A 288358-nucleotide genomic window follows, 5' to 3' on the forward strand; every position below is an offset into this window, starting at 1 on the left:
CAACACAGCATGGGGCAGAGCAGGATATGAAAATCTACAGGTAATTCATTGGCATCACCTTAGTGCTGACTTTCAACATTTGTTCCCACTCTGTACTTTTGCTAGACAAGAGTTATTATAACAACTGATTGGAGCTTTATAGCCTATATATGCCTAGCTGTACTCGTCCATTGGTGGATGAGCTTGAGAAGCTAAAAAACCTCCCAAGAGTTAAGAACAGAAATAGGTTGGGAAAAGGGAAGCATCAGATCACCTAAGCACTGCAATGCTACATCTGAATTTTGGGAGTCAGTGGTTGTTACCTGGTAACCTGATACCCTCTATCCTTGAAAATTATAGAGCACTAATTAGCTCAAGATGGAAAACTTTTGACCAGGCCTTAAAAACACTAAGTCCCCTTCCTGACACTGACTCATTTTGTGTCCCTGTGCTAGTCCCATAACCTTGTTGAGCCTCAGTTTCTTCACTGGCAACATGGAAATAATAATATGTTTAGCAAAGGGGTGTTCTGGAGTTTAATTAGAGTTTCTAAAATACTTTGAGATGATCAGATGAAAGGTACGCTTTAAACATACATCATTAATTATTATTTTTACTGGACATAGTAATTTGAAAATACTAGAAGCTGCTGGTTGTTGTTCTATTGTCACCGAATCTATATATTCTAGTGCAGTTGTCTTTCTGAAAAGTGTATTCTCATGGTCAAGATGATTAACTCATTTATAGATTATTCTCCCAAAAAATTAACTTGGGAAAATATGCAAAATAGGATAAGTAACAGGAATAGGGAAAAGCATAACAGGTAAGTATTAGTTTGCCTAGTTAAAATAGACACACCTAACTGTTGAAGTAAACATAACAGCAGAAGGGATAATTGAAGGAAAAGAAGATATAACGTGATTGCACAACAATATAATGGTGCTTCTATTTGAAGTGTGCTTTTCTTCTTAGGAACTCAAAGCAATTTACCAATATTATCTCCCTGATGCTCATAACATCCCCATAAGGAAGAGAGCAAAGAGGAGTCTACTTTAGAGAGAGATTAATAGAGACATAGTGACTAAGTGATTTGCCCAAGGTCACAGAGTCCATTGCTAGCAACAAGGTTTAAGTGTCGTTTTCCTGGACAAGGTCAAAGAGTTTGCTAGAGGTAGAGTTGGGACTGGAAATCAGATGTATTGTATCTAATAACTAAGTGATGTTACCTCTCTTCAAACAAATGAGTATAGTCTGAGGATAAAGACATTTTATTATATTGCTGCAAAAGTAATTGTGATTTTTGTCATTACTTTTATTAGCATTTTGCCATTACTTTTAATGGCAAAAATTGCGATTACTTTTGCACCAACCTAATACAAACAAATCCTCTTCAATATCTAAGTAAACGTTCCATTAATACTTAGAGGCTCTCAGTGAGGTTGAGCAGGTCTCCTCTAGATTAACAGTACCTGAGAAAGCATGTTTCTTATTCCATGTTGATACAATTTCTGTTTCCATCAGTGATTATGAAGATTTAAAAGAAGTTTTCTAAGGAACACTTCATATCACTGGGGAAAAGTTTAGCCTCCTGTGGAGGGTAATTAGAACCTGAGAACATGTTCAATAGATCATTGCTTCGTATCAGGATTTTTTTTGATTTTTGATTCTCACCTAAGTCTCAGGAAGTATTAGTATGTATTCATCTGAGATAAATTAGACCTCAAAACTCTCTTTCCACATATGTCTACTTTTTTGGCTTCATAAACATCCTTAATACAATTCTCACCCAAACTTCCAAGATACAGAATGTGAGAAAGATCTCACTGATATTAAACTTCATGTGTCTTGCAATATTTGAGACTATTCAACTGTCAAAAACTGCCAAAAACGCCATTCCCAGTTTTTACGTTAATTTGACTGAGGCTATTAGTAGAAATATTTTATATGGTTAGGATCCATCATGAGATAACACTTTGATGATATTTCTGAATATTGGGCAAGTACTCACCATTGACGGTCTGTTTTCAAGTTCAAGGAGTTCTCTTTCTTTCTCTTCTCTCTTTAAAGAAAAAGACATACTGTAAATTTTAAATAATTATTTCATATAGAGACTCAGAAAATAAGTAAAATACAAAGACAAAAGATAAAAAGCAAAGATGGAACAGTAGAAGGTGATAACCTACTAAAAACTCACCATAAAAACCTATGTATGGAAAACCTCCCTGTTAAGACCAAACACACCTGTTTGAGAAAAGGTAAATTGATGAGGGATTTCATACGGTCTAACAAATTTTTACACTAAGGATGTGTTTATACACTTGCAACTTGTTACAAATAATAACTCCTAGAATTCTTTCTGTTTAAGTCTTTATGATTTAACAGGTGTTTATTATTGAATGAATTTATAAATAAGATTATGTTGAGTCACAATGTTTTAAATCAGGAATCAGTTCTAAACTTTTTAATCATTTTTTTCTTTTGCTATTTCTTGTTTTTGGGGGGTTGTTTGTTTGTTTGTATAGCCTGAAGATCCTGAATGGTGGTTGTCTTTCATCTAGAGAAGAGTAGAAGACCAATTCTACCTAGTTGACTGACCATGACTCACTCCATTCAGGTTCACAGGATTGTGATTAATCAGTGGGGTAACTTTCTACCTTGCATTATTTACCACATGATCTCCAGCCCCAAGACCTGTATGAACTCTCTGGACCAAACAACGTAACATACAACAACTAGTACAGAGTTCTTTGAAAAGAAACTCAGCTTCAAAATAACCAACACCCAGGCTAGCCTGCAATGGTTAGTCCTCTGAAACCCAGACACATCATTGAAAAGTGTAGTGATAAGCCCCAGTTACAATGGCTGTTATCCAAAATATAGGCAGTAACAAATGCTGGCAAGGATGTGGAGAACTGGGAATCATCGTACACTGCGTGTGAGAATGTAAATTAGTACAACCACTATGGAAAACAGTCTGGAGTTTCCTCAAAAAAACTAAAAGTAGAGCTACCATATGATCCAGCAATCCGACTACTGGGTATATACCTAAAGGAAAGGAAATCAGTATATTGAAGAGATATCTACACTCCTATGTTTGTTGCAGCACTCTTCACAATAGCCAAGATTTGGAAGCAACTTAGGGTCCATCAACATACAAATGGATAAAGAAAATGTGGTACTTATACACAACGGAGTACTATTCAGCCATAAAAAGGAAAGAGATCCTGTCATTTGCAACAACACAGATGGGACTGGAGGTCATTTTGTTAAGTGAAATAAGCAAGGCACAGAAAGACAAGATTTTTATGTTCTCGTTTACTTGGAGGAGCTAAATATTAAAACAATTGAGCTCATGGAGATAGAGAGTAGAAGAATGGTTATCAGAGGCTGGGAAGGTTAGTAGGGGTCTGGGGGAGATGTGATGAAGGTCAATGGGTATAAAAAGTAGTTAGGAAGATGGCCGAATACGAACAGCTCCGGTCTACAGCTCCCAGCATGAGTGACGCAGAAGACGGGTGATTGCTGCATTTCCATTTGAGGTACCGGGTTCATCTCACTAGGGAGTGCCAGACAGTGGGCGCAGGTCAGTGGGTGCGCGCACCATGCGCCAGCCAAAGCAGGGTGAGGCATTGCCTCACTCGGGAAATGCAAGGGGTCAGGGAGTTCCCTTTCCTAGTCAAAGAAAGGGGTGACGGACGGCACCTGGAAAATCGGGTCACTCCCACCCGAATACTGCGCTTTTCCGACGGGCTTAAAAAACGGCGCACCACGAGATTATATCCCGCACCTGGCTCGGAGGGTCCTACACCCACGGAGTCTCGCTGATTGCTAGCACAGCAGTCTGAGATCAAACTGCAAGGCGGCAGCCAGGCTGGGGGAGGGGCACCCGCCATTGCCCAGGCTTGCTTAGGTAAACAAAGCAGCCAGGAAGCTCCAACTGGGTGGAGCCCACCACAGCTCAAGGAGGCCGGCCTGCCTCTGTAGGCTCCACCTCTGGGGGCAGGGCACAGACAAACAAAAAGACAGCAGTAACCTCTGCAGACTTAAATGTCCCTGTCTGACAGCTTTGAAGAGAGCAGTGGTTCTCCCAGCACGCAGCTGGAGATCTGAGAATGGGCAGACTGCCTCCTCAACGGGGTCCCTGACCCCTGACCCCCGAGCAGCCTAACTGGGAGGCACCCCACAGCAGGGGCACACTGACACCTCACACGGCCGGGTACTCCAACAGACCTGCAGCTGAGGGTCCTGTCTGTTAGAAGGAAAACCAACAAACAGAAAGGACATCCACACCAAAAACCCATCTGTACATCACCGTCATCAAAGACCAAAAGTAGATAAAACCACAAAGATGGGGAAAAAACAGAACAGAAAAACTGGAAACTCTAAAAAGCAGAGCGACTCTCCTCCTCCAAAGGAACGCAGTTCCTCACCAGCAACGGAACAAAGCTGGATGGAGAATGACCTTGACGAGCTGAGAGAAGAAGGCTTCAGATGATCAAATTACTCCGAGCTATGGGAGGAAACTCAAACCAAAGGCAAAGAAGTTGAAAACTTTGAAAAAAATTTAGAAGAATGTATAACTAGAATAACCAATACAGAGAAGTGCTTAAAGGAGCTGATGGAGCTGAAAACCAAGGCTCGAGAACTACGCGAAGAATGCAGAAGCCTCAGGAGCCGATGTGATCAACTGGAAGAAAGGGTATCAGTGATGGAAGATGAAATGAATGAAATGAAGCGAGAAGGGAAGTTTAGAGAAAAAAGAATAAAAAGAAATGAGCAAAGCCTCCAAGAAATACGGGACTATGTGAAAAGACCAAATCTACGTCTGATTGGTGTACCTGAAAGTGACGGGGAGAATGGAACCAAGTTGGAAAACACTCTGCAGGATATTATCCAGGAGAACTTCCCCAATGTAGCAAGGCAGGCCAACATTCAAATTCACCCATAACAATATTAACCTTAAATGTAAATGGACTAAATGCTCCAATTAAAAGACACAGACTGGCAAATTGGATAAAGAGTCAAGACCCATCAGTGTGCTGTATTCAGGAAACCCATCTCACATGCAGAGACACAAATAGGCTCAAAATAAAAGGATGGAGGAAGATTTACCAAGCAAGTGGAAAACAGAAAAAGGCAGGGGATGCAATCCTAGTCTCTGATAAAACAGACTTTAAACCAATAAAGATCAAAAGAGACAAAGAAAGCCATTACATAATGGTAAAGGGATCAATTCAACAAGAAGAGCTAACTAACCTAAATATATATGCACCCAATACAGGAGCACCCAGATTCATAAAGCAAGTCCTGACTGACCTACAAAGAGACTTAGACTCCCACACATTAATAATGGGAGACTTTAACACCCCACTGTCAATATCAGACAGATCAACGAGACAGAAAGTCAACAAGGATACCCAGGAATTGAACTCAGCTCTGCACCAAGCGGACTTAACAGACATCTACAGAACTCTCCACCCCAAATCAACAGAATATACATTTTTTTCAGCACCACACCACACCTATTCAAAAACTGACCACATACTTGGAAGTAAAGCTCTCCTCAGCAAATGTAAAAGCACAGAAATTATAACAAACCATCTCTCAGACCACAGTGCAATCAAACTAGAACTTAGGATTAAGAATCTCACTCAAAACCGCTCAACTACATGGAAACTGAACAACCTGCTCCTGAATGACTGCTGGGTACATAACGAAATGAAGGCAGAAATAAAGATATTCTTTGAAACCAACGAGAACAAAGACACAACATACCAGAATCTCTGGGACACATTCAAAGCAGTGTGTAGAGGGAAATTTATAGCACTAAATGCCCACAAGAGAAAGCAGGAAAGATCCAAAATTGACACCCTAACATCACAATTAAAAGAACTAGAGAAGCAAGAGCAAACACATTCAAAAGCTAGCAGAAGGCAAGAAATAACTAAAATCAGAGCAGAACTGAAGGAAATAGAGACACAAAAAACCCTTCAAAAATTAATGAATCCAGGAGCTGGTTTTTTGAAAAGATCAACAAAATAGATAGACCGCTAGCAAGACTAATAAAGAAAAAAAGAGAGAAGAATCAAATAGATGCAATAAAAAATGATAAAGGGGATATCACCACCGATCCCACAGAAATACAAACTACCATCAGAGAATACTACAAACACCTCTACACAAATAAACTAGAAAATCTAGAAGAAATGGATAAATTCCTTGACACTTACACTCTCCCAAGACTAAATCAGGAAGAAGTTGAATCTCTGAATAGACCAATAACAGGATCTGAAATTGTGGCAATAATCAATAGCTTACCAACCAAAAAGAGTCCAGGACCAGATGGATTCACAGCCAAATTCTACCAGAGGTACAAGGAGGAACTGGTACCATTCCTTCTGAAACTATTCCAATCAATAGAAAAAGAGGGAATCCTCCCTAACTCATTTTATGAGGCCAGCATCATTCTGATACCAAAGCCGGGCAGAGACACAACAAAAAAAGAGAATTTTAGACCAATATCCTTGATGAACATTGATGCAAAAATCCTCAATAAAATACTGGCAAACTGAATCCAGCAGCACATCAAAAAGCTTATCCACCATGATCAAGCGGGCTTCATCCCTGGGATGCAAGGCTGGTTCAATATACGCAAATCAATAAATGTAATCCAGCATATAAACAGAACCAAAGGCAAAAGCCACATGATTATCTCTATAGACGCAGAAAAGGCCTTTGACAAAATTCAAAAGGCCTTCATGGTAAAAACTCTCAATAAATTAGGTATTGATGGGACATATCTCAAAATAATAAGAGCTATTTATGACAAATCCATAGCCAATACATACTGAATGGGCAAAAACTGGAAGCATTCCCTTTGAAAACTGGCACAAGACAGGGATGCCCTCTCTCACCACTCCTATTCAACATAGTGTTGGAAGTTCTGGCCAGGGCAATTAGGCAGGAGAAGGAAATAAAGGGTATTCAATTGGGAAAAGAGGAAGTCAAATTGTCCCTGTTTGCAGATGACATGATTGTATATCTAGAAAACCCCATTGTCTCAGCCCAAAATCTCCTTAAGCTGATAAGCAACTTCAGCAAAGTCTCAGGATACAAAATCAATGTACAAAAATCACAAGCATTCTTATACACCAACAATAGACAAACAGAGAGCCAAATCATGAGTCAAATCCCATTCACAATTGCTTCAAAGACAATAAAATACCTAGGAATCCAACTTACAAGGGATGTGAAGGACCTCTTCAAGGAGAACTACAAACCACTGCTCAATGAAATAAAAGAGGATACAAACAAATGGAAGAACATTCCACGCTCATGGGTAGGAAGAATCAATATCGTGAAAATGGCCATACTGCCCAAGGTAATTTACAGATTCAATGCCATCCCCATCAAGCTACCAATGCCTTTCTTCACAGAATTGGAAAAAACTACTTTAAAGTTCATATGGAACCAAAAAAGAGCCTGCATCACCAAGTCAATCCTAAGCCAGAAGAACAAAGCTGGAGGCATCACACTACCTGACTTCAAACTATACTACAAGGCTACAGTAACCAAAACAGCATGGTACTGGTACCAAAACAGAGATATACATCAATGGAACAGAACAGAGCCCTCAGAAATAATGCCGCATATCTACAACTATCTGATCTTTGACAAACCTGAGAAAAACAAGCAATGGGGAAAGGATTCCTTATTTAATAAATGGTGCTGGGAAAACTGGCTAGCCATATGTAGAAAGCTGAAACTGGATCCCTTCCTTACACCTTATACAAAAATCAATTCAAGGTGGATTAAAGACTTAAACGTTAGACCTAAAATCATAAAAACCCTAGAAGAAAACCTATGCAATACCATTCAGGACATAGGCATGGACAAGGACTTCATGTCTAAAACACCAAAAGCAATGGCAACAAAAGACAAAATTGACAAATCGGATCTAATTAAACTAAAGAGCTTCTGCACAGCAAAAGAAACTACCATCAGAGTGAACAGGCAACCTACAAAATGGGAGAAAATTTTGCAACCTACTGATCTGACAAAGGGCTAATATCCAGAATCTACAATGAACTCAAACAAATTTACAAGAAAAAAACAAACAACCCCATCAAAAAGTGGGCGAAGGACATGAACAGACACTTCTCAAAAGAAGACATTTATGCAGCCAAAAGACACATGAAAAAATGCTCATCGTCACTGGCCATCAGAGAAATGCAAATCAAAATCACAATGAGATACCATCTCACACCAGTTACAATGGCGATCATTAAAAAGTCAGGAAACAACAGGTGCTGGAGAGGATGTGGAGAAATAGGAACACTTTTACACTGTTGGTGGGACTGTCAACTAGTTCAACCATTGTGGAAGTCAGTGTGGCGATTCCTCAGGGATCTAGAACTAGAAATACCATTTGACCCAGCCATCCCATTACTGGGTATATACCCAAAGGACTATAAATCATGCTGCTATAAGGAGAGATACACACGTATGTTTATTGCGGCACTATTCACAATAGCAAAGACTTGGAACCAACCCAAATGTCCAACCATGATAGACTGGATTAAGAAAATGTGGCACATATACGCCATGGAATACTATGCAGCCATAAAAAATGATGAGTTCATGTCCTTTGTAGGGACATGGATGAAATTGGAAATCATCATTCTCAGTAAACTATCGCAAGAACAAAAAACCAAACACCACATATTCTCACTCATAGGTGGGAATTGAACAATGAGAACACATGGACACAGGAAGGGGAACGTCACACTCTGGGGACTGTTGTGGGGTGAGGGGAGGGGGGAGGGATAGCATTGGGAGATATACCTAATGCTAGATGACGAGTTAGTGGGTGCAGCGCACCAGCGTGGCACATGTATACATATGTAACCAACCTGCACAATGTGCACATGTACCCTAAAACTTAAAGTAAAATAATAAAAGAAAAAATAAAAAATAGATAAATAAATAAAAAGTAGTTGGAAAGAATGAAGAAGACCTAGTATTTGATGGCACAACAAGTGATTTTAGTCAATAATAATTTAATTGTATATTTTTAAATAACTAAAAGTATAATTGGATTGTTTGTAACACGAAGAATAAATGCTTGAGTGGATAGATATCCCATTTACCCTGGTGTGATTATTACCCATTGCATGCCTGTATTAAAGTATCTCATGTACCCCATAAATATGTATATGTACACATACCTATGATATACACACAAAATTTTTTTTAAATTATATGTATTATATGTAATCTATACCTATATATAACTTAATAATGTATATAATGTTAATATGAGATAAAAGTGCAGTGATGATATAACCCAGAGTTAATAATCTAGTAGCTTGATTTACCTGGGGTTGAGAAGAAAGCGACTTGTATGATTTGGATTTTCCCAATACTATTTAGGAATCTTGAAAGGGTATTACATGGTAGGCTTTTTAAAAATTTCTCTGTGAGTAAATTTTCTAGGCCAAAAGGATAAATTGTATTAATTGCCAAACACTCAGAATCTTGCAATCGGCATTTCCTTGGATTTTCTACAACAGTTTCTGTGCCAGTTGGACTTTCTCTCCACTCACAATTCCCCGTGGAGTGGTGTGGCGGCAGGGGTGCTAAGTACCTATATCTGTAGAAGAGGACCCAATACCTGTGGATAGATCAATTAGAAATCACAACTTCCCACGTTAAAGTTGAGTTAGAGAATCCAGTAGATGAGAGAAGCATTTATTGTAAAGGCAGAATTCAGTTTATATTTATGATTATAAGAAGCCTAAAAACGCCAATTCTAGCTCAGCATGAGGTTCAGCTCAAGGGGAATAATGATGCCACTGATAAGATATAATAAAATCCTACCTGAAACATGATGTTCTGTTTTACTTACTTGCCTTAAAGAGTTACTTATGTTTAGTCTATAAGTGGGCTACAGGTATTCCAATATAATTCTAAGGGTCCTCATACAAAGCCCTATTCATGATCCACTCTACCTGCAAACTGCTGCGTGGAGTGCTTCTGGGGGCTGCAGCTAAAGTATTTAAAAGTTTTTAGTAGAGACTTCTTTCCTTGAAGGTAATGAAAACCTACCATATTTTGTAGTGTGAGGAGCCATAGATAGAATCTGTTTGCATCAAAGAACAATGGCCAGATGACACTGCAGTTGAACAGCAGCATGCCCTAACACAGGAACCCACTCAGCTCTAATCCTTGTGGATTCAATATGGCCAACCCAGGTCTCCAGGAAAAACCTACATAAACCTCTTAGTGTTTCTCCCATTTCTTTAGTTTCCAAACGTGAATAGGACCAGAACCACCCCATGCCTGCCTCTTGCCTTATAAGTGCTTCTGTGGTTGAGGAAGCTGCTTAATAGTGTAACCTGTAACTCACACCCAACTCTACACTAATTCAGGAACTCTGAAGCCAAGCAAAAGGAATCCCAGGATGATCTCTCCTTGCTCCCTATAAATCTGCTTTGGCTGAGCTGGGTGTCCAGTGGACTGAGTCATGTAATTACCCCATGGGAAACACAGGATGGAACTGCATTTAAATGCTGTGGACTGATCCCATAAGCTCCTTTATTTATTTTAATAAAACATGGTTGTGCTTGTTTGGTGTGTGCATTTGTTTTAACAGTAATCAAAACTATATGGCCTCTAATTTTTAATGAATGCATGTTAATCATACATAAAGGTATAATTAATTAGTTTGTTAGAGGAAGCCTTTGGTTCTCACACACACTGCCTCTCTTGCCTCCCCCACTTCCTACCACTCCCTGTTTTAGGCCACGAAGGCATATAAGTTGTTTTGGGCTTTCTTCTCTTAGCAAACATTGGGACTTTTATGGTCCTCCCCCAAAGCATTGAACCAAAACGCTGACCATTCTGTCATTTATATTTCAACTAAATATCCCAATATGAGAGTTTCCTGTGAATGTCAATTCAATTTCTCAAATAACATAGCTTATGGCTCATTCCATGCAAAGCATTGCAAAGGCGTATTCAAAGGCCCATTGCTGCATATGTTTATGATTTAATGTTATGTGGGTAGGAGCTTTCACTAGCTGAAGATGTCTTGGCTCAGATATTAAATCATGATCAGACACACTCTGGGTGACATTTTTCTCTTCTTAATTCCCACATAAAACTCCCACTGAAGTGACAAAGAAGACTCATGTGTGTGGGAGGCTGACTCGGTATTCACATAGGTTCTTTTGCAAAAAGGAGTTACATTTGGTCTGCTCACAGTGCATCAATACATGTAATAATCTCCCTTCTTGGCATCAACAATTTCAGCTTAGAAACTAGGACGGTAAGTATCACACATGCTCCAAAATACAAGCATACAGCCTCTTATCAAATAATTTGGCTTTTAAAGAATTTAGCAGCACAAATGGCTTAATGTAAACTAAGCTCAATATGGCAAAATCCTACACAGCTTGAAAACTCAGTGGTAGGAGTTGAAGTCAGCCTGCCCAGTTGACAAGTGACTCAATACTGAAGTTTAATTGTCTTTGCTGTTTGCCAGTAACTCTAAGAAGATACTTATCTTGGTCTTGCTGTGCTGGTTCACCAGCATTATTCAGTTGGGAAAGTAACTATGTGAACCACAGTGGCTCTGCTAGATAAAAATAGGTGTATTATCATTGGCATTTTAGACAAGCCTTCGGCGTTTCACTGCTCTGGAATGGCACACGAGAGCATTACACTGTGCAAAGAGATGGGCCAAGATGATGAAATGTTGGCCTTTCTCCAATATTTCAAGTGGTTTACACCCAGTATCGGCTGGAAGGCATTTGTTCACACATATGGTGATACTCTCAGCTGAGAAAAGCCTGGGAACTCACCTTCGTTTCTTCACTCACACACTCATAACTAAAACCCATCATGCTTCTAACAGAATACAAATCATGAGAAACCCATAGATTAAAGACTAAGGATGTAGGTGATTGAATAATGTTTAAAATATGAGTTTTGGATTGGGAAACGTTGAAGATTTTGCAGGATAAGCATGTCAATGTATTTTTTGTGGAGCTCTCGATTTTTTTATGTCATTAATACCTTGGAACAAATGAAAGTCACAGGTAATCATCTTAAAAATCTTTTATTTCATTTTTTCCACCAACCCTCCCTCTCTCCCCTAACACCCACCAAACCACTAATAAGTAAAAGAATGACTATGGGTTTTACCTCCTTTACTTTTCTCTCCTCTCAGAACTAATTAATGAACAGGGAAGTAAACCAACAATGAATGGGAAGAGCTCAAGATAATTGATCTTTTGAATAATGAAGGACAAGCTATAGTCCTCAGAAGGGAGTAGCTTCCTTATGGCATGTGAGGAGGATGCCATATTCTATAAAACCCATTTTGATGAGAAGGAACTCTGTTCTATGAAACAATAAGTCTGAAAACCAATAAACATTACAGCATTGGGGACCACTTTAGATGATCAGAGAGCTTTGTGGCCTTGGGCAAACCACTTGACCTTTGTGGACTTCAGTTTCCTCATCAGTAAAGGATTCAGCTAAATTATTTTTAGGAACCCTTCCAACCTGACTTATCTGGTCATGTCACAACCACTGGACTATCATTTTAAAATGACTTTGCTGTTCTACTTTACTAGAAGAACTAGAGAATTTGATTTTCTCATATTTCCTTATTATTATCTACCTCTGGGAAATGTATGATTTGCAAAGCCAGTGGTGGAGCAAAAATGGTGCTTATGCTTCTACATGCTGCCTTCAGCAGGAGAAATGCATATTCGTTCCAATCTTTCCATACCACCAAGTTCTGTCATGACTTTTAGAAGTACCCAGAATATCTCTGATATTCCAGACATATGTAGAAATGTATATGATGCCATCACCAGTAAATGACTAAACAGTATTGTAATTCCCTACCACTCTAGACCTTTCAAGATCTTTAAGATGTCATGGACCTATAGAAGCAATTAGGGTTTTTGTTGGCCGGAGTGGGGAATTGGCATGAAGGGAGCTGGAAAGATAATTTTTAGTCCTTACCAACCCTAAAGTGCCTTGATGTTTTTTGCTGTGTTCTATGCTCATGAAAAAAAAATAAAAAATAAAAAAAAGGCTCTATACTAACGGAAAAGCAAAGGAAATCTCCCCCACCTCCACCTTAGCTTCAGTAACAAACAATTAAAGATGACCTAAATTTGCTTTCAAAGCATTCTTTAAACTGACATTACATTTATCATTGGTGCCATTAAACAATGGCTATCTGGATCCTTTAAACTTCTGATAGACATTATTACAGCCTATCCCCAAAGCCTTGCGTTTTCAGAATTAAATATATTTACAATGATGAAATAAAACATATTGCATAAGACCACTATCATAATGGAGTGAATCTCCCATACCAAATAATAAATTACTAATTGAGGTAAGTCAGAGAATCTCAGAACTGCAACAGAAGAGGACCCCATATACAGTATGTCCAGTGAGGCCTTTCTGATGCCAAGGTGGCAGACACATGTGGCTGCCTTATTTTCCCTCATCCCCTCTGCCGTACATTCTGGTCACACAGAACTCTTTGGAATCCTCCGTATTATTATTCCTTTGTGCCTCTGCACATCCTGCATGCCCTTCAGTTCCTTGCCTGCCTGAAGGGAAACTGCCAGACAGGGCAAGTTTCATCTCCTCAATCTCTATCTAATCACTCCTTCCTTTGTACCTGCACTAAATCCCATCTCATATCTAGAAAATATCTATAATATTTCATTTCTCTTATATTATCACATGTTTGTCTCCCTCTAGCAGACTATAACTTCCTTAAAGTCAGAGACAGTTCATCTTTTTACCCACTGATTAGGCCTTTCACTAATCCAGGGTTTTCTTTTAAAGGTGATAGTTTTCAGTGGCTCATTTATTTTCCAGTTTCCAAATACACATATGGATTAGTTGTCCAGAATTGAAGAGTACAGAGGAGATACACCTTAGCAACAGTAAAAATTTGCATCTGTGATTAACCCAGAGACTTACAACAGTAAATGAAACATTCATAGGCAGCAAGGTAGGCAAACACTGATCACTGATGAAGAATAAGTGGTAGATAAACAATAATAATTTCTGGCATTGTATAACACTTTTATTACCCAACATTCATATATCTCATTTACCTTTATCTTTATAAAAATGATATAAAGTAAGGAGAGAGAACTTATCTACATTTTACAGAAGGTGAAACATATGAGGAGATTGAGTGACTTATCTGTAATCTGTTTATGACCAAGTAAGGACTCAAATTGGATTTCTTAACTCTAGTTCTGTGTCCTTCTACTATGACATGAATGATAATATTTTTGATGGGTTCATCCATTTAACATACATGATACATGAAAGGCACCATACTGGTTCTGCTCCTTAAATATACACCAGTAAAAGAAAAGATAAAATCTCCAAGAAATGCACAGCCCAGTGAAAAATATAGCAGATGACTACATAATGAAAACTCAGGGTAGGCCAGGCGTGGTGACTCATACCTGTAATCCCAGCAATTTGGGAGGCAGAGGCAGGCGGATCACCTGAGGTCAGGAGTTCAATATCAGCCTGGCCAACAGGGTAAAACCCTGTCTCTACTAAAAATACAAAAATTAGCCAGGTATGGTGGCGCACTCAGGAGGCTGAGACACGAGAATTGCTTGAACCTGGGAGACGGAAGTTGCAGTGAGCGGAGATAGGCGCCAATGCACTCCAGCCTGGACGATAGAGTAAGACTATGTCTCAAAAAACAAAACAAAACAAAAAAAACCTCAGGGTGATAAGCATTAAGTATTAATATATAGGCATCTTAAAAGTCTCACAGGAAAACACAGGAACATTTCACCAGTCAGGGAGTTTGTTTGGCAAGGAGACTTGGGAGTGGGGTTGAAAGGGAATCTATTCTGCAATGGTTTCTTTGGGAAGGCAATGCTTGAAGGACATGTTCTAGTTAGCAAAGAAAGGAATGAAGAGTGGGGAAAAATCATTTGGTGTAGAAACAGAAGAATGTGCAAAGGCACAGGGTCATACAGAAAGATGGCGCAGTCTTTCTGAAAGCTACTTTCAAGCCTCCTCAAATTGCTACTTCCCTAAAAGGATTAGTTCTAGGGTCCAGATCCTTCCTCAGTGAAGGGCTTGTTGACCCAGCTGTTTGGAGACATGTCAGCAGGCAGCTGTTAGCTATCAGCCCCTTCAAGGATTGCCTCAGCTGCAGAAACCTCTTGTTTAAGGTCATGCTCTTTCCCAGGGACACACAGATCCAACAACTGATTAGTGCAGAAGAATAAAGACCTGATGATCTTCATCTGGCTCAGGATACCTCTGAAGGACCATTTTAGCACCAAGTGTCCCTGCAGTGTTGGCTGAGGCTGCTGTTAAGCCTGCATTTCAGCTAACTTCTCCTTTTGCCTAATCCTGTTTTCTTATCTCCCTTTCCATATGTGTCTATCCATAGGGTGTTCTTTAATAAATATATAGCATGTTCTAATCCCCATCTCAGAGTCTGCTTCCTGGGAAACTGTAACCTGTGACAGTTGGTATCCGGAGTACTCTAAGAATTGTAGGAAAGAAGATGGGGTTTGGAGCCGGATCACTTGTGGCTTTGCTGGCAATGAGAACCACATCACTGGTGGTAGGGCACAGGCAGTCCTGATACTAGGTAAGGTTCCTATTGATCAAAATTTCACTGGTGAATTGGGATGATATAAAGGTGGATGGGATGCTCTAGCTACTGCTACATATCAGACATTTGAAAAATAAGCCAGCAATAGAAACTATAAGAACAATACAATCATGTGGCTATTTTTTTTTTCCTTCGGATGGAGACTCGTCCTGTCGCCCGGGCTGGAGTGCATTGGCACAATCTCGGCTCACTGCAACCTCCGCCTCCTGGGTTCATAAAATTCTCCTGCCTCAGCCTCCTGAGTAGCTGGGATTACAGGCGCCCGCCACCAAGCCTGGCTAATTTTTTGTATTTTTAGTAGAGATGGGGTTTCGCTATTTTGGCCAGGCTGATCTCGAACTCCTGACCTCGTGATCTGCCCGTCTCGGCCTCCCAAAGTGCTGGGATTACAGGCATGAGCCACCATGCCCAGCCCATGTGGCTATTTTCTAAGCTCCCTTTTCTGAAAGAAAGAAAAAGCTGAGAGAAATTTACAGGTAATTGAAAGCAGGTGTGAAAGTAAAGAGCCTTCTTGGTAACATACATAAAGGATCTAATTTTCTGCAGCAGGAGGGCCTAGAATTCATAGGACAGGAATAGGATTTAATAATCAGAGTTGCCAAGCTCTGAAGAAGGTTAAACTCCTTATCAAGACATACCTTCTATGCCAGGATTAGGGCCTTGGCTTGCAAAAAATAATAGGCCCCTGATGCATTGGATAGGTATCTATGTGTATGTCCAAACAAGTCCTGAATCCTTAGATTTCCTGAAATCCTCTGAGATTGCAGAAGGGCTCTCCTTCCCCAGTCAAGAGTTAACCTCCCCCCTCTTGTAGGAAGAAAATTCAGAGGCCTGCCCCCTGCAAGACAATTTTGTCTCCCTCAGGATATGCCCCTACTTCTTTTTGGCTATGATAGCTATGGTTAAGCTGCAGGAAAACCAAGCCAGGGACATACTGGGCCTAATCAGGGAAGAAAGATACTGTAACCCAAAGGAGCTACAAGAAACAGAATGTACCAGCAGGAATTGGAAAAGTATACATGTGATTGCATGTTGAGGGTGCTTGATCAAGGTGGTTATACCATAAGGTTGGATAAGGGAGAGTTTGTCATTTGGGGAGCACTCTCTCAGTATACAGGATTTAGAATCTTGGCAAAGGCCCCAGGAAATAGTGACAACTCATTTCTCTGCACCTTGACCATCTACTTTGTGTGGAAAGAGAAGCAGATTAGACTACACATAAGTAGATTAGACTACACTTATGGACTAATCAGCAGTGGCAAGTGGCTTGGCAGGTTAATTGGGGCCTGGAGAGAGAAAATGGGAAGATCAGCGACAAAAAGATCAGGGGTAGAGGCATGTGGGTAAATATGAGAGTGGGCTCAAATTATAAAATCTTTGTATCACATGATTACACCTACAAGATAGCATTCAACACAGTGGAGTTACTAAATAACCATGAAACCAAAATGATTCAGCCAGATAACATCAGCCTGCCTCTGTCATTGTCTAACTCAAAACTGATATAATGGGCATATGAACAGAGTAGCTAAGCTGATAAAAATAGAAGTCTCCAAGAGCATGGGTTCCTAACTTAACAAGAAGTAATTTAGCTATTACTTCTGCTAAATATTCAACCTGCCAGCAACAGAGACCAACATTGACTCTGAATTATGGCACTACCCCTTGAGGAAACCAACTTGCCACTTGGTTTGCCTTCTTGCAAGCAGACACTTAGTCATTACCACTATCCAAGAGTTTATATGGCTGGGCGCGGTGGCTCACGCCTGTAATCCCAGCACTTTTGGAGGCTGAGACTGGCGGATTGCCTGAGGTCAGGAGTTTGAGACCAGTCTGGCCAACATGGTGAAAACCCTGTCTCTACTAACAATCTAAAAAAATTAGCCGGGCATGGTGGTGTGCGCCTGGAATCCCAGCTACTCGGGAGGCTGAGGCAGGGAAATCACTTGAACCAGGGAGGTGAAGGTTACAGTAAGTCAAGATCACGCCACTGCACTCCAGCCTGGGCCACAGAGCGAGACTCCATCTGGAAAAAAAAAAAAGTTTATAAAGCGCTTAATCCATTGCTATGGGATCTCACATAATGAGGAGAACTATAGCAAAACAGAGATGGAGTTGGCCCCAAATCAGGAGATCCTCTGGGCATATTATTTGTCTCCTTACATCAAAGTTAGTAGCCTGATAGAGCATTGAAACAGTCTTCTGAAGACACAACTAAAATCTCAGTTCAGGGCCAATGGCCAATGCTTTACAATGACAGGGTGTCAGCTTCTAGGACTAGCATACATTTTGATTCAAAGACCTTCATGTGGTGCTATTTCCCCAAAAGGAAAAATACATGGTTCTAAGAACTAAGGGGTAGAAGAAAAAGTGGTCTCACCTCCCTTCTTTCCCAGTGACTTGATTGACTAATTCATTACTCTGAAACTCTGGATCCTGTGGATTTTGAGATCCTGGTTTTCAAAGGGAGAACACTTCTGCCAAAGGATATAGTAACAATCCCATTGTCTTACAAGCTTTGACTGCAGCCTAGGCATTTAGGTTTCTTGTGCCAAGGAACCAGATGGCAACAGGAGGAGTCATCATTTTGGCAAGGTAATTAACCAAACTATCAAGTAGAAGTAGGGCTGCTATTACACAATGGAACAAGGAAGAATAAGTCTAGCAACCCAGGTAACTCACCTGGGTATTTTTTATATTCTCTTTGCCAATTATGATGGCAAATGGACCAAGTTCAGCCATCCTGGTTTTGAGAATGGCATGGTGACCAGAAACTAAGACTACTCAAGGCTGACAGTATGGGTAGTGCCCAGCTAAGCACTGAAACCAACAGAGATGCAAGGTAAAAATAAAGAAAAGCAGGCCAGGCACAGTGTGCATGCCTGTAATTTCAACTAGTCTGGAGGCTGAGGTGGGAAGATCACTTGAGCCAGAAGTTCACGACTAGCCTGTGAAACACAGCAGGATTTCATCTCAACAAAAAAGAAAATAGAAGAAAAGATTCTAAGCTCATTCTTGTTGGAAGAAAGAGAGAGAGAAAGAAAATCTAGACTCAACAGTAGAGGGGAACAATGAGTTTAAGTTGTGACTCTGAGATCAGCTGCAGTATTGGGGCTATAGTTTGTCCTAATATCTTCCTATTCTCAGTTTAGCTCATGAGGAGTCCAGCAGAATTCCAAATAACTGCTTCCTAAATGTGTATTAATAAGAGAATCTGAATGGAGCAAAGGGTAGCCTATGGTAGACGCTATAGTACACCACACAGATTTCTCTTTAATAAAAGAGTTGTTGTCCCAGGTACTTTACCATAGAATGCTGTCAGAAGACTGCCATCATCTGTCAGCCCTTTCAGGGATTGTCTCAGTGCCATAAGTGTCCTCTAGCCCAAGGTTATGTCTTTGCTAGGGATACTCACATGTGATCACCAAATGATGCAGGAACATAAAGGACTGGTCATCTTGGGCCAACTGAGAACAGCTCTGAGGGGCCATTCTGGCTCCAGAGATCCCTGTGGAATTCACCAAGGATGTTGAGTCTGTGTCTCAACTCAATACCTCCTCCTTCTAATCCTGCTTCTTTTTCCACCCTCCAGAGATGTTGGTCCCACGGATATTCCATTAAAAAAAATTCTGTACTTTAAACTCCAACACAGAGTTTCTCAATATAACCCAAACTGCAATAAAAGAGAATATCTGGAGAAAGAAATAACAAATTCCAGGTCATTTACCTTTTGGAGGAAGAATATACTTTTTGTTTTCTAAAGCAATAGGGTAGTAGGGTGTTAGGGGGCCAAGAGTGAAGTTATTTAATGGAAATGAGGAGGGAGTAAAGTTTCCCAAGCTTTGCATTCCTCTCTAGTAATTTTGTCAAGATGTGGAGGATGGGGACTGGCATGTAAGAGGAACAAGAAAAAAGTGGCCTTGTGACTGGTCATGGACATTGTGCAGATCTATTGGTTGTCCTCATGAAAGCAATGCCCTACAGCAATCTCTGGGTTTCTGCCCAATCCAGACTTGTCAAAAGCCTTTTGCTTGGCATGGAGAAGAGATGAGGAGGCTACCATGGGGCAACTCCAGAGTGAGGCCTGCCATTTAGAGAGAAAAGACATAGGCATGTCCCCTCCTTCCTGCTAACCGCTCTCAGACGCAGCTCTTGACTCAAGAGGCCCCAGAGGCCCAGCAAATCACAGGATCACAAATGAAAAAGAGCAGGAAAGAATACAGCCACCAATGCCTTAATAGAGATTGCAACTGGCCAAATTTCCAGCCCAAATAATTATCATCTTGGCAGACAAATAGAATTCTTAGGACAAAAGGAAATCTTCAAATGTTTATGTAATTTTTCTACAGGGGAAGAGTTTACTGATTCTAGGAAGGGTGGGCCCTTCGAGGGCTAGCTGCCACACTCCGGTGATTACTCTGAGCATTAACACTTTGGAAATTTTCACCTTTAAAATTTCTTCTCTGTGCTTCAAGGCACAATGGGCAATTCATTCATTTCCTCCCAGAGGGCCTAGCACATGTGACCATCTCCTGAGAAAGACAATTATTACTTCAAGGTGGTCTGCCTGAAGCATCCTTCTCTAATACTGATTTACAGGAAATGGGCCCATGTGAGTGTCTCAGAAGGATAATCACAAGATTGGGAAACTAGATTAGGAGGAATTTTTATAATATGCTTCTCATTTAAGCACACATACAACTTAAAAACCTGGAAAATGTTTTTCTAAATTCTCTTATTGTCATTTATTTTCATCACAATTTTTAGGCAGGCAGAATTTCTACTAATTTGTTATTATACTCTTTAAACTCATTTCTTTGAGGACCAAAATTATATTCACTCTGTGTGATATAATACACAGAGATATCTATACTCAGGTAGAGAAAACATAGGTAGAGAATATGTTTTTAATAAGGACAACATGAAAGATAAAGATGGTGATGTTTGTGAGATGCTCTACGGTCCTTTTATAAAAGTCTTCAGATAGTGTTTCTGTTATTAGTAATAAAAATCAGCTTCTCCTGAAAGACCTTCACATCCACAGAAGCAAACAGAAAGGCAAAGTTATAAGGGAGTTGATATGTTGGTGATAAATCAAATGAGGCTGAACTGCACAGTGTGTTAGGGAAATATAAAAGGGAAGATGAGCCAAGAGATTAGCTGAAGAAACATGTTGCATAGCTGTGCAGGTGGGAAGCACACTAATAAGCAGTGAGCATTCTGGGGAGAGCAGGAAAGCAGTGTTGAACACCAAGTCATAGAACAAAGAGAAGCACTCATTAGGAAATGTAATAACTGTGGAAGTAAAAATTGCACAAGGTGGGACAACAACAATTCTGAGGAAGTTGAATTGTAGGTGAAAGCATGTAGGTTAAAAAAAATAAAAACAAAACTCTGAGAAAGGAGGAAGAGATTAAACAAACCCAGATAAATATTAGTCAAGTCAGGACAATGACACTTGTCTGCAAAAGACAAGGGCTGCTATTCGTCTATCTACCTGCTGAATTTACTTCAACAAAAATACAACATGGAAACCTTCCTTGGTGCAAGTCAACTGCACTTAGCCATTGCAAATGATGCTAAGTCCTAGTGATGGATAAGGAAATGCCATTTGGTTGTCTTTGGAAAGAGTCATGTAAATCTATTGGCTATTTTTGTCAAAACCAAAATTTAAGCCGAGGTGTCAAGTAGTATAGAGATGGAAAATATGTGCCTTAACATGAATTTGAATCCAACCAGTTATTCTTACATAAGAGGCATAAAATCCATGTAATGATGACATTTTCTGCAGGTTGGTATCATTCTATTGTTTAGTAATTTTCACTTAACAGTATGAATCTTTCCCATTGCTGCTCACTGCAGTTCATGCTTCCTCTTATCGATCTACTGCCACAACTGCAAATGAGGCTCAAAAACAAGAGGACCTCATAGCATCTTCATATTTCAGCTTTCTGCTGCTCTCTCAGGAATGAGAGGCTACAAAACCTGGAAGAAGGCAGGTAAACAGAAGGAACTAGATGCATAGTGTGAAATCCTCAAATGCTCAAACAAAATTCTTCCCATTTTAAACTGTTGATATCTGCGAAGAGATAATAATTTTCCATTGCATAAAAGTTCATTGTAATAAATTGATGATTACAGAGAATAACAAAATTAATGATTTTCAACTCCAGGTTCTATAGTCTCCCTTAGAAACCCCTGGACTTGATCTAACAGAAATATCTCTTATGGAAATAAGACTAATGTCAGGAACTATTCGGTATGCACTTAATTAAAACCATTAAATTGACAGAATAGTGTTATAGGTCTAAGGACACTAAAATACATTTATTTCCAAAATGTAGTGTCATCATCCCTTTATATTTTTGTCGAGACTTTTGTTCCACAATTATCTGAAACAAAGATTAAACAGATAAAGAAATCCACAGACTTACCATGATATTATTTTGTTTCATATTCCTAGGCCTGGAATTTACAAATTACATGCCTAAACTAATTGGTATAAAGTTTGAGAAAACAAAACAGTTAAGTAAAAGAATGGCAAAGTATAGAGTCTGATATTTGCTATTTTGTATCCTACACAGTCTATCAAAGTGATTTTACTTCATTTTCCCAGATCTGGCACCCAGCTTGTCTTAAGTATCTTATGTGTGCTAACCATACCACACACCAAAGAAACTGTAATACTGTATTCAGTATTACAGGCTCCTCCCCACTGACTCAGATAGCTAATTACCACCACCTATCTCACCATCCAGTTACTAAGTTGAAGGCAGAATAAATTTAAGAGCAAAGCATCCAAAAAGTTGACCACCAATAATTTCACTATCTGAAAATATGCCACATAAAAATATTTTAAATGTCAAAACTCTGTGATCTAATTTCAGTAGATAATAACTTGAGCAGTTTTGAATGAACTTATATTTCTAGATTTCCCATACACCTCACAAAGGAGAACCTTATTATTTTAATGATTTTTTAAAGATTTATTTTAGTGTTTTGACTAATAGAGATTAGAATGTAATTCTCTCTTAGAAGCCACGTCCTTCTATTTTGTATTAACTAAGTCTAACCATTGCTCAAAATCCTTGGATTTGGGGAATATAGAGGTGAATGAAGAACAAAATCTTTTCACTTAAACCAATGAACTTTGTTCTGATTGGACGTCACATTTACATTCAAAACAGTCATCATAAGCACTTAAAAATGTAATTTTAATTAAGAGATTAATTTGATAGAGTCATTAATTAAACCACCACTAGTAGAAGGGAAAGAATTACTTGAGATATCGATTTAATTTTTGCTTTACTCTTTCTAACAAAAGAATGACAAAATGAACTCTCTGGAGAATAAAATGGAATTATCGTACCTTCAGAACCAGTTCTCACTGGCTGAAGTACTCAGTAAGCACCACAACAGAAACAAGTTAGTTTGGCTTACCAACCTATTGTCAGCTACTAATACATAGTAAATGCTTCAGAGTTTTGAAAGTCTAAATATCATTTTAGCTGGTATTTAGACCTTCTAACTGGTATTTGCATCAGAAGTGCGATGCTTCCAAACAATTTATTTATGGATAGATAGATAAATACTAATCCAAAAAGACAAAGGAAGTATCGTTGTCCCACTGAATTAAGTAACAATGAGTCAGAGACATGCATGATAATATAAATAATTCATTTATTTATTCCATAAATATGTATGTACTATAATACACTAGAATCTCTCCATCTTCAGTGATAGATTATATACCTGCCAAATACAAAATATGTGCACTCCACAAGGCTGAGATTATCACATTCTTTTAAATTAGTCTTCTGGGGTTGAATTTAAAGCAATTCAACTGTGTTTGAAATGAGATATCTCTGAAGAAGATTTGGTCTGCTCCATGGACCAATGGTTAGGAAATTCCTAAATGGAACATTTAAGCTGAACATTTTAAAGAGCATCAGCAAAAAAAGAGCTAATGGATTGTGACTCCATTTCCCCCAGGAAAGTAGTAAAAGTGTCCCAAAAATAATTACACTCACATTGGGCAAAAATAACCTCCTGGCAGAGATTCAAATAGTTGTTCCAATTGGGCCATTAGGAAAATGCTTAGATCAAAAGTCACCACTGGAATTGTTCTTTATAACAGTTCTACTGTCGAGCAGAAAGAAATGAACCATTTCTTGTTTGATGCTTTAAGACTTTGAAATAGGACTAAGATATAACAGCATGTTGCAGGAGAAGAATTCTACAATGAGTTTGAACTGGATGACCTGCTAAATGTTTACCACCTTTTATTTCTGTGACTCATCCCTATGCAGTTAAGCACACCATAAAAATAAAGCTGTGTGGGAACATGGCTATCAATAACAACAAAAATAATAACACTCTGTCTCCTTCCTTAGATGAAAGGTTCTGTGTTTTTACAAAGCACTCTGCAAACTTTATCTTTTTAATTCTCACAACACTCAAGGTGTGTAGGAGGCAAGTATTATTATCCCATTTTGCAAATGGAGAAATTGAGGTTCATGGAGTTTGACTTGTCTAAAACCACAAAACAAGTAAACAAAACAAAGCACACCTATAATCCCAGCCACTTGGGAGGCTGAGGCAGGAGAATCGCTTGAACCCAGGAGGCAGAGGTTGCAGTCAGCTGAGATCTCCACCGAACTTCAACCTGGGTAATAAGAGTGAAACTCCGGTTCAAAAAAAAAAAAAAAAAGGCTGGGCACGGTGGCTCACATCTGTGATCCCAACACTTTGAGAGGCCGAGGAAGACGGACCATCTGAGGTCAGGAGTTGGAGACCAGCCTGGCCAACATGGTGAAACCCCATCTCTACCAAAAATACAAAAAATTAGCCAGGCATGGTGGCAGGCACCTGTAATCACAGCTACTCAGGAGGCTGAGGCAGGAGAATCGCTTGAATCCAGGAGGTGGAGGCTGCAGTCAGCTGAGGTTGTGCCATTGCACTGCACTCCAGCTTGGGCAGTAAGAGCAAAACTCCATCTCAAAAGCAAACAAACAAAAAACTACTGGGAGAAAATGAATTAAGGTACTCTCTCAAAGGATGGCTTTGAAAAGGATGAAAAGAAAAACAAGAGCTTCTGAAGTAAAGTATGTGGCAGTATTTTGAGAAAATTAAGAAAAAAATAAAAGGAAGATAGTTAGCTGTCTGCTGTTTCATTACAGTGATAATCATACAAACTGGAATTCTACTATTCTAAACATTCAGGTTCAAATTTTCAAGCAATATTCAATGCAGTTCTATATGTCAGCCTTAGAGCAAGTACCTGCACTATCTGGCCACAAAACAAAACAATTAATTAATTTTAAATGAATGTGAAAACGATTGAATGAGTTAATAAATGAATGAATGGATAAAATAAACTTTTAAGAAACAAAGTAAAGAAATATATTTGGCCCATCCACATCTTTTGGGGCATGACTAAGACTTTCTTGTATAAATAGTAGCCAAAGCAGACCTAACATTTTCTGAAAGGACAGTGTCTTTGTTTGCTCGTATAATAGAATACCACAGATCGGGTAATTTATAATGAACATAAATTTATTGGCTCACAGTTCTGGAGGCTAGAAGTCCAATATCAAGGTGCTGACATCTGGCAAGGACTTTCTAGCTATGACATAACATGGCAGAAGGCACCACATAGTGGAAGGGCAAAAAGGGAGAGAAAGAGAGGAAGATAGGGCAAACCCACTCCAGTGATAATAATGGAGTGATAATAACAAACCACTCCTGCAAAAACGGGCATGACTCCATTCATAAGCATGGACCCCAAAAGACCTAAACACCTCATAAAGGTCTCACCTCCCAATACAATCAACATGGCAATTAAATTTCATCATGAGTTTTGGAGAGAACAAACATTCGAATCACAGAACACAAGAAAGAACTAATAGAAGAAAAGTTTAATGATGATGACAATTGTCATTTTAGATGGGCCAATGTTCTCCAGATTTCCTTGGGCACCTGTGTTTCCTAATTCAAAGCACAGCTCAGCTCATTCTAGGCATGCACTGTGAAACCCCAAAATTTGAGAGTTTTCAGTTAATTTAGAAAGTTTATTTTGCCAAGGTTGAGGACACACCTGTGACACAGCCTCAGGAAGTCCTGATGATGTGTGCCCAAGGCGGTCAGGGCACAGCTTGGTTTTATACATTTAGGGAGACATAAGACATCAACCTATATATGTAAGAAGTACATTGGTTCAGTCTGGGAAGGCGGGACCACTTGAAGCAAAGGCAGGAAGACTCCAAGCGGGGAGGGAGCTTCCAGGTCACAAATAGGTGATACACAAATGGTTATATTCTTTTGAGTTTCTGATTAGGATTTCAAAAGGAGACAAATCAGATATGCATCAATCTATTTCAGTGAGCACAGGAGTGACTTTGAATAGAATGGGAGGCAGGTTTGCCCTAATCAGTTCCCGGCTTGAGTTCTCCTTAGTGATTTGGGGGACACGAGATATTTTCCTTTCACACACTCCATGCACTACCGCATCACCTGAACAAATTTAAGTCACTCATCCTTTCAATCATTGTGATCATGTTACACACGCCCTTTGGGCACTAGATATTAGGGACTGTACCTCAAGGAGCCACAGAGATCTTATGTACCCTTGATTTAGATGGCTGAGTCAGAAGCAGGATGGGCACAGCAAAGGAGACAGCAGGCAGAGTCTCAGCAGCCTCGCAGTTAACCCAAAAGGAAGGAATATGTTAGTCCTCTTCTTTCTTTTCACCTTGACATTTTGGGATTCTCTACATTTATTATTTGTGATTACATATTTGGCTTCTCAAACTTCTAAAATACAGCTAAGTTGATGAAAATGGGTCAAATGGGAAGAAGTTGACCAAGTAAATAGAGGAAGGCCAATGCAATTTCTGGGAAATGAATGTTTACTTTTTTAAAAACAGTTTTTACCACATGTTGATTTTATATTTTTTCAGTTGTCATCTATTATTAGTCTTTAGAACCAGAAAACATACAAAAACAAAGTCAGTAAGCTTAGCACCCTTCTCTGTACATAGTAAAATAAACACAATCCCACGGCAGACAGACCTTTGCATTTCTATTATCAGCACAGCAACAGTACATATGGTGGCAAAAGCAAGACAGCCTTAAGAAGTTCTGTGTTTCTGCTCTCTCTTGAACCACAGATGGCACCCTGCATATTTAATTTGTAGGCACTACATTGACCAATTTATTAATTCTTACAAGTCCAGCTTTTATACTGATACAGGTAGTTACTGCATTTATCATTTGGTTATAAAATAAGCATAATTTTATAATTACATAAAGTAAATGTTTATATATCAGATATGTTTATATATCTTACCATGTGTTATATATTTAATAGATACATTTATTTTATGTACGGAGATTTATTAAGAATTATGTTCATCATTGTGATCAATGGTGTAACATGTCATTCAGAGCTCCCTTAAGGAATGAAGGGCTTATGCCCCCAGCTATCAGGAAATAGTCCTCTTTCTTAGTCCTGCTTTGGAATTCTCTCACCAGAGTAAAAATATCGCAGCCAAAGATACATTTCCTTCCAGTTACTGATCAACATGGGGAGCTCTCTTTATCCAACTCAGAACAACTCAGAAGGGCCATCCCAGCTCCAGGGCTCCCAGCAAGGTGGGCTAGTCCCTTGTGGATATTGTAGCATGGCTCAACTTTTTTCTATTCCAAATTCTGCTTCCTTGCCCTCTCTTCCACAGGATTGATTTTCAAGAACCCTTTTTAAAAATACTCTGCATGCTTATTCCCATCTCAGAGAACTGCTTTCTGGGGACTTCTGCCAACACATCACAGTTATAGTAATCAGTGTCTCTTCCTAAAGACGGAAAATAAGATAATAAATATATTCAAAGGCTGGGCAGATCAAAGATATCATGGGTAAACCTGGAGTTTGAGAAATGTAGGGTGAATGGTTTTTATAAATCAGTAGGAAAATAAACCTTTAAAATGAATTCCAGTTTTCAGAAATCTTTTATATAGGATTTTAAAATGATTCTATTTAGAAATATATTCAAATGTTATTTTAACATTCTCAATGAGAAAGCTGAATTCAATACCAAGTGATTCTTATTTGTACTCCATCATGAGGATTGCCTATTAACAGACAAAAGCCAGCATGGAGTAGAAGGACAACTAGGATGAAATACCAACTCTCTTCGCTTTCTGTGCAGCCTTCAGCAAGTCACTTAACATCTTTGAGCCTTGTTTCCCCTGTCTGTTAAATAAAAAATATAACAAAATGAAACACATTATGGAATCTGCCCAGCTCAATGTTTGGCACATTGTGTTAGCCCAATAAATTTTTGGTTTTCTTCTAAGGTTGAAGAGTAGTGTTATCTTTTAACCTCATCATAAGGGAGGTTCACATTCCAGTAAGACTCCAGATAAATTCAAAGAAATTCCTATGTATGTATGGTATCATACAGATATTCTTAAAAATCTAAAAGTTATGGAAACTTCATCAAAACTTTCTCTGACTTCTCAAATGCACACTTTCTACCTTCTGTTTGTCCTCATCATATCTTCTAGGACTTGATTATTCCCTAAGAGGCTCATGTATGTTAATTTCTCTCGTTTTAATTAAGCCCCAGGATCACAAATAAATAGCCTCTAGTGCTTATCAGAAATGAGCCTTTCATATTCATTTATTCTGCTAGAGATCTGTTTCCTGGAGGATTAACTTTAGTAACAATAGCCTTAGCAACATCTTTGGACATTGACTTCTATTCTCAACCAAATGTAATCTTTGTTTCCTCAAAGTTAACCAACCTGATGGATTTCATTAAGAATCATTCAGCCGGGAACGATGGCTCATGCCTGTAATCCCAGCACTTTGGGAGGCCAAGGCGGGTGGATCACAAGGTCGTGAGATCAAGACCATCCTGGCTAACACGGTGAAACCCCGTCTCTACTAAAAATACAAAATATTAGCCGGGCGTGGTGGCACGCGCCTGTAGTCCCAGCTACTCAGGAGGCTGAGGCGGGAGAATAGCGTGAACCCGGGAGGCGGATGTTGCTCAGTGAGCCAAGATCACGCCACTGCACTCCAGCCTGAGCAGCAGAGCAAGACTCCGTCTCAAAAAAAAAAAAAAGGAATAATTCAAATCTCACTTAATCGTGTCCTTAATCTCACATCATCATGAGTTGATGTCCTTTCAAGGCTCTTCGGTTTCTCCTCCCATTTGTCCTTTGTGCTCTCACTGAGTACTCTTTCACTCTCCAGACCTGCTCATGGTGGCATCCAGAAGCCTCTTTAGAGTGACACCTTTGGTGCCCCCGCCATGCCCTCCATGACAACCCTCATGCCTGGGTGCCTCCTTCTGAAGTCTACAAAGTGAACAACACTTAAGTAGCCAACACCACTCTGTGTCCCCTGAAGTCTTGCAAACACTCAAGCTGAATCATGCAGTGAGTTGTGGGAAATGAGCCAGAGAGGAAGGCAGGGACCAGAGACAAGAGCTTTTTCACCATGCTAAAAACTTGGACTTAGCCTGTAGTTAGCAGGGGGTCATATCAAGGTTTAAGCAGGGACTTGACATATATATTTGTGTTTCAACAAAAATCACTCTAGCTGAAGTATAGAGAATGAGTTGGAGGAAGACTGAGATTGTTGAATCAAAAAGAAAGGTTAAAAAGATTCTGTAGTGGTGCAAGAAAGAGATGGTGGAGACCTCAAATGAAGCCATTGCCATGTTTCTGTGCTGTCTGGAAGGGGGACTGATTTCTCTGGACTATCTTAACTGGGTTTCGATGTCAGGTAGTTTTTTATTAGATTTGGCCAGCGGTATTTACTGGAAGGAGATTGGGAAGAAAAAAGAAAAAAAATCAACACATTTCATCCTCTGTCTAGGCCTCAGGTGACACCTCCAGCAGCCATTGTATTCTCTTCTTGCCTCTAGCTGCCTCCCTGCACATATGCCACAGTTCTGGCTTCTGCCCAAGGATCCCACCCCTGGGCTCTGGGAACCCCATTTCCTCCCTTTGTTTCTCCAGCCCAGAGTTGATTGTAGCTTCCTGCTGTTACTAACATTGAGTTGTCTCATTGTCTTCTATTTGGCTTCTCACCTTTTCCATCACCTGTACAACAATCTGCTCTATAAATTCTCTCTTTTAAAATATTTGAAGAGATTTTTCATTTCCTGGTTGGACCCTGACTGACACAAGAGGGGATGCATTTAAGAAATATTAGAATGACTCTATTAGAAGGCAGAGTCATTGGAACTTTGTGGAGATAAACCTTACTCCCTAACTAAAGTTGGCCTCACTCTTTTGCAAATTACTGAACTGAAGTGTGTTGTTTTGATTCCTCATCTACCTGGCTTCTCCCTCTTCCATAGGAAGTTATTTGCCGTATTGGAGAGACTGTCAGTTCTTAAATTCTTTTTAAAAATACTAAAAGATCAAAAACGCCACCCGTGTGAGCCAGAGAAGTCTCTGTGGGTGCTTGATTTCCACAGGAACCATTCATGGTCTAGGTCTCCCAGGCTTCAGACTGGCAGCTTCCACAGAATGAGCGAGAACCTTGCAGGACAGGGCCAAATCTGATGGCCCAGGTATCAGTACTGGATTAAGAACACACCACTTAAAGATCCAAAGGAGCAAAGTTGTTAAGATACTATTTTATTGGGTGGAATCAGGACAAGGGCTACCAGTTTCTACTGACCAGGAAAAGGGCAAGGAAATGATGCTGAGTATATTGATATACAGGTTAAAGAGGATGGTGTTGCACAAATGTATGATCTGTGTGGCCTGACCAGGTAAGAGGCCAAGAAACAAATGGGCACAGATGCCCTGTGAGATGCTGAAGATGCTGCCGTGCTGCCTGCCTGAGTAGCAGAGAGAACGTGCCAAAGAGGAGTTGCCTTTTCTAGAGAACTGTTTAATTTGCAACTAATAAATTCTTAATGGGGGTTGATCAGTCTAGCAGATATTTTCTTTTCGATTCTTTTTTGATTAAGTAAATTTTTAATTTCAGAAGAGTTTTAGATTTACAGAAAAGTTACAAAGATATTATAATACAGAGAACCCCTGTGTATTCCTTACCCATTTTCCCCTGTTGTACAATCTTACAATTGTACATTTGTTACAACTGAGAAACCGATATTTATGCATTATGCCTCACTTTGTGTGAATTGCATTAGTGTTTCCTTCATAGCCATTTTTTCCCAGGATCCCACTACTTTACATTTAGAGGCATTTTATGTTTATTTTCAATCTACCTTAATTTTTAAAGAGAAAAATATTTGCTCACATTTATTTTATTAAAGGAGTACTCAAATAAATCCCCAAAATGTATTAATATTATTTTAAACTGTAGTACACTTTCTCCAGGCAGATCAAGCTAAATTCTCTTGTGTATGAGAGTGTACTTAGAGTGCACAGAGGCGCAGTAGCCAAACCACATGGTTCAAATCACAGTGCACCGCTTTCTATCTGGGCAGCCTTGGAAAAATACTTAAGTATTTAATCCCTCTGGGCTTTAATTTTCACGTCTATAAAATGGAAAGTGATAGTACATTACCTCATGGATGTGATATGTACATTAAAATTAATAATACATATAAATCACTGAGAAGAGTGCCTGGGTACATAGTGAGCATGGAATTAACCTTAGTTGTTATTACTGTTACTATTGCTATTTGATTCCAGAGTATCCTATGTATTTCTTTTCTTGACACTCATCACACTTTTAAATATGTCTCATATTTGTCTTCACTTCCAGATGGCAATTTTCATGAGTTCAAAGACATTCCTACCCAACTCATAGTGGATGTTCGGGAAACAGTCTCTTAATTGTCCATCCTGACTGCAGAGCCATCAAACAATGACATGCAATGTGAAAGCTTGAAGGAAGAGAAAGTGAATGAGGTGAAGATAGACAGACAAGCAGGTAAATGGGATATAGAGATACAGAAATATAGTCAGGGAAGTCAAAGGTCAAATGAGAACAATTTTTTAAATTGCAAAATAAAAACTATATTTATATGTACAACATGATGTTTTGAAATACGTATATATTGTGGAATGGCTATATCAAGCTAATCAACATATGCATTACCTCACATACCTATCTTTTTTTGTGGTGAGCACACTTCAAATTGATTCTCTTATTAATTTTCAAGTATGTAAAACATTGTTATTAACTATAGTCTTTATGCTGTAGATCTCTTGAATTCATTCTCTTTAAATTTTGTTTCCCAGCCATTGATATATGACACTCTGTCTCCACTCTTATTTAAACTCATTTTCTCTTCGTGTGTTACATAAAACTGAAAGGGAATATATTTTTCTGAAATTAACAATTTAAAAGTTCAGCAGGAGGACACTGCCCTTTCAAGCACTGGTAATGAAGAATGGCAGAAAGAATTCTGGATGGAATTCTCAGCTACAGCTTTCTGGTAAAACTGCCATTAGTGATGCACAGGAGATGAACACGTATTATATTGAAATGGCATCAATATTCCAGTTTCTTGCCAAATGCCTTGAATAGCTGATTGTGCTTCATGTACAAATGTACACTTGGGCTCTGTGAATCCCAGGCACAGATGTCTGTAAAGCCACATGTATTTCTGCCATAAAGGCCACTTTAAAATGTGCTCCACTCTTATCCAGACCTCCAGTCAAGGAAGTTGTTAAATCCATTTTTTTTTCTTTTTTCCTGTACGTTGTTTTTGCCTTTGAAATATTGCTAAGCAGTTGTCCCACAGGGTGGAGGTGGAATTAGCAGCTGCAGCATTTCTTGTGCCACCGTCATCTCTTTGGTATGTGGCTTCCTTTCACTCTCATGCTGGGGAAGATCCCACCCATCCTTTGCATTCCTCCTGAGCAAGTTGTGTCAAGGAAAGTCAAGAGAGGAAGCGATTCCCATCCTCTGGGTGTCATCAAAAAGGAAGGTTTTAATTAGTTTCTCAGGATGTTCTCAGTTTCTGCACTGAGCAGCCCTTCCCTTCTTTGGCATTAAAGCACTTGGATTCTTCAAGAAACACACAATTTTGCTCTGTTAGGCACTAAACTCTGTGTATTCAAATGTAATAAGGAGTCATGAAGCCTCTCTTTCCTAGCACTTACCATGGTTGTAATCTTATATTTATTTGTATAATTAGTTGAGCCATGACTGTCTCTTCACTATGCTCAGGATTCTAGGAAGGCAGTGACATGTCTAATTTTGCAATCCATTGTATCTGCAGGCACTCAATAAATGCTTTCAAGATAAAATAATGAACATATGATTGAAAAAACTTCTGCTACAGCAAACAAAATAGAACCTGATGCATAAGTGACCCTTAGAGATTGCTTCTGCCTGACGTTCCTAGAAGAAGAAATGATGATCATATAGTATTTTCTGTGTACCAGACACTATTCTAAGTGCATCACATTGATTTTATCTATTAACCTTCATAAAACACTATGACCTAAATTCCACCACTATCCCCATTTTACAGATAAGAAATATAAGACATGAAGGGAGAGGTTTAGTGAAATAGCTCAACATCACATGGCAAGAAGGTAAAGGGAGACCCTGGAGTGGAGCACAGTCCAATTGGCTATAGAGACTGTTCCCCAATCCACGATGTGATTCTGCCTTCTGGGATACAAATTGAGATAGTGCTTTGGATTCACAGAGTGTAAGTGGCATGAGTGATAGTAGTCCTAGCTAGCCATAAAGAAAAAAAAAAAAAAAACTCAAGTCTGGACAGATGTAGATATGGTCATAAACCATATTTGAATATTTGACAGAGAGATACAGACATACACTTCATATGTAACAAGATCAAGGACTATGTATTATCAGTGGCAAAAAATATATAGGCAAAAATTGTCTCTTGAATGTCTTTAAAGTCAAATATACTCATAGACATCTATTGAAAAATCTTACTCTTTTTTTCTAAAATATCACCTCAAGGGTTGATGTCATTTGAGAATTCATATTATTGCCCACTCCTCTCCAGTTACTTCATGGAATACTGTCAAATTCCAACTGGCTGAAGAATAGAGGTTTTATCCCTTAAAATAAGATTTTGGTATGAAGAAATGTTCCTACAGAAATGAAAGACGTGTAGTTCATGCCAAGTGGCATTTCAGACACAAAGAAATGGGTAGGAAAACATTTCTCTTTTCTCTGAATTCCCATTGCACATTGGGCCATTTTTCTTTTTCTTGACATTTAATGTATTGTATTCTTACGTCTGTGCACAAGTTTTACCTCCCCACAAAAACTATAAACTCTTTAAAACGGGAACTGTGCCTTACAGTAAAAGGCAGTGTGCTGGAAAGAAACTAACAAGACTTTTATTAGTAAGTGGAATCATCACTTACTATTTGCACGACCTTGGGCAAGTTAACTTCTCCTAGTCTTGATTTATTCCTCTATAAAAAAAAGATTCATAACGGTATATAGTATTATTAGCTAGAATTTCAAAAGAGTATTTGGGACTTGGATTAAACGTGGAAGATTGAAACATATGTGCTTTACTCCAGTAACACATTAAAATTTCAGTAAATAAATTAAAACTTTTTAAATACTAGGGCAAAGAAAGCAAAGGAAAAGATAAAAGAGAAAACAAGATTATATATACATATATGGAAAGCAATGGACTGACTTGAAGTAACCAATTTGGCAAACATGGAGTCTCTGCAGTGAATGAAATCATGAAGAAGGCTTATTTGCACTTCAGAATCTCAGAGGGCTCAGGAGTTCAGGCAGGAGGTGCCTTGAAAGTAGGGTGTTGATGGTGATAAAAAGATGGGGGCCAACTGAAAATCTTTGTAAGGAGCAGTGAAAACCTTGGATCTCTTCCCTTCCTGCACAACAGAATGTCTACATGGCTTAACTGTGCATAATATTTATATAAACATAGCAATGTATAGGCTGAACAGTGATCTGATAAAAATTATAATGTTCATGGTCTTAGGAAACAGAAGTGGAAGTGTGTGTTAGGGTGAGGGGAGGTATTTAAGAAAGCTAAACAAATGCCTTCCATTGTAGGATGTTTATAGGCGATATTTAAAATCAACAAATGAATAAATAGCAGAATAGCATGTTATGTAACCCTGAAGGCAAATACCAGAAGAAACGGCTAAAAGGATTAAAAGTGGTTTCCTCTAGGTGATGAGAGGTGAGAAGGGCTGTGGAAGACAGAAGTTGGTGTTTTATATTATAAGCCTTGAAGAAGATTTGACTTTGATATACATGTATATTTTTAATTATAAAAAATATTTTTTAAAATGAATGCTGGGCTACAGAAGGCAGTCAATAAACATCAACAGTAGCTCCCTTTAATTCCTGTTCATTATTATTTTCCCCACATATTTATTTATATTCATGTTTATTGCACTGCAGGTTCTCATTAAATGTTTGCTAAATGACTAAGCGAATAACTCATCAAGGTTTACAGATTGAATCACCAACAAAATCATCAGAAGAGAAAAAAAGAAGAGACATATATATTGCCTTCTATTTTATAATGGGACTGTCGCCCATGAATAAAGTTTTGACCAATTTATGGTCAGTCTTTTTGGCATTTTTTTATGGGACGGACAGTGAGAAGCTGCTATAAATACAAAATCAAGTAATTGTTCCAAAGGTGTGTCCTGTGAAATATGAGAATTATGTGCAACTTGAAAAACTCCCTTAAAATACTATTAGCTACCTAAACATGACAGGTTAATTAATCTGACAGCATCAACTCTTAAAATGACCTTTGCCGTCACCAGTGTTACATGTGTCCATGTTTCTCTACACCCTCCCCACTTCCACAAGCATGGTGGTGATTGATACATTATTTGTATTGATCAGGAAACGAGACCCCTGACTCTAGGCATATTTACTCTTGGGGAGTGTAGCACACCTCAGCACAAACACACACTCAGACTTCACAGAGCATGAACTAGCAACTGTCACTGTCAAGAACAAATTTCACATTTTGGTTTTGTATTTACTATTCTGTCCAGAGAGATTCTGCTCTCCACAATTTTCCTCTCCACCAGCTCTCTCCTCCAGCCTGCTTTCATTAGGATTAATGAGTATAAAGAGATTAGGGTAGGAAGAGAGAAACAGAGCCACATGGACAAGCTCTATTTCCTCCATTAGTCTGCTCTGCTGGTTCATTTATTTAGTGACCCCTGCCTGCCATGGCCACAACTCCTTCACTGAATCCATAGTCTGGACCTCAACCAAGGAAGAAACAATGCAGGTCTATCACTTTGTTTGCTTGCTTGTTTGTTTGTTTGCTTGTTTTGAGACAGAATCTCTCTCTAGTCTCTGCACCCAGGCTAGAGTGCAGTGGCATGATCCCAGCTGACTGCAACCTCCCAGGTTCAAGCAATTCCCATGCCTCAGCCTCTGGAGTAGCTGGGATTATAGGCGCATACCACCATGCCTGGCTATTTTTTTTTTTTCACTAGAGACGGGGTTTCACCATGTTGGCCAGGCTGGTCTCGAACTCCTGGCCTCAAGTGATTCACCCACCTCGGCCTCCCATGGTGCTGGGATTACAGGCATGAGCCACCACACCCAGCCCTTGCTTATTTGTTGAAATGCATGAAGGGAGAACAACACAAGGGGATGAGACAGAGCTTTTCTTTTCTAAAACAGTTGCTTCTGAACAATCCAGATGACATGCACTTTTGAAGAACTTTTTAAAAATTATGTTTCCAATAGTAACAACAAGTTAAACTCTCTGTCCCAACAACCACACATGCTGCTCAGCTGGTGACTTATGATTAACAGTCCCTATGAAATATAAAACTCAGTCAAATAGCAACAATTCAGATTAAACACAAGCCAAATCAGCAGATGCCTGGCACCATGTACTAAATGCCAGCAAAGGAGGCTCTGTTGGAATGCAAGAGGAAGGGAATTCCAGAGACACTGAGTCAGCCTGGAAGCCATCTTAATACTGCCAGGCATGGGGAGGGACATGGGAAAAGTCCCAGGTGAAGAGTTCAAAGTTTGCTGAATCAACTTTCTTATTAAAAACTTTCAATGATATAAGTTTTCTAACCATGGGATAATTATCTGAATGCTCAGTTTTACTATTTTATATGAATCAAACATCAAAAAAGGACAAGGATGGAGTCCCAAAGGAGAATAGAATACTTGCATTTCGAGAAAATGTCCATGGATATGTGCTATGAATTAACGTAAGCTAATTTTGCAGTTTGTGATTATTAAGTTCTTTGGGGTAGACATGTCCTATTGTAAGAGAGATGTGAGTGTTCTCGGTCACCTTTCTACAGCCTTGCTATCACGTATGACATCAAGTCTCAAACTGAATTCTGCTACAACTACAAACATTTATTATCAAGCAGTCAGAGAAAGCATCACAATACACAACTGGTACTGCATGTTCTCTAGCTCCCTCTCTGATATTTTAGTGCTTGGACTACATTCTGGATTAAAAGTTCTCTCAAAGCAGATGCAAAAGTATTTCAGAGGCAAGGTGTAGGCAAATCCAGGCAAACCAGCACTCTGAGTCAGCAGACCAATGGGAGACTGTCAGCATCAGGCCTTGGGCACCATGCTGAAGTGTACAGACCGCAGAGCTCCCCATACTTGTATGCCTCATCTGGCAAAGGGGGAGGATCATGTTTTTAATAATTCCAGTCAGTGCACATATCTAAAGACACTAATTTGATGAATGAAAACATATTTCTAACGTTTGCTATGCCAGTTTACAAACTTTGACTTCATCAGGCAGCTAAATTTCTTGCTATAGCTAACTCTGTAACAGGACTTTTTAATTAGATGCTAACTGGGTTGAAGTGTGTGCCCCAAAAATTCACATCCACCAGGAACTCATGAACATGACCCAATTTGGAAATAGGATTTTTGCAGATGTAATCAAGATAGAGTCATACTGAGTTAGAGTGAGCCCTAATCCAATCACTGGTGTTCTTATAAGAGGAAAGTTTGGACATAGAAACATACAGAGGAGACCGCCCTGTGAAGATGGAGGCAGAGATTGAAGTGATGCATCTATAAGACAAGGAACATTAAGGATTGCTGGCAACCATCCAAAGCTAGGAGAGGGGCATGGAACAGATTCTCCCTCAGATCCTCCAGAAGGAACCAACCCTGCCAACACCTTAATTTTGGACTTCCAGCCTCCAAAACTGTGAGAAAATAAGTTTCAGTTGTTTTAAGTCACATAGTCTGTGTGAATTTGTTACAACAGCCCTAGGAAACCAATATGCCATGGAAATGTATTTCCATCTAGGGCAATTAACCACCCCAGGGAATAGTATGAAACAACCGCCCCCAACCCCCACCCAAAACACACACATCTCACCATGTTAATGCTGAAGTATGTCAAAGTAAATTACAGACAACTTGACAATATTCTAGTAGCATGTCCTTATATATATTGTTAACAGCTGAACAAAGAAGCTAAGCACACACATAAGATGTAGATTGCCTTTACATCCTTGAGCTGGCATATTCATTCCAGCTTTCACACAATAGAAGACAAAGTGCCTCCTATTTCTTCTTTTCCAAAGAGTTTTGGAGGCTTTATAGGTCACGGCCCATTCACAGATATAGTTTTCCACTGGTCAACAGATGTCTATTTGAGCCACTGTGAGAAATCAAGTCCGATATATAAAGTATGACCTCACTTGACCAAAAGTTTTATTATGAAATCCTGTTTGATGTTGTTTGATTTTATATAATCCTTTATGATTTTGTTTTATTGCAGAAATCCCAAAAAAGAAAATAAAAGAGCAGCATTTTGTGGATAGAAAATGAAAAACACATTTTGTTTTAATTTATTCAGAATATTTGTAGTTTCTCAACGTAAACACTTTTTGCTTAACTCCTAATATTTTTGTGTCTGTCAAATCTTTGGTGTTAAATCATCCTAAGTGTCAATTGCAGTTTTGAAACTTCTTGCCTGTGTGACCTGAAGGAAGCCTCTGTTTAACATTTTTGCAACAAAAACAAGGTGCACCTTAGAAGCTTGTAGTGAGGATTCAATGAGATCACATATGTGAAATCCCAAATGCAGTGCACAGTGCCAGATAAATGTTTTGCTTTTTTTCCTCCATTGACATATGTTTTGCTTTTTTTTTTTTTTTCAGATCTCATTTTTTAAATATGAATGTCACCATTTTCTGTTGTGGGACCCAGGACAAGTAAAGGGATAAGTGACAGGCACAGATGCTCTCTTCTAGGTTTGCCTACAGACTCCAGAGTGCTGTGGATCATGCCTGGGCAAGCCCCAGCCTGGGAATTGTCAGGCCCCTGCAGAGAGGAGAGTCTGTGTACCTTTGCTCCAGGCTCCTTCCCCCACAGAGTGACAATAGCTGGAATAACATTCAGCTGAAACACTTTCCAGAGAAGCAGAGTTCCACCCCTTACACTAGGGAATGAAAACAACCTCCAGAAGGTTAGGACTAAAACTAGAAAAAGCTGCATGCACTCAAAAGCGGGGCTCTATCATGTGAGTTAATGACCACAGCACTATCCTGCCTCAGCTGAAAGCACATGACCCCGGGAGCCAGAGAGAATGGGTTCCAATCCAGGCCCCACCTCTTACTACCAGTGTTATCTTGGAAACTGACTTAAAGTTCCTCAGCCTCAACTTCTCACTTGAAAAAATAGAGCTATTATTTCCCCTGTTGTTTACTTGCAGTGTGAATTAAATAAGATAATGTGCATAAAATACTTTTTGATAGTGCCTGACTCATAATTGGCCTTCAACAAACAATAGTCTCCCCAATCTTAAATAGATTTCATTCAATGTGACTTCCTCCACCTCTACTGTCATAGAAATCTCATTCTTCACTCAGAAGCTGACTTGCCACAACTCTGTGATTTTTCTTTGTCCCCTCATGCTTGGTGGACTCTTCCTACACTACTTCTCCTGGTCTTCCTTTTAATGGTAACCAGGGCATTGGTAACCAGGTAACCGAAAACCCGGTAACCAGGTTTTGGTTTTTGGTTTTGTTTTGTGTTTTTTGTTTGTTTTTGTTTTTTTTTTGAGAAGGAGTCCCCCTCTGTCACCCAGGTTGGAGTGCAGTGGCGCCATCTCGGCTCACTGCAAGCTCTGCCTCCCAGGCTCAGGCCATTCTCCTGCCTCAGCCTCCCAAGTAGCTGGAACTACAGGTGCCCGCCACCATGCCCGGCTAATTTTTTTGTATTTTTTTGAGTAGAGACAGGGTTTCACCATGTTAGCCAGGATGGTCTCTATCTCCTGACCTTGTGATCCACCCACCTCAGCCTCCCAAAGTGCCACCATGCCCAGCTGTAACCAGATTTTTAAGGCTTACTTTGTGCCAAAAGCTGCATAAATGCTCTCAAATTCTCACTGTAACTCTCCAATACAGGTAGTGTTGTCCCTCATTTAGAGAAAAAGAAATCTAGCCTGAGAAAGATTAAACTTCCTAAGACAACAAGTGAGGGGGTCAAGATTGGAACCAGGTGTGTCTAACTCTACAGCCTCTACATCACATCACCCATATTGCTATTAATGTTATGTCACACTTCATGTATGTAAGTCATATGCCAATGGATAACACACATGAGGACAGGTTCAGCCCCATGCGTAGTCCATACTAAATGCTAAATAAATGTTAGTTAACGATTATTACAATTAGATCATTAGCAATTGATTAGATGATGATGATTAAGTAATGCAAACGTTTTTAGTAACCCATGGATTTTTTCAGGCCAGAAAAAAAAAAACAAACACTAAAGCGAGGAAAATTTTACTTCGTATTTATTCAGGAAAGATGATTTTTAAAAGGTTATGGATTAAGCCAGAATCCAGCCATGTTTTTAATAAAACCAGACGATTGAGAGATAACTGGGAAAAGGACATGGGTCCATTCCAGAAGTACACCTGGGCTCCTACTCAGTATAATCTCCAAAAGAGGCACATTTCAATAATGTCTTAAAGGTAGTATGTTGACGTGCTGGCATGATAGTTGTTAAGGCTATGATGAAGCAACATTAAAAGAAGGGTGAAAACAAGACCATAAGCCGTGGAGAGATGGTAATCAGGAAATAGCCCATTTTTATGCATTTGTTCATTGCACCAACCAACAGTGAAGGCCCTACCCCACCCTCACTAACTCAATGTTAAAATCCAGCTACATCACAGCCTTAAGTTAGGGTAGCACAAGAATATTTCTGTAGTGGTGGAATATTCTATTTCTTTTTTTCCAAAGCAGAAATATAGTCAATTCTAGTTGCAGCGAAAGACTTCTTATTACACATTAATTTCGTCAAGACTAGCCTGAACTGATTTTCTCATTTGTTTAAAATGGCTTTGATTCCTAATTCAAGCAGACAGTGCTCATTTTTTCCTGGCCAGTTTAAGACCAAGTGGCCAGGAACAGAGGAAGGCCAGACCTCTGTTTCAGAGCTTATGAAGGAGTGGCAGTGAGTGAGTGCCCAGGACTCTTACCATCTCAATGGTGACAAGCCCAGGGCAGTGTCCATGCCCATGTGATGATGGAATTACCCTGATAAAAATCTTACCACTGATTTCCTGAGAATGGAAACACGAGATATAATGTGTTTTCTGGCAGAGCTACTGATGCTGAGTGGTCCAAGGTGGTTGTTATTGTTTCATTTTGTTTTGTTTCCCTGCAGGAGGAGGTGAACGCATGTTTTGGCATTACATCTGGCTTCCAGCCCTCATCAAGGGAAGGGCTTCTGACTCCTGCCAGCAAAGGACTTAGTTGCTTTCAAGTGGATTTTATTCACCTGGACAGTCATGCAACCAAATCACAAGCAGAGAGGAGGCTTCCCCAACTCAGAGTCCCCACACGTGACCCTTAATATAATGTGTATTGATGACAGCCTGAAGCAGCCTTGACTTCAGTCCTCGGGAGAACAATATGCAACTCTTTATAACAACTGGAGTTTCCCAGATTTCCAAAGTTCTGTTATGCCCAGACCATTTGTTCCCCAAAGAAGACCACCAGAGTCCAGAGTCAAAGCCAAGCGGCAAGGATCTTTACTACAAGTTCGAACCTGGTCCCTCCATTCCACCGCATACAAGAGGGCCCCGAACAATGCGAGTGTTTGCTTTTTTATAGCCTGAAAGTTACAGGGGAACAAAGGAATTCTTTTGGTTCCCGCTCTTTCAGTAAAACTTTGAACGGCTGTCCCCTCATCTGTCCCCTTATCGGAGACTTTCCTGGTGGTGTTTGTACTGGGCTTGTTTGTTTTGAGCCCGGGGGAAGTTTAAGAGATATATGGTGATATGTGGTGGGATGGGAGGATGGGATGTGTTTGTACTGGGCTTGTTTGTTTTGAGCCCGGGGCTGAGGAATGTGCCTGGCTCTTTTCATTCCCCCCCTTTCTTTTCAGGTATTTTTTTAGAGCCAATCTTGGGTCTTATAAGTCTGATTCTGTTTCAGCGTTTACAGGTTGGTATTGGGCTCTGAGGACCATGAGTTGTACAGTGTTAAACCTTTCTTTAACGAACCGCAAAATTCTGTTAACAACACAAGGTCCTACGGGAAGCAGAAATAGTAGACTCAGCAGGGGTCCAAGGAAGGGGGCTAACAGAGAAAACATAGATGAGTTCCACCATTGGTCTGCAGCTGAAGCAAACTGCCGTGTTCTTACTTCTGTGCTTAACTTGCGTAACTGTTGGACTCGGTCTTCCACGAGTCCTGATTCATTTATGTAGAAACAACAGTCTTCCTTTAGAAACATACACGTTTCCCCTTTTTCAGCAGTGAGTAGGTCTAAGGCCCTCCGGTTCTGCAAGGTTACCTGTGCTAGGGACGTGAGCTGCTGCTGGAGGGAGGCAAGGGACTCAGCTGACTCCTCCATAGCAACGGCAAATTGTTGGTACAGCTTGTTACTTTCTATAAGGTGTGACCTAGGGCTCCCCCAGCCAGTCCGGCCGCCATGAAGGATGCGGTGAGGGAGATTCCTGCAATGAGGGGGAGAAATATGGCTCGTGCAGGTCTCGGTCTAGGGTCTGGGTGAATAACAGCACTAGTCCAGTTACCGGTATACCCTAGGAACTCGCCGGCAGTAAGTAGAGTTAACCGGGGAACTAATGTGACAGGAAGACACAGTAGGTTGGTAACAGAGGGGCTTGATAGGTTTTTAGATAATGTTCTATTACACCAGAAGAATATGCCTGATGGAGCCCTTAAGGTGATGTTAGGGGGTGTTGCAGTGATGTTGCAGAGGCTGGAATTAGTTCCTGAGAAACAGTAGGGAAACTTCTCTTGACTGGGGTTTAGGTATAGTGGCACGTTAGGGATAGGGGCATATGAGAGGTTTTGGTGGTTGTTAGCTTGGGCAGAGGTGGATGATCCCCATGGCAGGGGGACAGCGGTTAGCGGTGGACGCCCTAGAGTGGCACATAGAAAGCAGCCAGACAGGCTGTGAAGTCCTGTAAGGTTGGCAAGTTCTAGCGGTTTTCTTGTCGCTGGATATTTCCATGGACCAGGGGCCGTACCTGCACTAGACCCCACCACAGATAGAGATGACTGGGAGGCGGAGGAGTAGTATACAGCCCCGTGTTGAGGCGTGGTCCAGCGGGAGTTCCAGAAGGGCCATCTGGGATCTATCTGTTCTTCTCCACCCCACCATTGGTATTTATGGATGTTACAATAGTTATAAGGGCAGCCGGCACTTTGGTGCCACCAATAGTGCTTATAATTGTATTCAGTCTGATCCATGTATATGAAAGGTAGTAAAATTGGGCTATTGCACCCTGAGGAGGGGCAATCTGCACTGGCCACTAGTTTCCCGGGCTTATGAGGTTGCCCAGGGTGGGTTTGGTTTTCATAAAGCCAGAATCTCTAGACAAAGGGATTAGGAGTTGGCTTTATGTTTTCCCCAGCGGCCACTAGGGCGACCAATGTTAGAGTTAGACTACCTAACTGCATGTTTGCAGTGAGCTATGCTGCCGGCGCAGGGTGAGTTTTAAGGGGTTGTTCTTAGCTCTGTCCACAGTCCACGTGTCCGGTGCTTCAGCCGCCGCCGTGATTGGCCCCAGAAGGTCGGAGGTTGGGTCCACTGGCTTGACGTGGTTGTAGCGGATCCACGACGCAATGCCTTCTACCTTCAGGGTGGTGGGTGTGGTCAGGAGTACTTGGAGTGGTCCTTTCCACCTGGGCTCTAGGGTCTCTTGTCGGTGTCGCTTAACCAGGACCCAGTCTCCCGGCTGGTACGGATTGGGTGTCGGTGGGGGACTGGTCTCATATAGCTCTTTCAGCTTGGGCCAGATTTCTTGGTGAATTTTCTGTAAGGCTTGTAAGGAAAATAAGAATTCAAAGACATTTTCTGTTTCAGACTTAAGCAGGTCATCTTTTAAGCTAGGAACCAGGGGTGGAGGTCTGCCATACATGATTTCGTAAGGGGTGAGGCCCAGTTTGTAAGGGGTATTACGGGCCCGGAACAGAGCATAGGGGAGAAGGACTACCCAATTAGCGCCAGTCTCTATAGTCAATTTAGTTAAGGTCTCTTTTAAGGTCCGATTCATCCTTTCTACCTGTCCTGAACTCTGGGGCCTGTAAGTGCAATGTAGTTTCCAATTTGCCCCAAGGATGGAAGCCAAGTCCTGACTTACCTTAGCAACGAAAGCGGGCCCATTATCTGACCCTATCTGGATGGGGAAGCCATACCTGGGAAGGATATCTTCCAGAATTTTCTTTGCTACGACCTGAGCAGTTTCTCTTTTGGTTGGGAATGCTTCAGTCCACCCTGAAAAAGTATCTACAAAGACAAGTAAGTACCGGTACCCGTACTTTCCTGGCTTTATTTCAGTAAAATCTACTTCCCAGTAGATACCGGGCCTGGTTCCCCTGAGCCTTGTTCCTGCTGCAGCTTGAGATTGGGGGTATGCGTTGTTAAGCTGGCAGACTTTGCAACTTGTCACGATACTGCTGGCCGTCTCAGCTATATGTCTGATTTTGAGCTTGGAGCGTCTGATCAGGTCTTTCATCCGCCGGGCCCCCAGGTGGGTGGTTCGGTGGATGTGTTCTAATACCTGTTGTCCTAATTTTTCTGGTAGGATGGTTTGGTCATTAGTATCAGTCCACCACCCATTCTGGATTTGTTTCAGGGGAAGTTTGTCAATCCACTGGAGATCTTGTTCTGAATATTCAGGGAAATATGGCAAGTCCCGGGGGCCCGGGTCAGGGAGCTGGAGTGCAAGGAGTTGGCTGGGAGCCTTCGCCACATTTCTTGCAGTTTGGTCTGCCAGAAAGTTGCCTTGAGCAGTTGGAGTAGTTAGTTTCTGATGCCCTGGGCAATGTACAATGGCTAATTTTTCTGGCCTCCATAGGGCTGTTAGCAGGGCTAGGATCTCTTGCTTGTTTTTTATCTCTTTTCCTTTAGCCGTCAGTAACCCTCGCTCCCTGTAAATGGCCCCATGTATATGCGCCGTTGCAAAAGCATATCGGCTGTCTGTATATACTGTCAGCTTTTTCCCCACCCCTAAGGTAAGAGCTTGGGTGAGCGCTATCAGTTCGGCCTTCTGGGCCGATGTCCCCGGGGGCAGGGGTTCCGCCCAGATTACCTCAGTCTCTGAAGTTACTGCCGCCCCAGCGTACCTCTGGCCTTGATGCATGAAGCTGCTCCCATCAGTGAACCAGACGAGGTCGGCGTCAGGAAGTGGGCGGTCCTGCAGGTCTTCTCGAACTCCGTGCACCTGAGCTAGTATCTTGGTGCAGTCATGGAGTGGGGCATCCAGGTCTGGGTTGGGCAGCAGCGAGGCAGGGTTTAAGGTCATTGGGGGCAGGAAAATTATCCTGAGAGGATTTAGTAGTAGTCCTTTGTAGTGGGTGAGCCGGGCGTTACTCATCCATCGATTAGGTGGCTGTTTGAGTACACCTTCGATGGCATGTGGAGTAACGACCCGCAATTCTTGGCCCATGACAAGTTTATGAGCATCTTGCACCATCAGAGCCGTGGCCGCAATCATTCGGAGACAAGGGGGCCACCCGGCAGCTACTGGGTCTAACTTCTTTGACAGGTAGGCAACTGGCCTCCGCCAGGGGCCTAAGTTCTGAGTTATTACCGCCTTGGCGACACCCTTATTCCCATCCACGTATAAGTGGAAGGGCTTGGTAACATCAGGTAGTCCTAGTGCAGGCGCGGAGAGTAGGGCGGTTTTAATCTGTTGGAAGGCCAACTCGGCTTCGCCTGTCCAATTAAATGGCTGTTGCCCCCGTGTTGCCTGATACAAGGGTTTAGCCAGTTCTGCGAACCCAGGTATCCATAGTCTGCAAAATCCCGCCGACCCCAGGAATTCTCTCACTTGTCGGGTGGATTGTGGCCTGGGGATCTGCAGAACAGTTTGTTTCCGGGCGTCTGTTAGCCAGTGCTGCCCTCCCTTAAGCAGGTACCCTAGATATGTTACCTCTGGCTGTAGATGCTCTTTCTGTACCACTGCTGCCAGGACCTTGGTCATTTTTTTTTAGTGGCCTTAAATTGCTTTTCCTCTGGAGTATCTCTGTTATTGTAAACCCGCTGGGCTATCTGAAGGAGGTCCTGAATCCGCTTTCCCTCCAAGTCTTCTAATTTCTGGAGTTTTCTCTTAATATCTGGGGCTGCCTGATTTACGAAAGACATTACAACAGCTGCCTGACTTCCTGGAGCCTCTGGATCTATGGGAGTGTACTGTCTAAAAGCTTCCATTAATCTTTCTAAGTAGGTAGCTGGGCTCTCTGTCTTTCCCTGCAGAATAGAATATACTTTAGCCAAATTAGTGGGCTTGCGAGCAGCTGCCCGGAGACCTGCCATTAGAGTCTGGCGATAAAGGTGTAGCCGTCCCCTACCTTCTGCCGTGTTGTAGTCCCACGCCGGCCTGGTCAGAGGAAAGGTTGCGTTTATGAGGTCGGGGTTGGCAGTCGGTTGACCGTCGTCCCCCGGGACCAGCTTTCTAGCTTCTATCTGTATTCTCTCTCGCTCTTCCGTGGTGAACAAAATTCGGAGGAGCTGCTGACAATCATCCCAAGTGGGCTGGTGGGTGAACATGACACTATCTAGTAAAGCCAGTAAATCTTTGGGGTTGTCTGAAAACCGAGCACTCTGAGTTTTCCAGTTATACAGATCACTGGTGGAGAATGGCCAGTACTGGAGCCTGGGGATTCCTGTGTCATCTGGGGGTCCTATTTCCCGAAGGGGTAAAGCCACCGTGGAGTCAGGCGGCTGAGGGGGGCTAGTCCGCGAAGTGCGCCCTCGCGTCCTCCCCACCGGCCCTTCAAAGTTACTTTCCCTTCCAGCGGGCCCGTGTGTGCCGGCCGCCTCCTGTCCACCTGCTCCCTCCTGCAGCTCAGCCAGGGGGGCTGGGGCCTGGGGCCCGGAGGGGTGCGGAGGGGGTTCTGTGAACAGTGGGTCCCCGCTGTCAGGTAGAACAGGATGGGGGGGGCAGTTGGTTGCTTGGATTTTAGTGGTCGAGCAACCAGTGCCTTACAGGGTTCAGAGGCCAATTGGAAAGGGGACAGCCAAGGAGGCGGGTTCTCAACAAGGTCCTGCCATATGAGGATATATGGGATATGATCTAAGTGGCCCGCACGCCCAGGTAGGAAAATCTTGGACTTTACCCTAGTGATGACAGCAAGTTGGAAGGTCCCTTCGGGCGGCCACCCCACATCAAAGGCAGGCCATTCGGAGCGACACAGAGTAATTAGCTTTCCTTTCCTGATTTCTATACCAAGATCATGGTCCCTTGCTCTAACTTCTTTGAAATTACTCGTAAGGAGAGATAGAGGAGTGCTCTGGGTATTACCCATCCTGTAATAATTTGTAGTCTCTTCCTGTAAAGGAATGTGGGTTTGAATCCCTGTAAAAGAAATCTGATCTGACTTATTAATGATATTTAATTGCAGGCGCACTTTGTCAGCCCTGGTCAGTGGCAGCTGCTGCCCGCCAAACCGGGGCAGCTCAGATCAGAGACAGATGCTGCCCGATCAACCGGGCAGCTCAGATACGGCTGCTGCCCGCCAAACCGGGGCAGCTTAGATCAGAGACAGCTGCTGCCCGCCCAACTGGGCAGCTCAGATACAGCTGCTGCCCACCAAACCGGGGCAGCTCAGATCAGAGACAGCTGCTGCCCACCAAACCGGGGCAGCTCAGATCAGAGACAGATGCTGCCCGATCAACCGGGCAGCTCAGATACGGCTGCTGCCCGCCAAACTGGGGCAGCTCAGATCAGAGACAGCTGCTGCCCACCAAACCGGGGCAGCTCAGATCAGAGACAGCTGCTGCCCGCCCAACCGGGCAGCTCAGATACGGCTGCTGCCCGCCAAACCGGGGCAGCTCAGATCAGAGACAGATGCTGCCCAATCAACCGGGCAGCTCAGATACGGCTGCTGCCCGCCAAACTGGGGCAGCTTAGATCAGAGACAGCTGCTGCCCGCCCAACCGGGCAGCTCAGATACGGCTGCTGCCCGCCAAACCGGGGCAGCTCAGATCAGAGACAGATGCTGCCCGATCAACCGGGCAGCTCAGATATGGCTGCTGCCCGCCAAACCGGGGCAGCTCAGATCGCAATATAGATCAGATGAGAGCCAGGGGACGTCTCCCACCGGTCTCCGCTGGCTGTCCTATAGCGCGTCCACCAGGACTGTGCCAGCTCCAGTTTCAGACCTCGTGAGTCACAGATTCGGATTCAGAACAGACACAGACAGACAAACGGAGACGAGGCAGCTCACCTATCAGTAGATCAATCCTAGCAGATCCGTTGACCAGGGGTCTGGTGGGCTTGGGGAATCCCGGACGGGCCCCCAGATGTTATGCCCAGACCGTTTGTTCTCCAAAGAAGACCACCAGAGTCCAGAGTCAAAGCCAAGCGGCAAGGATCTTTACTACAAGTTCGAACCTGGTCCCTCCATTCCACCGCATACAAGAGGGCCCCGAACAATGCGAGTGTTTGCTTTTTTATAGCCTGAAAATTACAGGGGAACAAAGGAATTCTTTTGGTTCCCGCTCTTTCAGTAAAACTTTGAATGGCTGTCCCCTCATCTGTCCCCTTATCGGAGACTTTCCTGGTGGTGTTTGTACTGGGCTTGTTTGTTTTGAGCCCGGGGGAAGTTTAAGAGATATATGGTGATATGTGGTGGGATGGGAGGATGGGATGTGTTTGTACTGGGCTTGTTTGTTTTGAGCCGGGGGCTGAGGAATGTGCCTGGCTCTTTTCAGTTCAAATGAAGTGAAAGACAATTTCTGGTGAGCATAGACATTAAAAATGAGAAAACAAATTTCAAAAACCTCTTGACTGACCATCATTACTTCATAAAACAAGGACATTTTAACAACAAAAAAGTAAGAAGGTTATAACGATATAATTTTTAAAATACCAATTTAGTACTACACCAAAAACAAACAAAACAAGTATTCTAATTATCCTTACAAAATTGAAAACCTCAAAAACCCAGGGTGCCCTTTCCCATATTCTGGGAAATTCTTAACTATGATTCAATGAATGATCCTGGGATGAGGGTACAGCATCTATAAGACACATTTAAAGTATACATATAAAAATTTTGTTATGGAATTCATAAAAACGTAAGTTTGAGTGAAACAATTTTAATGAAATCCTGGAGACAGATTTATCTTCTAAAGGCTGAGCACACTGCAGAGCCCCAGCTCCCTCGTGGTGCTATCCTTGATCCTGCCAGCCACGTGCTCACTCTCCCTCTGAACTCTCTCCTGTGGAGCCATGATTAGCCATACTACCTGGTGTTGGATTCCACAGCACCCGATACCATTTCTGATATGGATGGCTCACAGAACTTATCACACCTATAGAATGCTATGAGTGTAAAAGAGGCATCCCATACATATTTTCTGGATGAGTAGAATTTCTGGGTTACTTCCCTGTCCAAGGGCAAGAAAGTCTCTAGGGAAATTTGAAGATGAAAAATAAATATGGTAGCCTCTGTAGTAAGATTAGGAATCACAAATACCTACATAAACAGGATGATAAGATGAATATAGAAAATGTGTAAACATGTAAATCTAATTTAAAAAAAAATTGAGGCATCTAAAAAGAAGCTGGGAACAAAAACCAGGCCTTCCAGGCACCATGTCTTTTCATCTGCCACACTTCCACCACAGCTCCACTTAGGATGGCTTTGCCTTTCTTCCTTTCAGGTCCAACTTGTCTTCTCTGAAGCCTTTTCAACTATCTCAGCCTTCAGTGATTTGTCCCTCCTCCAAACTGATGCAACTTTTATTATCTCTTCTCTGCTCCCCTAAATTAAGAATTTAAGCTTATTACAGACACAAGGAGAACTAAATAATAGACCTTTTTTTCTTCCTGCTTCCATTTTCCAGTACACTTGGCAAGATATTTCCATTCCCACCTTGTATATACCAGAAAAATCCTACTCATTCCTCATGGCCAGTTCCGCCCCATTGCTTTTTCTCTTTTACACCTGTCTGGACTCTCCTCACTTCGACCCTACACTAATTATTTCCTCCTCCATGGCCCTCATGTAAATTTTTCTCATTAAACAAAAGTAGCAATTATATTATTGTGAAATTGTTGAGATTAAAACTCAAGTGGGCCACTCACACTGCTTGACATCCTTTTGGGTTGCTCAATCCAATTCACAATAACTAGTTACACCTTCTCTCCCTTCAAACCTCTGAAACAGTTTAGTTCCTTCCGGTATTTAGCATATGAACTTGCCTGTTAGTTTAAAGGGTTCTCAGCCTTTAGAATATAAATCTGTCTCCAGGATTTCATTAAAATATTTTTAACTCAAACTTACACTTGTATGAATTCCATAACAAAACTTCTATTAAAGTATACCTTAAATGTGTTTTATGGATGGCTGTACTGTATTAGTCGGTTTTCCCACTGCTGATAAAGACATACTTGAAACTGGGAAATTTACAAATAAAAGGTTTTATTGAACTTACAGTTCCACATGGCTGGGGAGGCCTCACAGTCATGGCAGAAGGCAAGGAGGAACAAGTCACATCTTACATGGATGGCAGCAGGCAAAAAATAAAAAGTGGGAGAGAGAGAGAGCTTGTACAGAGAAACTCCCCCTTACAATACTATCAGATCTCATGAGAACAGCTATCATGAGAACAGCACAGGAAAGATCTATTGCCATGATTCAATTAACTCCCACCAGGTCCCTCCACAACATGTGGGAATTCAAGATGAGAATTGGTTGGGGATACAGCCAAACCGTGTCATGTACCCTCATCCAGGATTATTCATTAAATCATAGTTAAGAATTTCCCAAAAAATGGGAAACAGAGAGTATGTGATTATCTGATGAGAATCCCAAATATTAAATATTTCCCTAATATTAAATACTCAAAACAATCCACAATGAACCATTGCTGCCCTCCTGCCTTCTTGTTGCAGTGGAAGACATGCCTCTTCTTCTATCTAAAACCATCATTTGTATGTATCCCATCATTTATCACTTTTCTATGAGTTATAAATATTTAACATCCCTTCTTTATTGCCTTTTATATAATCAAATTCTCAGGTAGATTCTATCATCTGGCTCTTAACCATGCATGTGCCTCTTCCACTCAAAAAACAAAAACAGCCTCATTCAATTCTTCATTCTCCCATTCCTAACCTCAGCTCCTTAGACCTTTCACAGCTAAATTTCTGCAAGCTTGCCTATACCTGCTGTCACCATTCTCTCACTTCCCACAAATTTAATCCACTTCAATCTAACAATCTAAAGAGGCATAGACATTTCTCTATACCCATTTGCCATCAACTTTCACCATGTATCCTCTTTCTGGGGTGGCAAGATTTTGCATATAAAAATACAGAATGCCCAGTTAAATTTAAATTTCAGATAAGCAAATATTTTTGTCAGATTTCTAGATGTAATATGGGAGGCACATGCTAAGGGTATTTGTTGTTTTCTGAAATTAAAATATAACTAGCCATCTTGTATTTTATCCAGCAACCCTACTGCTACCACACAGTGTCCAGCTATCCTGGATTTCTTCTGGTTCTTTCTATTTGAAATGTTTTTTATTGCCACGGCGCTTTTACTGATGCTGGTTGTATTAGTTTCCTAGGGCTGTTGTAAAAAAGAACCACAGACTAGGTGGCTTAACATGATACAAATGTGTTGTCTCACAGAATTAAAGGCTAGAAATCCAAAGTCAAGGTGATGGCAGGGCTATACTCTGGGTCTTTGGGAAAGGATCTTTCCTTGTCTCTTCTGATCTCTGGCAGCCCAGGTGTTCCTTGGCTTGTGGTAGCATAATTCCAGTCTCTGGCTCAGTCTTCATAAGGCAACCTTCCCCATCTGTGTCTTCTCCTCTACATATAAGGACGCTAGTCATATTGGAATAAGGGCTCATCCTACTCCAGTATGACTTCATCTTAACTAATTACATCTGCAATGATCTTATTTCCAAGTATGATCACATGGTACTAGGGGTTAGGACTTGAATATATATTTTGGGAGGACACGAGTCAATCCACAGTACTGGTTATTTTGCTGGAAATGTGCTGTTTTCTTCTTTTTTCCTAGATACTCCTACTCATATCTACCCACTCTTTATGATTTCAACATAATTAGCACCTTTCTCACTTTCTTGACCAAATCCTATCCCACACTTTTGCGCTTATATAGAACCATATACTTCTTATCGTGCGTTTGGATTCCATGTGATGATTCTACATGCACTTGCTTGATAATCTGATGAGTGTCTATGCTCCCCACTGGACTGTATACTCCATGAAGGGAGGAACCAGGCCTGTTTGGTTCATTAATACATCCTTACCTCTGAGCAGAGTGCCTTACCTTTAGTAGGTGCTTCATAAAGACTTGTCTAGAAATCAGTGGATTAATTATTTAACAGTGTGAGTGCTGTGAGGAAAAAACATAATTTTTATATCCTCAAAGCCTGGTACAGGCCAGGAAGAAAATCAGTATTCAATAAGAAATGTCTTAGTAAGTAATTAGTTGTTTCTACCTCTACTCTTTTGTGTGTGTTTGTGTGTGTGTGCCTGTGTGTGTATGTTTCCTAAAAAGAGTATTAGGAAGACAATTACCCAGCAAAACAGAGATGAGTGTTTACTTATTAAATATGTAAAACCCTAAATTCATTTTCCTTTGAGTTTCCTAGATCTAGATCTTGTCCAAAAAAGATCGTGTTTGACTTGTGTTTGATTAGTAAATGTACAAGCTCAATCAATTCCAAACACTTAAAGGAAAAGTTACTCCCCAAAATTTAGTTAAAACATGTTTATTGAGCCTTTTAAAATATTATTTAATTTTATAGGATACATTCTACTTACATGTCTTTTAAATGGCAAAGTATAAAAATGTCTCTAAATAGTTAGGTTTTTAAATTTACTCTTATAAGCTATGAAATGACAAAAACAGTGTCAGAATACCAAGAGTACTTTTGAGATGTTTTTAGGATTACATGGGTGCTTAAAATATAAGGAGGCCTAGGAACTTACAAGTTTTTGATACTGGACTTCAAAACAAAGCTTATTCATTGTTTCCATCCTCCTTTGTTAACTCCTTGGAAGAGGTAATGCATCTCTGTATCTGAATCAGTGGAATCTTTTAGCCATATTTTTAAATGATGATGAACAAGTGGATTTTGCCAAAGTCTGTGTGGAGATAAAGGAACATTTATTGAAAACACATCTGCTTTGAGATTTCATTAGTTTGAATTTGGGGTTAGCCTCCATAGGTCCTTAAGTTCATTAGGAACCTATCTTTTATTGCTTTTGGTGTGGCATAGAATTGAATTAAACCAAAATAGTGTCTTCTAAGAATTTAACTGCTTTGATAAATTAGTGTTAAAAGTTGAACTTGTTAACATTTAGGGGATATGGTTTGGCTGTGCCCCCACCCAAATCTCATCTTGATTTGTAGTTCCCATAATCCCCACGTGTCATGGGAGGGAACTCGTGGGAGGTGATTATAGGGGCAGTCTCCCCATGCTGTTCTCCTGATAGTGAGTGAGTTCTCATGAGATCTGATGGTTTTATAAGGGGCTTCCCCCTTTACTCAGCACTCATTCTCTCTCCTGCTGCCCTGTGAAGAGATGCCTTCTGCTATGATTGTAAGTTTCCTGAGGCCTCCCCAGCCATGCAGAACTGTAAGTCAATTAAATCCCTTTTCTTTATAAATTACTCCGTCTCAGGTATGCCCTTATAGTAGTGTGAGAATGAACTAATACATTAGGTGAGCAAAGGATATAATCAATTTTGCCTAAAAGGACTTAGGCAAGTAGATTTTTAATATTTCTCATGTAGTCTAAATCTCATTATGCCCAGAGTTGCTGGCTTTAATTATGCTTAATAGACACTTGACATAGTCATACTGTGTGCAATAGCATGTTATTGTATGCTTTGTAATTTAATGAGGTAGTAAATATTAAGTGAACTTTCTTATGTATTTACTCTTCCAATGGAACTAGTCTGATCATTTTATCACTGTACAAGTATTACATATTATATATGATGAGTTAAGGTTTCTTTCAAATGGCTTCACTTGAGGGATACTCTAGGATTTGCTTTTGTTATTTGGTTCTCTAAATAATATCTATGTTTCAAAATAAATCTCATTGTTTTGTACTTTCTTATAACTAATCTAGCACATCTAATTTATATACATTTCAATAAATTCCAGTAGTATTACAAATATTTATAGACAAGCAAAATAAGTTTCTTCAACTCTATTTTTTCTTTGTTTTTAAACAAGGTGTTTTAATGTAAAAGCATTTAAAAGTTTTTATTAAATCAAATGAAGAAGAAATGATTCAAGCTCTATCAAAGTAAAAGGGGTAGGGAAGAGACAAATTTGCAAGGAGTTTTTTTTTAACCTCCAAATAAAAATGCTTTTTTAATCTTAAATGTTGTTCTACTTATTTCTATTTTTGAATAAAAATAGAACATTATTGAGTTAGAGAATGAAAAAGGCTATGACTAGGCTACAGGCTAACCTCAAGGATGCAGAGATAGTTCTAAAGAGGTTTAGGAGTAGGTAAAGGCAGGTGCAGTGGCTCATGCCTGTAATCCCAGCATTTTGGGAGGGCAAGGTGGGAGTATTGCTTGAGCCCAGGAGTTCGAGACCAGCCTGAGCAACATGGTGAAACCCCATCTCTACTAAAAATACAAAAAAAAAAAAAAAAAAAAGTTAGCCAGGCATGGTAGTGCATGCTTGTAGTCCTAGCTACTTGGGAGGCTGAGGTGGGAGGATTGCTTGAGCCAGGAGGCAGAGGTTTCAGTGAGCATGGGTGACAGAGCAAGATCCTGTCTCAAAACAAAACAAAACAAAACAAACAAACAAACAAAGAGATTAGATCAAGCTGTAAATTTGCTGTCTTAGGTAATATGAAAAACTGCAAGTGGAGATAAGGAGCTTAAGCGATCATTCATGAACACTAACCTCTTACCTGGGTGGAGAAAAATGGCAAGAAGCAGCTGGATATGGTGGCTCACGCCTGTAATTCCAGCACTCTGGGACGCCAAGGACGGTAGATCACCTGAGGTCAGGAGTTCGAGACCAGCCTGGCCAACATGGCGTAACTCCGTCTCTACTAAAAATACAAAAATTAGCCAGGGGTGGTGGCCCATACCTATAATCCCAGCTACTCAGGAGGCTAAAGTGGGAGAATCTCTTGAACCTGGGAGGCAGAGGTCGCAGTGAGCCGAGATCACACCATTGCACTTCAGTCTGGGCAACAGAGCAAGACACTGTCTCAAAAAAAAAAAAAAATGGCAACAAGCAACCCAATTATTATCCATTTACCAAAGCATAGTAAACCCAATGTTATCCAGGATACTAATCTTGTTCAGTGTTTTATCAGCATCACAATACAATGGTTTTAAATTAAATTTAAATGCAACAAGCATTCCTATTCATGAATACCATCACCAAGCTATGAATGAAGCTAGAGATCTTCTTCAGATTGCTAGAGAAGCCAAGATAAAAGCATAGATTAGGAACACCTATAGTGACCCAGAGAGTACCACCATTTCTCAACTCTTCTCAGATAGGACTCTGGAGATGGCTTAGTGATTCTTCTCTTAATGCTATTTAGATAATGCAAAAACATGGGCCTCAACATGGAGCATCTGAAGGTGGAATATATCCAAACAACAGGCAGAGTCCTGCCTAACACAGGATTAACAAACTTGATACAGACATGGAGTTGTTCTTCTGCAGAGCTGCAACAGACAAGTTAGCTAAGTGATTGAGAGCTTCTTCTGAAATAGAAGGAAGATTCACTCATTCGTCTCTGGGCTCAGGGGAGGAAGAATTTGAACCCAAGTTTTACTAATAATCCTTCCCTTTTGTTGAAAATATTGACCATTAAATGCTACATATTAAAATTGTTATCAGGAAGCAAGATATAGTTCAAGTCATCAAGTTTATCAGTCAAAGGGTAAAGAGAATAGGAAAGAAAGGATCAAAGAGAGACTGGAGAAGCACTACAGGAGTGGGAAATTATGGGCTGTGCAGGCTAATGAATCTGTATCAGATTCAACAACTTCCTAGCTGAATGGCCTAGAGCAAATTCCTTAACTATCGAGTTTCCTTTCTACAGTGGTCAATGGAGGCAAGACACCTATTGTAAAGAGTAGTGATGCAGAACAAATGAGATAAATTATGCTTATTGGCTGGCATGCAGAGCCAGGGTCTACCCATGTGTAAAGGAATGTGGTTGAGGAAGCAAGCAAATAGGTAGTGGTTGGATTAAATATTTATATAAGTTCCTGAATGTAGAAATAGTTGTAAAATAAACCATTTCAGTAGACTCACCAGCAACTGCTTTTCAACTTTAAAAAATTACACTTTGTTATGCACTCATGAAATGTACTAAAACTATTAGCGAGACACACCCAACTGGCAGCTGCGGGAAAGAGGAATTAGGAATAAAGGCTTTTGGCTCCATGTTTTCTTCCTGAACCAGGTGTTACTATTAACAAGACATTCTCCATATTCTTTTCATCTGTGCATTTATCGTGTTGAACTGATACCAAATGGAGGGGACGAATTTGTAGGAGTATGGTTTTTCCCCATGCTCTGTCCTCTCCACATCCACAGGCACCCAGATACATAGACACACACTCCACACACACAGACACACTCCTCCCCAGAGACACATATGCAATCATAGATACACATATATTCACACATACGCCCTTTTCAGACTGTCTTGACCCACACATAATCTCACTTAACTTATTAGGAGCTACAAGCGTTTCTAAATGATTTCCAAAAGAATATATATACTTCTTAAAAAATTTATAGACTAAATTTTAAAAATTATTTATGATTTTCCCAAAAACCAGCTATACTTTTCTTTTTACTTGACATTAGGTTATGCTGCTTAAACAAATAGAAGATGTATCATAAGTATCATACCAGTTACTGGATTTAAATCTGATAATTTTTTTTTAGCTACTAAGATAGTCAACAGGAGAAAGTTCTGTTCAAAATTGAATACTTGGCAATGAATTTTAATAATAGATTGGTATCTGTATTCTATAGGTGTGCAGTACAGATTATTGTAAAGGAAAAAAAAACAATCCTGCATTTCATCTATGACCTAAGACAGGGAAAATATGACAAAGAAACAAACAAGATAGCATGCTCTCCTTATATAGGGAGTAGAAGCAATGGAATGAGGTGGAGGTGATAGTAATTGAATAAACAAGGCTACCGACAGAGTGACTCTCAGGATAGTCATGCAGACCAGGCAGCAGCCCAATGACTAGAGAGCACCACCTTGAACCACAAAGCTTTCATATTTCCATAGTGAGAAAGAATCAATATGTGGGAACAGAACTTGAAAAGACTAGTATGAAAGTGCAGAATTACAAGGGTTTTCTCAAATACACGTGTTATATTTGATCCATGACTACACAAACCTCTGAGGAAAGTCCCACCACTGCATTTGACAACCATTCTAAGTGCAGAGAAAGAAGAGATTGTTTAACATACATTTTGTAGAAAATATTGTTCCATTGACATATATGCTGTTAAGCAATGCACAGAAACATCTCCCATTAGCTCTTATTCTGTGTTCTCTCTATTCAACAATAATTTCAGTTCATACAGTGACCCTCTTCCACAATACTGTGCATCCTGCCTTGCCTAGTACATTGCTGTACACAGTTTGTTATTTAATGCCAAAAGGGGACATTTAGTTCACTTTTCTTCAGTACTTTAATTATGCTGAAGTCTCCAGTGTTAATGGTGAATACAGGAAAGACTTCAACTAGGAGTGATCATATAGACCAAGTAGCAGCTATGGTCTCAAATCAATTTGTTGGGAGGATTAAATGAGATAATGTCTGTGAAAGTACTTGTAAAAGGGAGCACACTAATAACTGTTATGAAGACATGGTTGGTAAATTTAATAGATGCAAATATAAATTTCTTGCATCCACGTTACAATACATCCATTGTATGAGCAACAGATGAGAGAGACCTGTCTGGAGAACAGAAACAGAACTTCAACAGAAACCAGAAGTCTCACTTGGCTGGTGAAAAGGTTTAGGTAATCTGTAATTATAGGTAGGTAGATCACACCTGGGCTATCGTATTTATTTTGGGGAGCCACGTTTTAAGAGTGTTCAGGAGTGTATGATCAAACTGGACCTCACTCCTCACTCTCATAGAAGAGAGTGGCCAAGTTAAAGAGAAGTTAAAAGCTTTTATCATATGGGGCGTGGTTGAAAGAGATGGAAGTAAATAGCTGTCCTCAAACATTTGAAGAAAACAGAACTAGGATGAGGTACAAAAGGACAAAACAAAATTGAGGTGGAAGTTACATAATGGTAGAATTCAGCTCAATATAAGAGAAAACTTCTAATCATGAGAACTCTCTGAAAATATATAATAGTTTGGCCCTCTCTTCCTTCATTTATTTTTCCTCCTTCCCTCTCTCACTCCCTCTCTCCCTCCCTTCCTCCCTTCCTCCCTTCCTTTTTCACTAATTACAACACTGACCTTTTCAGAGCAGTCTCTGAGTGTCTACCACATGGTGAAAAGTACTTCCTCAGCATGGCTGCCATGTTCTGTAGTGTGTGTTTCTATCCACTGGCCATGGCTGACTGGAACAGGAATGGCGCCAGCCAATGAGATGGCTGAGCCTGAAATACCTGCCTAAAAGAGGCCCTCTATTCAGGATAATGCTTAATGAAGCCAATCAGATTCTCTCTATTTCCTTTTTTCTTCCTTTTTTATTTTTTTTTTGAGATGGAGTCTCACTCTGTTGCCCAGGCTGGAGTGCAGTGGCACAATCTCAGCTCACTGCAGCCTCCACCTCCTGGGTTCAAGCAATTCTCCTGCTTCAGCCTCCTGAGTAGCTGGGATTACAAGTGCCTGCCACCACACCTGGCTAATTTTTGTATTTTTAGTAGAGACGAGGTTTTACCATATTGGCCAGGTTGGTCTCCGAACTCCTGACCTCAAGTGATCCACCCTCCTCGGCCTCCCAAAATGCCGGGATTACAGGTGTGAACCACAATGCCCGTCTGATCCTCTCTCTTTCAAAATTGGATTTTTATAGGCACATAAAAAGAATCTTCTAGTTGACAGCAGCCGGAGAAGTAAAAGCAGAGAGAACAAGAGCAAGACAAGAGGAAGATAAGGAGCAAGAGAAAACCTGCAGCAACAGGGAACCAGGCAGAGGTGAAGAGTCAGGATCAATGAAAGCAGGATTTAAGAAATGCTGGTTTAATATCATATGTAGATGACAAATTAACAGTTATAGGTCTGGGTCCTGACTAGTATTCAAGGGTCTGATGTGGAGGCTTGACTGTGATGTTAGTTGTATCATCCATGGTTCCACTTATAAGATCTTTTCTTTCTCTCTAGTTTCCCATGTGTATTAATACTTAGTTCCCAGTTACAGAGGTAACAGGAGCATGTTTCACGGTAAACTTTCAACTTGAAGGAGTCTAGCACTATTACAGTATAATATAGATAAAAAAAAGAGAGGAAAAAAAGAGTATCACCAATGATTGTACCTTAGAAATAAAGACTGTAACAACTGAGTGATATTATAAACCCTAAGGCAACCACTAAAATACTAAAATAACACTAATATTAAAATACTAAAAATGCCACTAAAATACCACTAATGCTATTAAAATACTAAAATTAAATCAGTTATTGCTAATGAGCCACAACATTTTAAAAAACGGAATCATAAAAATTACTCAGTTAATCTGAAAGAAGCCATTAAAAATAGAAAAAAGGAAAATCAGACAAATAGAACACAACAAAATGATATACTTAATACTAATTATAGCAATACTCACATTTAATGTAAATACCCCAAATAAAACTCAGTGAGCATTACATTAGATGAAAAAGCAAGACCAACTAAATTCTGCATACAGAAAATCAACTTTAAATGTAAAAGCAACAAAAAAGTTAATCATAAAAGAATGGAAAAATATATACATACTCTAACACTAATTTTTAAAAAACTTCTGGAGTGTCAGTGTTAGGCAAAGCAGATATAAGGGCAAAGATTATTACCAGGAATAATGGTTATTTCATAATAATAAAGAGGCCAATTCATCAAAGGGATATAAGAATTCTAATCATTGGCTGGACGCGGTGGCTCACGCCTATAATCCCAGCACTTTGGGAGGCTGAGACAGGCAGATCACCTGAGGTCAGGAGTTCAAGACCAGCCTGACCAATATGGTGAAACCCCACCTCTACTAAAAATACAAAATTAGCTGGGCGTGGTGGTGAGCACCTGTAATCCCAGCTACTTGGGAGGCTGAGACAGGAGAATTGCTTGTACCCAGGAGGTGGAGGTTGCAGTGATCCGAGATTATGCCACTGCACTCCAGCCTGGGCAACAGAGTGAGACTCTGTCTCAAAAAAAAATCTAATTATTTATGTACTTAATAACAGAGCTTCAAAATACATAAAGCAAAAGTTGGTAGAAATGCAATGAGAAATAGATAAATCCACAATTATTGTCAGAGATTTTCATGCAGCTTTTTAAATAATTGTTAGAACAAGTTGACAAAAAGGATATAGAAAATTTGAACAACACTAACAACCAGTTTGACCTAATTAATATTTAAAGAATATTACACCCCAAAATGGTAGAATACGTATTCTTTTCAAATGCATATGGAACATTTATTAAGATAGACATATTCTGGGTCATAAAATGTCTCAATGAATATAAAAGTTTTCTATAATACTTTGAGAGCATCAAAGGATGCCCTCTGACTTCAGTGGAATTAAATTAGAAATCTATAACAAAAGCATTCTTATAATATCTCCAAATATGTGGAAATTTAATAACACAGTTATAAATAATCCATCAGTCAAAGAAGAAATCAAAATGGAAAATATAAAAATTTTGATCTCAATAAAATTTTAAGCAAAATATTTAAAATTTTCTGAGATGCTGCTAAAGCAGTAGTTATAGGAAAATTTATAGCACTAAACACTTATATTAGAAAAGGAGAAAAGTCTAAAATAAATAACCTCGAATGACCTTAGGAAAACAGATAAAAAGTGAATTCAATCCAATATAAGTATAAAAAGAAAATAAGTCAAAAGCTGGATTTTTGAAAAAATAATAAAACTTATAAACCTCTAGCCAGAATGATCAGAAGTAAAGAGAAGATACTAATTTATAACATCAGAAATGAAAAAGGAAACATCACTATGGATTCTACAGATACTACAAAGATAATAGGAAATGTTATAAACAATTTTATACCATTAAGTTTTAAAACTTAGATGAAATTGGAATATATTTTAAGATTAACTTTCTCAACCTGATAAAGGGCACACATCTATGCAAAAACCACACCCAGCAGCACATGTTATAAAGGAAATCTAAATCCTTTTCACCTAAGATCAAAAACAAAACAAATATCTGCACTTAATAGAAACAGAAATTCAACATTCTATTCAACTGATGTATTCTAGCTCAAGCACAAGAAATGAAAGGTATACAGATTAAAAATGAACACTCTCTATTTTTATATGACATGATTATCTTTGTAGAAAATCCAGTGGAATCTACAAAAAAGCTACTAGAACTAATAAGTGAACTTTCAGGAAGGTTAAGGAATAGAACAGCCACATAAAAATCAATTTTATTTCTGAAGAAAAATGAACAGTAAGACATTTAAATTAAAAAACAAAACCATTTACAACAGCATAAAATATGTAAAATACTTAGGAATATAAATTGGACAAAAGATGTGCAAGACCTACACACTGAAAACTGTAAAATGTCACTGACAGAAATTTTTTTTTTTTTTTTTTTTTTTTTTTGAGATGGAGTCGCGCTCTGTCACCCAGGCTGGAGTGCAGTGACGCGATCTCGGCTCACTGCAACCTCCGCCTCCTGGTTCATGCCATTCTCCTGCCTCAGCCTCCCGAGTAGCTGGGACTACAGGCACCCGCCACCATGCCCGGCTAATTTTTTGTATTTTTAGTAGAGACGGGGTTTCACCGTGTTAGCCAGGATGATCTCGATCTCCTGACCTTGTGATCCACCCGCCTCAGCCTCCCAATGACAGAAATTTTTAAAGGCATAAATAAGTATATTTTGTTCATAACTTAAAGAATTCAATATTGTTCAAATGTCAAATCTCTTTAAATATCCATAAAGTCAATAGAATTCTAGCAGCCATCTCTGTAGACATTGATAAGCTTATTCTGATATTCACATGGAAGTACAAAGGATCTGGAATATCCCAAACAAGTTAGAAAAAGAACAAAGTTGGAGGACCAAAAGTTCCTGATTTCAAAACTCATTATAAAGTTACAGTAAAAAAGACTGTGGCATTGGCATCAAAATGGCTAAATAGATCAGTGGAAGAGAACAGAATACAGAACTTGCTCATATACATGGAATAATGATTTTTAACATTGATGCAATAGCAAATCAGTGGAGCATGAACAGTATTTTCAATAAATGATGCTTAAACAATTGGATATTTATATGTAAAATAGTAAACTTTAATGAATGCTTTTCACCATATACACAATTAACTCAAAATGGATCATAGGCCTAATTTTAAAACCTAAAACTATGTAACTTCAAGTGGAAAACCTTCGTGACCCTGAGTTAAAGATTTGTTAGATATGATACCAAAAACAAAAATCCATAAAAAGAAAAAAATGATAATTTGTACTTCATTACAATTAAAAACTGCTCTTTGAAACATTATGAAAGGAGAATGAAAACACAAGCTATAGCCTGGGAGACAATATTTGCAAATCACATATCTGATAAAGAATTTTGCATCTACAAGAGCCTCTATGGTGTCTGGTTAAGTGTATGGATTCTAAAGTCAGGCTGCCTGGGTGGTATCACTATTAACTATGGTATAACCCTTTACAAGTTTCTTAACTTTTAAATGCTTTCATTTTTAAAAATTTTGAATCTACCTCCAAGCAGTCTTATGAGAACTAAATGCGTTAATTAATATAGGGTTTATTGACTAATATTTAACATGGAAAGAATGCTCAATAAGTTTGAGAGAGAGAGGGAGAGTGAATGACAGTGAGTGTAAACCTATTATTGCTTACCTCTGTAATATTGGAATTATTAGAATTATAACCATTTCTGGTAGTTGTTGGATTTTAAACATTAGCCTGATAATTTGTTTGTCTCAAAACATAAGTGAGAAAGCCTATTATGCTGACACATAGGACATAGAAGTGAAATCTACCTCCAAGAAGTACCAGTATGTCTGACAAGAGTAAAAGAAAAAAACAAGGTCAAGAATTGGATTTTCTGCTTTGACCACTGCTTTTCTAGCTGGCCGAGAAATCACATAACACCTCCTTATTAAAAGGGTAACCAAACATCTGTCACTGAACAATGTTCAACCTAGGGTGTTAAAGCAAATCTTGGTCACAGATGACAAATGTGTCAGGAAAAGAATCCTGAACAGGAAAGCAAAATATGATTGTATGAATTTCTGCTTTGGCTAAGAGTCGATTATAAAAACATTGTGGTCTGTGCCAAAAAAAAAAAAAACTGAGAAAATGTATGCCAAATAAAAGGTTAAATTGATCTACTTCTTGCATAAGCAATTGGCTTGCCTACTGACAAAAGATATTATGGATATTTAAATGGCCTTTATGGTTGTTGATTTTACAAGTGATGCACAGATTCACAATACTTCAGACTTTAATACCAAAGCTGCAGAGGAGTAAATTCTCACAACATGTTACACACCATGCACTGAGTCCACTGCACTTCCACCTCCTGCTAACCTTTCAACTGAACAGCAACATCATACATCTTGGTATCGGTGAGGTGCCTCTTTCCCATTGTTTCTGGCTTATGAAGCACTAACATCAGTTTTGAGGGACAAAGCTAGAAGTTAGATATAAAATAAGAAAGAAGTTAAAAATGAAGCAACAGAAGTCTGTGTCACTTCAAAAGTCAACTTAGGAAAAGCATTAGATCACTTTGGAAAAGGTGTATTCCACACTCAGCTCATTGATGTTCGATGTGGCTATTGAATTTTGGCATGAAGCACACTGTGATTCAAAAGTGAAGATTGCTTCATACAATTCTGCATTGGAAAGCAATTCTCACCTTTTTTTCCCCAAGCTGTTCTTCACAGACCTCTCTTGTTTCTTACAGGCTAGATATGATACAGCCCTTCAAGGCAGAAACAGGAGCATTTTCAGAGACAGAAAATTTGTGAATCTCTTGTCTATCTTGGAAAATGGGTACTGAAAATTCCAAATGAATACAAACTAGTTGTAGATCTCTTTGGCACCATTCCAAGCTATGCTGTTGAAAGCATTGACAAGCTTAGAGACAGGAATGGTTAGTTTTGGAGCTTAGACAGGCAAAGGAAGTACTCTCCTTTGGCATATAAAATATGTAGACACAGAAGAATGATCTCAGTCACAGTAGCAGCCTGGTTCTGCTAGGGTTTTTTTTTTTCAGCAAAGACTGTCCCTCAGGTAACAAAAATCCCAAACCAAGACCAGCCATGTGAATGGCAAACCAACCACATTCTCTTGTCTTGGACTTGGTGAGCTTGGACCTTCTACAGCTGTACTCATTTAAAACTGCAGCCTAACAAATATTTCTCACTTATTCATTAAATCAACAAATATCTGTTAAGTTCCTACTAAGTGCCAAGCACCATTATACAATTACTCAAACAATTCCACCTCTAAAGGAGCAGTAGTTCTTAAAAGATGAGGCTTTTTCTGATTTATGGGGTTTCTCTTATTCCTGAAGGCATTAAGAAAAAGTAAAGAAGAAATTTGTTGTGATGAGAATTAGTGCACCAGGTTTATATCCTAGATCCTTGAGAGAATGTTAGTGGTTATTCAAGATGGAGAGGTAAGTAAAACTTGCTCCACTCTGTTCATTCTGCATTTGAGGAATGTACAGAATACTGAAGAAGGGGAGGGGGTAGTGCCAGGCCTCTTTGAAAAGGTGCATATGGACTAATTCCTGCAGAACCTCCCCACTTCCTTTGTATAAAATGCACAGAAGCCCTGTCCAGCTTTAACCTGACCTGTCTTTCCTTATTTGGATGTGAAGACTGAAGTCAGCCTAGTAGTGTCCCTGGTATTTGTAATTGGCAGAGATGGCCAGGGAAACCACCACTGAGATTTCATAGTTGCATGACTATTGCTGATGAAATGATTCATTTGCCTTAGAATGAATTGCTAACCATGAGGTCAACTTCAGAGCAGTCAACAGCACTCAGCAAGAGACCAATCAGTAGGAGGTGTATTCTTCAAAGATAAGAGTGAATCTTTCCAGTCATACATAGTAAAAGAGAAGTACAGCTAGAGGATATATATTGAACTTTTACCATAAATTTATGAAAGAACCAACTCAGCAGGTCTAGCTAGACTCATATTGACTTAAAGAGCTTGAATAAAAATATGTTTTTTTCTAGAATATAAATAGTTTTGTAGAAAAATAGCAAACAGGAGCTATAAAATGAAATTGAATGAGCTTATATAGGAACTTGAGTCTTCTCTTATAATGCCTTAAAATGCTATTTCATGTCATCCTAGAGGTTGAAATGTCTATTAATCAGCTTGCACAGGTTTTACCAGTACCACTGTTAAGTTGTGTCCTTCAGGTATTTTACCCTTCTCACTATTTTTTTTTTTTTTTTTTTTTTTTGAGGAGGAGTCTCGGTCTATCACCAAGCTGGAGTTCAGTGGTACGATCTCGGCTCACTGCAACCTCCACCTCCCTGGTTCAAGCGATTCTCCTGCTTCAGCCTGCCGAGTAGCTGGGATTACAGGCACGTGCCACCACACCTAGCTAATTTTTGTATTTTTAGTAGAGACGGGATTTCACCATGTTGGCCAGGATGGTCTTGATCTCCTGACCTCGTGATCCACCCGCCTCGGCCTCCCAGGGTGCTGGGATTACAGGCGTGAGCCACCTTGCCTGGCCCTTCTCACTGTTTTGAATCATCAAAATAAATGTTCGATACTGCTTTTTAGTTAATTAGATTTTATTGACCTTTGGATGACTCTAACACTTGAAAAATCAAGAAAGTATCTAACAAAAGACTAGACCAAGAGGACTCAAGATTCTTCTCTTTCATTTTTGAGATGCTTCTTTAATTGATAAATTATATCTGTTTGAATGATCAAGACACAAAAAGTTTTATCATAGAGGATTTTCAAAACAACATAATAGGGAGATTAATATGTTTCCTGGCTTTTCAGAATTTGGGTGGTAGGCTAGTGAATGCTAGGAACAGCAACCTTTAAAATCATTGGTAATGGCTTCCATTATTTGAAGTTTCCCTTCCCTAACCCCACCTTGTTGGTGCAGGCTCTTCATAGCTACTAAGCAGCATTAACAAGTAAGAACACCAAAAATTGTTGATGGTCTTCTCCACCCACTAGAAGATTAATTTCATGTGGGCAAAATTTTGGGTGTTTTGTTGGCAGCCATATATCTAGTATTTGAAACAATGCATATCACATAGGGAGTACATAATATTTAGGAATGCGTTGAATAAATTCACAAGAAGTTTTCATCTGCCAAGGGATATTGTAGTTCACACTGTCAAATAAATACCCAGGAGCTTAACTTTTGTCTAATTACTGCCTCTTCAGTATTCAAGGGTCTCACAGAGCCTAGCTATTTGAAACAGGCTTTTTCTGATAATTTAAATACTTGGTTTTAGTCAAGTACACACAAATTTGTATAGAGAAGTTTGGTATGGATATTAGTGAAGCCTAAATTATAAACACTCCCTGGGAATTTTAGATTGACTTTGGCAGATCACCAAAGGGTATAACAATTCTAGTTTAGAAGTAGAATCAGCAAGAACCAAAATTGGGTCAACATTCACTGAAGGTGAAGGTGGACAGCATCTTTGCTGAAGCCCTAGGTCACATGAGTTCAGGATGAGAGAGGACCTATGGTTGCCTCCCTACTGACTATATAAGAGAATAATAGACACCTGACTATATAAGAGAATAGTAGACACCAGCCACTAAAGTTGTGGAAGAGAGGCTAGGTATTCCGGTAAAATAATTACCTGGGAGGAGCTGATATAAAAGAACTCTGATTATAAATTGCGTCTTTATTTCCCATCGTGATTGAAGACTGGGGAAAAATGGTTATGCATGAATTTTAAGGATCCTGTTAAAAATAAATTGCTTGAGAAACAGTGTATAACATCAAAGTAGATAATTTTATAGAGTAAAATCAATATTTGGGGAATAAATGTGAAATCTCTAAGTTCTAAAAGGTAATTGTATCTTTCCTTTCTAGTTTATGACCATTACTAAGAGGAATCACTTAAACCAACATTAGCTTAGAGGTAAAGCTCTCTAGCTGTTGAATAATTAATTTCAGAAGTTCCAACTATACATCCCTGAACATTATCTAAGCTGCCAACTCATTTATTCCCTGTATGAAATCTTTCCTTTCCTTTGGACCACGTAGGACCTTTATTCAGCTATATTCATTCACACTTTTTTCCCAGTTCATTAACCAATAGTCAATCTTTCTAAAACTCTGAGGAAGAAAGTTTTAAAAAGGGGGAATAGATGAGAACTATGAGACTCTGCTGTATGTATCTGTGGTAATTCTACTAATTAGAGAAAACCTTGTCAATTGAAACACACACACACACACACACACACACACACATTCATACACATAGACAAAGAAATCCAAATCAAAACACAGTACTTAGCTCTTCCACCCCTCCCAGCCCCCATGGTGGCCTTTGCAGACAGTGTCTAATTAAGGTATCTACTTATAGTTACTTGTCAGTTATCAACTTTTAGTTGGTTATCCTTAGCAACATTTCTGCTCTAGATTTAGCTAGAAATAAATCTTTAATTACATGGATTAGAGATCTAAATGCCATATGAAGCAGCAAATGAAATAAGTCACTTCATCAAACTTAATTATTTTTACTAAACTTTTGAATAAAATAGATTTTCCTGATGCAGTTTAAAAAAAGGAGAGCAAATAGCCATGCATGTGATCTACCGTCCTTCTGGAGCAAGGATAGCTAGTCTTACACTACAGTAAAAAAAAAATTACTTATTTTTATATTTTATTCCCCTAAAATTTTACATTCAAATGATACCTTCCTTAACGATTTAATAGAAATTTTTCTCCAGCCTTAACTTACAATATTTCAAAATATCATTGTTAATCTTTGACCTTCTGTCATGGGGTGAGAAAAAAATAATAAACAATATATAATAATATATTAGAAATAATGTCTATAATTTAATAGTAAATAATATACTTCGGTCATAAGAGACATTTTCTTCATATTTTCTGAGCAATGGAACACAGTCTGTAATAGTTTCATAGCTTTCTTTTCTACACAGCAGTTCCCAAACTAGTGTTTCTAATATGTATGTTTGGCAGAAATAGAATCACTCACAAAAGGAATTTTCAAGATTCTGTTCTCTAACTAGCCAGTATCTTGTCTTTTCCATCCATGAAAATGATAACTGCCCTATTTTATCAAGGTTTCTTTGGTTCTCACCAATACATTTGTTTTATTTAATGGTAGGCATGTAGGAGAGAAATCTTGGTTCATATTGTGAAAGTAAAGTCGCACACAGTTAAAAAAAAAAAGTTCTTTACATGATCCTATACCCAGGAGCAAGATATTGATTAGATTTTCAGTTGTGAACAAAAGCATCTAAGGATGAGAATTCTTTCCAAATCTTTCCTGAAGAGACCTATAACAAATAAGACTTCCTGGACTGACACAATAATGTTTTTTGCTAAATCTTTTCTGGTTTTAAGAAAGTTATGTGAATGTGAAAATTGTGCCTGCTACTTTATATTCCAGGAAATTATATAAGGTGATTTCTAAGGCAATTTTCATAGATGTAGTAACATTCAAATGACCTTCTCCAAGTCACAATCACTCTTCCTTCCTCAACACCCACATTTCTCTTGACAGATGTTTCCTTCTGTCCTTCTTTCATTTATTTTTTCTTTCAACTCAATTAACTCCAGTTCATAATTATTTATTTAGTCCTTGTTATGTGTAAGACACTATAAGGATTTGAAATATTAATAAAGCATTGTAACTCCTCTGGAATTAGAGATCCTTTAAAAGGGGAATTCAGTGAACATAATATGGATGGGAATGAAAATGAGGCTTGTAAGAGACTCTGAGAAAGAAATTGAGAAGGAGGAACCTAGATGATGCGCTCCTTAGGGACACGGCCTGTGCCTTCATATTCACTTGCCAAGCCTGGGGCCAGACTACAAATTAAAGTCCGTATGTAGTATCTCTAAATACATAAAAGTTAATCAAGTAGACTCTCAGATGGTGATTTAACCATGGTCTACCCTCTTAATCTTGACAAATATATTTTTGAATGACAGAATTAAAAATATATAAAAGTTATGTTTTGATACGACTAAAAGTCAGCCAAATTTTAAAAATAACTAAATTTACTTATTCTTTTACATATCTGAGGACACTGTTCATGGATCAACAATGTTTGGATAAGCAATAGAGTAAAAATATGTATAAGTCATAAACTAGTAATATGTTTATTCAATTAATTTATTTTTCAGCCTTTATTTCAGTAGGATGACTATGCTGCATGACCAAGTTTTACACAACTTGTGTTCTATTAACATCAATGATCTAAAGGAATAAAAGTACAAGCACATAAATAGTTTTCAAAATTTAAATGTATTTTTGTCAAACTTGCATAAGAAAGTAAATATTAATATAAATAAGTGAAGGTTATTTTTCATAAGTTTTTAAAATATTGCTTTTCTTCTAAAATACTCAAAATTTTCAAAATTATAAGCAAAATACAAAATGTAATTTATGGCAATCAAAATTTATAATTATTTTATAAATCTAAAGATTGTCATTTAATTTTGAAAAACATGCCACTTATTCTTATGAAATACATTTATAAAAATAAAACTATTTGAAATTTTAGTGATCAATATCCATTTAGTTGCTAATATTAAAGAATTGGCTCCACTGTGCTACAGCTAGACCTATGTTTATTTATAAGCTCTATGAATTATTTAATATTGTAAAATGTTCCTTGTTCTCCATGTGCAAGAGTGACACATAATGTGCTAATTTAAAAGTACTTCCTGAGCCATGAACTGTAAATCAGAAGCAACATAAAATAGATGCTAGCACTACTGGTAGTTTGCTATAGTTGAATTTATTGCATTTATGCTGAGAGAAAGAATATGACAAGTTAAAATAATTTTTTTCTTTTTTTATTACACTTTAAGTTTTACAGTACATGTGCACAACGTGCAGGCTTGTTACATATGTATACATGTGCCATGTTGGTGTACTCCACCCATTAACTCATCATTTACATTAGGTGTATCTCCTAATGCTATCCCTCCCCCCTCCCCCCACCCCACAACAGGCCCCAGTGTGTGATGTTCCCCTTCCTGTGTCCATGTGTTCTCATTGTTCAATTCCCACCTATGAGTGAGAACATGCCGTGTTTGGTTTTTTGTCCTTGCGATAGTTTGCTGAGAATAATGGTTTCCAGCTTCATCCATGTCCCTACAAAGGACGTGAACTCATCATTTTTTATGGCTGCATAGTATTCCATGGTGTATATGTGCCACATTTTCTTAATCCAGTCTATCATTGTTGGACATTTGGGTTGGTTCCAAGTCTTTGCTATTGTGAATAATGCCGCAATAAACATACCTGTGCATGTGTCTTTATAGCAGCATGATTTATAGTCCTTTGGGTATATACCCAGTAATGGGATGGCTGGGTCAAATGGTATTTCTAGTTCTAGATCCCTGAGGAATCGCCACACTGACTTCCACAATGGTTGAACTAGTTTACAGTCCCACCAACAGTGTAAAAGTGTTCCTATTTCTCCACATCCTCTCCAGCACCTGTTGTTTCCTGACTTTTTAATGATCGCCATTCTAAGTGGTGTGAGATGGTAACTCATTGTGGTTTTGATTTGCATTTCTCTGATGGCCAGTGATGATGAGCATTTTTTCATGTGTCTTTTGGCTGCATAAATGTCTTCTTTTGAGAAGTGTCCGTTCATATCCTTCGCCCACTTGTTGATGGGGTTGTTTGTTTTCTTCTTAAAATAATTTGTATTTTCTTTCTTAAGAGCTTCCACTGCTCAAATCCTCCTGATACTCCAAAGAGGCATCCAAATGCAACATGGACAGGGGCACCATCCTCCAATGTTCATGGCGCTTGGGGATTTGGGGCAGCCACTTTTACTTTCAAGGTAATAGGGCAAGAGATGTGGAGAAGGATTTCCTTGGGCCATAAGAACATCTGTGCAGGTACTGAGCTCTGGATCCTAAGTGAAAGAGATGCCTATGAGTTTTTAAATAATTTTTAAGGTAGATTTATGACATGTAGGATCCTTAAAAACTTGAGAACTCAGGGGAGAAACACCTTTAATCCAAGTCCAAGGCCATTACTATCCAGCACCTAGCACACTACCTTATGTATAGTGAGGTTCAATAAATGCCTTCGTTATTACAAAAGTTATTAATTAATTATAAATATGTGGAGTGAGGAGAATATAAAAGAGCTAAACTTTGAAGACTGCTAAAAGGGAGTTTCATAATCCTAGAAAAACAGATTTGTAGAAAAAAACGAGGATGAATTTATCTCTAAAAAGTGAAACTTTGATGTATTGGTAGAATTTCTATAAGGAAGTGTCTGTTAAGCAACTGAAAATCATAGGCTTGATCAAAATAAAATAATCAGTAAAGGCTGAAATATTATGACTCATACCTTAGGGTTTGTTTGTTTGTTTTTGGAAAAGTTAAAAAAATACAAAGTATTCCACAAAATAATGCATGAGGTTCCTATTTTAAAGATGGTGGTGGAAGGTAGGTGTTTCTGTCTTTCTTTCCTAAGAATAAAATTAAAACTCAGAATGCAAACTTCATTTTTGGTAAAAATAGAAAACAGCTGAAGTGCCAAACTACAAAATAGGTCTAGAGGGCTGTTCACATCTTGTTAAGGGCAGTGCAGAAAGAATCAGGTGGAGGGACTCACAGCAGTAGGTCTAGGGGGAAAAAACAGTAAAGATATTTTCTTGAAAGAGAAGAACACAACCTGAGTCCCAGTTGCTAAATCCTTTGTTTTTAACAGCTGGACAATGGTACACACACTGGGGGCAGCAGCAAATAAGGGTGGAGCTAAAAACAAAAATCACATAGTCAAGCTATATTTCCAGGAAGCTGGCTGTCTCTGCAGCAGCAAGGCAGACGAGAGACCTTACACTGTAAACAATCCCAAAGCTGGGGAGAAGTAAATGCTATATGAACTTCCTACACACCCAAGGATAAGAAAACTCCAGTTAGCCTGGGATTCTGTGCTCGCTCCTCTGCACATCAATTTCCTATCAATACCTGATCCAGGGAAATTTTACCTCCTTCAAAGATGAACACTGAACATAAAAAGCAGCAAAATTTCTATACAAAATTTTGACAAGAGAAAAATGCAGAAAGAAATATATAAAATAAAAGTCAAAAAAGAAAAGCCACTAGAAAAAATTAGCACATAACAGACAAAAATTGTACCAAAATATACCATCATGAATAGCCCCTCTGAATTAAAGGATTAATTATCCCTATAAAAAAAAGGAGACAAAACAGAAATATAAAGGTTCACAGATGAAATGCTGATGAAAGAGGAGACAAAATGTGAACAAAAGAGCTCGGGAAAAAAAATGAAAAAACACATAAATGAAGACAAAACTGGAAGAAACGTAAAACGGGAAGTTTTAAAAACACAATAATAGGAATAAATAATGATGTAAGAAAATAAAAAGGAAATAATAATTTTTTTTCAATTCAAGAGAAACTGACAGGGAGAATAGATAAAGGGGATTACATGCATAATTGAAGTCCCCAAAGAAGAAATCTACAAATAATAAAATAGCATAAATTTATAAGAATAAAATTCAAGAAAACATTTCTAAAATTAAAGAAGACTTGAAGTTAAATATTGATATGACACATCATGTCCCTGAGAATATTGACCCCAATGGGTCAACATGAGTCATATCCCAGTTAAAAGGACTTCAAATATAAAGAAATATTCCTTTGACAGTCAAAAACTTAAAGAAATTATTATTAAACACATGAAAGCTGCCTTTCTCATTCATAAGAAGAAAAATTCAAATTAGAATTGTATTGATATATAATTTTTCATCTATAAAGTTGGCAAGAAAACAGATAATGTACCCTTGGGGATGATGTAGAGATAACAGGCACACTGATAGTCAAAGTATAAATTGGTATGACTCCTATTATGATAAATTTGCTTATATCCATGCAAATTTCAAATGAATATCACCTAGAAATGGCAATTTCTCTTTCAGAAATTTATTGTATAAACATAATCTTAAACATGTGAAATAACATACATATATAAGTTTTTTGCAATATTATTTATAACAGCAAACAATTAAAACCACACACACACACACACACCCCTTCACATAATGGAATACCATACAGTCTTAAAATGAATGAAGAAGCTCTTTATGTATTAATATGGGGTGATATTCAAAATATAGTATGAAGTGGAAAATATCAATGTGTGGAACAACTCATATTCTGTCATCCAAGTGATAAAGATAAATATAAGAAGGTATGTTTGTGTACATGAGTGTGCTAGATCTATTCTTGTGAATCTCAGGAAGAATACATAAAATGATAACATGAGTTGCCTCTGGGAAGGGGAACTGGGAAAGGGCTAAAACAATACAGTTGAGTCTGAAAATTTGGAAACCACATTAAGATTCTTACATGCATTTACATACTACTTAGGTTTGGTAGGCAATCATCTACTAAAGCCAATACAATTATAGTGGCCTGAATAATTTAATGTGGATCAAGGAACAATCTGTAGACTAGAAACAGTTGATTATTCCAGGGCTGGCCAATAAAACTTTCTGCAGTGATTAAAATGTTCTATAATTCTGCACTATCTTATATGGTAGTCACTAGCACATCTAGCTACAGCTTTTAAACACTTGAAATATGGTTACTGTAACTAAGGAATTATTTATTTTATTTTATTTAATGTTTTTCCACTTAAATTGAAATGGCTACCTGTGGCTAGTGGCTACCATATGGGACAGCAGAGCTTTATACTAAAAAATACTGAGCTCTAAGCATTAAAATACTGAGCTTTGAAGACAGAATATTTATGACATTAACATGAATAATTTATACTTTTCTCCTGCAATACAATGCTCTGTATACAAAAGCCTAGTCTTCAGCTGGGTAGGTTTGTTCCTGTTTCTCAAATTCCTCCAAGCCCTGGCCAGAGCATCAGTTAGGCTACATGGTGTCTCTGTAGAAATTAGGAAAAAGGAGCAACTCCACAAGCAGATGGCTGGAACAATAAATGGTGGCTTGGTGTGTACTACAAAAGGTGACCCTCTCTTTGGGCAGTCCCAACCTCTGCCAAGGCAGGCAGCTGGTAAGGGGAGCACAAGCTGGGTTCCGCCTGCACTCGCACCCTTGTGAAATTGTGGCACTCTTGTCCTGTGAAGCATCTGCCCACTTGCGTATGGTGGCCCTGCCCATAACCTCTCCCCAGAACTGAAGCAAGTGTTGACCATTCAACCACAGAGACCTTCAAGATCCAGATTCCCTCTACCCCCTACTGTGTTAACTCCTTAAGTCTAAAATTTGTCTGCTAGCAGGATCTGAGCCTTCTGCCTTTCTTTTCTCCAGAATTATTCCCATATTATAATTATAATTATAATTATTATGAAGGTATAGAAATGCCTGCGTCAGAACACAGGTTTGAGGATTAAACAATGTAATTCATGGATAACATTGATCTTTTGTCTAGGCTTCAGTGGGTGCACAGTAATGCTTAGTTCATCCTCCCACATGGATGTGATGGTGTGTATGTTAAAAAGAAATGGTCCCTACAAATGTATCAGTTGCCACCTGCATGTTGGTGACATGCAACAGAGGCTTAGAGAAAGTACATGAGAAGCAGGATCTGAGCATAAGTAGGAAGCTCGTGTGTGTGTACATCTATCTGAATTCGGAGGGATAGTTTGTTAATGGAATTTAACCATAGCACACACTTCAACACTCCCCACCCCCTGACTTTCCTGGTTCTGTTCATCAAACTGTGTATATTTTCCTGATCTCTCTGCTTTGTTCAAATTAGTCTGCTTTATGAATAAAAAAGTTGAGTTTCAAATGTTTAAAGTGATTTACCCAAAGCTGCACAACTGGAGGCAGAGTCCAGTTCCTTTCTAGACTCTAAGTTAGTTTTCTTTAGACCAAATTCTAGCTAATTAAATATAATATGCCAGTAATAACATATTTGTCATTTGTCTGTCACAGTTCATGCTACTGACCCAACATAAAGTATGGACTATGAAGAAGGTTTGTGTATAGCTTGATTAGTCACCAAATTTGCCTCGTTAGAATTTACTGAATGATGAGCCTTTATTCTCACAGACCTCCTGAGCTGAGAGTATAAGAGGCCATGAAATTCAAGCTCCCAATTTACACATGAGTGGTAGTGATTCATTCAAATTGTGTAATTCATTCCTTCCCTGGGTCTTCTTATGACAGTGACAAACCAGAGAGAGAACTGGTCAAGCTACGGTTAATGTGAGAAATAGGAGAAAAACCAAGTTTCTTAAAGGACTGATCCTTGAACCCTTGACTTATTTGTAAGGAAGAAAAGACATATTTTTCTACATATTGCGTTAATTACCCAGTGCACTAAATAAAGCCCCAAACATGGCACACCCAATACTTGGTAATACGTATGTAAATTCTTATTTTGGTCTCTTTTGACTCAAAGGAGGGAACTAAGAAAGAGGTCTGATCTATTTTAGGCCCCAAATTAAGGATGACCAATTTAAAATTCATCAACACAGTATTTATAAATAAAACAAGACTCAGTTGAGGTGATAATACTTCCTCCCTGTCTCCCACTCTCTGAAGTGTTGCAAGCTTACCTTCAGGCCTAAAATTAGGGCAGCCTTGCTGAGTCATTAATAAATTTTGCCCCTATACCTCAGAAGACCATAAAATCCTTGACAACAATACTTAAAAGCTTGTCTTCCTGAGCCCACACTTCTATCATGGAACCAGACCCAAATTCCATTATGGTTCCAGAAAACTATTCCTGGCAAATCAGATCATTGCCAGTGACCTAGAGGCATCCACTTACTTTGGCAGAGAGGGTATTTTCCTCCTTACAGAAGTAGAAATGAGGTTATCTTCCTTAGCTTCAATCAGTCACCAAATTTCCCTTATTAGTGATTTATTTTGAGAAGAATCTTTCTTCTTATGGGAACTCAGAGATTCAGACAGACTGTTGGGATTGGTAGGGACTTAGTGTTCATAAAACCCAAGTTCCTCATTGGACACCTAATAAACAACAAACACAGGACTATCAGGAGAAGTCTTATGTATAATTAGTAGATTTAAAAAAAAAAAACTTCAGAGTTCTAGTCGTATTTCTCTTGTAATTACTCAACATCACAGTAACATAAAATCCAGTGGATAACATAAAATTACCCTATATTCAAACATTCACTCATTCAATTCATAATATTCATCAGGAATTTGTGCAAGCTCCTGTACTGGATACTAACTATAAAACAAAGAATACAATTGATGTGGTTTCTGCCTTCACAGGACTTAATTTAGTGGGTTACACAGACAATATGAAAGGCAACTATGATCATGTGATGCTTATGTATGAGGGAAGAACAGGGGTGTGACAGGAGCATATGGGTTGAGAAACTGGTAGACGGGGAGACCTAAAACATTCCTGAACATTTCTGGACATCAAGGAAGGCTTTCTGGACAAAGTAACACATAAGCTATACCCTGAACAATCAGTTAAGAGTTAGCTGAAAATGAGAATGGGGATAAAAAGGAGGAGTGTCCCAAGCAAATCCAAAGACCCTGAAGTAAGTGAAATAAAGCAAATTCAATGAACCATAGCCATGCAGTCTAGCAAGAACTCAGATAGTCCAGGACAGCATAGTGAGCCACAAGGCTGGAAAAGCAAGCAAGACTCAGATTATAAACTGTATCATTATACTCTGCATTAAAGAGTTTGAACTTTTGTCTAAAAGTTTTGGAACCAAATAAAGAACTTTAGCATCTGGAAAAGATTACTGTGGTTACATTATGTATGGGAAATGAATTGGAAAAGAATAGACTTAAGCCAAGGAAGTCAGTTATGGGGAGGTTGCTTAGGAATCCAGACATGCGATGTTGTAGTCTGAACTAAAAATAGTGAATGCATTTCAGAAATATTTATGCAGTTGAATGGGCAGACCTGTGATTTACCAGGGCAAACAAGAATAGCCAAGAGCTTATCCCTCTCTATATCTCCCTTGCCCAACAGCACATAAATATGAGACATCACAGATCAAGCCAGCAATAAAACTCCTGGAGTAAACCACCTGACCTCCAATGCTTCTAGGTTAAAGTCTTCAAGATTTATAGGATGAAGGCTAACAAAAGCCGTCCTTTCTCACTAGTGTTCATTTTGCAGATACTTATTGAGGGTCTCCTGTGTTTCAAGCATTAGCCCATGTCCTGGGAATACAAATGAAAAGGACACAGTGTCCACACTTAAAGATCACTGTATTGTAAATGAGGCAGATATATGAATGGATAATTATAAAACAATGCATAAGTAAAGTTTTGCTAACTCTGAATGAGTATATAGAAACACATAATCCAACCAAGGAAATCATGAAAGCCTCTGTGGGTACCTTCATAGGAGGTTTCCAGGGCTCATTCATAAAAATGAGTAGGAATACATAGAAGAAAGGAGGAAAAGGGAGGTATGGTATCAATAAAGGCATAAAATTAAAAAGTTACATGGTTTCTGGATGAGGGACATAAGCAATACTGCACAACTGAGGCATGAAGTGAGAGGCAGAGTGCTGTAAGATAAAGGTCAAGAGGTTCATAGGGATGGCCTGCTGGGCCATGTTAAGAAGATTGTATTTTAACTGCTAGGCAATGGAAAGCTATTGAAAATACTGAAAATAGCAAAACATAAGTTTAATTGTCCTTTTTAGTGTAGTGGTGAGTGAAAAAAAGGTCCAATAAAATCAGATTTGTGTTTTTGATACTGATACTATGATATATGTACAGAGAATGTGATTTAAAGGAATATATCTAAAAGTAAGAATGCAGGAGGCTCTTGAAAAAGTCAGAAAGAGAAATGATGAAGGCATGATCAGTGCCTGATATCAAGCAATGTTAGAGATGGAGAGAAAAATGAATGAGAGAATCTTAGAAGAAAACACCGGCAGAATTTTGTGATAGATTGTATTGGGATTGGTAAGGGAGCAGGACAAAAAAAGTGTAGTTAGTTTCTAACTTAAGGGACTGGGTAGGTCTAATCATTGAAATAGAGAATACTGAAGATGAGTTCATTTTGTTTATTGCATTATAAATGTCTAGGTAACATATGGCTGTAACTCTGGTATGTTGAAATATATGTGAGTCCAGATCATCAAGATGATGTAGACTTTTGAGTTATCAACATATGGGTGTCAAGGAGACTCTAGAAACAAATGGGGGCAGCTATTTATTTATTGTCTAATTGATCAAACACATATTTACTACTTTGTAAGTGTATCAGAATATTACATAGAGGAAAAGTGTGACAAGAACAGAACACTGACAGCTAAAAAGACTAACATTCAAGAGGTGAAAAAAGGCAGAGGTATCTACAAATGAGACAGTGGAGAAACCATCAGATAGTTTCAAGAAGAACCAAGAGTGTGGGTATCACAGAAGTCAGGAAAACAGAAAGCAAAATGAATAATTCTAGTAAAATAAGGATTAAAATGACATTTGCAAGAAGACATAACTATCCTAAATATATATGCATTCAACGTTGGAGCACACAAATTCAGAAAACAAGTTCTTCTTGGCCTACAAAAAGACTCAGACAACCACCCAATAATAGTGGGAAATGTCAACATCCCACTGACATCATTAGACACCCCATCGAGGCAAAAAACTAGCAAAGAAATCCTGGACTTAAACTTGACACTTGACCAATTGTAACTAATAGGCATCTACAGAACACTCCACCCAGTAACCACAGAATATTCATTTTTCTCATCTGTACATGGAACATTATCCAAGATCAACCACATGCTCAGTCATAAAGGAAGTTTCAATAAATTCAAAAACATTGAAATCAAACCAAGCACACACTCAAACCACAGTGCAATAAAAATAGAAATTCATATCAAGGGGATTTCTAAAAACTATGCAAATTCGTGGAAATTAAACAACTTGTTCCTGAATAATTTATGGACGAACATAGAAATTAAAGCAAAAATCAAAAAATTATTTGAAATTGATGAAAATAGGGACAACACTCACCAAACTGCCTGGGATACAGCTAAAGCAGTGTTAAGAGGAAAGCTAACGGTACTAAATGGCTTTATCAAGAAGTTAGAAAGATTTAAAATTAACAATCTAACTTTGCACCTGAAGGAACTAGAAAAAAAAGAGAGCCAACCAACCCCAAGGCCAGTGGAAGAAAAGACATAACAAAATTTAAAGAAGAACTGAATGAAATTGACATGCAAAAATCCATACAAAAGATCTTCTCTCTTTCTTTTGTTAATCTAGCTAGCTGTCTACCTATCTTGTATGTTTGTTTGTTTCTTGAAGGAGCAGCTCTTGGTTTCATTGATCTTTTGTATGAGGTACATTGGGAAAATGAGGCCCAAAATGATTAAATAAATTATTTGTAGACACATAAATAAATTCTTAGTGGCTAAATTGATCTTTCTTCACTGACAATATGATTTCATACCTAAAAAAACCCTAAAGAACCCACCAAAAGTTTACTAGAACTGATCAAATATTTTAGTAAGGTTTTATATACAAAATCAATGTACAAAAGTCAGTAGTATTTCTAGACACCAATAGTGTCCAGGCTAAGGGTCAAATCAAGAACACAATTCCACCTAAAATAGCCACAAAGAAAATAAAATATCTATAAGTACAGCTAACCAAGGAGATGAAAGATTTCTACAAGGAGAACTATAAAACACTGCTGAAAGAAATCAGAGATGACACAAATAAATGGAAAAACAGCCATGCTCATGGCTTAGATGAATCAATATCACTAAAATGGCCACACTGTCCAAAGTAATTACAGATTCAATGCTATTCCTGTCAAAGTACCCACGTCATTCTTTACAGAATTAGAAAAAACTATTCTAAAATTCATATAGAACCAAAATAAAGCCCAAATAGCCAAAGCAATCCTATGTGAAAACAACAAAGCCAGAGGCATCACAGTTACTTCGTCCTATACTATAAGGCTCTAATAACCAAAACACATGGTGCTTGTATAAAAACACACATAGAACAATGAAACAAGATACAAAATCAGAAATACAGCTGCACACTTACAATCATCCAATCTTTGACAAGGCCAACAAAAACAAGCAATGGGGAAGAGCTACCTATTCAGTGAATGGTGCTAGGATAACTGGCTAGCCATATGCAGAAGAATAAAACTAGACCCTTACCTCTCAACATATACAAAAATTAACTAACAATGGATTAGAGATTTAAATGTGAAACCCCAAAACTATAAAAATACTAGAAGAAAACCTGGAAAATACCCTTCTTGACCTTAGCCTGGGCAAATAAATTTTGGCTAAGTCCCCAAAAGCAATAGCAACACAAACAAAAATTGACAAGTGGACTCTTAATAGAACTAAAAAGCTTCTGCACAGCAAAAGAAGCTATCAATGGAATAAACGAACAACCTACAGAATGGGAGAAAATATTGCAAACTACATATCTGACAAAGTATAATATCCAGAATCTATAAGGAACTTAAATCAACAAGTAAAAACCAAACAATCCCATTAAAAAATGGTCATGGACATGAACAGATATTTTTCAAAAAAAGGCATACAAATGGCAAACATATTTAAAAAATGCTCATCATCACTAATCACCAGAGAAATGCAAATCAAAACCACAATGAGATATCATCTCACACAAGTCAGAATGGCTATTATTAAAAGCCAGAAAACAACAAATGCTGGTGAGGCTACAGAGAAAAGGGAATGCTTATATACTCTTGGTGGAAATGTAAATTAGTTCAGCCACTGTGAAAAGCAGTTGGGAGATTTCTCAAAGAACTTAAAACAGAGCTACAAGTGACCAAGAAATCCCATTACTGGGTATATACCCAAAGGAAAATAGATCATTATACCAAAAAGATACATGCACTTGTATGTTTATCATCACCCTATTCACAATAGTAAAGATGTGAAATCAACCTAGGTGCTCACCAATGGTGGATTGATGAAGAAAATGGAGCACATATACACCAAGGAATACTATGCAATCATAACAAAGAACAAAATCATGTCCTTTGCAGCAACATGGATGGAGCTGGAGGCCATAAGCCTAAGCGAATTAACACAGGAACAGAAAGTCAAATATTGCATGTTCTCACTTAGAAGTGGAAGCTAAACATTAAGCACCCAAGGACATAAACATGGGAACAGCAGACACTGCAGGCTACTTCAGGGAAGAAGGAGAGAGAGAGGGAAATGGGTCAAAAAAACTACCTATTGGTTACTATACTCACTACCTGGGTGCAATATACTCATGTAACAAACCTGCACATGTACCATGTACTCCCTGTTTCTAAAATAAAAGTTGAAAAAAAATTCTACATGCCAAACTGTAAAAATTAAAATAAAATAAATTTACCTTTGATTCAAAGACTATAAAATGTACTGATGATACTAGTGAAAGTAACAGGGTAATCTTTAACAAAATGGGCCACCCAAGTTGACCTCAATATACCCAGTGGCCAACCACCGCAGAGCTTAAACTTTGGTCCCTGGCCCCCCACAACTGGGAAAATAATTGAATCAAATACAATTATCTTGTACAATGTAGGGATTTTATTTTTCCCTTGAGGCTAGCCAAAGAAAAGGAACTCTCCAGGGTAATGTTTAAGAAATGGACTCTCCTATAATGTGAAAAGAGCACTGGACCAGGATTAAAGAGAATTAATGCTCTAACCAACACTAATATTCTTGGTAATCTTAGGCAACCCATTTAAGTTTGTGGACCCTATATTATTTATCTATAAAATCTAGATGGACTAGATAATCTTTAAAAGCCCTTCCTACCATTCCTCTATATGAATATAGGCATGATTACCTACTAGGACTTACTATGACCATAGATACACAAATCTGTTCACTCATAGGATATTCCAAGGACTCCTGGAAGCCATGTGTTCTATGCCCTATTTTGGAAAGTTCTGTTTTTCTTCCAACTAGGAAAGCAATGTGAGAGATAGAATTTTGTGTTTTCCTTCAAGATGAGAAAACTCATTTATAAATTTGCGGCAACGCATATTAATCTCACAGTAAACGCCCACATAGCAACTGGCTTCATACAAAAAATAAAACAAAATAAAGGTCCTCAGAGAAACAGAACCTTTATTAAAAGATTTTTTTTTCTTAAATATCTACATCAAGTTGTTCTCATAGTCTTTAAAATGCCTCTCATTAAATCACAGACCTTGTTCTGGGCCTGAGAGAGTTTTTCATGAGTGGAATTGCAATGTTCTGTCAGCCTTTTGGAAGAAGACCTCAGAGAGTTTTAAATAATTAAAGCATTTACATTTTAGAAGCAGGAAATAAAATGAAAGTCTTTTCAACATATCTTGTTTTTGTAGGCTTATCAGAAGGTAAGATAGTAAAATAGGACTAGGAAGGTGAAGAGAAGCTAAAGCAGGATATATTGTCAAACAAGTTATCTTAGAAGGTAACTGGTCCTCAATTCCACTGGTAATTGGGAGAGAGTATAGAACACAACTCAGAGTTAACGTAGCTGAAAAATAGGAAGCTAGAGTATTTATCTTCCAACCCCATCCATCATTGGCTGGGAGCTGCTCCTAGGGACATGAATTCCACTAGCTTGGTGTCCAGGTCAGGAGAAAGTCATCAAGTGAAGAACTGCAAATGCTTGCAGAAGGAAATGGATCTTAATGACCCAGGAGTGCCGAGAGGATATGGTTGGGGCACAGGCAATATCCCCTACATTTCTCAAATACACTCTACACTTCACAACTCAAATCTATGTGCATGCTGTTTCCTCTGCCTAAAATGTTTGTTTCTTTCCTCCTTCTTTTATTCCTCCTCCAATACTAAAAGTTAACCTTTTTTCAAAATTTAATCTAAATTGTATATTTTTGTGAAGTGAAGTTTATTTAACAGTTTTTCTTTATGTAAAAGTAGTGTAATAGCTAACATTCACTGAGTTCTTAATAAATACTAAGTACCTTCTAAGGTAAATACTATTAATATCTCCATTATACTGTAACACATGTAATGGCACCTGAGATATTAAAGATAGGTGATAGAGCAAGGATTCAAGCCAAGATAGTCTGTCTCTAGAACCCATGCTCGAAAACGTGATATCCCAAAGACTTAAAGCATGTAGCAAACTGCCCCCAAGGGTTCAGCATCTAGATGGGGACACAGGTTACTTACAAGATAAGGAATATCTGGTAGTTATCAAATAAGTAAAACACATACAAACTTTTCTTTTGTATTAAAGACTAAGGATTAAAGAATCAATATGCATCTATTTGTTCTATAAGGTAAATAAAGAGTTCTGGAAAATAGCATTATTCAAACACAAAATTGTTGTTAATTCTCTAGAAATGATTACAGACCTATTTCTCAGATTAGGAAGCATACTGAGTACTAATACAAAGAAATAAATATGAATTCACATCTAGTCATACTTACAGTGAAACTACAGATATGTTTATTTTAAAGATATCTTTAAAATAACCTGAAAGCAAAAGAAGATAATGTAAAAAGAACAAGAATTAGACTAACAGCAGGCTTCCCAAAAACAGCTGTAGAGACCAAGGGAAATTGGTCTCTACAAAGACAAAGGGATATTTCAAAGTGCTGAAAGAAAGTAACTATCAACTCATAAATATCTGACCAGCTAAATTATCATTTAAAAGTGAAAGTAAAAATCAAGATAATTTTAAATTAGAAAACTTGAGAGAATGTTTACCACTAAGGATCTTCTGTGAAAAGATATCAAAAGAAATGTATCCAAAAAGAAGGAAATTGAACACAGAAAGAAGAAATGAAATAGTATGAAGAAAATGAGCACGGAAATTAGCAAATGTTTTGATAATTTTTTTTTTTTTTTTTTTTTTTGAGACAGAGTCTCTCTCCATCGCCCAAGCTGGAGTGCAGTGGCGCGATCTGGGCTCACTGCAAGCTCTGCCTCCCGGGTTCACACCATTCTCCTGCCTCAGCCTCTGGAGTAGCTGGGACTACAAGCGCCCGCCACCACGCCCGGCTAATTTTTTGTATTTTTTAGTAGAGACGGGGTTTCACCGTGTTAGCCAGGATGGTCTCCATCTCCTGACCTCGTGATCCGCCCGCCTCGGCCTCCCAAAGTGCTGGGATTACAGGCGTGAGCCACCGCGCCCGGCTATGTTTTGATAAATTTAAGCATGCATTGACTACATAAAAATAAACATAATGGCTAATTTGGAGGATCAAAAAATAGTCAGTATTAAAATACTAGACAACAATGACAAACAAGATGGGGATGATAACAGTTACAATAATCTAAGTCTAGAATATTCAGAGAGGCTTGATTTATCTCTAACAAATAGAAATGGAAAATAACTTTCAATTTTTGTATGTGTAGGTAAGGAGGGAAGGAAAAAAAGAAACAGGGTGAATTTAATAAAATATAAGATAAGGAAGAGAGCAAATAAAAAACCTATAAAATATAAAGAAAAGATAATATGAATTATAAGAGTTAACAACTATATAGTCCTTATATGTGTAAGGTACTGCTCTAAATATTTTACATATATAAAGTCATTCATTCTCCATAACAACCCAATCAAGCACTATGATATTATTATAATTTCCCTTATTTTACAGATGAGAAAAGTAAAGGGAGGTTAGAATTAAAACATAAGTATAGCACCAAAGTCTGTAGTATTAACTAGTATATTATGATGCATCTAGAAGGGAATCTAAATATTAGTAATCAAAACTAATGTAAATTCATTAAATTTATAAGTTAAAGAGAGATTCTTAGGCTATCTATCTATCTATCTAACCAATGACATCAAAGGCTGGATATTTATAAAGACAATAGACAAATCTCAGTCAAGACTATTCATAAAAAGAAGGAATGGGCTAGTAAATAAAAGGTGACATGTAAACAAACTAATATCAAACTATTAGAACTTGTAAGAATTGCAACAAATTTCCTGGTTGGATATAAGATAAATGTATACTATCATCTTTATATGCCATTGCAAATCATTTGAAATGTACTTTTAAAAATATACTACTTTTGATTCCTAATCCAACTATAAAATGTCTAGAAATAAATATACCAAAATATGCATAAGACTTTGTAGAAGAAAATATTGACATTACTGAAATATTGCTGATGAAGTTTCAGTAAGGTAAAAATGACAATTATGCCCAAATTAACCAATAAATTCAATTTGATCCTAATAAAATTCCAAAAGGATTATTTTGGTGAAACTCTACAAATGAAGATAAAAATCATTTGCAATGACAACAATATTCAAGACAATTCTGAAGTGCAAAATTAATTTTATCAGATAACAAAGTTCATGTTTTTTGCAATGAGATATTTTAATATAGCTTCTCAGCTAATTAAAAAAGTATAAAATTTGTTAGTACAGTTGTGAAAAGCAGTTAATGAACTATTTCTTAAATATATGTACAGAAATCTTGACTGCCAAAAAAATACATACAGTTTTTAATCACAAATAATCAAACATAATTGAAAACCAGTGAGCTATTGCATTCAGCTGTGAATAAAAGGAAAACACTCAAAATTTCTTGTTAAGAGTGTGTTCATTCTCACATCGAAGTGCTGGGTGAGACCAGTCACTGTACAATGCAGCAGAGGAACAAGCTCCCATCTAGTTGGTTTTGACGGAGCATAGCAGCTGTCAGGCTGAATCAAGAACAAGGTCACTATCCATGGGAACAAAGATGCTTGCAAGATGAAGTAGACCTTAAACCAATCCAATCTATGGATTAAGGACATTGAGCATTGGCAAATATTCCCGTTCATGACCATCTGAATTAGTTCTCAGGTAAACACTTTATAATTCCTGAAGAAAAACCAAAGGGCAGATATATCTTTAATGTGGAGCATCTGGGGACATCTTTGGATACTTATACCTCCAAGAAAAGGAAAGTCAAGTGATTTTGAGGTTACTCTCAATTAGCAAGCCAAAGAATCAGGAAAATGGTCTGGAAGCAGGTGTCTACACAGCCTATATGAATCTGGCTCTCTGTCTGTATCGTGCCTCCAAAGTGTAACTGATGCCTTCCCCATGTATGCTGTCAAAATCTCATGCAAGATACGCTACAAGTGAAGGATCAAAGGTTTAAATGTAAGACCTCAAACTATAAGACTACTAGAAGAAAACCTAGGAAACATCATTCCGGACATGGGTCTTGGGAAAGAATTTATGTCTAAGTCCTCAAAAACAATTGCAATAAAAACAAAAAATGACAAGTGGGGCCTAATTACATTAAAAAGATTCTGCACAGCAAAAGAAACTATTAACAGAGTAAACAGACAACCTACAGAATGGTAGAAAATATTTGCAAACTGTGCATCTGACAAAAGTCCAATATCCAGAATCTATAGGGAACTTAAATCAAGAAACAAAAAACAAATAATCCCATTAAGGTCAATGGGCATGAACAGATATTTCTCAAAAGAAGACTTACTTGTAGCCAATAATCATATGAAAAAATGCTCATTATCACTAATCATCAAAGAAATGCAAATCAAAACCACAATGAGACAATATCTTACATCAATCAGAATGGCTATTGTTAAAAAGTCAAAAACAACAGGTGTTGGTGAGGCTGCAGAGAAAAGGGAACACTTACACACTGTTGATGGGAATGTAAATTAGTTCAGCCACTGTGAAAAGCAGTTTGGAGATTTCTCAACGAACCTAAAACAGAGCTACCAAATGACCCAGCAATCCCATTACTGGGTGTATACCCAAAGGACAATAGATCATTATACCAAAAAGATATACACACTTGCATGTTCATCACAGAACTATTCACCATAGGAAAGTCATGGAACCAACCTAGATGCCCATCAGTGATGGACTGGATAAAGAAAATGTGGTATATATACACCATGAAATACTACACAACGATAAAAAAGAACAAAATCATGTCCTTTGAGGCAATATGGATGGAACTGGAGGCCATAATCCGAGGAGAATTAATGCACGAACAGAAAACCAAATACTGCATGTTCTGACTTTGCAGTGGGAGCTAAACACCAGGTACTCATGGACATAAAGATAGCAACAGTAGGAACTGAGGACTGCTAGAGGGGGAAGGGAGGGAGGGGGCAAGGGTTGAAACATTAATTGTTGAATACTATACTCAGTACCTGGGGATGGGAACATTCATGCCCCAAACTTCAGCATCATGCAATATACCCAGGTTAGAAACCTGTGCATATACCCCTGAATGTAAAATAAAAGCTGAAAAAAAGTTTATTTTTTAACAAAATTGCAGAACTCAGGTTCCAGTCCTAATTTAGCCAGTAAAGATTTATTTATGTGACAATGAATAATCTATTTAATCAACTTGGGCCTCAGTTTTTCCATATACCTCATACAAAGAGTCTACTTGCTCATGTAGACACTTCAGCTTTTCTGATTACCTAATATGAAGTAGCTCATCCCCAGTAACTTACTATTAGATAGCTTTGTTTATTTTTGTATGACAGCTGCTATCATTGAAATATTATTTTATGACATTATTGCTTGTCTCTCCTTTCCTTCAACCAAGAAAAAGTCTTTGGTACCTTGTCAGGTTATTTTTACATCAATACTCACACCTGGAATTGTGCCTGGCACATGATATACTATCAAGAAACATTTTTTAGATGAATTAAATGCCAATTCTCATCTATGTTCTATAATCCCCAACATGGCAAGCTGCGAATCAAATTCCAAAAACTCTGATAATTTTTAAAAGGTAAAAAGTCTGATAAAGGATATCTTAATGTTCCTTTTGGCATAGGCAATAAAAGAGACAGAGGACAAATAAACAATGGTAGTATATATAAATAAGACAAGCTGTAGACAAACTATTAAAACATTTGTCTAATAAACCCCCAAGAGCCTATCTATGGTGAGGAGAACTTGATTGTCTTCTCCAAATAGTGTACAGAGCATTGATCACTATTCCAGGTTCTGTCACACAACTTCCAGTTTCAAAAAAATCATATTCATCATGTCAGGATTGCTTCATAATGGATAAAGAAATGGATAGAAAGAAATAGAAAGAAATAATGGATAAAGAAAGCTAAACAATATGCTAGGATTAATAAGCTTTCTTTCTTTCTTTTCTTTTTTTTGAGACTGAGTTTCCCTCTTGTTGCCCAGGCTGTGCAACAGTGTGACCTCAGCTCACTGCAACCTCCACCTCCCAGGTTCCGATTCTCCTGCCTCAGTCTTCCTAGTAGCTGGGATTACAGGCAGATGCCATGACACTCAGCTAATTTTTGTATTTTTAGCAGAGAAGGGTTTTCACCATGTTGGTCAAGTCTAGTTTCGAATTCCTGACCTCAGATGATCTGTCTGCCTTGGCCTCCCAAAATGCTGGGATTACAGGCATGAGCCACTGTGCCTGGCCAATTAATAAGCTTTCTTATTCAATAGTTTGAAAGAGAGTTGGGTTCCAACCCCAGTTCCATCAGTTATCAGCCATGCAACATGGACAAGTTATTTAATTTCTCTGAACCCCATTCTCTGATGTATAAAGTACGGTCAATAATAACTATTTCTTAGGGTTAATATGCAATTACATGCAATTACAAATTTATAATTGTAAGGACTCTAGAAATGTGTTTAAGTATCTTGAATGTCAAATACGTTGTCTCCTTTAAGAAACAAAAGGAAAAAAACTGGAAGGATAAAAAATAACTAATCTCAAAATAACAGGTAATACTAATGTCATGTGTTTAAAAAATACTGTGACTAGAAAGAAGGAAGAAAGATGATTCTTACTAGGAATGTCCTTTTTAAATGCAAACCTTCCAATTTCCATGAACTATTGCTTGAATAGGCATCCACATGTTCGTGGGATAGGATATAAGTGAAGGGGTCTAAGTGTGAGGCTGTTTTATTTGCACGTATTTTACTCCAGGATACCATCAGAAGGATGGAATGTTATCCTAGGAATGCCCCAAGGCTCTGATTTCTAGATATTCAGTATAATGTGATAATCTCATCTTCAAAATAGTAGTGGGAATGGTAGTATTGACATGGTATGTAGCCCTTCACTTTCAGAGAAAGAGAAAATAGAGTTAGCAGAGAGGAGAGAGCTTTGCTTTAGTGTTTTAGACAGACTGATTGACTCTAGGATCAGTCAAGATGAAAACAAGTCAAACGGAATTCTAATAACCTGTGGATGAAATAAAATAAGAGTCCTCAGGCTGAAGTTCTCCAACAGGAGGAGGGAATACCCAGTATTGAAGGTGTCTATCCATTTCCACTGATTCAACAATTATATATTGAGTGCTAAGACAGACACTGTGCTAAAATCTAATGCTGTTTTACCATTCTATGTCTAATTATGCTTTCTATAAATCTACTTTATAAAGTCCTGCCAGATATATCAATTTATTCCATTCTCACCTCTATTTTAAGTGTACTTTCTCCACATTGGTCTAATACATTAATTATTTAAGCCAACCAATTCTAGTAACCTCAGGTCCCATAGACTAAAATGCTTATTTCCTCAACTCAGTAAAGCTACATGTCTCTATCTGGGTTCCCCTTCTCATCTCTGTAGTTAGGAAATTGCCCTCAGCCAAGCACTTTGCTAGACATTAGAAGGCCAAAAATAAGTAAGAGTTTCAGGCAGGTCCCTGCCCTCACGGAGATCATAATTTAGAGAGGAAGAAAATCAAAAATAAAAATTTAAATTGACAAATTACCAAAAAGGAAGTGATCCATTTTAGAAAAGAAACAAACAAAGGACTGATATAGAACGATGAATTAAGGCCAGGAGCAGTGGCTCACGCTTCTAATAACACCACTTTGGGAGGCCGAGGTGGGCAGATCACAAGGTCAGGAGATTGAGACCATCCTGGCCAACATGGGGAAACCCTGTCTCTACTAAAAATACAAAAATTAGCTGGAAATTAGCTAGGTGTGGTGGTGCACGCCTGCAGTCCCAGCTACTCAGGAGGCTGAGGCAGGAGAATTGCTTGAACCTGGGAGGCAGAGGTTGCAGTGAGCCAAGCTTACACCACTGCACTCCAGCCTGGCGACACAGCTAGACTCCGTCTCAAAAAAAATAAATAAATAAAATAAAAACAATGAATTAGGGGACTTCCTTAGATGGAGTTGTCAGGGAAGATATCTCAGAGAAGGTGATATATAAGGAACAACTTTAAGGATAATGAGGTATCATAGAAAGAATAGGGAAAGTACACTCTAGGAAAGAAATTCATATACAAAGGCCTTAAGGTGACAAACGGCACATGAATAACTTCAGGGAAAACTATATGGTTAGAACATAGTGAAAAACTGGATAATGGTGAGGCAAAGATCTGGTGAGACAGACAAGAGCCAGGTCTTGTGGGGTTTTGCAGGTTGTAGTAAGGAGACTAAATTTTATTCTGAGTGCAAAGGAAGCCATTGAAAATCTAAAATAGGAGAATTATATGATTCAATTTACTTCCTCTAGGACATTACTCTTGCTATTGTATGGAGAATAAATAAGAGAGAGACAAAATTGGAAGATAGGAGATTGGTATGGAATTGTTATAATAATTATATGACAGGTGATAGACTACATTGTTGTCAGTGAAGATGATAATTGAATAGATGTGAGGCGTATCTTAGAAATGAAATTGATAGGACTGTTGAGTTGAATATGGGATGTGAAGGAAAGAGATGATTTGACATGACTCTAGGTTCTTAGCTTGAATAATCCGATGGATGTTTGTGCCATTTACTAAATGTTAAAGACCAAGGGAAGCGCACTTTGAGTGAGGGTGTGCTATGTAAATTTAAGATTTCTGTTTGGTAAATCATTAAGATTGAGATATCTATTAAAGTTTGAAGGAAAATATAAATTAACCAGTAAGATACATAAAACTATAACTAAGAGATGAATTCTACATTTCTAATTTTAAGGACTAAATTTTGCTCATATCAAAAATACAATTATTGACTTCTGCTTCTGGCCACAAATGAGTAACAGAGAATAAAATCACCCTGAATGAGAAATAACCATAAACTATGCAAAAAATAGTTTTAGACATTGGAAAAAATGGACACCAGGACTTTAATATTGGAGAGAGAAGTAAACAACTGGATGAGCCCTACAATCCTCTGCCTGAGGTAGTTTTAAGACTATAGCACAGCGAGAAAGAAAATAAACAGAGATAAATGGTCTTCTTGAGTTTAGGAAATGAATATCTGAGTTCAGGGAAGATGAAATTTCTAGAATAGGCAGAAACAATTTCCTAAGAACAGAAAGGAATGCAGAGAAAGAGCCTCAAATATCTGAATTGAAGTTTTCTTGAGTCTTTGGCTGAATATTAATCAGCACATGTTATTTTGCTTTTTAGAAAGAAAAAATTGGGGGTGGATGCAGGTAGGGAGAGTGCCTGCAAATATTTGAAAGAATAGTAGCCAAATAACAGGGTAACATGCAGCAGGATAGCTATAACACAAATACCAATGCTAACGTGAGACTGGAAATTGTTCAATGTTTCTCCACTAAAAATAGAGAGACCTCACTGAATATATATGGGAAATAATAGAGACAAAAAAAGATCATATCTTAAAACTGGGAGTGAATTAGATCTACTCTAGAGTCACCCTCAAAGAACTTAGAAATGAGCTCCAAAAGGATCAAACTAATCTGTATCTAACTTCACTTTCTGTAGGAGAAAGAATCTAATACTCTTTAAAGAAAAACACACAAAAACTAACAATCAGTAATATAAAATTTACAATAGCTGACACCCAGTAAAAAATACTAGAGTATGAAGAAGCAGAAAAATCTGGTCCATAACAAGGAGAAAAACTTTTCAAAAGAAACAGACCCAGAAATGACAGAGATTATAAAATTAGCAGGTAAGTACATTTAAAAAGCTATTATATATTACAAACATTAAAATATGTCAAGAAAAACATGAGCATAATGAAGACAAGTAGGTGAAACGAAAAGAAATAAAACTTTTGGAGATGAAAAAATACACTGAGGTATTTAACAGTAGATTCTATTCTATGGAAGAAAATATTAGAATATTTCAGTAAACTTGAGGACACAATAATAAGATGTATTCAAAATGACGCACACAGAAAGAAACTACTAAATGAAAACCAAACAATGATCAGAGATTTCATGACCAGTGTGATAATATCAAGTGGCCTAACATAAATTCAAGTTTCAGAAAGAGGAAAATTGGGGGAGGGGGAGATCCAGGTAAGGAGAATGAATACAAATATTTGGAAGAATAATAGCCAAAATGTTCTCAATTTGATGATAACTATAAGCCCATAGATCCAAGGAGCTCAATAAAATCCAGACTGGACAAACACACACACCTGTATACAAATACAAATATACACATGCATTTCCAATGTGCATTATAATAATATTGCTAAAAAATACAAATAAAAAGAATTTTTTTAAAGTATTCAGAGAAAAAATACACATGGTATCAGAAAACAAAGATATATATCCTATAGATTTATCATCCTAAACTATGCAAATCAAGACAATGGAACAGCATTTTAAACAGCTGCAAGAAAAAAAATATGTCAATGTGAAATTCTATATTCAGTGAAAATATCTTTCACAATAAAGGCAAAATAAAAACTTTTTTAGGCAAACCGAAGCTAAGAAAATTTGTCAACAGCAGACCTTTACTACAAAGCGTCTTAAAGGAAGTTCTTCAAGTGAGAGGAAAATGATGCCAGAAAGTAAGTTGGCATCATTTTCCTTTTGCTTGAAGAAACGAAAAAATGCTAAAAATGTAAACATGTAAATATATGATGTTTTTCCCCTTTATTTAAGTTATTTAAAAGAAAAGTGAACATTTAAGGCAAAATAAATAATAATCATGGAGCATAACACATTCAACAGTAAAACATAATTCAATAAATCAGAGAATTGAAATGAAAGTAAGTCACAATAAATGGTGTGATACTCTATAGATTGTGATCAAAGATGTATATTATAAACCAGAGAGCAACCATAAAAAATAAAATAAAGATACTGTTAATAAGCTAGTAGTGAGATAAAATAAATCATTTAAAAAATGTTCAGTTAATCCAGAAGAAGGCAGTTTTAAAAATTAAAAAAAGAACAGATGGGACACATAGAAAACATGCATAGTAAGATGGCAGACATAAATCCAATCATATCAATAATTGCATTAATGTTGAAAGGTCTAACTTCCAATTAAATAATGAAAATTGTCAAACTGAAAAAAAGCAAGACTCAAAATATATGTTGTTAGCTTAAATATAGCTTAAAAATGAGAGGATGAAAAATACATATACATATACACATATCATGAAATCATCAATATATAGAGAGTTGAAGTGGCTATGTTAATAGCAGAAAAAGAAACCTTTAGAATAAAGAGTACTTCCAGGTATAAAGAGGGACATTTCATGATAACAGGGTCAATTTATCAAGAATACATAATAATCTTAAATACATATTCAGCAAATAGCAAAGCTTCCAAATACAAGAAAAATTCCCACAGAACTAAAAGGAGAAACAGACAAATGCACAAATACAGCTGGAGATTTTAACACCCTTCTCTCAGTAATTAAAAGAACAAGTAGAAAATCAATACAGATAGAAGAAAATCTCATCCATACTATCAACTCGAACTAATTGGCATTTATAAGAAGACACATTATAGAGTAGTAGAATACACATCCTTTCCTGGTGCATATGGAACATTCACTAAGATTAGACCGTATTCTGGGTCATAAAACAATTCTATTCAAAAGAATAGAAATTATACAGAGTATTTTCTCTGACTACAAGAGAATTTATTAGAAATCAATTACAGAAAGATACTGGAAAATGTCCAAATAGTTGGAAATTAAAGATCACATTTGTAAATAACCCTTAGAGTTAGAAATGAAATCTCGAGGGAAATTAGTAAATATTTTAAACTGAAAAACACGATGATTTAGGGGGAGAAATGACTTAAAGTTGTTACTTTTTTCAGGATTCTAGAAATTTCTTGTTTATTATACTGCTATTGTAATCATATTTTTCATTACTATTAATTCCATTGTAATCAGTCCTCCCTAGTTAGAGGCCCTCAGCCCCATCTTCTGGCATCTAAACCAAGTGTGGTGGGACAAGCACCAGATTGGGAATGTATTCTTGACTTTGCCACTGGCCAGTTGCTATGGTCTGATTGTGCCCCCAAAATGTATACATTGAAACTCAGTTGTCAGTGTGATAGTATTAAGACGTAAGGTTTTTAGAAGCTGATTAGGACATGAGTGCTCCAACCTCATGGCTAGGATGAATACCCCTTATAGAAGAGTCCTTAGAGATCTTCCTGGCGCTTTCATTTCTTTTGCATGTGAGGACACAGCAAGAAAGCAAAAGCCATTACCAGACACTGAATCTTCTAGTATCTTAGACTTCCCAGTCTTTAGAACTGTGAGAAAATTGATTTCTGATCTTTGTAAATTACCCAGTTTGAGGTATTTTATCACAGCAGCACAAACAGACTAAAACCCCCGTAATTTCACCTAACCGTACCTTATTACTTTTCTATGTAACGTGAAGAAGTTGGGTGGAATGTGCTCAACGATAGGTGGCCAACTGGTCACAGATATTCTTAGCACTGAAAGCCCTGAATCCCAGGAATCTGTTCAGTCCTAGAAAACAGATGTTTAGTCTATTTCAGAGAACCTCTCAGCTCTAACACTTCATTATGCAAAACCTTTCACTAATTTTTACATTTAAACATTTTTTCTTTTCCTCTCATCATACTGATTTTGTTCTCTTAGTAGTCTTGAGATAAAGGTCCCTGGACTTTTGACCCATATAAATGTTGATCCAGTTTCTAAACAACCTCATGCCATTTAACTGACTAAATTCAGGTTAGCCTGGGGCTCCATCTCTATCATTAATTGACTATTTAGAAGACCAAGAGAACTTCAGACTGTTCCTAATTTCTCGGATCCTGTATTGGATGCAAAATATTTCCATGAAACAGATTATTCTATTTTGTCTCTTGGGTTATATATGAGTTACCTCATATATATGGCAGGGTAGCCCAAACTAAAGGCTGTTGGAATCAGTACAACTGATGACTGAGAGCATCAGTCAACTGTATTGCTTTTATTTTCTCAAAGTCTTTGATTCTATCCTTTGAACTCTTTCATAATCTTACCTTGCTATTCCAGTCAGTTGAGGTGGAAAAAAAATCAAATTATATCTTGGGAAACCATCTTTTACAGGGTGTCATAAAAAAAGTAATGTTTTCCAATTATATAATGTGCATAATTATATAATTAAATGTGATACTAACCATTCCTGTCACCCATTGCAAACATACAAGGGGAGGGAGAGGATGACTATTGTATTGCCTCAAAAGAATTGCCAAGATGACAAGATCTATGGGTTTTGCATTTGATAGCATGAGGTTGGCATGTTACCATGAATTAATTATGTAATAAGCAAACCATTGTAGTTTGTTAGAAGACAATACATTTCTCTTTCAAACATGATACTTCAAAAGGATTAAATAACTATATCTACATAATATATTATAAATCACCTAATGTACATTTCTCACAATTTTTAAAGTTAGAAGGAAAAAAATGAAATAAGTGTCATGGAAGAATATGCAGTGATGATGTATCTTTCTACTTATTACAATTACATTAAGTGGACTTTACTTGTCTCTTTTCCGGATAAAATCTCTGATGTGCTAAAGCCATCAATTAAAACAAAAAACCAACTTCAGTGCTTCCTCTAAAAGCCCCCAATGCAGCAAAGCTTTGGTATGTCGATAATGGAGTTAGAAAAACCTCTGAATATTGTATTATTATATGCATTGGTCCCAAAATAGTGCTAATTTTTATTCTGCAAGGGAACAACTCCTCCAGTTTTTATTTGCAGCTTCCTCTGAACCTAAGACTCAGACATAAATCCATGGAAACTGAGTTGATGACATTTAGAGTGACAGCTCATATGGTATTCATAATTACTACCCTATTTCTAGAGAAAGTGATGTGCACCAGATATCATATTGGTCTTTTATATAAATGCAGTCCTCCTGGCCCTTCCCTCCAATCTACCACATATGCTCAGGCAAGTCTACAGCCCAAAGAACATAGATCAGACTAAATATAAGCCATTTGGCAAGAGAAGGGTCTACCCTCCTCCTGATTTCTAGCACTGGAACACTGTGATTTCCACCTTCAGCTGCAGGATGTCTCTTTTAAAACTATTCCTGTTTCATAATTAGGGGACTTTGTGCAGTACCTTCAAGGATTGCATACAAAGATTTGACACTAGCCTCTCTCTGGCCTTTGTGCTCTAGCATTAAAGAGAGTTTCTGCCACGTCTCGTAGTCAAGTCCCCGCATTTTTACTGAGATCAGGAAGCTGGACCTTGCTTCCTGTCTCAATAACCTGTATGGGGTCCTAGCACCCCCCAGGAACTGTGTCTTCAAGCACCTCTTTTCACCTTTGTGAACTCGTCCAGTAAAGGAGCCTGACCATTCCCAGAATGACCTTGCTCATCACCTATGAAGTTCTGGGCTTTTCTTCTGACCTTGTCCTTCACGAAAGAGCAGGAAACCAAGTTGGATACTATTCTGCACAGCTGTGAAATCCAGGGAATGAAGCACAAACTTGACTCAGTGGACAGTGAGAAGCCAGGCTAATTGCTTAAGAAGGAATGCAACACAACGAAAGTGACATTCAGGAAAATAAGTCTGGCAAGAGTAAGAGAAATGACTAAATACAGATAAATCTGCCTTCTGTGCAACGCTTTAGGCATACTACCCTTGCCTTGTCATGGATACCGGTTCATATTGCCCCACCTCTCTTACCCTGAAAGTCAATCATAAATAAGGGATTTTTTCGAGGGGGGGGCACAATTATTCCTATTCTCTATAGATTTTTTCTTTTGCTTTATGTTATTTATATCTTTTAAAAAACCTGCTGCTTTTATGCCTAGAATAATAAAACTGTGATGATACTGTAATAAGGTACACAGAAAATGTCCAGAGTAAAAGTGAAACCAATGCGGGCATTCTCAAATATAAAAGAATTCTTATAAGTGCCTCTCCAAATGTTTGAGTTCCAAAACAACTCACATGGGTTTTGTAGGATGTTTTCCATTTCTTACTTAATCCCAAGTGGGCTTTAAAGGAAAGAACATTTAAGCATTTCTTATCCCTTCACACTGGAATCAGCCAAATGTGATGTGGAAAGAGCTACTTGATATCCAAAAAACCCTTTCTACTTTTTAATGAGTCTTTTTTGGGGGGGGTTTCCTCCTTAAAAAGGGCAATAAGAATTCTAATGCAAACCAACTCAGACTTCTCCAAGTATAACTAGCAACTTAAGCCACAAATATTCAACTCAGTGTGTTTTCTTTGTTTTCTAGTAATGTGTCCCTCTCCCTTGTCCATTCTAAGAGACATTTCATATCTGTGGTATAATTCTCACCCTTAAATATAGGTGTCCATTTTCATGGCTACAGCAGAGATCAGCTAAGCCAAAGCGCAATAGGCTTTCAACAGATATTGTTAACAAATCGATGTGGGTGTAGATTTTACCCAAGGTCCAGAATGAAAGCAGCAGCCACCGGGGCACCCAGGGTGAATAGGGAAGATTGAAATTCATTGAAGAAAGGCCAATTTAAAAAAAAAAAAGACTGACTTAATGTGTAACAGATAATGTTTTAAGGATCTGTAGAAATCCGACAGAGAAATGAGTTTAAGAAAGGGAGTTTAACAGCTATGCAACAGTCTCAGGTGCGTTTCTCTGCCTCTTCCATGCAAGAAGTCTTCAGAATGCTAGGCTATGTGCAAAGTGCTATCTTGGACACTGGGAGGGAGGAAAGGCCATGTACCAAATCATATAGTACAGATGTTCTTTTCTTAAAAGGCTTATGAACATCATAGTAAAAACAAACAGACCTTTTTAGAAGCAAGTAATGGAATTTGAAAACATGGATTTGAGAACCAGCCCTTATAAACTTACTAGCTGAATAAGCAGAGTAATTCATTGAACTGCTCAGAAACTCAAGTTGCCTCATTTAGTTAAAATGGATAGTAATATCTGCTTCACAGGGTAGTCTAAGAATGTGTCATTCTAGAGATTGTCATCAATCCCTTTCATACATGAGCCTCTTTTCTCCATTTGGAAAATAGAACATCAAATGGAATATCCAATAGAATATCTGACACAATATTCTTTCCCTAGCATGTTTATTAGTAATGACTAAGTTGACCTAAAAAAACTGACTTAGAAATTATTATATGTGAAACAATTTTTAAAAGAAAGTTATTGTATTACTGAAAGAAATCTGGATACTGGGTGAAAAAAATGCAGTGAAGTCCTTCAGGGAGGCAGGGACAAGACAGAGAAAGTCCAGGTGGGTTTAGTAAAAGCCAGCCTGGCTCCGGGATGCGCAATTACCCTGGAAGGGCTGTTCCAGAGTGGTCATAAACCTACAAATGTCCCTACCTACATCATCCAGTTACAGGCTAGGTATATCACCAAGCCTGGTGTACCTGCCTCACTAGACCTGGACTTTTGAATGTTTCTTGGACTAGGGGTTCTCCAAATTGCAAGACAACTTATCCTTCCCAAGACTTCTCTGGGCCAAACTAACACCTTAAACTTCTAGAAAAACAATTCAGTCATTGAGAATGTAGAGAGTCAGAATCCTTGTAGAAAATAGATGTTCCACTCAAAATGGATAATATAAAGAGAGTTTAATAAAAATAATATATTTTTTAAAGTATGGATCCACAGTAGGGAAACCACAGTGAAGCCAGAGGAGGGAAATAATTGTTGACCTTTAGCCTAAAGGTTTGACGCAGCCCTAAGGGTCCCAGAGGCAAAGAAATCTGTGTGGATAAAGTCTCTTTAAAGGAAGAGCCAGCCTGTAGTAAAATCTCCTATTACAGAGAGAGAACCCCGCAGGGGACTAAATACCACCACTCACCCTATCCAACTCTCCTCTTGCATCATATCGCCTGTCATTGCTAAACCCAGCTGAAAGCTGGAGGACAAGGGAATCCCTTGGTATAATCTATAGAGGCCAGGGCACAAAATAACATGGACAATGCCCCCAGAGGTCAAAGAGAAGATATCCAGCACAGAGGGATTTGTTATGTGCTTACTGTTATGGTTTGAACTATATTCCTGCAAAAAGGTACACTGAAGTCTTACTCCCCAGTACCTCAAGATGTGACCTTATTTGGAAATAGGGTCTTTACAGAAGAAATCATGTTAAAATGAGGCCATTATGGCAGGTCCTATCCAATGTGACTGTGTTTTTATAGAAAGTGGAAATTTTGACACAGAGACATACATGCACAGAGGGAAGATCGTGTGAAGACACACAGGGAGAAGATGATAATAGGACTGGAGTGAGGCATCTGCAGGCCAGGGGATGCCAGGATTGCTGGCAAACACCAAGAGGCAGAAGAAGCCAGGAAGGATTCTCCCTAGAGCTATCAGAGAGACCTTGGCCCTCTATGCACCTTGATTTCAGACTTCCAGCCTCTAGAACTGTAAGAAAATGAATTATCTGTTGTTTTAAGCCATTTGGGTTTTGGTACACTGTTATGGCAGTCTTAAGAGGCCAACACACTTGCTAAGATGCAACTGCCCTGACTGAGCAGCCTTAATTTCTCAGAGTGGGTTCTGGCTTCAAAATGGACCATAGAGAAAATGATGTCCAACCCTTTTACTTTACAAATAAGAGAAATAAGACATAAGAGAGGCTTGCTTACAGTCACACAACTGGTAACCAAGATCAAACCACTGAATCCCCAGAAAGCTTTCTGTCAGCCCTACATCGGCAAGAAGTCAGGGACACGATTCTCAACCTAGCTAAGCACATTGCACATCACTTTGCCTCCCACCTAGCATATTATCCACGTTACAGGATTCTCCAGAATAGATGATGAGTGCCATCCTTTGCTGAACTCTCACATCTCTGTAGTACCAGCAGCTTTTAGAGGGGGCTCTCAGCTAACGGAAACAGCTCAGAAATAAAAATTTGCCTCTGTTCTTTCTTAGTGCTAAAGAAAATATCTAATAACCCTGAGAAAGACCACCACTAACTCTCTAGGACAAAATGTTTTACTTCCTTGTGAATTGGCCATAAAAAGAGTTACCCAAACAATGCTCATTGATTGAAGATTGACTGCCCCACATATCTTGAAGAAATGATAAGAAACTACACAGTCAGCAGTTAAAAGTGTTAGAGAGAATGAGAGAGAGGGTAGACAAGTGCCACCCAGAAGTAAATAGATTTCCTATAGCACTGTGATCTTTCTTATCTAGAGGAAGGTTTTGTTTTCTTGTCAATCAATCCCAGCAGATCTTCTGAGGGCTGACCACACCCTGGACTGGGGAATGCTCAGGAAGGAATAGGGGAAGGAAGAGGGGAGAGGCGATTTCCTGATGGGTCAGGTGCTGGCAAGTGTCTGGACCCTGGGAAAGTCGTGGTGTAGGAATTCCTCTCCTTGGAGAGCAACCAGAGCAGCAGGAACAATGCTGGGAACTGCTGGTGGTGACTCTCAGGTCACGCCTTGAACAGTGCAGTCCATGGGCACCAGGCTAGGACACCGCACCTCCCAAACCCTGGGCAGCGCAGTGTATACTCCCCTCGTTCAGTCCGGCTGCCGACATGGAGTGCTGTTCTCCTGGCTAGTTCTCTTTAAGGGAGACAACTAGCTTCATACAAGATTAACGCATCAGGATAACTAAAAAGGCAAAGTCTGATTAAGACTTTCCTTTAGGTCCCATTAGTCCCAAACGGAGACTACCACTTTCTTGGCTCTTGACTGATTGTTCTCCCAAGGGAAAGGCATATTTTGACTCTCAAAGTGATCCCTTTATGTGCAGTTTCTAATTTGTCTGCAGAGATATAAGTACTTCAGATGGCGTCTCTCCTCATAAAGCAACTCAAAAATTATATAACTGTGAATTAAAGGGCCATGTTTCCCTGCTTCCGTGTCCCCATGCCCTTTGAAGACAGTGTGCTGAGGAGGCACAGAGAGACCTTCTGCCTTGGCCAGAGCACCAGTGAAAGTAACATTCATTTAATGGAGGCTATAATAGCCTATTTCTACATCAGTTTTTCTTCTATTTAGAAAAGTTTCTTCTCTCACTATCAAAAGTAAACTATCTGTTAAGAAGTATTTAACCACTATAAGAGTTTCCTTCAGCTAAATCAGTGCAGAGAAAAGCCAAGATAAACCAAGATAAATCCATTTTAAAATGCCTTATTGAAAACCAGATTTCCTACTTCTTCAGAGACTAGCTGGAAAATAACCATTAGGATAACTTACTTGCCTTATTTTCTCTTTCATTCATATGTGAACAGGACACCTAGCTCTTCCTGAGCATTTTAGAAGCCTTCGTGGCCTTCAAATCTGGTGCATTGGTGACCTCTAGAGGACAGAATCTCATTCCAGACTTAATATTAAGGTTAAAGAATCCAGTGCTCTGGGGAGAATGTGAATACATTATCAATATTGCAGCTGCAAAATAGCTTTGGGCTCTCACAGGCACAAGAAGCTTCAAGAAATTATCTTCCTCCAGGTAAAATCTCCAAGGTGTCAAATGATCCATTTTCTTGTAAATGAGAGAAGTTTGTTGTTGATGGAAACTTTTAAAAGATGGATTTTTTCCCCCAAGATGTAGCCCGTTTTTTGACAGATTCCCAACTGAATCAGAAACATTAGATTCCCAACTGAATGTGAAACATTAGAGGTTCGCTGAAGTGGATGTCTTTCGCCATCTTTTGCCTACTCCCCACCCCTCAGCATCCTGCCCAATTCTCAACACAAGTATTTGAGAATATCAGAAAAAGGATTCAAAGACTTATTCTGGAACCCCTCTACATTGTCAGGGCTTTGCATTTCTTGGTGTGAGTAAAGTAGCTTGCCATGCTTCACTACATTTTCCTTCACCAGCAGAGCTTTCAACATAGCTGAGAGGGGTTAGAGAGGGGTTAGAGAGGTCCCAGGGCCATAGAGGCTGAGTTAAGGCATGATTGTGCAATGGGGCTCTAATCTCCCATAGCATTTCCAAGAGGTCCTGGGAGAGAATTGCCTTTGCATTCATTCATAGACAGAGCCAAGAGCTTTGAATCGCTTTTACTCTCAGGTAGTAACACAGACTCCATGCTGCTTAATCCATGGAGACAGAAGTCAGACTTACAACTCAACCTGCAATGCAGGGCCATTTAGGACCAGGTCATGGCATCATTGAATAAACATTGTTTTTTAATGTAAAGCTGTCTACATTCTGGGCACATTTCCTGGTATTTATTATATTTTATCTTTTATTTTCACAGCTGCCCTGCAAAGTATGTGTTAATCTATTTATTTTACTGATAAGAAACTAAAAGAGCTCACTCAATCAGTGTTACACAACATATAACTAGAAATTTGCTTATATTCCTAAATGTGTGGTATTTCCATTATATCACAAGGTTTCTAACATCAAATGTTAGGGCAGAAAATGAGTGTTTCACCCATGGTTTACACTACTCACTTTATAAATAAAGAGATGGAGGAAAAGAAATAGCATGCCTGAGGCCACACACTTTAGTGGCAGAGCTAGAGTTAATAGCAAGTATTTTAATTTCCATGCCAGGGCTTGGGTCACTATACAAAGTGCATAATGATTTCCTTCTTGCCTTCACAGGGGCTATAAAAAATGTCTATGAAAGTAGCATAAATACCAGAAAGTAATTCTCCTTTAACATTTCCTCTTCCATTTACCTGACTTTGGTTTTCCACATTAGTGAGCGCTTTCTGAGGATCCCAGGGAATCCTACAAGGCTCCCAACTCCAGCTCCAAGGCCTCCCTCACCATTTTCTCTTTTGTACCATTGTCCTTATTTATATCTATATGGGAAAGAAAATTAGACTCTGCGGCGCACAAGCAAAAGCCCATTAACACAATGAGAAGAGCAGTAGGCCTTAACACTTAAGACTCAGAGATAGATTATAATAGACATTTGAAAACTAGACAGTTTTCTAGAATTAGACTTCTGTTTTGTCTAAGAATCTATTCATACGACCTCTGGAAAGACCCAGCAATTTCTCAGCAAGTCAGTTTCTGCTCCTAATATATTGTTTAAATTCTATAAAAAGATATTTCTACCTAGTTAAGGCTTACAAATAAATGATAAAACTGTTATATAGCTTAAATCAAACTATTCTACTGACAAATGATGCAATAAATACTCAAAACTCTACAATGCATTTGTTATACAAGAATGAATATTCAATTTTTGCTTCTATAACTTCTTTCTATGGCCCAATTCTTGATACATCCCCAAGTTAACACTTCTCAGAAATATGCTAGCTCTTTTGAAGCTTTTATCAGTGTAATGTTCTTAGCAGTTCTAGTGAAGATTTAAGTTAAGAGGCTAAAGCTGGTAGCCAAATGGTAGTTTGGGGATTATCTGGGAATTTCAAGGATCTCTGTTAGCACTGTCCCCATAGTATGGTTGATGACAGAGTTTTCAGTGACTCATCTTTGCAGTCAAATTAAGGGGTTTTGGGAACCACCCAGGTCTTCAAGGCCAGTTGTTAAAAAGTAACAAGCTTCCTTCATTATTAGAAATCGGGGGCTTGTTATCTTGCCTAAGGAACTGGATAAACTGAATCTTACTCATTTGACATTTAGAAGTCATTATGGAGAATCAGAAAAACTCTCATGTTGGTTGGCTAGTAAGCTGGAGTTTTATTAAGCCTTGTAAAAGTATAAGACAAATAAACATACAGTATGAAGGGTTGCCCAGTTGTAGGTCTATGATAGTATGAGAGAAGTAGAGTAGACGAGTCGAGAAGTGGAGTTAAAGATAGTATAGAGAGAAGAGAGTTAAAGAATTCTGATTTCTTTCTCTGAGTTTTAATGTCTGACCTACCTTATTCCAATTTCAAGGTCAGCCAGCAGACTAGCACCACAAACACTAATTAGAAAAGCCCTGTTCAACATTCTCCTCTATCCTTTTGCCATAGTGGAGCAGTTAATAACAGAACTGCAGCAGGGCTCTCAGCTAGTAGTAAACTGAGAACATTTTCATGGGGATTGTGTGCTGCTCAATCTAGTTCTTAACCCAGGAAGGTTGGTTAGTATAACATTATGAAATGTTTTTCAAATGTCAGCTATTATTTCTGCAGTGATCTCTTACTGATGTATGTTTAGGGCTCAACAGACTGTTGTCTAATTTCTCACCATTCCCCAAGTTCTGCCACAAACAAGCTGAGGCACATCGAAATCTCCCACACCATGCCATAAAGCAAAGTTAAGCCTTCTCAGCAGATGCCTATTAACAATTAAAGCAAAGTTTGGAAAGAGAGCTTTTAGTTGAGAAATGCTGCAGGCAGTCAAATAGGGAACAGAAGAGAAGCACTTAAAAGTTTTTGATGTAATTGTCTGGATAGATATTAAAAGCAACATATAATACTTATCTAATTTTCTCTGCAGACTGAGAAGGCAAACATGTCTTCTTAGAACGATATGGGAAAAGATAAAGTAAGCAGGAGGAAACAAGGGTCTGGCTTACAGATGCAGTACTACTTCTTCATACAGAAGAATATAGAACTGGGAATTTTTCAATCAAGTTGCAGATTGCAAGGAACCTAGAGACTAGAGTACAGAAAGACAAGGTATCAGATAGCTCTGTGATGTCCAGAGGGGTGCAGATTTTCAGCTGGGAGAAGTGCATTTATTGACTTAATTTGTAATATTTTACCATGAGCAAACAGGATGACTTGGCTTACTTTGTAGCCCATGAGGCAGAGCACAGACACTCAAATAATGGTGAGCCCTATAAACAGAGATCACAGCTGTTCTGCAAGCTCACAACAAAGCACTCCCTCATCAGAGAAAACATCGCATAACTTTTTAGGCACCTGGACAATCTTGTTAGTGATATCTAATCCTCTTTGAAAATCCAGGCTAAGTCTGTAAGCATTTTAGCAGTTGTCAGCAGTTTAAAAAAAAAAGGGGGGGGTGCGGGGGGACACTCTGTTTTATTCATAGTGTTCCCAAGAAAGTCCTTTCTGAAAATTTTAGCACTATGTTTAGGGTATGGAAGAGGAATCCCCATGGAAAACACTCTCCTAGTGTCTTTCCAGTCCAGGGCCCTCACACACAAGTCCTATCTTTGAGATATTCCATTCCTGGGGTCTCATTCTTAGCTCCTCCAAAACTTTGCTGGAGGCCTATTAAGTGCCAGAAACCACATGAGCACTTAGTAAGTAGTATCTCACTTACTTCACACAACTGTTTGTAAAGTACATAATTATTTCCATTATTATTACATTTTGCTGATGAGGAAACAGATTATATGAAGTCAAGCAATAAGTCAATTGTTGGAGATGTGAAGCCAGAAGATCTTGACTTCAAGGTCTGTGCTCAGTGCTGTTAGCCAACCTCTATGCTAAAAGGCTGCCAGAGCCTTTTCTTAAGACCAGTTGTTCTGGTTATACCATTGGGTTTTACTTAGCCAATGTGGCTTGAAAGTACCATGCATCATTCTAGTTCTCGTGAGACTATTAGCACTTTAAAGGCAGGGACAGTGCCAGTACAATGAGTGGCCTGTAGGACACATTCAAATATTTGTTGTGAATTGTCCCTCATTCTCAGGAGAAAACATGATGATTTGGAAGTTGTCTACACTTTTGAGTGTGGCTAATCTTAATCAAAATGGCTTAACAGTTTAGAAAACTTTTTAAATCTCTCTCAGCCTTAGTGTCCTCAGATATAACACAGGGCATAACCTCAGGCCATTATCTACCTCAGATGTTATTTTGATGATGGAGTAAGTCAGTTATGACAGAAGCCTACACAAAAGAATGGCATATTTCAGGGATTTAATATATGTCTCTTATCTTCCCTGAATGTAATGGTGCACAGACACCATTAGATTTAAATCTTTAAGAGAAAGAGAAGTCAATACCAAATAGTAAAGAGTAATAATCATAAAATAAAAAAATTAAAGTCCTGCAAAGCTCTGTAAGAAATGCTTTTGCAAGAAGAGTTACTATATTCTCCTAGAAGCATGTTATTTAGCAAACTGAGAAGTACATGTCTAGTAGGAATATCTAGCACTCATTCTGACAGAACTGATTCACTTTAAATCATATAATCCAGTTGGGAGCTTGTACTAGTCAGAGTTCTCCAGAGAAATAGAACCCATAGGCTGTATAGTCATAACCACATTTTGGTCAATGTCGGACCGCATATACAACAGTGGCCCCATAGATTATAATGGAGCTGAGAAATTTCCTATTGCCTAGTGACATCATAGCTGTCATAATGTCATAGCTCAACGCATTACTCATATCTTTATGGTGATGTTGGTGTAAACAACCCTACTGCACTACCAGTCATATAAAAGTATATGGTAGTGTGCTAGGCCTTCACATTCACCACCACTTATTCACTGACTCATCCAGGGCAACTTTTAGTCCACAAGCTTTATTCACGGTAAGTGCTCTGTATAGGTGTACTGTGTTTTATATTTTATACTATACTTTACAGTACCTTTTCTATGTTTCCATGTGTTTTGATGCACAAATACTTATCATTCTATCACAATTACCTACAATATTCAGGCTATACTATATAGCTTAAATATGTGGTAGGCTACACTATTTTGTTTTGTGTAAGTACACTCTATGATGTTCACACAATAACAAAATGCCCTAATGATGCATTTCTCAGAGTGCATCCCCATCATTAAGCAATGCATGACTATATGTAGATAAGTATAAAGAGATTTGTTAAGAGGGATTGGCTCAAGTAATTATGGAGGCTGAGAAGTCTCATAATCTCCCATGTGCTAGCTGGAGGCCAAGGAAAGCCAAGCCCGAAGGTCTGAGAACTAGGGACGTAAATGGTGTAAGTCCCAGTGTGTGTCCAAAGGCCAAAGAACTGTAGGGTGGGGGTAATAGTGTAAGTACGGATCCAATTCTGAAGGCCCCAAAATTAGGAATGCTGATGTCTGAGGACGGGAGTAGATGGATGTCCCAGCTCCAGAAGAGAGAGAGCAAATTCACTCTTCCTCTGCCTTTCATTCTCTTTGGGCCCTCAATGGATTGGAGGATGACCACTCATATTGGTGAGGGCAATCTTGTTTACTGAGTCTACTGATTCAAATGCTAATCTCCAGAAACACTCTCACAGACACACCCTAAAGTTTTACCAACTATTTGGGGATCCCTTACCCAGTTACACTGACACATAAAATTAACCATCACAGAGCTGACTTCAAGAACTCTGAAATTTGTAAATAATTCCTGGAATGTAAGCTGAAGAAGCAGTAGCTATCTAAAAATATTAGTGTGTGTGTAAGATTTTTATAGTAAGTTAATAATCAGTTCAATCCAATCCAGGTATTTAAAGGAAGCCTCACACACTCAGACCACCAAAAGGCCATGCTAAATGGAGTCTTAAGAATAATACAGTAGGATGAAAAACATATTTTCAAGTACAGCTTATGGAACAAGAATTTGGAGTGTTCTTGTGTACAGTGGAAATTATTTCAGTTCCAAGTAAGAAAATACCCAACTAGGAATGGCTTAACCAAGTAGGAGATTCTTTCTCTTACACACTACAGTTTGTCAAAACTGAAGTACCATCAGCTATAAGAGTAATCATTATTGTATGTTTCTAAAGAAACATGCTGCCAAGTAACTATTACACATGCTTCTATACTACTTAGAATTTTTATTATATATTGATGTATTACACCTGGATCTGTATCATATCACCTATCTGCATACTTTAAAATGAGAAATAAACTGGTTAATGTCTCTAAACTCTTTCAGATTCAGAGTTCAACTCTTCTGATTCATAGTCAACTCAAAATTGCCAATGAGTTTTTCCATTCAATGTTGGTTTCTGTGTCATCAAGAGCATAAATGATGCAACATTTCTGAAAATAGTCCTTTGAAGAAGTAAGCACCACTGGAGCTAAATTCCGAAGCCAACTTTGAAAATAGGTAGCTATCCCCTTTAACAATGCTGCTAAAACCCACCTAATTTACCATCTCCTCTGCCTCCTTTCTCAGTTCTTAAGGATTTAAAGAGTCCTCTGCTATAGTCTCCAAGCCTAATTTTGGAGCTGTTAAAGTGCCAAAATAAATATATACTTTAAAACTGAATAAAATATTGTAATAAAAAGTCTGAAGACAGGCAGTCCATGATAAATTTAATGTTGATAATAAAAAAGGGGCTACTTTTATCTGTTTCATGTGGCTTGTGGTTTTGTGGTCACAAGATGGCTTCCATAACACAAGGCTTCACACCTAAATTCAAAGGAAGGAAAAGAAAAATGACAGAATAGCAGTGGTACAGTTGCCATTTTATCTGGAAAGCAATTTTTTTTCAGAAGCTTCTTAGCAGGATCTTTCCTTTATTGTCCATAACGTAGTTATAGAACCTCAAATGCTGCAAAGAAAGCTGAAAAATATAGTCATTGGCAAAGGAGAATGAAGTTTTATGACTAGCTTAAACTTACCTCAAATCATGAAATGACTCTGTGTAATTATTCCAGAAAATCAAGGTTCTATTATTAAGAAAGGGATATGGAATGGTTGTTTGGGTATTTGAGAAGCAACTAGCTATTTATGCTACATTTAAAAAAAAAAAAAGAGAGAGAGGGTGAAAAATAGAAAAATAATTAACTACTTTTCTTAAATTAGCAGTTGGAGAAAAATCTCTGGTTTTAGACCAGAAAAATAATAATCAGGTTGCTAATAAAGACTGTGGCATTTATAAAAGCCATTTACTTTTTTTAATGATACACAACTCACTAATATACTACCACATTTTAATATTGTAAACTTCAAACTTTTAATTTTAAATAAATTATTCTTATGTGCTTTATCTCCCTTCCCTACCAAATGTTGGATATTTTAAATAAAATATCTGTCTATAATATATCAATGATATTAATCACTTTTTTCTGTTTGGTGTTTTATACATTAGTGCTAATTAGCTGGTATGATTAAAGGATAATATTTTTAAAGTCCCATTTAATAGGAGATTATTTCCTCTTCTGCCATGAATAATGCTATGCATGGGCTAAAGTAGGAAAATTACTGAAAATTACCTTTCTAATGGTCCTAAATATTGAAGTAATCTACCCAATATGAGGATACTTTTTATTAGTATACTTTACACCATCCTCCTCTTATAAAAACTAATTTGTTAATGGAGAAGACTTAACTTTTCTAACACATTATTCTGAAGAGTTTATTCAATGAATGCATACATTAAAGTAATACTAAATCCTTGATAAACAGCTAATCTCAGCATGTGATGCTGCCTTGTTTGAGAATAATATTGGAACATGAGCATTAAACCCTCTTCTACTTTTTAACTACTATTTAGGAGTAAATCCTCACCAAGATGAAAAAGAGTACTTTAGAGGAGAGAAACGAATCCTTTTATCCTTTTACCTGTGTAGTTCATAATGCACCAGGATTTTGTGTAAACCTGACACGAGAAAACTGTAAACCATCTTGTGAGTTACAGCTAAATGTTGAGGCCGGCTGCTTAGGACTCTAGTCATGGCTCCACTACCACCAGCTGTGTGACTTTAGTCACTTACTCTGGGTTTTGTATGGTCAAGCATAGTTCCTACTCCAGGTGGATGCTAAGAAAGTGACTGGTGTTGGCCAGGCACAGTGGCTCATTCCTGTAATCCCAGCACTTTGGGAGGCCAAAGCAGGCGGATCACCTGAGGTCGGGAGTTCGAGACCAGCCTGGGCCAACATGGAGAAACCCCAAATCTACTAAAAATACAACATTAGCCAGATGTGGTGGCGCATGCCTGTAATACCAGCTACTCAGTAGGCTGAGGCAGGAGAATTGCTTGAACCCAGGAGGCGGAGGTGGCGGTGAGCCGAGATCGCGCCACTGCACTCCAGCCTGGGCAACAAGAGCAAAACTCCATCTCAAAAAAAAAAAAAAAAAAAAAAAAAGAAAGTAAGTGGCTAGTGTTAATTAACATCCAGGTTCCTTCTGAACAAGGCCAAACTTAGAAGATAAGAATATGATTTGGAGATTTCCCAGGAAGCTGATGACTGCAAAACATACCTCATCTGCCATGTGGCAAGTCTTAGAAACCAGTGATTCATGCATATGGTTTAGGTTTAGGTAGGGTTTTCTATAGATCAGAAGATCCCTAAGAACAAAGGTTTATTACTAACCTTTGTAGCTACTCTTCCTGTTTCTAGCAGAGATCTTCTTTTGTTTTAATATATTAGGAACTATTGTTCCTAATAAATATTCATAGACAGAATTATATTAATTTCATTTAAATGCAAGGAGTCCTTGCATTTGTAGTTATTGTGGGAAGAAAAAGCACCTACCAGGTTCTTTTCCAAAAGGAAAAGGGATGAGAGAGAACATGAGGATATCTCTCGAATGGGATGAAGAGTAGGAAACTGCTCCCAGAGGGCCTTTGTTGGATTACCGTGGGGACAGATAGAGCATCAACAAAACAGAAGCACCATGATATGTTTTTTTAATAATACAATTTTTTTAGGAAACAATTTTATAGCTTAAAAATCACAACAAAAAATGTAGTCATCATTGGAAAAATCAGAACAATTTAAAATTTTGTAATATATATTTTTAAATTAATTTGAGGAAATGTGTCTTACAACCTTTTCAATGCTTTAGAGCTTCCAAAATTTAATCTGGCCCTGCAGGAAGCAGTGGAGAAGGCTGACAAACACTATCTAACCCAGGCGATCAAGGTTAACATCAACAGTGGTAAGTCACATTGACAGTATGTACCCTTGATATGTGATGAGAATGCCACCTTGTCTCTGTACCCTTTCTTTCAAAAACATCTAACCCCAACTCAGTCATGAGAAAACATCAGACAAATCCCGCTCGAGGGACATTCTACAAAATACCTGATCCTGAAAGCTATCAAGGTCATCAAAAACAAGGGAAGTCTGAGAAATTGTCACAACAAGTAGGACTTAAGGAGACATCCTTCCTAAATAAAATATTATCTCCTGGATGGGATTCTGGAACAGAAAAAGGACACTGTGGAAAAACTTCATAAATGTGAATAAAGTATGGACTTCAGTTAATAATAATATATCAATGCTTATTCATTAATTGCAATAATTGTGCCATACTAATGTAAGATGCTATTAACAGGGAAGACTGGGTGTAGGGTATACAAAAACTCTCTGTAGCATCTTCTGAATAATTCTGCAAATCTAAAATATTCCCAAGTAAAAGGCTTATTTTAAAAAATTTGTTTGTTTGTTTGTTTTCCATTTCCAACATTGCCCTGCTAGTCACTATCCTTCTGTCCCTGAAAACCTCTTTCTCCTTCCTGTAACATTTCCCGATTGCTTCAGAACTCTGAGGGTTGAAAAAGCAAGAAACACTGCCGGGCCAACCCAAGCAGTTAAATGCACAAGTTCTCCCCAGCTTCTCCCCCAAGTACAGCTTGAGGAAATGGTACGTAAACCACCCACAGCTCTGACAGTGCCTGAAACCGTCCTATTAGACAAAAATCTCCCCACTTCTACCTTCTGCTATGAGGCACAAGATGCCTCCGAGGGCAGCTAAAGGAAGTACAGTGTCATCTCTATCATGTCCTGATCACAGACACTTTTCCTGCTCTGTGTCCACAGCCATTCCCATGGCCCTTGGGGAATCCACAGAAGCACACATGCCCACAGAGACAGCCTTAGGCTGATTCTCCATGTACAGAACAAAAACATCTGACGATTGGGGGTTCCTTTGACTGGAATTTTTAATTCTTTGCAAAGGCATAACTTTCAGAGAGGGATAAAGCACTAGGTTGGAAATAGGGAATTTTGGTTTCTAAGAAACTAAGCATAAAACTCAGGACATGACCTAGGACAATCTATTTTAATATTTCACTGCTTTAGAATTTTCATATGTAAAAAGAGAGTAACTGGTAAAATGCGATTGCTCAGTAATTTCCGTCATATAAAATTCCATCGAGATCTATTTAAAATCTTTAGCTGAATGACCTTTGGCAAGAAAAAATGATGATCCAAAATGAAGCTACAGCATAGTGTGGTTTTAGTAGTCACTGCTGAAAAGTTCTGTGCAGTCAACAGAAAAATAAATTCAAACTGCCAAATAGCTTAGGGAGAAAAGAGATCTCACTTCATTTAGTCAAGAAAGTTTGCCCAATTTACTCCACAATATCATTAGCTCTTTGTCTGCCTTTGGGCCCCAACGTCCTCTTGCATGTACAGTGCCTACGAGTTGCCATATGGACTCTATCCTCCCTTTTAAGAATGCTTATCTTCCTCTATCCTGACTTACTTCTTAGAACAGTAGTGTTCAAACTGAAATGCCCAAGAGTCCTTCAAGATTTCCCAAAAGATATGAAGAAAGAGATATTTTTAGAGTAGTAGATTCTCTGTTTTTCAACTCTCATGTTTACTTTTTCTAAAATTGTGGTGTCTAAGAATGAGCCTGTTATGGAAGTTCAGATTTCCTTTCATCACCCCATTTATAATAGCTACTCTCCAACTTGAAGAAAGGGCATAATAAGTGGTACTCGATCGATTGGATATCCATACTGGGGAAAAATATGTTTTGGTCTTGACCTCACAGCATACACAAACATTAATTCTTTATGAATTATAGATTTGAATATAAAAGGTAAAATAATAAATCTCTTGGAGTTAATAAAGCTGTATAGGAGAGCTTTTTCTTGACCTTGAGATAGGCAAAGATTTCTTATATAAGATTCAAAAAAGCTTATACTATAAAAGAAAAAAAGATAAATTGGACTATATTAAGTATTCTGTTTACAAAAGGTTATCACTAATAGCATGAAAAGGCAACCCATAGAATGAAATATAATATTTTCCAATACTTATATCGAAAAAGTATTATACACAGAATACATTATGAAAACAAAACTTCAACAAATCAGTAAAGCAATTGTAACAACAAAAAAATTGGCAAAAAAAAAAGATTAGACATTTCACAAAAAAAGGAGACCTAAATGGCCAAGTGACATATAAAATAATGATCTACTTCATTGCTCAAAGTGATGCAAATTAAAATCACAATGTGATACCATTATATATCCACTAGAAAGGCTAATAAAAAGAACAAATAATACTAAGTGTAGACAAGAATATGAAGCAACCAGAAACCTTATTCATTGCTGCTGAGTATATACATTGGTGCAACTCTTTTGAAAAACTATCTGGCAGTAAGTACTAAAGCTGTGCTAAAATGCATATTCCATGACCCCATGACCCAGCAATTCTACTACAATGTATATATACTCAACAGAAAAGTATACATAGATGAAAATAAAACAAATACTAGAATATTCATAATACTAATATTTCTAATGGCCCCAAACTATAAATGTGCCCATCAATAACAGAATGAATAAAGAAATTGTGCTATGCAGTAATAAGGGTGAATAATCTGCAGATATATGCAAAATACAAGATGAATCTCAATTTCAATAATGTTCAGGAAAGGCGAGCATAATGAATGATTCCCCTTATATCAATTACCAAAAGAAAAAAAAAAAGGCAAATATGGTTGGGGGAGTCAGTGAATAGTGATTAGAAAAGAACAAGTAAAGAGCTCAGGGAGTGCTAATAATGTTTTGTTTCTTGTTGATCTGAGAATTTGTTACAGTGATGCATTAAGTGGTAAAAATTCATCAAGTTGCACATTATGAAACATACACTTTTCTGTATTTATACACTAACATAAAGTTTAAAAAAAATCTCTCACCCCTCTAAAATTACTCCAGGTATAAAAACCTCCAGGAAAAATTTAAATTGTTGGTGTTCAAGTTGAAAAAGTGAACAAAGAATGACTGGGTAAAAAACCTTTTGCAATTTAAATAATTCTTAATTATTTGCTTTCAACAAAATTGAAAAAGGACCCAATTGAGTTGTTGGCTGATAAATTATTGCAATAAAATTTGGTGATAAATAGGAATGAATAAATTGAATATTACTATAATATAATTTTATTATATCCACATCTACTTAGATATATATTAACAAAGTTCATCAAAATCTGTACCTACTAAAAAAGAATAAAACAGATTCTGAAGCCAATAAGTACATGAACTAATTGGGGAAAAAAAGCCGATCTCATTAAAAGATAAAATCTTTTTATGTTTGATAATTATACATGTTTATAACAATTATAATTTTGACCAATTATATTGTCATAATAATTATAATAGCTCATTTCAAATGATCCTTTTAAAAATGCTTAGAGCCTCCCTTTTTAAAAAAAATTAAAAACTTACTCTTTATATATATGTATTATATATGTTGCAGAGAAGTACAATAGTGTTGTCAATATAATATTGTCAAACATAAAATGTATTACATAAAACTAAATTTTGTAGGGGAAGAAAATGAAAATGTAAGCTCAAAGGGAAAAAAGGAATTATGTAAAAATTCTGTTAAAGAAGAACTTTCTAAGGTTTTTAAGTTAATGATGATGGATATCAAATCTCTATGGCATTTGGAGTCTATTGGATACATTTAGAAGTTACATTTTTAAAATAAAATGTCAATATTTACAATTTGCTAGAATTATGACATTTGCAGATAGTTCATCTTAAAATCTTAAAAGTATCATTTTTCAACTTAAAAATGTGCAACCCATATGGTTTTATAAAATTATTTTGGGAATCAGGTCATGCTAGGGAAAGAGACTTGAAGACCACTATTCCAGCAGACATCACAAAAGCAGATTTAACCCTAAAAGCTATTCCATCAAACTGTTAAACAAGAGTATGCTGGGTACACATGATTCACTTACACATAGAACCAGTCATCCCATCTGAAACTACTCAACAGAGGAATTGGCTGGAGGGACTTTCAAGGTAGAGATGAGCACTGCTTAATGTGTCCTCTAATATGTAAAAGTCCCTAGAATTTCAACTATGTTCCTCTTTCCACACCTCCTGCCCTAGCAGCTGTGCTGGAATCCCTTCCTTACTTCTATAATAGAGCATATCAGCTAAGACCCAGAGCCAATTAGACAACAGGTAACTCCCCATTCTACAGACAGGGGTCAGACACCACTGCAGGATTTGCTAACAAGGTTCTCTTAGCCTTAGTACATCATCCATCTGGAAGACATATATATATATATATATATATATATATATATAACAACTTAAAGAGTGTTATGGTCTGAATGTTTGTGTCCCCTCATAATTCATATGTTGAAACCTAATTCCCAATGTGGTAGTATTAAGAGGTGAGGTTGCCAGGCACAGTGGCTCACGCCTGTAATCCCAGCACTTTGGGAAGCAAGGCGGGTGGATCACCTGAGGTCGGGAGTTCGAGACCAGCCTGACCAACATGGAGAAATCTCGTCTCTACTGAAAATACTAAATTAGCCGGGCATGGTGGCACATGCCTGTAATCCCAGCTGCTTGGGAGACTGAGGCAGGAGAATCACTTGAACCTGGGAGGCGGAGGTTACGGTAAGCTGAGATTGCACCACTGCACTCCAACCTGGGCAACAACAGCAAAACTCCGTCTCAAAAAAAAAAAAAAAAAAAAAAGAGGTGAGGCTTCTGGGAGGTGATTAGGTCATGAAGGTGGAGACTTCATGAATGGGATTAGTGTCTTTACAGAAGAGGCTTGAGAGAGACTCTTCATCTATTCCATTATGTGAGCACAGGGAAAAGACACCATCTATCAACCAGAGAGGGAGCCCTCGCCAGTACTAAATCTGCCAGCATCTTGATCTTGGATTTCTCAGCTTTTAGAACTGTAAGCAGTAAAGGTCTATTATTTCTAAGCCATCCAATTTATGGTATTTTGTTATAGCAGCCCAAACAGACTAAGACAAAGAGGTTTATAGAATGCATGAGGATTTCTCAGAAAAAGAGTTGCCGGAGTACACATTGTTTCTTTTCCCCACCTCAAACCCAGTGGAGGAGTCTCTAAAACAACCATTCATAAAGAGTAGGAGTATCTACCAGAAAACGAAACTGACACAGACACCCTACACCTTGTCTGATGAACTAAAGGCTTTCTGGAATGCCTATGATGGAACCATTCATAAAGAGTAGGAGTGTCTACCAGAAAATGAAACTGACACACACACCCTACACCTTGTCTGATGAACTAAAGGCTTTCTGGAATTGCCTATGATGGCCAAAGACAGAGGGAGATGCCAATGATGAGTGGTGGGTGGAAGAGATTACATAGCCAGATTTTGGCAAGGAAAGACATCAAGCTTTATCATGGATTAACTGGATGTCACACAGATGGTTGGGCCAGATACAACTTGAAATGGCCCCATCTAAGAGGACCACCTGACAGGACAAAGTGACTCAGCACACAAAGATTGTGTGGGTTGTGCACCAGAAAAACCATGACAGAGGAGAAAACATTCTCAGAGTTGTTGACAATGTGGCAGGCTAACCAGTAGCCCTAAAATATATAAACGTTCAAGTCTCTGGAACCTGTGAATATGTTACCTTAAGTGGCAAAAGGGACTTTGCTGATGTAACTAAGATAAGGATATTGAGATGAGGATATTAACCTGAATTATCCAGGTTGGCCCTAAATAATCTCAAGGATACTTATAAGAAAAAAAAAGAAGACAGGAGGTTCAGAATCCGAGAAGGAGATGTGGGGACAGAAGCAGAGGTCAGAGCAATAGCATTGCTGGGAGAGGGGCATGAGCCAAGGAATGCAGGTGGTCCCTAGGAGCTGGAAGAAGCAAGGTAAGATTCTCTGGAGCCTCCAGAAGCAATGCACTCCTGCCACACCTTGATTTTAGCCCACCGAAATGTGTTTTTTTGACTTCTGACCTTCAGAACGGTAAGATAAATTTGTGTTGTTTTAGGTTTGTGGAAATTCGTTAACAGCAATAGGAAACCAATACAAGTAACAAAGTTTTCTTGTGCTCCCTTCAAGGTGTTAAAGCATGGGAAAGTTAACAGTGAATGGAGATGAGTGTATGACTGCTAAGATATTACATTTTGAGGCATTACAACAAGTTGATCGTCTCCAATATTTTCCTGTTCCTTAGAGGCTTGCTTTCATAAACAATCAAAATGAACAACGATAAAGTTCGTACTTACACAGGCCAGACATACCTTGTTCATTGGTCGTTTGAGTATTACTGTTATGATTAATTGGGGAGGGAGAGGGATCCATGAGGGATCAGAATAAGGAAAAATGAGAAATGTCAGTGCTTACAATAAAGCCTAATCTCATGAACTATTGACCTAAAAATTGATGCTCTGCCTCACCTTCTAGCACAGACTTAACCCTAGAAAACTGACAAGCCCCCCAAAAAACTTCATTATGAATTCATTTCAAAGGAGCATTACAACTGTGAAGTTGTAATTTAATCATAAATGTCTGTCATTTCCAATTAAGATTCAGTTTGTATATTTGGTGAAACAATAAAGGAAAAGCTAAGCTACTTAGAAGTTGTCTAAGCAGTGCTATCGATTATTCTAAGGCTGGCTTCTACTGAGTCCAGATAAGTTTATGAAAAGGAAATGCTCAAATAGATCACCTGGACATCGTGTTTCCATCTGCTACAATCTCTTTTTCACTATTGAAAGGTTTAGTTGAGAGACTGATCTGGGCCTTGAATTTAATATATCAAATTATTGAGGAAAAGCTGCAAGAAAAAAATTATTTCTCAAGGCATTTCACAGAAAGTTTCAAATTGCTAATTCTCTAAGGATTATAGCAAACATGAATATTGTCATGAAAATTTACCATAGAACTATAAAACCTGTATTCTAGACCTTAATTTGCCACTAATGAGCTGTATGATCACGGTTGTTTAAAACCTATGAACTTGAGATACTTAATTTGTGAAAAGAGAAATTTTTTATGGTAAGATACAGTATTGATAGCTGTCAACAATACAAAAGGATCTGGAACTTGTCTTTCCTTTATTTCTCATGTGAAAAACTGGAAAAGTAAATCTCCATGGATTAATGAGGATTAAATGAGATAATGCATGTAAAGCATTTATCAGAAAACTTGGCATTCACTACATCTGTCATTCCCAGACTTGTCATTAATAATAACTACCATCTCAATGTCAAGCACCCTATTTCTGCCCACCCCCCTACTGCCTTTGCAGCTAGTACGTCCTGTACCCCAACTCCAACAATTCTTTGATTCTGCCTCAACTCCTTCTCCCCTACTGAGCTTTTATTCTGTGGTCTAATATTGTAAATCATTTTCTTACATACTACTTCAACTTCATTATTTTTCTCTTGCTTTGCTCTTATTTGACAAAAACCTCAGTCCTAGAAGACTCAACTCTACTTACTCCATGTCTCCTCCATGAAGGTGGCCCTGGCTAGCAGAAACAACCAATCATGCTATTTGATGTCACTTAAATTCTTCACTATGAAACTGTTACAGGATCCTTGGGGTATCAATTTTCTTCCCAGAAACCTCTGTGGCCAGTGGTACCTTTGCAAGAGTTCTTGTCCTGTGCCCAGGAAGAATGAGGTATGCAGACAAGCCATCTCTGCAGCTCTCAGCAGAGAGGGTAGCTCCTCTCTGCAGGTGGTCTGGTCGTCCAGTTGCCTTTCTGCCCCCTTCGTCCTCTGGCTGTCCTCTGGCTGAGCCTAGGGCTTTTACAGACCTCAGATGGGAGGAAGTGCATGTCCATTGGTCCATGGGCAGCCATGGGCCGGTGAGAAGGTTAAGATTCTTACCTGAGAAGAGGCTCCCCACTCCAGTCTGCAGGACTGGCAGCCCAGCCCCCAGCCTTCAGGTCCTCCCTGGACTGAAGGTGAGGCCTTACTGGAGACCCACCCCCTTCCACCCGGGTGTCTGCCTCCCGCTGCGATTCATGGTCCGGGAGCTCGGCCCAGATCCTGCTCCACAATCGGAACAGGTGCCAGGAAAGTAGAGAGGCCAGGCAGTGGGAGAAAACACCCCAGAGCCTGCCTGGGGGATGGGGGAGTGTCCTTTCTGGAATCTGTGAGGGTGCAGGCTGTAGAGATGCCCGGGTCCTTCCCTGAGAGGGTGGCCGCAGCAGCACCTGGGAGCTCCTGCCCCACCAACTTAGAAGGGGCAGGGCTCCTGCTTGTCCCTGGCTCCTGCTAGCTCTGTGGAACAGGAGGCGCAGGTCTGCAGATGTGGGTCCAGCAGCTGCAGCTACATCCTTACCCGGAGGGGAGGGCAGATACTGCCTTTTCCTGGCCCCCCGGAAAGAGCACAGGGCGGCTCAGATTCCCAGCCACAGTTTCCGCGGCTGTAGCCCCACCCAGGAGGGCGTGGCTCCTGCTTGTTCCACAGAGCAGGCCTGGGTCTGCAGCTGCGATTTGGACAGCTGTAGCGGCACCCGGGGAGCTCCTGCCCCAACTCAGAAGGGTCGGGGCTCCTACTGGCACCATGGAGTGTGCAGCTCCAGCCGGGCCTCCCTGCTGCAGCCAGCATGGCAGCAGCCACTGCCATCAAAATGGCCCTTATTGCTACACACAAATACTGTTATTCTATCTCTTTATTCCCCCACTTTTCTAAGGGATGTTCCATACCTCCTACTAATGTATCAGACTTTCAATATCCCCTCCCCTATTGTTACTTTTAGATGAGATCTTGCTTCTTATTTTATTGAGAAACCATCAGAAGAAAATTTTCACAAGCTCCCATCATCGTATCTAACCACCTGTGTGACTCTTAACCCATAAATTCTGACTTCTTCTTCACTAGTTAGAATAAATTGTTCATGCTTCTCTTTCAGTTACCACCTCCACTTGTGTATTATTACCTACTCTTTCCACCTATTCAAGGACATGGTTCTTCAATTCTTCCTCTCCTTCATCATCAGTTTTTCTTTTCCTAGTGAATTATTCCATTAGGACATAAATATGCCGACATTTCTCCCCATATAAAAAACAAACTGACTTTAGATCCTACAACTACCTTCAAATACCACTCCATTTTCCTGCTTCCCTCCACAGCAAAACTCCTTGAAAGAGTTGTCTCTAGTCACCATCTCTGTTCCCATTTTCTTCTGTGCTCATGCCAATAAAGCTCACACTCACACCATTCCATTCAAGTTTCTCTTATGGAGGCCACCAGTGACTTCTACATGTTTAAATCCAGTGGTCAATTCTAATTCCTCATCTTATTTGATCAGCCCACAGCACTTTCTCTTCCTTAAAACACTTGCTTCACTTCTAAAACACCCCAACTCTTGATTTGCCTCCTACCTTACAAACCACACCCTTTCAGTCTCCTATATGAATATGTTATCAAGTTTGACAATATGAAGTTGTCTATATTTGACTGTTATTGTCTAAATTTCATGTGGTCCAACCTAAATATTAAATATAGAAAACTCTAATTGAACTAACAGCTATAGTTGAACTGGTCTTTGCTTTTTATTAGTTCATTAAAATAAAGAGCTTTCTACATTTCCGTGTTTGGAAGTCTCCTCTTCCAAATCTTCCCAGGTGTTCCAATGTCTTCAGACATCTTCACTTTGTTTATATACACTCTCTGGGTGGTCATGGCTTCAATATCTCCAGGATAATCCTCTCCTCTGAATTTCAGATTTATATATCCAACTGCTTACTCAGCGTCTCTGCATGTCTAATATACATTTCAAACTTACTATGTCCAAACTCAAACTCCTAATCCTTCACTTCAAGCTTGTTTCTCATCCCATCTCCCACCTCATAGTAAATGGAAACAACAAACTTATAATCTTCCACCTTAAAAGTCCAGGAGTTAACCTTAGAATCCTTTTTTGTCACGTACCCCACAACCAATCTGTCAGGAAATCTTGATGCTTCTGCCTTCAGGATAGATCGAACATCCTACCAGCTATCATGACCCCTCACAGATCTATCCCTGGTCCAATGTATCATACTATTTCCCCCTGGATTTCTACAAAGCCTCCAAATGATCTCCCTGCCACCACTCTTCCCCCATAGTCTTTCCTCCACAGAGCAGTTGAAGGTTACTATTAAAATGTAAGTCGGATTGTACTTCCTTCTCTTCACAGCCTCCTGAGTCTTCCCATTGGAAGAAAGAACAATGCAAAGTCTTTACAGTGACCTGGAGGCCTGCAGGATTGGAGATCCCCCACCCTCACCTCAACACCTGCCCATGACATCCACTTGTTTCTCTTTCAAGCTCTTTGCTCTCCCACACTGGTCTTGCTATTCCTAGAGCACTCTAGACATGTTCTAGCCTCAAGGTTTTGCATTGTTTTCTTTTTCTGACTTCAAAGGACCTTCCCCTGACTATATAATCCACTTCCTTACCTGCTCAAATGTTACCTTATCAGTGAACCCTTCCAAACAATCTTGTTAAAAATTACAACCATCACCCTGTTCAATTTTCTTCATAACACTTGACTATCAGACATAATATATACTTTTTCTTATTTATTTATTATTTGTTTCCCCTCACTAGAATGAAAGCTCTATGTGGAAAGGGTGTTTTTGTTTTGTTGTTTGTTTGTTTTTTTTTTTCTATTTTGTTCATTGCTTAATCTCCAGTGTCTGGAACAGGACCTGGCACCTAATAGGCTCTCAATACACACAGAATTATTTGTTGAAGTAATAAGCATTGAGTACTCAATGAATGTTAGATATTAACTCTAAGTTCCTTTCAACTAGATAGTAAAAAGTAAATATTAGTTCAACTATAGCTGTTACTCCAATTAGTTTTTTTATATTTAATATATTATATTGAGCCATATGAAATTTGAGTAATAACAATAAAATACAGACAATTGCATATAGTTCAACTTAATAATGACATCCTAATCTCTACCTCCATGTTCTGACTTAGAAATTTCCATCTAATTTGATCTTCCCAATTTAGCAAGAGGCATCTATTAGAAATGCAAGTCTGGCCATGTCAGTCCAGCCTAAACATTCCAATAGCCTACCACTGCTTTTGGGATTCAGATCAAAATGCCTCAACATGACCTAAGGGCCCTCAAAGAGGCTGGAGATTTATCCTACAGATCACCCTCCTTCTTCTTCTGGCTTCCAAGCACACCAGCCTTCTATCGCTTCCAGTGGTGCATCGTGTTTCTTCCTGCCAAACACCTTTTCTTCCTCCTTAAACTGTGAGCCAACCCCACCCATCTCTTTTACCACAAATCACCTTCAACCTTCAATTATATACCTCTTTCTTTTCTCCAGATATCAGCTCAGTTATCAATTCCACAGGTAAGCCCTGTTCACCTGTGTGTTCTTTTTTATGTTTCCCAATTGTTTTACTTTTATTTGTACAATAATTTGATTAATGTCTGTCTTCTCCACCAGATTCTAAGCTCCATAATGGCTGAGTAATGACACTCAATCTCTTTCTATCCACAGGGCTGGACAGGACTCAAAAACTACTTGTTGAATAAGGGTAAAAAAATGAATGAATCAGTAAATGATGACTATAACTCACCCGTCCAATGTGCGTTTCTATTTTATGTTTTAAGCTTGGCTTATAATGCCATTTGGAATAAGGGTCCTAGTAACCGCATCAATATTCAAGGAGACATGGGGCTCCCTTGGAACCCCAGCAGTCCATGCTTGTTAGTATTTGGCTAAACTGATATGCATAAACTAAAAAAAAATTACTCTATCCTTTCATTCACTTGACTACCTACACAGGAACCACCATTTTATTTACTAACCTTATGCTTTGGCCATTTATTTCCTGAAAGCTTAATTAGGAAATGTTCAATATACTGGCAAGGTTGTTTATGTCTTAACCTATGCTCAACTCTATGTCAGAACTTTTCCAAGCAGAGAAGATTTAGACACAGTTACAAACTCAAATGCCTACAAGAATGAAGCAGAAGTTTTTGTTCATCTTCTCAACATCCTTCTACCTTTCTGATGGAAGCCCAACTAGGTCCAGATATATACCTTCCTCGAGGTATAATTCAGTTGTTTTTAGTATATTCAAAACGCTGTGCAACCGTCATTATTATCTAATTCCAGAACATTATCATCACTTCAAAAGAAACCTCACACCCATTAGTAGTTGCTCTCTACTTCCTCTTCCCCTAGTCCCTCGCAGCCATTAATCTACTTTCTGTCTCTAGAGATTTGCCTATTCTGGGAATTTCATATAAATGAAATCAAACATGATATTTTGTGGCTGGTTTTTTTCACTTAGCATAATATCTTCAAGATTCATCCATGTCATAATATGTATCAATACTTCATTCCTTCATATTGCCAAATAATAGTCTGGTGTTTGGATATATCACATTTTATTTATCCATTCATGTTCAGTTAATAAACATTCAGACTGTTTCTACATTTTAACTATTTTGTTTAATGCTGCTGCAAACACTTTTGTACACACTTGGTGTGAATAAAAGTTTTACTTCCCTTGGGTAAATACCTAGAAGGGTTTTGGTTTTTACTCTGAGTGAGACTGTACATCACAGAAAGTTTTGAGCAGAGAAATAACTTTGAAAGAATTATCCTGGATTCTATGTTAAGAATAGATTGCAGGCTGGGTGTGGTGGCTCACGCCTGTAATCCCAGCACTTTAGGAGGCCGAGGTGGGCGGATCACAAGGTCAGGAGTTTGAGACCAGCCTGATCAACATAGTGAAACCCCGCCTCTACTAAACATACAAAAAATTAGCTGGGCGTGGTGGCGGGCGCCTGTAATCCCAGCTACTCAGGAGGCTGAGGCAGGAGAATTGCTTGAAACCGTAAGGCTGCAGTGAGCTGAGATCACGCCACTGCACTCCAGCTTTGGTGACAGAATGAGACTCCGTCTCGAAAAAAAAAAAACAAAAAAAAGAATAGACTGTGATTGGAAAAAGATGGAATCAAGGGAATCAGTTCGATGCTATTTAAGTGAGCCAGATAAAGATAACTTAGACCAGACATATAGCAGTAGAGGTGGTGAGAGATGATTACATTCTGCAGATATACTGCAGGTGGAGCTAACCAGATTTCCAGATAGGTTGGATGTGGAATGTGAGTGGAAATGAGTAGCCAAGGAAGATTCCAAGGTCTTTGTCCTGAAGAACTCAAAAAGTAGCAGTGCCATTTATTGAAAGGGAAAATATTGGGATAGGAGCAGGACTGAAAGAGAAGATCGAGAGTTTGGGGTTGGTTGTTCAGTAGCTACCCAAGGAGACATTTGGGGTTCATAGTTAGATCTGCAGTTTGGAGAGGGCTGTGTATGAGCTGAAGATACATGTGTTAGAAGTCAGTATATAGGTGGTATATAAAATATAATCATCTCTGATCCTTTTAAACCTGGGTCTCATTCGTTCCTCCACCCCTCCAACTTTCTGTGGGCCCAGCTGCTTGTTTCTCTGGCAAATTCCCCAGCTGTATAAGAAAATGCCCTCAAAGTGTTACTTCATCTGTTCTTGGGCATAAATGATCACATGGAAGCAAAAATGCTATGACCTCAATGCTCTTGTCTCGTCCAGCATGGAGGATATTTTGTCTTTTCTACAAGCCTTTTTCAATTCCAGCCCTGGTCAGCACTCAGTGTCACTGGCTAGAACCTTCCCTCATTGAATTCTTAACACCTCCAATGGTCCATTAATTCTTTGAGGGCGGACACTGCAGTATGGTCTGTGCTTCAGTTCCCCCTACTATTGTAACAAATTATCATACTTAGTGACTTAAATCAACAAAAACTTATTTTATAGGTCTGGAGGTTAGGAGCATGAAATCAGTCTCACTGGGCTAAAACTGAGGTATTGGCAGGACTGTTGCTTTCTAGAGGTTCTAAGGAATAATTCATTCCCTCGTGTTTTCTAGCTTCCAGACACTACCTGCATTCTTTGATTCATGGTCTCATTTCTTCATCTTCAAAGCCAACAACTCCAGGCCAAATTCTTTTCATGCTGCAATCTGTTTTGTTCTCCCTCTTCTGCTTTCTCCTTACTCTAAAAAGCACCCTTGTGATTATATTGGGCCCAGCTGGATAATCCAGGATAATCTTCTTATTTCAGTGTCAGCTGATTGGCAACCTTAATTCATCTGCAACTCTGATTCCCCTTTGCCGTACAATCTAACATATTCACCAGTTCCTGGGAATAGAATGTGGACATTTCGGGAAGCCATTTTTTTTCTAACTACCAGAGTCTGAAATCTATAGCTTCTAGCATAATGCTTAGGGCATGCCAGCACTCGATAAATGCAAATGAATGAATGAATGCATCTCTCAGTGCCTACAGCTGGGTGTTTTCCTCCCAGAAAATAGCCTACTGTTATTAATTATATTCCTGCCTGGTCCATTTTTAATGGGATGTAGGGGAAGGAAAAGAGATGGAAAGCAGTTCTGAAGAGTTTTTACATTAGCATCTCCTTGGATATTGGTAGATGAAAGGAATAGAAAACCTTAAAAGAATAAAACATTTAATCCTCAATCCTAAAAAAATCTTACCTGTAGCTTACAGTATGAAACCTACTCTTGTCATAAGGGCATGTGACTCTTAAGCAGTCCGGAGAATTAAAACAGTTTGATCTTCTCATCAACACTAATGTTAAAAATAATTTTAACGTGTTTTGCCAAGGCTCTATATAGGTATCAAAACCAGGCCATCAAAGCAGTGAGAGCCAACCAGCAAAATTTCTTGATCTCTCTATCCTTGTAGAACTCTGCCTTTCCCCATTACACTTTATTTTTTTATTATTTCTTTGTTACCCCTAATTAGTTCATGAGCTTCATACAAATAGCCCCTCAGCTCATTTGCCAAACTCATTATTGCGACTCTAGACTTGGTGCATAGTAGATATTTCCCAGTCAGTGAATGACTTTGCTAAATTACTACTCACAATGTACACATGGAATCACAGGCAGCTTTCTCATCATCAATGCTTTCATCTTGAGATCTTGGAGACTCAACTTTCTTTACGGTTCACTTAGGACATTTCTGAATATTTCCATTTCACTCATTCTTCAGATATTGACCTCTCAATTGTCTTGAAAAGACAATTATTTGCCAGTTAAGTCAGCAAACTCTTCTATGTCCCATATAATGAAATAAGAACATTGCATATTACCACTGTGATTGTGTTACTGGCAAAGTCATGGAAGTAGAAATTTTCCTTCTCTGTAACTTGAGGTTGAGTCTTCACAAAAGAAACATTTGTGGGTGTCATATGAGAACATGTTGTAAGCACAAGTTATAAATTGGGTTCATTTGATTTTGAGTCAGTTTTTTAAATCTAACTCCCTTGAATTTGTGAGTAATCTTGTGCAATTATTAAGAATATGATTCATTCTGAAAATCAATTGCAAATACTTTGTACTTTCAAAGATGAGCTGTTTGTCATGATGGAAAACTAATTTTTCAAGCAATGGTTTATAGAACCACAGAATTTCCTCAGAATTGTTGGGAATCCTATTTATGGGAAACATGTGTAAAGTGTTTTATCAAATCCCACCCCAACATGGCATGAAGAGCTTTGGTTCCAGGACATGAAAAAAAAATTGTTTTAAAATTTCAAGGCGCAGGCCAGGCATGGTGGCCCATGCATGCAATCCCAGCACTTTGGGAGGCTGAGAGGCAAGATGATCACTGGGACTCAGGAGTTTGAGACTATCCCGGCCAATGTGGTGAAATCCCGTCTCTACTAAAAATACAAAAATTATTGGGGGTGTGGTGGTGCATGCCTGTTGTTCTAGCTATTTGGGAGGCTGAGGCAAGAGAATCGCTTGAACCCAGGAGGCGAAGGTTGCAGTGAGCCGAGATGCACCATTGCACTCCAACCTGGGAGACAAGAGTGAGACTCCATCTCAAAAAATAAATAAATAAAATTTAAAAATAAATTAAAAAAATTTAAAGGTGCAGAGCACATTAAAAGGAAAGAATATATTTAGTGGACGTGAACTGTCTTACTGGCAAATACTGCTTATCACTTCAGGACAGTTCACCAGGTAGCTTAGAAAAAAGATTCTAAGTGTTGGAGATGAAACAATAAAGAACAAAAATAGCAGACATACATTTCTGCTCTCACAGTTATAGTCTAGCAGAGAACAAAAGACAAAAAATAAACAATAAAAATCTATTATGTGATAAAGTAGAAAGCAATAAGCACTAGGGAAAAATCAGGGAAGAGAGATAGAAAAGGCTGAAAGAGTTCATTCCCTTTTATTGCAGAGTAGCATTTCACCATATGGGTACCCCTCAGTTTGTTTATCCATTTACCCAAGGAAGGACATTTGGGGTTGTTTCCAATTTGGGGCTATTACAGTACAAATAAAACTTTTATGAACATTTGTGAACAGGCTTTTGTGTGGACATAACTTTTAATTGCACTAGAATAAATACCCTGGGGTCAATTACTGAGTCGTATGGTAAGTATATGTATAAACTTGTCAAAAATACTGCCAAACTGTTTTCAGGGTGGCTGTTTCATTTTACATTCACACCACCAATGAATGAAAGATCAGTTGCTCTGAATCTTTGCTGGAACTTAGTATTGCCAGTACTTTTTATCTTAGTCATTCTAATAGGTGTGTAGTAGTATTTTGTTGTGGCATTAATTAGCCAATTCCTAATGACTGATAACGTTAAACCTTTTCACGGGCCATCTATACATCCTCATTGGTAAAGTGTCTGTTCAAGTGTTTTTGCCCATCTTCTAACTGAGTTATTATTGAGTTCAGAGAGCTTTTTAAAACATATTCTGGATACAAGTTCTCTGTCACATAATATAATTTGGAAATATTTCTCCCCATCTTTCACGTGCCCTTTCACTCTTCAAACAGGATCTTTCTCAGAGCAAAAGTTTTTTAATTTATATAAAGTCCAATTTATTTAATTTGTATAAAGTCCAATTAATTTAATTTATTTTTTAATGAATCATGTTTTTGGTATCATGTCTAAGAACTCTTTGATTAACTGTGGGTCATGAAAGTTTTCTCCTATTTTTTTCCTAAAAGTTTTATAGATTTACATGTTGCATTTAGGTCTCTGATCAATTTTGAGTTAATTATTACATACGGTGTAGGTTTTAAGTTGAGGCTCATTATTGTGCCAGTGAATACCCAATGTTTCTAATGTCATCTTTTGAGAAGACCACCCGTTCTTCATTGAATTGCTCTTGCACCTCTTGGTCATACTTACGTAGTTCTATTTCTAGACTTTCAATTTTCTTCCATATCACATTGTGTTTCAATTATTGAATTTCTTATCTCTCTGTTTCTCACTGGACTTGAAAGTAGGATTGTGTTTTTCTCAATTCTGTTTCCAGGGCATTTAGCACAATGTCTGGCCCACAGTAAATACAGAGTGAATAAAAGTTTATTAAGTGAATAAAAGAAATTTGGCTCTTTGGGCTTTTATATGTGATGATTCAGCTAGTCAGCTTACATTTTTGAGATGAAATAAAAAACGTTTGCTCTGACTTATTCGTTATCTTCTTTAGTATTTATTCAGTGTTCATCTGTTCACATCATTTCATAGCTTTTTGAATCAATCAAGACAGTACTACATTTTGCATAATATGTATACAGATGAACATACTCTTAAGAAAAATACAATGTGAGATATGGTCCTTGTTCTTAAGGAAGTTGCATCTTACAGTATAGCATAGTAGTGGCAAGCAGGAACTTCATGACCAAGCAAAACTGAGATGCATCCTACATAGCCACTTACTAGCTTTGTGACCTTGGACAGGATATTTAATTTTTAAAGCCTTAAGTAACCAGTTGGGCCACTTGTGATGACAACAGCATATATTTTGTAGGGATGTTGCAAAGATTTAATCCAATAAGGGCACAGTGCCCTCCTAGCCTTTAATAAAGCCTTAATAAATGCCAGTCTCCATTACTTATTTCCATGTATTAAGTCTAAATAGAAATCTTTCTCACAGATAATATTGCTGTAGCCAAAGTAGAGTTCTTTGAGGAAGACTTGACTGGGTTCCAGCAAATGAATTAAGAAAACATCCCTGTAACATGTTGCAGCCTAAGTCAAAATTACAAATTTATTTCAAAACCACTTTATGGTCAATGGCACTTCTGGGTTCTAGCTAAATTACAAAATCTGATATAAAAAGCATGGAAAATTTTCAAATCAACAGTAAGTTCGTTTTTCAGAATTGCATCAGTAGACACAGAAGTATTCACCCAATAAAAAGAAGAAGTTGCTAACTTGGCAGGCTGCAATTTGATTACAGAGGACTGGCCATCCTAAAAAGTTAAATAAAACTTTCTTCTGCTCTCAAGAAACCATTTATGCTTTGCAACAAAATGGTACTTTTTTTTTTTTTTTTTTGAGATGGAGTTTTGCTCTTGTTGCCCAGGCTAGAGTGCAGGGTGCAATCTTGTCTCACTGCAACCTCTGCCTCCTGGGTTCATGAGATTCTTCTGCCTCAGCCTCTTGAGTAGCTGAGATTACAGGCGCACACCAGGACACCCAGATAAATTTTGTATTTTTAGTAGAGACGGGATTTTATCATGTTGGCCAGGCTGGTCTTGAACTCCTAACCTCAGGTGATCCTCCCACCTCGGCCTCCCAAAGTGCTGGGATTATAGGTGTGAGTCACCACGCCCAGCCTGGAATGGTACTTTTAAGGAAATGACACCCTTCGCAATCTTTAATCCTATCTCTTTACACATCCTAATGGGCTGTAATTTTCTATTGTTCTGTGCTTCCTGTGAAGACATTACTCTAAGTGCCAATTATAAACAAATAAATCTTCAAAGTTTTAAAATATTTTTCACCCCTCATGAACATCCAGTATGTTCATTATTTCTGTACTTCCAGAGTTAGTAATGGATGAAGTGACAGTGAAATAGAGTTCTGGCGCTTCAAAGTTGTAATTACAATGCAGTTGTGATAGGCGAGGAGGGCGGGGAAGTGCTAGGAGAAGGGCAGGTCCCTGGTGAGGGCTCCACCCCCGGGCCTGTGCCCACGGACCTAGGTGAGGACAGGTACTCCTGCCTTGGAATCCAAATAAATGTTGCATTTCCCAAGACCACCCTGGCCCGCCATGCCCTATTCTGTGTCTACAAACCCCCGCAGAGACCTTAACAGGCCGACACACAAGTGGCTGGACATTGAGAGGACGTCTAGGGGAGCATACTGGTGGAAGAGCACACCGACAGACGCCAGCAGGCCATCCACCAGCAGAAAAACTCGAGTTTGGCTGGGGCAGTGGGAAGAGAGCCCAGGCCACGGAGCAGCCCGGCTCCAGGGTAAAACCATCTGCCTACCAGCTCCCCCATCTGCTGAGACCTACTTCCACTCAATAAAACCTTGCAATCACTCTCCAAGACCACTTGTGATCCGATTCTTCCGGTATACCAAGGCAAGAACCTGGGATACAGAAAGCCCTCTGTCCTTGCAACAAGGTATTGTCTAATTGCGCTGGTTAACACAAGCCGCCTATAGATGGCAAAACTAAAAGAGCACCCTGTAAGACACGCCCACTGGGGCTTCAGGAGCTATAAACATCCACCCCTAGACTCTGCCGTGGGGTCAGAGCCCCAGAGCCTGCCTGTCTGTATGCTCCCCTAGAGCAGCGGGGCACTGAAGAAGCGAGCCACTTCCCTTCTCACAAGTCCTGCGAGGGGGACAAGGGAACCTTTCCCATTTCTGTTGGAGGTGGTGGGTGAGTTGGAGAGAGCAGCAACTCTCTGCTAGCTTCTGAGAACTGCTGTTTCTTAAGCAGTTGAGATGTGCGTTTTCTGACCCCAGGTTTTCCACTGTAAAGCTAGTAAGCATGTTCAAACACTGCACCTTTTAGTTAACAAAATTCTCATTTCCAAACTACATGTTTTGAGTGACATTTTTGCACACACAACTTTTAACACTCACTGGAGACCACATAGGTGTATTGGCTGCTGATTACCTGAAGATATCACCCTCAGTAAACTGTGGCCGAAGCTGAGACAAGTTTATTGCTTACTGGAATAAGGAAGACCATTCCCTTGACAGTGTCTCAATAGCATCTGGGAGGGTGAGCAGGCAAAGACCTTCATGAGGTCTGGGGGTCTGATTTAAGGTGAGTCTTTCACTGGTGGAAGTATGGGGAGGGTACTTGGTTGGGATTGGGCAAAGGTCATGACAATGTTGTAAGACAGATGAAACAAGGTGAGATTTTGAATGGAGTCTTGAGTAGCAGTCAGTTGTATGGTGAGCCATTGAGACAGCTGGCATACTGAGAAGGGATAATGAGGCTAGCTGAGAGGTCTATTCAGAAAAAAAAAAAAAAAAGGGATTTTCCAGAAGTTCCAGAAATAAGGAATATTTCCTGAATAATTAAGAATAAAGTTATTCTTAATTTCATCTTCCTAGGCAAGAATTTCTTGGAATAATAAAGTCATATTATTAAAATGACAGTGAGCTCTGTGGTTGCAGCTGATTTTTGTTTTCATGAGAGTGACACACATATGATTTTGAAACTCTCTGCCTCCTGGTTTCACCATTGGCACCTTCTGCTTGGAGAGCATTATTTTGTTGATTCTTTTCTTTAGGCTGAGGCAATGATATCTCCAGGATTCTTCTCTTTAAATATGATTTCTATTGAGAGGGGTAGAAAAGTATATTGTTAAGATTGTGAAAAATTAATCAGAAATTATGAAATCATAACCCTTCAGGGTCCTGAAAAGAAGTATAGAGGTAGGATTTTCAACAAAGAAGGGATGGGGAGCCAGCTGCCTGACTGGATGGAGCTCCGGCATTGCCCCAGGAGCATGGGCTGCTGCTCTCAAGCATGCTGTAGGCTAAGATGCATGACAACTGACGTGGGTTAGAATATGGGTACCGGGAGATGAACTCAAAGGAAGAGGCCTCTGGGGACCTCACCTCTTTTTTCTCTAAGAAATACTTTGTGACTCCTTTTAAATTATTCTCTAAAGTCATCTCTCCTCTCCTTATAAAAGTATCTGGGGTTTCCCCACTAAAGGGTCTCATGTGAACTGTGAGCTCATGTACACACCAACTATTTTCACTGTAGTGGAATTTTGGAGTACAAACTACATGACATTAAGTTAATTAAATATCCACGCAAACCCATTTGGATAACTTAACTCAGCTTTACTTTTATTCTGTCTTTTCTACATTGTCATTGTTATTTTTCAACTTTACTTTCCTTCTAGTCAGAAGTCTTTTCTTAAATTCCTTGTTTCTTCTATATAGTACTTTCTTTTTTACATAAGATCCATTTTTTGTCTTCATTTTTCTCTTTCTTTAATTCCTCCAGTGATATATGTCACTGAAGGAATATATATATATGTTTAAGTGTGCATGTGTGTGTGTGTGTATATACATTTTCTAATATAGCCCTAGGTCACCTTCCTTAAATTCCAGATGGAACTCTTTTACAGCTACTGTTCTCCAGATTAAGTCCTTTGGCAAGCCTTTTCTCCCCATTCTGCTTCCAGCACAACTCTACTCACATTGATAAAGGCTCAAAGTGATACCCCCCAATCTCCTTCACCCCACACCTTCCTCTATCTCAACTGGGAATTCTCTTCCTTTTGAAAAGATGATTAAGAATCAGTCTCTCAAATTTTGCATTTCTCATTTTGTTCCCGTCTTTCTCATTCCCTTTTGAATTCAATATTCTCTCAAAGTTTTTATTCTCTTTTGATTTTTATAAATACCTTCTCACCTACCACAACCACTAACCCCATCCAGTAACAGCGACACATTTGGTTGCCAGAGCTTTCTTCTATTAGCATGTAAAAAAACAAAAACAAAAACAAAAACCACTTTAATTTGCACAGTAAATGTTCATCTCATCTTCCTAGGCAAGAATTTATTGGAATAGTAAAGTCATATTAATAAAGTGACAGTGACCTATGTGGTTACAGCTGATTTGGTTTTCATTAGAGTGACACATGTGATTTTGTAACCTCTCTGCCTCCCAATCTCTCTGCCTAGATGACTTTCCTAAAATTATTAATAACCTTAAAATATGTACCTGAGATACATATATATAAAATCATTTGTATTAAGACAAATAGTAGGTTAAGAAATGAAGTAAATAGAAATTTTATTCTTCTTGTTATTTTGCTTCATGAGAAATGTATCCCAAGAAGGAGAAATTAGGAGAAAGGTAAGAAGGGCCAGGCCATGAGAGGCCTTGGGGGACCATGTTAAGAGTGTAGGGATTTAACCTAAAGTCAATGGGAAGCCATTAAAATGTTTTTACTTGAGGAGTTGAGGATGACAATTTGTAATTGAAAAGCCATAGGGTTGCACATCAATTAGAAGAGGTCAAGAGTGAATGTAGGGAGGAAAACTAAAGGGCTATTCCAATAGTCAAAGTGAGAGAAAATGGTAGCTTGGTTTCCAGTGGTGGCTGGGAGGGTAGAAAGAAGCCAAAGATGAGAGATAATAAGCAGATGTTAAACAAATTGTATATCGAATGTGGAGGAGAGGGAGGTGTGAAGGTGGATTCATAGGTTTCTGACTTACAAAACACACAAATGGAAGGCAGCACCACTCACTAAGATAGGAAACACTAGAACTGCACTGTCCAATATGCTAGATACCAGCCACAAGTGGCTATTTTAGTTTAAATTTATGAAAATTAAATATAATTTATTATTCAGTTCTTCAGTAATATTAGTCTCATTCCAAATGCTAATTAGCCACACAGAGCTAGTAGCTACCAAAATGGCCAATGCAAATCTAGAGTATTTCCATTACTGCTGAAATTATTGAACAATGCTGTAATAGAAGAAAACTAGGTAACACTGATGGCCAAGAGCTGTCACTCTGGTTACTTACTATTTTAAGGTTCTTTTACTTATGATTATACCTAATGCCAAGAAACTCACATCTATGCCTTTCAGCTAAACACAACAACTCATTTTTGTATGCTGCTTTCCATAAGCCCTTTGCCCCAAATGCAGAGTAGGGTCATGCTCAATAATGTCACTCATATGGAACTTAGTCAGTACATATTATTTACAAGCAAGAGAAGTAAAGGTTTATTAAGTGGATTGTAGGTCCCCAAGGATGTTAAGCACTTTAGTTTGGGTTTTTTCAAGAGCACACCCCAAGAAAAGAATGTGGATGAAAATCATTTATTTTGGAGGTGATCCAGGAAGCACAAGAAGGGAGTAGGAAAGTAAGAGAGGAAATGGTAGAAAGTCAATGAAAGGCATTTTAATGAGTGGCTATTTCTATGAGCACCTGAGGTCTCTGTCTACTGGGGACTTTTGAGAGAATATGATGAACGCAGCTCAAAATTCTCCTTCCAACTGGTGAGAAAGCTGGGATGTTTATTCACCAACTCTGATTCCTTATTGATGAAGAGTCTGTTCCTGGGGTGTTAAATGCCCAACCCTACCAGCCTTCCTGATGTACTGCTGAGCCTACCTTTGGGCATAAGGAAGCCCTCAAACAGAAAGACAAAGGAAGTCATGGGCATAAATAGGAACTCTCTGCAAATGACTTTGGGTGGATGAGAAAGTGTGGAACAGGCACCAGTAGCCTCTGCTCTTCAATTTCATACTTTTCCAGAATGGAAAAGTATTCCATTAGCATTTGCATTAGTGGGCTGGTAACTATCTAAAGGCAGTCTCATCCCAGAATTACTGTAAGACAACAAAAAACACAGAGGAATTTTCCCAGAGTTTCCTCCAGCTAGAGGCAGATATGACAGGGATAATCGTTAATCCAGTTTCAGTTGTTTTGAAACATCCAAGTGGAGATACCATGCAGACCCTCAATATACAAGACTGGGGCTCAAATCAAAGATCTGTAAGTCATCTATGCATATGTATATTTGAAACCATGGATACGAATGATATTTTATTTTTTTCTTTTTGAGACAGAGACTCGCCCTGTCACTCAGGCTGGAGTGCAGTGGCATGATCACAGCTCACTGCAGCCTCCACCTCCAAGGCTTAGTTGATCATCCTGTCACAGCCTCAGAAGCCTCTCTTATAAGGGCATTAATCCCATTCATAAGGGCAGAGCCTTCATGACTTAATCACTTCCCAAAAGTCCTCATGTCTTATTAGCATCACCTTAAAGTTTAAGTTCCAACATATGAATTTCAGAGGGACACATACATGCAAATCATAGCAGCCTAAGGAGAAGAGAAGCAGCAGAAAGGAAGCTGCTATACAGAAAGTAAAACAACAAGGGCAGCTCTGGGTCAGTGCGGCCAGGGAAGAGAGTGTTTAAAGTTCTTCACAGACTTCAACCAACAGAAGAACATCACAGCAAAATTCGTACTACATGGCCCTTAAATATGGGCGATGAGTTAGCAGTAACTTACTCACTGTAACTGAAATCTCCTAAAGCATAAATTGAGGTCTGTGTAGTTTTCTCTGTTCACAGGCTAAAATGAAACACACGAAATTGAGCCCAAATTTTATATTGGGATGCTTATAATATTAATGCAAATTGGGAGTTGACAGAGTAATTGCAGAAAATTAGGGGTTTTGTTCCTAAAGAGAGCTAACAAATGGAAGTATCAAGTAATCCACCAGATCTGTGTACACAGTGTTCTCTGAATATTTTTCCACAAAACACTTTAAATATAACAATTTAAACTTCAATTTAAACTTTACTATCCTTTAGAAAATTTGATTAAAGTATAATGGAAGTAACAGTATGGTGGAGAAAATGATTATTTGAGATTCTTCCTCAAGTGTTTACAATAAAAAATAAATTAGATCAAGCATGAGTCAGATGAAACAAATTATAAACAATCAGCTAAATTAAATGAATACTAGGAAAGAATAACTCCTAGATGTAATAAAACCTGCAATCCTAGGCAGCCCACACACAGGAGGCAGCTTCTGAGAGATTTGCAAAGTCAATTAGAAACAAAAGCTTTCTGTATTTATAGAGTGGGTAGAATATACATCATGAGACCTTTAATAGAGTGTTCCAGTCAGTTACTTCTAAGATATCTCTCTGCTGTGTGGCACTGAGTGAAGATACTTCTTGTGGCCCTCATTGAAATAAGTGTGTGTTTGTGTATGTGTATGTGCATGTGTGTGTGTATGTAAGAAAGGAGGAGAAAGAGTGACAGAGAAAGAGAGAAAAAAACAAGAGAAATCAATGTACTAAGTAACACGAACAGGTACACCAACCACATCTTTTCTACTCGGCACTAAGATATGGGAGATAGTTAGAGGTAAATAATGCAGTTTCTTCAGAGTTTTAATAATGTCAGATTTTAGACAACAAATGAATGAAACACATCAAAGAAGGAAAAACAGAAACAAAAAACACACAAATACACTGCAAATGACAGCACATGATGCCTTTGTTCATAGAAAGCTGGAAGTAGTTGATAGAACACTAATACAGAGTCCAGAGTAAGGTGGTGAAGTTTAGAATAGCTTCTCACGCTCTAATGTACATATGAATCTCCTAGAGATCTCAAAAAATGCAGATTCTAATCCAGTGGGTGTAGAGTGGGCCCTGAGATTGTGATGTCTAATAAGCCCAGGTATTGCCAATGCTGCTGGTTTTTGAACCACATTTTGAGTAGCAAGGTTGGCACAAGAGCTAGAAGTGGAAGTTTGCTACCAATCAGGGTGAAAGTCTACAGTAGCTGTCTGAGTTATAAACTAGAAGACTCAAGGCCAACATAGCAGGATGAGAATAAGGAAGAATAAGAATAAGCCACCACATGCAGATGGCTAGGGACAGGATGGTGTGTCCAAGCACAAGCAGAAGGGTTGTCATAGAGAACATCTCCTCATAGGTGTGTGGAGGGATCTTGAGTAGCAGCCTAGAACATGAGGCACCTTTAAGAGCTCAATTTTATACACAGTAGAGATGTAATGTGGACCTGAAAGGCTGGATGGAGGCAGGACAAGCAGAGTGCAGTTATCCCTTACATAGATAATAACTGAGGCTATTGAGGATCTAGAACATTTAGACTCAAACAAACTCACTCATCTTTGGAACATGGTCTGCTTGGGATAAATGTAGACTTACAGAAGTAAGTAAAGGCTGCCCTGCTTACTGGAATGGACCCAGTGCATTCTACCAGTGGACACTCACAGTAACAAAATAAAGGAAATAGGTACCTTGCTTATTTATCAGCAGAAGATGTCCCTTGCCCGTGGTTAGAGGCTCTTTGTAATATTGACATTTTAATCCTCTTTTTATTCTGCTAAATCTGTGTTTTTAAACAGTTTTTCTTATTGCTATGAAAAAGTACAGTGCCTTTTAAAAATGATTTTGTATTTTTGGTCTCCCACCACCAGAATGGCAGCCTATAGTAAGACGACTGTTTCACCACTGTAGCATCAGCAACTAGATTGCCTGGTGGATAATTAGAGCTCCATAAACACTAGAAGTAAACAAATGAAGAAAGAGAGTGCTTCCTCCCTTACCCCCCACTTACCACCAGGACACACCAAGGCCTCCAGTGTGTTTCCTCATGATAGTGCATCTCCCAGCAGAAGCCCTCAACACCTTTTCTCTCCCCACTCTTTCCACCTCCTCTTCTCCATCCCACTCTGAAGAAGCACAGTACTGGTAACTATGAGAGAAATATGTGAGTGTATTCCCCTCTTCCTTGTTTCCAATATCATTTGTGCCCCTTCACAAAACAGTTGAGGAATTGAGTTTGATTTTATAGTTAATATATACATTTAATGTACTACTTCTTTTTTACCTTGAAAAACATAGTAAATTTTATGTGCATCATACTTGCGTCTAGGGTCTCTTTGAATTGAAAAAATATGATACAAACAGATAGTTTGATGTTAAGTAAATGTTTTGCCACCCATGGGAAACAATGTCAGGTGCTGGCCATTTGGAGTTTTTTTATGTGAAGGACCAGAGAAGCCAAGTTCCCAAGGCTCTGGTGCTGTGCTATCTCTTCCCTCTGGACTCTGTCCTAGGCAGCTGAAGTGCTAACATGGACCCCTGTGCTGCAATGAGAGGGCTTCGCCTGGAGAGCAGAGATCAGCTCTGTTCTAGGAATCCTGGTTTATTTTTTTCTCCTTTCCTTTGGCTTATCTTTCCTTGCACTGGAATGCTAGGAAAGGAAGAACTTTGATACTAGCTTTGAGGTAACCAATATGCTCAGCTTGACTGATCTACGAAAAATGAGACTTTTATGTGGTCCAGTCCTTCTCACCAAGAGGCTAGACTAAGATTTGAGGCAAAAGCCTTATAGTAATAGCACACATTTCCTTTGCCTTCTCCTCTATGCAGGTACTTTAGGAACTTCACTAAGAAGGGGAGAAATTTTGACAGAAGAAGATTAAACTGTTTGAAGGTTAGGTCCTGTTTCTTTTTTAATCTGAAGAGCAGAGAAATTATAAGATAGTCACAAAGTCTGAAAACATAAACAAATGTAGCTAACAAGTAGTTTATTGCTATTACATTATTTTAGATGACATGATCAATAACATGTTTTCAGACTTTATAGCCACACCCTGTCCTTATAATAAGGCCTTCTGATGTTCTCACTTATAAGTGGGAGCTAAACACTGCATACTTGTGGATATAACGATGGCAATAATAGCCACTAGGAACTATTAGAGGGGGGAAGGAGGGAGGGGTAATAGGGTTGAAATCTAACCATTGCGCACTATGCTCACAACCTGGGTGATGGTATCAATCAAACCCAAAACCTCAGCATCACACAATATACCCATGTAACAAATGTGCACACGTACCCTCTGAATTTAAATTAAAAGTGGAAATTATAATTTTTTAAAATGCCTTCTGCATAATCGGCTTCTTTAAGACCCATTAGGTCAGAGGCATCAAATGCATAGGTTACTATTTGCTATGGTCCAAATGTTTGTGTGTATCCTAAACTCATATGTTTAAATATTAACCCCCAATGTGATAATTTTAGGCGACAGGACCTTTGTAAGGTGACTGGGTCATGACAGCAGAGTCCTCATGAATGGAATTAGTGCCCTTAAAAAAGAAGCCTGAAGGAGGTAGCACCTTCTGTCATAGGAGGAGACAAAAAGAAGATGCCGCCTGTGAACAAGAATCTAACCGAATCTGTTAGCACCTTGATCTTGGACTTTCCTGCCTCCAGAACTGTAAGAAATAAATTTCCATTGTTTATAAGACACTCAACTTATGGTATTTTGTTATAACAGCCGAAACAGAGTAAGACATTGCAGCTTGAGCCAACTAAGACACTATTTAACACCCCTTTGACAAACGTTTCACTTGTCCAATCTTTGCTTCACATCCCTGCACATGTTCTAAACAATGACATTAAATAAAAATGCTACTGAGGTACAAGCTTTAAATTCTGAAATAACATTGAACATAGTAAATGATTTTATTGCTATTCGGTTATCTTGAAACCCTAAAATGTAACAACTACAAGATTTTGCGGAGATAGGGTTGCCAAATAAAACATAGGACACTTGGGTAATTTTGAATTTCAGATAAGCAAATACTTTTTTAGTGTAAGTATGTGCCAGGTAATACATTTTTAAATAATACCATTGGTCACTGTAGTGAGGGCAAGAAAATATGGTGAATCATATCCTGGCTTTTAAAGGCATCCACTCAGAAATGACACCCATCAATTACACTGACATTTCATTGCCAAAACAAGTCAAATGGCCATGGCCAACCTCAAAAAAGTAGATAATTGTGATCCTAACTGGAAGGAAAGAAACTGGAATATATAGGTAGAGAGCCCTAATGGCAACCACACACACACAACATTTTAATTCACATTTTATAAGAATAATTACAAATTAAAAGATGAGCATCAATCAAACACATTAGAATGGTTGCTTATGGGAGTAAGGAGGAAGGAAATGAAAGTGGAAATTAGGCTAAAAGTGAAGGAATAAACAAACAAGAAATAAGAGAAGGTATTATTACTGTCAGTGTACAGGTAGGTATACTGGGAATCAAGTTTTTAATGTGTCATCATGACCCCAACCAATACTTAAACAAGAGCTCAAACTTAAGTATTCTGACTCCACATCCCATTCTCTGTCCCCTAAATTTCCAGGTCTCAGGGTTACACGCTATGATGGATAAATATAATTGTTTTACATTGATAATAGCTTCCTATCCACATGATAATTTGAATGGGATGTGTCGAGATCCCACATACCTAAGATAAAGCTTATCTTATTTCTTTTTGATAAGCAGCATTAATAACATTGTGGAAAAAGCAAGAAGTTAGGAGTCAAATGAACCTGCATTCAAATCCTGGCCTTGTCAAGTAACAGTTTTATGACTTTTGACATGCGATGTTAATCCCTGTAAGTATCAATGTCCTCCTTTGCAAACCTTTGTAAATCCAGGATAATAATGCCTAACTTAAAGGTGCCACATAAAGATTAAATAAGAAAAGGACACATCACAGAGTCTGGCATTTAAATATTTTAAACTTTAACTATGGCTTTTTATTGCCCCAAAGTTTATAATTTACACTGAGCTGATAATCTGTGTTCTTCTGCTTTAGCCTATTTGTGATTCATTTGGTATTTCCTCTATGTCTGTCACACTATTACTAGTAAAAGCTTACTTTAGCTAGTTACTTCGTTACCTAGGATGTTCACTGCAAATGTAATGAGCAAAAGTGAAAATCAGTCACTGGGGCCTTCAGCTTGATATTTAAGCTTCATAGCACCACTGTAAAGACTGTAGTAAGTAAAACGCCCTGTGATGTTTCTTAAAGTTGAGGCAAAAGCCAAATGATAGGTGAATAATTTCTTAAGCTACTAAGCTTTCATTTAATTTGTCCATAGGAATCCCACCCAATTCATTCATCCAGCATAATGAATAAAGGTTTCTTCTTCCTGTTTGCATGAATGTGACCCAGTGACCATCAATATATTTTAAAGGATCAAAGAAAGCTTTAAAGAAAGAAACAGTCCTTAAAAATGATTATTTCCTGTTTTTCATTATCATTTTACTGCTTATTTAAGCATCTCCAAATGACATATGATTACATTTTATATGATTTTGAAATTTGAGCTAATGTAAATGGTGTCATATTATGTATATTCTGTGACTTGTTTTATTTATTTGACAGTGTGTTTCTGAGAGTCAGTCATGTGGGTGTATGAAGTGACCATTTATTCTATTTTGCCACTCTATGGTTTTCCATTTATAAGTACACCAGGACTCATCTTCCATGCTCCACCTGCAGAGTACTGAGTGCCCTTGAGTAGGAGGAAGGCCACGCAATGAAGCAGAGGCCCAGAGGGAGGGAGATGGGCTATGCAGGACACATTTGCTGTGTCTAAGCTGACGTGATGATCATTTTGTTATTACTTATACTGTGTCTAGTCTTCTGTATTTATAAAATACAGAAGAAATATTTTATAATTTCAAAATCAGGGGAAGGATAGAATGTTGCTCTTTGTTATGTGACCCAAAATACATGGCCCTTTCATCAAGGAAAAAGCTTCACTTTACATTGGCATTAATGACACTGGAATTTGGGTTTGTTTTCTTTATTTTTTTCCTTTTAAAAAGTGACCCAAGGTACAGGGAATTAGTTCCTTTTGACTTCTTATGTCATCCCAACCAAATGTGAGACTTAACGTGTGAAAGTCACCTGAAGCACGTGGCATCTAAAAACTATTGGTTTTTTAAAATATATGTTTTAATAGATAAATAATTGTATATATTCATGGGGTATAGTGAGATGTTTTGATATATGTACATGTTATTCATCAATGAGTATCATTGATATAAAAGTAGGTGCCCAATAAAGACTGGAATATAGTAGACATACAAAACATTGGTAAAGCACTCTCACAGACAAAAAGCTGCATATCAAAATGGGAAGCCATGTATCAGAATAACAGGAGAGAAATGGTTGATATAGGCAGACACATAGGGGAAAATATTTATTCATTCAATCAATCATTAAATATAAATCAAGCATGTACTATGTGCCAAAACCTGAGCTAGATGCTGAGGTCACAAAGGTAAATTTGACCCAGGCTCTGCCCTCAATCAGTTTATAATCTAATGCTTACGCTACTACAGTACTTTGCAAATATTTCCACTACAGAAGTCATTGCATCATATTGAATAGGCTGTTTGTCTTGAAACAGTTGCATCTTCAGGGTAGGGCATGCATCTTACTGCTCAATGTCTAGGGTGACTGGTGCAGATAAGGTCTCAGTAAATGTGTATTGAGTGAATCACAAATGAATACTGGATTGCCCCAGAAATCTATAACTTATGGTTGCCTTCTATAGTTTTTCTTTCTTGTAAGATCCCTTAATTTTAGATTTTGCCTTCAGAACCTAAAAATCTTCAAGGCAAAGTTCTCACCCTCAAATCTCATATCCCCAATGCGCTACTCTGGCCCTACACACACATGCATGCACACACACACACACACACACACATAACCACAGGGAAAAAATTTTTTAATTGCAATAATGACCATTTAGAGCCATTAATGAAAAACTGGAGTTTAACAATGGAATCTCGGAAAACATCCTGGGGAATTATTTGCTTCACTGTCTCACTCTAAAAGACAGCCTACTGGCCCAGCATTCTTGAACACAGAAACCTGAGAGCTCTAACAGAGACTCTGCGTCTTTACTCACTGCACAAATTGACTTGGATAGTGCAACAGACAGATGACCTTTGTACAGTTGAGAAGATCAAAAAATTAGCAAGAAGGGCAGCAGCCTAGAGAAAGCAAAGCAAGGAGAAGGATTTTGAGACCCAGGCTAGAATGTAGCACTGTTGAACAAAAGACAATAAAAAGGTTGGAAAATTGAGTGTGCCGCCTTGTCAAATAATATGACAAATGAGAAAGGAGAAAACAAAGCCTAGGATTCTAATGGTTTAGGATCTCATGGAATACAGAGAAGGTTGACTGATGGGAGTAGAACAGGGAAAAATTTTTGGGGCAAGAGAGAAGCACCTCTGTATTTACAGATTTTCTCTTGGCTGTTTGTATCCTGATTTATTCACCTTCATCAGCCCTTCCCGTGGGGTCAGCATTGAGCTGTAGGACTGATAAATATGACCTGGATATAAAGATCAGCTGTTTACTATTACTCTTTAGAAGATTTGGTCATCTGAAAATTCCAAGCAATCTAAGAATTTCTGTAGTCAGCAGTCAAAGAGCTTAATTAACTGCCCTAATTTCTAGTTTCCAATCCCTGTTGGTCAAAACCCCAGACCTCAGTCTCTGGCCTTCAGTAATAAATTTCTGATATATCAAGATTTTATTTAGATTAATCTTTTTCATTTTAAGTTGATGTCAGTGAATTTGGATATAAGTATTAAGGAACATAATTTAGCATAAATACCCCTGAACTATCAGTAAATGGTTCATCATGTCTCTGTTTATAGGAATGTTTCCAATCCAACTGCTTTATTGACTCTGGGAACAGAAACTGTTTCTTCTACTCTCTTATATATCTGTACATGTCTTTAAGTCTGGCTGAGAGAAGAGTTGGTGCCTAGTAAACATGTTCTGATTTACATTAAAAGAACAGATCCTACTTTTCTCATTAGGTCATCAGAAGATATGTTAAAGCATTGCTTACTCTAGGTATAAGAGGTACAAGAGGTAACTTTAAAACTGATGTTTCTCCTTGTTTAACCCAAGAAAGACTTATCAGACTGTAACTAGTGCAAGTCATGTAGAGAAGCTTTGCCCTGAGCTGGTACACTGCCTCTTAATGGTTTCCAAATAGCCACATCCACAGGACCCCCAAAATAGATCACTGAATCAAACTCGTAGGAGTTGTTATGTAGAATGAACAAATGCATGTTCAAGCAGAGGCTTGGTTTTCTCTCCTTTTCTACTTCTGAATGTGATCTGAATACAGTTCTTAAGTCTAACTTCCTCAGAAGCTTTTTCTATTAGTCAAATTATTTGTTTTTTCTTTATTTATCAAGTACATATTAACTGAACTCCTCAAACATGCCAGGCCCTGAGAAAAGATGTTACAGTTGCTTTCATCCTCAAAATGGAGTTAGAAAAAAAAATGACTTAGGCTATTTCAAAGCATCACGATTAGGATTATGTTAGAAGAAAGCAGAAAGCACCACGCATGCACTTGCAGGGCACCAGCTGGTAGGGAGGTGGTGGACGGCATCCAGGAAGGCTGTTGCAAGTCCCTGTCACTGTCACTTTGCACTGCCACTAGCCTTTTAGAAATTATTTTGATACTTCATCTGGTTTTGGAAGTAAGTGCTAAAATCTGTTTGGGAATTCATAGCTGAAAGCAGTTGGCAACAGGGCTTTGGAACAAGGCCGGGAAATCACAGCACATCTCTCCTCTTCCTTTGTCAATAGGCTACACAAAGGAGCACTTACAAAACAGTCCTATAAATCACATGTTCTTATGTCTCTAATTGATAATTCATGTGGAATCCAATTGCAGTCAAGTTTGATTCCTTTGTTCTCTTACCTGCAAACATATATCAAAGGATTAATGGCCTTAAAATGGATCTAGGTGCAAAAAAGGCCTGGAAAAATATCTTTGTCTCTCCCTAAATCCCTTCCCTTACTATCTTAAGGGGGCCCCTTTCTTCCTCTTTCTTCTCATGAACAGATAAATGTCCCTGTGAGATTCGAATTTCCTTTGCCTAGTGAATTACAAAGGGATGAACCTTGAAATGAAGATGTGTCATAGATCACCTGAGCTATGGCATTAAAGAGAAAAGTCAACTTTTAAAAGGAATGAGTGGGATTAAAAAAAGAAAGAAGAAAGGAATTACAGTGTTTCAGGCAGACATCACATACTTCTCAGGAAAATAGGCATGGAGTTAGTAATCAAAGCTTGAATTTTAACTTTTAAGAGTCTTTTTTGACATAGTGTCTCCCATTCAATCTCAAATAGCTCTAATTAACCGAATGTCGATACTAAAATTTGACTAAATATACCTTGGTCTCCACATCTCTAGACAGCATTCCTGAGAACCACCTACAATTTGAATGGAGTCAAGGAGAGAGAGATACTATGAGAGAACACAATAGGAGTGCTTTTTTAAAACATCATCACAAGATGAAAATCAGCCAGGCCTAAAAGAACAATTTTAATATTCCCACTGCCAGGAGAAGAGTTGGTCACTATTTGGCTATTGGGAAAAAAATCCCTAATTCCAAAGGGCTGACTGTAGAGTCTGACCAAGGCTGACCTCTGATTCATCCACCAAACACACAAACCATGAAAAGAAAAACAAGTTTCCATCTTCTGTTACAGAAAAGGGCTCCGGATCCAGACCCCAAGAGAGGGTTCTTGGATCTTGTGCAAGAAAGAGTTTAGGGCGAGTCCATACAGTAAAGTGAGAGCAAATTTATTAAGAAAGTAAAGGAATAAAAGAATGGCTACTCCATAGACAGAGCAGCCCTGAGGGCTGCTGGTTGACCATTTTTATGGTTATTTCTTGATGATATGCTAAACAAGGGGTGGATTATTCATGCCTCCCCTTTTTAGAACATATAGGGTAACTTCCTGATGTTGCCATGGCATTTGTAAACTGTCATGGCGCTGGTGGGAGTGTAGCAGTGAGGATGACCAGCGGTACTTCTCCTGGCCATTGTGATTTTGCTGGGTTTTAGCCAGCTTCTTACTGCAACCTGTTTTATCAGCAAGGTCTTTATGACCTGTATCTTGTGCCGACCTCCTATCTCATTCTGTGACTCAGAATGCCTTAACCATCTGGAAATGCAGCCCAGTAGGTTTCAGCCTTATTTTACCCAGCTCCTATTCAAGATGGAATTGCTCTACTTCACACACCTCTGACACTTCCATTGACTGGGCGATAGGCAACACTTTTCTTTTTCTACAGTAAAAACATGACTTGAAAATGTAAGGATATGTCAGTTCCGTCTCTCGAGGTTGCTGCCAGGCCATACCACAGGTTCTACTGAACACATTTGTTCATGATCTGCTTAGGAGTTTCAAAGTTGGGGAGTCATTTTAAAAAATCATCTGTAATTTACATGCTTTGCGACATTCCAGAAGGTGTTTTTTTTTCCAGTTAAGAACCGTTTTGTCCTTTAGGGCAGTCTCTGAGGGGAGTTTGCTCTGGGTGTTTGTAGCACAGTGCAACTCTGCTATAGTTTCAGAAATCATGGATTGTTTTTCTTCTTGATACGTATCTATAATGACATTTTACTATTTTGCTCTTGATTCAAGGCTATAGCTATTCAATTAAATCTTGAAGTCCCACTTTTATTATCTAAATTTTGGCAACCACAAAAAAACTTCTCTCTACTCACTGTAACCCCCATAGGAAATATAATGCAGAGAATTTATACTTACATGGGAGTCCATGAACAATTAGAGTCTTTCCAACATTTCACCTGAGCATTTCTCCAATAAATTAGGAAAGCTGCCACCCCTTGCCTTCCCTACTGATTTTGGTGAAATTGGAGAGAAAAATTGAGCTCTGCTTTGCACTGGTACCGATCTTTAGCCTCACTTTAATGTCGACAGATGTTTTAGAAGTGCATTCTCCAAGTTGTTAGGAAAATCCTTTTCCCTGAACGCCTGCTGGCAAGTTAAAATTGAACAGTATTCTTTGTCTCTTTCCGATTTAAGTAACAAGTAAAATAACTGTTTTTGTGTCTGGCAGGAATAATTCATCTTCATCACTTCACAAAGAACTCTATCCTTGAACAGCCTGCAGTATGACTATATTACCAGCAGAAGGGAAACAAGTCAAAGAGCAAAGCAGAAATGTTCCTAGGAAAGATTGCTACTTTTCTATCAAAAATGTGCAATGGCAGAGGTCTCATGAAATGAAAAATACAAATGGTCTAAAAATAAGTGAACACTATCTATCATGCTAAGCCTTTGTGTATCATCCTGCTCAGAGCAAGTAAAATGTAAAATCAATGCTATTGTTGGAATAGGGAAAAATCTCTTGCAGGTGTTGATGAAAACAGAAAGTCCTCTATGTCCTTCCACTTACCCACCTTAAGCCTCTAAAGTGTCACCTTGATGAAAGCTAAAGGGAAAAACAAGATACAAAAATAACTCAAAAATTGCCACCCTCCACCTGCATCAGTCATTTGGGAAGAAAAGAAAGTGGGAGACTGAAAAAAAAAACAGATTAAATAGCACAAGATAAACTGAACCCCAGAAAAATGGGAATGTGGAAATAGAGGGATGCTTTGAATTAAAACAAAAGGGAGACTCTGCCCAGATGAAACCAAAAGGTCATCAGTTTAGAGTAGGATTTTTGGTTTCATGATATGTGGCCTAAAATAATGATTATAGTAAAAGCCATATTCAGAAAAATTGTTTATATGAATTTCTTCTGATGGCAGTAGGATTATACTGTGACACTAGACTGATTCTGCAACTTATTCAGTAAACATGGATTAAGCTGTGACACCAAAAGAAATCAAAGGGGCATATGCCAGGCCCTGTGCTAGGCACTAGAAATACAAAGGTGAGTAAGAGAAAGACACCACCCTGAAGAGCCAGCCATTGGGAAAGGAGGAATTCTGAAGTCCAGTAAGCTGATTATATAATATTTCAAAAGAATTCTCTAAAGCAGTGGCTCCTCAACTTTAATGTCCATAAGAATCATTTGTGGATCCTGTTAAAAGGGGATCCTGTTATTCAGAAGATGGTGACAAGATCCCCGGTGGTGATGATGTTACGTTGTTGGGCTACACGTTGAGAAGCAAGCCCCAACTCACAATTGATTTCAGCTTTTTCTCCAGCGAGCTCTTTCAGCACATACCCTAATGGCATAGGAATCCAGGAGGGCATTTATTTGACTGTGCTGTGTGTGCTACCTGGGAAGTAAGAGTGGAGGTCTCTGTGGCCTGACTCTGTACACCAAGTCAAGGGAGGCTGCTCTCCACTGCTTCTGAAGCCTTAGGAAATCTACTAAATCAGCTGCAGCAGCAAAGCAGTTTAGTGATGAAAAGGAGCCTCTTGATTGGAAATCTTGCTAAGGGCTAGAGTAGATTTTAAAGTAGATTATAGAATTTCCTTACCTGGGAATCTAAGAAAAAAAAAAGTGCATAGACTTTTGTCTGCCCTAAAGACGAACATGGTGACTTGGCTTTTTAAAAACTTACCCTACTCTGAAAGTCTAAGAGAAAGAAAGTTTATGAAAGTGAATTTCAGAATTTGTTCAGTACATTCCTATTACAAACATAAAAAGAGTTGGCCTTTGGTCAAATTGAGTGTAAAGATAGTTGGCATATTTAATCAAGATCCTTCCTCTCTAGGTTGACGCCACAGGAGAAAAAATAATCAAAGATTCTGGTATGTTGGCAAAGGTAGCAGGATAATAACTAGATATGAAAATCAACTTTCTTTTTAAAAAAGTGCTTATTTAAATGTTTATTTGAAGCTTAAATGACATAAAAAACAGTCAAAGGAAATCCTTGAGCTTTAAGAATTATAGCTTATAAACCAAATATAATGCAAATATATTCATGTCTGCTATGGACCCGACGCTCTCCTACCTGCTGTAAGAGCTTAGTCACTTTCCCATTACCTCCTGTTGTTCTTGGTATCAAACTTTTACACTTTAACAGCTCTTTCTTCTCAGCCTAAAACAAGCTTAACCTAGCTCTATCTTAACAAAATAAAAATTTCTACCTTGTCCTCAAATCCCCATACTGCTTACGTCTCCCCTTTTTCAGTCCTTTCTTAGAAAGTTCATCCACCTAGATGTATTAATTTTCTTACTTCCTATTTTTAGTTTTTAATGCCCCTTTTTTTTCAAGCAGCAGAACACTCTTTTTCAAATTAAATCTTTTTTGAAACATCAACACACACATACACAAAAAGAACAACTTCATGGGTTGAGAGATGGGATGGAGACCAGAGAACCCTCCTCTCAGTCTTTCATTTACTCCTGCCTGCCCCGTCAGCCCCTCAGCAACCTCTGAACAAGACCCAAGGCTCTGCCCCACCAACTGCTTCATCCATGGATACCTGCCTTTCCTTCTCTCTAAACCAAGGAAATGATCAAAGTACCTAGGATCTCCTAAAGTCAATAGGCCATTTCTGGTCCATGTCTTGCTTGATTCTCCAAAGTATTCAATACTACAGCCAAATGTGGAATTCTTTCTAATTCCCCTCTATCTGGTTCTCTCTAGTCAGGGCCTTTGCACATTCTGTTTTCTCTGTTCTAATCCCACATTGACTTTCCATCTCACCAAGATTAAAAGCCTAATTTATTTTGATTACGTTTAATCCCCTACTTAATCCACAAAAAAGCCCCCTCCTCTCTGCCTTTGTTTTCATCGGCTCTCTCAATATCTCTAGCCATGCCAGCGGCCTCACCCCTCCTTGACCTCTTCAAGACTCTCTTTCTTGTCTTATTGGTATGGCTTGTTTCATTAGATCCTTCAGGTATTTGCTTAAATGGTACCTTCCTAGGTGCTTCCATCCTCATTTCCTGCCTCACTTATCTTCTTAACACTTGCCATCATCTAACATATACTCTACTGTACTTGCCTATTCTTTATTCTCTATCTCTTTCCCTAGAATATAAGCTTCATGAAAGCAGGAATTGATCTTTGTTTATTGAGTGGTTTGAGAGTATGTGCTCAAAGAAATGCTTGAGAAACTGAATTAACTGTATTTGTTAAATAAATAAGTGAATTGATAATTAATGAATGAATTGCTGTCTCCTTGCATGTCTGCTTGAAAAAAACCCTGTATTAATACCTCCAGTCCCATCAGATCAAAACAACCTCCTTCTTGAAGGTTCCAATTCCTGAATCAGGAAGCATGAAGTTCCCCCTGTTTATTTTGCCTCTACCAAAGCTGGTAACTCTCAAAAAGGCTTGTTGCTGTGTGACCTTCATTACTTTGGTGAATTGGTCTTAGGCTAGGGTCCGCCCTCAGTATTACCAGTTCAGAAACTGGATTGGTCATCACAACAAGGTGAGTTCATCTCTCAGACATTGTCTTGAGATGCTCTTCAGATCAATCTTTAAACATGAACACCAATTAGAGTGACCAACTCAGCCAGTTTTGTCCAGGACAGTCTTGATTTTAGCCCTGAAAGTCCAGTGTCTGGAGAAAACCCTCAGTCCCAGGCAAACCAGCATGGTTGGTAGCCTTAACACAAATTTACCTACTGACAATGATGAATAGTTTACACAGAAATAAGAATAATCTAATTTTTTAGGCAGCACAATCTTTTCCTACAGGCACACCATAGGACATGCCAGATCATCATCAGAATGATGTTTTGTGAGCATGGTTTGAAAATAAGGTGAGTTGTGTTGGTCAAAGAAATGTTCATTGGCACCGGGATAAAATAGACTAATGCACATCCATCAGACATTAGAAAACATCCTGACAGAGATTATTTGTCCCAAACTCCTATGTCTTTATCTTCATTAGGCATATCATCACCAATGGGGCCAGCTACTTGAAGCTAGATTTCTATGCCCTGGTGTTTGGATGGGCACTGCCTCATTTTGCCCACGTGATAAACTTTTTTCTGTGTTTCTGGGACTAATCAATCAACTGCTTGATTCATACACATTTCTATAAGATGACTTAGTATAATCACACACTAAGTCATTATGAGTTGATTTTTTAAAAATTAATCATCAGACAGCAAATCCTAAGATTTGCTTTTTATCACCATTATATCAATTATTAAGTTTACTTCAGTTGTTTTCTTGGCTCTTTTGACACTGGACTGTGACTTTGTTGGGGACAGGGGCTTTTGCTTCTATCTGTGCACCCCTAGCCAGTTTTCAAGTACAGAGCCATGCTCTTCAGTATTTTCTGAATGAATGGGTGCCTGGGACTGAATAAGGAACCCAATCTCTCCAGAAAAGGCCACTAGTCCCTTTATTTTCTGGATATCATTCCAAGAACCTTTCTAAAATCCATTCTACAAAACACCAGGCCTTCAAGATGTTTCAAAAAAGCTTCTGTGATTTGATACGCATAGGAAATGTTGCATAGTATACCATCTTTCTTGGAATTCCCAAGACATTAGCATATAAAAATCACTGAGAAATTCTACTGTAATGAATCTGTTTAATTTTATTTAAGCTTATGTTTTCCAAACTTATTTAACAATAAACACTGCTTTCCCTTTTTACTCAATATCTATAGAACATACTTTGGTAAATTGATCAATAATTTCTTAATCGAAATTTTAAAATTAAAAAAACTTTAAACACTAGAATTTTTTATTATTGTGGTAAAAACATATAATATGAGACCTACCCTCTTAATACCTTTTAGGTGTACAGTGCAGTATTGTTAACTAGATGCACGTCGCTGCGCAGTAGATCTCTAGAACTTCTTCATTTTGCATGTTTAAAAATCTATACCTGTTAAATAGCAACTGCCCATGTCCCTTTACCCCAGCTCTGGAAACCACTATTCTGCTTTCTGATTCTATGAATTTGACTATTTTAGATATCTCATGGAAATGGAATCATACAGTATTGTTCTTCTGTTACTGGCTTATTTCACGTAGCATAACGTCCGTGTTGTAATATGTGACAGGATTTTCTTTGTTTTTAAGTCTGAAGAATATTCCATTGTATGTATATACCACAATTTATTTATTCATGTATCTGTCAGTGAACATTTAGGTTGTTTTGTTTCCACATCTTAGCTATTGTTAGTAATGCTGCAATGAACATGGGAGAGCAGATATATTTTTAAGATCTTGTTTTCAATTCTTTTGGACAGTGAGAAGTGGGACTGCTGGATCATATGCTACTTCTATTTTTAATTTTTTGAGGGATCTCCATACTGTTTTCCATAGCACCATCACCATTTCATACTCCCACCAACAGTGCACAAGCATTCCAATTTCTCCACATCCTCATGAATACTTGTTTTTTTTTACTTATTCATTTTCATAATGGCATTTATTTTTATATGTATGAGTTGATATCTCACTGTGGTTTTAGTTTGTGCTTCCCTGATGATTAGTGATGTTGAACATCTTTTCATATAGTTGTTAATCACTTTTATGTGTTCTTTGGAGAAATGGCAATTCAAGCTCTTTGCTCATATTTTAATTAAGTAATTTAGATTTTTTTTTACTTTTGAGTCATAGAAGTTTCTTATATATAATGAATATTAACCCTTTATCAAATATATGGTTTGCAAATATGTCTACCATTCTATGTACAGGTTGCCTTTTCACTCTTAACTGTTTCTTTTGCTGCACAGAAGCTTTTTAGTTTTTAGTAGTCCTACAAAGACGTGAAAGACTTGTGCAATAATAACTACAAAACATTGCTAAAAGAAGTTAAAGAGAACAAATAAATAGAAAGGCATCTCATGGTCATGGATTGGGAGAATTAATATTGTTAAAATGGCATACTATGCAAAGTGATCTATAGAGTCATTGCAATCCATATCAAAATCTCTATGGTATTTTTCACAGAAATAGATAAAAACAATCCTAAAATTCACATGTAACAACAAAGGACCTTGAATAAACAAAATAATCTTGAGAGAGAAGAAGAAAGCTGGAGGCTTCGTAATTCCTGATTTCAAAGCACATTGCAAAGCTACAGGAATCAAAATATTATGGTAATGGCATAAAGACAGACATATAGACCAATGGAACAGAATAGGGAGTGCAAAAATAAATCTATGCATTAACAATCAATTGATTTTTGACAAAGATGCCAAGAACACACAGTAGGGAAAGGACAGTCTCTTCAATAAAACATTCTGGGAAAACTAGATATCCACATGCAAAAGAAATGAAATTAGTCCCTTATTCTTACCATATGCAAACATCAACTCTAAATGGATTAAAGACTTAAATGTAAGACTTAAAACTATAAAACTACTAGAAGAAAAAATAAGGGAAAAGATTCACAATATTGATCTTTGCTAATATTTCTTTGATATGATACTAAAAGTACAGGCTTACAGAAAGTTTTTATTCAACTCATTTGATGACAAAAGTTGACTTAAATCAAGGCAGTAAGAACTGATTCAAGGCTCTTCAAGGTTTTTATTTATTTCACTTAGTGTGACTATCTATATGTTTTTCTGTCAGAATATTTATGTGTTTGATTTTGGGTGCTCTAGAGAACAGATGGTCAAAACAATTATAAATTACATAATACATTTGTCTGCAAAGATTTTGAATAAAAGTTGGGGAGGACTTCAACTACATTGTTCACAGCTTCCAAGATTATTTCCAGAGAGATTCCAATCCCTTTAGTAATTATTTCTTCACTTTTTAAAAAAATTAGTTAAATGACTAAAACAGTCCCATATCTGCTATTCATACCTATGTATTATAGGATTAGGGTTTCCTGGGACATGAGATCCAATTATGAACATTCTATCAAGAAATAAAGAGAAATATTCCAGCAGTTCAACATTGCTCTTGCTCTTTCTTGGAAACACAAAGTTCAGAGATTTATGACTTTCTTTCCTGAGTCCATGAGTAACATTTATAAATAAGAAACACGTTTAGTTTCCAACAGTTATTTGCATTTCCTATTTAGTACAAGTAAACACTTATCCAACTGCATTATTTTCATAGAGTTTGTTTTTCTATTTCATATATACATATATTTCTATTGTGGGGCCTTCAAAAGTATCTATCTAGAAGAATTGCCTAATCAACTAACTGAAAATTTGCTTTCTCATTTAATATGCAGAATATCATTTTATTTGGAATTAAAATATAAGGCATCCTGTGGTCTCTGTCTAGATTGGAAATGGTTTCAGTGTAGTAAATCCTTCAAACTTAGTTGTATCTGACTGCAGTGTGAAAAAAAATCAAATTCAACAAGGATTCATTGAGCATGTCTATGACTTAAGTATGTGGGAGAACTAAGAGAATACGACAGGCTCTCCTAACTAAATGTGATTATGATTTTCTTAATGGTTGGGAACTCAAATTATTGTGTGGTATATTTGATTACATGCTGAGACAGGGAGAAAAATCTTGAAATAAACTATTGGTCATTTTTTCCTTAAATTTAAATTCCTGACATATTAATATCATTTTTTAGCAATGCTATTCTGCTTCAAAGAAAGGGAAGTCAATAGCATTGGATCCTTACTATCATTCCAATGTTTACAATTTATTTTCATCTTATTAACTTTATATTAGTTCTCATTAAATTAGAAAAATAAGTTGGCAATATTTACATGGTATTAAACTATAAAATTCTAGCTCGCCTCTAACTCCTCTTTACTTTTACATTTTAAGTTAAATTCTCCACCAAATGAATCTAATGGAAAGACAATTTTATTCATTTAAACAGAAGTAGGTTAATGTCACTCTGAACACAAAAACAGAGACGCTGCTTTTTCAGTCCCAGCTACTCGGAAAACTGAGGCCGGAGGGTCATGTGTTCAAATCCACCCTGGGCAAAATGGCAGGATTCCACTTCTAAAAAAAACAAACAAAAAAAGGTACTGGTAATATTTAAGCACTGGTTTCTAAAGCTAGATTGTAAGAATTAAAAGAAATTAAGTCTCTGTAGTTTCTGGGGCTATAAATTAGTGCTGAGTGGTCAGTACACTTTAAGGAGTTTGTGGTTTCCCAAATTACATGTAGCACCAGACTCACAATATTGCTGACACTCTTCCCTCTGCTAACCCACAGGAAAGTGTGCCGCCAAAAACAAATCAATTCAGTAGCTGTGTAACATACCCAGTACTTATAATTTTAATAAAAAATTCCTCCAAAAGGACCAAAACTTCAAAACAGGTACATTTAATGTGATGAATCTCAGATACATTGGATTCTCCTGTCGTTCCTAGGTAATTGTACATTATGCTGGCTTTAAATATAACCATGACCTTATGACAGTCTCCTCAGATGTCTTTGCCACTTTCAGAACCAAAAGGGGTGTCAGATCACTAGGCCAATTTTGTTTTTTAGTTCTTTTTCATTCTTTCCTTTTATTTGATTGTTAAGTTTTACCCATAATATTTCTTTTCATTCAGGTGTTAAGACTCTTGGTCCAAAAATGGTACAGAAGTTTGACTATCATATTTCAAAAGTGAGCAAGCTTAGGCCATCCTATTGGATTCCATCTGGCTTCACATTTGGTTCCTGTTTTCAGCTCCTACTTCTCCCTGCCCCTTTCACTGGGGCTGCTGATTTTTACATCTGCAACTCAGCTACACCAACTGCCTGGGCCACAGTAGCAAGTTGACCAACAATCTTAGCCCACCAGCAAGTGAGGTCGACAATTAGTGTCTCTCTGCTATGTGTTTCACATGTGGGTTGCCTGCAGACACACTTATTTGGCATCTGTCCCAAACCACTGTGACACTAACGCAGTCATCAGTTTCTATGCACGGCAATCCAATATCCTTCTAGCCCAGCGGCCTTGCCATAAACTCCAGATTACCTGACAGACTCTGATGTCCAGCCTAGCTCTTGCCTATCCTTTCCTCTGGAGGGCTGGACCCTGTCTATTTTATGCCTAGCTACTTCACAGACTTCAGCTAGAAATAGACTGATTGTATGGGAACATGGCACAATAGTCTGTCTGACATAAATTCCAGCCAGTAGACAGAACATCTTTATACCTTAGGCATGGAAAGTGCTGCAACCAAGCCCAATTTCAAGACAACCTTGGCCAGGCGTGGTGGCTCACACCTGTAATCCCAGCACTTTGGGAGACCAAGGCAGGCAGATCACTTGAGGTCAGGAGTTCGAGACTAGCCTGGCCAACATGATGAAACGCCATCTCTACAAAAAATACAAAAATTAGCCAGCTGTCGTAGCGGTCATCTGTAACCCCAGCTACTCAGGAGGCTGAGGCAGAATCACTTGAACCCGAGAGGCGGAGGTTACAGTAAGCAGAGATCGCACCACTGCACTCCAGCCTGGGTGACAGAGTGAGACTCCGTCTCAAAAAATAAATAGATAAAGACAAGCTTGAACACAGCATACTAGACCACTGGCTACTCATCGTAGTAATCAGCTTCTAGCTGACCCAGTTCTCCAATCCCCCATTTTCAAGAGTGTTAAGCCTTCTCAGCAGTATCCAGCCTAATTCTGAGATCCTATCATACTTCACCCTCAAGCCCTTCAGAAACAAAGTGATACGAGATGCAGCCTCCAGCCTCAAGATGGGACATGATTCATCTTGTAAAATACAGAAGAAATACTTACAATATGTGATTCACATTCCTGTTACTTTAGGCACTGCTGACAGAGACAGACTTCAGAAACCATGGGAGAAATACTTTCATTAGAGAACACAAGTATGATTCTAATGAATTAGAAGTTAAGAAAACTACTCGTATACTTTGGGCTTCTCCTGTATTGAATGGTGAAAATGAAAAAAAATGTTTTATTTTTGCTGGAACCCGACTGTCTATGAGAAGTGAGGTGACTAACATGGAGATATGGGAATAATGTGGATGGAAACCAGAGGGGACTTTTCAGTACCTATAGTGTAACAACAAGAGCAAAAAATAATAGCCAATCACGGCAACCCCATATAGGTGCTACCACTGGGAGTTAGATCCTTCAGGAATGAAAGTTCCTGGGTAAAGTCAAAGAAATACTAAGTTAATAGGAGAGCAAATAAATCATATCTATGACCTAGTGTCATAAGTGCATACTTATGTTCTTTTCCTTGCTATGTCAGACTTACGTTTAATTATTTTTACCAAATTTACTCTTTCTTTCACACCTACACAGCATGTGTGGGTGACACCTTCTCGGTTTAGTCCATAGATTACAGAGTATGGACACAGGATCATGAGAGAAGCAGAGGAAAGCTGGGCATCTTCCTGAGATCCTGAGCCAGGAGCTGCAGGCATCAATTGATGAGGCTCTGGGATTCTTCATTTTGGGGAGAAGGTAAGTGTGCCAAAGCTGTCAAGGGTTGTTTTTAGTATGATAGGAACCAAGAGTTGTAAATGAAATCATGTATGAAGGATATTCAAAGGGATGAGCTATGTAAAAAATCGTCATTATTTTTGGCCACTACATATTCAATCCTACTTCTTATGTTTGGGAATTTCTCCACTATAAGTCTTTGGGAGATGCAGGATCTGCCTTCCACTATGTATGCTCGAAGAATTCACTGTGGACTCAAGAGTTAGAAGGACATAGAAGAGAGGACTGGGACAATGGCAATAAAACTGAGTACTGCCCAGGCCTGATGGCTATCACAGGCACAAGCTGCGGCACTTGACACTCAGTGGAGATGGTAAAAGTTTTGTAACATGGTTTTGGGTACATTTTGGGCTGTCTCAGCACCCAGTTCTCCAGTCTTCTTTGTGATTATGTAAACTACTGTATTATGTTTTGGTAAATTCATTTTCTGCTTAAATCAGCCAGAGTCATTTTCTGTTGAGACACCAAAAGTTCTATGTTGTTGTTCTCCTGAGTCCCAGCAGGAGACTCATAGCCTTGAGCTCATAGCCTTGGGTAAGCTGGGTAAGTCCTTCCATGCCTTACATCCTAGAGAATGGGTATCTATTTTCTGTTTCTTATGGCTTTTAACATCATCAGTGATCTAATTGCCATTCTCCTTCCCCACTCCCCTTTCCCCAGTAATTCTTTACCTATGATTATGTTTTGATTGAAAAAGATTCTTAGGGTATAATAACATTGAAACATGCCATACAGTAACATGCCTTGCCAGTTTTGAGTTTGTTTTCTTTGTTTATGACAGATATTGGACATTCTTTTGCATAACAAGCTATGCATTTTCCAGAAACCTACAGAATGTTATGAAATATACATCAGCTACTGAAAATGTATTAGTAACATCTCTTCAAGAAATTAAACAAGTAGGCGGGGTGCGGTGGCTCACACCTGTAATCCCACCACTTTGGGAGGCTGAGGCGGGCAGATCGCGAGGTCAGGAGATCGAGACCATCCTGGCTAACACGGTGAAACCTCGTCTCTACTAAAAATACAAAAAATTACCCAGGCATGGTGGCGGGCACCTGTAGTCCCAGCTACTTGGGAGGCTGAGGCAGGAGAATGGCATGAACCAGGGAGGCGGAGCTTACAGTGAGCCGAGATTGCGCCACTGCATTCCAGCCTGGGCGACAGAGCAAGACTCTGTCTCAAAAAAAAAAACAAGTAAAACACAATTTCAGAATGAAGAGGAGGTCTTAGATTGGGACAAGGCAGTATCAAACTTACTTTATTACTTTATATCAATAAATGAGATGAATAACAATATTTATAGAGAGATTTTACAGTTTTTGTATATGTTGTGACAAATATTGGTGTATTAAGTTAAAAGGCTACAAGTCAACATGCAACTGGGATAAGCACATCTTTTATAAACAAACAAATTTTCTGGATAAGTAAGGGTGACCCCTTTAATTATCAACACACTTTTAACTATGATGACAAAATTTTTTAAAAGTATTATACAACTTTTCTACCTTTCTAATAGGATTTCATGAAACAGAATGTAAACTTTTCTTTATGAAAAGAATCATTTTAATAAACATCAATTATTATACTATGTTAAAAGGGTATTAAGCGGTACGAAGCTATTTGCTACAAGCTATTCAACTTCTATTTCACCTTAATGCCTTAAATTTTCCATTAAACCTGAAACTCTTTACATGCCCTACAAGTCCTTTAAGATAGAGTGCCTGCCTACATCTCCAGCCTCCTCCCAAACATCTCTTCTTGCCACTGTCCTCTGGACAGTTTCTCTAAGCTCTTTCACAACCCAGCTACTTCCTATGCTGCTCCTCTACCAAAATCCTCTTCCTTGCAGAGCTTACCTGGCAACTTCTGCTCTTCCTTCATGTCTCACCTCAATATTACTTCCTCAGTAAATCATTCCTGACACAAGAGCCCAGCACAATGCATGTAGTGGACTTTCAGTAAGTGTTTATTGAATTAATGAATAAAATATCAAAAATAGTAAATTTCACAAACATTCTGGAATAAACATACAATAAGAAATTTTTTGGTGTTTAAATTTTGACATTTAAATATAAATATATCTAGAAAACTAACATGTATACCTATGGACTTGATTTAATGGAAAAAATATACAGTAATTAGAAAATGTGGCTAGGGATCAATTAAACAGTGGATATGCAGATATCCCATGCCCTTTTCTTTTGCTGTCGACATGACAAGCTCTGCAGAAATGACCTGGAGAAAGAGAAACAAAGAACAATGTCTACTTCTTACTTAGGTGCTTTAATGGAGCCTGGGGATGATCGATGGATGTCAGAGATTCATGCTATCCTCCACTTGTCATTTCTATGAAATTAAAAAAAAATTCTTTTTCCAACATGAAGGGAAGATGATTAATATTATAAGACTATAATATCTAGATATATAGAATAATGCTAAACATATGGCCAAGTTTGGGGGTTTAATGGTATAATATATTAAGAGTTAAGAAATCATAGGCATGGAGGTCATGAGACCTAAGTTCTAGTCTCATGGAATTCTATGATCTGTGTTCACTTCCTCAAAAAATCATTTTTAATGCACTTATTTGTGTGAGGCATAAGGATAAGAACTGTATATTTGTCTGTGTATAGGAAGTGAGGCCAGATCCTATGGAAGAAATCATATTTATGTATAAATATGAAACCATCTTTTCCCTTAAGTAGTTAATAACCACTATGGAAAATTTGAAGCTATAACAGAAATAGCAGGCACATAGACAAAAGCTAGATTGTGTGGTTCAGCATCCAAGTGTAGTAGGAGTTCAAAGAAGGGAAAAATGAGTGTGGGCTGGGGTTTCTTAGGAAACTCTTGTGGGGGAAACGGAGCTCAAAAATACGTTTAACATTGTTGTAAAGGATTGAAGATCTCATATAACCTTTCACTAAAACACAAATCCCCTCTTCCCAGAAGCATAAAGTCTTTTTCCAATTTTGCAGCTTCTGGAAACATGCAAGTATTCCTGAAAGACGAAGGCACTTGTCTAGCCAGCCAGTTTAGTGGAATCAAGCCTGGGTATGAATGAGCTCCAGCTGTCATAACGCCTCTTCACGTGCATCCGTCATGGAGGTAAAGGGAAAGGAACTGACCCTCAGAGAGGACTGAGCTTGGTAGGCAGCAAAAAGGAGAAAGAGTGGACATGGAAGAAGTTAGTGCCATATTTTTGCTGAGCAGTGAGGAGGCTGATAGTCTGGAATATAGAGTTGTGTGGGGGATAGTGAGGAGAGGGTTGGGAAAGCATACTACAACATAGACTTGCTCTAATTAAATCAGAAGTCTAAGCTCCTAGGAGAAATGACTGACTCCAGGGCGGGGACAGGGAAAGTACAGTGTGAGCCTGAAACTCTTTGTTGCACTAAAAATGAGAGCTGCTGGGTGCAGTGGCTCACGCCTGTGATCTCAACATTTTGGAAAGTGGAGACTGCAGGATCACTTGAGGTCAAGAGTTTGCGACCAGCCTGGTCAGCATGGTGGGTCCCCATCTCTACCAAAATGAGCTTGGTGTGGCGGCACAGCAGCCCCAGCTGCTGAGGAGGTTGAGGTGGGAGGATCCCTTGAGCTCAGGAATTTTAGGTTACAGTGAGCTATGATCACATCACTGAATTCTAGCTTGGGTGACAGAGTAAGATTCCATCTCTAAAAAAATTAAAAATAAAGTACAAAACAAGGAGCTGCTCAAAAAATGATGGGAATGTGGCAAAACTATGCAGGAACTAGCCTCAAATGATCTGGAACAATTTGTATATTGTTGATAATGAATTATAACTACTTCAGTGAAACAAAAATCTTTGAGTCTATACTGATATAAATAAGCACATGAATAAACAATTGTATTAGGGAAAAGGAAAAATCCTTCTTTTCAGTATAATGCTAACTAATAAATATGCAAGACACGATATTTGAAAAACATTAATGAATAGTAAAATTAGCAGGTGAAAGTTTGGTAAGAAAGGGTATTTATATAGACTCAAATATCTCCCACAAATTCTGTATTAATTACACAGGGAAACGCAGTAATTAGACAATGGAAGAATTTGGATGACATCTCACCTTACTCAAGAAATCAAAGCTAACATCACCAATATTGAGACACATGATCATCACATGACTCAATATACTGAGAAAGACACAAAATCCTTTCATTAATATTCTTGCCAAAAATGCATTGCTTGAGTCTATTCATGAGAAAACATCAGACAGAAATGCTCCAGGTAAAAGAAGACTAAAGAGGCATAAAAACCAAATGTAGTATATGATGTTGGATATTGGACCAGGAAAAAAAATAGCTATAATGATATTGGACCAATTGATAACATTCGACTATAGAGAATAAATAAAAGTATTATACCAATGTTAAATTTCCTGATATCATGGTTATGTTAAAAAAAGGCTTTGCTCTTAAGAATTACAAACTTAAGCATTTAGGAGTATGAGGTAATCAATGATGTCTTCCACTTATTCTTGTAAAACTATATTAATAATATAAATTGTGTGTGTGTGTGTGTAGAAAGAGAATTACACAAAATGTAACTAATGCCAAAATATAAGGTCACATCCATACACAAAGAAAAGCCAAAATGATGTTTAATTATAAGCCCTGGAACATAATAGGTCATTTATGTGGATATAAGAACAGAATTCAATACCTAAACCCCATGTTTCCTCTTTACATAATAGAAAACTGTTATTTTGTTGGAATCAGCAGAAGAAAATATCAGAAATGCAGGAAAAGGAGTTTAAATTTAAAACAGCGTGGTTTTGTCAAAAGTATTTACTTAATCCTGTAAACTTGATGGGTGGAACATGAGGAAGGCATTCTTTTTGCAACTGTTCAGGGGAAACAGAACAAATCCTGGCCCAAATGAATAGGCCTAATGTTTTCCCACGCCAGTTCCTCATCCTGTTGCATGCTCATTCAAGGGTTACTTTTTGTTGCTTCTAACTAAAAGTAAGAAAATCTTTTTTTTTTAAATCACAGAGGGTTTGGGCTTATAATACAATCCTCAGATTCAATCTTACCATCAATTCCATGAGAACAACATCTGGTAATTCTAAGAATTTATGGAGATTAGAATTATTCCTCTTCTCAAGGTCAAGTTTCCATATATCCTGAATGAGCCTCCTCAGCTACCGACATGCTCTCTCATTTTTGGCTTCCCATGACTCCTTAAGTTAAGACTTCAGGGTGAGTTTCTGCCCCATTTCCTGGCTGTCGTCTAATTTCATCTGGGACAAGAACCCCATCTAGGACCATGACAATATTTTGTTCTGCCAACCCTCTTCTTACTATTCAGATAGCTGAATCCTTTTACCTTCATCCCTGTCCTTGACTGGGCAAATTCTCCAACTCAGAAGTCTTTTCTAGGACTATGATTTGTGACCCACTTGCTCTTAGGACCTTTTGATTTATAGATATTTGTGAACTCAGGTTAGGGTACGCTACCTCTCTGTGAGACAAGACTATACCTCCTAGAATAATATGGAAACATCTAGAATGATCTGGAGACTTCAGATTAAAGTTTTCTTCAGGGAGTTATTATATTATCAATCCTGAAAATAAATTACGCAATTCATCTAAGTTGGTTTCTTTTGATTGGAGATCTTTGCAATACAGACTCCCCTCAAGTTCCTTGATCTCTGCTGAATTTTCAGAAATGCCCTGATAGTACTTCACCCATTAACAGTTATTAAGCAATATCCAGTTCTTCATTTATACCTGTAAATATGGAAGGCTACATTTGCCTAACTTCTTGCAATTGGATGAGGCCATTTCGTAAGTTCTGGCCATTGAAGTGTAAATAAAATGACACGTCCACATTTTGTTGAACTTTGAGTCACAAGATCAAAGTAGCCTGGATCAGTGAGCAGCCACAGGAAGGACAACTACCCTGGAGAGTTACCCAGATTTTCAATATATTTTATGAGTGATATTTAAATCTTTGTTGTGTCAAGCCCCTAAGATTGGACAGTTGATGATTCTTGCAACACAATCTAGCCTATAAGGATTAATGCAAGCACCCAACCATATGCCAGCCTCTGCGTAGGTACTAGGAATAAAAATCAAATAAAATAAGGTTCCTGTTCTCTAAGAGATTATGTCCTAGGGAGGAATTCAGATGCAAATCAGCAATTGTTTTACAATAAAGTATTTGTGACATTATATATATGATAGGAAACCCAGAGTATGGCAAACAAAATAAGGAATAAGAGTAATAAAAATCTTTCCTGGATGTGGTACAATAAGCTATTTTTAAGGGTAAAAAGGATAAGAAAAAAAAGGCATGGACAAAAAAGGACATGAAGACGGGGAAATTGCATGAGAATGGCATGACATCGTGAAACACGATGACACATTCTCACCATCCCACCAGAGAGTGACATGCACAAGTGCCAACTTCAGTAGCCTCATGGCTAGTGGGTGCAGTTGACTAATGCAGGGTTGTATATCATAAAACTAAAAAGACACCAATAGGTAGGGAAAGTGTAGAGTTCCCTGATTACATCATCCCTGAAGGTCATTTCAGAGCATGTGGCAAAGACCAAGGTCTCTACTAGATAAATTAGACCCATCCTTTATTATGTTTACTTCTGGTATTTGTATGGTTTCGTATTTTATATTTAGATCCTTGGTCCACTTCTAATTTATTTTTATGTATGATGTGGGATATGGAGCTTGTTTTATTTTTTCAAATGAATAAATAGTTGTCCATGCTTCATTTACTGAAAAACTTATTTTTGCCCCAGTATTTTGAAATGTCACCTTTTTAAATATTTAAGTGTTACATGTACTTGGACCTATATCTGCACTTCCTTTTATATTGCACTTGTCTAATATTCTATTCAAACATTGGTACTAAAGAGTTTTAATTACAGAGACTATATGTTATTGTATGTCTTCATATCTAATTGGGCTAATTGCTCTTTATAACTCTTTTATGTGTTTCTGATTATTGTTTTCTAGCTCCACACACACACAAAACAAACAAAACACACTTGTTGGTAGTTTTATTGAACTTACGTTAAATTTATAAGTTAACTTAGAAACAACTGATAGTTTTATAATGTTGAGTCATCAGACCTAAAACAAGGGATCTATTTGTTCAAGTCCACTTTTATGTCTCTCAGAAGTGCTTTAAAGTTTTCCATGTATAGGATTTACATATTTCTTATTAAATTTAAGTATCTTGTCTTCTTTTTCACCATTGTAAATGAAATTTCCCCTACCATTTTATGATATAATTGATTATTATTCATTAGCTTTATATCTTGACACATTAATGAATTCTTTATTGCTGAGTCACCATAGATTCTCTAGGGGGTTTCCAGGTACACGATCATATGATGCTGCTTGGAATGCAAATTGATACTATCCTTATGTAGGTGAATTTGGCAATATCTAACAAAGCTACATATACATTCCCTTAGGATATAGAATTACCACTTTTAAGTAATTTACTCTGCAGGTATACCGTTGATCCTTTAACGGAATCCTTTGAACTGCCAGTCTACTTATACATGGATTTTCTTTTGCCCCTGCAACTCTGAGACAGCAAGAACAACCCTTCCTCCTGCTTCTCCTCTTCAGCCTACTCAACAAGAAGACAACAAGGACGATGGCCTTTACGATGTTCCACTTCCATCTAATTAATAGTAAATATATTTTCTCTTTCTTATGATTTTCTTAATAAAATTTTCTTTTCTCTAGCTTGCTTTATTGCAGTATAGTATATAATATATATAACATAAAAATATATGTTAATCAACTTCTTATGTTATTGGTAAGGCTTCTGGTCAACAATAGGCTATTAGTTAAGTTGCTGGGAAATCAAAAGTTATATATGGACTTTTTAATGCATGGGGGTTGGCACCACTAACCTGCACATTTTTCAAGGGTCAACTATACCTCCAACAATTTGAAAATACTTGTGCACAAATATATTCCTTGCAGCATTGTTTATTATTATAAAATATTGGAAGCAACATGTCTAAACAAACACGATTCATTAGCCAAACTGTGGTGTATCTAGGAAATGGAATACTAAGCAACTATGCAAAGGAATGAAGCAAAGCTGGAAGAACTGAGGCAGAGTGTGGAAGAGAGCTCATTTTTTCAGAAAGAAGAGGAAATAAAGTATCTCATTATTTAGGCAAAAACAACAAAGGGACGATAAGTAGAAGACTAATGTGATTGGTTACCTAGAGAAGGCGGATGAGGCTAGGTGGGAAGCATGAAAGAAATGACAGAAGGTGGTCAGTGACCCTCCTCTGTGTATACTTTTTGTACAGGTCTGACTTTTGGGACCATGGCAATGTTTTACATACTCAAAAAAAGGAAAAAGAAAGAAAAAAAACACACACAAAAATTGGAAAGGATATGGAAATAACTCTAAAATTGAGTCAAAACAAAAACAAATATAGCAAACCATGTTTCAAAAGAATAACCTACCTACACTGAATAAATTGGAGAGAGAATTAACCCAGGTAACTTTTTCATACAGGACTTAAATGATATACACTTAGGCTAAAAACAAAAATAATTCTAAACAAATATTGAGTTCTTATTCGTGGGCTTCTTTTACATAGACATGGATGAGCAATCTGAAACCATTTTCTTTGTATTCTATGATTAGCAAATAAGGCATTATGTTATGAATAATGGTAGCCAGGTTTCTCGCCACTGGAAAAGGGAATTACAAGTATGAGAAGGCATGAAAAAAATAAACAAACATGAGAAGGCAGAAAGCTAGAATGATCCCAGTAGTATGAATTGGAAATGGAGATATCAGTGTAGACTCATGTTTTTTAGATAAAAATAGTAGAAGTGAGTAAGAGAGATAATATATAATGTGTGAAAGGGTCTATAAGTAATTATTTCTTGATAGAATCAAGCACATCTTTTTAGATAAATGACCGATTTCAGGGCTGAGGCAGGGAGATTACAAAATGAGGTCGCAACATCTTCTTGTACCAGAAAGTAAAGAAGTGCTACAAGAAACATGAGAATGTACCAAAAGGACCCAGGAGCCAATCTGAAAGACTCTCACTTACCAAAACTGAAATAATTTATAATCAAAATAACTAATAGAAAAGTATTAAAATTCACTGAATAAAACAATAACCCAATGAGTCTACATTGTTATAAACAAACAAAATAATGGGAGAAGGGTTGTAGTAGAAAGGCAGCTAACAAATGTAGAAGAAATTGTAAAATACAAAACTACCATTTAGTAATCATAATAACAATTGACTCAAGCAAGAATCTCCAGTGAGTACTAAAACCACTGGAGGGAAGTTTAAGAACTAATAATATATTTATATAATCTCCAAGTACCTCCTCACAGATATTTATCAATTACAAAAGACAAAGAGGTAACTTTACAGTGATAAAATCTGGCAGACAATACTTTAAGCAGTCAAAGTTAATATTGCCAATATTGGGACAAAATGCTATCATATGCCTCTTGGTGTGATGCATTTGAACTTCTACAGTGTTCCTGCTAAAAGTATATTGTAACCTCAATGTAATCATGAGGAAACATAAGCAAATCGAAAGTAAGGGACAATCTACAAAATACTTGGCCTATTCTTTCTAGAAAACTATAAACCTATTCCAGATTAAAAGAAAGCTAAGACATATGACAACTGAATATAACACATAAACTTTCATCTTCTTTTGCTAGAAGGAACATTATTAGGAAAATTGACAAATCTGAATAGGACTGAGATTATATGATAATATGTTAATTTTTAATGTTCTGATTTTGATAACTATGTTGTAGTTATGGAAAAGACTGCTCTTGTTTTTATAAAATACATGCTAAACTCTTTAGGAATAAAGGAGAATCATATCTATAAGTTACTGGTGAACAGTTCAGGGAAAAAGCATATATAGATAACTGATGACGATGACGAGAAGGAGGAGGAAGGGATAGATAGGTAGATAAATAGATGATTGATAGATAGTCTTAGATAGATAGATGATAGCATCTAGATAGACAGATAGATGATAGCATCTAGAAAGATAGATGATAATAGATAGATATAGATAGATGATAGATAGATAGATAGATAGATAGATGATAGATAGATAGATAGATAGATAGAGTCTTAGTTCATTAAATCTGCTATAACAAAAATACACAAACAGGGTAACTTATAAAGAACAAAAAGTTTATTTCCCTCAGTTCTGAAGGCTGGGAAGTCTATGATCAAGGCACCAGCAGATGCATTGTCTGGTGAAGGCCTGCTTCCTCATAGACTGTGTCTTCTTGTTGTGCCTTCACATGGTGGAAGGGGCATATCAGCTCTCTGGGGCCTCTTTCATAAGGACACTGTGTTAGTCTGTCTTCACACTGCTGATAAAGACATATCCAAGACTAGGAAGAAAAAGAGGTTTAGTGGACTTACAGTTCCACATGGCTGAGGAGGCCTTACAATCATAGTGGAAGGCAAAGAGGAGCAAGTCATGTCTTACATGGATGGCAGCAGGCAAAGAGAGCTTGTGCAGGAAAACTCCCCTTTTTAAAACCATCAGACCTCATGAGACTTATTCACTATCACGAGAACAGCATAGGAGAGACCTGTCCCCATGATTCAATTGCCTCCCACTAGGTCCCTCCCACAACACGTGGGAATTCAGGATGAGATTTGGGTGGTGACACAGCCAAACCATTTTAGGCACTAAACCACTCATGAGGGCACCACCATCATGACCTAATCATCTCCCAAGGCTCCATCTACTTACATCATCACCTTGGTGAATAGCATTCAACATATGAATTTGGAGGGGGTGGGGAACAGAAACATTCAGACTATAGCAGATAGATAGATAGATAGATAGATAGATAGATAGATAGATAGATAGTAGATAGAAATAAAAAATAAATGTTTAAATAAAAAATAAACGTTAACACTTGGAGAATCTGGGTAAAGAGTATATGATCATTCTTTGTATCATACTGACAACTTTTTGTAAATCTGAAAATATGCCAAAATATTTATTTTTAAATTTGGGTTGGCTGGAAGGCAAGAACATATATGCAGAATACTACATGTGCTACCTCTCCTACCCAGAGGAACATTTTTCACAGCCCCATAGGTGCCCACTCTGGCACCATAATTGAAATAGTGTAGGCATAGGACTAGCTGTCAGGAAATTTAGTATCAACTTGGCTCCTAACCATGTTCCATGGAAAAGCTGTGTATCATCTCTGAGCTTCAGTGTTCTGATGTGAAAGGAGGCTTAAGCAAGATGATCTCTCCAAACATTAAATAGCTTTTGAAAATCTGCTATATGCTAGAACTGAGATGGTTCTGCAAGCAAAGCATCTGCTCTCATGGAGATAATAGTCTAATGCAGATGGCAGATTTAAAACAAATTGTTATAGGTGTATAAAGTTCTGAAAGAGGAAAAAATATTTAAGAATACAAAACGAGGGGATCGAAGAACATACATTAAAGAGATATGAGTCTTGGGAGATCAGGGAATGCTTCCTCAGGGGAGCTGCAGTAAAGCTGCAGCCTAAATGTAGAATAGGGGTTAGCTGGTGTAGCTGGTAGAAGGCAGATAGGCAAGAGCACTCCAGGAAAAGAAACAATGTGCAAGATTTGTGGAAGGCCATTTCTTGGTATCTATGAAGAATTGAACAAAATCCAGGATATATGGACTGGAGAGAGAGTTCTCAGGCTAGAACTGCAACATTGGATAGAGAGGTGGGTAGGCAGGGAATGCCTCGTGGTGAATGCTGTCTCATGAATATTAATCTAAATCTATGATTCTGTTTAAAAAGGTATTTATATGTGAATATTTGACTTTAAAAAGGAATCCAAATTTCATAGGCCATTACAATATGGTTTAGCATTTAAATGTTTGGCTTATGGTAGTTACCCAGAAATATTTGTTGAATGTCAAGTATATTCATTACTCTATAGTTCTCCAGCCTAAGAGCTACCTCTGCTGAAAGCTTACTATATCACACAGGGCCTGGAAGTCATCATGAAATTACCAGCCTCTACATTAGGGTCTGGCACAAGCAAATCTTGATGCTGACAGAGAAATCCATCAATAGTGACAGAAAGGGACACAGTCCTCAGCACAGAATGTTTGATGGCTGTGCAATTGTTTAAAGCCTGTAGTCAACCAAGCTTTGAAGTAAACATTGAATAATTGTCCCTTGGCTGGAGATTGACGATGTCATCTAATATTTCCTGTCTGCAAATTAGAATTGTAGATTAGTTCATGGAAAGTTATATTATAATTTCTACAACTTCTCTTAAAAGAATAAATTTCACTCTGGGATTTATGTCACCTTGATTATAAGAGAAAAGCATATGTCCACATGGAATATCAACAATAAATTCTTGTTCCTATAAAATGGGGACAAAGTGGGTCAATAGCCTTAAATCAGCCAAGGCAAAGACAATTGGGCGCTATGGCGTTTTACTATGAGTCTGTGTCTGGATTCTTATCTTCTGCAGGGCCAATAAGACTGCTAACCTAATCTGCTGTTGTGCTCCAGCAAGGGAAAGTCATAGCACAAAGCCCAGTCTGCTTACTCACAGAAAGGCAGTGATTGTGTGCAGGGCCAGGAAGGAGGGTCTTCATGTGGATAATAGCAGGGACTTGACATTTCTGTAAACCAGCCTTGCTGGAAGTGCTTTGTATAACAACTAATATGGTGTAGTGTTAATGGGACCTAATAAACATGATGTAGAATCATCTCCCAACCCAGGGGTCTTGCCACAGTGAGAACTTATCCTTGGGTAATGAGAGAAAGAAATGTATCTCTTCCTGGCACATCTCTCCCAAGCTAAATAGGTCATAAGAAGAATCGCTGTGGATCAGAATTGTGCCAGATAACCCCTGCACACCCTGTGACAGGTTGCTTTAGTTCAGCTCATAGGAAAATCTAACTTAGCTCTTGAAGGCAATTTTATCAACTACCATCTCTGAATCAAAATCCACGTTTCTTAGTTTGGCATCCAAATCTCTCCATAATCTGGTTTAAGCTTCCCTTTTCAGTGCTTATTTCCTACCATCCTTTAGCCCAACTAACTACCCTCCCCAGTCCTGTTTCTCAGCACTCATATTCCATTGGTACCTTTCCCCCATCTTGACATGACCAAACTATTTCCAAGGTCCAGCACAAAAACAGTTCTTCTACAAAACCTTTCCCTATGCCCATCCCTCTACATCTTCAGCTTCTGAAATCTCTTAGCTCTTTTCATTGTGCCCCTAATTTTGATTATTCTATTTTATGTCCAGATGTTGGAGTGTCATTTCTTCATTTAATCATCACAAAATTGTGTTTAGTTTGTGAAAGGAAAAAATGTAGCAAAGAGAAGTTAAAAGTTTTGCCCAAGCTAAATGACTCGCATGGGTAGCACAGGACATAACAAATAATAACTGTTTGAAAAATGTATAATTTTAAATGCATTATTTTCAATAAGTGAAAGACTGATAACACAATTCAGCTAGAATCATTTGGGTATTTTTAACCTACTCCAAAAGTTAGCAGCATGATAAATGGGCCTCAATAGAGTGTACCTAGCACATCCATTTATTTCCCAAGTATAATATCATTTGCACATTTATAGGACTTCTTATTTTATAAACAAAGCAAGACACTTGTTAAAAAAAAATACGAAAAGTATGCCTAAATGGTTTTATTATTTAGAAAAACAAGTGACACAGCCATGATGAATCTGACTTCCATGAAACCAAGGCCAAAATTTCTGAACATTTTTTCTCCTCGTCTTTGAACCACCAGGAAGGCAGTCTCTCCACAACACAGACAAAGGTCATCTCTCTGATCCCACCATCCCCAAGCCATTTTCTACAAACACAGAGAACTAATTACTGAGCTGAAGAAAAATCATCTGGTGAAAACTGGCAACAGTGATAATATGCTATGGGAGGAACTGCACAGTCAGCTCCACAGACTTCTCTGATAGAGAGAACTCAATACTAATTAGTACAGGAAGGAGTAAAGGCTGATATGGTACAGCAGCACTTTGGCCTGAAAAGCCAAGGGGATTTCTAAAAATATACAAGAAAACTGCACTATGAAGTCCTCATTTCCTACTGCCTCTCCCTCCCTGGCCTTGGATACTTCTCCCAGAGCCAACCTAGCATCTCAGGTTGGATTTCCCTGAAAACAGGAAAACCATGGCAAGGACTCAGAAAATCCCATCCCTGAGGAAGGGGCACTAGAGCTAAGAGCAGTTGCTTAGAACAGTGGGGGTAAATGATAAAGACAAAGGAAGAGGAAAACACAATCTTAAACTTAAGTGAAACTGCCTTTGCAAAAATTATAACTATGAGAAAATTATGACAGTGAAAGAGATCTGATCTAACCAAACCCTGTCTTGCCTTTAACCTCCAAACTGCCCTTAGTTATTTCTGGGCTTGGGCCAGGTTAACTTTGGGAGAAATTTAGTTTAAATGACAATGGCTATTCCCCAAAACTTAACTGTCTTTGGAAAGCTAATGAAAGACCATCTGGTTAAGAGGATGAGAAGAGCCTGAACCCTGCTAAGGTGTAGACAGAAATGATTACCAGTGTATATTCTGTAGGTCACAAGATTTGTAATTTCCCCAATTACTCCTGCAGTTAACATCACTATTGTAGAACATAAGATTGGCCTTTTGAGATGTCTTTTCATGTTTTTGCATTTCTGCTGACAAATGGCTCCACTCAGACCCACCAACAACTGTTCTGTGGCCCCATCCAGAAGCATGACTCAGCTCATAAGAGGACCATTCTCCACACCCCTATATTGTATCTCCAACCAATAAGCAGCACCCATTCTCTTGTCCACCACACTATCCTTGAAAAACTCTAGCCTCCAAATGTTTAGAAAGGCTGATTTGAGTAATAATAAAACTCCAGTCTCCTGTTCAGCTGGCTCTGCGTGAATTAAACTCTCTCTATTGCAATTCCCCTGTCTTGGTAAATCAGCTCTATCTGGACGGCAAGCAAAAGGAATCCATTGGGTGGCTGCAGAAGCTTGAATTGCTAAATGTGGAAGATACCTATCTCATGGTGGAGGTGATTGGAGGCTTCATGACTAACTAGCTGCACCAGAGGTGGGGACCCATGGGCCCTCTCCTTAAGCCACTACAGTGATAGATAAGAGGGGTAATTATTTCTGTCTCATCCTGGTTAAGTCACACAAATGTGGCTGCATCCATCTGGGAAAGGGAAAGCCTCTTTTGAGCTGAGCATGTTGGACACTTTGGGAATTCTCTGGTGTAATTTAAGTACCAGAAACTGTTTTATTTTCATAAGAAAATTATATATAAGAGAGTTTTGTAAGACTTTTCCTTCATTTGTGGAGAATAGGGTTTCTATTCTATAAAAATAGTGGGGATTCTGGGTGGGGTACTGCCTAAGAGAGGTTGGCACAGCTGACATTCAACAGCCAGCCCCACTACACTGTAAACTTCCCCATTCCACACCCCATGCTTCATCGATTTGCCTTCCTTAGAAAAGTCCACCAATGGGGTTGTGGGGGAAAGGAAGTGCTATGGGGCTCCTTGTGATGTTCTAGCTGCCTCCTGGTGCTCACTATTTGCATATGGCGCTAGTCTACCTGGAGTCTGTATGTTTTTCTTATAACAGTACCCTTTTCTCATTCTTAAAAAAACCAAGAACAATTCTATCCCCTCTGATTTTTATGAGATATCTACAGCCTGCTCAGCAGAGACTCCCTTTGCTAAAAAAAATGGTCTAACTGATCCCATCCAGGATTTCTGAACAATCTCCCATGAGCCTCTGAATATGCCACCACATTAGAGGAACAGACTTGACAATTATGACTAATCCCTTCCCATAAGGCTATGGCTTTTAGGTGTGTAGCTGATTGTTTGTGTGAAGCATTTCCCTTCAAAAAAGAGAATCCTTAGGAAGTATTAGACAGGCTCATTTACTCCATGTCCTGCAAAATAAAATCTCAGCAGAAAAGCATAAGTAAGCTAAAATTAGAATGTGAGGATTCCCCTACACAATTGTCTTCTGTTGAGCTGCTGTGCAGGTAAAAATTGCTTAGATGTTTTCCTACACATCTTGGAGATACAGAAAGCAAAGTGGAGTATACTTGACTGTGAACTCTTTGAGGTTAGATGCTCTAATTTCTTTTTATTTCTAGTGTCAGATACAGGGCCTGACACATAAACGACAATTAATAAGTGTAAGTTAGAGTCTGAGTCTGTTCACAAGAAAGATAAAAGAGGAAGTATGAAATACTACCCATTAGAAATACTGTAAGTTAAAAACTGAATCAGTTTCAGAATAGAAGTGTTGTTTTATATGGTATCATATATAAGACCAACTTGTAAAAGTGCTGTAGCAGGCCTAGATAACAAGGGAGTATAGATTAAAAGTCCAGCCTATCTAATCAGAAGGGCTTAATTATAGAAAAGTATCAGAATTCTAATGAGTGGCTTATTTCATGTCAAAGCAATGATCATGAAAATCAAAGGACTTGTGAAGTCAGTAAATGACCAACAAACTTACACTTGAGAGGAGAACAATCAAGATGTAATGAAAAATCTAAGACATCTGGACATTTGAAGACAGTAACATCAAAAAGGGTCTCCAAGAAAGAGCGTTTTTGAAGAAAATAGCACATCAAGCTGAAGGCCAAGCATTTTCATGACTAACTACAACAGTATAAGAAGGATTAATGTGGCATGTGTGAGTATAAATGTAGAGTTGTGATATTAAAAATGTTTTGAATCACCAAACTAAACCTGTTGTCTATTTGCCCTAAGCCTTCTTCTCTTAGATTCAGTATTACCAAAGTAAGCTCTTGCATTTTCCCCCTTAGACTTGATTTGACTTTGATAAAGTTTTTAAGTGCTCTAAATAATATATTAGAAATAGACCTTTAAATCCTAGTAGACACAATTTATGCTCAGAGACATTTCCTTTGACTTGTAAGCATAGTCTGAAATTTCCCCAACCAGATATTGAGGGAAGTCATTTCTAAACCCTTTCAATAAAAGAAAGCAAAAAAACCACACATCGAGGAACTATTTTCACCAATTTTTTATCTAAGTCCATTTCAAAGCCCATTTTAAAAATGCCAAAAAAAAAACTGGGCTAATTCATAAAATGCTGCACAAACACAAGGCAAACCATCATCATAAATAACACACTGCCATCAGCTAACTTAAGTGTACCATAGAGCTATATGACAAGACCCACTGATAAGAGACTCAACCTTGCTCTTATCTCAGTGCCCAAGAAATCTTTTGACAGGATAAATTTGAACATTTTATTTCTGAACCCAATAAGAATAAAACCACAAGAACTCATGTCAGGAATAGAGCATGAGGATTCTTTGAAAGCTCATAAGTAATCTATAAGTTTATCCTTTTCCTCATTTCAAAGACAGTCACATCTCATTTTATAGGACTGCTAGAAATATATACAGGAAACACTTCAGCTTTTTTTTTTTTTGAAGAAAAGTAACCATGAGAACAAATATGGCTACCTAGCTCATTGCAATTCTATGCAAATGATATTTGGTACATACTCAAAGCCACTACAGAAATCTTTATCAGCAAAAAATATGCTTCTCATTTCAACCCAAACTCCATTTATCTTCTAAACCTTCTAGGAGTTCTATGGAAATGATCCTCATTAACAAAAATTTGACAGGAAAAGAGAGATTACATATGGCAAATGAGCTGAAGTGAATTCTCAAGGTTAATGAGTAAATCACTGGTGAAAATATAACGAAGATGCAGGACTCTTGCTTTTCCAATGTAATAATTATTTGACCATTAGAAGTTAAATTAACAGATCCCAAAATGAATTCAACTCCAATTATTAAAAATTGGAAAGCCTCAAGGACAAATGAAACTAACTTCATAGGTTTTGACTATTCTGAAAATATAATTTATTTAAAGCTGAATATAAAGTCATTATTACTTTAGAGAACAACATACTTTTAAAAGCGCACTCTCCTCTCACTCCCTTCAGTAAGAATCTGCACCGGTGATAAGCGTTCTGTTTCTTAGCTGTTGTATTCAGATATGAGTATGTTTTTTACGTTCTAATAAATAAATAATAGGTTACGCCATTAGACTCAGCAGCAACTTAGAGAGTTCAATAGGCATTCTGTCTTTCTCCCAACCCCTGCCACCATGTATCACCCAAACACTAATGGAAATAATAGATAAGTTCACCTTTGGACTCTGACAATAATCCTTGAAGCCAAGGACAAATTTCAAAATCCATCAACTACTGAAAAGAAAATAGATACACTGCTATTGTATATTGGGCTCTGCAGGCAAGCTACTTTAATGTTAACATAAGGTAACTTCCCTGATTCCAGTGCTTGTTTGTGATCATGAAAATAGCTGGTTAGATTTTGTGTCATCTAGATTATGTCTCATTCAATCCACGAACTTAAATACTATGGCGTAAACATTTCATGAGGAAGTTGGATAGATGAGTTTAGAATAAGATTGAAAAAACATTAGCTGGTAAAAGTGTCCTTCAAAACATGTGCATTAGGAATACAAATGAGAATTTGTGGTTACAACATATTCTTAGCCTTTGTGTAGTTCTGCTAGAGAAGGCCTGGAATCTGAATGAATATCCCTGAGGTCACACCCTCATGGGTGTGCTTCAGAAAAGCAGATATCCAGACCAATGAGGATAAATACGACACATAAAGGAAGAATCATATTCGATTACACTCTTCCAAGCATTATCGGCCACTAAAGTCACTCTTTGCTGCAGCCAAAATCTCCCACCTTCACCATTTCTTCTCCTGTTATCATGTTTGTTTGGGTTTTTTAAGTATCTTTTTTCTGAGCTTGTGCAAACTCGTTTCTCCCTTTTCATTCTATCATCCTACACATTGTCTGTGGCCAGTTCATTCTTCCTTCCACCAGCTTCACTCATGTCATTCCCTACTCAAAATGGTCATTGTGTTTCTACTCTCCATAAAAATTTTATTCACCACTGATTTTATCTGAAGAATGCAAAGCCAAAGGAAATTTATTATTGTTGTTGTTCTTGCTGCTGCTATTGTTGTTAAGTTGCAAGCTTGCTTTCTTCTTGGTCTGCTTCTCCAACATGCCTCCCTGAGTCATGAAAGGTAAACTCTTTTCTCCACAGATCTTAACACAATCCTCTTCTCCCTCTTCTTTCCTCTGCTAACCTTTTATTTGATAATCCACAGTCTACATATTTTCTTTACCTTCAATCTCCAAATGCAGAAATCTCCCTAAGCTTGTCATGGGAGGAATTTTCTACATTCTATTTTCTCCAAGTACCGTAGAGTTTTATTTTTCCTCTTCCTCCTTCATTGCCACAAGTCATCTAAAATCTTCTGCCCCATTTCTGCTTCTGTCATTAACTCACTGGACTCTGACTTTCATCAACAACCAGCTACTAAAACTTCTCTTCTTTTTGAAGATGTCTCATCCTTCAAGGAGGAATCTCCATAGCAGGGTATACGCACCCAAGAAGTAAGAAATAGTCAGTTGCAGCATGGGAAAAATATTAGAATTTCTATTAATATATTGTATTCTATAATAACATTAAAGGAAGTAGGCATCGATATTTAATATAAAAATATCATATATGTGTAAGTCTATACACACAGCAAGTATGAAGCTATCATGCTACTCACATGCAATTACTCTTTTCCACCATATTACAAAAGCTATAATTTGTGTGCCTAGCAAGGTAGATTTATAGATCGTATCATGTTTTTAACATAAACTAACCCTCACAAAAAATATAAGTACCTTAAAAACATTTCTTATAAGAAACCACAGGTTGAAAAAGAAGCAATGTTTATAAAACAGGAAATAAGGAAATGGCAAAGAAGACATTTCTACTTTTAGTTTCAACTATTTTTTGTACCACATAACAAAACTAATATATAAACCTAATAAGATCCAACAAAGACAGCGATTAAAATATCATGAAGAGGACTACTTGAAATATGGACTTATTTCCATTATTGTTAATGAGATTTTATTTTACAAAGAGGCAAGTGTTTCATATTAGTTGATCTTTTTTGTAATGACAATTTGCTGATGATAATATAACTACAGAGATAAGAAATAAAAACTTCAGTGGTTAAAAGTGGCTTCTAAACAATGAGTAAGAAATTAGCTGCTTTCTCAGCCAACAAACATGAAAAAATGCTAATCATCAGTAAATCATCAGAGAAATGCAAATCAAAACCACAGTGAGATACCATCTCACACCAGTCAGAATGACTACTATTAAAAAGTCAAAAAAACAACAGATGTTGGGTAGGCTGTGGAGAAAAGGGAATACTTATATGCTATTGGTAGGAATGCAAATTAGTTCTGCTGCTGTGAAAAGCCCTTTGGAGATTTCTCAAATAACTTAAAGCAGAACTACAATTCAACCCATCAATCCCATTCCTGGGTATATACCCAAAAGAAAACAAATAGTGCTACCTAAAAGACACATGCACTCTTATGTTCACCACAATACTATTCACAATGGCAAAGTCATGGAATCAACCTAGGTGCCCGTGAACAGTGGATTGGATAAAGAAAATGTGGTAATATACCACATAGAATACTATGCAGCCATAAAAAAGAATGAAATCATGTCCTTTGCAGCAACGTGGATGCAACCAGAGGCTGTTATCCTAAGCAAATTAACACAGGAACAGAATAACACAGGAACAGAAAACCAAATACCACATGTTCTCACTTACAAGTGGGAGCTAAACATCAGGTATTCATGGATATAAACATGGGAACAATAGACACTGGGAACTACTAGAGGAGAGAGGGAGGGTGGAAGGGGGACAAGCACTGAAAAACTGTTTGGTGCTATGCTCAGTACCTGGCTGACAGGATCATTTGTGCCTCAAACCTCAGCATCACACAATATACTCAGGTAGCAAACCTGCACATGTACCCCCAAATCTAAAATAGAAGTTGAAAGAAAAAGAAAAAGAAAAATGAATCAGCTGTTTTCAAAGGAAATATATGCTATGGTGAAAGCATATTGAAACTGAAATTTAGAAATTATTATATAATTATGTGTGAAATCACTATATGATTTTGGTGCCCAAAATATTGTAAGTATATCACTTACACACACTTTTACATCTGCACTCTAAAAATAATTGAAAATATAATTTTAATGTGTTTAAAGTCTTCGAAATAAATGTGTTCGTATGTTTTATGTGAATACATATATATAGAATATATGTATACATATGGAATATGACATATAGTGCACAATTTGTTGACAATTTTGTTAACATTGGGGACAAAGTAAACTTACAAACTGAATTTTAACAAATAAGTTTGTAATTGGTGGATAGGATTGAAAAATTTGAACAATAGATTATTAAGTGTATCATTAAAGATTTTGCTTAGTTCTTCATATATTTTTCATGTGAACACCACTAGAACCAAGTATTAAATTAAAGGAACCCATGGCCAGACCTTGGAATTATGATACTACTATGTGATTCATAAATGTAAACCAAAATTTAAAAGCTTTTAATTAGGTTAATTCCATTCATAATCAAGATTTTCAGCAAGAGAAATTATATAACCAAAGATGTAAATAAAAACCCTCTACTCTTACATTAGAATTAGAAATAACATGTATTTACAAGTTACTTTTTTCTTTCATACACACACATACACTCACGCACTTATAGCTTCTCCCAGTAAAAAAATCCCAGAAGAATTAATAATTCAGTAGCAGTAAACACCCTTACTGCACAGCTTGTGATTTCTAAATACAGTTGCCCACTAAAAAGGATCAATGATCCTTGGAAAAATGCTGCTTTTATGTCTGGAGCAGAATATATACAAGATGAACTTGGCCACCTTGTTGATGTTGGGTGCTATGTTTGGAGACAACAGTAAAAAAGGTAGTAAAGACTAATGAGTTTTAATAAAAAGACTTAGTAGCCAAATTGGAGAGGCTGCTTCACCAGCAATGTGATAATTTTGAGCACCAAATATAATAACAACTAAAGTTTATTAAAACATAAAATATATAAAAATCCATGAATTTATACTTCATTATGATATTAAATAATTTTTTTAAAAACCTCAATTTTCTGAAAAAATGACAAAGGGAAATTATCAAACAATGTTCTATCTTTCTTATATGAACCGTATTTTGGGATGACCAGTAGTTGACAAATGATTCTTTTTATAGAAGATTTCTAGTTTGTAACTTCTGAAGGAGCAATAGAATTTTTTTAAGTTACGATTTACAATCCCCCCACCCCCAAAATAATGTATCTAAGCAATGGACATCAATGGATACTAAAATCACTAGGTAAAATAGTTCTTTATAACAGATGAATAGAATAAGGTTTCAAATACATAAGCCTACTGATAAATCTTGAAATCTAAAATGACCATTAAAAGTGGGTCAATAGATATGTATCTTCTGGTATATTCCAATAGTAAAAGACACAACTTCTAGATCTAACTATTGGTTTATAGCAAATAAGGAGCTAGAGAAACAAATTAAGCAAAACATAAAGAAGCAATAATTCATATCTAAACATGAGATATTCTATAGAAAATATGACCTGGTTTCTACAACAAATGAAATATATATATATTTAAGATAAAGCTTTTGTAAATTAAAAGAGACAGGACACAACAACTAAACACTAAGTGGATCTTGCTTGGATCTTGGTTTGGACATATACCAACTCTAAAAAATGTTTTGAGACAATTAGGGAAATTTGAATATGGACTGGTATTCGATATTAAGAAATTATTGCTAATTTTAGGTGTGATATAACATTGTGTTTATTTTTAAAATTTATTACAAATTAAAGATACATCTTGAAATATTTATAGGTAAAATGATGTCTAGAGTTTGCTCTATAATACTCTAGACCCCCTACAAAAAATCAAGTAGTAGGGATGGGTAAATGAACAAGATTGACAAAATGTTATAGATTTTTAAAGTTGGATGATGATTCCATGGAGGGTAATTATAGTATTACCTCTATTTATTTTTATCTTTGAAAATTCTATTATAAAAATTTAAACTGCAATGCTTTTACTAAAAATATTAATATTATTCTTACTATTATTATTTTAGTGGGAGGGAAATGTTTGCTTTAGAATTGTAAAAGTATTATTTAATGTTTTAATTTCTTCCTTAACTCAAATTTTTGTATGTTATTTAATCAGGAATAAGTAGAATACAAATGTAAGTGATTTAAAATAAATAAATACCTTTGGTGCAGGCTCAAAACATTTTTACTACTATAGGAAATACTAATGATGAAAGTTTGGGGACCACTTCTTTAAAGATGACAGTATTGTATGTAGATCTCTATCCTATTTCTTTAAACATTCCTTCTTTTTTGCTTTTCTGACTTTTCTTGCTTCTTCTGTCCCATAATTCTGGCCATTGCCTTGCCCTGTGCCTCTCTCTCTGCCCCCTTCTATGTTGCTTGAATGTGGGTCTCTCTCCCTCTCTCGGCCTCTCTGCTTCTCAGCATCCTTTCTCTGGTTGCTATTTTCTCTTTGGAGTTCCTCCCAATTGATAAGCCCAGTCCCATTTTCACTACATCCTAGAATCCAATTCCAATCTTTTACCTACAACTTAGTAGGAATATATCCTGACACCAAGAATGTAAAACTCTGAGTCAACCATCTCCAAGCACACTTCATCCTCCCAATCATATCCTATGGATTTTTATTTTTCATTTTAAATGTCTTTATACCCTCTCACCTCTGTCTTCATTCTCACTGCCTCAATTTAAATCCAAGTTTTCATATTGTTCCCTCAAATAGCACCGCTGAAAATAGCCTCCTAACAAGACTTTCTTATGCCATTCTCTCATATCACAGCAGCACTAATATTTGCGAAACACCCCTTTTATCAGGTCACAACTTTCAAGGGCTGCTATTTCCTACCACACCACATCACAAGTCTTTTGCCTGGTTTCCAAATCTGTTTGTCATATAATGACGCCTCCCTACCAGCCCAATTACAACCTCATCCTTCTATCCAGGGCATTTTCCATTGGACTCACTCCCATCTCTGTGCCTTTGTTTCTCTTATTCTCCTCACCTGCAATATTCTTCTCTTTCTTCACCATCTATTCTTCAGCCCCTCCCCTTCATTACAGGTCCGTGTTTCCTTCCTGCATGAAGCCTTCTTTGAATTACATTTGCTCCCAGTTATCTACCCCTCTCTAAAATCCTAAAGCATTTACTCTTTGTGCAACCAATTTCAGGCTGAATTATAAATAAAACTATAACTTATATAAATCTTTAATCTTATCTTTTTTTATTGTCAATCCCAAATCTGCAATATTACATGAGTACCCAGGTTGGGAAGCGTACAAGAGACATAAAGAAAAGCTTTGTCAAGGGAAGTTACCGAGCATCAGCGACTGAATTCTTTTAAAGTTTTTAATACCCTTTCAATCGCAAGCAAAATAAATCTAACTCAAACTGGCTTTTGGAAAAAATGGTAAAACATTTCTGTCACTGGGGAATCCAAAGGTGCATGTAGATGTAGGAGCTCTGCCCTCAAGACTTTCTTTCTCTCAATTTCATGCTTATCCCCATGTCTTGGCTTCATTTTCATATAGCCTTTCCCTATATAGCAGGAAAGATAATTACTCGCAGCACAAATCTGTCATCGGACTCACGATTCAAACGGAAGTAAGATCTCATCTAGTGCCCACATATCAAGAAGACTTTATTGGCTATGCTTGGTCACAAACCAACTCCTAGACCCACCACCGTGGAAATGTGCAGGAGCTCCGTAATTGTCTAGCTGGATCATGTGCCCACACAATAGATATTTAGAGTACAGTGTTGTTGAAAGAGGGGGAAGCCTTTGTTGTCTTAAATCATATAGGCACCTTTTAATTGCATCTGTTTGTAGAACTGGCCACTTTCAATTTATATAATAACTATATGATAATTTATAAATTAGCTTCTGTGTGGGATGTCACTGTGGTCTCTGTTCTCTATTTTTATACCATTTTTCATATATTACACTAAGAAAAAAAGGAGTCAAGAATAAATCTAGGCTGATACATGAGCCAGCTGGCTTTTGCCATTGGGTTATTGTAATCATGAGGGTAAATGGGAAGTGCAGATGAGAGCATTATCCTGTCACTACTTGAACAGCCTCTTCACCTGGAGTATTTGCATTCCATTCAGATGTGTCATTATTCTCAGGAATGTGAAGGGCATCACTCACCCTTCCCTGCTGGTGCCTTGTATACCCATTTTCCTTAGATCCATGGAAGGTCAGGCCTGTTTTTATTCCCTTAGATTTAAATCTCCCCTTAGCTTACTCAGTGCCTTTTACTTAGGAAGCTGAAAAAGAAATACACTAAGGACCTATGAAGTATGAATATTCAAGCACTACAATATAAACAGAAAGTAAAAATAGCAATTTGAAATTATAGGAAGTATGAATTTCAAAATTATAATTTTAGCTTGTTTTCTCTGTTACGAGGAATAGACCTCGATTTCTTCCTGTAATAAGTTAATATAGCCATTTTGGCTAAATGTTTTAATTTTTTTTAAAATTAATATGTATAATTTAAAATACACTAGAAATGCTTGAACACAATTAGAACCTGGGACAAATTTTATATTTTATATCCCTTTCAAAAGTTAATACAATAATTTGGGTTTAGTGCTTATGTTTTTCTTGATTTAGTATGCAAATGAGGACTGCCTTAGCATTGAGCCTCTGATTGAGGCTGATAAGTAGAACACAAAAATATTTTTCCCCAAAAGTATACTTGTACAATTCCAGAGGAATTTTCCCTAATAAAAACCATGAAAAATAGGTCATTCTATCCTGCCAAAGCTTAAAGTCACAGTTTCTAGGGCCTAGTTCATTCTCTTAACAAAAATCAGGGTTTCTCTTTCACAAGGTGACGTATTTTCTATTTACAGTCTGATCTTTAAAAACATTTCCACATGAAAATATCAGAATCGAATTGGACTTCCTGTTAAAATGCAAGTATTATTCATGGCCCTCTGAAATTACTTCTTCCCCTGTTCTTATGACACCTCTAAGAATCAGTGAGTCTTAGGTTTTATTCATCTAAACTTAATTTTCCATTCATTGAATTAAGAAGTCCTCTAGACCATGAGGGGGGTCTATGAGTTTTACTAATGTCTACACACTTGTTCCCATTGGCATGACTCAGTACAAGAAAACGAGGGCATAGTGGAGAATTTGAGGTTTCATGGGTCATCAGGGACCAACATCACTATCCCTTGACCTTGTGACTGTAGGGAATGAAGTCCTATTTGCCACACTAAGGGGGCATCTGCCTTATGGTACTCTGCTTCCTTTCTGTGTTAAGATTAGGTTAAAGGTTAAAATCTTAATTAGAGATGTTGCCCTTGAATCTTGGAAAGGATGTGGCCAGTGGTATATATGGAAGGAAGATACAAAGTTTGGCTCTTTCAGTCAAAATGATAATATGGCATGAGTCTTAATATTGGTAAGACTCTCTCTTACCAATAAAAGTGAACGAATTACTTATTAAAATAGTACAGTGAGAAATGGATACCTTACTCATTATACAGAGTTTAGTATGATATTCTATCAGTAAATAGTGCACAAACAATGGATTCAGTTTTATCTTCAAAGCTTTAAAGGGTTAAGGAAATCGTATTAACATAAAGATCCCTGGCCTGGCCTTCTACTCCAAGCAGGAGTGGAACTCCATCCTGTTATTTAAAAAAGACAGAAAAAAAAGTTGACTCTGGCTTCTGTATTCAATCCAAACACACTCACTCTGTCTCATGGCTGGCAAGTCACTTGACTCCATCCTCTCCAAAGAAAAAAAGAAGAAAAAAAAAACTAAACTCAAGTAAAAGTTAACTGGATAAAAAGTTTTTAAGAGATAAATTTCTAGGGCTAACGAATGAATAGCCCTGGACAGTAGAAAACTGTTATTTAGACTTTAGCCATCTGGCATGTAGCCTTTCAGATTCATTTTCTCCCTTTTCTATGGCGTGTCCAGCCAGCTTCGGGCTGAACTGTTTGAAGGATGTTATCTTGCCTCCCCAGCACTATGACTTCTTATCTAATTTCTGCTCCTCTGTATACCAATGTGCCAAGTCTCTGTCATATAGGCTCGTTCTCCTCCAAGCAAAGCCAACCGTTGTCTGCTAGGCATTTTGTTAACACATTACGTACACATAATAAGATGTTGTTCACTCTACACAGATGTATAAAGCTAAAAAACTAGCACTATCATTACATATTCCAGTTTAGCTATTTTAAGGCCACTACACTCCCATATTACAAAGCCATGCTATTTATACAATCATGCATATGGAAGACTCATCCCTCCTGTGAAATTTCAGCCCAGTGTGCATAGAAGACAAAATTACAGGCCCCAAACTTGAATATACACTCATCCTGGCTTGCTTATCTTCCTTGGATGCAGGCCAAGTTGATTAATAATTTTTAAGTAAAAAAGAAAACAATTTTAATTTGATAAAAAGAATACAAAAAAACAGCACAAACAAGAAAAATAGCCAATCTCAACCCAGAAGGGGAAGCTCCAGGGACAAAGCAACTGGGAAAGTGAACAAAAGGCTGGGGTGCTGACCTTAACTTGCCTGTGTGAGGGGCCTGCTCCTCAGCTGTGCCTCATTATTCACAAAAACACAACAGAACAGACAGAAACTACAGCTCGAGAAAATGATATCCTTTAAAACTATCCTACAGCTTTCTGTAACAAAATGATGAAGAAAATGCATTTACTTGACTTTCTAAATTATAGGAAGAATATGTTTTTCCAAATAAATTTGTTATATCATCTTTCTCCCAACAGTTTGAGGCACTGGAGTAGCTAAAGGGATTCACTTTCAGTTGCCCAGTAGGGATAGACATAACAGTGCTTTCACCTCCTACCTCTCCAGAGTGTGCAAGACAAAGGGACTGTGAGTAATATTATCCCAATTAGCAAAGACAGAGGGCAGTCTGCAGAGTAAGGTTCCTGTTTTATATTTATTTCACCTTAGGACTCCAGAGGGAATGGTCCATCTTTAAAGTGTGCCTTTGGCTGAGATGCCAGGGACAAGGAGGTGGGAAGGCTGTCTGATTAGGAGTCCAGAAGATCCTACCTATCAGATGCATGGCCCTCAGAAGGACAGAGAAGGGAAAGGCTACAAAGCAATCTGGTTCTAGATTTTGTATATGACCTAATCCCTAGTCTCCAGAGTACGGGCCTTCACTGCCAAAAACAAAAGTAAAAATCTCCACCACCTGTCTCCTAAACAAGATAAAATTTATTACTTTTAACTGAATAGACACACAGGAATGGGTGTCAGCTGTGACAGGCCCCAGGGGTAGTGGTCTTGACAGGTAGATGGAGCCTCTCTTCCTCTGCCTTCTTGCCATTGGCACACAGTCGCCGACCGCCTATTCTTGCCCCATTCCTCACCCTGGGATTTACAGGGGCTGGTGTTGTGATAATGAGGACACAGACAAAACTATAGGCCAGGACCCAGGAACTACACAGGTTTCTGAGTTTGGGGAGGCACTTTCATGGCTTATGAAACACTGGAAGGCTGCCGCTCTAGAGGACACCAGCACCCCATTTCACTGCTCAAAGCACGTACTGGAATCAAATCGCCCCTACGATTTCTGGCAAAAAGAAGGTGGGGCACTTCCCTGTTGGCTGGACTTCAGAAAGCAGGAAAATCAGGGTTGGCCTCCCTGGGTAACATTGTTCCATAGCAGAAAGTGATGTGTTGCTGTGGCTATTTTTTTTTTTTCCTTTAGCTGAGACATTTTCCCAGTATCTCTTTAGATAGAAAGTCAGTACCTTTTCCCTGGGTACATAGATCAACTTACGCAACTCAAGGGCAAGACAAACAAGCCATTATGATCTATCAGAATGAAAACAGTGTTTGTGTGTGTGTAAGAGAGAGCGAAAGAGAGTTGACATCATTATGGGAGAAGGATTTTTGGTTTTTGCATCGGTAAACTGGTCCCCTGAAAGTAGCAAACGCTGTGTAGCTTTTTCTGTCATAAGCTGTATTTTATTATGCTTCATTAATAATGCAAATCTCCTTCGTTCAATTTTCTTAATTTCTTGCAGGATAAGAAATAGGGTGAAATAAAGATATCCTGTAGATCAGTGGATCTCAACCTTGGCTGCACATCGGAATCACCTGGAAGCTTTTAAAAATCCCCTAATCAGGCTACATCCCAGATTAATTAAATCCGAAGCTCTGGAGTGTGGGATGGAGGCATCAGTAGCCAATAAAGCTTGCCAGGTGACTCCTGGCAAGTCCAACATGTAGCCAAGATGTAGAACCACTGCCTCAGGCACCTGAAGTCCTCTGTTTTGTGTGTCACTCTGAACCCAAGAAATATGACTTTAAAACAAAAGGAAGAACGCACAAGCTCTTCTGTATTCACCTTAATATATTTCACTAACAAAATTTATTCAGCACATTTTTAAACAAAAACAAAGCTTTTAATATGTAATATATCAGTACATATTTTCCAAATTAAGTTCACAATTCACATAGAATAATTAACAACAATGTCAACTGTGATATGAATAAGAAGTTTCTTAATTTATCTCCAACTAAATACTGTTTTTACTTATCTTTTGCTTTGTTTAATATTACTGTTTTTCTCCTTCACATCTAATCTGTGAATAGAAAAATGCCATTCCTTTATTCTTAAGTGACATCCATAATATTTGAGTTTGTTTCAGTGTGTCACATTACTTTTTTAAATTAAAAAAAAAGCAGTAGATATGGTAAGTATAAATGAAGTTGCAAATGAAATACCCCCAAAATAGCATTTTTTCCATTCAAATGGACAACAATTTTGAAAGGTTAATAGCTTTCAAAGTTGGTGAGATTAGGAATTTGGGATTCTTAAATACTGTAGATGGGATTATAAATTTCCACAACCTTTTGAGAACCTAGTCTGTCAGAAATATGCAACCTTTTGAATTCTGTCCTGATGCTAGCCAAGAGAAATAAAAGCACCAATACACAGAGATACATGTGAAAGAATATTGATTGCAACACTGTGTGTAATTGGGAAAACTGAAAGCAAACTGAACATTCATCAGAGGATAAGAAATGACCAGTTTTACTTGCTCATGACTGAAATTGTTACAATAAGCATGTATTATCCTATAATTCAAATAACGATATACCTTGTTAAAAGCAAGGGAGAAAACCAGGAAGATAGCTATTAAACAAGATATTTTTCTCTTTGTTCCTTACTTGGCTGGCTCAAGCAAGTTCCAACATGGATTTCTACACATCCAAAATCTCATGAGGAGATTAGTTTCTTCTTGTTTTCATTGTACTCCCCATACACACACACACACACACACACACACACACTCATTTCCCATAAATCATCAAAAGGATAGCTTTTCTTTCAATGCACATAATCTTGTTAATTGGGTACATCTTATTTCTAATCAATTTGCAGAGAAGGTTTCAGAACACAAGTAGAAGACTATCAACTCTCACTGCTGATAAGGAGGGAGGAAATCCATTTAAGGTGCAAGGAATTTCAAGCCGTTGTTAGAAACAACAGGAATGCAGGGATCTAAAATTGCATACCAGGTAACAATGGGCGGCTCTGTTCAAATCAGAAATGGGACACAGAGAATCAAATTAGTATATTTGAATTCCATTCTAAATATTTTCCTTCTTGCTTAGTTAAATGTTATTTTTCAGGGTATATATGTAGCTGCAACATGTATTATCCTCAATGACACATCATTTGCTGGGATTCATTTGAGACATAAGTGTGACCAGCAAATGGTTGCTGTTCTGTTTCTGTAAAGACTGACTAGAACAAGGCTAGAGAGAAAACAGAGACTGGCATTCATTCAGTGCCATTTGCAATGTGGAATGACTCATGCTTGCCTGGCCCCTGGTGAGTCATCAGCTGAACTCCAGGTCCAGGGAGGCCACAGCATTTCCATGGGGCGTTCTAATGCAGGTCATGCTGAGGTCAGCAGACTGCCAAAAATCACACGCTCCTTCCCTGGCCACCTCTTAAAAATATCCTGGGAATGTCTGTCTAGAAGGATTAAGGTCACTCTAATGCCTCATTAAAAAAAGAACAACTTCATTTACCTTAAAAGATGAACTGTCTGGTAACAGACATAGATGAGGAGTGAAGACACTAAGCTCACATGCTGATTATTAGATTTCTAAAAAGGAAGCGTAATATCCTACCAATTCCATTTGGGGAAAGGCAGAAACTCATTTCCACACTAGACTCAGTTTAAGCAAGCCACCTTTGTCTCTGATTGGCCCCTTTTTTCCCCTTAAGAAACAGGAATGCTGATTCTCAATCTTTCAAAATACTGAAGTTACCATGTCCTGGCTGTGGGGACTGTGAGGTCACTGAGTGCAGACCCATTGCAAGCAGCACAGCACTGCAATTATGCCATCCAAGACAGACAGACATTGGTCTGTTTTCTGAGGTTTCCAGGGAAAGAGTTTGCGGACACTCTTAACAATGTTTCTAGATCACAGAACGTTGCCTGTATTGGCTGGAGAGTTGGCTAGTGCAGTTGAATCTCATTCTTCTGTTTTCCCAGGAGATAATGGAACATAGCTGGCTATTATATAGGACAAAAATAATTGCTGAATTGGTATCATAACCAATTCAAGTGTAAACAAGATCAATCAACTTATTATTTTGTGAATCCAATAATCCCATACAATTATTTAATAATTTTTTTCCTGATTTGTTTTCTTATTTGAGACTGTGCTTATAATGTATTCAACATTGACTCAGTCAAGACCATTAAGACAAAGCATAAATTTTGCTTACTTTTAAGTAAACATGCAGAATTTATTATTGTTATTGTTATAATTATATTTATTGTTATGTAGCCCAAATAGTTGAATCATGAAGATATATGATGGTATAAATTTTAAGGTGTGCAGGTCATTATCTTCAGGTTTCTGTCTCTCCTACTTTACGAGGTAGTTCTTCCTCGATGGTCCAGATTAACCCTGAGTAACAATTCTCTCCCACTGCTTCCAAAAAAATTGCTGGAAGAAAGTTTAGGTGGAACAAAGCAAGATTTTATCAGATGCCCTGATTTGAAAACAATTAGTATATCTGTCAGTGTCTCATCAAGAAGCAAATAGCATACTCAAAGAGGGTGATTAAAGAGGTTTTAGTGAAAAGATGTATTAAAGATGTGGGTAGTGTCTTGGGGGAAAGAGAGTCTGAGATGAAATTTTCTTGTAGAAAGTCTCTTGGGGAGTGCCCATGGTATTAACACTTGTGAAGGTGGGGGAAACAAAATTGAGCAGAAGTAGAAGCTGAACCTTGTTGCAATCACGGCAAAGATGTGAGGCTATCCCACAGGGAGCTCTGACGCTGGCATGGCCCTTGAAAATTATTCCTTTTTAGACAAAAGGCCAAGCCTTTGTATTCATCCCCAGATAGGCCAGTCACTGGATGCTTGCTGACCCTGGAAACATGGGCCGAAGTGGCTCTTCACTGAACGCAACTTTCTTCAGAGCTGGAGGAATAAGAGCCTCCATGCTGGAGTGGGTTCTGACACACCACACCATCCTCACAGGCAAGATGGGGCAGCTTCTCAGAGTCAGCAGCAATGATCCATGGCCACCTTGAAGCCTGAAGAGGTGAGGGGTGGAGCTGAAATGGGATGATGTCTGTGGTTGGTTGAAGAGGGCCGCTCTACTGCAGCCAATATTTGGTGGAGGAGCACAGCCACTACCAGCCAGTGCCCAGGCAGGGAGGAAATGGAGGCAACAAATACCACAACTCTCTCCTCACCCTCCAGTTCCCTGCCAGAGTTCCCCACTGGCCAATTACAAAAGAAAGCCAGGGACAAAGAGGCCAGCCTTTAGATTACAGCCCCCTGGAACACAGAGCAGGACAGAAAAGAGAGTGGATCTGAAGAAGCTAAGATATTCAGCACATTCAGACTCTTAGCTGAAAATCCAGTTGTCAAAAGTTGGCCATTACATTTATATTCATTTAAGAGCAAAGTAATTTTACTTTCCCAGCTTTCTTTAACTTAAGACACATAGGAAATGTGGAGTCCTAATTAGGAAAAAGGAATCGAGTGGGTGGGAGCAGGAAAAAGCAGAGAGAAGGTAGATAAGCTACAAGTCTGCCTTTCTCCATGGTCCAGGACACATAGCCCTCCCATGCAAATAACTCACAATCTTCCTGCTCCCAGCTATCACCATACCTTAGGCTGATAAAAAATATATATATATGTATGTCTGCTCACTGCAGCCTTGGCATTATCAGTACTGCACAAAGCCCTGGTCAGCACACAGCATAAGCACCATTTTATAAAATCCCCAACAAGCCTTTGTCTCCGTGCAGTCAGCTCTTCTCTTGCTGATTGGCCCATTGCACCCTTGTAATGTATTTTCATACTTTTCCTAATAAACCTGCCTTTCTTTACCTATAACTGTCTTAGTAAATCCTACTTACCACTGACACCACTGGCCCCAGATAGCTGCTACCTGCGACAGAAGCTTTCTTCAAGTACTGTCTACTGAGCAAGCAGATGGGTTAAAATTGTGTTAACTTGCTTGTATTTTTTCTGATGAGGGAAAAGATATGTGAAAAATAACCCCAACATGGATTTACTTTTCCTAGTTTAAATCTCGAAAATTGAGTCTAGAGTATCAATTATTTACCATCATAAAATTATTAGAATTTTTAGTAACAAAATTTATAAACAATAAATACTTATAAACAATACATTTATAAACAAAAAAGTATTCTCTTCTGCTGAATGCTACATGGTGGAAAAAATACATAAGTAAAAACCAAGCAAATAAAGATAGAAGCCATGTTCTTTATGCAGTCATTTCAGTCATTTAGAAGAGGCAGGGCACTACCAGGGGGATCAAAGAAAACCTCAGAAGGGAGGAAGGACCGGAAAATAGAAAATGCAATATATGCCCTGCAAATAACTCTTTGTCAAGATTTCAGGGGCTAATAATAATAACCCCAATAATAATCTTATAAAGAAGAGCATTTCAGAAAGCAGCACTTTATAACAATTTCCATTCAATTGGCACCTACGAAGTGTCCATTGTAGTTTCTAATAAAGTACATGCAGACAGCTCTAAGACAGACAACTACCTACTTGAAATGTCCAAGTGAATTTTTCATATGCAACTCGGATGTGAAACGTTCAACAATGCATTCTTGTGTTTAGTTATTCAATGCATTTACTCCTTCTCTACTTTATTTCTCAGGAAACATATCTCTACTCACCCAGGTCTTTACCCAGAAGAAACCTCAGAGCCCCCCACGACCACTCCTTCCTCTTTAGCCCAAACACATGATCCATCCTAAGCTCTGCTTAGTCTTTCTACAAAATATACCTCAAATATTTCCACTTCTTTCCATTTATACTACTGAATCCTTGGCCCACTAAGGTCAAAACACTGCTTGACCAAGGAGTCAGCAGTATCTTTTTCTGAGATTACTGCCATAATCCTCTAACTGGGTATTCCTCCTATCTGCTGAGGAATTATTCTGAATAGTAATTGCCTATTTACCTATCTTCTCATGTTCTCTCCTCCCCAGACAATGCATTCTCAGCATCAAAGGTAATGTCCTTGTTGGTGAATAAATTAATGACTAATCACAGTAATAATAATGGGTAGTCTTTATTAAGCACTTGCATTGTGCTAGGCATTATCTCAGCACTCTAATCCAGTTTCAATAAAGTCAGAACTATTTTTATGTGTTTTTGTGCATTAATATTAATTTTTTATTTTTAATTTATCTGTTAATTTATTTCTCTCTTTTCCTTAAAATATCTTGTACTCGTTTACATTGCACTTAAGATAAAATAGAAGTCCCATGTGAATTTGCCTTCTTTAGAGCCCCGTCTCATACCATTTCTCTTCCAATACCTATGCTTCAGGCTTCTGATTTAGTTCCTCTAGTGCACCATTCCAGAACCCTTTTGTATACATACTCTTTCTTAGGTCTAGAATGTTCTCCCTGTCCACTGCTCTCTGACTGGCTGTAGTAATACCCATTCATTCTTTATGTATCAATATAAATATCAGAGATGCCTTCCTTAACCTTCCATCCACCTGCTCCTACAGAGCATCCTGTCTTTTTGCTTCCCAGCCCTTGTCACAATGTACAATTTGTGTGAATAGTTGATTATTTTTACCACCTCACTAAACACTAAGCTTCATGAAAACAGATAAATTTTTTTCATCACAATTACCCAAGCACTTAGCGCTGTGTCTGCACATAGTTGTCATCAACAGATATTTTTTGAATGATAAAATTAAGAGAACCATAAAAAATTAAAATAAGGCCTGGCACGGTGGCTCACACCTGTAATCCTAACACTTTGGGAGACCGAGGCAGGCGGATCATGAGATCAGGAGATCGAGACCATCCTGGCTAATACGGTGAAACTCCGTCTCTACTAAAAATACAAAAAAATTAGCCGGGTGTGGTCGTGGGCATCTATAGTCCCAGCTAATCGGGAGGCTGAGGCAGGAGAATGGTGTGAACCCGGGAGGTGAAGCTTGAAGTGAGCCGAGATGGCACCACTGCACTCCAGCCTGGGCAACAGAGCGAGACTCTGTCTCAAAAATAAAATAAAATAAAAATAAAATAAATGAAATAATATAATACATAAATAAATAGCACCCAACCCGGCCTTGGGGAACCAGGAAAACAATCTGGAAGAAAAGACAGACAGGAGAAGTTCTAAAGGAAAATAAAAACTTAGCTTCAGGAGTTCTTAACCCTGATTATACATGAGCTGATCTGGGACTATTTCAATAAACTTTGAGCCCAGGAAATAACATTTAATTGGTGAGGGTGGTACCCAGGCATCTGTTTCTGTTTTGTTTTGTTGTTTTTGAGCACCTCGAGTGATAATGTCAGGATTGAGAACCATCGAGTTTGATAAAGATTGGGTAAAGAGAGAATCGGAGTGTTTGAGAATGGACTTTGCCAAGGCATGGAGAAAAAAGACGACATGATATGTCCACAAAATAGCAACATGTTCCTCATACTATGGCTGATCATTGATTATAACAGAGGAAATGGTGAGAGATCTAGTTAAAGGACTGAAAAAAGATAGACATTAAATGGTCTAGTTTCTAGTAACTCTGCTAAAGGTGGACAGTATCCTAAGGGAAGGGCATGATCAGACTTGCATTCCTCTGTTTTTAGATTCAGAGTGAATTCTGGTAAAAGAGGGGCAAGGGAATCAAGGCTCAGAGATAGGAAGCTGGCGGTGTAGTCAAGACAACATTACACGTACAGCCCAGAAGAACATTTTCAGGCAAGGTTATTTCAAGGTCATGTTTAAAGGCATGCACTACACCAGCATTTGGTTTCAATATGGTGTGCTCAATAAATTAATGTTAGGATATTATGTCCTTGAAGAGATTCCTTATGAATTTCTTAAATCTACTGGCACAGGAGAAAGCAAAAGAATATGTTTGCAGTTCATGTGGTGATCTCCAAGTATTTTATAATTACAATGGAATTCACATTTTTAGAGGGTTTTCTGGAATTCCAATATATCATATAATCTGGTTTTGGTCATTGAAATTAAAGGTATTGTGTCTATAAGTGATCTCAGGATTTCTTTTATTAAGTCTGTTTAGATAGAGAGCATTTCCCCTTAAGAAACTATCACAAAATCATATCTTGAAAACTTTACGCTTTGTCCCATTAGAAAAACATGTAATAATTTGATCTTCATAGAAAGTGAATGTTTTGTGTCATTGAGAAGTAAAATACTCAGAGATATTGAACTGAAAAGGAAAAGGGAAATTAGAAGTCATCAAATGAAAAATGTAAAGTATATATTTGAGGAGAAACTTTATAAAGAAGAGTTTTATATTTTACTGTATGTCTTTAAACTACATGTGTCTTTCCTTTCAACAAAATAAAAATGAGAAGTGAATTAAAGTGTAACAGAAAATACAGAATGATGTTTTTTATTTTAATAGGAAGAGTTTGTTTAGTTGGTCATTGGCAATGAGTTGGATAATGTTTATGCCATGCAAAGTTTTTCCACTAAAACAATTACATTTTATTCAGGGTCTCCTTATAATATGCCTGTATCTGGAGAAGCAATCATCTATTCTTCACAGCCATACTACACTATAAACAAACGGTAATTAAGCCCCTGTTGTGGGCAGAGTACTAGGTGATGGGAATGGAGAAATGTGAGACTCGGCCTTTGTTTTCACAGGTCTTAAATTCCATAGGAGGAGATAGCATCTATTCATCAAAGGACAAATAAAAATAAAGAGGCCGGGTGCGGTGGCTTATGCCTGTAATCCCAGCACTTTGGGAGGCTGAGGTGGGTGGATCACAAGGTCAGGAGTTCGAGATCAGCCTGACCAACATGGTGAAACCGTGTCTCTACTAAAAATACAAAAATTAGCCAGGCGTGGTGGCATGCGCCTGTAGTCCCAGATACTCCAGAAGCTGAGTCAGGAGAATTGCTTGAACCTGGGAGGCAGAGGTTGCAGTGAGCCGAGATTATGCCATCACTCCAGCCTAGGCAACAGAGCGAGACTCAGTCTCAAAAAAAATAAAATAAAATAAATAAAAATAAAGGGAGTTTTACCTGAGTGTCAGAGAAACAACAGACACGATAAGAATAGACAGTAGTTAGAGTGAGAAGTGAGAAAGAATGTCTGGAAAACTGTAGGATACGTGGACTACAGAAGGGTAAGTGGTTTGGGGCAGAGGGTACCAGGGTGTTTGTGTAGGATGAACAATAATGAAAGAACCTTTAAAAGCATAGTAAAAAAAGATATGGTAGAAAATCTGAAGGCAGCATAAGTTATGCAAGGCCTTGTACACCAGGTTAAAATATTTGAGACCTTTATTGTAGGCTAGATCAGAGCAACAGAACAGCTTGAACTAGCATATAACATGTAAATCAATGGTTTCAAAATATCTATATAAAGCAGTTAAAGAACAGAATACAGTTTATAGCAAAATGGTGAATTACATGATGTAAATACTAGAGTAATTCAGATTCAAGATCTCTCCTCTCCATCATGGGACGGATTTGTTAATAGAGGCCTCAGGTTGGTAGGGCTCTACATTGATTTTTTAAACGGTGTTGCAACACAGTATTTTCTCTCATTTTCTGTGAGTAAAGAAGATGCTTTGGAGAGCCAGTCACATGAGCAATATACTCAATGGCTGCTATTCTGAACCTACGTTTTTCAAATTTCAGCATAGATATGAATTACCTGTGGCTTTGTTGAAGTGCAGGTTCTAATTCACAGGTCAGGAGGGACATAAGATTCTGTTTTCTTATGAACTTACAAGTGATTTAGCTGAAGTAATTAGGTCTATAAGTGATTTGAGCTACTGATCCATGGATTATACTTAGTGTAATTCTAGCCTATGCCTTCACACAATGAGACTGGCTGACATAGCGCTGACATTCTCACTAGTATATCGCTCAACAAGTCAACGAGAAGAAAAATCTAGCACTACTCATTAAAGATAGCTAAAATAAATCAACTGACCACACTTTGATCATCTTGGTTCAACAGATACAATTAAGCAAAGAGATAAATCTCCAGGATAGTTTTATGAACACCACACAAAAATATGTACTCTCTCTCCCTCTCACACACACACACACACACCCCTATGCACATGCACATGCACACACACACACACACCACATACACACAGATGTAAATTCATATTCTACTAAATATGACCTTAGGATGAATGAAGAACAGTCCAGCAAATAAATTTAAATTTTTAAAATTCTGTTTTTATTACCCATGTGCAAACTTTATTTATAAAATATTAACTCTCTAGTATTTACTTACATCCATCAGCCTCCACCTGTCATGATTGGTTACTTTTACTTGTCAACTTGACTGGACCATAGTCCCCAGATATTAGGTCAAACACTATTCTGGATGTTTCCACAAGCATGTGTTTGGGTGAGATTAACATTTATGTTGGTGGACTTTAAGTAAACAAAATTGCCTTGCTAATGTGGATGGGCCTTGTCCAATCAACTTACAGCCTGAATAGAACAAAAGACAGATCTCTCCCAAGTAAGAAGGAATTCTGCCAGCAGACAGTTTTTGTACTTGAACTGTGATGTCGGTCAGTTCCCTGGTCTCCAGCCTGACAGCCTACCTGAAGATTTTGAATTTCATAATAGTATAAGCTAATTCTTTAAAATAAAATTTCTATCTATACACACATCCTATTGGCTCTATTTCCTTGGAGAACCATAGCTGCCTATGAAAAACTAGGCTTTATTATAGGTCTTTTTATACTTCTAGCCATTGAAGCTTGGGGTTTTTAATTTTTCTTATTAGGTTTAGCCTTTGAACATAGCTCAGAGCCAGTCTTTCAATGTAGGGATTATGAATGAGCTTTAAATCAGGGCTCACTGGATCACCACATAATCAACTTGACTGGCTCTTGAATGCTGTATCAGTCCATTCTCATGCTGCTATAAAGGTATTGCCTGAGATTGGGTAATTTCTAAATAAAGGAAATCTAATTGACTCACAGTTCCACATGGCTGGGGAGGCCTCAGGAAATGTACAATCCTGGCAGAAGGTGAAGGGGAAGCAAGGCACATCTTACGTGGCAGATGGCAAGAGAGAGAGTCATCAAACAGGGAAGTGCCACACTTTAAAAACCATCAGATCTCATGAGAAATCCCTCACTATCACAAGAACAGCATGGGAGAAATTGCCCCCATGATCCAATCACCTCCCACCAGGTCTCTCCCTTGACAGGTGGGGATTACATTTCAAGATAAGATGTGGGTGGAGACACAGAGCCAAACCAAATCAGATGCCTAGGTCCTAGACTCTTGGATTGTTCCTGGCTGATCAAGTCTCTGCCAAGTAGCCCCACTCTCTTAGAGGGACATAATTCCCCCTCTTCTTTTTTTTTTTTTTTTTTTTTTTTTGAGACAGAGTCTCGCTCTGTTGCCCAGGGTAGAGTGCAGTGGCACGATCTCCGCTCATTGCAATCTCCGCCTCCCGGGTTCAAGCAATTCTCTACTTCAGTCTCCAGAGTAGCTGGGATTACAGGTGTCCACCACCATGCCCAGCTAATTTTTGCATTTTTAGTAGAGACGGGGTTTCACCATGTTGGCCAGACTGGTCTCGAACTCTTGACCTCAGGTGATCCGCCTGCCTCAGCCTCACAAAGTGCTGGAATTACAGGCGTGAGCCACCACGCCGAGCCAATTCCCCCTCTTAAGGTCTAGTCCCATGGGACTGCAGGCAGCTGACAGATTTATTTTCCTGCCTCTTGAGCTTCTGTTTTTTACCCTGATCTCGTGCTCATTTTCAACCTTTGTCTAGAGGTGCTTGCATCCTGCTTGTCCTTTGTTCTCTTATACTGATCTGTCAGATGTGGAACAATATGAGATCAGTTGAAGAATTTTGGCCTAAGTTATATTTTCTGGCAGCTGGACTTATTCTAACTCTTCAGGCCTCTATGTTCTAGTCAATCCATAACTACCCAAACCCTACTTTTATCAAGCAAACACACCATATATCCCATCTGACTCCTGCCTATTCTCTGGCCTCCTCTATCATCAGTTCTAAATGCACCTCACACTGTAGCTCCCATGATTCTAACTCTTCTTTACACATTCTGGGTCCTTTTATCATCCCTTTCCTAAACATGCTATCTCCTCTGCCTGGCATAATCTTCTTTTATTGCCTGACAATATCCTACTGAGCCTTTAAGAAACTGCTTAAATGTTACTATGCTCTGAGGTCATCAGTGACCCTTCTAGTTAAGTCATTCTTCCCTCCGGCACTTTGTTTATATCTCTTTATATCATGAACTTTAGTAGTGTTACCTGTGTTTTTCTCCATGCTGACTCTCTTGAGGGCAGGAACTGATTCTTACTTATTTTTGTGACCCAAGGAGCTAACAGTACTCATCACATGGAGGAGCTTAATTCTCTTTTTGATTCAATTATTGCCTAATAATTCTGGGCATTGTCCAAATTGTAGGCAGAGAATGTTTTGTGTTCTGTCAACAACCATCAGCCTAGAACAAGTCATTCTGACATTAAATAGTTATTTTTCTTCTAGGTATCAATTTTACATATAAACTTGGCTACACACCAGAACTCAACTGGATTATAAATGAAGATGTCAAGGACAAATGCTTTATCCTAAAAGTTATCTTGAGAGACAGAAACAGCAACAACTAGAAAAAAAATCCAATAAGCTTATTTCCCATATAAAACTGAAAGTTGAAAAATAATTGGAAAGCCATAAAATCTACATGTACTCCACTATGTAGCAATTTTTACTCTATTCTTCTGTATATGCAATGTTTTGCTTTTTCACCTAAATTTTAGGCTGCCAGAGAAATCCTTACTCCTAAGTTTTGGGTTCAGGACTTGCCTGCTCATCCAGGACGGGAACCATGCTTAAGTGTCCTTTCTTCCTCCCAAGCACCTCACAGAGGGGCTGCTTACCATACACGAGGCCCTCCTTAACATTTGTAGTTTGACAAACTGGCAAAGTCAAATCTGAAGTCACTCATGTAGCCATAGGAAATTGTGATTCTCTTGGCTCTTTATTTTTAAAAATTATCATTGGGATTTTATTGTTGAAAAAGTTGCTCAAGTAAAATACAGATAAAATTTTTCCAATTCAGAATAAATTGTCTACTTTCCTAGAAGGTAGGGGCTCAACCAGAAATAGTAAAGTTCATAAGCTTGACAGACAAAGTTTAGTCAGTTTCATTAAGAGAGGTTTCAGCTAGCATGGGCACTTTATACTAAATGACCCTCATAATCAGCTTACTCGCAATAAGGTTTGGGGATTTTACAATCCCTCAGGTTTTTACCTGAGTTCATATAAAATGCTAAAGATGCTAATATGATAGTTACTTTGCAAAGGTGTCTCCTTTCAATGAATCATGTCTCCCACGTTCATGCCCTTTTGTAGTTCTCTCCTCCTGAACCAGGGCTAGTTCTGTGACTCACTTAATAGAATGTGCAGGGAATAACACTGCCTGACTTCTGACATTTGATTAAAAGAGACTTGGCAACTCCTGCCTGGAGCCTTGAGTTGCTGCGTGAGAAGCCTGAGCACACTGAGACCATAAGCTGAGAAGGGCATGTGTAGACACTCAAGTCAACAGTTTCAGCTAAGCTCAATTGTTCAGTTATACTCACCCGAGTACCAGACCTGTGAATGTAGAAACCATCTGGACATCTGGCCCAGTCAAGCCTTCAGATGGCTCCAGCCATACCTGACAACTGAAGGTGACCACATGGGAGACCTCCAAGCAAGAACTAAGAGATAATATCAAATTATTGTGTTAAGGTACTAAGTTTTGAGGTGGTTTGTTATGCCGCAATAAATAACTAAAACACTGTAATCGGGGGAAGTTGACTAATTCAGAAACAAAGCCTGATATAAGATTTCAAATCATTGAACACCTGGATGCATGATAAGCTAAAAATAGCTCTTCCTCCATTAAGACCTGGGTCTTTTGCCTCCGAAAAGAGAAAATTATACGCTTTTCAAATATGATTTAACCTACCATCCGTTTGGTTTTGCTTAAGTTCATGGCTACTTGTCACTGCATAGTAACAAATTCTACCCATTTTATCACTTGAAGCAATAAAGCAGAACACACTGTCCCCTGAAACTGCAGAAAAACAGTTAATGGGATGAGATGACCACCATCTTCTTCCAGGCAGTGAGTCAGATCAATGGGAATTGTTGCCTTGGTTCAGACAGTGGCTGATTCAACAGGTGGATTTCTCTCCCTTTGTCTTCGCTTCTGTAAACTAGCCCAAGAAAATGATGGGGTCAATAGCATGATGGTGCTGCTGGGAGGTGAAGACTGCAAGTGAGGCTGCGTCGGCAGAGTGTCACTTTGTCTCTCTGCTTGGCAAAGCTTATGATCATCGTTACCCAGCAGTGATGGAGCAACTGTGCTTTTCAGGAAGTTGCCCAGGAGGTTCACTCATTGCACCAGGTACAGTTGTCAGTAATTAAAGTAGAATTATGCTAATAATCTTAATGGCAACTAAATTCGTACAATTAGAGACTGAGGAGGAGAAAATTTCATGTGTATACATGGTTATGCCAAAGATCTCATTAACTGAGTTAAAAGACAGAGGCCTGGGCTTCCAGGTGCTTGCTGCCTTTATTTTTGGTCACTCCAGGGTGCTGTTCCTGCATAGCAGCCCTGTGTCAAACTGGAGATCGCATTGCTCCTTTCCCATGGAATTGCCACAATCAGAAAGTCAAACTTGTTTTCTTGTCTGAACCTGATGTGATCATGTATTGTCTTGTTTCCCTCTCTCTCCCTTCTTGTTCTTACTTCTGGATCCCCAGGTCTAAGTTCAAGGCCTGGCACACACAGGTATTTAATAAATGTTTATTAGAAATGAAGACTCTGGAATTGACACAAAATGAGCCAGATTAGATGAGCAGGTCAGGAAATCCATATTTTATACATATACATATATGTGTATATATATATGTATAATGTGTATTGTATATAATATTTTTACATATCCTTATCTATTGTGCTTCCATCTCTAAGGATTGTGTAGGGGATCCTTTAAAGCCAAGCAAGATCTTGTCCAGTCCTTGATTGCCCAGCCTTGCCTGGGGTATTTTATCCTTCAGTCTCATTCCAGCCAGAACCTGAGCCAATGAGAACCAAGCCCTCTCTTGTGGGGTCTAGAGTTAGCCTTGCTTCCTTATGTAGGAGAAGCCCCCACATTTTCCCAAAGATACTTGGCTTTTCCCTAAATTAGGCATTTTCTAACATTCTTAGTAATGAAGGTCTTTTTCCAAGAGCAGTGTCATATGGAACCCTAAATATAAATACCTACATGCAGGGCTGCCCTGGCTAAAACAGAAATGGGACACCAAGGCTATGTCTGCTCAGCCTCTCAGACCCCTCTGAGATAATTCTGAAGAACCATGAAAAAATAATAAGTAAATATCTCAAAATCAGCAGCCTAGTTCATTAAATGAGAAGTTTCTTTAAAAAAAAGAATTAAGTGAACTTCAGTTCTTGACACTGAGATTTAGACTCAATCTCTGACCCCAGGCCATTTCTTGGGCAAAATCTTTCCAGATTTTGCCAGACCTCCTCTTCTGTGCCTGAGTTTTCAGATCCTTAAATCCACAGCAGCTGCTTCAACCCTCAAACTGCAGCCCCAGAACCCATCTCCTTGTGACTGTCACCATCACACTGCCTCCTGCTGCCACATTCTGCTCACCAGATCCAATTCCTTGGATGGTGACACCAGCATGGACTAACCCTGATTTTGCCACATATCTTAGACACAGCACTTTTCACCCTCTGCATTAGTTTTTTATTGCTACATTAAAAATTACCACAAACTTAGTAGCTTAACAAAACACACTTATCACGTCATCATCACCATGCATTAGGAGCCTGACTTTATTTCCCTGGGTCCTCTGCTCAGAGACTCATAAGGCTCAAATTAAAGTACCAGCTAGCTAGCTAAATCCTTACTTGGAGGCTCAACTAGGAAAAGATCTGCTTCAAAGTTCCCTCAGATTGTCAGCAGAATTAATTTCCTTGAGGCTCTAGGACTAAGGTTCCATTATCTTGCCAAGGACCACTCTCAGCTACCAGAAGCCACTCTCAGGTTCTTACCATGTGACCTTCTCCATTTCAGCACTGAATCCCTCTCACACTTCAGATGTCTCTGCCTCTTCTGCTACTAAATAGAGAAAATTCACTTCTTTTACAGGACTCATGTGATGAAATTAGGCCCACCCAGATAATCCCACGATCTTAAGGTCAACCGTTCAGTACCCTTAATACATTGCAAAATCCCTTTTGCTGTGGAACATGACATAGTCATGGGAGAAACACAAGGAGGCAGAGATCACAAGGACATCTTGAAATCCTGCCTACCATAGCTTTCATAAGCACATTCCATATATTTCCCACTGTTCCTCTATGTTGTTCAGGACAAGTTCATCGCCGAACAACTAAACTTCGAAATCTCGGTGAGTTAGTGCAATCCGGGTTTTCTTCTTTCTCACATCAGAGTTTTCCTGGGTTAGCAGGGACTCTGCTCAACATCGCAATCTAGAAACTCAGGTTCCTTCAGTCTAGTAACTGCTATTCCTCAGGGCTCCAGAGCCTTCCATTTAATCTTTTGTATTCTGCTGGCAGATGAGAGAAGAGACAGCATGAACGATTTTGAGGGAACTTATGGGCCAGGCCCGGAGGTGACCTTCCTGACTCCCGCCCACACCCCATTGACCACAACTAGTCACGTGGTTGTCGCAAATCTAAGAAAGTCTGGGAAATGAACAGTTGTACCAATAAGAACACAAAAATGCTTGGTGAAGTCAAGTTCCCTCTCTGACTATCTACCTATGCTTCTGGTAGGGTCTAGCATGCTCCCTGAACTTGAGAGAGGGCAAATAATTACCTTTCTTTGATGCAAACCCTATCCTCCCACCTCAAAATGGGTCAGTTTCTGAATTTTTCAGTTGCAAACACAGAACTTAAAATTATGACAGTGCCAAGATATGTCTGCTGAAGCTGATGTTATTCTTTAAATAATTTTAGGGTTCAAGTATCAAACTTTTACATCAAAGCACACAAACTTTATTCTCATCACAAATAGAAGATTGGCAATTAATGTGTAATGAATCTGAGAATTTTAAAAGAAGGTGTGGTATAAGAAGAAGGGGAATACACATATGCACACACACGTTGTATGTCGTTACGCCAGTTCCATTCCTTTTCTTATTATCAAGTACATTTCTGCTTATTTCCAAGACTGCCTTCTGAAGCCTTTTCTTCAGAGACTTTCTGATGTGATTGAGTTTTTTTCTAGGAGCTGCCAGAAAACAACTTGTTATTTTTGGAGAGTTATAGTTGTTGTGCTGGGTCAAGAAGAACACGTATTCCAATTCTAAGCAAGAGCTAAGCGCAGTTTTAAATCTCACCTTGAGAAAGAAAATGATTCTCTTATTTCCTGCTTTAAAAGATGTTGGGGGTAAAACATGAAAAAGATGCTGGAAGCCCTTGAAATACCTGGGACTTGACACATCCAAGGTTGTAAACATCTTGAAGTATTTACATTCATATTTCAAGGGATTAATTAGGCTGCTATTTATGTAAACATCACTTTTCACATTAGTCTTTATTGATTTACCAGCTGCTCACTTGTCACTTGTCCTGTGTTTTTTTTGTTTGTTTTGTTTTGGTTTGGTTTGGTTTGGTTTGCGATGAAGTCTTGTTGTGTAGCCCAGGCTAGAGTGCAGTGGCATGATCTTGGCTCACTGCAACCTCCGCCTACCAGGTTCAAGCGATTCTCCTGCCTCAGCCTCCTGAATAGCTGGAATTACAAGCACGTGCCACTGCACCTAGCTAATTTTTTGTAATTTTTAGTAGAGACAGGGTTTCATCATGTTAGCCAGGCTGGTCTTGAAGTCCCAACCTCAGGTAATCCACCCACCTCGGCCTCCCAAAGTGCTAGTATTACAGGCGTGAGCCACCACGCCCGGCCTCACTTGTCCTATTTAATTTTACTATTCATTGAGTTGGTATTGAGATTTTCATGAGTGCTTAACCAGTTCCCAAAGCTTTGATTGTTTTTCAAATCACACCCCATTGGCATGAAGCAGTGACTTGAAGGCAGAAAACCAAAGCAACTAAGAACCTCCAAGTCACTTTGGTGGGATGAAAACATGGGGTCAGAGATGTCAAGAGGAGCAAGCAGAAGCCTTCATGGAAGCAGGTAGATATTTGTGGGCAGGGTGCTTTTTGTCATTGTTCAAAGACTTCATCTGTGGTTCCTCTGTAAGGTTTAAAACAATAATTTCAAAGCAGACTCTTTGACCATATGCAGTTTATACTCAGGTTACAGCAACATACTACAATTCCTTTGGTACATCTGATCTCCCAATACCAGAAATTTGAGGAGACTGTTTAGAAATAAAACTCTTAAATGCAGTGTCTCTGTGTGTTGTTCTTACCATCGTTTCCTATAAGGTCACTGAAAAATGCTGTTCAGTCTTTATATCCAACCCACCCAGCCCATTACGTATAGGGCAATAGAGAAAACCAAAGCTTAAGCAGAATATATACACTTAATAGACACAGTGTAGTCTTTTAAACACTGAATTTTAAAGAAGGTAAAACACAATGGCTTATACTCCACTAAGGATGTCTCACATCAAATTTGTTTTGGGATATGACCTATTTATAACCTGTTATTGCATTAACCCTAGTTTTGTTTGGAAATGGATATCTCCAGGTTGCTACAGTGTACAGATTAACTTCTGTTAAATATGAAACAGATGCTCTGAGCTAGCAAGCCAGGAAATTATTCAGGTCTCCTCTTCCCGTTTCTTTTTGAATTCAGATAACTCTTCTTGAGACCCTCAATGAAAGACTATAAAGGTAATAACCAGGCTCCTGTTATCACTGCTGATGATAAAGAATCCACAAATGAAATATATTCACCCAGATGTTCAGGATGTACTACTGATCTAGACGCATTACTTTTTATTTGGTTTAATTTATTTTTATAGGGCTATCCACCAAAATGATAAAAGAAAGAGACAGGCATCTTAATGGCATTGGCTATTTGTATATGATGAAAAAGTTGTTATTATCCAGTTGTGTGATCTTTATGGAAGAAGCATACAGAGGGCAAAGTCTACCAAAGTTCAGGGGCTTCAAAACAAACCGACTGTCTAGGTTGTAAATTGCCTATTGACCTCACATGGCTAAATGGCTTTTTAATGGAGATCAGCTCTCTGAATCCAGGATCCTGCACTGCAAGTTACAAGCTCCAGGCTGCCATGAACTCTTCAGGGTGCTGAGGAAGAAGTGCGCTCCTACAGACATTAGAGGTCAAAAGAAAATTGCAGTCATTGACTACTCTTGTGTCTGTGCCCCTTTCCACAGCAGGGAAACAATTTGATACCAGTTTTCTTTCTTTCTAATCAAATACTCCCCCACCATAACCCACCTTTTTTCCACTCCCTCCCCCATCCCTCTATTTATTTTGCTTATGTTGCCCATCTAGATATGATGGGTTTGTAGTACTTGGGCTAGTCAACTGATACAGCAGGAGATGACAGTTGACACATCAGTTTACTCTTAGACAAAGGATAAACACTAATAAAAGTAACTGCAAAGCACTATAAAAATATAACATGTTCCAAATGCTGAGTCCACTCAAAATAATGATATAATCATAAGGGAAGCAAAAGAAGCTTCTGTCATTGCAGGGACAAGGCCCCAACAAGAGCATTCTAATGCTTTAAAATTATGAATGAGCTTTCATATGTCTCTGCTTACAGCTTTGTTAACCACAAGGTAGAAAGTCAAAATTGCATGTTTGTATAACTTGTATTTAGCACTTAACTAAAATTCAAAAACCAATGCAAAAGCAGAAGGAGGGCAAGAGTGTGTTTTCCTAAGCTGCCACATAGCCACTTAGGGTTCTCCCAACTCTAGGATCCTCTCAACAGAAAATTTACAATGTTTTCAACTCCGAGGAAGGGACCAGGGTAAGGAAGAACTGAAATAAAGGGGGGAGAATCCAGGGTCAGGGTTCTCCACCCCAGGTTCTGAAATTGCTAGAAGTGGAGGGAAATCTGATGTTTCTGTCCCAAATGCAACTTAAAAGACTAAGAAATATACTTGTGGTCAACCACAAGCCAGCTATTTCTTTGTGACCAAAGCCTAACCCCTTTCTCAAGTCCACAGCATTGTAGACACAGTTTCCCCCAGTGCAACCAGTAAATTCACTGACTTTCTCAAACCAGCTCTCTATTATATAGAAACTTCAGGGCCTCAAGAAGCAGAAAGTTGACTGTTTGAATTTTCAACTTTTCTACCATTTGAGTCAGTGCCAGTTAGACATAATTCCATTTCATATCCTTTAGTACTGGGTAACTCAAAGTGTGGTCCGTGGACTAGTGCCAGGCTGAGAACTGTTGCCAGTCTACCATGAGATAACTACAGATAGTAAGCATTATGTCTGTTTATTCTTAAAAACGTGACTTTATTTGATGTCTTTTATGGCATTTTTGTCATGCATTTTTTTCTCGTATTTTACAAAAGTATGAGTCTACAAGGAATTGCAAAGTTAAAAAGAAAGTGTCCTTTGCCATTGTTAATTTGAAAAGTTCCACTCTAGAAGATCCAGTTTTGTCTTGAGGAATAGCTTTTCATATGGCAAACTCATCAAGTGTTGCACTTCTCCACATTATTTCATATGTATCTATATTTGGTGTTGGTAGATAGCTTATAAGTTTGCTACATGATTTTTTCCAGATCCTCTGAGAAGCAGGCCACAAGACAGATTGAAAATAAAAGAGATTTACTGGGGCAATGTCAGAAAGGGAAACTGAGAAAGGGGAAGGCAGGGAGAACACCAAAAACATCAAACTGCAATGCAGGGCTGACCCCTGGGAAGGAAGGAAGGAAGGAAGGAAGGAAGGAAGGAAGGAAGGAAGGAAGGGAGGGAGGGAGGGAGGGAGGGAGGGAGGGATTGGCTGTATGTCCCCACCCAAATCTCATCTGGAATTGTAATCCCCATGCCACGTGTCAAGGGAGGGACTTGGTGAGAAGTGATTGGATCATAGGGGCGGTTTCCCCCATGCTATTCTCGTGATAGTGAGTGAGTTCTCATGAGAACTGATAGCTAAAAGTGTGTGGCTTCCTTCAATGTCTCTCTCTCCTGCCACCATGTAAGATGTGTCTTGCTTCCCCTTCACCTTCCATCATAATTCTAAGTTTCCTGAGGCCTCCCCAGCCATGTTGAACTGTCAGCCAATTAAACCTTTTTTCTTCATAAATTACCTAGTCTCAGGAAGTTCTTTATACCAGTGTGAAAACGGACTAATACAGAGGGAGAGAAGGAAGGAGGAAAGAAGATCTTAGACCGCACAGTATTTCTAAGGAAGTTTATCAAGGCTAGCATGGAGTCTCCCTTGAGCCAAAGTCACCTGTCAGAGGAGTTCTCTGTCTCCTTTGGGCCTGCTTTTGTATCCCTGGAACTTTCAGTCATTGGCTAAAAACAGCCTTTGGAAAGTAGGCATAAATGTAGTGATAAATTTTAAAGCAGAGCCAATGGGGTACTTTTTCATGTACATAAAAACTGCAGTGGGAAACCCAAGGGGCACATTTTATGGCCACTATACTCCTCCTGATTTCACTGAAGGGAAGTGATCTCCTTTTCATCCATAGGTGAAGAGAAGCGAAGTAGGATTCATGTTTCTGGTCCCCCATCTTTTCCTCACTCCTCTGGGATTGCCTAACTGGTGAGACCAAAGAAAGTCTAACATAGTCTGAGCCATAGTCTTGGCTAGTCATAGCCAAATTAACCTACACACAGGATCACAGCACTTTTTTAAAAAGGTGGGTTGCTTCTGGTTCTAAAAATAATTAGATTTTTTTTAAACAGGCCTCACTCGTCCTTTCAGCTATCAAGATAACTGTTGGGTATGAAAACTGAACTCTGTCTTAGAGGTAAGACAATAAATCACTTTATTCTACAATTCAGCTTTACCAGAAAACTTCTCACTTTGAGGAAAGTTGCCTAGTTCATAAATAAATCTAATTCTATTTTTAAATCTGTAATTACATTTCTGTTTATATCTCTCATTTGAAGGGAAACCAGAAAAGGAGAAGGGTGAATGATTAGCATCACCTAATTTCTATTGTATGGATGGATGGGAGCATATTTATCCAAGGTACCCGTATCATTCTGAATATAGTACATGAGCCTGCAAGGTTCTTATGTGTTCCTTTGTACTTAAAATAATAAGTGCAAATAGCAATAGCTGCAAATAAATATGTGTGGTGACAGCCCTTGATATTGGAATAAAAGTATCAATCAGTATTCCACAGAAAACTGTACTTGCAGTTGAAGACAGAACATCTGTTATCAAACACCTCAAGACCTTTAAAAATGAATAGAAGCACTCATCTTTGGCTCCTTAGAAAAGGAAGGTGAATGCTTTGATAAGCGTCTCTTTGTGGAAGTCTCTTTATAAATGCAAGTCTCCAACGGACTACTCAACCTAAAAACAAGTAGAAAGTGTTATTGGTAAGAATGCTCACTTCATTGTAAGGTAGCAGGAATAACGTCACTAAAAATTTATGAAGAGACCTAAATCTACAGAAAATTCAAGTGCACCTATGAAAATGAGGCCCTCCTGAGTGATCTTAATTTTCATCACCAGTAAATCAAAAGCTTTTACTTTATCATTTGGAATCTAGAGCAGAAGTTGGTAGGTAGAGGAACATAAATAGAAATTAAAGCATTGACTCACCATGGGAAAACCTAAGTTAATCGATTGTTGTTTTTTGTTGTTGTTTTGTCTCTGGATTGTCTTCTTCTGATAGTCATTAAATACGAAAGAAAATCTACTCTTGCTACTAAAAATGTAATACACATATTGAATCTCAAGAACATAAGCCTGGAGCACATTTTTTTAATGGTAGAAGCATTGTGAGTAGTGTACAAAAGTGTCAGACATAGTCCAAATATTGTTTCCATGAACATTAAAGAGAATATGCCGAGAGCACTTTGAAAACAGCTTTCAAATTCATCTGAAATCAATCTTCTTTGATGAAAATTATCCTGAAAAATGGAGTATAGCCAAACCTATTTTTTCCTGTTCTACTTAGGAATGATGCAGTGTTTTTAAGAGGATGATATTACTCAAATCAATGAAATATCTATCATTGAAAAGTCTACATCTTTGTGTGGTTACAGGTCCAGCTGCACCAAAAGCAAAAACATGGTTTCTTTTTTATCAGATCTCCTAAAGACAAAATGTTCCCATGAATAATCAGTAATAGAATTCTTTTAATGACCAGCAATTCACCCAAAAACCTATATTTTCTTGAGCTAATTTAGATAATTGCCTAGTAAATCATCCAGCCCCCAAAGAGATGTTTTGTTTGCATAAATGGATTCCTATTCATATATAGAGGCTCATTAAATCCTGTGACCTAGAATTGCAAGCAATGAGGGCAAAGCCAGCCCAGTAAAGTGAAGATCATAAAAATGTGGCCTTTTTTCCCTAGGCCTTGTCTCCTTCACTTTAAAGTGCCTGCAAAGACTCCATCAACTCCTTACTCTTGTGACGTGGCTCAGATCAAGAGTCTCCTGTAGCACTCTCCTCTCAAGATACCCCAAAGAAATAATGAATCTGTCTCTAAAGTTTCAATCGGGCCTTGTATTTACAGGACTTTATTTGTGCAAAGAAACACATGTGGGACATATCCTTATTCCAATGGCCATGGAAATTTCCATCTGCTGCACGATAAAGAATAATTATTTTAAAAGATTCACACTTGGTGCTCTTAGAATGGCTCTTTGCATCAAATCACCCTTGTAAGAAATTCATGTACACCCAAGCTTTATGGGTTATCATTCATAGTCATATCATGGTCTCACATGTAACATGTATTCAAATTTGAATCTTAAAACCCTGCCTATAAATGAATAGGAAAATCTATAGGTTGACCTTTCTATAAGTAACACTTTATCTTTCCAATTACATCATTTTCATTTTGCATGCCTTTGGGAAACTGTCACAGTTACTTACTTGTGTGATTCTTCAGATAAAGTGATCATAGTTACAAGCAGATAACTAATCTAACCTGAGCTCTGCATGAAGAATTCCTCTTTCAGGCACTTGCCAAACTTTAAGCTACACAGAAAAAGAGGTAAACAAAAGTGACTTAAAAGCAGGGCAGAAATCCTCAATAAAATGTTAGCAAATTGAATCCATCAGTGTATAAAAATATTAGTATACCATGACCAAGTGGAATTTATTCTAGGTATATAAGGACAGTTTGATATTCAAAAATCTATCATTATCATCCATAATATTAACAAACTAAACAATAAAGTCATATGATTATATCAATTGACAGAAAAAGCATTTGACAATATTCAACACCCATTCATTATAAAAACTTTCAATACACTAGGAATAGAAGGGAACTTCCTTAATCTCGTAACAAGAAATTATACACACAAAAAAAGAAACAATATCTATGTAATACATAATGGTGAAAGGCTAAATGCTTTCACTCTAAGATCAGGGACAAGGCAAGGAAATCTGTTTTCAGCACTATTATTCAACGTATTACTGGAAGTTCTAGTCATTATAACAAGCACACAAAAAAATAAAAGGCATACAAATTGGAAAAGAAATAAAACAGTCTTTATTCACAGATGACATAATCTCAACAAAATTGTATAGAATCTACATGTTGAAAATTACAAAATGTTGGTGAAAGACAAGAAGACCTAAATATCATGTTTATGGGTTAGAAGGTTTAGTAAAGATACCAGTCCTCCCTAAACTGTTCTACAGTGTTATCGTATTTCCTATCAGAAGCTTAGTAAGGTATTTCATAGAAGTATGTACTTTTACTCTAAAATGCATACCAAAAGAAAAAGACCTTAAACAGCCAAAACGATTTTGAAAAAAGAAGAAGAAAGTTCATCTTCCTTTTATTAAAGTTTACTATATAGCTACAGTAATATATAGCTACAGTAATCAAGACAGTGTGGTATTGATAGCAAGATAGACAAAGCTAAGTGGTATAAAACAGAGAAAGTGGAAGTATGGCCACATGAGTATGATCAATTAATTTTGGCAGAAGTACAAATAAATCATTAACCTTTTCAATAAATGCTATTAGAGCAATTGAACAACCATAGGCAAAAACATGAACCTTAACCTAAGCTTCACATCTTATACAAAAAAAATTAACTCAAAATGAATCACACACTTAAATGTAAAACATAAAACTATAAAATTTCTGGAAAAAAAACTGCAGAAGATCTTCAAGACACCTTAGGACTAGGTAAAGAGTCTTTAGATTTGGCACAAAAAATTTACATTCGCACACACACACACACAAAATTTTAATATATTATTTTTATTCCTGGATGTATGTTTATAATCTTTTGGTTATAGCCAAAGGAAAGGGTCTAATATGTTCTGACAGAGGATCATAGATCCTTATGTCCTGAAGGGGACTAGATCCTCCTCTAATAATACTGGTATTAAACATTCAGAATTGATAGATATGGTTTGTCTCTGTGTACCCACCCAAATCTCATCTCAAATTGTAATCCCCACGTGTCGAGGAGGGAGCTGGTGGGAGGTGATTGAATCATGGGAGAAGGTTCCCCCATGCTGTTCTCGTGATCATGAGTGAAGTCTCATGAGAGCTGATGGTTTTAAAGTATGGCACTTCCTCACTGTCTCTCCTGCCACCTTGTGAAGAAGGTGCCTTCTTCCCTTTTGCCTTCCACCATGATTGTAAGTTTCCTGAGGCCTCCCCAGGCATGAGGAACTGTGCATCAATTAAACCTCTTTTGTTTATAAATTATCCAATCTCAGGTAGTATTTTTACATCAGGATGAGAATGAACACAAAGAATCTTCACCTTCAAAGCTACCTTAGTCTGCAAATGACTGCCAAGAAGTCATCTGGAAATAGGCAGAAAGAATCAGTGAGAATTATAATGATTTATGAATTTTTCCACTTTAAGCACCTAAATATGTACATATGAATCAAAGGACATATGTGATGTTATTGAATCCAGCAGTCCCTAACCTTGTGGTCACCAAGAAGCCTTCTTATTTTTCAGCAATGCACTCTGTGTCAAAGATTTGTTTACTGAAGCAAATAACTATGAATTACTGAGGGCTTACTTTGTGCCTGGTATTATAATAAGCATTTTACATACAGAATCTCATCTGATATTTTTTAAAAACTATAGGACAGGGACTATCAGTCACTATTTTATATATGAAGAAACTGAAGGCAGCTAAGGTCAAGTGATCTAAGATCACAAAGCCAGTGGAATTGAGATTATTGAATCTAGTATCTATGATCTGCTCATTTAAGTAAATATAGATTTCCAATAATAAATAATTTCTGGGGCAAATATTTGCTTAATTGCCTATACATGCACAGGATATATACATAGTCTCTGGAACTGAATTTTTATTAGTCCAACTTTGTCAAGGGAGTGAGACATAGAACAGAATGCATGGCTATTTCTATTTAGATGAAGCAAAGACTATATTTCACAGAGCATATGTCTTCACTATTCTAGATTATTTGCTCATTCTTTAAATAGAAAATCTTCAAGAAACCAGCAAACTGAGATACCAAGAAGATAGTAAATTTAAAGGGAATATTAATTGAAGATCACCTAACATCATCATCTTTTTTGTGTGAAGTCTGCTCTGAAATGTGATTCAGGAGCAAGAAGATGCCAGTTATAGATTGCCTAGAATACCGAGTTAACCTAAAGAGAACTTTGGAAGGTGTTTCTGTTAACAGGGGATTTAGCAGTGACAGCTGAAAAGAAATTACAGCGCCAAATTTCAAGACATAAAACTCTTCAATTTATTTCTGGCAACATTTCTAAAATTCACAGTAACTATTTTACTTGGGTATTATCAGGTGAAATTTGTGGCTTTCTTCAGGAGCTAGTCACCCATTTACAAAAGCTTATAATCTTTAAGCTACTACTGGCCTATCAATCATAGAGAATTTGGATGCTAAACATGGCATTTGAGCAAGCCAGCAGAACCTGTGATTCAAGTCTCTGCTCTCTGACCTCTAGGATTAGTGTTCTGAGGATTATACTATAATATCTTTAGTTTTTACAGCACCTTTTTCCAGAGTAAGGGGCAAGAATTGTTCTCTTTATTTTTCCAGAGAAGCAAAGCTTCTGAGGAAAAGCTTAGCCCTCTACAGCTGGTAAATATTTTCCAGTGAGGGGAGCAGCCGGCCATGGCAATAACCAGAGTTCTAGTCGTGTCTCTGGCCCATGCCTCTCTATAACTGGAGACTAGTCCCCCAGTTTTCTTCATTTCTGCAGCTGTAAAAAAGGATTATGACTAGCTGTCAAACAGGGCAGGCCTCTAACATTTACGGGTCCTAGGATATAAATATAAATAGACACTTTCAAATGCTCTGTTTTTCCTACCCTCCCTCACTGTCCTACATATGAGGGGTGTCATGTGGATACTTGTGGGTATAGTCAGGTATGACTATACCCATCCTCTCAAATAGCTGCCCCTCAGCCAACCCTGTGGCCTAGGGTTGAAAGCTCAGGGCTTCCTGGGGTCTCACATGCTGAAAGTGGAGTTGGGAGAGATGCAGACCCTGGATGGGGGCATCCCTTTTGCCATTCAGACTCCTCCCCGCTTGACGAATGGCAAAGCTAGAGGAAGAATAGAATGGACCCCTCTGAAGTTCAGGACCCTGGGCAAGAATCCAGTTGCCCAGGTCTGAGGTGTCATGAACATTGATGAGAGACTGAGAAAGCAGAGAAGTGATTTGGGGAGTAGGGAAGAAAAACAATAGGTCCTCTCCCCAGCCAGTTAAAGATCAAACAGAAAAGTAAAACATTCATATGGATACAGTATGGGGCAAATGAAAAACCTATGTTTTATCTCTATCTTTACAGGGTTTCTTTTTCTAGAAGATGCATGTTTGGAATTCTGCAAGAACTCCTGATCACTTTAAAATGCCAATGCCTTTATTTTCAAGACGTACAGTTTCTGTCTTTTATCAAATAGAGGAGCAAAATCTATTCTTCCAAAAAAAGGAAAAATGCACAATATCCAAATAAATTTTCCCCAGCTGCTTGCTGGCTATTGGAATTAGATAACATGACAGAATAAGAATTTTGGTCTAATCCTAAGAAGGGAGTATGGTTGGTTCTCCTTTTCACTTAACATCTTAATCTCTTCCCCCGCTTTAAAAAGGAAGACCTATTTAATATCAAAATAACATGATGGTTTATGATGTTGGAGCTGAGAGACACAAGAGGCTGATTCAGTAAGTAAAGGTAATCAAGTAGTGGTTAGTAGCAAAAAAAAAAATTGACAAAGAGAAGGTAGAGCTCTCAACTGCCTTTGAGGCAGGAGGAAAAAATATTTCCTAGGCATAACAAGAAATGCATGGTAAGAAAATTCACTTCCTAATCCCAATGTCTATGGTGTCCATATTTCCACATCCCAAAACCTGGACAAACTGATACATGGTCCAAAAAATGGTCTTATATTAGAGAAAAACAATTCAATTCAGTCATGTCCCAGGAAATTCAGTATGTTTAGTGTTAAAAATTGCATAGCTTCCCTTTCTAACAGAATAGTTTATGGCTCTACTTTTTATATCTTACTAGTTAATGCTTATCTCCCCAAAAAGAGTAGAATAGAGACAAAGAAAAGTGTCACTGGATATACTCTATGTGTAACCATGCCTCCATGGATATAGTTGCTAAACTCTTAAAGTTTCAACTTGGGAAATAGTAAATTTGGTGATAGAAAGGAAGGAAAAAAAAAGAAGGGAAATGACTCAGATTTTCTTCACTTAGCAACAAGCCAGGAACAGGATTCACCTGGGTACCCATGGACTTGGAAGACTTATACTCTTCCAAAATTTCTTCCATAAACTGAAAGTGGGTGAGTATAGGGAGGCTGCCTGCTCCTTAGACAACCCTAAAGGGCCATATTTTGATAGCCAAATTAGTAAGATGATCCAAGGATAATAATAGTTCATATTTACTAAGCATTTACTATGTGAGAAGCAGTGTGCAAGATACTTTGCATCCTTAGCAACTCTGTGAGGGAAGTGATGACATTCCCCTATTATATAAGAGAAAAATTAGACTAAGAGAATTAGGTTATTTGCCAAGATCACAAAGCTCCCAGTCATGGAGTCAGGATTAAACTTCAGGTATGACTTTCCAAAGCCCTCTATTTCCCACTATGACCAAATTTCTTTAACCGTGAAATCAGTGGCCAAAGTTTTGGTTGCTACTTTGAGCTGAAGAAATCCTGGAGTCATTAAATTATTATTTGTGCATTTCCTCTGCTATCTTTTTCTCTATGACATCTTACTCTGTAGAATGAGTCAAAAAGATCTCTGCATATGTGATTATCAAATCACCTACAAACTTGAGCTGGCAATCTTTGTGAGGCAAAAAAATAATATTTGTGCTTATGGAATTCAGAAGAATGTGAGTATACCCGTGCCTCTGGCTCTGTGCCTTGGTATCTGAGGTGCTGTGATTGCTTACCAGCTCTGATGTCATTTGCATACTACGGGTGGTGTGGTGTGTGATTTGCAAGGACAGCCAACAAGAGATATTCCCATTTTTATAGGCACATGCCCATCACAGTTCAAGACTATTTCTCTTCCACTCCCCTGGCACGTGGGTTGGCTGTGTGATTTGTTTTGCCCAATAGAATATGACAAAAATGATTCACACCACTTTGGTTCAGGACCCAGGCTTTAAGAGACCAGGCAGTTTCTCTTTTCATTCTTGTTTGAAGTCCTGAGCCACTATGTAAAGAAGTTCTGCTAGTCAACCAGACACATGACGTGTGGGGAGAAATGTCACCCAACAGCCAGAACCAACCACCAAATAACGTGAGTAAAGCCTTCTCGCCTCATTACCAAACCCCAGAAGAGTGCAGCCATGTAAGGATTCCAGCTGATAGCATATGGAAGAGAAAAATGAATCAGCAGAGCCCAGCCCACTCACAGAATTGAAAGAAAGAATAGTTATTGTTTTAAGCCACTAAGTTGTGGAGGATCTTATTAGGTATATAGGTGGTCTTACCATGGCTGTTGTCCCAGAACTAGCAACAAAGCAAAAATTTACCTATCTTCCGGTGACCAGCATACACGATACACATCCTAGGCACTGCAGGCCAGCTGAAAGTAGGTGGGAAGAAGAAGACCAACCTGACACCAGTTTTCTCCAGATCCTTAGTCATCATTGAATAAGACTGGCTCATCTAGCATGTTAAACAGAGTTGCTACAGGCCCTCTGGATCAATTAATCATCTTCCTTCAGTGAACATTTTCTTCAATCCATTGAACTAAGAAAGAAAAAAACAAGAATATTATTTTAAAGCTATGAACCACAAATTTACGTGCTAAAGTAGGCTTGAAATTTCACTTCGTAGAGCCCAACTACTAAGCTACCCTTGACATCCCTAAGACTCTCTTCAAACTGTCCCCAGACAGCAGTTCTACATCTCAGCAAGAAGTGCAAATAAATTCTGCTGTCTCTTAGGCATCTTCTCTTAAAAGGCAGAATCTCACTACCTCCATGAGAAGGAGGAAATGTTCCTCTCAAGTTCCCAGGATGCACCACAAGTGATATAATATTCTCAACCAGGTGTTCCATTCATGGGAGATATTTGCCCTTTGACCTACTTGGCACAAGACATGTATAAAAGTGGACACTTCAGTTTCTCAGTGCTACTCCATTTGGAAAGTCCTTTCAAAATGTCTTTCCCCGTTGTACAGGCTTAACAAAGCTTCATTTTGAACAACTTCAGAAGGTATATGATGTTGAAACCAGTGAAAACCTTGTTCTAGTTTTGTTTTATAAATGCATGAAGTTTTTTAAGATCCTCATTTTACAGAAAAGCAATCTCTACAAAAGAAATGAGACACAGAAAATAATGAAACTCATTCTATAGAGAGTAAATTGACCAATTTAATTTGGGAAAAGGAAGGATAAGGGAAGACTTTATTATAAGAGAATTACATCTGAATTTAGTAATCAGAAAGAAAGAACATCTGCCTGTGTCTTCATGATGGTGGATTGCTTTGGAAGTGGTACTAATAAAAGAGGTGGCTGTGAGTAGGAAGAGGACTTCTATCAAGAGTCAGAAAGCAATTACTTTCAAACATGGGATAAGAAGGTCAAAGGACAAAGAAAAAGGAAGCTGCCAGAGTCTTTGAGACCTAATAAAAAGAGGAAATTAGAGTGGGAAAAGCCCACTTTGGGTCTGAGAACAAGTATTCCTGGGACTAGTTCTTAGGAATAGTTAACAGTTACTTAAACAGAGATACTATGTACGCAAAAGATTTTACATTGTATTGTTATTTTTTATTGGCTAAAGTTTTGAGGCTTATTGAAATCAGTTGTTTTAACATGGGCACAGAGAGGGCAACATCACACACCAGGGCCTGTCAGGAGGTGAGACGCAAGGGGAGGGAGAACATTAGGACAAATACCTAATGCATGTGGGGCTTAAAACCTAGATGACAGGTTGGTAGGTGCAGCAAACCACCATGGCACATGTATACCTGCACATAACAAACCTGCACATTCTTCAGATGTATCCCAGAACTTAAAGTAAAATATAAGAAAAGAAATACAAGGCATGTAAGCACAGTTATGATCTGAACCCTACTGCAGAATGATTTGTAAAGAACGAGGAAATAAAGTTTAGAAATTAGGAGGTACCTAAAAAAAAAAAAGAAAAAGAACTTAGTTGTTTTAATAAAGATCTCTCTTTATTTATTTGAAAAAAAAAAAGGTGTGGGGGTTGTGGAATTCTCTTTTCCATGCTGAGCAGCCACCTTATTATGTCACAGGGTTTGAGCCATTTGACCATGACTCTACTTCTCGAGTCTATTGAAAGCATATCAGTATCTGGCTGCTAAAAAGGGAAATTTATCTCCTGGGTCATGGGAGAGAGTGATAGCCATGCATGCCCTCTTTGCATTTGACTTTCAAGGCATCCCTTGGCTGCCACAGCTCTAACAAATTCCCTTGGTCAGAAAAGAGCAGCTTCTTCTCCTCCCCTGCTGCTCCTTGGTTCTTAACATCTATCTTGCCTCAATACCTCAATGCACTTTTGAGTCTCAGTTTCCATACACTCCAGGCAAACTTTGATTTAATTAATTGTGTTGTATCACAGACTGGATAGTTAATCATTTTCTGGAGAAGGCACATATTCCCTTTGAAACCTCATTTTCATTTTTAAAAAGCCAACATTCCAGTGAACGTATCACTTCCTTATTTAGAAAAATATTGTCTGCTCTTTGCAGGCCAGATTCTCCAACTCGCTCAAACTAGAATATCTAACATTTATGGAATACTTACTCTGTGCCAGCCACTACGCAAAATGTCTCTCGGCAACCAGCGGAGGGAGATATGATTCTCTTCATCTGAGACCTGGCTGAGATGATCCCTGGCTGTGCCCTAGTGAGTGGTACAGCTAGACCTTGACCTTTTATTCCCTGTCTCTAGGGACTATTGCCTCCTGGGAGTGCAGAAATAGAGGCTACAATTTAATAGACGAAGTCTCCTCAATCAGCTGTCAGAATGATTTCTACAAAATATTCTCTCAGAAACCACTTTGAATTTCTTATCAAGTTATTGATATTAAGTATCACCGTAGTCCAATCAATCAAAAATTTGGTTTTCAAATCTATACTGTTGATTTATAACAACTCTGACCCCAGTTGTTGAGTACAATATGATTAAATAAGATATTTCTCAATTCATTTTCAGTAAGATATCTAAATTCATGCTGTCTTTTTCTCTTCATTATATATACTAAAATAAACCATGCCAATCAGTAGACTGTCTACCACCTACAAGGTTTAATAGAAAGAGGCAAAACAACTTAAATGACAGTCAAGAGAACTTCCCCAGCCACCATTTCATTGAAAATGGTATTTTTTTCTAGATATCCTTTCTTTATCATTCTAGTTTGTCCTCCACGCTTCTCAACCCTGGTGTCTGCCCAGAAGACTGTCACATTTGGATAACATCAATATAACCTCTTGCCATTGGCTCTGGAGGAGCAGTGTCAAGTGATCAGAGGTGGGAAGAGAGTGAGGGTGCTGATTGTTCCTCAGACTCACCATGCTGGGCCATGGGTGGCCACATTGCCCCAGTGAGGGCCCTGGCACCAGTCACACAGCCCTTCATACAGCTCCCCCTCCGGGTTCTAACCTCTCCTTCTATTTGTCCCTTCAGGCCTCCCAGTGTTAAGAATCCATATCAACACAGGGTTACATGCCATCCCTTGTTGCTTTTCTTAAGCCATGTCCATACCCTTGTAAATAGTCTTTTTATCAAACTCGGTTCAAATTACCCAATCTTAATGTGCCGTCTGTTTCCTGTTGAAATCTTCACTGATACAATATTGAAAATATTGACAAGAATCTACAAGCCTCACCAAAACATGATGATTATATAAAATCCCTATTTAAGATACAATCTCAAAAACTACAAGAAACAGCTCTTTTCTGAAGACCTGGCTTTCATTTATGGTGGGTTAATTACTCATTGTCTCTGAATAAGGTGGAAAAAGATCTATTTCTCTCTCTGTGAGTAAAAATATTACCAATATAATGTAGCAAACCAGAAAGGGATCTCTATACCTTGAAAATTATTGAAGTTAAGATGCCCTGACCTGCAATGCTGTTTAAGAGTTGAGAACATTTGGAAGTACCAAGGATCCTCCTTGCTCTTACTGACCCCTTTGCCTTCCTGACTCAGTGTAACATAGAAGAACATTGCTCTCCAGAAATCTGGGATTCAGTCCTTGTTCTGCCACCTAGTAACTCTGACTTTGGCTATTTTATCTAATCTTCCTAAGGCTTATTTCTATTATAGGCTGAATGTTTGTACCCTCCCAAAATTCATATATTGAAGCTCTAACCCCCAACATGGTGGTATTTGGAGATGAGATCATTGAGAGGAAATTGAGATTTAATGAGATCACGATGGTAGGGCCCCATGATGTGATCAGTGCCCTTATAAAAAGAGAGACTAGAGAGCTTGCTCCCCCTCCTACATATAAAGATACAGTGAGAAGGTAGCTATCTGCAAGCCAGGAAAAGAGTCTTCACCAGAAAAAACCCTCTATCAGACCTTGAAATTTCCAGCCTCCAGAACTGTGAGAAGATAAATTTCTGTTGTTTAAACCACATAATCTGTTTTTTTTTTTGTTAAGGCCGCCTGAGATGACTGAGACAGTTTCTGTCCCTTTAGATTAGAGATGATCATACTAGACTACCCATGTTGGAATTCTCCTCTCACATTTACTAGTTGCAGAGCCTTGGTTAGTTTGGTTAATTGAAACTCAGTTTCCTTATCTATAATAATTAGAAAAATAATAGTAATACTTTTAGGTTTGTTGGGAGGATTCAATTAAAAAAACTTAAGAAAAGTACTTATCACAGTGTCTGGCACTTACTAAATCTCCATATTAATCATCATTATCACTGCTATGGAAACATAGAATGAATAACTCTCCCAGGAATAGGGTAGAATCAGCAAAGACTTCTTAGAAGAAGTGAAGAAGAAAGGAAGCAGGAGAATATCCTATAGTCAGACTTTATTGCACTCCCCAAATATCTAAACCAATGTTAGCTACGTAACAGTAAGTGCTAATTCCCTGCTCTTTGATTGATGTATTAATATTTGAAAAAATAATTGAATTACAAATGCCTGAATTGAGTAGTGTAGAAGTTACATTATGAGCAATTGAAGAGTAACTGTGGAAGGTGAGCTGACTAGTAAGGAAGGAATTGAGTAGGCACTTCATGAGTTCACTGATTGCCGCTTTGACATGGGATAGGAGGCAGAGATAATGTGGGGAGACACAGAGAGGATGAACTTAATCTTAAACCTCTGTATGACAGGGTGAATACCCTTACTGAATTCTGTGAGTGTGAATTCCAAAATTCACCAGATTATACATTTTTTCAAGTCAAAAATCACACTTGATTTTACATTTGGCTCCCACTCACTAGCAGCATCTCAGAGCAGTAAGCACATAGTAGATTTCAACACATACACTGAACAGACAATTGTTGAATAGGCTGTGCCTCACACTGCCAGTCTGTTGAAGAAGACTTCCTGGAAAAGAAGAATCTGAGGAACCACTTGAATGGCAAGAACAAGATGGTGAATAAGTTCAAGCAAAGGGGTTTGTTACCAGGCAGAAAAAAGGTAGGAAAGGGTCAGGTTTTTAACTAACTTCTCATAGATTTTGGAACCCTTGTTTTCAAACGTTGTTTTTAAAAAATTTTTGTAAAAAATTTTTTTTACAAATGAGAATGAGGAAAAAGAGAGAAAAAAGGAGGGGAGGAGGAGAACAAGAGGAAAGGAAGGAGGGAGGAAGGAAGAGAAAAGGAAAAATAGTGACCTAAAACCTCTGAGAGAAGCCCAGAGACAGACTGAAGTGAATACTCCAGAAAGGTCAGGAGACTTCATTTCTCCTTCTGTAAGAAATGTGGATGTTGAAACCAGTTGTAGGATGAGGTGGCTCCACGATCCAAGCCTGATTAATATGAATAAGGAAGAGGAAAAACTGCTCAATTATAGACCCTCACATCCCATGTTTCTCTAGATTTTACAAAGTTCATTCAATTAATAACCATGGAGTTTTAGAGGAGCTCACCACTTTGCTAGGCCCAATTGCTGCAGCATAATGGGAGATTGCAGAAGGAACTACAATAGATGTCTAGTCCCAATGACTTTCCATGTTGAAGGACAGGAAACACAGAAAGGGGACCATATAAAAAAAGAATATTACATGTAGGAGAGATTGACTCAAACACCAAAAATTTTAAATCATTTTTAATTAAAAGACTGTTGAGAGAAGAAGGAGATGAGTAAAAGAAGATTTCTTATAGAATGCGAGTCTGAGAAATGCCCTGAAAGAAATGGAGAGTCTGGCTTGGCTGGAGTAGGTAAGATCATTCCAAATTAGAGTTGGGGAATGATCTCAGAGAATGTTGGATAAAAATAGGCAAGATCTATTTATCACTTAGAAATTGTGTTCCATGCTTATACACTGTTAGTGGGAGTGTAAATTAGTTCAACAATGTTGAAGACAGTGTGGAGATTCCTCAAAGACCTAAAGACAGAAATATCATTTGACCCAGCAATCCCATTACTGGGTATAGACCTAAAGGGATATAAATTGTTCTATTATAAAGATACATGCATGTAATTGTTATATTACAAAGTTCACTGCAGCACTATTCACAATAGCAAGGACATGGAATCAACCTAAATGCCCACCAGTGATAGGCTGGATAAAGAATATATGGTACATCATGGAATATTATGCAGCCATAAAAAAGAATGAGATCATGTCCTTCACAGGGACATGGATGGAGCTGTAGGCCTGTATCCTTAGGAAACTAACACAGAAACAGAAAACCAAATACCACACGCCGTCATTTGTAAATGGGAGCTAAATGATGAAAACACACGGCCACATAGAAGGGAACAACATACACTGGGACCTAGCAGAGGGTGGAAGCTGGGAGTAGGGAGAGGATCAGGAGAAATAACTAATAGGTACTAGGCTTGATACCTGGGTGGTGAAATAATCTGCACAACAAGCCCCCATGACACAAGTTTACCTAGGTAACAAACCAGCATATCCTGCACATGTCCCCTGAACTTAAAAGATTTTTTAAAAATAGAAATTGTGTTCCAAACCCCCCAAAATACTATGTTGAATATATTCAGCGTTAATTTTTCTCCAGTATAAAAGAAGTCCAAAGGGAGCTAAGCTAGGTCTGTTGTGGTACTCCTCGATGTCATTGGAGATCCAGGTTCTTTCTAGTTTTCTATTTCACCATCCTTTGGGCATGACACTCGTGTTCTCAAGATAGCTACTGAAGCTCCACCCATCCTACACATGTTTCAGACAAAAGGAAGAAAGAACAGGTAGGGCAAATAGGCACATACTTCCCCTTTGAAGAGACTCCCCAACAACTTCCATTTATAGCTCATTGGCTGGAATTCTCTCATACGGTTACCCAAAACCGGCAAGGGAGGCTTAAGAATTTAGCTGTTTAGCTTGGCATGTTTCTACAGCCAATAGAATCAAATACTTTAAACTGAGGGATAATTCTAGAGTTCAGCAAGAAATAACAGGAAAAAGTTTTCACACCAAAATGAAGGGTACATGTAAGAAACTAACCCTGTAATTTGTGGTCTATGTCAAAGACTGAAGAGGGAGTTCAAGCCAAAGTGAAAGTTGTTGCTCTTGCAAAGCAGGCTGGTTTTCAAAAGATGGGTTAAAAGGTTGTCATGGAGCTCTTGAAAAACTGCATGCAGAGGAATTAAGAGCAGAATTTGTTCCATTTGCAATGTCAATCAGTGTGGAAATGTGCTCAGGACCAGCCAAGCACACAATAGCACATGGCACTAAATATGACACTGAGATAACTCTTTTAGGACCGTGAACATACAAATGTATCTCTTAAAACCTTCAAGCTCCCCTTGCTGACATTTGGTGCATTTTCAAACTTTGTCTTTATGTGATTTTGATTTCCAATAGTTGAATTTGAAATATAAATCAAGAAGTTTCCACAGTAATTTTTACCATTTTGGAAAAAGTAGGATTTTTTTTTAAATTTTAAGAATATAAATGCACAGGCATACCTGGGAGATATTGTGGGTTCAGTGCCAGACCACCACAATAAAATGCATATCACAGTAAAGTGGGTCACAAGAATTTGTTGGTTTATCTGTGCATGTAAAAGTTATCTTTACACTGTACTGTAGTCTATTGAATGTACAATAGCATTGTGTCTTTAAAAAGTATATACCTTAATTAAAAAATACTTTATTGCTAAAAATGCTAACGATCATCAGAGCCTTCAGCAAGTTATAATCTTTTTGCTGCTGGAGAGTCTTGCTTCGATTTTGATGGTTGCTGACTGATCAGTATGCTGGTTGCTGAAGTCTAGGGTGACTGTGGCAATTTCTTAAAATCAGACAACAATGAAGTTTGCCACATTGATTGACTTGTCCATGAAAAATGTCTCTGTAGCATGTGATGCTATGTGACAGCATTTTACTCACAGTAGAACTTCTTTCAAAATTGGAGTTAATCCTCTCAAACCCTGCTGCTGCTTTACAACTAAATTTATGCAATATTCTAAATCCTTTGTTGTCATCTCAATAATGTTCACAACATCTTCACCAGAAGTAGATTCCATCTCAAGAAACCTCTTTCTTTGCTTCATCCGTTAGAAGCAACTTCTCACTGGTTCAAGTTTTATCATGAGATTATGGGAATTCAGTCACATCTTCAGGCTCCACTTCTAATTCTAGGTCTCTTGCTATTTCCACCACATATGCAGTTACTCCCTCCACTGAAGTATTGAACCTCTCAAAGTCATCTGTGAGAGTTGGAATCAATGTATTTCAAACTCCTGGTAATGTTGATATTTTGACCTCCTCTCATGAATCATGAATGTCATTAATGGCATTTAGACTGGTGAACCCTATTCAGAAGGTTTGTAATGTGCTCTGCCCAGATTGATCAGAGGAATCACATGTATGGCAGGCATAGCCTTGTGAAATATATTTCCTAAATAATAAGACTTGAAAGTCAAAATGACTTCTTGATCCATGGGCTACGGAGTGGATGTTGTGTTAGCAGGCATGAAAAAAAATTTATCTCTTTGTACATCTCCATCAGAACTCTTGGGGGACTAGATGAATAGTCAATAAGCAGCAATATTTTGAAAAAAATCTTTTTTTCTAAGCAGTAGGCCTCAACAATAGGTTTAAAATATTCAGGAAACCACTCTGTAAATAGCTATGCTATCATCTGGGCTTTGTTGTTCCATTTCTAGAGCACAGACAGAGTATAGTTCACATGATTCTTAAGGACCTCAGGTTTTTCTGAGTTGTAAATGAGCATTGGCTTCACCTTAAAGTCACTAACTGCATTAGGCCCCAGGAATGTCTGCTGGTCTTTTGAAGCTTTGAGGCCAGGTATTGACTTCTCTCTATGAAAGTCCTAGATGGCAACTTCTTCCAAGAGGAGGCTGTTTCATCTACATTGAAAATCTGTTGTTTAATGTACACACCTTCATCAATCAACTAGCCAGATCTTCTGAATAACTTGCTGCAGCTTCTCCAACAGCACTTGCTGTTTCACCTTGCAATTAGATTACAAAGATGGCTCCTTTCCTTGAACCTCATGAACCAACTTCTGCTAGCTTCAAACCTTTCTTCTTCAGCTTCCTCATCTCTCTCAGCCTTTAGAGAATTAGTGAATTAGGGCCTTGCTCTGAATTAGGCTTTGGCTTAAGGGAATGTTGAGGCTGACTTGATTTTCTATCCAGACCACTAAAATTTTCCCCATATCAACAATAAAGCTGTTTTGCTTTCTTTCTTTTTGTGTGCACTGGAGTAGCACTTTTAATTTCCTTCAATAAATTTTTCTTTGCATTCACAGCTTGGCTGTTTGGTACAAGAAGCCTAGCTTTCTGTCCATTTCAGCTTTTAAAATGCCTTCCTTACTACACGTCATCATTTCTAGCTTTTGCTTTAAAATGAGAGCGCTGCCACTCTTCTTTTCACTTGGACACTGAGCGGCCATTGTAGGGTCATTAATTGGTCTATTTCAATATTGTCGTGACTTGGGAAATAGGGATGTCCAAGGAGAAGAAGAGAAATATGGGAATGACTGGTCAGTGGACCAGTCACAACATGCATATTTATCAATTAAGTTCACCAACTTACATGGGTGCAGTTCATGGCATCCCAAAATAATTATGTTATTAACATCAAAGATCACTGATCACAATCACCATAATATATATAATAATGAAAAAGTATAAAATATTGTAAGAATTACCAAAACGTGACACAGAGACATGAAGTGAGCACGTGCTGTTGGAAATATGGTGCCAATAGACTTGCTTGACGCAGGGTTGCCACAAACCTTCAATTTGTAAAAAAATATGCTATCTGAAAAGTGCAATAAAGTGAATGCAATGAAATGAAGTGTGCTTATAATTTCTTATAAACGTTGTCAAAAATATTGATTTAAGAACTAAGCATGTTGTTTGAAGTTATAAAGTCCAAGAGGCATTCTACCAGGAAAAGGCTATCCAAGGCCATGTTTTGAAGAGCAATCCTGCACTGCACAATGTACATACTGAGAGCCCAGCAAGATGGAAGGTAGAAGAATGGTTACCAGAGGTTGGGAAGGGTATTGGGAGGTGTCGGGGAGGAGGGGATGGTTAGTGGGTACATAAAAATAGAATGAATAAATAAGGCCTAGTATTTGACAGCACAACAGGGTAACTATAGTCAATAATAATTTAACTGTACATTTAAAAAAATGAAAAGAGTATAATTGGATTGTTTATAACACAAAGGATGAATGCTTGAGGGAATGGACACCCCATTTCCATGATGTGATTATTATGCATTGCATACCTGTATCAAAACATCTCATGTACCCCATAAATACATACAGCTACTATATACACACAAAAATAAAAAATAAAAAATTATTTTTAACAAAAAGATATAATCACATATGGTAGCAGGGCCCTTGCATAGTTCAAAGCCAGTGAGGCCACCACCTGCACCGCAGTCTATGTTAATTGCACCCCTGGAGTACAACTCCATAGACTATCCATGCAGTTGCCCTGGTAACAGGTGTATATGGAAGAGGATGCACTTCTATAACTACAATGTAGCAATTACAAAAAATAATTTTAATACTTTATCCTCATAAATATTTTACAATTTTTAAAATTTTACATGTAAACAAGTCTGGGTCAATTTTTTTAACAGCAAAGGAAACATTTTCAGGACTGCTTAGTGCCTTATGCAGGGTCACAGATACCATTGGTCAACTGAGTACACCTACATGTGTTAAGCCTGCACCTAAATAAGCAGGGTTGAGTCTCTCTTGAAGTTATTCAGATCATGCCATTGTTAACGTATATTTACCATTATCAGTGGCAAATGTTGAAAGAATACACATCTCTTTTTCTTCCTTTGCTTATGCAAATAATAGAGGAGCCTCAGACACTACAAAATGTTAATTTGTTTAATTATATGGTTTAAGAATTTTTAAAAAATCTTTGGCCCCCTCATATCCAAAACTCACCCTCATCTAAACAAAACAAAACAAAATTCCTAGTTTAAGTTTTTGCTAAAGGCACTAGACTTGGAGTCAAGAGGCATGGGGTGTATTTCTAACTCTGTAACTAAGCAGTGTTCTAATCTCTAGGGACCTCAATTTCTCCCTGTGTAAAAAATGAGGGAGTTAGAACTTCTACACCTTTTTGGCTGTACAGTCCAGGATTCAGTGCTGGCCTGCTTAAAAACCCATTTAGTCTACTGAAAGGAGTTGGCTATTCCAAAAGTAAAGCTCCCTGACAGTAAAGAATAACGCCAGACAACAATGCCAGCCCATGTGACAAGATGGCACTATAAATAGACAGCCCAGAATATCTGTTCATAGGACTAGCGGCTGGTAGCTCATCAGCTGCCTGGAGCTGCTATAGATTCACAAGAAACTTCTTTGTTTGGCTCTCCTCCCCTAGTTCTAAAAATCCAGTAGCTAATTTGAGATTTAGCACTAATATATCAATGTTGTATGTGGCTTAATACACTGACAAGCTTGTGGAAATAGGTTTATTGCTTGTACATGCTCGGTTCATGCCTTCCAGAGGAAGATTTGAGAGACAGTCCTGCTCTGTCTCCTCAGCTAACCCTCCTCATAATAACCTGGGATTGTCTTTTAAAATAGGACAGTGAACTGTAGCCATGCCAAACCACAGAGATGAGCTCTGAAAAAAGACATGTTAAGGGAAGGAAAGATCACTAAATAATGCGAAGATACATTTTCAAATTTTACTTTTCCTAAAGTTCAAGGCACCTGTTAGTCTAAGAGAAAGATTAGATTTAGGGAGAAGGATGCTTATACCCTCACCACTATGAGCAACAGACATACACACATGCACTTGTTTCTCTCGAATTCCTCCTATATCCCTCCAGTTTCCAATTCTTTCTTAAAGCCACCTATTCATTTTCTCTACTTGCATTGCATTTACCTTCTCCCACCTTAAGTTTCTACACTTATTCCTGTGTTTTTTTTCTTTAAAAACTTCTTAAAATCTCATCTTCAAGAAATGCCCCCAATTTTTCAAACTGCAGCCAGAATTTTTTAAAAAATAGTATAAATAAACCTTGAAATGGTTTTGCTAAATGCTTTCTGGTTTTTTTAATTTAACATTGATAATTCACAGAAAACAATCATTTGAACATGTAAGCAAACAGCATTTGATTGCAAATGTATTTACACAATAATCATGGGTAAACCTGTCTTTAAAAAATAAAGTCATTGAGCATTGTAATTCCTTCCTTCTCAATGCCAGCCCATAATACCTGCTTTACGGGGTGTGGCTAGGTTTTTTTCCCTGCCCCTGGATGAAATGTTAAGGAGCACAAAAGATTTTCTCTGTTTGTTTGTTGAACAATTAAAAATTCTATAGTCATTTCTACTTGCAAGAACTGTCTCATTTCACTAATTCAAACAGGTTCTTGTAATAGTTAAAACTCCACAAGTCATTTTAAGTTGACTATTTCTCCCTACTCCAGATTGGGCCTCCTTTGGAAACTTACATTGGAAAACAAAGAAAGCAGACATCTTCTTTCTCTGTCAGCTTCTTTCTACCTTATACCCAAATCCCCAGGATTGCAAGGCGAGAGAAACAAAAGAAAAGAAAGCAGGAAAAGACCTGCTTGATTTGCTCAGTGTTGATGCTCTTGGTGGTGTGACCAAAGCTGACTTTTTTCTTGAGCATATGATTGTGAATTCTTCAGAGGTCCCTGATGTATCTTCTTTAGCTGACCAATTGCTACTCCTCATCAGCTCCTGCCTCTGCAACCAACCCCACATTCTCATGCTTCCAGGGCCCCCTTGCCTTTGCAGAATTCATTTCAGAGACTCCAGCTTTCACATCAGGCCCATGGGAAAGTATCCCCTTCATGCCAAATGGTGAAAGTGCAGCCTTAGCTCTTTCCCCACCGTCATACATGGCTTCAGCCAATATTTCATTTCAAGATTATCTTCCATAGTACACAGACAGTAAACTACTGTGTCCCTCCAAATCCAGGAACACATCAAGATTCCTGATTGGTTACCTTGCAGCACTTTACACTAGATTGAAGTGAGAGTGAAGCACCCAGCACTTTTCTGGTGTTGGGAGTGAGGGCAGACTCCCAGTACACAGAAAATCCTCTCTTTAAATATCAATCCTTCTTATGCTCAAAGTGCATATTGAGATAAATGTCATAAAATCAGCCCTTCTCTACCGCACTTGAACATCCTGCACAGGTGATCTCACAGCATGTGCTGGATGGGAAAGTACTTGCCCTCTGCTGCCTTCTCAGACAAATTGGGTACAGTCACATAGAAAAAAATTCCTTTTAAATATCCTTTACTTACATCTATAAATATTATTCTACACATCAAAACATTTCTATAAACATATTACTTTTCCATAATATAAAAAACTAAAATTCAGGTTTTATAAATTTCAAGATGGCTGACTAGAGAGGTCACATGTAAGTTCTCCTCAGAAAGAAGAATTGAACGTAGAGATGAATAATCAAAACTCACATAGAATATTAAACAGAGGGTGCTGGAAATATTGGAGAACTCACAGGAAGAAGCTACCATACAGAAAAAGAGAGAAGCAAAAGGCTGGCTGAGATCAAACCCTCCTGAGGGACTTGGTATTTCATCAAAAAGGTAAATGTTCTTGGCTCCCTTCACCCTTGCAGCAGACTGCTGGTTTCCAAACTTTAGAGGTCTCCTCTGCTTTCATGAACCCAAGCACTAGTATGGGTGGTGATCTGGTAACTTTTTGAGGACATTACACCAGACTACCAACTTGCACACAGTCACTCACCCTGTTCCTGGACCCAAGCTGTGGTAGCAGGTGCCATATTTGCTGCACACTAATTGTGAGACTGTTTTCTGCCCAGGTAACCTCACCCCTTGTGTCTCCACATTGCCAGATCTCCCACAGACATTCCCCAGCACCAGCTGGGATTGTGACAGCCACACAGGCCTGACTGGACCTAGAGAAGCTGCAGAATGCCCATGGCCCAGGTCTCAGGGAGTGCTGCTCCTAAGGGAAGAGAGAGTGCAGCCCACCAAGGAAGTACCCCTTCCCTGGGACAAAGGAAACCAGAGCACGTTCTTTCCTGTGCTTGAGAGCTTCCACTTGTGGGGTAAAGGTGACTGTGTCTCTTCCAGCAGAGATAAAGATGCCATGCTCAGCTCTGTGGGAAAGGAATACATTCCACCCCAGTGGCCATATGGCCCCAGTGCTTGAGCATGGCTGTGGAGAGGGAGACCTCTTTTTTCTACCCTCCCCACAACTACTGCAGAAACAGCCATGGCTGCACGCATAGGAGACTGACATAGGCATGCTGGTGGATGGTCATTCTAGGACTGTTAGGGGTGGATGTACCCCATTGGCAGTGTGCTTACCAGGCCCAGGCTTGCACAAAAGGCAGGGCCCTTCCCACTCTCTACACAGAGCAGCAGCATTCCTGAAGCAGAGAAGAGGAGAGCCTCAAAGTTTTACGTTTTGGGCTGAGAAAAGAAGTTCCACACCATAACCACATTGGTAGAGAGTCACAGAGCAGGAACATTTCATGGCTCTCAGATTCACTGCAGCTTGGAGATAGTGAGGTCTGTCTGATCCGAATGTCTGCAGTGCCAGGACAGAAACATGACAGGAAGGTGAATTGCATTCTTACCTGGCCAGGCCGTGGAGCTGAGGTAGAAACCTCAGCAGAAACCTCAGCACATTTCACCAGGAGCTCCCTCAACCACCCAGTCAGGTCTGGTGCTCGTGTTTACCGTTGGGATATCTGAGGTCAAAGTTGAGCTTGACAGTCCAGCTCCACCCAGGTTTGTGGGTGGTCCACAGAACAGCCCCATTGGCTGAAGCAAAAGAGAGCTTCTCTCAGTAAACAAAAATCAAGTATATGCCCATCTGCTTCTGCAGATAGTCAGCTGTTACCTGTAAATGCCACCTACTGGCCTGGAGATTGAACTGCACAGTGTAATACAAAACCTGCTGACACAAGCGCACAACAGTGAGGAATGAGCTAAGATTCCTGAGACTTCCTCTATCCTGATACCCAAGGAGGCAGTGAGCCTGCTCACAAACCCACCCAGTATGTAGCTACAACCAGCATTTGAGAAAGCCACCACACAAAAGCTATCTATAACCATGGAACACACATAGAATCCTTGCCACTGAAAGCATCCAGAACCAAAGTAAAATAACCATACACAGCATACAGCATAGTCACATCCTCAAGGAGAAAAAAAATTCCTTTCCAAACGAAAGTAAATTCAAAAAAAAGAAAGAGAGAAGAAGAGATAGTTTATCTAGATGAGAAGGAACCAGAGGAAAAATTCTGGTAATATGAAAAAACAGAGTGTTAAAACACCCCAGTGAATCACATTAACTCTCTAGCAATGGATTCTAATCCAAAGAAAATCTTTGAAATACCAGATAAATAATTCAAAATATTGATTTTAAATAAGCTCAATGAGATACAAAAGAAAATTGAAAACCGACACAAAGAAATTAGAAAAACAATTCAAGACATCAATGAAAAAATTGCTGAAGAGGTAGACATTAAAACAAAAAACACACACAAAGAACATCTAGAAATGAAGAATTCATTGAATTACAAAATATAGTTGAAAGCTTTAATAATAGACTAGACCAAGCAGAAAAAAGAATTTCAAAGACAGATCTTTTGAATTAGCCCAGTCAGACAATAATAAAGAAAACAGAATTTCATAAATGAACAAAGCCTTTGAGGAGTATGGAATGATGTAAAACAACCAAATGCACAAGTCATAGCTATTTCTGAGGGAGATGAAGAGAAAGTTAAAAGTCTGGAAAACTTATTTGAGTAAATAATTAAGGAAGATTTCCTTAGGCTTGGTAGAAATTTAGACATCCATGCTGGAGAGGTTGTGGAGAAAAAGGAACGCTTATAGACTGTTAATGGGAGTGTAAATTAGTTCAACCATTGTGGAAAACAGTATGGTAATTTTTCAAAGTCCTAAAGACAGAAATACCATTTGACCCAGCAATCCCATTACTGGGTATATACCCAAAGGACTATAAATCATTTTATTATAAAGACACATGCACATAAAAGTTCTTTGAAACACTATTCACAATAGCAAAGACATGAAATCAACCTAAATGCCCACCAATGATAGATTAGATTTTTTTAAAATGTGTAAAAAAACTTGTCAGCCACAAATTTTGTATTCTGCTAAATTCAGCTTCATGATGTACATATTCACCATGGAATACTACGCAACCATAAAAAAAACTCAGATCATGTTCTTTGCAGGGACGTGGATGGAGCTGGAGGCCATTATCCTTAACAAACTAACACAGGAACAGAAAACTAAATACCACATGTTCTCACTTATAATTGGGAGCTAAGTGATGAGAACACATTGACAAATAGAGGGGAACAACACACACTGGGGCCCATTAGATGATGGAGGGTGAGAGGAGGGAGAGGATCAGGAAAAATAAATAATGGGCACTAGGCTTAATACCTGGGAGATAAAATAATCTGCACAACAAAGCCCCATGACACAAGTTTAGTTTATCTATGTAACAAGTCTGCACATGTACCTCTAAACTTAAAATAAAAGTAAAAAAAAAAAACTTTTTATGCTACTTTACATAATGAAAATCAGAAAACTCAGGGTTGATCAACTCCTTGTCATTTATGCCTCTTCAGGTTACTGCCATTCATAGATATTTCTCATCATCAATTTTGAATGCAAGATAAAGAGCCCAAAACCTAAAAAAGAGAGAGAGACAGATTTAGACATCCAGATACAAGCTCAGAGAACTCTAGGAAAATGCATTGCAAGATGGACTTCACCAAGGCACATAGTCATCAGGGCCTCTAAAGTCAATATGAAGGAAAAACTTCTAAAATCATCAAGAAAAAAGCATCTAATCACCTATAAAGGAAATCCCTTCAGATTAACAGTAAACTTCTCAGCAGAACCTTTACAAGCCAGAATAGATTGGGGTCCTATTTTCAGACTTCCTAAAGACAAAAACTGTCAACCACAAATTTTGTATCCTCCTAAATTTAAGCTTTATAAAAGAAAGAGAAATAAAATATTTCCCAGACAAGCAAATGCTAAACTAATTCATCACCACTAGACCAGTCCTACAAGAAATGTTTTTAAGGTGTTCAAAACTTGGAAACAAAAGGTCAATGCTCACTATTGTAAAAACAAATGAATGTACAAAATAATTCACAGGTCTTATAAAACAATTACACAATTGGCACTACAAAGCCACTAGGTAACAATTAACATTATGACAGGGACAAAACCTCACATATCAACATTAACCTTGAATGTGAATGGATGAAATCAGGAGTGTCCAATCTTTTGGTTTCCCTGGGCAACATTGAAAGGAAAATAATTGTCTTGGGCCACACATAAAATACACTAACACTAATGATAGCTGATGAGCTAAAAGAAAATGCAAAAAAGACTATAACAGTTAAAAAAAAAAAAAGACAAAGAAGGTGATATGGTCTTGCTCTGTGTCCCATCCAAATCTCATGCTGAGTTATAATTCCCAGTTTTGGGAGAGGGTCCTGATGGGAGGTGATTGGATCATGGGGGTTGGTTTTCCCCTTGCTACTCTCATGATGATGAATGAGTTCTCACAATATCTGGTTGTTTGAAAGTGTGTAGCACTTCCCCCTTCCCTATCTCTCTCCTGCTCCACCATGGTAAGACATGCTTGTTTTCCATTCACCTTCCACCATGATTGTAAGTTTCCTGAGGCCTGCCAGCCATGCTTCCTGTAAAGCCTGTGGAACTTTGAGTCAATTAAACCCATTTTCTTCATAAATTACCCAGTCTCAGGTAGTTCTTTCTAGCTGTGTGAAAATGGAGTAATAAAGAAGGCCATTATATAAAGATATAGGGATCAATTCCATGAGAAAATGTAACAGTTCTAAATATACATGCACCCAATACCAGAGCACCCATATGCATAAAACAAATTACATTAGATGTAAGAAAAGAGATACACAGTAATATAATAATGGTGAAAGACTCCAACACCTCACTGACAGCACTAGATCATAGAGGCAGAAAACTAACAAGGAAACTCTGGACTTAAATTGTACTCTAGACCAAAAGGACCTAATAGACATTTACAGAACATTCTATTCAACAACCATGGAATATATATTTTCTTCTCATCAGGACATGGAACATTTTCCAGAATAGGCAACATGTTAGGTCACAAAACAAGTCTCGATAAATTAAACAAAAAACAAAATTATATCAGTTATCTTCTTGGGCCACAGTGGAATGAAACTTGAAATCAATACCAAGAGGAACACTCAAAACTATACAAATACAATGAAATTAAACAACCTGCTCCTGAATGATCTTTGGGTCAAAGACAAAATTAAGATGAAAATTTAAAAAATTTTTGAAACACATGAAAATAGAGCTATAACATACCAAAATCTCTGGGATGTAGCAAAAGCAGCACTAAGAGGGAGGTTTATAGCACTAAATGACTATATCAAAAAAACAAAGATAGAAAAATTACAAATTAACAACCTAACACTGCACCTCCAAAAACTAGAAAAACAAGAATAAACCAAACCCAAAGCTAGCAGAAGAAAGTAAATAACAAAAATCAGAACAGAAATGAAATTGAGACCAAAAAAAAAACTATACAATGAACCAAAAAAACAAAAAGTTGGCTTTTTGAAAAGATAAATAAAATTGATAGACTACTAACTAGATTAACCAAGGGAAAAAAAGACAGAAGATTCAAATAAGCACAATCAGAGATGAAAAAAGAGACATTACAACTGATATCACAAAAATACAAGAGAGCATCAGAGACTACTATGAACAGCTCTATGCACACAAACTAGAAAACCTAGAGGAAATGGACAAATTCCTGGAAACATACAATCTCCCAAAATTGAACCAGGAGAAAATAGAAATCCTGTGCGGATGATTAATCAGTAGTGAGATTGAATTGGTAATTTTAATTCTCCTCCCAAAAAAATAAGCCAAAGCATAGACAGATTCACAGCCAAATTCTACCAAATTTACAAAGAAATGGCATCAATTCTACTGAAAGTGTTCCAAAAAATTGAGACAGAAGAACTCCTCCCTAACTCATTCTGTGAAGCTAGTATCATCCTGATACCAAATGCAGGCAAGGACATAGCAAAAGAAGAAAACTACGAGCCAATATTCCTGATGAACATAGATGTAAAAATCTTCAACAAAATACTAGCAAACTGAATGTAACAACACATCTAAAAGATAATACACTGCAAACAAATGGGTTTTATTCCAGGAATTCAAGGATTGTTCAACATATGCAAATAAATAATGTGAATTATTACATAAACAGAATTAAAAGTAAAAACCAAGTAATTATCTCAATAGATACAGAAAAAGCATTTAACAAAGTTCAACATCCCTTCATGATGAAAACCCTCAACAAACTAGGCCTAGAAGGAACATACTCCAAAATAATAAAAGCCATATACAACATACCCATAGTCAATATTGTACTGCATAGAAAAAATTTGAAAGCATTTTCTCTGAGAACCAGATCAAGGCAAGGATGCCCTCTTTCACGATACCTGTTCAACATAGTACTGGAAGTCTTAGAGCAATTAGACAAGAGAAAGAAATATTAAAGGCATTAAAATTGGAAAAGAAGTCAAATGATCTGTTCACTGATGATGTGATCTTATACCTGGAAAACCCTAAAGAGTCCTCCAAAAGACTCCTAGAGTTGATATATGACTTTAGTAAAGTTTCAGGATACAAAATCAATGTATAAAAATTAGTACCTTTTTTCTTTTTCTTTTTTGAGATGGAGTCTCACTCTGTCACCCAGGCTGGAGTGCAGTGGCACTATCTCAGCTCACTGCAACCGCCACCACCCAGGTTCAAACTATTCTGCCTCAGCCTCCCGAGTAGCTGGGATTACAGGTGTGGGCCACTACGCCTGGCTATATATATATTTGTATTTTTAGTAGAGATGGGTTTCACTGTGTTAGCCAGGATGGTCTTGATCTCCTGACCTCATGATCTGCCCACCTCGGCCTCCAAAAGTGTTGGGATTACAGGCGTGAGACCAATAATGATCAAGCTGAGAACCAAATCAAGAAGTCTATTTCATTTACAATAGCTATAAAACAATAAAATACCCAGGAATACATTTAACCCAGAAGGTGAGAGATCTTTACAAAGAGAACTACAAAACACTGTTAAAATAAATTGTAGATGACATAAGCAAATGGAAAACATCCCATGCTCATGGATTGGAAAAGCCAACATCATTGAAAAAACAACAACAACAACAACAACAAAGCAAAAAACTATATTGCCAAAAGCAATCTACAGATTCAATATTATTTCTATTGAATTACCAATGTCATTTTTCACAGAATTACTAAAAACAATCCTAAAATTCATACTGAATTGGAAAGCAGCCTTAAAAGCCAAACCAATTTTAAGCAAAAAGAGCAAAGCTGGAGCCATCGCATTACCCAACTTCTAGTTATACTACAATGCTATGGTAACCCAAACAGCCTGGAACTGGTATAAAAATAGACACATAGATTAATGGAACAGAATAGAGAACCCAGAAATAAAGTCATATATCTACAACCAACTGAGCTTCGACAAAATTGACAAAAATATATAATGCAGAAAGGATACTTTATTCAATAAATGGTGCTGGGAAAATTTCAAAGCCATATGCAGAAGAAATAAACTGGACTCCTACTTATCACCATATACAAAAATTAACTCAGGATGGATTAAAGACTCAATGTAAGAACTGAAACCATAAAAATCCTAGAAGAAAACCGAGGAAAAACTCTTATGGACATTGGCTTAGACAAATAATTTATGACTAAGACCTCAAAAGCAAGTGCAACAAAACCAATAATAAACAAATGAGATTTAATTGAACCAAAAAGCTTCACCACAGCAAAAGAAATAATCAACAGAGTAAGCAGACAACCTACAGAAAGGAAGAAAGTGCTTGCAAACAATGCATCCAACAAAGGACTAATATCCAGAATCAAGGAGTGCAAACAGCTCAACAGGAAAACAACAACAAAAAAACCCATTAAATATTGGGCAAAGGACATGAACAGACATTCTACAAAAGAAGACATACAAATGGCCAAAACACATGTCAAAGAATGCTCAATACCACTAATCATCGGATAAATGCAAATTAAAACCACAGTGAGATACCCTCTTACACCAGGCAGAATGGCCATTATTAAAGTCACAAAACAAGAAATGTTGATAACGATGCAGAGAAAAGGGAAGACTTATACACTGTTGGTGGAATATCATCAATGTACATCATGTAATTTACATCAATATAAATTAATACAACCTCTATGGAAAACAGTATGGAGATTTCTCAAAGAATTAAAAATAGAACTACCATTTTACAGCGCAATCCCATTACTGGGTATATATACAAAAGTAAAAAACATTGTTCTACCAGAAAGATAGATAGACTTGTATGTTTATTACGGCACTATTCACAGTAGCAAGGTCATTGAATCAACCTAAATGTCCACCCATGGATTATTAGATACAGAAAATGTTGTGTTATATGTAGCATGAAATGCTACTCATCCATAAAAAAGAATGAAACAACAACATAGATGAAACTGGAGGCCATTATCTTAAGCCATATAACTCAGACGCAGAAAGTCAAATGTCATGTGTTCTCACTGATAAACAGAAGCTAAATAATGTATACACATGGACAGAGTGAAATAATAGATATTGGAGACTTGAAAAAGCAGGAGGGTGGGAGAAACACAACGGATGAGAAATTAACTACTGGGTACAATTTACACTATTTGGGTGATCGTAACACTAAAAGCCCAGGCTTCACCACTACACAGTGTATCCATGTAACAAAACTGTACTTGTACCTCCTAAATCTATCAAAATTAGAAAAAACTTTTAAAACTAAAAGTTCTTAGTTTCCCCCTTTCTCATGGGTCTTTCCTCTTTGTGCAGTGTTCTTCCTCCTTTTAATCAATTACTTTCCCCACTTTTTTCATTGTTATTTGTTTCAGTACTTCCGTTGTTCCAGAGTCTTTATTCAAAGAAGTTAGGAAAATAAGCAAACGTTAGGAAGAACCTCAGAGTTCATTAAATCCACTGGTTAGTCTAAAAACAGTAAAACCAAGGCCAAAAAGGAATCACCTTAAGTCACAAAATCAGTGAGTATCAAAGTAAAGATGAAAGGACAAGTCTCCTGACTTCCAATATATTGCTACCTCCGTTTCAAAAAAATGATTTTCTTCCTTTTTATTGGTTCTCTTAAGAAAGAAAAACAAAAACCTTGAAAACTTTTGAGATCTTTCCAAATAAGATCTAATCAATACCACATATAGGTACACATTTGAGTGCTACATGTTAGGTTGGTGCAAAAGTTATTGCGGTTTTTGCTATTAAAAGTAATGGTAAAAACCGCAATTACTTTTGCACCAACCTAATACTTCCCAAATTCTCTCCTCTGCTCTCTTCTCCTTTCTCTTTCTCTTTTTAAATTCTCTCATTTCCTCCATTATGCCCTGTCCTCTTTGCTAAGTAGCCATAACTGTTTTTGTGTTTCCTGCATCTTTTGTTTCATAAGGTACCTAAGTTCAGATGACATATGCCATTGCAGGAAAATATTTTACCTTGATCTCTACACTTTCCCAAAAGGACCTAGGGGAGCTAGAGTGATAAACAGCCCTATGTTAAAGGGCTGGCCATGTGCAGCATACTGAAGGAAGATAAATTTACTTCCAAAACCCTTTGGACCACTTCTTTGTACAGATAACCGCCTCAGTTACAGCAGCTTCTGGCACCATCTTGCCATCCTCTTACTCTCCTCCAAAAATGACCTGTCCAAATCCCAACCCCTGATGCATACACTTTCTTCTATTGGCCCGTAAAATGTCATGATTAATCAAATGGTTTGAACATACAGTTCATCCAGCACACACTGGGAAGATTCCCATCAACCGCTTTGCTTCAGGGTCATTCCTGCAAGGGGATGAGATGCAGCAGCAGTCAGCTTTCACTTGTACAACCCACATAGCAAGCCTATCCATTGTGAGCCAAGGTTAGCCTTTGTTATTCCCAACAGCTTGTCAGCAGGGAGGCTCCTGATTTGAGGTGACCTGAGGGCAAGGCAATGAGGGCCGGCAAGACTATGGTAAATGATAAAAGGGCCTGGGCCACCTGCTCGTGCAGCTCATTATGTCCTTTCTTCCTGGTTATCCCTATCCTGGAGGTACCAAGTCTACCTCACAGTAGGTTCTGCTGGGCCTGCCTGAACTTACAACATGGTCTGTTAGAACTCAGCTCATGATGGGCAGTTTGGGCCACATTGTCACTGAATGTCCCATGCTCCTTCTCTACAAGGGCCCCATGGCATGTCCAGAAGCTGTATTTCCAATAAGTGACTGCCTGGTGCAAATGACATGGTCCTGTTCTGGAATCACAGGATCTATATTGCACTTCTTCCACTGGGGCTTCCATAATCCCCAGGCATCTCTGTCACCAAAGACATCTCTAACACAAGAGGTTCTGCAGTGTATAAGGTCAATAAGGCAGTGCTGCTGGAACCACATGCTGCACCTGCTGCCGAGCACTGTTCTTCTATAAGTACTACTCAAATCCACTCCCAAAAATGGAATACATTGACTCCAGAACCCAAGGAAGACTATCAAGTATTGTGCCTCCTTCTTAGTGTAGGAGACATGAAATGTGATTTTTTAAAATTATTATTTTGATTTTGAAGGGGATGTCTTGTCAGAAAACCCCCATGACCCCTTGAAAACTAGAACACCACAAAGAAGGTAGGGTACAGGAGGCACAGCCAAAGCAATGACTTCCTGCCTGAAAGTATCTGGGCACACATGCTTGTGATCAAATTATTCAAACACAGAAAAAATCAGCCCTAGAAGATCTCAAATTTTTATCCCTACTCTTCAGCACCTGCAAACACACTTTGAAACCAATCTGCAGTCCATTAAAGGAAGCCTGCACACTATCTCTCTTCCACCCCATAATTCCATTATGGCCATGGAATTGCCCTGGACTCTTACACAAGCTGAGTAGGACTCGGAAGTAGCATGATGTGGGAGCACCATACTCTGAAATACCGAACACTTAAAATATCAAATTCTAGACTGCCTGCACCTCCTACCTCAATACACCTTCCCTCCATACCACCCCCATCATGAAACCAGAGTTGGGAGACAAAGGCTGAGGAAGGAAAAATGGAATACTTTGTGAGTTAGAACAGTGTTTAATATTTTAACAATTTCCGGTTGCATGGGGTTGAAGAGAAAAAAAGAACTAACTTAAGCTGCTAGGTGTTTGGGACCTGCCTGAGAATTTGACATATGATTTGTGTACTCTATTTTGGAAGCTACTTTAAGAAGAGGAATACCTTTATCCAGGCTGGGATTTCACATGATACCATATATGAAGAACTCAGGAATGTGCCCTTATCATCAGTGGTTAAAGAAGGAAGAGAAGAAGGATGATGGAGAAGAGGAGTTCAGAGACATAATATTTCATTTCCTACCTCTTCTTTAGGTACCTTGCTTATGTAAGAAGGTATATCCCAATCTGACAGCTAAAACCAGAAATAGCCTTTCCTTCACCACCTGTTGATGGTTGCCAAGCTGCTGAGGAAATACATACTCTTGCATATTATACAAATTCGGCAGTCCTCAGGTCCCTCTAGTCAAGTTAGCATCAAACCTTTCTTCTCTGTCATCCAGCTGTTCTTGATGAAAAGACTTGTAATTTTGAAGTGGTAGGAAGGGGACACCCCTCTCATATCAGACTACCCCCATGCTTCCCTCTCCAGGCACCAAGGCTCAACCCTTAACTCCCACTTACTGCTGACTTCATTGTTGCCAAGTTAGATGAAAGAAAAAGGAAAGGAGGATAAGCCCCATTCTGACACCACTTTAAGGTCTCTCTGCCTCTCTCATCCAAACACAGAAAGGAAAGAAGGGAGAAAGGAAGGAGGCGCATGGAAGTTGGGGGCAGAGGAAGGAAGAGAAGAAAAACTTCACCTTTCTTTTTATCCCGAAATTGGCTCCTCACCCCCTCAGGCTTCTTCACAGCCAGTCTTGCTCCTTTTCTCATCACAAAGCTGTTATTCCAGCATTTCCTCCCTAAGTTCCTGCCCCTTTCCTCCCAGAGCCAGACTTTTCCTGAAGCATCTGCTCTTTCAAAACTGCAACCCTTTCTAACAGTAAATTTGAGCTGGGGAAGTCCAAACTTCTCAGCTCTAATGAAAGGTAGGAAGAAGATCCTGCAAATGGAGAGGGGATACTACTTCAAATGCTGTTCTGTGTGATGATAGAGTGTTATGGAAACATGAGAACCAATTCCCAGCTATGTCATAGCTAAAATCATTTGTGGGGACAGTAATGGTGGTGGACTGTGAACCATGCAATGATGGTAATCACCATGCACAGTGTCCTGCTTTGGCCAAATGTGCTCTAAGCTCCAAAGTAATATGTGCACCAAATGTAAAATGCAACAGAACATAGTAACACCACAAGGATTATAATAAAACCACTGGTCTCCAGCTCTATTCCTTTCTACCTTGACTCAAGCCCAGGAAGCACTTTCAGCTGCTTTAACTTCTTTCTTTAGTATAATAATTACTTCCATATTAATAATGACTACGATGTTGCTGAATTTGTCAATTTAGACATTATCTTTTGACTTCTCACTTTAGAAGATAAGTATTTGATAGTTTTCCTCTCCCCATCCCATCTCAAACATAGACATATACACATTCTCTCTGTGTCTTTTCAATATAATGTTATCACAGGTTTGTTATTGTTGAATCCATCTTCAGTTTATACATTATATACAAATGCATATATTTATAGGTAATAATACCTAAATATTATTAATATCTGAGCCTAGTAGTGTAGAATGACTATATTTCCTTTCTTGTACAATTGCCTTTTTCTGAAGTTATTAATTGCCTCATATTTTTGTTGTTATTGACTTGCTTTTCTGTATATCTATCATTATAATATCCCCAAATTCTCTGCCAAAAATATGATTCTTTTCAGTATATTCAGACATGTCAGACATTCTATGAGTTTCTTCTTTTACTTGGAGAGACATTCTTTCTGGAAACTTCTATCCTGCTTCTTCAATCTGGAACAGTTGCTCTCTAGACTTGCTGCACAGCTGCCATTCAAAACTTCTCTCCACCAACATCCTGGAGACTTTCTTAGCCTCTTTATTGTACTGCATACTCTTTGCTTAGATAAAAAATTTCTGTCTTTGTTTATTCAGCTGTTTTGGTGGAATATATGCTCAAATAGCTTTCTGAGAAACGGTACATTGGAGGCACATTTCTTAAGGCTTTGCATATGTAAAAATGAATTTATTTTAACCTTTATACTTGATTGATAGATTGGTTAGATGTAGTGTCCTATCTGGAATAAGACTGGAAAACATTTTCTCTCTAAATTTTAAAGGCATTTTTCCATTGGCGTTTTGTTTCCAGCATTGCCATAAAGAGGTCAATACCGTTATTCATTGTCCTTGGTGTGTGATCTATTCCCCGTTTCTATTTTATCAAAAATATTTTACTTCTCTTTTCCTCCAATTTCCTGAAATGATATGCTGTATTGTAAATTACTTTTTATTCATTGGTCTAAGTATACCATAAGACCTTTTTGATATAAAGGCTCATATTTATCTGCTCTTCTAAATTAACTTAATTATTTCTTTAAAAGTTTGGTTTATTTCTTCACATTTTTAAAAATTCTAATTCATTAGATGATAGACAATCAGGATTTATCTAATTTTCTGACCATTTCTCTATTTGTTCTCCCTTCTGGGAAACATTTTCAAATTTACCTATCAACACTTCTACTGAATTGTTTGAGCCATGTGTTAGTGAGTTCTTGAGATGCTATAAAGGAAAACCTTAGACTGGGTAAATTATAAACAAAAAATGTTTAATTGGCTCATGGTTCACAGACGGCAACAGCATCTACTGGGTTTCTGAGACCACAGGGAGCTTTTATTTCTGGCAGAAGGTGAAGTGGGAGCAGGCATGTCACATGGCAAAAACAGGAGCAAGAGAGAAGAAGGAAGATGCCACACACTTTTAAACAACCAGATCTTGCAAGAATTCACTCACTGCATGACACTATTGCAGGGACAGCACCAAGTGGATAGTGCTAAACCATTCATGAGAAATCCAACCCCATGATCCAAAAACCTCCTACTGGGGTCGACCTCCGCCACTGGAGATTATAATTCAACATGAGATTTAGAGGAGACAACATTCAAAGTATGTCAAGCCACTATTTTTTTTTTAATTTAAAAGTGTTCTTTTCTATTCCTGAATATTCCTTTTTATAGCCTACTGTTCCTGTTCCATAGATGCAATATCTTTGCTTATCTCTTGGATATTAATTGAAAAATTAAGTGTTTTTTCTTCTGTTCTATGTTTCCTTCTTTTTAAATTTGTTTTGATTCGTTTGCTTTGTACTTTGACATGCATATTCGAGATGTTCCTCTACTACCTAATATTCTTGGCTGTTCATTCATATTTAAGCTGTAAGTCTTTAAGGACTAATACTCATACCTTGCCCAGCTCCCCTGAAATGTCTTTTTACTGATTTTGGGGGGTGAGTGGTTTCCTGTGTGAAGGGTGAAGCTACCTTGTGTGGAACTTTGTCTGAGATTACACCCTTGCTTGGCTTCCTCCGCTTCCTCGGCCTTCTTTCCCAACTTCCTTACTTGTCTCCCATAAGAATACTTCCTTCTTAAACTGCTTGCATACAAGCTCTTGTCCCAAAATCTGCTTCAAGGGGAACCATCTCATGACAAACTTCAATACTCGTTGGCCAGTCTCCGTACATAGCACCAACATAGTAGATGTTCAATCTATATTTGATAAATGAATGTTTTGCAATAAAATTTAAGAAATGGAAGGCCATTTCATTGAAGTTAATAAATTTTCTCTTTTATATAGATATTTGATGTTGATACAGCAAACACATGAAAAATGTTTGCCAGAGAACTTCAAAGTTATATGCTTCTGAAGAGGAGGATGTGGAAAAACTGTCAAAACCTAGTTGGTTATTGCATGAAAATCAGAGTAATAAATGTTGTCAAAAATTGGCAGACAGAAAAATTCTAAAGTATCTGAATAGAACTGAATAGAACATCAGAAAGCTAAAATTAGTTTCCCCTTAATAAATGTCATAACATTGAGCATTCCCATATATTAAATTTTCTGTTACATAAATTTGAAATTTCTGGGAAATTTTTAAAAACACACCATCTTGGGTTCTCTGAATAAATGCATATATACACACACCGCCCAGCACATTCACATTCTCTTCAGAATTAAGCAAAACACCATAGAAAAAAAATACTTGAGAATTTACAGAAGCAATTTACAGTTGATTTAAATAGGCTGTCAATAAGTACCCAAAACTTATATGGGTCAATTCTAGCATTTTAGAAAAATGGCTGATCATCCTTAGCCCTGGCTTGAGAGATACCAATTGGAGGGTATGACCAAATGGATCAGAAAGAGCCAAAATAAGTTTTAGATGTACTTTGGAAAAGGTGTAAAAAACAGCATGTTGGTTTTGTTCAAATTTACAGAACGGACTCTAACCATCTAATAAATGGCTTCTATACAAGTAGATGGAAAATAAAATGCCTGTACTCCAAAGACAACCACTAAGGAGTGAAGATCAGGGAAGTAGAAGTTATGATTTCTGATTTTTCTGGTGGGTCTGAGAGGGCCAAGGCCTTAGCCATGACTACCAGTGCCTGCAGGATCCCTTATTATGCAATGCAAACTAGAAGAGCTCCTATAATCAGGGCAAAGCTGTGCCCCTTTTTTGATTGGGAATGTAATGTAATTAGGATGTGTGTCAGATCCTAAAGTGTTGCTTCCCAAACAACCAGGTAAGACCGGTACCAAACCTCCCTCAGCCTATTGTCTTCACCAAGCTTATATCCTGAGTCCAGGCCCACACCTGCGTCCTTCTGCCCATCTTAGACCCTCAGCCATTGACCACTGTCTGAAAGTAAAGCCTAGCATCCTGGACCTATCTAGTCACCATAATGCCTCATTCCTTCTACTGCCAGTCTGGACCAACTGGTTATGATGAGTTCCTTCTCTATGCTCTGTCCTTGCACCCCATTTTGTCCCATGTTACTGCTAAAATATTAGGAATTATCATGAATTTTAAAGTCTTTTATCTTGAACAAGAAACAATTGTTTTCAAGGAATAGACACTCTTCAAATTAGCTTAATTAAAAATAGTAAGATCTTCTGGAAGGACATAGGTATTTCACGGTACTCAAAGCAGGTAATATGATAGGGCCTCAGGAAAGATTAGAATGAGGGAGAGGAAACAAAAGAAGCTTCACTCTCCAGGTCCATGGGCCCGAATGTCTTTTTCTTTCTGCTCCCAACTTCTCTTGTTTTGGTAAACTTTAGTGGACCCAGGCCCATCTTCATATGGCGTCTCAACTTGTTGGTTCTTTGAAGCATGAATTTGAATTTGGTGGGAAGCAGTGATGAGCATCTCCAATATGTCTTGCACTCTGAGACCCAGGTCTCAGATGAGTCATTCTAGAAAATTATTTTTCATAGTGCTGAGATTTTATATAAACCCTAAATTACGTACTGTTGACATCATATTATTGAAAATCTTTTAAACATATATTTTAAGCTTGCCTCCCTTTCTAATCAGTGTGCTATAGACAACTAAACCTTTCTCTTATGACTCATGCATCCTTATAACCACCACATATTGTATAATACATTCTACAACACAGAGACAGCCTCCAATCCCTTTGAGGTCTTTGGGGCTATTTTCACCCACAAAATAATGGCACAGATTGTTACATTTTGGGGTTGTCTGTTGTCAACAGCTTCCAGTGCGTATTTCTAAAAGCCCCTCTTCTCATGTTTAATTTACTGCTATTACAATCCTTGTGGCTCTGCAAATTAAATCACTCAGTCTATTTGTTACAGCCCATTAGCTTGCAAGGAACAGTCATGCACTCAGGATCCTCAGTTAATGGAGGGTGATATAAAAATACACAAAATATTTAAGAAGCCTTAGCATTCACAAAGCCAGCCCGCATGAGGAACTAAAACATTGTCCAGGGCACACAGACAGCTCTTCTGACCCACTTCTCCTATTCTCTATGGAGGAGGCAGAATGAGAGTTCATAGAGTGGATGGGATAAAACTGGACCCCTAGTGCAATCATCACCAGGTAAAAGAATTTGGAGGCCGGGCACAGTGGCTCACACCTGTAATCCCAGCACTCTGGGAGGCCAAGGCGGGTGGATCACAAGGTCAGGAGTTCAAGACCAGCCTGGCCAAGATGGTGAAATCCCATCTCTACTAAAAATACAAAAATTAGCCGGGCGTGGTCATGGGTGCTTGTAATCCCAGCTACTCAGGAGGCTGTGTCAGAGAATTGCTTGAACTCGCGAGGCGGAGGTTGCAGTGAGCCGAGATCACGCCACTGCACTCCAGCCTGGGTGACAGAACGAGACTCCGTCTCAAAAAAAAAAAAAAAAAAAAGGACTTGGAACATGTTCAGAGGTAGCCTGCCATAGTTGAATGATATATCCTGTTGAATTTTAATGTGCACATAAATTATCTGGGGCTCTTATTAAAATACAGATTCTAATTCATGAAGTATGGATGAAGCCTGAGTGTCTGCATGGCCAACAAGCTCCCAGGGGATGCCTATGATCCCATCCCGGTAGCAAGGCTGTTGAGTATGTTCAATAGTCACCTGTCGGAGTGATAAATACTACCTGTGCCTCACATCCATTTTGAGGTCTTAAAGTGCAGCTTCACAGACTGGATCAGGCCTCTGTGGACTACGCAGATGCTGGATAGGCCCCCAGGACAGTCAAGATGATATCAGTGGCTTCTTCAGCTACTGAATATCCTTTTAGGCCTCTCCCTAAAACTCAGAACTCATGCTTTTAAAGTGAAATCATGTGTTTGCCATGCCAATAGAAAGTGAGCTAGGGGAAGCACATATACATGCGATCCAAGGAGTGAGCCAGTGCGCCAACAGTCCATGCCTTCAGCAGTTGGCCTTCACCGCCTGAACTCCCACAATCTCCTCCTCGTTGTCTTCCTTACTCTGTTTTTCCCTTTCACTTTCTTATTACCACCCGCCCACTCCCTCTTTCTTTTTTCTGTGGTTCTGATTGTACATGGCTTCTATCGCTCCCCATTTTTCTGCTAACATTTGTCTCTTTAAGTGAATCTGGGCTGCTACAACCCTTCTGTCTCTGTCCCTCTCTGTGCTGCTCACTTTCAAACTCCCCAACACAGAGAATTTGACTGTGCATGTTAATCACTAACCAGTCTAGGGCCATTCCACCTGAACATAGATATCGCACCAGACCACCTCATAAGTCATTGCACCTCTGTGGATAGCTGCCTTTGCCTCCAGTTCTGCTCTCTAAATAACATCTAACTAGATGTGATTGATGTCAAATAGCATCTTAGAAAGAGCTCAGGTTTGGAAGATAGAAGGCCTGGTTTGATAACCTGCTTATGCCATTTATAATACTCTGAGCCTTTGGGCAAGTTATTGAACATTTCTGGGTCCCTACTTATTCACTTACAGAAGGAAATAATAATAGTTATTATCGCTGCAAGAAGTAAAAGAGAATATTCACCTAAAGCACTGATGGTTTTTTGATGCATCAACTGGTTAGGCTGAACTACAGACTCCGGTTATTCATTCCAACACTAATCTAGGGAGATCATCCTGTGAGGGCATGAACTAATTAGTAGAAAGGGAAATTATCCTGGGTATGTGGACTTAATCAGTTGGAAGACCTTCAAACAGAACTTAGGCTTTCTCTGGTGAGACAAAGAGAGAAACTCCTACCTGGATAAGAGCTTTCGCTCATGCTGGTGGATTCTAGCCTGCTCATAATTTTCCCTTCCTGACCACTTGCCCTGTGAACTTGGGGCTGGCTTAGCTAGCCCCCAGAATTATGACAACCAATTCCTTGAAATAAATTTGTGTGTGTGTGTGTGTGTGTTGTGTGTGCATATGTGTGTGTGTAACATTTATATACTCTCCTACAGGTTCTGCTTGTCTGGTTGAATGTTGACTGATGATATAAGCACTTAGAACAGGGCCTGGAGCATATAGTTATGTGCTCAAAGGATTTCACTCATTGTTATTATTAACTATGCATAAGATGACACTGGCAGCTACTCCTCTGAAGCACTGGGTTGTGGGTGTGGTGAGTTCCCAGGATATCCCATCTTGAGCTATACGTTCGACTTCTTAAAGTGGTAGAGTAAAAAATAAAAAAAGAAAATTGGCCCTCAGAAGGAAGACCAGAGGGCCTATCTATTAATAAAACCCATTATATTTTGTGCCTCTTTACTTCTTGGTTCTTGAGCTTGTTTAGGATAGAGAAGATAGCTAGATAATAACAGTGGTGCTACTATATTTTAAAAGTTGATGTCAACAATTATTTAACATATGTGTCAGTTATTTAAAGTTATTGAGATTGCTCCGAGTGGATAGTTGTAGAAGAACAAAATCAGAAGTGGAATCTTCAGATTCCACCTGATTCCACTTGTGCCAGACTTTTTTTGTTTTCTCTGCACCGGCACTCCTAACCCCTTTCTTCTGTCATTAGTACCTGCTATGAGGGAATTCTCTCTCCACATTTCATGCAGTGGGAGATGGCTGTGGACAATGAGGCTTCACATGCAGCCAAAAGGGTGAGCACAAGAGTGAACTCCAGCAGTCACTCTATGATATCTCCCTGGACAGAGTGCACATGGTGGATACATGACTAAATGGAGTCAGATAAGAATCCTTTCTTTAGATGTCCTATGTGGACCCTGGGGAAAATAGAATCCCTCTCCTAACTTATGAGCCATGAGGATGCAAGCTTATGATTACCTGTAGCCATCTCCTATGCCACATACAGAGAGCTAGCTCAAGGACAAAGAAATAAGTTGGGAAAACAGAGATAAGAAAACAGAATAGCATGGTCTGTTGACTACAACATTTGAGTGCCAGGATCCAGCCATATCTGAAACTGGGTCCTCCTTTATTAGTTATCTACTGCTGCATAACAAATTACCCAAAACTTAATAACTTAAAACGGCAGTGGGTTACTTCTCACAGTTTCTGAGGGTCAGAAATCTAGGAGTGGCTTACCTGGGTGGCTCTAGTGCAGGGTTTTTCATGCACTGTGGTAAAGTTATAGAAGGCTACAGTCATCCGAAGATGTCATCTGAAGATTGTCTGAGATTGCAGGATAAGGTCTCAGTTCATTGACATGTGGGTCTTTCCACAGGACTCTCTGAGTATCTTCATGACATGAGTCCCCAAGAGTGAGTGATCTGAGACCGAGAGCAAGCAAGAAGTCACAGAGCCATTTATGACCTAGTCTCCCAAAGTCACACACTGTACTTCCACTGTATTGTATTCGCTGGAACTGAATCACTAAATCCAGCCCACAGTCAAGGACAGGAGAATTTGTTTCAATGTAGACATTTAAAACCACTACACAGAAAACTGGCTGGCCATATGTAAAAGCTGAAACTGGATCCCTTCCTTACACCTTATACAAAAATTAATTCAAGATGGATTAAAGACTTACATGTTAGACTTAAAACCATAAAAACCCTAGAAGAAAACCTAGGCATTTCCATTCAGGACATAGGCATGGGCAAGGACTTCATGTCTAAAACACCAAAAGCAATGGCAACAAAAGACAAAATTGACAAATGGGATCTAATTAAACTAAAGAGCTTCTTTAAACTAAAGAAACCACCATCAGAGTGATCAGGCAACCTACAGAATGGGAGAAAATTTTTGCAACCTACTTACCTGACAAAGGGCTAATATCCAGAATCTACAATGAACTCAAACAAATTTACAAGAAAAAAACAAACAACCCCATCAACAAGTGGGTGAAGCATATGAACAGACACTTCCCAAAAGAAGACATGTATGCAGCCAAAAAACATATGAAAAAATGCTCATCATCACTGGCCATCAGAGAAATGCAAATCAAAACAACAGTGAGATACCATCTCACACCACTTAGAATGGTGATCATTAAAAAGTCAGGAAACAACAGGTGCTGGAGAGGATGTGGAGAAATAGGAACACTTTTACACTGTTGGTGGGACTTAAACTAGTTCAACCATTGTGGAAGTCAGTGTGGCAATTCCTCAGGAATCTAGAACTAGAAATACCATTTGACCCAGCCATCCCATTACTGGGTATATACCCAAAGGATTATAAATCATGCTGCTATAAAGACACATGCACACATATGTTTATTGCAGCACTATTCACAATAGCAAAGACTTGGAACCAACCCAAATGTCCAACAATGATAGACTGGATTAAGAAAATGTGGCACATATACACCATGGAATACTATGCAGCCATAAAAAATGATGAGTTCATGTCCTTTGTAGGGACATCGGTGAAGCTGGAGACCATCATTCTCAGCAAACTATTGCAAGGAAAGAAAACCAAACACCGCATGTTCTCACTCATAGGTGGGAATTGAACAATGAGAACATATGGACACAGGAAGGGGAACATCACCCACTGGGGACTGTTGTGAGGTGGGGGGAGGGGGGAAGGATAGCATTAGGAGATATACCTAATGCTAAATGACAAGTTAATGGGTGCAGCACACCAACATGGCACATGTATACATATGTAACAAACCTGCATGTTGTGCACATGTACCCTAAAACTTAAAGTATAATAATAATAATAATAATAACTAAAATAAAATAAAATAAAACCACTACACAACCTTTTGGACTTCTAAATTATATGGCCCTACACTTTCCATTTTTTCTTAAACTAAATTAGACTGGATTTCTGCCACTTGCTGTTAACCCTCAGGGACTTGGCAGTATGACACTCACTCCTTCAGCTTTGACCTTGACTCTGCATTCTACTAAGTGGAGCCTCCTCCAGAGGCTGAGATGCCACCTGATATTCCTGTTCCTTTGTTTTCCTTTGCCAAAACCCCAATGCTGATAATGCCCAGAGGTCAGTCCCTCATAACTACACTCCAGCTTCCCTGAATGACTACTACCTATCTGGTAGTAGTACTTAGAAGTCAAAGATCTGCTATTCAATGTTCCTAGCACCTGGTTTGGGGATTTCTTTGTGCTGCCTGCTTGCCTATTATCCGTTTGTATATTCTCATGTTCTCCCTTTCTACCTACTTGGACTCCTCACAGCAGCAAGGTCTGTGATTGTGATTCCCTGCTGTCTTGCCAGCACCTGCCTGTTCCCCAAGCAATGATTATTTTCAGATCATAGTCATAAAATTCTTGCTCATCTCTCTGCAGTTAACTCTTCCATACCTGTTTGATATATCACATATATTCTGTAATTCTCTTCATAAGAAATTTATGTAACTTTACATCATAAAACCTTGACTTAAGAAGAAAGTGACAAACCACCTTGAAATTATTGATTGGTCCCACTGCTAAAGAGTTGCAATGCTAAAAATATCTAGTAGCAAATGCAAGTACATGGCTACATGATTTTTAAATTTAGAAGTATTATGAGTAGCAACCAGAATACAATATAAAAAAGGACATGAATCGAAAGGTGTTAAGGCTAAAGCACTAAACGTTATCAAGTCCAGTGGTTTTCAGTCTCAGATCAATAAATGTCACAACAGTGATCATGAGCTAATTTCAATTTTTTTTGAAGAATGGAAATATTTACTTACAGTGAAGATATCAGACTAACTAAAATGTCAGGATATTTGCTTTGCATGAAATTTTATCAAATCTGTTTTATCACATACTGTAATTGTAATACAATAATACAGTGCTAGTTATCTATTTGTGATCAGAAGTTTTAACTAGTTATACATGATAGCTGGTTTATACTTGTTAACATAATCATATGTCAGGAGATCTCAGAACCCAAACTGCATATATCTGGTATAGAAATGATCCTGAAATGAAAAAGAGCAGAAGTTAATTATCAGTAGCAGTCAGCCGTTCTAACATATGTCGGCATTTGAACTTCATTTCTCGGATCCCTTATTATTATAGCCAATAAGCCATAATTAACAAGCCTTTAAAATCTGAACCAACATTAAAATGAAAAAACATTGATGGCACAGATAAAATTAATATATTGTTTCATGATGAAGGTGGTACATTAAGATGATTTAAAATTTTTAAACATGGGCTCAATGAGAGAAAATTAATAGAAGGTATTGCTGGCGATGAATTGGTTGAAAAACCTTATCTAGTTTAATATATTTCTTTCATTCACAGGGGAACTGGTATTTTCATAGAGGAGTAGTAAATTGCTTAGATTTATGCAAGTAAGTGGCAGAGCTAGAAACCAGCTCTTACTCAAGGTATCTACCTCTCAACCATGTTATATCTTCTTTGACAACATAGAAATATGGTGTGTGCAGCCACATTCTAAATGTTCTGACTTTCTAACTCATATAAATCCAGCTGCCTGCTTCATTTGAAATTCACACAGGATCTCAAACTTAATAGACTTGAAACTTAACTCAGCCCCCAAGCTTACTTCTTGCCCATTTTCCTCAAGTCATTAAATAAGCATTCCCTAGATTCTCAAGACAGAAATTTGACAGTTCAGAATGATTTATTCCCCTGCTTTAATACTAATATTCAATCACTGACAAGTCCTAACATTTCTTCCCCCAAAACATATTTTGATTCCATCTGCTTCTCTCCATCTTCGCTCCCACCACAATAACTCAGGTAACTAACAGCTCCTGTCTAGGAGACCACCATAGCATCCTACCTGGTTTCCATTCTTCTCCCTTCCCACCTCTACCACCCATCTATTTTCCTTAGAGTAAAGTGGTCTTTAAAATATGAACCTGGGAATACAACTTCCTTGCTTAAAAATCTTTTAGTATCATCTTTTTACACCTTGGTTTCTTGTGCACTACTGACATTTTAGACCAGCTAATTCTTTGCTGTTGGGGGTGGCTATCCTGTGCATTGGAAGATACTTAGCAGCATCCCTGGTTTCTCATCACCAGATGCCAGTAGCATCCCCACATAAACAGTGGTGAAAATAAAAAATGTCTCAGGCCTGGACAAATGTCCCATGCAGGGCAAAATCACCCCTGGTTGAGGACCACAGGTTTTCTCATATGACAGATTTAAACTTTCACATTTAAAGTCCTTTTAACTGCTACTGACTACAAACCTCTAAGGAAGATCTCAAAAAATACTAGCTGAAGTCCAGTCAAAAGACTGAATTGGCCAATAAAGAGAAAACTGTCTATCTATAGACTAAAAAAATATGTCAACAAGAGTTATTGACAAATTCAACATGACTCAATCTAAAGCTGTGGTTAAGGACAAAGGAGGTAAAAGTCGTCAATGCCACATTAACAAAGCAAGCAGAAGAACAGCTCTCAGTGTACATCTCATTAGGAAGAAACAGAGAGACCTTTCTCAGGATGACCTTCAATCTTCTCAGGCTAAGTCCTTTAAATGTTTCTCAAAGTTTCCTCAGACACCCTTCTCATTATACTCATGCCCTAGGTTGCCTCGTTTACTTCAATACTCTCAATAACTATCTAGTGCTGATTAATCTCAATTTCGTATTTTCAGCTCAGATCTCTTTCCTGAACTGAAAGTATATGGCTACACTTTCCAGCTGGGCACCCCACTTGTAGATCTCACAGATGCCTCAGATCCACATATCTAGGACAACACTCAAGCCAGAGGCATTTTCAAATTTAAGTCATAATAGCTAAGAAATTGGGGTGGAGCTGTGCTAAGATCATAGTGGTAACCATGCAGGAGGAGATAAGTGAGATTTTATAAACCCACTGTCCATGAACATCAGAGTATATTCATGACCTGCCTTCATAATTTCATGGGTTCATAATGCATGGGTGATTGGCCTGATAATAAAGACCAGATATGCAATGGACAAGAATCGAATCATGTTTAGAAAGGTTGAAGTTATCCTTGAGTGAAATCTTTCCATTTCATTTATTTAAAGAAAAAAAAATCAGGAAATGGACCTTAAAAAATTATACATAAAAACAAATGGTACATTTTAACATATTTGTTATCAAACACATCATATTCCCACTTATGGCTCCAGGTAGTTAATAACTTTGCATGTAGTGATGCCAAGTCCCATTCAAGTCCCATTCAAGTCAGACCACCCATTCTCACCCAAAGACAGTGTAGTCTTAGACCTCTGCTCTCACAACATGTATTTCTTGCCAAGTGGGCCCTGTATTCACATTCTAGTATATCTTGGCCTTGGCACCTGGATTGGTGGGAGCTATAATGAGAAGCAGTGTGTTCTGACATTAATATACCCTGAAGCAGTCTGTTCCAAACGAGGCAGCTCTGCAAGGCCCAGTGACCATCACAGAAAGTGCTGACACAGGATTTTCTTTAAAATTGGCCCAAGCAGTAATATAAGTCATTCCCAGAGGAGTTGGCTGTGTGGTTTACATTGGCTTCCATAGCATTCCTGTGATACCCAGGTTCTATTTCATCAGCAGTGGAGCTGTGGTGGCAAAATTCTAACAGATTGTCTTCTGAAAAAAAGCCTCTATTTTACTGCTTAAGAGAAATGCTTTGAAAAATTACAATGCATTTTTCACCAATCTCCTTTGAGTTCTATATTTTCACAACTGAGTACAAGTAATGCATAGCCAATATTAAATGCTTATGATGCCTTTTGTTGTTTCAGAATGCTACAAAGCTGCGCTGTAAACAGTTTGGAAACTATTATTGCAACTACTGCCTCATGTTAGGCAGAGAAGTTAAATGACTTGACAAGTTTACCCAGCCAGTTAGTAGAAGAGCTAGAATTAGCTGTCTATCTTCTGCCTTCCAGTTCCTCTGATATTTTTAGTAGACTTTGCATATGGAATATTTAGTGTGACGGAATGTCCAGGTAGAGGTATCCAGGACTGGACTTTGGAAAGGAGGGAGGGTTTAGAGTTACCCAGTCGAGATTTACATTGAGTGAAGAGTGGAATCCACGTTGGCAGGTCAGATTGCCAAAGAGAGAAAGATAAGAGTTATGAGGAATAGTAATCATATCATAATTCCAAATATGCAACAAATAATGATTGAGCCACTGAAAAAAATTAATTCGATAACATAAGCTGAGGTGAAGCAGTACAGCATTTTAGAGTATAAAAGTGATTCTATCAGTTTCATATTTACTCAGCTCATTCAGTCACCATCTATGTGGTGTCTACTAGCACCAAGTTATGTGCTAAGGACATAAAGATGAATAGAAACTTCTGATGTCAAGATAATCACCACCCACTGGGAAAGCAAATAAACAATAAATTATTAGGCCATAATAAAACTATATTTAAAGTGTTATAAGAGCACAGAAGATAGTACTCACCTCTGCCTAAGGTAAAGTTCTCATAAGCACAGGATTCCAAAGTAGAACAAAGCTGACAAAATTTTTAATTTTGTAGCATGTAGCAGTAATTTGGTGAGCACCTCATCAAATGTTGTACAACAGATTAATTATTCCGAGCGGACTGGAATAATTCTCTTAAAGTGGCATAACAGTAGCATTAATGCCCTTCCTTTTTTCACTTCGTCACATTGTTTCACTCTGCCTCTGTGCAGAAATAAAATTAGGGTCACCATGCCTTTGAAATATAGCCTCTGCTCTCACTAATGCTAGAGCTGTCAAAATGAGGAATAAGAACTATCACTCCCATGTCTGATTCCTAAATAACGATATTTTCTTTAAGACAGGAAAAAAACAGTTACACGCATTCCTAATCCATAGATTAAAATGCTATCTACCATAAAGCTATATCAAATAAATAAAAAGATGTGTTTGAAGTTTCATCTAACATCTAGTCAACTGGCTTTTGTGAAGAGTATCTGGTTATCACCCTTCCTTCTAGCTACACCATACTTTATGCTACTATTTCCTTTTGGCTCTGTATCCAGGAAGAATACAGAGACCAGAAACAATAGGGTTCAACGAGAGGAGGAGTATAAACTAAGGGTCCATAGTGCAATGTTTGGAAATGTACCCTTGCCCTCTGGAACTTTAACATGAACCCTATCTCCATTCCATTTGTGCTCCTCTCTAAGTGTCTTCTCACCCTTAATGTCAGCAATCCTCAAACAACCCTGAGAAGCTGGTATTATTTGACTCACTTGTAGATATATAAACTAAGGTCTAATCTAATGTTAGACAGCAAATTAGTAACAAAACCAGGTCTGAAAGTCAGGAGTTTCTTTCTTACTAGCTCAGAAATCTGTCCTCTATTATCAGCAGTTGGAAAACTTTGGCTATAGAAAGCCAGGTGAAAAATATTTTAGGCTTTGTGGGCCAAACCATCTCTGTCTAGGACTGACAGATTTAGCAAAGACAAATGCAACACTCCTAGTTACATTTGAACTTCAAATAAGCAACAAATTTTTTTTTTAGTGTACGTCCCATGCAATATTTTTGTTTATCCGAAATTCAAATTTAACTAGATTTCTTGTATTCTATCCAGCAACCCTATCTCTGTCACAATCACTCAACTCTGCTATTGTGCACAAAAGCAGCCACAGACAATACATAAATGAGCAAGATTGACTGTATGCAAATAAAATGTTGACAAAAACAGACAGCAGGGCTTATTTGGCTGGTGGGGGGTCATGGTTTGCTAACATCTACTCCACGTCATTGGCTTTGTCTTTACTAAGAGTTGACCTGCATAAAGGAATAAAACATCAAACTTACGTTATCATTGTATTTGATTTATAGATCATTTAACAAGTTTAAACTTTCAATGCCATATCTTTCACTGAGGGTACAACTCACTCAATTTATAATTATAATGGTAAAACACTTCAGAGTTCCTTGAGTGTCCTCATTTTGCACATTCTAGAATTGACACTCAGAGGGGTGGGAAGACTTACTCAAGGTCACACACAACTTACTTGCAAAAAAAAGTCCACTGTTTGGAGATAGCCAGTCACTTAAGTGTTAAAGAATATTACTGTCACTGGATACTGCTTAGGTGATGGGTGTACCAAAATCTCAGAAATCACCATTAAATAACTCATTCATGTAACCAAACACCACCTGTTCCCCCAAAACCTACAGAAATTAAAAAAAAAAGAAAGAAAAAAAAACCACTGAGATCTCTGTGACTATAATATGTTGCCTAGGCTTTATAGAACCATTATTCCCCATCCCCCAAAATTTCAAGCATAAAAAATAGGCACGTAGAAAAATTAGGAGGTAGGTTGTTCAGTTTCCCCCTCTCCGAAGTCAATTTTGGGTGTGCTGCCCTTCTGCTCAGTGTCCTCATGGCCTCTGCCCCCACTGCCTCCACTGTGAACGCCCACCCAGGAAGGATGCTTCACAGTGGTGCATAGGAGGTGTTGGAGTCCAAATATGGATAAACTGTCCAATCACAAAATATTTTTTCAGCTAAGATCACAACTAAGGAGTCATTCTTTTGAGCAATTAAATTGGAATTTAACCTATTTCATCACTGTAAGAGCACATCAAACACAGAAGGCTGATTAAAGAATCAGAACATAAACAGCATCAGCTAGAGAAAATAGGTATAATAAACAGCCTCTATTCCACTATTTGGGGGAGCAACAATAAAGACTGCTCATAGACAGACTTTTCAAGGAAGTTTGTAGAAATAGGTTCCAAGATTTCTGGAAATAGTAATAGTGCCCCGAAACAACAAAGTCACTTCCCAGGACAAGCGTGTGTCAACAGCAGTGTGGGACACACAAAAGAAGACCAGAGGAATCTGGGGAAAGACCAATGAGAAGCAGAATAAAAGCAACTCTCACAGGTAATAGCAAGTCGTGAGTTTATTAACAAGGAGAAATTTGAGATTTTTATACAGAGACACTGTTGTAAACCACAGTTAGTGCTATATCTGTATACCTGAGTTCTCTCAAGAGTAATGCATATGTGTATATGTTAATATATTCTCATTTAAGACATGTTAAGTCATTCTCAACTAACCCTTTCGATGCCTTCAGATGTCCCAAGTTAAAAGAGCTCATCCCGCTGCTGCTTTATAGAAAGGTGAACTGTGTGGATCCTACGTAAGAATTACAGCCAAAATTATTGCTGCTCAGAAATGACAAAATCAGCAGTACCTTTACAAAATTTACAAACTTGATTAAACATACAGAACTATATCTTTTCTTCAATGTATTTGATATTATAAACAACATGGCACTATAAATATGCTTAATATATTTTATGGATTAGAAGTGTCATTTTGCATTTGATTTTAATTTCCCCTTTTTCTTCCTGTGCAATAGCCTCATTTCATTTTGTCTTCCCAGCATCTAAGCACTCTTCATATTCAGAGAGAATTCCAAGATGGATGGCAGGCACCTTCCACTGCTGATGCCAAAGGGGAACTAATATTATCTCCCCAACCCTTTAAAGGGGCGATTTCAGCCCACCCAAACAGATACTCCCAAGATTTTTAGTGTTAAGAATGAGATGCAAAGGTGCACAACCTGTCTTCCAATGAATTCCACAGAGATGAGAGCCCAGTGCTGTGGAGCAAGTATAGGCAATAGACTCCAATGGTAAGCTGAAGAAAGTCCAGCAACAGCAGTGTCGACAAAAGAGATTCTAACATACAGTATTCTATCTCAAGTTTTTGTCTTCCGTGGTTCAGGTCCAGCTTGGATTCTCCAAACTCCTCATCGATTCTTTAAGCCACCCTAAGTCCTTCAATTAATATCTGATTCTGCTTAATCAGGTATAGATAGATCCCATTTTTGTAACCCCAAACCTCAACTGTTAAGCCTGAGATCAAATAGTGGTGAGCAACATATAGCTTTAAGAAAAAAAAAAAAAAAAGCTTCAAGTAATTAGTATGCACACACACACACACACACACACTTATGACAGATGATTATTACTCAATATTTCACCATTATAGTACTAACAGAACTGAGGTTAAAAAGAGCAGTTAATGCCTGATTCAAGGGTAGAACTCATAGCAGGAATGGCCACACTTTTTACAGGTAAATTCTCCCCTCAGATTTGCCACTCATTATTGAAACTATAATCCTTCTAGCAATTAATAAGAATTTGTTAATGTTTAACACTGTGTTAGGTATTCCATAAGATATGTATGACTGCAAAACAACTTGTAATCCAAATGGGAAAACAAGAAAAACACAAACCAAGTAATGATAAGTTGTAAAATAAGATGACCTATGCTCAAGTTTTAATACAGACTATAGCATTCAAAGAAGAGTTGTTTGAGAAGTCTTCATGGGGAAAGTGAGTCTAAGCTAGACTTTACGAAGATGTGTAGGCTTTAGGAAGGTGGAGAAAAAAGCAGAGATTAAGTTAAGAATCTATGGCAGGATTAGAAGGGGATCAGTAACAAAGGCATTATTTTCATTCTCTTTCGGTTGAACATCACTTCTGCCTCTTGTCCTGGCCCTTACAAGTGAGAGATGGCCATATGAAACATGAGAAAGGAGGTGGCATTCTTTCCTGGCTCTCTCCTCTCCTTTCAATCTCATACCCTGCCCTACTCACGTGTCTTCATGCCTACTTCTACCGAAGTCTTTCCCTCTAGGGGAGTGCCATACCATCTGTTTTTCTTTTTCCTTTTGCTTTTTTTCCCCCCAGAAAATCTGTATGAATATATTGTTAGTCAGTTGTCACATCAGACTTCAATGATCTGGCTCCTGCCCTTCTTTCTAAACTTGAGAGAGTTCTGTGACAGACATAAATCCTCATTGCATCTATTGGGCAAGTTTATATCTAGACCATTCATTTGTGGTGATGTTGTCTGAGGAAACCTACCTTTATGTAAGGGTCTGTTATACAAGTTTCCACCTTTTGTGGATCCAGTATTGGCTTTCTATGACCCTTGTAGCCTTTTATAACTCAAGCTCTAGGTTATAAAAGTCTGGCTGTTGGCCCAGGGGAAATGCCAGTTTTAGGTTTTGCCAACTATCTCTGTTCGAGTTCATTCATTTCTTACAGTCTCAACTATATATATTTTGAACTTTTTTTTTGTAGTTTTAAATGTTCTATACTGAAAGAATTTCTCAGTACATCTATAGCCATTTGGACAGGGGAAAGGCATATCTAAATACTTCCCTTTTTATTCTTTTTAATGTGTTTTCACTTTAAAGTATTTCAAACATAGAAAAATATATATGGAAAATATAACAGATCTGTGTGCCCAATGTTCAGATTTACTAGGTATAAATATTTTTTCACAATTACTTCAGACTTTTTATACACATACAAATACATACTCCGCTCTCTCCTTCCTTCAGTCCTAGAGGTAACCATCATCTTGGGGTTAGTGTGTATAATTCCATGCTTGTTTTGGTGCCTTACCTAACATATATGCAATATATAATATTGCTGAGGTATCAAGTTTAAAACTTAATATATTGTGAGCACACAACTGATATTTTCAATCAATAGTATATTTTTGAGATTTGTCCAATTTAACACATGTAGATCTAGTACAGTCATTTAAATTGCTCTATTGCATTTTATTATATAACTAAATCATAATGTATGTATTTCTTTATGGATAGATATGGAGGCCCATCATACTATTATGAATGGCATTGCAATGAACATCCTCGTTCAACTCTTCTAGTGGACATGTCTGAGCCAGGCTCAGAGACACCTATATATATGAGGGGAATTTCCAGATGTGATGTGGAGTGTACATCTTGAACTTTACTAACAATTGCCAAATTGCATTCCTCAGTAGTTCTTGATCATTACACTCCTGTCCACAATGTGTAAGAGTTCCACTTTGCCGTAGTTTTCACCTACACATAGAGTCATCAGATGTTTGGGTTTTTTCCAATTCCATAAGTATAAAATAAATCTCATTGCTTTAATTTGCTTTTATGTTTACTAGTGAGGTCGCTCTTCAAATGTTAATGGCTATTTCAGTTTATTCCTCTGTGAACTGCCCGTCTTGGGGATTTTTTTATTTTTCACTCGAGTTGACTATGTTTTCTACAATGACTTTAAAGTTTCTTTTCACATTCTGAAAACCAACTCTTAGTTATATGCTCTGCACATGTATTCTCCCATCTGAGGCTTGCATTTTGGCTTTGCAGTGTCTATTTACTTGTGACGTCTCCTCTCATTTAGAAGTTTATAAAAATAGTCAAATTTATCAGTGTTTTCTTTTAGTTTGCTGTGACATCTTTAAAAAATCTATCCCTGTTCTGGTATCATCCAGAGATGCTTCAATATTTCTTCTAAAGTTTCACAGTTTGTGCTTAGGTCTTTAAACCACCTGAAATTTGTTTTTGTGTGTGAGATGAGATGGAGACCTAATTGTATCCTTTTCCATCACTTTGGATAACTGTTTCAGCACTCTTGATTGAATAGTCCTTTTCTCCTCTGAAATTTAATGTCCTCCATTATATACCAAGTTTCCACATATATATGGGAATGTTTCTATGAGTGCTTCTGTTTTTTGTTTTTTGTTTTGTTTTGTTTTTGATTGGTTAGCTTGTTTGGTTATTTGTTCATTAGATCTTTTTTTCCCCTTTCCTGCACTAATACCATACAAGTTTCTTTAATGATGAAAGCACTATAAGAAGTCAATATAAGGCCCCACTTGTATTTTCTAATTTGTCTGTGCTATTCTCAGACTTTATACATTTCCCATTTCCACGATTCTGCATGTGCTCTTCCTTCTGCTTAGAATCCCTTTTCTATCATTCTCCATAATTCCAAATTTGACTCATTCTCTCAGGACAAAGGCCAGCTTCTCCAAAAAGCCTCCCCTGATTGACCTTAAGTTGAAGTGAGTCCTCTCTTTTCTAAACTACCCTGTAACTTAATTTGTATTTTGCTTTCACTTTTTTGTTTTTCAACTCTAGTATATAGCTCTTGGAGAGCAAGATTCATGTTTAACTAATCATCAACTCCTTGAAATTGCTACAGTGCCTCTATACAAAAGCTACTCTATAAATATTGATTTATGCTTCAATACTAAAAGTTTTCTGTAATTAAATTTTTATCATATAGTAATGCAGCAAAATCGTCAGGGTACTTTAACATTTGTAAACCCTTTTCTATTTGCATGTAGTGGGCATTTTCGCCTAACTCACCTTTCATTTCCTCTTTCTCCTTTTTAACTATATTTGGTTCAAGTATGTAACTAACCCCTAAACAGCTTGTGATGCCAAGGAAGCTGGCTCCATTCGCAGCTTCAAGAGAGAGACCTCAAATATTCCAAACCAACCAATGCACAGGTTTCTCTGATAACTGCTACTGGTCTAGGAGTGGGCATAAGACCAAGTTGACTCAATCAGACAGAACAGAAAGACTGTAATTTCATAGTGGAGAATGGTTTATCATAGTTTCATTCTCTTTTCCTCTCTCCCCCCTACACACTGCACATGAACAATGAAACATATAGCAATAGCAATAGTTATCTATTGCTGTATAACAAATCAGCCCAAAACTCAGCGGGCTGAAAAGAGCAATTATTTATCATCTCTTAGAGTGTCTGTGAGTCAAGAATTCAGCAGAGCATAGGAGGGATGCCTTGCCTCTTCTCTACAATATCTGAGACTTCAACTGGGAGACTCCAAGGCTGGGAGTTGGACTTAGCAGAAAGCTTATTCACTCTGGTGGTTGATGCTGGCTATCAACTAAAACTTACTGAAGCTGTTGGTTTGAACACCTACATGTAGCCTCTCCACGCAGCCTGGGTTTTCCCACACCCACCTGGTGGTTTTCCTCAGGTGGCTGGGTTCCAAAGGCCAGCATCCCCCCAAAAAGTCATCCTACATCATTGATGAGACAGGCCAAAAACCAAGTGGACTCAGAAAAGCAGAACAGAATGATGGTGTTAACCTGGTCTTGATCACACAGTTAACCTGTGAATCAACCAACATTAATGGCTATCCGTACTGCTGCACTTTCTATATGGGATAATACATTTAAAATAATTTGAGTTGGACTTTCTATTACCTGTGTTCAAAACCATCTTAATTAATGTACTGCATTTCAACTATCAATAACAGGCTAATAGAAGAAACTGTTAGGAATGGGGGACCATAAATCATACCACCACATATTCTTCTGCAAGAAAGCAGCTGCATCCTGCATTCAAATGTCTGAGGGCTATCGATTCTGTATATGCCATCTCTTCTTTTTTTCATCTTATTTTTAGTGATATATACCTATACAGTACAGTTAAATTTCCACTGCAATAAGCAAAATGCTAGTTAAAAGTTCTTATGATGCTATCAGGAGCTTCATATCCAGAAACAATTAAGTCCTATTGTGCCCTGAAGCCTGGTAACTTTGCAATTTTGTTGATGATATTCCTTCTGGATACTGAATCTATGCATTATTCAGTTAAACTGATTAGAGAAAAAGCACTACATTGTCCCTATTTTGATTATCTATACTACTATTTTAATTTTCAATCCAGGTCATTATTAAGTAGCTAGAAACAAATTGTAATGCTGAGAATTTGTATCATTATTTGCAGTGTTCACGTATTTTCAAGGATGCAGAATTTGTTCAATCTGGTTTCATCCTAAAATTTTATATATCTAGCTTTAGAACTAAGTAATAATTTGGGGGGGGGGGAATGAGGTGTTTTCTATAAGTTGAAATGAGCACAGAGCTAAAATATTAATATTTTTGTTACATGATGCTCATATACATTTGAAATGGCTTTTCTTTTTAAAAGGCAATTTGTAGATGATTGGGGCATTATATTCACAGATGATGCCACTCGATCCTTTTTTTAGTTTTTCAAGTTGTTTTACTGGAGACCTGTGAATCAGCATGCAGTGTATTGAAGATTATTCAAATTCAGAAACCAAATCTCTTGAGTTTAAAGAAGCAAATGACAAAGCAAGCTGAAAATTCTTAAAATGACTCAAAGTGTCAGGATGAAAATCTTTTTCCTTCTCTCCATTTTTTATTATATCATAATAATTAATAACATGTTGTATTTTCCCTTTTTAAAACAGAGAAAATACACAATGCCAAATAATCAGGCTTATCTCTAATGAGCAACCAAATACAAAAACATAAGAAGCCAAATCAATCCCCTGGAAGAAGATGGAGCAGGAGAACTATCAAGAAACACCTTCAATTTCTTAGGACTCAATATAGGTGAACTGTAGGTGAAATGCCATTGAAATGCTCTGAATAAACCTGCAAAATGAACGGTACAACTAATCTCATCTGGGAAATATGAAACCTAGTGGTCCCAGTCATCTAGACATTGGGGTATATGATTCAAAAATAAATAAAAAGAAATGAGTAGATAATAAACATCCTTGAAATAAAAAAGAATGGAGTTTCAAAAGAAGCGGTTACAGAAGAAAAATGTTTTTTGGCAGCATGTTCTTCACAAAACAATCCAGAAAGAACAAAAGCTCCAATTATGAATTGAGGTTTGTTTTTTCTGCAGCAGCCTTTTTTCTCTCTTCAAAGCAGACCCTCTACCCTCACTTGTGTGGCTGTTGCTGAAGATGTTTTTATTGCATAGTGCAATAAATAGTTATATAATGTTTATTTTTCCATTTCAGTGACTTCTCTCCTCTTTTTTTCTTGAAAATGTCTTTAAGTCATTTTGCTCTCCTTCTTTCTTTTTTCTCTGGAAAGAAAAAATATAACCAGAAAAAAAACATCAACATCCTGAATACAGTGCATAATGCCTGGTAGAAATAAGGCAGAACAAAACAAAATATGTGACTGAAAAGTCAGACAACCTGACTGAGGGAATGCTAGTCTACTGAGCAATGCTATGAAGGAAAATAAAAAAAACAGCAGCCTTTGTGTTGACTGTTAAGAAAAGAGCTCCCAAAATAATAACTATGAATTTCTGGATAATTTTTAGAGTTGTCTTCTGTTCTTTCTCTACTGATTGACATATCCACAAGCAGAATCTTTTGTTTTATAATTCTTTGTTTTCTCTCATATATTTTTCATGATGAACAGTTAAATAGCAAAAGAAAGGAGAAACAAAAGGTCTGTCACTAACAAGATGGTATTTTATACTGTAAAATCATTTTGAATTAGACTTAACAGCAAATCCTTAGGCTGACTGATTGTACTCATCTTAGGTACCTACCTTCTTCCCACTCTGTCACAGCCAGGGCCCCTTTTCTCCCACACATATATTTTATCTTCTGTTCTTTCTTGCCTGCAGGTCTTGGCTTATTCTATAGCCCAATCCAGAATGCTACTTCTCAAATCCCTGTTGAGATCTACCCTACACTGTTCCTTCGAATCTCAAATCTAAGCTTCTCTGCCTTAAGCAGGCTTCACCTACTAATTCTACTTCATAATGTAGATTCCTTTTCTTCTAAACAATATTATGTCTATGGCATACTAGACACAGTATCTGGACTAAAAAATAGCTTTTATTATTATAACTTTGAATTTCTTCAGATGTTACTTTGGCAACTTTACTATCCATCCTAGAATATCATAAAGGTCACCTTCAAGTTAAATTCAAATTTCTCCTTATTTTTACAGTTCTTATCACTCTCTCCTAAGTAACACTTAATGAATTGAGTTATATATTTGGAGCTTCTTATAAATTTATTAAATCAATTCTATCAAGAAGATAGCCAAATAGTCAATTTATGTCCCAGTTCTATACTATTATAGGATATGTAACAATTACAAAAATGTGTCCAGTTGTGTTTACAGCTAAAGACTACATGGAACATAAGAAAGAAGTGAAATCAAATTTTCGAAGGATTTCTACCTACCCTACATCTCTGCATTTGAATCAGTTGGATGTTTATTGCAGCTGCCTTCCTGTAGTGAATGATCTTTATAATTTGATTTTCCATCTAAATGAAAGAGCATCTCTACCTTCCATTGAATACAATTGTTTGCTTAAAGATCTAATGATTTCAGAAACAGATAGCTTTCATTCCTTTAATTCTCTTTGAATCTCAAAACCTTAAATAAGTTTTCTAAACTTGATTGTATAGTAGACAAGGTTATTTGGGGACAAATTAAGAAACATAGTCAGAGGCCCTTGTCTCTTTAAAATGCTTATAAAATATCTCCCTCCCAAACTCTCTTTTCCTGGAGAAAGGTGAACAACCTCTTGACTGGCTTCCTATTATTTTGATGTTGATAAAGAAACCATGCCTTCCCAGGCATAACAAAATAGGTCTGACAAATTTCTAGACTCATCAGCAAATGGCAAGGATGATAAATGAGATTAGAGTTGTCTGTGAAGCTGTTCTATCTTGGGTGTCTTGCTCTAAGTTTGGAAATGGTATGGTTCGTTTATTAACAAAGTGATTACTAGAAGCCTGAAATATGAATCTACCCTGTTAGACCTTCACCTAGGGTGAGAATTGTGTCTTCTTATACATTCATTCCCATCCATCTGCTCTGTTCTCTCAGTTCGTATCTTGACAGATGGCTGTAACTTACATTACAGATAACTTTTCATCAGATACCATCTAAGCTCCCATCTTACGCTCAACATATTTTTAAGTTAATGCTCTTCCCTTAGATAATCTACATAAATAAACTAGTGTTTTCTCTTTCTCTTTCTTTCTCTCCTGCCCCCATTTCCTCCACACATACAATCTGATTTATACAAATAACTTCCTACTTATCTATAATTTCTATATCTATACCTATATCAAATATATTTACTCATAAAACATTTCCACAGAATTATGAGCTCAAATTATTTCAAATAGCTGTGGATAATCAGGAGCAGACTCCAATAAATTGAGGCATGTCCCAAAATTTCTCTCTATCAAATTCCTGAAAAATCTCTAAAGTAAAGCATAAATATAATCCTACAGAAGTAATCTGACAGCACATTTTAACCTTCTACTTACCATTTACAACCCATGCAGGAGAACACTGCAGTATTCCTCTCTGATGGTCTGATTTCATAGAATCACAGAATCTTAGCACTTAGGAGAGACTCTGAGTATACTCCACCTTTCCCATATAAGAAAAAGACTATAATTCAAGTCAAATGACTTCTCAGGGTCAAAGAGCTGGTTAGTAACAGATTTTGGACTAGAATTCAAATCTTCTCACTTCAGCCCAATGCTCTTTCTACTATTTTGTTAAGTCGACAATATTCCAATCAAATAAGGAGTTAACTAAAACAAATTCAATTCTGCTTATGAATTCCTCTGAAACACAGCGTCATCCCTGGGAAAGAAAAAAAATACATAGATATAAATAAACCCTAGTCACAATTGCCAAAAATGCACATAATGTAAGACATTGCCAAGGCTATTCATCCATGTTGAAAATATACAAACACACACACACCATAACAATCCCCCTCAAATCAAGTATCCCATCTTTAGAAAGAAGAGTGAGACAATTCTTGAGAAACTGCCAGGGCTCTGAAGTAGCCTGAGGTCATATATAACCCTGAAAACAAGGACTTGAACAAATGCCATGAGGTGATACCATCATAAATATCTTAGAGAAAAAAGGGTTGACATTTAGTACCTGGAAAAAGGCAAGGAGAATACCTAAGAATGACATGTGGTCTGTTAAAACAACACTCTCCCAATGCCTTACTCTTAAAACAGAGTCAAATTAAACCCAGTGTGTCTACCTTGTCTTCTGTTCCCCTGCCCATATCCTAGGATATAGAAATTTGCTCTCCATGGCCCTAGTAGGGGAGAAATCCTCTTCAGTGCTCTTTTGAAAAGAACCAAAGCATCATCCTCCTCATCAAGTGTTCAGGATCTTCCTGAAAACTTAGTCCCCTCATTTCTCTCATCAGAGAATCGGTCAAGTGGTGATATAGAAGAACTGATTTGTGCCATTTCCTCTTGTATCTGATAGCATGAAACTAGAATCTAATAGAATCCAAGAGTGTCTGGCCTCATGTGATCTGGGGAAATATAAAATGTCTTCAAGTCACTTTTGAAGAAAAAAGAGGCTAAACCAGTTTATCTTTGAGATCTAAAGTCAATCCTTCCTTTTCCCCTTCTTCCCTCCCTCCTGCCCTCCTTCCATCCTTTCCTCCAAACTTTCCCTTCTTCCCTCCCCCACCTCCTCTTCCTTCCCTCCTGTCTTTCTTCTTTTCCCTCTCCTTTCTTCCTTTTATTTTTATCCCCTTTGGATTACAGGAAGCTCAATTTATAATTATGAATGGGCTACTTTATAAATATTCTCTTCAAACAACAATATAGTTAACAGAGAATGATTAACTTGAACACCAGAAATATCAGGTTCAGAATGGAAAAATGAATAAGATTTTACACAAACATAACTAGAGAGGACATTTTCTCATAGAAACTCATTCATAATGCCCCTACGACAACTCCTATACCCTCTCTGCCTTGCTCAGCTTCCCCTTCCAGAGGGGTCCCCTGGAGAAAAGTATTTTCTACTTTTGTGAACCAAACACCTCTTACACACAGCCATTAAGTGATACATTTCAGTAGTTTCTTCTAACTGCAGAGCAAAATGTAGACATGGGAGTATTAAGACAAGTGTTCCTCCTCTTAAAAAAAAATTGTACTCAAAGGAGAAAAGATGCATAAATAACAGTCTTACTGGTTGTGAGATCAGCATTGTAAAAGAAGGCCATGCAAAGGACTGCGGAACCACAGAGGAAGGAGAGGGGCTTTTGTGTGAGAGATTTTGTGGGACATTCTAGAAGACAAAGGAAGACTTATAAACCCAAGGGACTAAAGTCTCTAATGACATAATTTATTCACTTGCAGGTGACAGGGACATAATTTTCAATGTGTGTTTGGTAGGGAGGGGTAGTCTTTCAAAATCTCTCAAATTCTTCTACATTAACATTTAACCTCCATGCCCACCCAGAAGACCAGCCTTAAATTCCACACCCAGAGGGGAATGCAGGTAGGATGCAGGGCCTGGCTCAGAGACACAAGTTTTAGCTTCAGACAGACAGATTTGAATGCCATCTTCTTCCATCACTTGTTGCATAGGTAGACAAGTTGTTTAACATTTTGATCCTTGGCTTTCTAATTTGTAAAATGGGAAGGGACCAACTCATCTGGTTTTTTTGTTTGTTTGTTTTATAAGGCGTCAGAGATCTGGAACATAGCACACATTTACCAAATCACAGCAGGATTCACTAGATCACAGCAATTATTATAGTAATTCATAAGAATATTTGTTTTACACAAAACTGAGGCATATCTGAAGCATAACAATGAAGAAATAAAATCGTTTTTCACATATGGCTGGTAGAAATTCTGTGTATTTTCCAATGGCCAGAAAATATCCAGTCCTCCAGTGCTCTCTCTCTCTCCCTCTTTTTCTCTCACATATGCACACAATGCATCTTTTATGTTGAACCAGGTTCCCATTTCTCCATCTACAGAACTTGTAGCAGCCAGCAGGATTATCAAACTGCAAGAATAGTGTGTCTAAGAAGCAAGGCAGCTACCTTCTCTGGCATCTATGCCATTCTTAGAACATGATGTTCCTCAGACCGATTTATGAACCATCATCAAGGCAACCCAATTTTCTGACATCAACTCCTTAGAGATCCAAAATTTAAAAAAAAAAAAATCTGTCATCTTCTTCTTCTCCTGGCTCACTTAGAAGTCTCCTTCTCTGAATTCTAACCCCACTGCATTGCAGTATGAGAAGAAGGGGAAAAAATACATCAGTAGGAGACCCAAATAAACAGTTTTTAGCTAGCATATTTTTTCATACTATACTGTATAGATGAGCATTTTGAGTATTTTTGCCCTGACATTTCATTTTGTGGAGTAAGCAACATCTGAAAAATGTTTATGTATAAGAAAGCCTCTTTTTCATCTCCTGGAAAACCAAGTGAAGAATTTTAACCTATCCCATTTTATTTCAGTAGAAGCATTGAGGTAGGAAAGAAAAAGCCCTAGAGTGGAAACAAGAGCTCCTCCTACCATTCGTAACTATGTGACCTTGAGACGTTCTCTCTGAGCTGCGGTTAGATTTATAAGACCTGCCATCCATATCCCCTTCCTGAGAAAAACTGCCTACCCACAGCCTCTTAGGACTAAATGACTACATTTGTACCATGTGACCTCAGCCTTACACGAAGCCACAGTGAAATTGATCAAGAATGTGTTTCTTTAAAAAAAATATGGCAACTCATCCATAGGCCAGACTTAGATCTTTGGCCTGATGGGAAAAGATAACCTGAGCCAATCAAATTCCATTCTTCAGAATTCAGCTCTGGGAAACACGGAGTTAAGGCAGCTGGCACTAGCAGCAGAATTTACAAAGGACATCAAGATGGTCATGTGGCAGACAGAAGTCCAAGAGAACACAGAAATGTAACGATAGCTGTGAACTCAATTGTGAGCTGTCCTGGTGTTATGTCCCAGGTTCTCCGGGTCTCTTGCCTTTCCAGAAAAAAAGATCAAAGGATGAGGCTGAAAGGTGAGGTTTCATTTAGCATGATGGAAAGCATAGAAAGCTCTCTTAAGAGAGTCAAACACCTGAGGAAGGAGCCCATGCAAACTTCATAGACTGAATACAATTTTAGCATTGCTATGATTACTCAGAACCATTTGCAGAGCTGAAATCGTTTTTCATGTATATAACACTATTATGAGTGTCCTTACTAGCTCTTTTCTGGCTGAATTATTCTCACTGCTTTAATGTTCCCTCTCAAATCTGTTTCCAATTCTGATTATTGTTATTCTCCAAGTTCAACACCAGACCTTGGAATCTCATCAAAGTCAGCCTAACATTTTGCTTCATGTTATGCTTTTCAATGATAAATTGAGAGAATGGATAAAGAAATGTCAGGTCTCTAATGTCTCTAATATCACATAATACTACGACTTAAGGCCAGGCGAGGTGGCTCACACCTGTAATCCCAGCACTTTGGGAGGCCAAGGCGGGCGGATCACTTGAGGTCGGGAGTTCAAGACCAGCCTGACCAACATGGAGAAACCCTGTCTCTACTGAAAATACAAAATTAGCCAGGCATGGTGGCGCATGCCTGCAATCCCAGCTACTCAGGAGGCTAAGGCAGCAGAATTGCTTGAACCTGGGAGGCAGAAGTTGTGGTGAGCCGAGATCGTGCCATTGTACTCCAGCCTGGGCAACAAGAGTGAAACTTCGTCTCAAAAAATAAATAAAAAATTTAAAAAATACTTCAACTGAAGATATGCTAATCAGCAATGTGATAACTGGGAGGGAACAAAGAAAACAGAAGAAAAAGTATATATGTATTTCATTTGGGGCAGTGCTCATGTAAATAGTATTGTTTTTAATTTCAAATGTCACTTGTTAATTGCTGGTGTATAGACAAGTGATTAAATTTTGTATATAAACTTTGTGTCTGTTTTTGTCTCATATAGTTTGATACTCTGTTGTTAGCCACATACACATTAAGTATTGTTACTACATCTTCTTGGAGAATAGATCTGTTTATCATCATGTAATGCCTCTTTTTATTCCTGATAATTTCCTTGCTCTGAAGCCTGCTCTGCTCTGTCTGAAATTAATATAGCGACTCCTGCTTTCTTCTGGTTAGTGTTAGCAGGGTATATTTTTCTCCACCATTTGCTTGTAATCTTTATATGTCTTTATATTTATATGTCTTTATATTTATATGGATTTCTTTTAGACAAAATATTCTCGTCTTGTTTTTTATTCACTTTGACAATCTTTTTATTGATACATTTAGATCATTCATGCTCAAAATGACTATTGACATAGTTGGATTAATATGTCCCATATTTCTTACTGTTTCCTATTGGTTGCTCTTATTCTTTGTTCCTATTGTTTTTCATTCTATTTCTGTCTTATGTAGTTTTAATTGGGCATTTAATATGAGTCCATTTTCTCTCCTTTCTTAGCATATCAATTACATCTCTTTTTTTTAGAGCAACCACTAAAAACAGGAGTTAAGAAGTATACATTTACTACTAATCAAAATCTACTTTTATTTAACACTATACCACTTTACAGGTAGTAGTAGTACCTTATAATAACAAAATAATTCTAATTCCTCCTTCCTATTTTTGTATCATTGCTCTCACTCATTTTGCTTATATATAAACATATGTACACATATAGGATGTATACATAAAAATACACAATTGATTACATTGTTGCTATTACTTTGATCTGTGAGACCGCTTAAATTAGGGAAAATAATAAGGTAAGTTTTTATTTTACCTTCACTCATTCCTTCTTCAATGCTCTTTATGAAAATCTGTGTTTCTAACCTATATTATTTTTCTTCTCTCTAAAAAATTTCTTTTAACGTTTCTGACAAGGTAAGTTTACTGAAAACAAACTTCCTCAATTTTTCTCTGAGAAAGTCTTTATTGCTTCTTCACTTTGAAGGATAATTTTAGAGAGTACAGAATTCTAGATTGGTGGTTTTCTTTCTCTCAACACTTTAAACGTTTCACTTCACTCTCTTGTTTGTATGGTTTCTGAGAAGTCAAACATAATCCTTATGTTTTCTCCTCTATAGGTAAGACTTTTTTTCCCTTTAGCTTCTTTCAGGATTTTTTTTAAATCTTTGGTTTTCTGAAGTTTGAATATCATATGCTTACATACAATTTGTTTTTATTTTTGTTTTCATTTGTCCTGCTTGGTGTTTTCTAACCATCCTGGATTTGTGGTTTGGTGTCTTACATCAATTTGGAGAAATTCCTCATCATTATTATTTCAAATATTTCTTCCCTTCCTTTCTCTCTCTGTTCTCCTTCTGGTGTTCCCATTACATGCATTTACACCTTTTGTAGTTGTCCCATAGTCCTTGGATGTACTGTTCTGTTTTGTTTGTTTGTTTTCTTAGTCTTTTTTCTCTTTTTCAGTGTAGGGGGTTTCTACTGAGATATCCTTAAGCTTAGAGGTTCTCTCCTCAGCTGTGTCCAGTTTACCAATAAGCCCATCAAAGACATTCTTTATTTCTGTTATGATGTTTTTGATCTCTAGCATTTATTTTTTGTTCTTTCTTAGGATGATCATCTCTCTGGTCACATTGCCCATCTGTCCTTGCATGGTGTCTACTTTATCCATCCAAGCTCTTAGCATATTATTTATAGTTATCTTAAACTCCTGGTCTGATAATTCCAACATCCCTGCCATGACTGGTTCTTACTCTGTCTCTTATTTGTGTTTTTTGCCTTTTAGTTACCTTTGTCATCTTTGATAGCTGGACATGATGTCATGGGTAAAAGAAATTGCCGTAAATAGCCCTTTAGCAATGTGGTGGTAAAGTATAGTCTTTCACTGAGCCTCTGTCTCTAGACTGTTAACTTCGCAAGTGTTTCTCAGTCCCTGCTCTCTGCCTCCAAGATGTCTCGTTGCAGCATCCTCCTGAGGGGTTGAATGCTGTGTCATCACACAGTAGAAGGTAGAAGAGTGAAAGAGCTGAACACTGTGAAGCCTCTTTTATAAGGGCTTAATCCCATTAAAAGAAGGAGCCCACATGGCCTAATCACCACTTAAAGGCCCCACCTCTTAGTATTATCACACTGGCCATTAAGTTTCGACATCTGAATTTTCAAGGAGACACATTCAAATTATAACAGGGTCTTCGATGAATGACAGATATTTGCTTATTCTAGCCAGCTCAAGTATATGGAGAAAAATGATGTGTAAGCTGAGGGTAAGCATTCAGATTGCTGCATAATTGCACCTGTACACCCTAAAGAAGCAGAACTCCTGTTTGTAGGTGGGTCCACAGAAAGATGAAAGTCCTTTCTTTTCAATGACAACCAACCTAACGTCTAACAATAGCGACTAGTTCTGACAATCCAAAACAGAAGATGTAAAGAGTAGCTCAAAAGTACACAATTGTTAAGCTTATGGGGAAAAAACTCTTTTTTTCTTGTTTTATTTTAAAGAAAAGTATATCCCAACTCCACTTCTGTACTCAGGAATAGGTCAGACCACGTTTGTGTGAAAATAGGAATTGGCAATACAGATGAGACGTATTTCAGAAAGGTTCAATATATAAATGTCAAATCAAATTAGGCTTGTACTTTCCCCTTCATTGAACCATAATTCAATGAGAGTTTTATTATGCAAATTCACTGGAAAGCACAGATCTCTACATCTCTGCCAAACACTCTGAGTACAACAATGGCAGTCCCATCGGTCTAGTAAGAAAATACTATATCTTGAGGACAGGAACTAAAGCCAATATAAAATTGTAATATGTTCATCTTGCTTAATATGGTGACATCTTGAAAGAACACACACTAAATAACACTTGGAGGTAGGACTCTTCTGTGCCAAGTTAACCAAAAGGAAAATGTGTCCTAAGCTTAGCTATAAAACATTCATTTCCCAAATAAGTATTGGACTCTACAGTTTTCAGTACACTTTGCTAACGCTTCTTTTGTTGCCTTTAAGCAAAGGGCATATTTTGTGTTTGTTTCTTTTTTCTAAGTATTACCATATGTATAATTCTTCTAGATTAACTACCAGTCTCATTACAAGTAGTTCAATGTATTATTCACATTTGTCAGACTATCTCAATTAATGGGATAAGGTGAGTCTCTAAAGATTTTCTTGTTCACACACACACAGACACACACACATGCACACACACAAATGACTAAGGAGATTAATGCTTAAGCAACCTCATGCAACCAATAAGTTAGCTGAGCAATTCCCCAGGAGCTCAGAGACATTTTGAAAAACTTAAATCCTCTAACTACCTATACAATGAACTCATTAACTTTATGAAATTGCAATAAAGCCCACTAATGTTCCTTAAACATAGGCATTTACTACAATCTCCACTTCTGGTAAATGCTGTTCAAGAAATTCCTCCACAGCAGAAGGGCTGAAAAATCTTTATTTCTAGAAAATGTTAAAAGAGCCCTTTCAGAATGTGTAACTCCAAACCTAAAACATTTTATTTCCCTCTTAGACTAATATCGATTAAAGGGAGCTTAAGTTTAGTTCAGTCAATGTAATTCCTTCTACCAAATTATAAGAAAAAACCAAGTCCACATCTCTATTGCCAGTCTCATGTGACAACCCTGATTTGAGTCAAACAGCAGTCAGGGATCCTGCTAGGGCCACACCCTGAGCTATGCCTAGAGCATCACAGAATAAGAGCACCTCTGAGTGGTGAAGACTCAAATGTCACCTAGTCTCACCATCCTCCTTGCTGCCTGGAGCCCTCTTCAATAACCCCCAGTAGAAGATCATCCAGACTGTTCTGAAGAATTCCAGTGATGACACACTCACTGGCCATTCACACTATCCCTGGAAAACTCCGAATTCATGAAAGTTTCCTATGTGTTCTTGCTATCTTAGACCTAGCAAAACATCTTCGCTATCTATGCATTACATTGCAGGGACATAGCAAAGCCTTCCACTGGCCAATGGCATCCTGTACTTGCCCACTTCAACGTACCTATTCTGGGCTAGGGGTCCATGTCTTCCCTAGTCTTCTGAGTCCCAGACCCAGCACCACAAGTCCCCATACCCACTTCAGGCCCAGTTTGCTCTGATGACTATTTAGACCTACTTCTCCCATACATCACTCAGCACGTGCTCAGTGACATAATTTGTTACCTGCTCTCTGGCTCCACATAGCTACGAGACTATAGGCAAGAGGTTCCCCCACCTTCTGCCAATTCCTCCTCATCCTGCCCTGAACAGATTTCCCTCCAAGAAGCCAGAATCATAGAGAACTAACATTAAAACCCCCCAGAAACTTTGACTCACATCTCCCCTTTCTGTACTCTGAAGTCAAACAGAAGAACTAAAATGTGGTTATAAGAAAGCAGATCAGAGTTTACCAAGAGTAGAGAATTTGTGGGCTTCTGTGGGCAAGCAGAGTTAGACGTCAGAGCCCACCTAATATCTAAAGACCAAAGCCCAGGACAGAGAAAGGGAAAGGCTAGCTCCTGAAGGCTGTACTGACTCTCGGTGCAAGGCAAACCTCCTTGCCTTGGTCCTGAGTCAGCTCATCCAGTCTACTTTGGAATTTGCTCCCTCAGTAATTCTCTCTCCTACATCTTAGCTTCTCTTTGATGATCATGTGTGACCCCTTTCTCCCTCAGACCCCTGTAGAACCACCATCCCCAGATGGGCCAATTTTACTTTCTAAGTGTATTTGTGAATTCTCTCCCCTCCAACTCTGCCACTACCAGCTTGGTCCAGCCACACATGGCTTCACGTTTCCCTTCTTGTCTCTGGTTTCTTAGCCTCAAAACCATCTAGTTAGAGAGACTCTTCTAAAATGCAAAGTTGGTCACGTTTGCTCCCACTCACCCTTTTCAGTGGTTCCCCATGGTCTTTAGCATAGAGTCAAAGGTCTTCCATAAGGCAGAAAAAGACTCCCTCCTCTGGCCTCGGTGGACCTTATCCACTTCACACCTCACCATTTTCTTTCATTCTCTGCCCCAAATAAAGAAAAGGTATGCTTTATTTCCTGCACACTCCAAGCTTGGGGCTTTGCCTCCATGCCTTTGTTCTTGCTATTCTCTCTGCCTAGAATGCCCTCGGCTCACTTCCTCACTTCTGACTTGAATATGTCATTTTCTTTTTTTTTTTTTTTTTTTTTTTTGAGACGGAGTCTTGCTCTGTCGCCCAGGCTGGAGTGCAGTGGCACTATCTCGGCACACTGCAAGCTCCACCTCCTGGGTTCACGCCATTCTCCTGCCTCAGCCTCCCGAGTAGCTGGGACTACAGGCACCTGCCACCATGCCCGGCTAATTTTTTATATTTTTAGTAGAGACTTTGTTTCACCATGTTAGCCAGGATGGTCTCGATCTCCTGACCTCGTGATCCACCTGCCTCAGCCTCCCAAAGTGCTGGGATTACAGGCATGAGCCACCGCGCCCAGCCGAATATGTCATGTTGATTCTCCAAAATTCAACCTAGACATTATCTACTCCAGGGAGTCTTTTCTAAATCCCTTAACACTAAAGAAGGCTGTGGGCACTTTATACTCTTTGCTTCTCCCTAACATTATCATACTCACCATGCTTGTCTACTTAGGTGCCTGCATGCTTCCTGAGTGCAAGGCATGTCTTAATCCCTCTCTGAAGCTTCAGTACCTGGGGCAGAGTCTGGCACACAGCAGCAGTATTATAAATGTTTGTGCAATGAATGCCATGACAAGTTTTTAAAAGGCAAAACATACCTTGACTGTGAAACCATTTATAGTGGTTTGTTAAGCGGTAGAATAGTATTTATATATAGTATAATAATAATAATATGTAGTATATAATAGTATAATCACATTTATATAAGTAATAGTATTTGTTAAATAGTATAAATGGTTTCACAGTCAAGGGCAAATCAGAAAGTTTCTAGATAAGTTCTATAATGATTGAATTGATGATTTGGAATAAGCATGAAATCCTTGTGGGGATGATTAGCAAAACCTGTAGCTAATAATTTCACATTAGTTACAGAATAGAAGGTGGCTTGTATTGAATGGAGGGTGTATTACACTTAGGTCAGAGTACTTTAGGGAAGCCTTTATTCTAGGCATCTAGAGAGCTGGGATCCCTCTATCCTTCACTGCCTCAGCCCTCAGATTTCAACCCTAACCACACCTAAAAGTGGTTTAGATACTAAAAAGATTACTACCACCTAGTTTCTCCATTCACCATGTTTACAGTCTACTTGGATGAGATGAAAGATGCAGAAACAATATAATTAGAGAATAGGATGATTGAATATGAAAATGAAATCTACAATTGAACAGTAATGAGTTATCAACAAACTAGTAAGCTAAGTAAAACATGAATTCACCATTCTTTTCCTTTCTTCTTCCTTTCTTCTTTACCTCTTTTTTAATCTTTCTGTCTTTACTTTTATATTGCTCTTCTACTTTTCTCCTCTTTCAAGATAAAGAGAAACAGAGAAGGAGTATGAAATTCAAAGAATTTAGGAGTCTTTCATAATATGTTGCCTAAATCTTAAAAACTTTATCTAGCACATACACTCATATATATATATATATATATGCAACTTCCTGATGTTTCGATAATTTATAACTTGTTAAAAGTGCTCCCAAATCAGCACTCATACCAGAGAAGCCTCAATAGCTATTTTCAAAAGATCAATAATGGACAATTATTTATATTTATGTTCTGTAGTGGCTTGAATGGTGACCCACCCACCCACCCCCTCAGAAAAAAACATAAGTCTGCCCAGAGCCTGCAAATGTGACCTCATTTGGAAAAAGTGTCTTTGTAGTTTGAGAAGTAGAGAATATTCCTCCACCCCTTCCAATCTGATCTTTCATGTTTTGATCAATAGGGGATTGTAGACGTGACACTGTGCCAGCTCCAGGCACTGGCAGCTTCTACCTTGAAAGGACTGACAGCTTGCACATTAGTATCTTCTACCTGAGCACCTGAATTTCCACTGGAGCAGCCACAGAAGAAATTCAACTCCAAGGAAGTCCAGGTTGAGCTTCGCCTAGTCTGGTCCCTTTTCTTTGTATCTGGCTCCTGCAGTGTGGTGCAGAATAGGTTTGCCTATGCCTCCTGCTGCCTATTTCATCTCAGCTTTTGGTCTCTTCTCAGCATTTAAACAAGATACATATTCGCCTCTGCACCCTTTCATTGGAACAAGTAACAACATACTCGCAAAGCAATATCTAAAAACATGCTTAGAAAAGAAGCATTTCTCCTTAGAAACAAAACCCCTAATTCTTCAGTACAAAATAATTTCTATTACAAAACTACCTACAACACTTGCAATCAGATTACCAGTTTCTTCTCAGTTTTCCCCAAGTGGACACTTGCTTTTGTATTTGTATTTAACTAAAGGGTCTATTTAGTTAGTTTTCTCTGAAAAAGAAAGAAATGTACCCCAAAAGAGTAGTCACGTTTCTACCTCTTTTAAGACTAAATCTTTTTGCAGCTTTGAAATGACAATTATTTCAGATTTTATCAGTCCCATTAAGGTTTTAAAAGCCTTGAAAATTATAGCTAAGGCACTGTGTTACATTTACATGCCTGTAAGCTGAAGTTTTATTCTGAGAAATGTTAAAAAAGTTATGAGCTTCAGTGACATTTCTCTTAACCCCTGATTATCCCTAGAAAATATTAAAGCTACGAGAAAGTAAAGGAGAAGCAGAGACATGGGACAGATATGAAAAGGGCTGTCTCAGAGGGGTTCATACTACTTCAAAAGTAGAAAAGCTGAAATGAAGATAGAGAATTTCATTTCTAGTCCATTTTCTCCTCTTCCTCCTTCTTCTCATCCTCTTTCTTTCCCTTCTCCTCCTTTTCCTTTTGCTCCTCCTCCTCATATTCCTCCTGGTAGCTACACATGATTCACAAACACAGCATCAGGATCCAGAACACAGCTAAGGAGCAATCTTACACTTAAGCATTTCATGTGACTTCTAGAATAGGTTACTCCGAGAGCCAATTTAAAATTACTCATTCGGGCATCAAACATGAGATGATATTCTCATTGTCAGCTCTGTCACCAGCATGATTGACTATATTCCAAGTCCTTTGAGTAAGATATCCCAAGTCCTTGGAGTAAGAGTTGAGTTCACTTCTTAGGCTGCAGAAATTAAAGTTCAGTGTATTCAAATTACACTTATATCACAAAGGAAATAATAATTGCTGATAATTTAGCATATACAACAAAGTGATTCTGAATTTTTTTTTTTTTTTGAGACAGTGTCTTGCTCTGTTGCCCAGGCTGGAGTACAGTGGCACGATCTCGGCTCACTACAACCTCTGCCTCCTAGGTTCAAGAGATTCTCCTGCCTCAGCCTCCCAGGTAGCTGGGATTACAAGTGTGCACCACCACACCCGGTGAATTTTTGTATTTTTAGTAGACATGGGGTTTCAGGATGTTGGCCAGGCTGGTCTCGAACTCCTGATCTCAGGGGATCCACCTGCCTCAGCCTCCCAAAGTGCTTGGATTACAGGTGTGAGCCACCACTCCCGGCCCTCTGAATTTATTTTCAAAAAACTTTTAAGGTAAACACCAGCTTGCCTCCAACACGGAGTCTCTATATTATTGTTGATGCTTGATCAAAAATAAGCATTTGTTAAATAAGTAACAAAAGCTCAAAAAAAAGCATCAGTTTCATAATCCAATGTATAAATGTGGATAAAACATCAAAAATCAATAATGCAGTTTGACTTTGGGCCTTCAAAATATCAAGCATGAACTATTAAACTAGGCAATAGCAAATAAGAAAATCAATGTTCCTACAAGATAAAACAGCCTTCAAAACCTACACAAACACTTAATTTTAGGTTATAAATTTTGTTCTGTTTCTTATTTTTCAAATGTACTGAGTTGGCTATATTTGCATCTGGTTCATTACTTCCACCTGCCTCATCGCAGGTGTGTGTATCCATCACATCTCTCTCTTTCCCTCCCCCCACTCCCTCCCACTTTGTGTCTAGAACACTAATCCTTGTCTTCTCAGCCTGCAGGTCTGGTGACAATTCCACCCTAATTTTTTAGCAATTTTCTTAGCCTCCTGCCCACTTAGCACCAGTATTCAACAAATGTCTTGAGGGGGAAGCTGGCAGTGTGTTGGGTTCAGTTTTCCACCCCTCCCTTCTCAAAGGATTCTGACCCCTCAAGGCTCTAGGTTTTGCCTTTCAAGCCCCACTAGATTCTGCTGGTTATTCCCCCTCTTAGTAACAGCTCTGGGCAAGAACATGTTCCCAGATGTCAACCTTTTGCCCCACACCTAGAACTGCCAAATGCCCCAAGGATAAAAGCTGCTGCAGAACACTGACAAATCTCCCCTTTTTCTGGGATTTTGTCCCCTTAAGTACTGATTGCCTCAGAAGTTGCATTACGCCTTTAAACATATTTCTTTTTTAATCTGGCTTTTCTAAACCCTTTACCCCTTGGTGGGAGCATTAGTCAGCTGCAGGCACTCAATCATACCTGAAAGTGGAAGCTCACAGTACATGAATAATACACAGAAGAGGAAATCTGTTAGCTGAAAAAACAAAAGAACAGATGTACAACCCCACAAACTATCAGAGAATTGAAATTTAATACAATTTCCTCTTTTAATTTTTTAAAAAAATACCACGTTCCATCAAATGAGAACAAGTACTTAATGTCTGGTGATAGGGAAGTTACATTAAATCAGGAGCTCTTGTCCTCTGTTGGTAAGAGTATACACTGCTACAATCATACTGGAAAATGACCTGGCAGAGTCATGGTAAGTTTGTGAATACCCTGTGGGCCAGTGATCCCACTTCTTGAACTTGTCATGGAATTGTCTGTGGAGGAAGTTGGAGGCAACTTAGGTGACCATCACTAGGTCAATGGCCAAGTAAATAGAATAGACATACACTATAAGGGTGCTATGAGGCAGGTGGAAGCAATGAACTAGATGCAAATATAGCCAACTCGATACATCTCAAAAATTCAGTGCTGGGTGAAAAAAAAAAATGTATAATTTAAATCAAGCCAAACACACAGACATATTTTAGAAGAATATATACATAATAAAGAACACAAACGTATTAGAAACAGATGCCTATGGAAGCAGCTGTCAGGAAGGAAGGAGGGAATAAAAGAAAAAGATGAGTAAACCTTTGAAGTTCTTTTGTGGTACCCGGCATGGTTTTAAGCACTTTCCATTGGCTTATTTAATTCTCTCAACAGTTCTGGGAGGCAAATACCATTATAATTCCTATTTTACAGCTGAGGAAACTGAGGCACAAAGTGATTAAGTAGTGCCCAATGTCACACAGCAAGAACGTGGTTGGGCCAGGATTGAAACCCAGGAAATCTAATTGGGAGTCTGTGCTGTGCTGCCTCTCCCTGGAGGCTTCAGACCAATAGCAGTACTAGTGCTGAGGGGATGACTCATCCAGTGCTCCATTCCTAAGGTCCCAAAATGAATCGACCAATTTACCTATGAATTATCAAACAAAAAAATCTGAGTAAGTCGAATCGCGTTTAAAGCTTCAATTTCTTTCCATCAGAAGCTCATATTTCATAAAAAAAATTTTCCTCATTTCTCCTCAGCGAAGAGTCTAAACCCGAAGCGTGTAGACAATGATAGTTGAACAATGGTTACAGTCTCGGCACACAATTTTATACTGCATGCTTCTTTTATTTGAGAATCAGAGATACGATCTTTGGTTGTGCAGAGCCTTATATTTGAGCCTCACAATTGACCCCAGAGAATTGGCCTTGCAAAAAAAACAAAAATAAAAGACACTCTGGAGTGTCCAGGGAAATGTCAGGGAATCAATGGTACAGAGGAATCCAGATAACTGAGCTTAAGGTGGGTTCAATACCACATATTGATTTGGGTCCTAGGAGAGGTCCCGAAAATGATTCTTAGGACAGAAGATTAAAAAGAGGTGCTAACAAAATAATTCTGAGGCCCCTCGTCTTGAGAACACTGCAAGGGATCAATGCCTATCACCTGATAGGCAAAGTGAGCAAGAAGGAAACAGCCAGTCACCAGCAACCACTGCTTATGAGAATATGCCTGCTGACTCATAAAAGCAGCCAGTCACAGGCAACCACTGCTTATGAGAATGTACCTGTTGACTCACAAAAGCAGTGTTTGTAGAAATGAATGCAAGAAAAGGGCAAGGGAGTGGGGGAAGCTATTGGGAAGGAAGGAGGAGAGAGAGACAGCATGGAGAGGAAAGGTGGAAACGAAGTGGGGAGTGAGAAATAGAAGAGAGAGGAAAGAAAGAGGGGAGTGAGGGAAAAGGAGAGGGAGGGAAGGGAAGACAAAGCGGAAGAGGTGGAAGCAGAGGCAAGGAGGACTGAGGATTAGCATGAAAGAGCAGAGAGAAGGAATCATCTATCCAGTTTCATAAAAATAAACCTGCCCTTTCCAAGTGGCTGAAAATCTTTTCAAACCTATTCCTTGAGAAAATCCTACCAAAGTGAAAATCAGTTGCTTCTACCCCCATTTCCCCACTCTTGTCCCCAGCACATACACACAGAAGCCTTTTATTCTTCACTGTATTGACAGCCAGTGCTTATGGACAGACTGAAAGAAAAGGGTACCAGATGTCTGCCCCCTAGCCCATTTGCTTATTTGCTCTTGGATCTGTTGACTGGCTGTCCTCTCTTAGGGTTACCTCACAGGGGCCTGCCACCTACGGCTTTCATACACCTTTGCCTGCTAGCTTCTGCTTAGTCTAGCCAATACATAGGAGGCACTGGTAGACGGCGGCCGCGGGGAAGAGGAGGATGTCGGGATGTTTCTCCCTGACTTTTCTCACTAGAGGTAGCATCTGCAGTGATGGCAGTACCTCTACAATGGTCTCAGCTCCTCCAAGCAATGCCTGCTCCACATTGTCAGCTCCAGCCTGGTGGCGCATCTTCCCCTGCGGTAATCTCTGCGTTTCCTCACCTTCCCTTGTCTTCAGCTCCTGAAACAGCTCATCAGAGCAATAAGGTCTCCACATGTAATTCCCTCTTCTGAAATAGCTGGCACAGCCCAGTTCTGCCTGGATCCTGTCTGATATGGTGTGGCACACATTCCATTCCTCTTGTGTTTTTTGTTTGTTTGTTTGTGTGTTTGTTTGTTTGTTTTGAGACGGAGTCTCACTCTGTCGCCCAGGCTGGAGTGCAGTGGCGCGATCTCGGCTCACTGCAAGCTCCGCCTCCCGGGTTCACGCCATTCTCCTGCCTCAGCCTCCCGAGTAGCTGGGACTACAGGCGCCCACCACCACCCCTGCCTCATTTTTTTTGTATTTTTAGTAGAGACGGGGTTTCACCATGTTAGCCAGGATGGTGTCCAGCTCCTGACCTCGTGATCCGCCCGTCTCGGCCTCCCAAAGTGCTGGGATTGCAGGCGTGAGCCACCGCACCCGGCCCCATTCCTCCAGTTCTTAATTCTTGTGTGTAGGAAGCAGAATAATGCTCATCCTCACCCTACCTCAAGATGTCCACATCCTAATCCAGGAATCTGTGAATATGGCATCTCACATGGCAAAAGAAACTTTACCAATGTGATTAAGAGAGTTAAGATGGAGGATTGTCCTTGATTATCTAGTTGGGGCCAAATGTAATCAAAGGCTTCTTACAAGTGAAAGAGGGAGGCAGGAAAGACAGAGTCAGAGGAGTTATGATGATGGAGCAGAGGTCGATCGAAGTGATTTGACTGCTGGAAGAAGGCCAAGGAATGCAGCCCGCCTTGAGAAACTGGCAAGGGCAAGGAACCAGATTCTCCCCTGGAGCCTCCAAGACCTACCTGATACACCTTGAGTTTAGCACAAGGAAACCCATTTTGGACTTCCGATCTCTAGAATTGTAAGATAATAAATTCGGATTAAGTTACTGAGTTTTTCTACTTTGTTATAGCAGCTATAGGGAATTAATACATTCTGCAAAGGTCATCTAAGACAATCACCCAGCCTAGGGAGTAGGGAACACTAAAAGAAACTGTAGATGTTCATGGAAAAATAAAAGGCATTGTAGGTTCATGGGGAAGCAAAAGAGTTGGAAAAAATTACCAAGGGCCAACCAGTCTCAACACCAAGTCTCCGTGGGCACAGATGTGGGGGTCCTAATAGAGACTAGGAAATGACAAGAATTACTCAGAAACTATATGGCAAGTAAAGCAGCTAATTTATCAATAACGAGAGGTAAGAATGTTGTCAAAGTTGCCTTTTATCAAAAGGTGCCCTGTCTATGAGGACACAAGGGGAATTTTCTTTTATGAGTTTAGTGTAAGAAATTTAAATTAGCCAGGCATGGTGGCTCATGCCTGTAGTCTTAGCTACCCAGGAGGTTTAGTTGGAAGATCGTTTCAGCACAGAATGTCTAGGCTGCAGTGAGCTGTGATTGAGCCACTGCACTCCAGAGCAAGACCCTGTCTCTAAAGAGAGAGAAAGAGAAAAAAGAAATAATTGTGTTTCACTTATTTGACTGGTTTCATTTTACTGAATGGATTCTGTGAAGCTTGTTCAAGTAATCCTTCCCCTTTCCAGTTGATTGCTAAAATATATAAGGCCCAAATTGCAGCCCACAGCCGATCATAGTATAGGACTTTATGATATACCTTATATGGACTAACCTTACTTTTGCCTTCATTGATTTTCCTACTTTACTTTCCCTTTGCTTGCATTTCTTAAATTTATTTGTTCTTCATAATATGCATCTATAAAAACAAAATTAAGACTCTTTTGAAACAAGAAAGGGTATAAATAAGCAAATGAGTCAATTATTAACAATGAATGCTACCAGCAAGAGAAAATGGGAGAAGAAAATGGCATGAATGACAAATGTCCAGAGGTCTAATGCAATCAGCAGTGGATTCAAGGGTATTGGAATAAACAAATCTCCAGTTAGGTCAGGATGCATTTTGTGGCATGCCCATCATATCAGTAGAGGTTGAAGGTGTGGGTACATACAACAAATAGACAGATGTACTCATGTGCTCTTAGCATTGACTATATTGGAGCCTAAGTATTTTTATTTATTTCCAGAAAAATAAAAGAACATACATGTGCTTCAGGTCATGTTCAACACTGCCCATAAAATAGGTCCAGGAATGCTCTTTTGGACTCCTCCATATCACTTCCTGTCTTAAAATGAGATACTGCAGGCTGGGTTTCATAGCTGGGTAAAAATAGCAAAGACCCAAGCAGCTGCTGTGCATAATGATTACTTGAAGATTTATAATATGCAGGATATAATCACTACCCAAATTAACACTATAGACTAAGGGCATCAGGTAACTGATCTATAGACAAAAAAACATCTTGACAGCAGGGAACATTTTCTTATTTATACAAATGGTCTGTGCACTCAGGCATTCAGTGTAAATAGATCATTATAGCCATTTCCAAGACATTATAATCCATTAAGTAAATTAGACATGCTTTATAAGTCCTAATGATACAATCCCAAGACCAAATATCTCCAGAAACATTTATTCAATTCATCTCTCAGACGGGCCTGGCTATAAGACAGGGCATTTAGCTGAGAAAGCTACCAAGTGGTTCTGTTTTGAGAAAAACCAAGAGCAGAATCTCAAGGTTCAGAGAGTTGATGCCTTCTTTGTGCTGCTGAGCAGTAAATGACTATATAGAATGAAACCCTACATTTAAAGTCACTACATTTAAGTCACTTTTTTAATAACCACCAAATCAGACACTTCTTTGTTTCTTCATCACTTACAGTGTAAACAATGATAATCTGAATGGCTTGAGCAGGTTTCATTTTTCCTTCTCAGGCTTTTTCCCAAACTAATCCACCCCTCATTGTCTCTTGCCTGGATTATTTTGGTCATCTCTTATTGGTCTCCTTGCCTCTGGTCTCTCCTCTTCCTCTACTTATTTAATATTTGGCAGTAGATGAATCTACCTTCAGCAAAACTAGTAAGTATACTTTGCTTTGCCACATTTCAACATAGATTAACATCCAGTACACATTTTTAATTAAATTATCGAAGTAATCTGAAAGAAAAGGAATCATTTTCCTAATTAAAATGGTTCCAAGAGTCCCTGTTGCCTTCATTCAAGGTCACCTTGAGTTTCACTTCACCCAAGACTGTTTCAATTTATATGCATCGTTCAGGCACAATTCTTTTTTTTTTTTTTTTTTTTACTTTAAGTTTTGGGATACATGTGCAGAATGTGCAGGTTTGTTTCATAGGTATACATGTGCCATGGTGCTTTGCTGCACCTATCAACCCGTCATCTAGGTTTTAAGCCCCATACACATTAGGTGTTTGTCCTCATATTCTCCCTCCCCTTACCCCCACCCCCTGATAGGCCCCGGTAACGTGTGAGGTTCCACTCCCTGTGTCCACGTGTTCTCACTGTTCAACTCCCACTTATGAGTGAGAACATGCAGTGTTTGGTTTTCTGTTTCAGGCACAATTCTTAAGAACATCCTCTTTCACTCTCAGATGTGTGCCAAGTTTGGACAATAATTTTATTGTTCAAATATAATGTAAAGCTGAAACTCGTTGGCTTAAAATTCATTCCTATCCTGAATAGGAGCTTCTCCAACCATAATTCTGTCAAACACAAGCCCCGGACCCCAGGAAATCTGAAGGGCCAAATCACCACCCTGCCACCCTCCACCCTAAGCACGTATGGGGCAGAGCTACTGCCATGTAGAATCATGGAACCAATAGGCCAGAAAAGACTTTCCAATTTAAGCACCTCCACTATTTTACCAGTGAGGAAACTGATGACAGAGCCAATCACAGGCATTGGTGCTTCAGAACTGTTGGCCCAGGGCACTTTTCTTTTTTTAGTTTTCATTATTCTATTTTAAAATTGATAAATATTAGTTGTGCATATTATAGGGGTACATGTGATATTCTGATACCTGTATACAATGTGTAGCAATCAAATCAGGGTACCTGGGATATCCATCACCTCAAGCTTTTATCTTTTCTTTCTGTTGGGAACATTACAAATCTTCTCTTTTAGCTATTTTTAAATATACAATAAATTATTGTTAACTCTAATTTCCCTACTGTGCTATCAAGTACTAGAATTTGTTCCTTCTACCTAACTGTACTTTGGTGCTCCCTAACCAGCTTCTCTCCATCCTCCGTCCCCCAGGGCATTTTTCATTCTTCACAGGCTGCACATAATAGGGAGACTGTGAATGTGAGAGAGATATTTCTTTCTCCAATATTAGAAATAGATTTGGGATTGAGCTGTTTACCTTCCTCCACACCCAGGAGCTGTGGCAGTTTTAAGAGGACTCCACAGGGTTAGCGTGAAAGCTGTTCTGGTGACGCAGTAAACCTAAATGACTCCAAGAGAAATCACATTCACAACCTCAATTTAATTCACCTGTGCGCTAAGAAAGGCAGCATGAGTGCATTTTAAATTAAAAGAAACTAAGCCTCACACACAACTCCCCAAACGAGATTAGAAATAGGTCTCCATCTTCTTCCCTGCACTCATCTCTTCTCTCATCCACAGGCTCTGAATAGGAGTTTGGCTCTTCATCCCTCATTTTCTTGTCTTTCTCCCCTGGCATCTTTCTAATAATACCACAAATTGGAGGGGAAAAAAAAAAAAAGGATGCCACACCTGAGTTTCCCTGTCATTCCTGGGTCACACGGGTTGGAGAATGGTAACAAACAGTAGGTCACCTTAGCCAGGTTGCCTCAATGTATTTTGTCTTTCTGCTTTGAATTGCTGCAGTTTAGCAGCTAACTGACTTTTAGGAAGTGATTAAAAGTATGGATGTGAGAGTTTTATGTGTCCATTTGGATGGGCTATTGTCCCAAGTTGTTCAATCTAACACTAATCTAGGTGTTGCTATGAAGGTATT

The 288358-nt window shown here is 38.3% G+C and overlaps 1 protein-coding gene and 2 long non-coding RNA genes across 5 annotated transcripts; all 3 read right to left on the minus strand.

The window, feature by feature from the left end:
• Positions 1-1986: 1986 nt before the first annotated feature.
• Positions 1987-230924, minus strand: LOC129143966 (uncharacterized). Of its 3 annotated transcripts, none has more exons than XR_010157236.1 (3): positions 230726-230924; positions 216094-216230; positions 1987-2038 (listed from the first exon to the last, which is right to left on the minus strand). It is a non-coding gene; the product is annotated as an uncharacterized LOC129143966 (long non-coding RNA). The 3 variants fall into 3 exon arrangements; XR_008547982.2 differs by lacking the exon at positions 1987-2038 and adding an exon at positions 75811-76520; XR_008547981.2 differs by lacking the exon at positions 1987-2038 and adding an exon at positions 129747-132008.
• Positions 41654-63947, minus strand: LOC134810036 (uncharacterized). The gene is made up of 3 exons (XM_063811018.1): positions 63890-63947; positions 46472-47017; positions 41654-43940 (listed from the first exon to the last, which is right to left on the minus strand). The coding sequence occupies exons 1-3, from the start codon at positions 63945-63947 to the stop codon at positions 43567-43569; spliced, it is 978 nt and encodes a 325-aa protein (XP_063667088.1). The 3' UTR covers positions 41654-43566.
• A 33167-nt stretch (positions 230925-264091) lies between the features above and the next one.
• Positions 264092-267648, minus strand: LOC129143967 (uncharacterized). The gene is made up of 2 exons (XR_008547983.2): positions 267022-267648; positions 264092-264797 (listed from the first exon to the last, which is right to left on the minus strand). It is a non-coding gene; the product is annotated as an uncharacterized LOC129143967 (long non-coding RNA).
• Positions 267649-288358: the final 20710 nt, after the last annotated feature.

The sequence above is a fragment of the Pan troglodytes genome, chromosome 4, assembly GCF_028858775.2.
Source record: "Pan troglodytes isolate AG18354 chromosome 4, NHGRI_mPanTro3-v2.0_pri, whole genome shotgun sequence".
Lineage (NCBI taxonomy): Eukaryota > Metazoa > Chordata > Mammalia > Primates > Hominidae > Pan > Pan troglodytes.

Coding starts and splice junctions, on each gene's coding strand:
- LOC134810036 (XM_063811018.1), bottom strand. CDS start 63,947: ATGGGAAAGAGGCACCTCACCGATACCAAGATGTATGATGTTGCTGTT. Junction 47,018..63,889: donor TGTTGCTGTTCAGTTGAAAG/GTTAGCAGGAGG, acceptor CACTGTTCACAG/AACCCCCTCCGCACCCCTCC. Junction 43,941..46,471: donor GGACTACAACACGGCAGAAG/GTAGGGGACGGC, acceptor TTTCCTTACAAG/CCTTACAGAAAATTCACCAA.